The sequence below is a fragment of the Molothrus aeneus genome, chromosome 24 (assembly GCF_037042795.1).
Source record: "Molothrus aeneus isolate 106 chromosome 24, BPBGC_Maene_1.0, whole genome shotgun sequence".
Lineage (NCBI taxonomy): Eukaryota > Metazoa > Chordata > Aves > Passeriformes > Icteridae > Molothrus > Molothrus aeneus.
Window position 1 is genome coordinate 2,700,204 of NC_089669.1, and position 212,662 is coordinate 2,912,865.

The 212,662-nt window shown below is 56.3% G+C and overlaps 8 protein-coding genes across 14 annotated transcripts; 6 read left to right on the forward strand and 2 right to left on the reverse strand.

Annotated features, from left to right (window-relative positions):
- The first annotated feature begins 10,657 nt into the window (after positions 1-10,657).
- On the forward strand, positions 10,658-22,383 carry PRELP (proline and arginine rich end leucine rich repeat protein). The gene is made up of 3 exons (XM_066565249.1): positions 10,658-10,719; positions 17,403-18,348; positions 20,469-22,383. The coding sequence occupies exons 2-3, from the start codon at positions 17,418-17,420 to the stop codon at positions 20,645-20,647; spliced, it is 1,110 nt and encodes a 369-aa protein (XP_066421346.1). The 5' UTR covers positions 10,658-10,719; positions 17,403-17,417; the 3' UTR covers positions 20,648-22,383.
- Positions 22,384-27,066: 4,683 nt separating this feature from the next.
- OPTC (opticin) lies at positions 27,067-31,124 on the forward strand. Its single transcript, XM_066565382.1, has 6 exons — positions 27,067-27,288; positions 27,607-27,745; positions 28,953-29,111; positions 29,341-29,543; positions 30,336-30,431; positions 30,954-31,124. The coding sequence occupies exons 1-6, from the start codon at positions 27,067-27,069 to the stop codon at positions 31,122-31,124; spliced, it is 990 nt and encodes a 329-aa protein (XP_066421479.1).
- Positions 31,125-55,354: 24,230 nt separating this feature from the next.
- ATP2B4 (ATPase plasma membrane Ca2+ transporting 4) lies at positions 55,355-116,282 on the forward strand. Of its 3 annotated transcripts, none has more exons than XM_066565283.1 (23): positions 55,355-55,482; positions 77,694-78,183; positions 83,781-83,978; positions 85,079-85,336; positions 86,790-86,915; positions 87,145-87,273; positions 89,228-89,263; positions 91,112-91,273; positions 91,396-91,610; positions 93,695-93,937; positions 94,710-94,844; positions 95,600-95,706; positions 96,399-96,633; positions 97,864-98,043; positions 98,713-98,800; positions 98,901-99,007; positions 100,586-100,777; positions 101,277-101,490; positions 101,854-102,065; positions 103,080-103,187; positions 104,019-104,201; positions 106,039-106,128; positions 110,767-116,282. In XM_066565283.1, the coding sequence occupies exons 2-23, from the start codon at positions 77,988-77,990 to the stop codon at positions 111,061-111,063; spliced, it is 3,711 nt and encodes a 1,236-aa protein (XP_066421380.1). In that variant the 5' UTR covers positions 55,355-55,482; positions 77,694-77,987; the 3' UTR covers positions 111,064-116,282. The 3 variants fall into 3 exon arrangements, with proteins under 3 accessions (XP_066421380.1, XP_066421379.1, XP_066421377.1); XM_066565282.1 differs by having other exon boundaries at positions 106,039-106,231; positions 110,767-110,901; XM_066565280.1 differs by lacking the exon at positions 106,039-106,128.
- A 1,360-nt stretch (positions 116,283-117,642) lies between these two features.
- On the forward strand, positions 117,643-142,112 carry ZC3H11A (zinc finger CCCH-type containing 11A). Of its 2 annotated transcripts, XM_066565138.1 has the most exons (18): positions 117,643-117,713; positions 121,310-121,362; positions 124,101-124,284; positions 126,644-126,763; positions 128,172-128,295; positions 130,615-130,812; positions 131,012-131,128; positions 132,639-132,719; positions 132,964-133,074; positions 133,424-133,486; positions 133,635-133,736; positions 134,730-134,795; positions 135,943-136,437; positions 137,918-137,991; positions 138,118-138,436; positions 139,328-139,479; positions 139,950-140,014; positions 141,012-142,112. In XM_066565138.1, the coding sequence occupies exons 3-18, from the start codon at positions 124,231-124,233 to the stop codon at positions 141,307-141,309; spliced, it is 2,439 nt and encodes an 812-aa protein (XP_066421235.1). In that variant the 5' UTR covers positions 117,643-117,713; positions 121,310-121,362; positions 124,101-124,230; the 3' UTR covers positions 141,310-142,112. The 2 variants fall into 2 exon arrangements, with proteins under 2 accessions (XP_066421235.1, XP_066421236.1); XM_066565139.1 differs by lacking the exon at positions 117,643-117,713 and having other exon boundaries at positions 121,066-121,362; positions 132,639-132,716.
- Positions 142,113-143,566: 1,454 nt separating this feature from the next.
- SNRPE (small nuclear ribonucleoprotein polypeptide E) lies at positions 143,567-146,407 on the forward strand. Its single transcript, XM_066565234.1, has 5 exons — positions 143,567-143,797; positions 144,003-144,029; positions 144,817-144,879; positions 145,475-145,553; positions 146,208-146,407. Exons 1-5 carry the CDS (start codon positions 143,744-143,746, stop codon positions 146,261-146,263), a joined length of 279 nt encoding a protein of 92 aa, XP_066421331.1. The 5' UTR covers positions 143,567-143,743; the 3' UTR covers positions 146,264-146,407.
- Positions 146,408-158,596: 12,189 nt separating this feature from the next.
- On the forward strand, positions 158,597-186,035 carry SOX13 (SRY-box transcription factor 13). 4 transcript variants are annotated; one of them, XR_010784991.1, is made up of 15 exons: positions 158,597-158,734; positions 177,476-177,677; positions 178,344-178,449; positions 178,600-178,686; positions 179,071-179,243; positions 179,798-179,866; positions 179,976-180,090; positions 180,181-180,263; positions 180,828-180,987; positions 181,656-181,765; positions 181,870-181,966; positions 182,049-182,192; positions 182,738-182,954; positions 183,720-184,971; positions 185,106-186,035. XR_010784991.1 is itself a non-coding variant. In XM_066565149.1 (14 exons), exons 2-14 carry the CDS (start codon positions 177,477-177,479, stop codon positions 183,991-183,993), a joined length of 1,836 nt encoding a protein of 611 aa, XP_066421246.1. In that variant the 5' UTR covers positions 158,597-158,734; position 177,476; the 3' UTR covers positions 183,994-186,035. The 4 variants fall into 4 exon arrangements, 3 of the variants coding, with proteins under 3 accessions (XP_066421246.1, XP_066421248.1, XP_066421247.1); XM_066565149.1 differs by having other exon boundaries at positions 183,720-186,035; XM_066565151.1 differs by having other exon boundaries at positions 179,979-180,090; positions 183,720-186,035.
- On the reverse strand, positions 185,919-199,478 carry ETNK2 (ethanolamine kinase 2). Its single transcript, XM_066565152.1, is given in 10 exon segments — positions 185,919-187,428; positions 188,048-188,121; positions 188,699-188,868; positions 190,276-190,359; positions 191,438-191,580; positions 192,993-193,130; positions 193,843-194,102; positions 199,205-199,431; positions 199,434-199,460; positions 199,463-199,478. Coding segments are annotated over 10 exon segments (1,212 nt in total). The 3' UTR covers positions 185,919-187,355.
- Positions 199,479-202,888: 3,410 nt separating this feature from the next.
- REN (renin) lies at positions 202,889-208,669 on the reverse strand. The gene is made up of 10 exons (XM_066565052.1): positions 208,569-208,669; positions 207,731-207,887; positions 207,503-207,626; positions 207,142-207,260; positions 206,545-206,741; positions 205,849-205,857; positions 205,131-205,253; positions 204,090-204,234; positions 203,916-204,014; positions 202,889-203,050 (listed from the first exon to the last, which is right to left on the reverse strand). The coding sequence occupies exons 1-10, from the start codon at positions 208,667-208,669 to the stop codon at positions 202,889-202,891; spliced, it is 1,236 nt and encodes a 411-aa protein (XP_066421149.1).
- Between the last annotated feature and the right edge of the window lie 3,993 nt (positions 208,670-212,662).

Genomic DNA, 212,662 nt, shown 5'->3' on the forward strand with positions numbered 1-212,662 from the left:
CGGGACAACCCAAAAAACCCAAATCCCCGAGCTCCCAGCTCTTATCCAGCCTTTCCCCCCCATCCCCGGGCTCCATCCTTGCTCCTTCCCAGCCCTCCCAATTACACACTTCCGAGCGAGGCTGTTCAGGAGCTCCACAGCTCCAGAAATCCCAGCAGGTCGCCTCTGAGGAGAACTTTCAAAGGCTTTCTCCGCTCTCAGAGCTGCTGGAGCTCCCGGGTGGATGCAGGAATGCGGGGATGGGCGCAGGGATGACAAAGGCGCGGCACAGCCCAGGTTTTTAGGGAATTCCAGGCCGAGATTCCAGCTCCCAGCCCCTCCTGTGTGGCTGGAGCCCAGGTGCAGCTCCCAGGGACAGCCAGGACAGGGCTGGACAATGGAAACCTCCCCTGAGTGCATTTCTCACTCCGGCTTTGGGTTCCACAGCTCTGGGAGGAGTTTGATTCCTGCCCCAGCTTTCCCTGCTGGGCTGTGTCCATGCCCATTCCCAATCCCGCAGGAAACCATGGAATCCTGGAGGGGTTTCCAAGAGCTCCAGGCGGGTATGGAATTGCTCCTTCTTGGAAATGTCAGGGCAGCTGGGTGGGGAGCATCAGGGGTTTTCATTGGAGATGGATCTGCTGATGTGGCTCACCCATCTGTCCATCTGTCCGTCCATCCATCCATGGATTCCATCCATCCATCCATGGATCCATCCCTCCCTCCCTCTCCCCCAGCACTCCCTGCCACCCCACAGGAGTGAATCCCTGTGGAGATCTTTGGGATATTCCTGTGGGATCAGGGCATGGCTGATCGTCCCTATGGAATCCCATTGGGATCAGGGCATGGCCAGATCATTCCTATGGGATATTCCTGTGGGATCAGGCCATGGCTGATCGTCCCTATGGGATCCCATTGGGATCAGGGCATGGCCAGATCATCCTTATGGGATATTCCTGTGGGATCAGGGCATGGAGGATCATTCCTGTGGGATATTCCTGTGGGATCAGGGCATGGCTGATCATTCCTGTGGGATATTCCTGTGGGATCAGGGCATGGCTGAGGGCAGCGTGGCCCTGCAGCCCCTGGCAGTGTTGGGGCTGCTGGCGAGACAGCGCTGGACGGCTCCGCGTTTTTCCAGGCCCGTGTCCCGCTCTGTGTTCCTTCCATGTGTTTTGGTTTCCTATTAAAGCAGTGCTGCCTCGTTTCCTCCCAGAAAAACATGGATTCCTCCAGCCCCAGCAAAGCCCGGGGCTGGAACCCACCCAGGGGGCACCTGCTGCCTTCTGCCCCTGCCCTTCCCTCTCCCAGCCCCTCTGGGGGACTCTGGATCCAGAAGGAGAAGGATGATTTCCATCCACAATTCCATCCCCAGATTTCCATCCATCCGGGCTGCTGGTGCCTCCCCTTCCCTTCCAGAACTTTCCCTGTTCCGGGCAGGCTTGGATGGATTTTTAAGGAACAGGAACCAGCGGCGCTTTTCCAGCGGCTCCATCCCCTCCACCGCTCTGGGGGCTGCGGGAAAGGCTCGGGAGCATCCCCAGGCAGGAGGGATCGGTCCTGGGAGCGTCTGGAAGTGGAGCTGTGGATGCCTCGGGGATGAAAACACTTCCTGCGCCTCCACCTCCACCTGACATTTGGGAACAGCCGAGCCGCGCTCTGGGAGCTCTCCAGATTCCTTTCGCTGGAGCGTCACGGGGGCAGGGAGGGAGGAGGAGGAGGAGGAGGAGGAGGGAGGGAGGAGGAGGTGTCGGGGCAGCAGCGGCTCCAGGACAGCCTGGACAGGAGCCGGGCCCTTCTGTTCTCCTGGGAATCGGGTGTTCATCCCCACAACCGGGTGTGCATCCCTCCCCAAAACAGGGCGTTCATCCCCAAAACCAGGTGTTTATCCCCAAAACCGGGTATGCATCCCCAAAACCGGGTGTGCATCCCCAGAACAGGGTGTTCATCCCCAAAACAGGGCGTTCATCCCCAAAACCAGGTGTTTATCCCCAAAACCAGGTGTTCATCCCCAGAATTGGATGTTTATCCCCAGAACTGGGTGTTCACCCCCAGAACCGGGTGTTTATCCCCAAAACCAGGACTTCATCCCTAGAACTGGGTGTTTATCCCCGGGAACCAGGTGTTCCCCCCCAGAACAGGGTGTTCAATCCCAGAATTGGGTTTTTATCCTCAGAACCACTTGTTCATCCCCAGAACCAGAAGTTCATCCCTAGAACAGGGTGTTCACCCTGAGAATTGGGTGTTTATCCCCAGAACTGAGTGTTTATCCCCAGAACCAGGTGTTCACCCCCAGAGCTGGGTTTTTATCTTCAGAACCAGTTGTTCATCCCTAGAACAAGGTGTCCGCCCCCAGAACCGGGTGTTTCCCTTGGGAAGGGAAAAAGAAAGGGAAAATGAGGCAGGTGCAGGTGGCTTTGTCACCTTGCCGAGGTTTCCTTGGAGCCTGAGGGCCACCAGAGAGAATTCCCAAGGGATGGGGCTCAGGAATGCAGGGAGCTGGGAAGGGGACATGGCTGAGGCTGGGGACATCCAAGGAAAGGCGCCTCACGCCCCTGACCCCGAGATTCCCAAGGGTGGGATGAGCAGCACCTGAGGGAAATCCATGGGAGAGACCAAACACCCCGAGCTGCTCCAACTCAGCTCCTTTGGGATGGAAATTTCCACCTTCAGCTGAAATTCCTGCCAAATTCCAAGCCTGGGGGAAGTGGTGATGACCCAGGGCAGGTCTTCGCCCTGGGTTGGAGCATTTTTGGGATTTGGGGACACCTGGGACTTCAGGGAGTGGCTCCAGGTGAGATCTGAGTTTTGCCTGAAGGGCATCTTCAGTGTTGTGCTTTCTGTAAGCTACAAGAAGGTAAAATTTGGTGGGTGATTGGTGGATGATTTATCATCATGGTTTGTATTTTTGTTTGGTTTTTTTGGGGGGTTATTTCTGGGGTTAATTCTATGTTTGGGGGTGGTTGTGGAGTGATGATGATGGTTGATTGTTGGTTTTGATATTAGGAAATATAGAGGAAGGTTAATTGAAAGTGTACTGATGACAAGTGATTTGGATAAAGTAGAGATAAATGGTTTCATTATTTGACAAAAAAAAAAAAGTCAAGATAAAAACAATGGATGCATAAAATGGAATTTAAACACTGGTTCCTAGTAAATGATAAAATAATTAATATGTCCGGCAACCAATCATTTTAGCCAAGCTGGGGGTCCGTGGGGTGGGATTTGCTGTGGGAATCTCCATGTGAGGATTTTCAGGGCTCTGAAAGCCCAGGAAGATGGAAAGTGCAGGTCTGGGGGTGGCCTGCAGGACCAGCTGTTTACTGGGCTTGGGGAACAAGGGAGGAAATAACACAAAACCCTGGGAGGATCTGCAAATTCCAGAGAGGACAGCGGGGTGAGACAAATCCACAGGAAGCACAAAAGGTCCAGAAGTTGGGAAAATGAGAACCAAATCCATCTGGAAAGAACCCTGGAACAGCCACAGAGCCGACACAGGTGCCCTTTTTTGGGAAGGGGCTCCGTCAGCTCTAATCCCAGCTTCTCCAAGGATTTTGGCAGCTCCTGGGGCTGTTTTGGGACGGCCTCTGCCCAAACCCGGTGCTGGCAGGAGCCCCCTGAGCTGACCCTGGTTCCTGGCCACAGCCTGACTGTCCCGGGGGTGCCAGCTGGGATTGCAATTCCCGGGATAAAAACGTTCCCAGCCCAGCCCCGGGGCCAGGGAGGCACCTCGGGGGTGGAGGGTGGGTGACAGTCCCCTGTCCTCAATGGTTGTCACTGTCCTGGGGTGCAAAGGGGTGGGAAATAGGGGTAAAAACCATGGAATTCAACAGCTGGAATCTGGAGGCTGGAACCTGCTCCCTGCTGGGCAAACCCAAATTAATGTGGGTTTTTTTTGGGATGAGGAGCCTTTCCCCTTCTCCCCTGACCCTTTTCCTGTGCCCCACAAACCCCAGTGGGGTTCAGCACTTCCCTCCCCAGTCCCTGCAGGATCAGATGTGGGAATTCCCTGGGAAAAAAAAAAAAAACCCAAAAAAACCAAAAAAACCAACAACATTTCCTTGGCCATCCCAGCCCATCCCCGGGGCCAGGGAGGCACCTCAGGGGTGGAGGGTGGGTCACAGTCCCCTATCCTGGGTTGTTGTCTCTGGGGTGCAAAGGGGTGGGAAATAGGGGTAAAAACCATGGAATTCAACAGCTGCAGCTCTTGGTGGAATTTGGAGGCCGGAATCTTCTGCCTGCTGGGAAAACCTCAATTAATTTGGGGTTTTTTTTGGGATGAGAAACCTTTCCCCTCCTCCCCTGACCCTTTTCCTGCACCCCACAAATCCCAGTGGGGTTCACCACTTCCCTCTCCAGTCCCTGCAGGATCAGATGTGGGAATTCCCTGGAATTCCCTGAGGAGCTGGGGGTTCTGGGATGCTCCAAAGGGGTCCCTGGAGCACCCCAAACCCTCTGGGCACTTCCAGGGCAGTGTCCCCTGGCGTGGGGTGGCCGAGGGTCAGCAGGGAAGGTTTAAAGGTGGAAATGGGGAAGGTTTAAGTGAACTCCCGAAGATTAAATTTGGGTTAATTGGGCCTTAATGGCTCTGCCACAAATTCCTCCTGGGAACGCTCCCAGAGCTCCCTTGCTAATTAAACAACCTAATGAAGGGATTTGATTAAAGGCAGCGAAGTCCTCGTGGCTGCCCCGGTGCCTTGTAGGAACCTGGGAATAAAAACTGGGAATACAGCCCGGGAATGCTGATTCCTCAGGGGCCAAAGTGCTTTAAACGCTGATTTTGCCGTGATTAATTGCCCTGGTCGCTGTTTGTCACCTGTGGGGACAGCCTGGCCCCTGCCCTGCTCGCCAAGGGCTGGGAATCAGGGACAGGCACGGAGATCAGGGGTTCTGTGGTTTTGTGGGGAATAAATCCAGGTTCTTTTCCTCCAGGAATGCCGCAGTCCGGGGCTGGAGCAGGGAGCAGGGAGAGATGGATGTCCTGGGAAGGGCAGGAACCAGAACCGAGGGGGGGAGCTGGAGGAGCAGCGGCAATTAACGGCAGTAATTAAAATAATTAAAGCCATCGATACCGAGGGTGTTGAGAAGAAGGGGGAGAGGAGGGTCCGGGCTGAGCGGAAGGAGCCGCGTGGGCAGCGGGGGGAGCGGGAGGAGCGCGGTGACCTCGGCGGGGACAGCGAGCGGCGATTCCCGAGCTCCGCCCGGGCCGGCTCTGAGTCAGCCCCGGGGCCGGGATGGGTGGAGGGAGCCGGGAGGGCGGAGATGTGAGGATGGGGGGATGTGGGGATGCAGGAATCCTGCTCCAGGCTCAGGGATCCTGCTCCAGGCTCAGGGGTCCCATTCCAGGCTCAAAGATCCCATTCCAAGCTCAGGAATTGTGCTCCAGGTTTAGGAATCCTGCTCCAGGCTCAGAAATCCTTTTCCAGGCTCAGGAATCCCATCCCAGGCTCAGGGATCCCATCCCAGACTTGGGGATCCCATTCCAGGCTCAGGGATCCTGCTCCAGGTTTAGGAATCCTGCTCCATGCTCAGTGATCCTTTTCCAGGCTCATGGATCCCATTCCAGGCTCAGGGATCCCTCTCCATGCTCAGGGATCCCTTTCCATGCTCAGGGATCCTGCTCCAGACTCAGGGATGCTCAGGGATGTCGCTATAGGACACAAAGGAACACACGCTCACACCGTTCTCAAGGTGAACGAGAGAAAAGGGCCGTTTATTTTCTGACTCCAACATTTATAGCTTTCCAAAAGTGACAGTGGATTGGAGGGTGACAGTGGCACCTCTCCAATGCCACTGGTTAAACCAACAGTCCATCAACTCTCTCCTCCTCCATAGAGGAATGCAAAACAATAAGTTATTTACAGAAAGTGTGTGAGAAAATTCACTACAAGAATGTCAACATCAGAAGGCTTAGAGAATCTTAAAAACTCAGGGTGACACAGGGATGCATGGGGATGCCAGGGAAGAAGGGATGGATATTTGGGATGCCTGGAATCTGCACGAAATTCCTCCTCCTCCTCCTCTTCCTCCTCCCTGTGGATCCCTGCGCCGGGATAACCAAAGCACCACCGAGCCCGAGCTGAATTCCCAAATCCCAGCGCCTCTGGAGCGCTTCGTGGCCGGGCCAGCTTTGCCCCAGCCCCTTCCCCAGGCCATTCCCGGCTGCTTTAGGGCTGGGGAGGCGGTCAGGGATGGGTTCCCCCTCCCCATCTCAGCTCCCCGCGGCCCCAAAGCCGCCGCGTGAGGCGCGATCCGCTCGTTACATCCCGGAATTCTTTTCCCTTTCGCTCATTCCCAACTCCAGAGCTTTTTTCCCGGAGCCAAGCCCTTGTCCCGGGCTCCCGGTGACGCCGTCCCGGCCCTCGGGATGCGGTTCTGGCGTGCGGGGGCTGCCGGAGGGGCCGGGTGGAGCTCGGGGGAAGCTGAGCGCGATTTTCCAGCCTGGCACCGCCCGGAACGCCCGGCAGAGCCCCGGGAAGGGCGGCACGGCCTCTCCCCACCGCATCCTGTGGGAATGGCGCCGTCCCGAACTGCCAGACATCCTTCTGGGGGATCCCTTCCCTTCCCTTCCCTTCCCTTCCCTTCCCTTCCCTTCCCTTCCCTTCCCTTCCCTTCCCTTCCCTTCCCTTCCCTTCCCTTCCCTTCCCTTCCCTTCCCTTCCCTTCCCTTCCCTTCCCTTCCCTTCCCTTCCCTTCCCTTCCCTTCCCTTCCCTTCCCTTCCCTTCCCTTCCCTTCCCTTCCCTTCCCTTCCCTTCCCTTCCCTTCCCTTCCCTTCCCTTCCCTTCCCTTCCCTTCCCTTCCTCCTGCTCTTCCCCCCCCCCTTTCCCTTTCTGAAATTCTTTTTCTTTTTTTTAGCTCTCCAAAGGGAATTTTGAAGATCTGGCCCTCAGAAAGATCCAGAAATCCCCTGGGTTTGTGGCACCGAGTGGAAGTTCAGCTTGGGACAGGGATAACACCAGGAATCCTCTCCCTGGAGCCAAATCAACATTTTAAACCCAATATTCCTGAGAAACCCAGGTTGGGATGTGGGGAAGGTGAGCCTGGTTTGGGGACAGCCCTTTGCTCTGGAAAATTCCCTTTCCTGAATCTCCTGGGGCTGGGATTGAGAGCTCCTGACACTTCCAGGACTGGGATCGGCAACTCCTGGTGTCCTGTGGTGTCCCCAAGGCTGGGATTGGCAATTCCTGGTGCTCCCAGTAGTTTATCCATGCAGGAAATCAATGAAAATCAGTTCCTGGGGAAGGGACTGCCGCACCTGACAGGAGCCACTGGGACCATGGTCCATGAGGGGTTTGGGATGGATGGAGAGCATGGAGGGGATGGAGAGGATGAAGATGGAGAGGATGAAGGCTCTCCCTGTTTCCCAGCTGGAATAGTGGAGTCACAGGTTGTGATGGGAACTCCCTGCTCCCACCCTGCCCTTCAACTCTGAGCTTGGCATAGCCAGAGTGACCATGGAATGTCCAGAGGGACCAGGACATGGCCAGAGTGACCATGGAATGACCAGAGGGACCAGGCAATGGTCAGAGCAATCAGAACATGACCAGAGTGACCAAGGAATGGCTGAAATTACCAGGAAATGGCTGGAGTGACCAGGGAATGGTCACAGTGACCAGAACATGGCCAGAGTGACCAGGGAATGGTCACAGTGATCAGAACATGGCCAGAGTGACCAGAACATGGCCAGAGTGACCAGGGAATGGTCACAGTGACCAGGGAATGGCCAGAGTGACCAGAACATGGCCAGAGTGACCAGGGAATGGCTGGAGTGACCAGGGAATGGTCACAGTGACCAGGGAATGGCCAGAGTGACCAGAACATGGCCAGAGTGACCAGGGAATGGCTGGAGTGACCAGGGAATGGCCAGAGTGACCAGAACATGGCCAGAGTGACCAGGGAATGATCACAGTGACCAGGGAATGGCCAGAGTGACCAGAACATGACCAGAGTGACCAGGGAATGGCTGGAGTGACCAGAACATGGCCAGAGTGACCAGAACATGGCCAGAGTGACCAGGGAATGGTCACAGTGGCCAGAACATGGCCAGAGTGACCAGAACATGGCCAGAGTGACCAGTGCTCCAACCTCCCCATTCCTGGTGGGACACACTGGGATCCACCAGGACCCAAACTCCTCCGTGTCCCCCCATTCCCATCTCTGTCCCTTGTGATGTGCTTGGTCCCCTTGGCCGTTCCCGCTGTCCTGGCCCTGTCCCCTGGCATTCCCAAGCTCTGGACATTCCCTTTCCCACCTCTGCCGCACCCAAGATGGCTTTGGCCCCAAATCCCTGTGGTACAAACCAGGAAAAAGGGGATCAACCACCAGGATGGCCAAAAATCCACATCAGAACCACCAGAACCGTGATGTCCCCAAGGCTGGGGGACACACAGCCCCCCTTTCCCTGCAAGAGCAGGGCTGGATTTTACTCCAGACATGGAAAAAACGGTGCCCAGAGCCACGTCCGAGGGCTGAAAAATGTCAAAGGGCGCCTTTGAAGGTGGATCCGAAACTTGGCCGCGGCAGGGAGAGAATTCCTGCAGGGAGAAAATTCAACAAACAACGTCCCCTGGCCGAGAGCAGCGCTCGCCGTCGCCACCAGAGCGGCGGGGAGGGGTCGCTGCCCCCCGAATTTGGAGCTTTCCCGGGCTGGGAGCGGCTCCGGAGGTCGGGCAGGGCAGGGAGGAGCTCTGGGATGTGGCACCTTTGCACGGCTGGCATCGCTTTAGTGCCAGGAACTGCCCCTTTGGCGCCTCAATTTCTCCGTTTCCATGCCTGGCTGAGCAGCTGTGAATTAAAGGGAAAAAAAGAAAAAAAAAATTAAAAAAACCAAACCAAAACAACCAAAAAAACCCCCAAAAAAACCCCCCAAAAAACCAAACCAAACCAAACCAAACCAAACCGAAAAAACAACAACAAAAAAACCCCCAAAAAAATCCAACCCCCCCCCCCCAAAAAACCAAAAAAACCAAACCAAACCAAAGATAACCCCCCCCAATGGAACATGTCCCCGTGGATTTGGGGATTTTTGGATTTTTGGACCGGTTTTGAAAGGAATTAGCATCAAATTCCAGCAGCATCTCCTTTCAAACAGCATCTCCTTTCCTTATTGATCCTGGTCCTTTTCCAGCTGGCAAACTCGAGCCTCCATCCCGACTTTTTGTTTAAACGGGCTGGAATTCCTCTGTGGGTCCTCTCGATGCCTTTTCCTGGCTCCCTCTCCATCTACCTGCTGGATTTCAGGATTGGGATCGTCCTGCTCCGTCCCTCGGCAAGGAGCAATGCCCAGGTTTTGGGGCAAAAGGAAAAGCCCCGTGTTGGGGATAAATACATTTAAGGCAAAAGGGGCGGTGCAGAGAGGGGAAATTTGGGGAAAAGCTCCGGTTCCGGCTGCCAGCCCGGTGTGGAAGGGCAGGAGCAGCCCCTCCTGGGTGGCTGCCAGCCCCTGGCACGGTCGGGGCTGGGATTTCGAGGAGCCAGAGCAGCTCGGGTTTCACGGTCCTGCTGCGGATGGAGACGGGGGGGACGGTGGAGAGGGAGGGAGGAGACCCCAGACCCCAAATCCTGGGGATTTCGGATCGGGATGGCGGTGGGAGGGCGATTCCTGGGGCTGGGGGGTGCTCTGCCCCCTTGGATCCCACATTCCTGAGATTCCGGGGCAGGGATGGATCTGGGATGGCGATTCCTGGGGCTGGGGGGCTGCTCTGCCCCCTTGGATCCCACATCCCGGCGATTCCGGGATTGGGATGGATCTGGGATGGCGATTCCTGGGGCTGGGGCGGTGCTCTGCCCTCATGGATCCCAAATCCCGGCGATTCCGGGTCAGGGATGGATCTGGAATGGCGATTCCTGGGGCTGGGGTCTGCTGTGCCCACCCAGGACCCCTCGGAGCTCTGAACACGCAACAGGTCCCGAGTTCCTCCGAGCCCCTCGTGGACAAAAATGTCCCTTTTGGAGCAGAAACGTCCCCCCCGAGCCCTCCTGGCCGTGTCCCCTCGGTGCGTTTCTGTTTTCCAGCGGGCAGGGACACTCAGCTGGTGCCACCTCTGTGTCACCCCCACCCTGTCCTCACCAAGTGCCACCAGGATTTAAACCAAAGCTCCTCCTCGGCTGGCAGCAAAGCAACCCCTGCGCCCCATTTCCCAGGCTCCGTCTGCCCCGAGGGGCCGGGAATTCGGGGTGTGGGGACAGCCGGGTGTCCCTGCGGGTGGCGACAGGGGACAGCAGCCACCCCTCCGCAAACCTCCAGCCCGCTCCTGGGAAAGCGGAGCCGGCGGCGAGGGCAGGGCTTATTCCGTGATTAATTAGCTTTGTTTTGAAACAAGGAGCTGCCTCCGCAGCAGCAGCAGCAGCAGCAGGAGGAAGAGAAGGAGGAGGAGGAGGAGGAGGAATTGTTGCCGTGCGCCGAGCCCGCCGCTCTCGGCTGCCAGAGAAAGACGTGATTGTTGTCAGCGTGCCTCGCTGCAGCCCTCCCAGTGCTCCCAGCCCTCCCAGTGCTCCCAGCCCTCCCTCCCAGCCCTCCGCCCCCCGCTCTCCCTCCGCTCCCAGCCACAAAACCCCCGCGCCCGGCCGGGCTCGCCCGTGGCGGAGCCGAGAGGAGGAGGAGGAGGAGGAGGAGGAGGAGGAGGAGGAGGAGGTGGTGGTGGTGGAGGAGGAGGAGGAGGAGGAGGAGGGAGAGAGAAGCCAGAGAGAAACTTGTCTTGGGGATTAATAGGAGGCAGGAGGAGGGAGAGGTGCACACAGGTAAGCTCTGGGCAGGTGTTTCCCCCCCAGGCTCTTCTCACCTTGCCTGAGCCTCCCAGCCAGGACTCCACGATGCTCCTGCCCTCTCCGGCCTCCCTCCCATCCCCAAAAACATCTGCTCTCCCTCCTTTCCCCCCTCTCCTCTTGGTTCCTCTGTCCTGCAGCGCTCTGGAGTCTTTGTTCTCTCTCTGCTCTGCTTCCAGGAGTTTCTGGGGTGGACGAGGGGGGGATTTGGGGGCTCTGGGGTCACAGGGAAGCCCGGGGGCTGTGACAGCGCTGCGGCCACTGCCAGGGGCTTTTGGGGGGACACGAGGTGCCCTTTGTGTGTCCCCCACACCCCAAAGCCCAGCACGTTCGGCTCTGCAGCCAAACTGGGGGCGCTGGGGGCCGGAACTGGGGGAACTGGGAGGGCTGCACAGCCCAGGGCAATCCCTGCCCTGGAAGCAGGAGGGAAAACAAGCGAGGAAAGGGAGAGGCTGAGGGGAGGAGGGACCCCTCCGGAGCCAGGAACGCCACCAGGAGCCTCCGGGGACATCGGGGCACCTCGTCCTGGGTTTGGGGGGGCTCTGGGGGGCTGCTCCCATGGAGCAGGAGCAGGGAATTTCGGACTGAGCCAGAGCGGGGTGGGAGCGAGCAGCCCCACAGCTCCAACGGGTGTTTTCTGCCCAAAATGTAGGTGGTAAAGCCTTTCTTTCCCGCCTGGATCGCACCGAACATTCCCAGGGAATGTAATCCCGATTTTCCTGCCCGGAGCCAGCTCAGCTCCAGGTGGGAGGGGAGGCGCAGCCCCCTCCCCGCGGGGGTCGCGTTCGGAGCCGGCTCTTTGTCCCCGCTCCGCCAGCAGGAACAGGCGGGAAACGATGTTCGATGTTCGCCGAAATCCTGGGGGAAAAAAAACGGAGATTTGTTACTTGGAAGAGGCTGATCCCAATCCTGCCCTTGCCCGCCGGCTGGAGAGGTTTGGGGAAAAGCAGCTCCAAAGCAAAACATGGGAATTTATCCCCGCGGTGTGCAGCATGTGAGGGCTTAGAAACATCCTGGGGGTCCTGGGATCCTGCAATCCTGGGATCATGGGATCCTGGGATTTTGGGATTCTGGGATCCTGGGACTTTGGGATTCTGGGATTCTGCGATCCTGGGATCCTGGGATCTTGCAGTCCTGGGATCCTGTGATCATGGGATCCTGGGATAACGGGATTCTAGGATCCTGGAATTTTGGGATTTTGGGTTTCTGCAGTCCTGGGATCCTGCAGTCCTAGGATTCTGCAATCCTTGGGATTCTGGGATCCTGCGATCCTTGGGATACTTCGATCCTTGGGATCCTGGGATCATGGGATTCTGGGATCCTGCAATCCTTGGGATCCTGGGATTATGGGATCCTGCTATCCTGGCCGTACCTCATGTGGAGCCCAGGGCATCCCGGTGCCCTTTCCTGGCACAGCCAGAATGCGGGAATCGTGTCCCTGCTCCCCGGGGAATGAGGGATCAGCGCTTCCAGCCCGGGAAGAGATCAAAGCGCAGCCGTGGGAGGTTTCCCCTGCCCTTGGAAGAGGCTGGGGAGGAGGGAATGAGGCGTTGGAGCCGCTTCCCAGCCTGAGGGAGAAGCGGAACGAGGCAAGGCGGCTGCTTGGGGGGCGAGCGGGGCGTGCGTGGGGTCCGGGCCGGCGGCGCTTTGGCAGCCGGGATCCGCTTTTGTCCCTGTCCAGCCATTCCCACTGCGTGTGGCAGCGGGATCCGAGCTGGGAGTGACGCTGGGAAGGGTTGGGACACGCAGGGAGGGAGAAATTGCTGAGACCGAGAGAGCAGTGGGAAGGTGGGAGCGGAGGACAGGATGGGCCTTTGGGGAGGATCCTGGAGACACTGGGGACCTGGGAGCAAAGGATGGGATGAGCCTTTGGGAAGGATCCCAGGGTCTGTGGGGACCCGGGAGCAGGGGATGGGATGAATCTTTGGGAAGGATCCCGGGGTCTGTGGGGATCTGGGAGAAGAGGATGGGATGAGCTTTGGGAAGGATCCCAGGAACTCTGGGGACCCGGGAGCAAAGGACGGGATGATCCCAGGGTCTCTGGGGACCCTCCTGGCAGGAGCCCCGCGCTGTTGTCGCCGTGTCCTGGCTGAGCTGTGGCAAGTGTCACCCGCCCCAGCAAGGACACAGCGCCATCCCAGCGGGAACGGGGCAGGACCGAGTGTCCTGGCGGGTGTCACCCGCCCCAGCAAGGACACAGCGCCATCCCAGCGGGAACGGGGCAGGACCGAGTGTCCTGGCGGGTGTCACCCACCCCAGCAAGGACACAGCGCCATCCCAGCGGGAACGGGGCAGGACCGAGTGTCCTGGCGGGTGTCACCCGTCCCTGCATGGACACAGCGCTATCCCAGCAGGAATGGGGCAGGACCGAGTGTCCTGGCGGGTGTCACCCGTCCCTGCATGGACACAGCGGGAACGCGGCAGGACCCAGCCCCAGCTCCAGCCCGGCTCCGCTGCTCTCTGGGAAAGGGCTGGGAAAGGGCGAGAACCGCGGGGTTGTTGCATCAGGGCTGCGCTTCCCAAGGGACCCCGGTGATGCCCGGGTGACAGCCTGGCTGCCCTGGCCCTTTTTCCACAATTCCCGGCGCTCCAGAGGCGCTGGATGACGAGCTCCGTGCTGGGCCAGGCTCTCGCAGAGACACAAGCGGTGCTGGACGCGAGGGAAGCCAAGGAAGGAGCTTTGCCCGATCCTTGTGGTTATTTTTATCTCGTTCTGCTCCGACATTCCCGTTCCCAGGCTGGAAGGGGCTTTTCCCCCTCCAGGGCTGATGGGAATTGCGGGAATGTGCGAGAGGAGCTAACAACGAGCTGGAAAGGGGCCCTGCTCCAGTCATCCAGGCTTTTCCTGCCTCTCCCAGAGTTTAAATTCCCTTTATCCCTCTGCGGGAGCGGGATCTTGGGCAAATACCGGGATCCAGCTGCTCCCTCTCCCCTCACCGCTGCAGGAGGCACCCGAGGGACATGGCGGGGACTTGGCCCGTGACAAATCCCCCTCGGTGACCTTTGCACGGCTCCCTCTCGCCCCGGGGTGGCGGCTTCTCCCTGCCCTTGGCGCCCGTCCCGTCCCGGGGCTGGCAGCCAGCGCCGCTGGGAGCTGGGGGTTACTGGGATGCAGGGAAGAGAAACTATGTGCAGAGCAAACCCCAGTGGCATTCGGGGCTGGAATTTCCAGCTGTTGCACCGCTTTTTTTTTTAAATTTTTTTTTTTTGTCCATTGTAACCGGGATGGCTGAGGAAGCAGCTGCCTCCTTCTGGGAAAAACCCCGGGATCTGTTGGGTGCCTTGGCCTTGCAGAGCGAGGAGGTGTCAGCACTGGTTTTATCCATGAATTGAGCCTTTTTTCCACGCCAGGCCGTTGGTTTCCTGAATTCCTCCGTTGCTCCATGACTTAACTTTGTTCCAGTGGCGCGGATTCCTTGTGGGCAGCTGGAATGGAGCTGTCCCATAGGCTGGCAGGGCAGGGGCTGTGCTGGGGCTCGGGTTGGAGTAGGGGTGGGATTTGGGAATTCTGCTCCTGGAATTCATGCCAGTAAATCCAACTGGGTGGAGAACAGATTTCCAGCTTTTCCTGGGAGAGCTGGCTTGGAATCTTCCAGCAATTGTGACGTTGTGGTGGCCTCGGGCTCGTTGAATCCCTGGGGTTTTTTTGGGAATGTCGCTGCTTTCCTGCAGTTTGCTTGGAACAAAAAAAAAGTGGGTCCTGCTTTCCCCAGGCAGGCTGGGGCCCAGCACCCCAGGGGAAGGGTGGTGGCAGTGTCACAGGGCTGGGACAGTCCCCACAGGGTGGGTAAAAGGGGTGGTGTCACCCTCCCACCACTGCCCGTCCGTGCCTGCAGAATTCCACAGGATGTTGTCACTCTCCAGCCAGAATTCCTGGCCTGGCTGGCTGCTCCTGCTCTGTGCTGAGTCCCCAAACGTCTGGGATGTCAAATCACCAGCAGGGTGACAGCACTGCCCCGTCCCCCACCCTGCTGGGGCATTGCTGGGTGGCCTGAGCGGATCCAACACCTGGATCACAGTGTGGAATATTGTGTCCTGGATGGAAGAGCAGCTCCCAGCTGGAATGGTCACCTCCCAGCTGGAATGGTCACCTCCCAGCTGCTCCCTCCCCTCTGCGCCGGGCCAAGCTCTGACCTCAGCCCCCGCTGCTCCCTTGGGTGCTTGTGGGGGTTAAAATCCAGGTTCTGGAGCAGAGGAAAAACCCCATGGAAAGCTCTGAGACAAGACAGAGTGAGATCCGTGTGGTGTGGCCGGGGAAGGAGCGGGATGCTGCCAGAATGGGAAGGGCACTGCACAAACAGCCCATCCCTGCCATGGATTTTCCCATTTTCCTGTCACCAAACGCGGAATGCAGGGACAGGATCACATCCATCCCCGAGCAGGACCTGCTGCAGCTGTGCTGGGCTCAGGATCCGGCAGCTCTGGGCTCTGCTGGCTCCTTCCCTGCTCCTCCCTTCCCCCAGCGAGATGCCAGAGCCCTGATGGAAAGCAGCCGGCCCGGGAGGCGTGCGGGGTTAACCGGAGCCAGATGGGAGCCGGCAGGAACAGGCTGGGCCTGCAGGAGGGGCGAAAACAGGATCTTTTCCTGGAGAAAGTCAATTCCTTGGAGCCCCAGGAAAGCGTGGGATGGCTCCAAAGGGAGCTGGGGCTGGCAGAGGTGGCCCTGGAAGAGGATGGGCCAGAGGGTCCCTGCGGTTCCCGGGTTGGATGGGGGGTTTTGTCCCTTCAGGGATGATGGAAATTGGGGGTTCCGGGTGTGAGGAGAGCTGGCAATGGGCTGGAAAGGGAGGATGGGCAGCCCACCCCACTCTGCTGTGCTGGATGTGCTGGATTTCCCCCCAAAATTGGCACCAGCAGCTCCAGCACCTCCAAAGGCTTCTCCCATCTCAGCAGCACTTTCCCTTCCTCCTCCGGTTTCCCTCATTTTCCTCCCTCTCCTCTGTCTCCCTGCTCCTTCCTGCCCTCCCTCTGCCTTGCTCTGGCGATGAATCCCCCTGGGAAGAGCCTGGTGAGCCCCCAGGGTCCATTGCCAGGAATCCCACCCCGATCCCAGCCTGCTCCAGCTGTGGGAACACCCAAACCCCACCTGCACGGAGCCTCTCTGCTGGATCCCTCCCCCAGCAGCTGGAGAATTCCCAGGAAATGCGGCAAGGATGAGCAGGGGCTGCTGTTCCAGGCAGCAGCAGGGATGGTTCAGGGTGAGCAGGAGCCAGGGAGGAGGGAGAGGTGGCCAGGGATGATGTCCAGGAGAAACTTCCTGGCTTGGAGCACACAGACCTCACCTGATCCCTCCCAATCTCCCGCTGTGACTCGTCCCAAATCAGCAGCGGGGCTGGATGGGTTCTGTGGGCAGCACAGGGAGCTGTGGATCCAAACCCCTGTGCTGTTCCAGCCTTGGGAGTGCCCTTTGCATCCCAGGGCTGGCAGAGGGGCTGCTCCTCGCCCCGAGTCACCCATCTCTGCTCCCCCGTTCACCTCTGCCGGGTTCCCGGCGCTTTTCCAGAGCCAATTTCCTGTGGAATCATTGATTTGCTGCCCCAAGTGCCAAATGAAACCAAATCCATCCAGGAGTCTGAAGGGCTGATCCATCCTTTGGGAAGAGAGGATGGAAGTGGCCTCTGGGGAGGGCCCAGGTGCTGCGGGGTGGGAAAATGAAACAAAAACCCAAATTAAAAAAAAAAAAAGACAAACAACAACAACAACATTCCCCATGGACAAGAGGGATCCCATGGATAATGGTGAATGAGAGAAGGATCCCATGGATAATGGCGAGGCAGGGAGAGGAATTCCATGGACAGTGGTGAATGAGAGAGGGATCCCATGGATAATGAATGAGATAGGAATTAATGTAAAATAATGAGTGAGAGAGGAATTCCATGGATAATGGTCAATGAGAGGGATCCTATGGATAACGGTGAGCCAGAGGGATCCTATGGATAATGACGAATGAGAGAGGAATTCCATGGATAGTGGTGGGGAAGGGAGAAGAATTCCATGGATAATGGTGAATGAGAGAGGAATTCCATGGATAATGATGAGCCAGGGAGAGGAATTCCATGGACAGCAGTGAGCCAGGGACAGGGAGCTCAGCGACTCCTGCTCTGGGGAGGGGTTGGATTGGAAGACGACTCCCGATAGGAAGGGGAGAGGAACGCAGGCAGCAGAGACAAGGGATAAAGCCCTGAGGGATAAACCCCTGTGTGCCACCGCGGGGAGGTGACAACCCCTCAACCAACCCCTCCCCAGCCTGTGACCGTGCTCACAGGGGTCCCAGGTTGAGGGAAGAGACGAGGATCTGACTCCGTGTTTCAGGAGGCTTGATTTATTATCTTATGATATATATTATATTAAAACTATACTAAAAGAATAGAAGAAAGGATTTCATCACAAGGCTGGCTAAGAATAGAAGAGGAAAGAATGAATAACAAAGGTTTGTGGCTCAGACAGTCTGAGCCAGCTGGGCTGTGATTGGCCATGAATTAGAAACAACCACATGAGCCCAATCCCAGATGCACCTGTTGCATTCCACAGCAGCAGATAACCATTAGTTACATTTTGTTCCTGAGGCCTCTCAGCTTCTCGGGAGGAAAAATCCTAAGGAAAGGATTTTCCACAAAAGATGCCTGCGACACCCAACCCCTCTGCTCGTGTCCCTGCAGGAAAACACCCGGACCATGAGGGCGGCCCTGGCGTTCCTCCTCCCGCTGGCGCTGGCGCTGGTGGCGAGCGGGCAGCGCCGCAAACCCCCCCGCAGACCCACCCGGCCTCCCCTGCCCTTCGAGGAGCCCGTGGAGCCCACGGAGCTGCCCCCTCCCCTCCCTCCGGGCCCTCCGTCCGTGTTCCCCGACTGCCCTCGGGAGTGCTACTGCCCGCCCGACTTCCCCTCGGCGCTGTACTGCGACAGCCGCAACCTGCGCACGGTGCCGCTGATCCCGGCGCGCATCCACTACCTGTACCTGCAGAACAACTTCATCGCTGACCTGCCCGAGGAGTCCTTCCGCAACGCCACCGGCCTCAAGTGGGTCAACCTGGACAACAACCGCATCCGCAAGGTGGACAGGAAGGTGCTGGAGAAGCTGGAGAACCTCATCTTCCTCTACATGGAGAGGAACCAGCTGAAGGAGGTGCCCGCCTTCCTGCCGCCCAACCTGGAGCAGCTGAGGCTCAGCAGGAATCAGATCTCCAAGATCCCCGCTGGGGTCTTCAACAAGCTGGAGAACCTGGTGCTGCTGGACCTGCACCACAACAAGCTGAGCGACGGCGTCTTCAACAAGAACACCTTCAAGGGGCTCAAGAACCTCATGCAGCTCAACCTGGCGCACAACATCCTGAGGAAGATGCCCCCCGGCGTGCCCAGCGCCATCCACCAGCTCTTCCTGGACAGGAACAACATTGAGGACATCCCCAGCGATTATTTCAAGGAGTTTCCCAACCTGGCTTTCATCCGGCTCAACTACAACCAGATCTCGGATAAGGGGCTGCCCAAAAATTCCTTCAACCTCACCAACCTGCTGGTGCTGCACCTGGCCCACAACAAGCTCACCAACGTGCCCTTCATCAGCCCCAAGCTGGAGCACCTCTACCTGAACAACAACTCCATCGAGAGTGAGTGCCACGGGTTTTTTTTGGGGGGAAAAAAACCTTGGAAAAGTAATTTCTCACCTGGTGGGATGTGATCGCTTCAAAGGGGTGGGATGAGGTGGGAGCTGCAGGGATGGAGGGGGGATCTGGGTGGAAGGGGAGGAGCAGAGTGAATCCCCCCTGGTGCTGCAGGACTTTTCCCAGCTGTGCTCTGTGGAGCTGCCTGCCCTTGGAAAGACTCTTCCCCTGGCAGAATCGGGATATTTAACGAGGAGAGTCTGGGCACAGGTTTTAGGGACAGATGCCAAACACACAGCTCGGGATGGTGAGGGAACATCCCAGAGAGGGGAAGGAACAGGGAGAACAAGGCTGCCATGGAGGCAGAGCAGCCAGGGCTGTCCCACACCATCCCAAGGAAATCCAGCTGCAATTCCACGGCAGAGGAGCCTGGGAAGTGCAGAAACAGAGCGAGCACAGAGGAGGACACAGATTCCCACTGCATTCCCATTCAGCTTTCCAGTGCCTAAAGGGGCTCCAGGAGAGCTGGAGATGGATTTGGGATGAGGGATGGAGGAACAGGGCACAGGGGATTGCTTCCCAGAGGGCAGGGATGGATGGGATATTGGGAAGGAATTCTTCTCTGGGAGAGAGGTGAGGAGATGGGATGGAATTCCCAGAGAAGCTGTGGCTGCCACCATCCCTGGAAGAGTCCAAGGCCGGGCTGGATGGGGCTTGGAGCAGCCGGTGGTAGTGGAAGGTGCCCCTGGGTGATCTTTATGGTCCCTTCCAACCCAAACCATCCCAGCATTCCAGGATTCCTGGTCTCCCCAGATGTTTCTGCTGTTGGAGCGCCAGGACCCTGCTGCGATCTCATCTGGCTCCAGCGCTCCTTAATCTGAATTTTAATCAAACACCCCCAAATCTGAGCCAGGAGGGGACCTTGTGGTGCAGGTGGTGACCCCTGCTGCCCTCCCACACCCCCAGCATCCAAGTCCTGCTGGCGTTTTCCTTGGAGAGAAATCCAGTGCCCGCCCTGACCCAGCTTTTCCTCTTTTCCTGTTTTCCCTGGTTTTTCGAAGGTTCCCATCCCTGGAGCTGGGTGCTGACATCACAATCCCGGGGTTTATTTTCCATGAGGAACGCCCCTGGGCCGGGCAGGGACAGGTGGAATCCCATAGGGGGGCAGCGAGCCGGGTGCTGGCGTTATCTCCGGTGTGACAGGGCTGGAGCGGGACTCCTGGATGGTTTTTTTGGGAAGCTCGGGGCCGGCTCGGCAGGTTCCGGGGGCGGGGTGGTCCCTTCTGTCTCCGGAATGCCGCCACAATCCCGAGCTGTGCTCCCGAGGAACGTGACCTACTTCGCTCCTCATCAAAAGCCACATTTTCCATCTGGCTGGGGCTTTGAACAGCCTGGGATTGTCCCTTTTGGCGGCAAAACAACCCCAGTTTGGGGTTCAATAGCAAGGGGGGGTTCCAAAATCCCTGTCCTCATTCCCTTCTCCCAAACCTGCATCCCACTCTTCCTCTTTTCCATATTCCCTTCTCCGTAACCCTCATCCAACTGGTCCTCCTGCCCACATTCCCTTTTCCCTAACCCAAATCCCACTGCTCCTCTGCTCCACATTCCCCTATCCCTAACCTGTATCCCACTGCTCCTCATGTCCACGTTCCCTTTTCCCAAACCTGCATCCCACTCTTCCATTTCTCCACATTCCCTTTTCCCTAACCCCCATCCCGTTCTTCCTCCTGCCCACATTCCCCTTTCCCTGACCTGAATCCCACTGCTCCTCCTCTCCACATTCCCTTTTCCCTAACCCACTGCTCTTCCTGTCCTCATTCCCTTTTCCCAAACCTGTATCCCACTCTTCTACTTCTCCACATTCCCTCTTCCCTAACCCACATCCTGCTTGTCCTCATGTCCCTTCCCTTTTCCCTAACCCTCATCCCACTCTTCCAGTTCTCCACATTCCCCTTTCTCTAACCCTCATGCTGCTCTTCCCCATCTCCACATTCCCCTTTCCCTAACCCACATCCCTCTGTTCCTCCTCTCTACATTCCCTTTTCCCTAACCCACATCCCTCTGTTCCTCCTCTCCACATCCCCTTTTCCCTACCCCTCACCCCTGTGTGTCCCCTGTCCCCGCAGAAATCAACGGCACGCAGATCTGCCCCACCTCGCTGATGTCCATCCAGGATTTCTCTCCCTCGGACCTGGACAGCGTCCCCCGGCTGCGCTACCTGCGGCTGGACGGGAACCTGCTGAAGCCGCCCATCCCTCTGGACCTGATGCTGTGTTTCCGCCTGCTGCAGTCCGTGGTGTTTTAGCCCTGCCCCGCCTCTCCCAGGCCCGGCTTTGCTCGGACTTTTCAGACACGTGGGACCCTCTCTCCTCCCTCTCCCCCCGCTCACTGCCCGCCTCCATCCCTCTCCCCGTTCCCCCTTCTCCTGCCCTGCGGGGACGCCGGTGGCTCCTTGGGGACCGCTCTCCGCCGTGTCCCAGTGTCACCCCCGGTCACAGCTCGCTGTCCTTGTCCCCCGGTTCTGTCTCTCCCTTGGTGCCCCGCAGGGTTTGGGGTCGCTCCGGATGGAGCCGCTGGGCTCGGGGCGTGGCCAGCACCGGGAACCATTCCCGGTGGGTTTTGGAGCTGGGATGGGATGAACTGGAGCTGAGGGTGGTGGGATCCGTGGAATTGCAGGGAGGATGGACAACCAGGCCATGCCAGGGGATGGGGACACTCCTGTCACCCTTCTGGAGAGCTCTGGCTCCACATTTCTCCAGAGGAGGAGGATCTAAATCCCTCCTGGAGCTGTGGATGTGCGGGGATGGAGCAGGGAGGGGGTCCTGCCCCTGTGTGGGGGGGGACACCTTCCCACGCCCCCTGGGCAGGGGCAGACCCTGCCTGGCTTCAAATCCCCATCCCAGCACTGGCCCATGGGGCCACAGCCCCATCCCAACATCCCACATCCACACCCATGGGGCCACAGCCCCATCCCAACATCCCACATCCACACCCATGGGGCCACAGCCCCATCCCAAAATCCCACACCCATGGGGTCACAGCCCCATCCCAACATCCTGCATCCACATCCATGGGGCCACAGCCCCATCCCAACATCCTGCATCATTCCCTGTAAAATCTTCGGATGTAGAACCACGTCCATGAGGACACAGCCCCATCCCAACCTCCTGAATCCTTCCCTGTAAAATCTGGGATCAAGGGCCACATCCATGGGGTCACAACCCCGTCCCAAAACCCTACATCATTCCCTGTAAAATCAGATCTGTGGGGGTCACAGCCCCATCCCAAAACCCTGCACCCTTCCCTCTGAGATCTGAAGCTCCAGGGCCACATCCACGGCTCAGTTTCTCTCTGGAGCCAACCACACATGGCTGGGCTTTGCCTTTTTTTTTTTTTTTTTTTAATTAGAAATAAAAGGAAGGGAGAAGAAAAGGGAAGAATCATCCTTTGGAAGGGCTATTTTTATCCCTGCTCTTCCCCATCCCCACATGTATCGCTTTCCCCCCCCGATAGCTGTACCTGCATTTATTGGGTGTCCGGGTTTAGGGGGGATTATTCTCTTCTTTTCTTCCTGAGTCTCAGGATTTGGATTTAAAGGCCGAGCATTAGAGAGGAAAAAAAAAAAAATCAAAATCCAACTGCAATGAGCATTAAATAAACCAAAGAAAGCTCCTTTGTGCCCAGCCAGCAGAGCTGACCCTTCCCAGGACGGCCACGGACGGGCACCGTGTCCTCCTCCCTGCAGCTGGCACAGGGATGCTCCCCTTTTGCCATTAATTAAAACCTCCTGCTAATTAAGGAGGGTTTTCCCTGACGATAAAATCTCCTTTGCAGCTCTCCCTGCAGTTGGGTGGGGACAGGTTTCAGCCCTAAACCCGGACGGAGCCCCCCTGGATTTATATATATTTATATCTGATGTGTATATAGACTGGTAGAATGTACAGATATTCCCAAAGCCACCTGCACCTCCCAACCTGGCAGTTTTATGGGATTCTCACTCCCACTCCCTGCAGCAGTGGAAATAAAATCATTCACAAGGGATCCTGAGCCTCTCCCTGGTCCATGCTCGCCTTCCTCAGGTGCTGCTTCATCCAAAATTTCCTTGCATGGGGATCACTCTCCCAGTGGTTTTGGGGTTTTGGGGGGGTTTGGGGTTTTGGCTGGAGTGATGCTGAATTTGGGAAGGAATTCTTGGCTGGGATGGAATTCCCAGAGAATCCCTGGATTCCAAAGGGGGATCAGCCTGGGCTGTGGAAGGTGTCCCTGCCCATGGGATGGGATTTGATCCCAAACCTTGAACCCAAATCATGGGATGGGATTTGATCCCAAATCCTTGAACCCTGAATCCTTCCCTGTAAAATCTGGGATGCAGGGGCACATCTGTGGGATAACAGCGCCATCCCAAAATCCTGCACTTCTCCCTGTAAAATCTGAGGATTCAGGGATACATCCATGGGATTACAGCCCCAATCCCAAAATCCTGAATCCTTCCCTGTAAAATCTGAGGATTCAGGGATACATCCATGGGGTCACAGCCCTATCCCAAAATCCTGCTCCTTTCCCTCTAAAATCTGGGATTAAGAGCCACATCTATGGGGTCACATCCCATTCCAAGCATCCTGAATCCTTCCCTGTAAATAAAATCTGAGGATGCAGGGACACATCTGTGGAGCCACATCCCCATCCCAGCATCCTGAATCCTTCCCTGTAAAATCTGAGGATGCAGGGACACATCTGTGGAGCCACATCCCCATCCCAGCATCCTGAATCCTTCCCTGTAAAATCTGAGGATGCAGGGACACATCTGTGGAGCCACAGCTCCATTCCAGCATCCTGAATCCTTCCCTGTAAAACCTGAGGATTCAGGGCCCCTTCCATGGGGTCTCAGCCCCTCTCCCAGCCCGGCAGCAGCAGCGGGATCGGCTCGGGCTGTCCCCACACGAGCGGGGTGGGCAGTGGCAGCGGCTCCTCCTCCTCCTCTTCTTCCTCCTCCTCCTCCTCCTCCTCCTGCGCGGCCCCTGCGCCGCTGCCGCTGCCCCCCGCGAATGCCGAGCGGAGCGGGGGAAGGTGTGAGGGCCCGGGGGTGCCGAGCGGGTTTGTGCGCGTTCGTGGCGTGCAGAGCGCGCACGCACCCTCCTCCCCCTGCGATCCCCCTGTTTTATAACCCCGCTGCGAATCCCCCACTGCCAGGGCGGGTTCGGGGCCATCTCCCCACCGTACCCCAATGAGGGGAGCAGTGCTGAGCCCCCCCTGCACCCACAGCGTCTTCCCCTCCCCAAAAAACCCCAAATCCACCCCAGGGAGTGAAGGTTTGGGATGCTGAATTCCCCCTGCACCCACAGCGGCTTTCCCTCCCCAAAAAAACCCAAATCCACCCCAGGGAGTGAAGGTTTGGGATGCTGAATTCCCCCTGCACCCACAGCGGCTTTCCCTCCCCAAAAAACCCCAAAACCGCCACAGGGATTGAAGGTCTGGGGTGCTGAACTCCCCCCCGCTGCCCTTTGGGATCCTTTATCTATGGCGACCCCACTGCCCAGGGGGATCCCCCTGTCCCGGGGACCCCTTCACCCCCAGGGACCCCTTCACCTCTGGAGATCCCTTCATTGTTGGGGACTTCTTCACCCCTGGGGACCCCACTGCCCTTTGGGACCCTTCATCTTTTGGGACCCTTCATCTTTGGGACCCTTCATCTTCGGGGACCCCTTCATCCTTTGGGACCCTCTCGGACCCCACTTCCCAGTGTACCCTGAGCCAGCCCCCCCCTTTTCCCACCCCCCCCCCCAATCTGTCACATCTGCTCCGTCCCTTTGCCCACCGAGCCGCCTAATGAGCGGCTTAATGAAGATTAGCGGCCGCGTCGTGCTGAGAGGGGCCGGGGCCGTCCTGGCGGGGGCTGGGGGGCTGCGGGGGTGTCCCCGAGCAGATGGGTGCTCCGGAAGGGTGGGTGGGTGCGTGGGGGGCGATGCGCCGCTGGCGACGGGAACATTTTCGCGGCCGTGGGTGGGTGCGTGGGCACGAGGCTGCCCAGGAGGGGCTGCCGCGCTCGCCCTGCCCCTCCTGGGGTGTGCCAGCCCCGCGGTGACATCCCCCAGGGACACAGGGGGGCGTGGGGGGTTTCACACCCTGCCCCAATGAGGGGAGCAGTGCTGAGCCCCCTCCCTGCGCCCACAGCGGCTCCTCCTGCCCAAAAAACCAAAAATCCACCCCAAAGAGTGAAGGTTGGGGGTGCTGAGCCCCCTCCCTGCACCCACAGCAGCTCCTCCTGCCCAAAAAAACAAAAAACCAAAAATCCACCCCAAAGAGTGAAGACTGGGGGAGCTGAGCCCCCTCCCTGCACCCACAGCGGCTCCTCCTGCCCAAAAAACCAAAAATACACCCCAAAGAGTGAAGACTGGGGGAGCTGAGCCCCCTCCCTGCACCCACAGCGGCTCCTCCTGACCAAAAAACCAAAAAACCAAAAAACCACCCCAGAGAGTGAAGGTTTGGGGTGCTGATCCCCCTCCCTGCACCCACACTGGTTCCCCCTCCCCAAAAACCCCAAAACCACCCCAAAGAGCGAAGGTTTGGGGTGCTGAGCCCCCCCTGCACCCACACCAGCTTCCCTCCCCAAAAAACCCCAAAGAGTGAAGTTTTGGGGTGCTGCACCCCCGGGAGGGGCACAGGGCTGGGTGAGCTCAGTGTCCCCATCCATCGCTGCCAGGGGGGGTCTCTGCAGCCCCCCCAAACCCTGGGCCGGTCACTGGGGTCCCCCCGGTGCTTTGGGGCATCCCGGGGGTCCCTCTCTGGTGGCACCTCCTGGCTCTGTGCCCGACACCGCGCCGTGGTGCCCCGGGGACACCCGGGAGGTGTCACCGCTCCTGCCCTGGGCCGTGTCCCCACCGCCCCTGGGGACACCCGGGAGGTGTCACCGCTCGTTCCCCTCCAATCCCGCCCCTCTCAGCCCCTCTCAGCTCGGGCTGCTGGAGCGGAGCCACCTCCGGGCTGGTGGCCTTGGGGACAATGTAAGGACCCAGCAGGGGACAGCGGGTTTGATTGGCCACGTCCTGCCTGTCCCCTCGGCCAGACCCCCGAGCAGCCTCTTCCTCCTCCTCCTCCTCCTCCTCCTCCTCTCCGCGCCTCAAAAGCCCTTCCCCAGCCCCTGCAGCCCAGGGGGCTCCACGCCGAGGAGGAGGAGGAGGAGGAAGAGGAGGAGGAGGAGGAGGAGGAAGGACAGGGGGTACGTCCGTCCGAGCTGGGGCAGCTGGAGGATGGGAGGGTTTGGGGGGCGGGGGGGGGTTCAGGGGGCTCAGAGCATTGGGAAAGGGCAGATGTGGGGGAAAACAGCAGGAATTTGGGAGCAGCATCCTCAGGATGGAGTGAAAAAAACTCCGGGCTGGGTGGTGGATTTGGGATTTGGGATTTGGGATTTGGGATTTGGAGTTTGGAATTTCGAGTTTGGGATTTGGGATTTGGAACTTGGAACTTGGAATTTGGAATTGGAATTTGGGATTTGGGATTTGGAATTTGGAGTTTGGAATTTGGAGTATGAGTTTGGAATTTGGGATTTGGGATTTGGGAGAGGCTGGAGGGGGTCGGGACCCTCACCCTGCTCTGGATGTCCCACGGGAGGGAATTCTCTTTTGGGAATGGCGCCTGGAGGGTTTGGATGTGGGGCTGGGGGATGTCCCCGTGCTGTCACACGGATCCCGTGGCCTCCGGCCCTCCAGGATGTTGGAAAAGCAGATTTAGATCGGGATTGAGACCTGGATGTGGGAGCAGAAGTGGGGAGCAGCAGCTCCGGGGCTCCTGGGGCTGGTCCCCCTCCGCTGCTGGGCTTGTTGGGCCGGGGGCCGGTTCCACCCATCCCTACGAGCACCGCGACCCCCTCACCACCCCCGAGCCCCTCCGCACCCCCCGGCGCTGGGAAAGCCGGGCAGCCCCGGCAGCCCCGCGGGGCCTCTCCTGCACAGCCGAGCGTGAAATGCGCTGAAAAGGGTCAGGAATGTCCCCTCTGTCTGTCCCTCCCGCGGCTGTCTGTCCCCGCCACCCCGGGGCTGGGGCTGCCTGTCCCTGCCGGGGTTTGGGGGCTGTCTGTCCCCACCACGCTGAGGTTTGAGTCTGTCTGTCCCTCCTGGGGCTGCCTGTCCCTGCCGGGGTTTGGGGGCTGTCTGTCCCCACCACGCTGAGGTTTGAGTCTGTCTGTCCCTCCTGGGGCTGTCTGTCCCCTCTGGGTTTGGGTCTGTCCGTCCCCTCCCAGGGCTGTCTGTCCCCACAGGGTTTGGGGGCTGTCTGTCCCCTCTGGGTTTGAGTCTGTCTGTCCCTCCCGGGGCTGTCTGTCCCCTCCACCCCGAGGTTTGGTGCTGCCTGTCCCCCCAGGTTTTGGGGCCTGTCTGTCCCCTCTGGGTTTGCGGCTGTCTGTCCCCCCAGGGTTTGGGGCTGTCTGTCCCCTCTGGGTTTGGGTCTGTCTGTCCCCCCAGGGTTTGGGGCTGTCTGTCCCCCCAGGGTTTGGGGCTGTCTGTCCCCTCTGGGTTTGGGGCTGTCTGTCCCCTCTGGGTTTGGTGCTGCCTGTCCCCCCAGGTTTTGGGGCCTGTCTGTCCCCTCTGGGTTTGGGTCTGTCTGTCCCCCCAGGGTTTGGGGCTGTCTGTCCCCTCTGGGTTTGGGGCCGCCTGTCCCCCCACCCCGGGGCTGGCCCCACACCCAGCCCTTGGTGACACCCCAGGTGCTGTGACCCCGGCCAGGTGCAGGATGTGTCCCCTGGGCTGGCTGGGGGTGGCCACCCTGTGCCTGGGGACGCTTTGGGCTGTGCCAGCCAAGGACAGGAGGAAGGTGGAGAAGCCCAAGGCTGAGCTGAGCCTCTTTGAAAACCTGGATTTGGAAAACTACGACGTGACCTTGGAGAGCTACGGGGACATCCTGGACCTGAGCAACTACGAGGAGCTCTACGACTACGGGGACCTTGTCCCCAAGGTGAGGGGGACACAGGAGAGCCCCTGGCTGCATCCTGGGACGGGGATTTGGTGCCAGGGACGGATGTGGCACCGCAGGAGCAGCAGCCCTGGCAGCTCTCCCGGGGCTGGGGAAGGTTTTACCCGAGCCAAACCCCTGCCAGCTCTTGGATGTGAGGATTCCTTCATCCCTCTGGGCCAGGAGGGCTGTGGGGTTCCTTGGAGGGCTTGGAGAGGTTTCCAAGAAGGAATCAATGATCCCAACCCAGTGACCCTGACTGGTGCCACCCACCCCAGAGGGGACAAATCACCCACAGCTCACACCCAGCCGTGCTTGCAGATCGAGGTTGGCACTTTGGCTCCTCGCCCCAAGGACCCCAAAACCCTCCCAGAGCTGGCTGAAACCACGGCTGGAACCCCAAATCTGCAGCCCCCAAGCAGTGCAGGCCCCGTGCCCCCGGCGCCCATCCCCAGGCAGGGTGAGTTGTGCTCCCTTGGGATGCATCCCCACGTCACACAGGTGGAGTTTTGGGGGGAAAAAAATGGAATTCTGGTGCTGCCAGCAGCTCTTTGCAGGGTTCTGGGCTTGAGTCTGCTCACAGGAGGGCTGCAGAGAGAGAAATTGCAGGGAAAAAATGAACTCCAGCAAAGCAGTGACGCTTTAATGAGCAGAGGCTTTGTGACAGTGGCAATTAGATTAGTGACAATTAAAATCCTGCAGCGAGGATAAATATCTTTATCCCTTTTCTGTCACTCCAGGCTGGGAAAAATTAGGAGGGAGGAGAAAGGAAATTGGTGCTGAGCTGCTCTGAACCCCCCTGGAAGGGGTTTGGGAACCTCGGGGGAGAGGAGGGGGTTCAGGTGTGGGGGGTGGGCTCGGTTTTACCCCTCCTGCCCCCCGTGCTGGGGCCTTGGGGGCAGCTGGGACAGATTTTTTCTTGATTCAAAAGAATTTTCTTGAGTTTTGCCTCCTCCAGTGGGAAAATTAAAGGGGCCAGGAGAGCTTTGGGTATAAAAAGCTGAATCTGGGGGCTTTAATCTCCCTTCCTCCTGCAGGAGGGGTTTGATCCTGGGCACTTCATTTATTTATGGGTTTGGTTTTTTTTTTTATTGCTGGGAGTTTCTGGCCCTTCCCTGGATGATGCGGGGCTGTGACAGCTCTGGGTGTCACCAGCTCTGTGTCCCCATGGCAGGGTGGGCACATCCCACTGTTCTGGGGTCTTTTATGGGGTCAGGGAGCTGCGACATCTCTGGGTGTCACAGGCCTCATATCCCCACAGCTGGGTGGGCTCCTCCTGCTGTTCTGGGGTATTTTATGGGGTCGGGGGGCTGTGACAGCTCTGGGTGTCACAAACTTTGTGTCCCCACAGCCGAGTGGGCTCCTCCTTCTGTTCTGGGGTATTTTATGGGGTTGGGAAACTGTGATAGCTCCGTGTGCCACAGATCCATGTCCCCACAGTGGGGTGTGCTCCTTACGCTGTTCTGGGCTATTTTATGGGGGCAGGGGGCTCGGGGTGTCACAGATCCATGTCCCCAGGGCGGGGTGGGCTCCTCCCGCTGCTCTGGGGTATTTTATGGGGTCAGGGAGCTGTGACAGCTCCGTGTGTCACAGATCCATGTCCCCATGGCGGGACGAGCTCCTCCCGCTTCTCTGGGGTATTTTATGGGGTCAGTGCTTGTTTCCAGGGCTGCCCAGCTGCCTGCTGTGCCTGTGCCTGGGCAGCTCAGTGTACTGCGACGACGTGGGGCTGGAGCAGATCCCGGCGCTGCCCCCGGACACCGCGTACCTGTACGCCCGCTTCAACCGCATCGGGGCCGTGCGCGCCGCCGACTTCCGCGGCCTCGGTATGTCGGGGTCGCCAACAGGAAAATCCCACCTCTCCAACGACGCTGGGCAAACCAACAGTCCATCAAATTTCTTTTCCCCTGTAAAAGAATGCAAAACAATCAGTTATTTACAGAAAGCGCGTGAGGAAGTTTGTTACAAGAATGTAAGCATTAGAAAATCTTAAAAAGTCAGGGCGGCAGAGAATAAACCACGCTGGCTTTGTCCCTGTCCTCCTCCTGCCCTCAGAGAAGCTGAAGCGCATCGACCTGAGCAGCAATTCCATCTCGCGGGCGGACGCGGATGCGTTCCAGGGGCTGCCCAGCCTGCAGGAGCTGCTGCTGCCCGAGAACCTCCTGACGGCGCTGCCCGAGCTGCCCCGCAGCCTCGTGCGCCTGGACGCGCGCCTGAACCGCATCCCCAGCGCCGGGCTGCACCCCGAGGCCTTCCGGGTGCGCCCCGCGCCTGGGGGGCCCTGCCCGACACGGGGGGACAGGGGGGTGGAGGGAGGGGAGAAGGGGGTGAACTCCAGGGGGGTCAGATCCTGGGAGGTCAGCTCCAGGGGGTTCATCTTAAGGGGTTCATCTCTAGGGGGTTCATCTCTAGGGGTTCATCTCTAGGGGGTTCATGTTTAGGGGGTTCATCTTTAGGAGGTTCGTTGGTTCATCTCTATTGGGGTTCATCTCTTGGGGGTTTATCTTTAGGGGGTTCATCTCTTAGGGGTTCATCTCCAGGGGGTTCATTGGTTCATCTCCTGAGAGTTCATCTCTTGGAGGTTCATCTCTAGGTGGCTCATTGGTTTATCTATTGGTGGTTCATCTCTAGGGGGTTCATCTCTTGGGGGTTCATTGGTTTATCTCTTGGGGGTTCATCTTTATGGGGTTCATCTTTAGGAGGTTCATTGGTTCATCTCTTGGTGGGGTCATCTCTATTGGGGTTCATCTCTAGGAGTTCATCTCTTGGGGGTTCATTGGTTCATCTCTTGGGGGTTCATCCTTAGGGAGTTCATCTCTATGGGTGTTCATCTTTAGGAGGTTCATTGGTTCATCTCTTGGGGGTTCATCTCTAGGGGTTCATCTGAAGGGGTTCATCTCTAGGAGGTTCATTGGTTCATCTCTTGGGGGTTCATCTCTAGGGGTTCATCTGAAGGGGTTCATCTCTAGGAGGTTCATTGGTTCATCTCTTGGGGGTTCATCTCTAGGGGTTCATCCCTACCGGGGTTCACCTCTGCCCTCTCCCCGCAGGACCTGAAGCAGCTGCAGTTCCTCCATCTCTCCGATAACCAGCTGGATTTTATCCCCGTGCCCCTTCCCGAGAGCCTGCGCTCCCTGCACCTCCAGGTGGGATGGGGTTTGCCCGAGTTTAGCAGATCCCACCTCTTCCTCCCCCTTCTCCTCCTCCTTCTCCTCCTCTTCATTGTCTTGCTCCCAGTCCTTGTTCTTGTTCTGGTCCTGGTTCTGGTTCTGGTCTTCCTCCTTATCCTCATTATCCTGATCCTGGTCCTGGTCCTATTCCTAGTCCTTTTCCTAGTCCTGATCCTGGTCCTGGTCCTGGACTGGTTCCGGTCCTCCTCATCCTTACTGTCCTGGTCCTTTTCCTGGTTCTGGTCCTGGACTGGTTCCGGTCCTCCTCCTCATCCTTACTGTCCTGGTCCTTTTCCTGGTTCTGGTCCTGGACTGGTTCTGATCTGCCTCCTCCTCATCCTTGCTGTCCTTTTCCTGGCCCTGGTCCTGGTCCTTTCTCTGGTCCTGGTCCTGGTCCTTTTCCTGGCCCTGGCCCTGGTCCCGGTTCTGGTCCTGGTCCTCCTGCCCCTCCTCTCCTGCTCCCTATGACCCGGCTGTGCCCGTGTCCTGTCCCCGCAGAACAACAACATCCAGACGATGCACGAGGACACGTTCTGCGACAGCCAGGAGCAGGGCCAGATCCGCCGGGCGCTCGAGGACATCCGCCTGGACGGGAACCCCATCAACCTCAGCCTCTTCCCCAACGCCTTCTCCTGCCTGCCCCGCCTGCCCACCGGCCGCTTCTCCTGAGCCCCCACAGCTGCAAGTGCAGGAAAGGGTTCCCAGGTCCCGTCCCAGAGCGCTCAGACCCTGCTGCTCCATGGAAAATGTGATTAAAGTGGAGGTGTTCCACCCCAGGGGGAGCTCGGTGCTGGGGAAAACACATAAAATAAAAATGAAATGAAATAAAGATTTGAAAATGCATTCAAAGCATTTGACAGTGAGAGCAGCTGGGAGCCCTCACCCAGCCCCATCCCAGCAGTTTTTGCTTGGATTTGCAAAGATGGGGTTTCCCTGTGTCCCGTTTCTTCCTCCATTCCCTCCAGAGCCTCAGGGAGATCCTGAGATCCTGAGATCCTGAGATCCTGAGATCCTGGTCAGGATGTCCTGGCCAGGGACCAGGAGCTGCATTGCCCCCGGGAGGTGACACTTTGGCCACCTCAGGTGTGATCTGTCCCTGGTGCAGCTCCAGGGGAGTGTGGCACATCCAGGTGTGACCTGGGCACAGCTGGACTGTCCCCGTGAGCTCCCAAAGAGGGTAAAACCCAAAATCCCAGCACAGGGCAACTGGAATCTTCCACCCCCTCATCCCAGACCCGCTGCAGTCCTGGCAACAGGAACTGGGAGATGTCCTGGAACTGGATTTGGGAGAGCATCCCTGGATTTGGGATGGTGTCCATGGATTTGGGATGGTATCCATGGATTTGGGGTAATATAAACGGATTTGGGAAATTATCTATGGATTTGGGATGGCGTCCATGGATTTGGGACGGTATCCATGTATTTGGGAGGGGAATCCCTGGATTTGGGATGGTATAAATGGATTTGGGACGTTATCCATGGATTTAGGATGGCATCCATGGATTTAGGATGGCGTCCATGGATTTGGGAAGGTATCCATGGATTTGGGATAGTATAAATGTACTTGTAGTATAAATCCCTGTATTTGGGATGGCATCCGTGGATTTGGGACAGTATCATTGGGTTTGGGACAGTATCCATGAATTTGGAACTGCAGAGAGCCCAGGAGCTCCCCGAGCCCACCAGTCCCACCAGGATCTCCCTGGGCTGGAGCTGAAATCCCCGGGCCCATCCCGGTTTTCCGCAGCCAGTGGGGCCTGCCCAGCGCTGTGGGATATTTTCCACACCATGGATTCATCCCTTATATTTTTATCCACGTGTAAGGAGCACGGCAAGGGGGATGACACATCCCTGGAGAATCCAGAGCCCTGAACTGAAACCACGGAGCTCAGCCCACATCCTCAGAGCCCGGGGAGGCATCCGAAGGTGGCTGGAGAAAACCTGGGAAGTGGATCCGGCTCCTCATCCACGGGGACGCTGGCATGGTGTGGGCACCTCCTCTTGCCCCTTTTCCGTGCAAAACCCAGCCCAGGCGTGGATTGTTGACCCAAAATCCTTGGGAAACGGGAATTTGGAGTTGTTTTATGCAGAATCGCAGGATTTGTTGCCGCTGCTGTTGTGTCAACAGCCTACGGATCTGCTGCCTCCTCATCCTCCCCCATCCCACCCACCCTTCCAACACCTTCCCACCAGCCTCTATCCTGCTGATCCCATGGGATGGAGCTCCCAGCGCCCGCCTCCCCAAATCCAGCCCCACCTCTGCCCCTGCAGAGCTCTGGAAAAGGTGGAACCCCCCCTGTCCCATCCTGTCCCCCCTGTCCCATCCTGTCCCATCCTGTCCCCTCCTGTCCCCTCCTGTCCCTTCCTCCCCGGGGCTCAGGGGACCCTAAAGCCACCCAAGGCAAGACAACGCCGCTAAATCTCGACCCTCCTGTGGAAAATCCCGCTCAGAGCTGCTCATTTCTTTTGGAAAAGTTGGGATTTCTGCAGTTGGGGCTCCAGCAGGAGGGAATTGGCCGGATTTTCCCCACCGGTCCCTTCGCGTTGGTCCCGCTAGAGGGCAAAGGCAGCGCCGGGAATGTCGGACCTTCCCTTGGAACCGCGTTCTCTCCTGCCTGGAGCCTTCGGGGATCCCGGGAATGCCCGCCGGGATCGGGAGCAGCCCGGGAATGATCCGGGGAAGGGCTCGGAGGAGCTGCAGGGGCTGGGCTGCGCAGGAGGGTGAGGGCAGTGAGGGGATGGCGCCCGGATTTACAGAAATCCCAAATTTCCGAGAGCAATGAGGGGCTCTGGGGGGCTCTGCTGGGGACAGCTGAGGCTCAGCCTTGGGTGACTTTTGCGTCCCTGTCACCACCAGGGAAGAGGGGCCAGGATGGGGCAGGAGGGACCCTGGAGAGGCCGAGCTGGGGCTGTTTTGGAGCTCAATTATTGATTATTGGGGCAGTTATTGATCACGCCCCCGTGTCCTCGCTGGGAACCGCCACCCCCTCCTGCCACTCGGGACTGTCCCCAAGGCAGGGACTGTCCCCAGGCGCTGTTGGAGCTCCGGGATCCTGTCCTGGAGCAGCCAGGAGGGCAGAGAGCCCTTCCCGGGGCTGTCATCGGGGCTCGGCATCCCTGTCCTCCCCTCCATCGCTGCTGCCTCGCCCGGAGAGCATTTCCGTGCGGATTCCTGGCTCTGCCTCCCTCGTCCCTTGTCGCTGTGCCGCTCAAGGTCACCTTCCCTCGGCGGGGCTGGGCTGTCACACATTGATCGCTCGGCTCTGGCAGCGCCGGCTCGCAGAGCCCCCGCCAGCTCAGCATCCTGCGGCTGCTCCAGATGGCCCCCGCCCCCTCCTCCTCCTCCTCCTCCTCCTCCTCTCCTCCTCCTCCTCCTCCTCCTCCGTGCTGCCCTCCCCGCTCCGCTCCCAGCCCCGAAACAGCGACAGAATTTGGGGAGTTCTCCAAATGTCCCCGCAGAGCGGGAGCCGCTCCCTCGCTGCCCCTGCGGGAGGTGGCACCAGCGCAGGCCGTGCCTGGGGCTGTGGGGGGAGCTGGGACTGCGTGTGACATCCCTGAGGGACAGCGTGTGACACCCCTGAGGGCTGTGTGTGACATCCCTGAGGGACAGCGTGTGACACCCCTGAGGGCTGTGTGTGACAGCCCTGGGGGACTGAGTATGTGACACCCCTGGGGGACTGTGTGTGACACCCCTGGGGGACTGCATGTGACATCCCTGGGGGCACAGCCTGTGACATCCCTGAGGGACTGTGTGTGACACCCTTGGCGGACAGCGTGTGACACTCCTGGGGTCTGCGTGTGACACCCCTGGGGACACAGGGACAGCGTGTGACATCCCTGGGGTACTGCATGTGACACCCCCGGGGGACTCTGTGTGACACTCCTGAGGGACAGCGTGTGACATCACTGGGGACCCTGTGTGTGTCCAGGAGTTCCCTCCATCCCTTCAGCAGTTTCCATCTCCAGCTCCACATTCCCAACTCCCTCTCCCTTCTCCTCACCCAAATTTCCTCTCCTTTTCCCCACCAGGAGGGGCCCGGTGTCCTTTGGCCACCACGTGGGGACAGAGCTGTCCCCTGGTGTCCCCTTGCAGCTCAGGGATGTGGAACTGCAATCACGGAAGGACCATGGGCCTTTTCAGCCTCCTGGGCCCTGGAAAAGCTGGGAAGATCCCCCAGAATGACCAAAACCTCATTTTCCTGCCCCAATCCCAATGGGGTCATTGCTGGAGTCATTAATTCTGCCCCAGGATTAACAAATTATTCTGATTATTAGTGGTGCTGCTCCAATTCTGGGCTTTTCCCCCCTTTTTTTCCCCAGAAAATCCCAGAGCTGGGATTGATTAGGTTGGAGCAGGGGATGAAAGGGACACCCATGAATTATCCCTGAGGTGTGGACAGCTCTGGGGTCCCTCCAGGGAAATTCAACAATGGGAATGGGAACGTGATGGGGGGAACAGCCTGAGCTTTTCTTCTCCCCATTTTCCCCTCCACCACTGGAAAAACAACAACAAAAAAAAAACCCCAAAAAAACCAACAAAACAAAAAAAAAAAAAAAAAAAAAAAAAAAAAGAGGAGGAAAAAGCCCAGCAAAACGCAGCAACAAACACATCCCTTGTTTTTTTCCACATCCCCCTCCCCCTCGAATTGTATAAAAATAATCCGTAAAAATTCCGATTTCTCCGGCTCAGCTCCCTCCCTGCTGCATTCCCAAGGGACTGGGGGTTCCTGCAGCATCCCGGGGCTTTCCTGCCTTTCTCTGGGATCGGGATCCCGTGCCCCGAGCGGCTCGGGGTGGGAGATGTGATTGCCACACCGCTATTTTTAGCAGCCACGCGTTAGGTGCTGTCAACAGGAGCCCTGACAAAGCCTGGGAAAAGCTCCGGGATGGGAAGTGTGAATTGCCGGGAATGTGGGAACGGCTCCGAGGGGCCAAAGGGGGGTTTGGGGGCTGGGGTGGGATGGGGGTGCCCAGGATAGGGAGGTGGTGGCAGCCAGGAGTGGCAGCGTCACCTCCTTGGAGGGTGACAGCAGCGTGCCCCCCCAGAATGGGAATGGTCTCCCACCCAAGGGCTCCTGGAGAAGGGAAAATTCCCTCCAGGCCCAATCCCAGGGGATCATCTCCCCTCTGGGCATGGAAAAGCGACAGAATGGGGGAAAACTCCAGCGGGAGCGGCTCTTCCATGCCTCAATCCCAGATTTTCCAAGGATCTCATCCAGCATCCTGATGGGCACAAGGCTCTCCCCACTGGCAATTCAATGTTCCCCATTTTTGTTTGTGGGGTTTTTTTTTTAATTTTGACCTAAATCTGAGCTCTTCCAAGCGGGATTTGGGGTGGGTTTGGGGGGGGGGGGGATGCTGTGATCAGGAGGGTTTTGGGGAGGTGGGTTTGGGGAGGATGAGGATGAGGATGAGGATGAGGATGGGGATGAGGATGAGGATGAGGATGAGGATGAGGATGAGGATGAGGATGAGGATGGGGATGGGGATGAGGATGAGGATGAGGATGAGGGTGGGAGGAAGGGAGCTCTGATTGATCGAGGATGAGGAGGGAGGAGGGGAGCTCTGATTGATTTTAAAATAACCACGCCAAGCCTGGATCTTCCCCGGCTGTGGGATGTGGAAAACCTGGAGAGGGGGAAGAGAGAAACAGCTCTGAGTGCAAGCGTCGCTAATTTATGATCAGAGAAATGTTGGAGCTGCAGGATTGCAGGGAAAGGACCCGGCTGAGCTGAGGAGGAAGCCAGGGTGTTCTCCAGGGCTCGGGAAAAGCTTCCCCACAGGGAAAACTGGGAATGCAGAGCACGCTTAGCCCAAATTGCTGCTCAAGGAAACTGAAATTATTTCCCTGCCCTGGTGCTTCCGGCTGCTGTTTTCTGGTCCTGCTCGTTGGGATGAAATTCCCTGTGAGGATTTGGGGGAAATTCCCCTTTTTCTGGCTTTTTTTTTTTTAAGGGGGAGGTGTTCCTTTGTGCACACAGAGCAGGGTGGGGGAATTTGAATTCCCGCATCCAGAGGAATCCAGCGGCACCGCTGTGGCTCCGCTGTCGCTCCTCCCTCCCTGGGGACACGGAGATTGCCAGGAGGTGCCTTCGGTCCCTTCAGGAGAGAGGCACGTGGAGCAAAATTGTTTCTAAATTCTGGAGCTCCTGAAACTGAGCTGGGACTTTGCACAAACAGGGGGAAAATAAGGGGGAAAAAAAGAGGAATAAAATAGGAAAAAAGAGAGAGGAAAAAGGAATAAAATAAGGAGAAAAGGGGGGGAAAAGAAAGGAAAAAAGAGGACTAAATTAAGGAAAAAAGGGGGGGGGAAATAAGGAAGAGGGGGGGAATAAAATAAGGGGAAAAAAAGTAGAATAAAATAAGGGGGAAAAAAGAAGAATAAAATAAGGAAGAAAAATAAGAAGAAAGTAAGGAAAAGAGGGAGAAAATAAGGAAAAAAAAAGAAGAATAAAATAAGGAAAAAACGAAGAATAAAATAAGGACAAAGGGGAAATAAAATAAGGAAAAAAGGAAGAATAAAATAAGGAGAAAGAAAGAGATGTGGGCAAATGAATGCAGGCAAAAAGAAACACCCAGGCAGCCTGGATTGGCTGAGGGATGGGGATGCTGGGAAGGGTCTGGATCAGGAAATGTCTCCAAAGGGGCTTTTCCAAAGGTTCCCAGTGCCCCAGGGCTGTGGGATGGGGCTGGTGGCATCCCCAGACCCAAACCCCGCTGATTTTTAAGCCCCACATCCCCTCTGCCCATGCTGGGGACACCCAGGGCAGGGTGACACCCCTTGGATTTATGGCCTCAAACCCCTCTGATCGTTGAGGTCACTTTGTCACCGCGACCCCGAGCACCAGCAGGGCCAGGTGGCACTGCCAGCAGCAGGGGACAGTCCAGGTGCCACCAGCTGCTCCCACATCCCGTGATTTTCCCACTGCATGCAGCTCCAGGGTTGATTCCCTGCTGTGGGATGGCCAAATGTCCCTTTTCTGTCACCCCCCCGGGTTATTTTGAGCCTTTTCCCAGCTCGTGCTGCCACGGGACTCTGAGGGAGCCCACAGTGTCCCCGGGTGTCCCTGGCCACCCCCAGCCCATCCCTGAACTTTCAGCAGCTCCGGGAAGCGGCTCCATAAATCAGCGGAGAGCCGGGAAATGAAAATCGTTTGGGTGATAAATGGGGCTGATTTCGCTTTTAAGGAGCGGGATCGTGGAAAAGAGCAGGGCAGGAGCAGGGAAAGGAGGTGCTGCGTTTCCCATTTGGGAAAAATTGTGGGATAAAGGTGGTGGGAGGAGGAGAACTGAGGGAATGCTGAGGATTCCTTGCAGGGATGGAGGGGAAATGGGAAGGGTTTTCCAGGTGGCTCCGTGTTTTTGGGGTGCTGTGCTGCACTGCTTGGGGTGTGCTCACTCCACAGGGGTTTTTCTGGCTGTGGAATGGTCCAAATCCACAAGGATTAATTTTGCATCCAGGTGGGAGTGATTATCCACTGGACTTAACAGTGCCTGCAGCACCCGTGTCCTGTGGCGCCCAAATCCTGCAGGGTCCAAATCCTGCAGAACCCAAATCCTGCAGAACCCAAATCCTGCAGAGCCCAAATCCTGCAGGATCCAAATCCTGCAGAACCAAATCCTGAAGGACCCAAATCCTGCAGGATCCAAATCCTGCAGGGTCCAAATCCTGCAGAACCCAAATCCTGCAGGGTCCAAATCCTGAAGGACCCAAATCCTGCAGGATCCAAATCCTGCAGGGTCCAAATCCTGCAACGCCCAAATCCTGCAGCACCCAGATCCTGCAGGATCCAAATCTTGCAGAACCTAAATCCCACAGGATCCACATCCTGCAGAACCCAAATCCTGTAGCACCCACATCCTGCAGAACCCAAATCCCGCAGGATGCACATCCTCAGCACCCAAATCCCACAGGATCAACATTCTGCAGAACCCAAATCCTACAGAACCCAAATCCTGCAGCACCAAATCCCACAGGATCCAGGATCCACATCCTCAGCACCCAAATCCTACAGAACCCACATTGTGCAGAACCCAAATCCCGCAGAACCCAAATCCCACAGGGTCCACATCCTCAGCACCTAAATCCTGCAGAACCCAAATCCTGCAGCACCCAAATCCCACAGGATCCATGTCCTACAGCACCCAAATCCCACAGGATCCATGTCCTGCAGAACCCAAATCCCACACAATCCAAATCCTGCAGCACCCAAATCCTGCAGAACCCAAATCCTGCAGCACCCACATCCCCCAGCACCCACATCCCGCACCCCCCTGGCCCCTCAGCCCCAGCCTGGCCCCACAGCAGCTCCCTCAGCCAGGGGCTGCTGTGCACGGGATGATTTCAGGATTTGGCCCCAGGCTGGCAGGGATGGGAGCCTGCATTAATAAATCAGCACTGCCCCGAGTCACAGGGCATTTCCTGGGATTAATGATTTGGGATGAGGCCAAAAATCCCATTTACCCCACCCAGTGCCGAGTCCCTGCGCACTCTTTGTGCCAAGGTCAGCAACGCCTTTTCCAGCCAATTTTTAAAATTATTATTAACAAGAATAATCAAGTGTTGGAAATAGATTTTCATTCCCAGCACGGCAAAGCTTCCAGGTTCCTGCAGAGAGAGGGGGGATGGACACCCCTCAGATTAAAAATGGAAATGCAAACGGCATCCCTGTCCCCCAGGAGGCTTTTCCTGGCTCTCCGGGGGACAGGAGGGCGTTGGGGACATTCCTTGGCCTCTCCTGGAATTCCCACCGGGATTTGAGAGCCCGGGATGGCCGGGAAGGGATGGGGCAGGGAAAACGCGGCCCCAGCGAGCGGGATGAGGGCCCTGGGCGATTTCCCGATGGATGTTTGCGGGTTGCCGTGGCAACGGGAGAGCCGCGCTGGGCCCGGGCTTTCCTTTCCTCAAAGGGAAGAAAGTTTTGGGGTCCTGGCTGAGAGCGGGAGCGGGGCCGGGGGAATGGGGTGGGATCAGAGCTGTGGGGACGTGGTGGGAATAGGATGGGATCAGAGGTGTGGGATGCGGTGGGATCGGAGCCGTGGGATGCACTGGGAATGCGGGAACAGCCCCGGGATGCACTGGGAATGCAGTGGGATCAGAGCTGTGGGATGCACTGGGAATGGGATGGGATCAGAGCTGTGGGATACACTGGGATCAAAGCCGTGGGATCCAGCGGGATCAGGGCTGTGGGATGCACTGGGAATGCAGTGGGATCAGAGCTGTGGGATCCAGTGGGATCGGAGCCGTGGGATGCGCTGGGAATGCAGGAACAGCCCCGTGGGAAGCTCAGGCTCTGCTGCCGCCGCTCCCACGCGCGTTCAGGGACACAAAAACACCCAAACACATCGGGAAAATTCCAACCCAAACCCGAGGAGCGGGAGAGCCCCGTGCTCTGCTCCACGTTCCCATGCAGCAATCCAGTGTGGAATCCCAAGGCTGTGCTCCTGCTCAGGATCTCTGGTTGCACCCCAAAATCCATCCTGTCCCTGCTGTCACCCCAAAATCCAGCCTGTCCCCACGGCCACCCCAAAATCACGGCCCGGGGCTGGGCACCAGGGCAGCCCAGCCTCACCCTTGGCTGCCAGGCGGGCAGAGGGGACAGCGCGGTGACCCGGGGCCACCAGCAGCCAGCAGCGATGGCACCAGGGGACAGAAAAGGTCGCCCTACTTAGCAGGGTTTATATAAGGAGCCGTCTCCGATGGGAGGGGAAAACAGGATGGGAAAACAGACGGGAATGGGAAAAGCTGCCGGGAGCAGGGGGATCCCTGCTGGTGGGTGAGGTGGCACCCGCGACCCGCACCCCCTGCTTTGTCCCCGAGGGCACCGCCAGCTCCCACCCCCCCTTATCGCTAATTACACCCATTCATTAATTCACGGCCTCTCACATTCTGAACCCAGCACGTCCTTCCCGCGTTTGGGGTGGGGAGAGGAGGTGCTGCCGTGGGGTGGCTTTGGGGACATCCCCAAAATCCGGGATGTGCCAGAGCCTTTCCCTGCTGGCCCGCGGTGACCGCCGGGCTGGAAAGGAGCCGGGAGAGCGGCACCTCGGCCAGCAGGTTCGCTCCCCTTATGGAAAGGCATTTGGGATGTGTTTATTCCTGTCGGAGCCCTTGGCCCGTGGCGGGGAGCGGGATTAATCCGGGAGGAGCGGGCGCCTCCTGCCAAGTTCCCCCGAGAGGCACAAGAGGCTGATTTGGGGGGGTCCGGGCTCCGGGGGGAGAACTGGGGGGTCCCGTTGGAGCAGGAGGGTGATGGGTGGGTGTTCCCCCTTCTCTCAGGGTTTCCAGGAGGAGCAGCCACAGTGGGAAAGGGAAGAGAAATCCCCGGAATCACTTTGGGCTCCGGAGCGGAGTTTTTTGGGACGGATTCTGTCCCAGCCTGGCTGCTCCTCGCTCAGGGCTGGGCGAACTCCAGGGAGGCAGGGATTGGGAGAGGATGTCCTTAAAGCCGCATTGCCAGCGGGATCTCCCGCGGGGACACGCGGGTGGCACCCGAGCGGGGCACGGGGCGCCGCTGGAACCCTGCCCCGGGTGCCTCGGCCGGATCCAGGCGCTGCCACCCCCGGCCGGGCTGCGGGAGCTGCTCCGTGTCACTCCGAGCCGCTGGTGACAAAGCCGGTTAATGTCGCCGTGGCCCCCGGGCCAGCGGGAAGGGCTGCACCGACCTTGCTCGCTGAGCTTGTTAATTATCCCGATTCATGATTATCATCCATCACCAATACGATGACAATTATCCTAGTCACAATTACCATTGGGAATAGGTGACAATTATCATTACCATCGGCTCCTCGGGGATGTTGGCACCTTCTGCCCGTGCTGCTGCCCTGGCACCTCCACATCCATCGCTGCCCTCTCCAGTTGTGCCCGTTTCTCCGTGTATTCCCTCGCATTTATCCCTCTCGCTGCCCCCACCCCCCTGCCCAGGTGCTGCCTCAGGGCTCGAGGGGATCTTTAGGGGATTTCTCCCTCTCCAGGGTTATCCTCACCCTCCTCAGGGGCGGGCAAGGAGCCGCCAAAATCCCTCCTTGAGAGGATTCCGGGACGGCCTGCAGAGCCCGGAGGGTATTTTCTGATCCCTCAACCCGGCTGGAAAACCTGGCTATTACTGGGAAAACGCATTTTTGTGGGGATGGCGCTGCCTCACGCAGAAATCCGTCCCCTCGAGGAGCAGGGCGCTGTCACCGAGCCCTCGCTGGGCTCTGAACGCGCAGCCTGGAGCGGCACCAGCCCCCGGGAGAGCCGGGCCCGGTTGGCCGAGCCCAGCGTGAGTCACGGCGGCCTCGCCGCCATCCAGCCATAAACATCCCGGCTTAGGAGCCGCGTCCCAGTTTCTGGTGCTGTTTGCATTGATCTGCCTTCCAGCCTCTGCTTTGCTCCAGTTTTTAATGTAATTTTCACCAGCCATTAGCCCAGAACGCAGCTCTGCCCCCTCTCTCACTTCACAGCGGTGTTTTTGCCTAAGTTTTCCCTAATTTTTTCCTCTTTCCCCCCCCCCAAATATCTTGATTGGAGATTGCCTTGGTAGCAAAATCCTCGCTGGTTTTTGGGACCCTCGCCACGACCGGCAAAAGCGGGGAGAGCCCAGGGTTTGTGCCTCCCCAAACCAGCCCAATTATGGTCAAAATGCTGCAAAAACAGCCCCGAGAGCCTCCTTGACCTTCTGGAAGCTGCTCCAAACCCCCGGGAATGACCCTGAGCTTCACCCAGATGATTTCAGCCGTGATTTCCTGGGGGGTCTGGCTGTGTGTGGGGTGTTCTTTTTTTTTTTTTTTTTTTCCACGCTGAGGGAAAATGAAAATGCTGAGGCACAGAAAGACTCTCACTTCCCTAAATCCTAATTATAGCACCCAGAGCTTTCGGGCTCAGCGGGTGCCCCGAGCCTCGTGCAGCCTGCGGGGGTGGGAAACTGAGGCACGGGAGTGCTGAGATGGATTTAAGGAGGTTCGGCAAAAGGTTGAGCTCCTCCTGAGCTTGCTCCGAGGGTGGTCCCACAGGATGGGGAATATTCCCCATATTCCCAATATTCCCTGGTTTGCACAGGGGAAAATCACGGGGAAAATGGGGGGGAAAAAAAAAATTCCTGCTGCCTTCAAGGCTCGTGGTGCCTGCAGAGGAATCGGAGCCGCCGGTTCCAGCTCCAGCCGCGGCTCCCTCGGGGCTCGGTGACAAGGAGCGGGCAGGCGGGGACACGGGGCCGGGGCGAGCGGGGACACCGGAGCCGTGTCACGCCAAGCGACAGCCCCTGGGGCTGCCAGCGCCCACGAGCAGCGGCTCCGCAGCACCGCCAGAGCCGGGGGGGAAAAAAAAAAAGCCCAAATCCCGTTTGTCCCAAAGCCAACTTTCCGCTGGAAGCCACCAGCTGTCCCCCGGCCAGGTACAGCGACTTTGCCACGGGTTTGGACGCTGCCCTCATTAGTTACCACCTGATTAATTACCCTGCTGCCTCGTCTCCCAAACAGATCTGGGTATCCAGGCGCTAACGAACAACTCCAGCAATTAATTTGCAGGGGTGAGTCCAGTCCTAATTAGGAGCAGGTTTAGGGATGAGCGCTGGGAGAGCTCTGGTTGGCCGCCGGTGCCTCCGCTCCAGCGCGGGCTGCGGATTCCAACCTGGGGCTTTTAATGAGTAATTGAGGAGTTGATTAAGCCCGAGCTCGTGCCGGAGATGCCGACGGGCGTTCGTGGCAGTGAGGCCGGCTGGGAATTGGGCTGGATCCAGCCCTGATCCAGCCGGGATCCAGCCCTGCTGGGAGTGGTTTTGCTGCCAGGAAAGGAGATGTGAATGTGGCCAGGTGTCCAGCTCTGCTGGGGAGTTCCAGCGAGGCTCTCCATGGCTGGGAAGCTTTTTACAGGTGCTTCCAGATTCCCAAAATATGCTTAAATATCGGATTTTTCCACTGTGTTATCAGTGTCATCTGGAGGGAGGACAGGGCTGTTCCTTTTGGATGTTTGGGTGCCCCAGGCTGGGCTCTGCCTGTCCCCTTGGGCAGCAGCTTCACCTCTGCTGCTCCTGAGAAATCCCAAAGAAAGGGGATGCTGCTCCTGGCTGTCCTTGAGAAATCCCAAAGAAAAGGGGGATGCTGTTCCAGCTTTCCCTAAGCAATCCCAAAGAAAAGGGGGATGCTGTTCCAGCTTTCCCTAAGCAATCCCAAAGAAAAGGGGATGCTGCATCCATGTCCCCTCCCTGTCCCTGGCCAGGCTGGGCCCAGTCCCCAGTCACGGTGGGCTCTGCTTAGGGCTGCTCCTCCTTTGTGGGGATTCCCAATGGGGCTGGGAATGGGAATTTTCCCCTTTTCCCTGCAGATCTCCCCTGCCTGGAGCAGAACAGGGTGAGCCCTGCACTGTGCCAGTGCCAGAGGTGATGCTTTGTCCTCCAAGGGTCAGTCAGGGCTGGGGAGGGGCAGCTGGAAATTAAAAAAAAAAAAACAAAAAAAAACAAAAAAAACCACCCCCAACACTCTGGAGAAGAAAAGGCCAGAGAGCAGCTGAGTTTCCATCAGCGCTGGGTCACTGGAAAATCTGAGTGGGGAGCGAGAGGGAAGGAGCGAACTTCTGCTTCCTGAGGGAGGGAGGGAGGGGCCATCGTGGGCTGAGAGCTCTGCAGCGCCTCGGGCCCTTCCCCGGGCTCCCCTTCCCTGGAAAACGCCGCTGGAATGAGGAGCCCGGCCCGGCCCGGCCCGCGGGGCTGCTGCTGCGGCTGCTCCGCTGAGAACGGGGCACAAAAAGCAGCTGATGTGTCAGGATGGACAGGGGGGTGTCCGCAGGATGGACAGTGGGGTGTCCTCAGGATGGACAGTGGGGTGTCCTCAGGATGGACACTGGGGTGTCCTCGTCCTCAGGATGGACAGTGGTGTGTCCGCAGGATGGACAGTGGGGTGTCCTCAGGATGGACAGTGGGGTGTCTGCAGGATGGGCAGTGGGGTGTCCTCAGGATGGACACTGGGGTGTCCTCAGGATGGACAGTGGTGTGTCCGCAGGATGGACAGTGGGGTGTCCTCAGGATGGACAGTGGGGTGTCCTCAGGATGGACACTGGGGTGTCCTCGTCCTCAGGATGGACAGTGGTGTGTCCGCAGGATGGACAGTGGGGTGTCCTCAGGATGGACAGTGGGGTGTCCTCAGGATGGACAGTGGGGTGTCTGCAGGATGGGCAGTGGGGTGTCCTCAGGATGGACAGTGGGGTGTCCTCAAGATGGACACTGGGGTGTCCTGAGGATGGACACTGGGGTGTCCTCGTCCTCAGGATGGACACTGGTGTGTCCGCAGGATGGACACTGGGGTGTTCTCAGGATGGACACTGATCTGTCCATAAGATGGATAATGATGTGCCCACAAGCTGGAGAAGTGTCCACAGGCTGGACATTGACGTGCCCACAAACTGGACACTAATGACACTGATGTGCCCACAAACTGGACACTGCTCTGTCCACAGGATGGACATTGATGTGCCCATGGAATGGACACTAATGACACTGATGTGCCCACAAACTGGACACTGCTCTGTCCACAGGATGGACACTGATGTGCCCATGGAATGGACACTAATGACACTGATGTGCCCACAAACTGGACACTGCTCTGTCCCCAGGCTGGACACTGATGTGCCCACAAACTGGACACTGCTCTGTCCCCAGGCTGGACACTGATGTGCCCGCAGGCTGGACACTGCTCTGCCAGGCTGCAGCTGCTCAGTCTCCTCCAGGATCTGGGTTGGAAAGCCTCAACCCCAATCCCAGCTCAGCACAGGCTGGGATTTCAGGGAGAATGGGAGGAAAGATATTTGTCACAAGGGGAAGGGGACAAAGGGCGGCTGGAGGGGCTGTGTGGCAGGGCTGGAGGGTTCAATCCCCCCCAGTCCCTCCTGGATGGCACACAAGGAATCTCTGCGTCCTGTCCCTTCTGCCTGCCTGCATTCCTCCCTGCTGGGCTGTGCTGGGCAGAGCTGAGCACGCACCTGCAGCCCTGGTGCCCCGAGGGATCGCTCGAAGCCTTCTCCACCTCCTCCTCCTCCTCCTCCTCCTCCTCCTGCTGTTCCTCCTCCCCGTGTGCTCGCGGCGCTGCCCACAGCTCCTGCCTGAGAGGCGAGGCTGTTCCCGGCCGCGGTGCCCCGAGCTGGGATCCGCAGCCAGGACAGACAGAGCCGGGGCTCTGTGGATCCGCAGCCAGGACAGACAGAGCCGGGGCTCTGTGGGGCTCGGGGAGGAGCGCAGAGCCCGCGGCTCCCCGGGGGTGGTGCTCCCACCCAGCCTTTGTGGGTCTTTCCCTGCAAACCGAGGCTCGGTGGAGGCACAACCGGGGGGAAGGAGCTCCAGGGATCCCGGAGCTCACCTGGGGAATGTTGCACTGGCCGGGGAATCCCAGCACGGCTGGGGTGGGAAGACATCATCAAGATCACCCAGTGCCACCCCTGCCATGGCAGGGACAGGGACAGCTTCTCCTACCCCAGGGTGCTCCAAATCCCATAAATCTGGCCGTGGATGCTTCCAGGGATGGGGCAGCCACAGCTACTCTGGGAATTCCATCCCAGCTCCTCCTCACCCTCACAGGAAACAATTCCATCCCAATATCCCATCCATCCCTGTCCTCTGGCAGTGGGAGCCGTTCCCTGTGTCCTGTCACTCCACCCTTTGTCCCAAGTCCCTCTCCAGCTCTCCTGGAGCCCCTTTAGGCCCTGGAAGAGGCTCCAAGCTCTCCCATCCAGAAACCTCCCCCAGATGCCCAACCAGGCCAGGTACCCTGTGCCACCCCCCGAACCCCCCTGCACAGGGGGCTCTTCCCAGGAGCGTTTCCATCACCAGATTTTCTTCTGTGGGATCACCCAGCAGAGCACACCTGGACTCAGGTTTGGATGTGGAGCACACCTGGACTCGGGTTTGGCTCTGGAGCACACCTGGACTCAGGTTTGGGTCTGGAGCACACCTGGACTCGGGTTTGGCTCTGGAGCACACCTGGACTCGGGTTTGGATCTGGAAGCACGCCTGGACTCAGGTTTGGCTCTGGAGCACACCTGGACTCAGGTTTGGGTCTGGAGCACACCTGGACTCAGGTTTGGATCTGGAAGCACACCTGGACTCAGGTTTGGGTCTGGAGCACACCTGGACTCAGGTTTGGATGTGGAGCACACCTGGACTCAGGTTTGGGTCTGGAGCACACCTGGACTCAGGTTTGCATCCCTGCCTCCAACACCTACCCCAGATCTTTGCCCCATCCACCCCCAACCCTCAGCACCCCAATCCTGCAGAGATCCTCAATCCCTCATCCCCTGGGCTGCACCATCCCCTTCCCCAGCTTTGGGCATGGATTCTCCCTCCCCTCCTGCCCTTCCTTGGTTGTTTTATTTTTTCCCCCGGAGCTCAGCCTCATCCATCGCCATCCTTTATGGATGAGATGTGTCATTCCTGACCCGGGTTCACTGCGAGCTGCCAGGGACGCTGCCAGCCCAGCCCGTGGCCCTCATTAGCTTAATTACTCCTCGGGAGGCCGGGACGCGCCAAGGCCGGGGCCTCCCGGTGCTCCATCACCGCCTGTCACATCCCGTGCGGAGCGGAGTGGGGCTTGGAGGGGGAAAAAAAAGGAGAAAACAGCTCGGTGGCACTGGAAATGAAGGGCAGGTTCCCACGTCAGAGCCGGGAGCTGGCATCGGCTGTCGCGGCAGTCAGCGGGGACAGGAGCTGCTGGCGTCACCGCTGATGTGCGACACAGGCACAGCAGGGAGGGAGGCAGGGAGGGAGGGAGGGACATCTGTGCCAGAGCCGCAGCGCGGACCCTCCCGCCGGTGATTCCTGCAGCCCCCGACGTGTTCCCGGAATCCCAGCGAGGCTGGAGAGTCCCTCCAGGATGGTGAAGTCTGAGCTGTGTCCGGTGCCCGCGTTGTCACCTGGAGTGTCACATCCACGCCTTCCTTGGGCACCTCCAGGGGTGGGGACTCCAAAACTCCCCGGGCGCTTCCAGTCCTGCCTTTTCCAGGAAAAAAATTCCTCCTGGTGATCAATCTGAGCCTCCCCTGTGTGGGGGCAGTGCCTCACCCAGCAGGTGGCTGGGATGTCCCTGTCACCTTCCCAAGCAAGGCAGGGATCTGCTTTTCCAAGCTGGGCTTTCCTGGGTGCCAAAAGCTCGGTGTCCACGGGGAGAAATCGTGCAGGGAAAAATCGTGCAGGGAAAAATCGTGCAGGGAAAATCCTGCCGGGAAAATCCCACCCTCAGCTTCACAGTGGCTGTGTCCCAAATCTCCAGCTCTGCCGGGTGTCCCGGGCTATGGCTGTTCCCAGTGAATTCCCATCCCTTTTCCTGCCATGTCCGAGCCCTGCTGCTGCCTCTCCTTGCTCCTGCTGCCGTGAGCTCCCTCTCCTCTCCCTCTCTCCCTGCCGTGACTCATTTCTCTCTGGCCAAGAGAAATTCTTGGATTTTTAAAGAAGCCCTGGGAAGGTTTCGTACCTGCAGAGGCTTCCAGCAGGTGCCACGGAGCTTTTCCAGGTTGGATAAAGGGATGGATGGATGGATGGATGGATGGATGGATGGATGGATGGATGGATGGATGGATGGATGGATGGAAGGAGGCAAGGAGGGAAGGATAAATAGGGATCAAGGAGCTCTCAGCACCCAGGACCCGGCAGATGGAGCCAGGTTTGGAGCTGGGAATGGGATCCCACACCAGAAATGGGATCCTGGTGCAGGATTGTTCCTGTGCTCAGCCTGGATGGAGCAAGGATGGGATGTTCCAGCTGCTGCAAAGTCCCTGGGAAGCACAAGCCAAGCGCTGGGAGGGAAAAGGAAAATATTCCAGCCTCAGAAGGATCCCTGCAGGTTCTGAGGAGCCCCAGCCTCCCCCTGCTCCATCTTTGTGGAGGGGGGGAACAGCTCCAGCTCCACAAATCTGGAGCACTGCCCCATCCCTGGAAGCGTCCCAGGCCAGCTCGGAGCAACCTGGGACAGTGAAAGGTGTCCCTGTCCCCAGGGATGAGCTGTAAGGTCCCTTCCCACCCAAACCATTCCAGGATCCCGTGAAACGGCCTTGGCTTCCTCCTGCTCCTCTGCTGCTCTCCAGGGAGGCAGAGGACCCTCCCCTCCCTGCCAGGGACACGGGGCACTGCTGTCCCCATCCCAGGTGACATTTCCTGGAGCTCGGTCCCTGCTCCCTTCCCGGCAGGAGGTGAGGGGGAGCTGCCAGCCCAGTCCTGGGCCCCTCTGGACAGTGACAGGAGTTTGGGATCTGGGATCATCTCATTCCCCAGGATCCCACCACCCTGGGATGGGAATTCTGGGCTGTCTGAGCGGCCCCAAATCCCAGATCACCCCCTCCTGCCTCAGCGTGGCTTTCCCAGCCCTTATCCACCAGCTTTTCCTGGTCAATATTTACACTCCACCTTTCCCAAGGAATTCTTGGTGCCTCCTCCATGCCCGGCACGCTGCCAGGGGGAGGGAGGGCATCACCACCGGGTCACATCTGCACCTCCCAGAGCAAACTCCAAACTTTCCCTGGCAGCAGGGGCCCCTCGGGAGCCGTGGGTGTGGCCACGTGCTCCTGGAGGAAAGTTTCTCCTCCGTTTTTGTGATTAATTCCTTCCTCCCACCACAGCCACCCGCAATCCCATCTATATCCATGGCTCCCCACTCCTCCTCAGCTGTAAAATATTTATAAATCCCTACATTAGGGGCCTTTTTCTTTTTTTTTTTTTTCTTTTTTTCTTGCCTTTTTTTTTTCCCTTTCTCCCCTGCCGGGCTCCCCGGCTCTGCTGAGCTTCAGGAACTGCTTCATTTCCATAAATCTCGGGGAAGCTGTGAGGAATAATTTCGGTTTTTGCTCGGGGAATGCGCTGCTTTTTTTAATTGCACTCATCTGCAGCTCCTTAGCGATGCATTATTGATGGTTATTATTCCAATAAAGGAGCCGTTCCTGGTTTGTTGTACTTGGAAATGCGTCTGGTTTTCCCTATTCCCTCTTTATTCCTGTTTTGGCAAGAGGTCACCTTTGCATCCAATATTTTTCCAGTCATTTTCACCCCTTTTTTGGGTATTCCACACCTTTTTTGGGTATTTCATACCTTTTTTGGGTATTTCATCCCTTTTATGGATATTTTACCCCTCTTTTGGGTATTTCACTCCTTTCTTTTTGGTATTTCACCCATCTTTTGGGTATTTCCCTCATCTTTCGGGTGGCACCACAGCTTTGCCCTGTGGCATCAACACCGGTGATGTCCCCTTATTGTCACCCAGCCTCCCAAAGCACCTGAAGTGGGGTTAGAGGGGAAATCGACCTTTCTGAAAGCAGGAATCGGGAGGATCCTGGAGGATGGGAATGTCTGGAAGCTCCTGGTGGCTTTGCTGGAGCTCCACGTGTGGCACAGGTGCTTGGCCTCCAAATTTTGGATTTTGGGAGTTTTTCTCTTGGGCCTTTGGATTTTTTTCTCTTGGGCCTTTGGAAAAGCTGCTCCCTACCCCAAAACTTTGTGAAGATGACAAAATTGACCCTGCTGGGGTCATCCCTGCCTTTGCTACCGCATCCCAGGATTTCACCTCCATTCTCTGCGGGGTCACCAGGATCCAGGTGGGACCAAGAGCATCTCCAGCTCTTCCAGCACCTTCTCCTCTCATCCCCGGAGGGAAGAACGGTCCCAAAGTAGGGCTCGGGAGCTCCCCCGCCTCCCCGGCTCGGGGCTGACAGCTCGGGAGTGACGGGCAGAGCGTTTTTCTCCCTCTCCCTCGCTGTCACTTCGCTCCCCTCCCTTTCAGCACCGCCCACCGCGCTGTCACCGCCGGCAGCGGGGACTTTCCTCGGGCCCACGAAGGTCCCCGAGCTGTTACCGCGCTGCAAACACCGAGTACAAGGTTCCTCCTTGATGTGAGGAATGAAACGAGGTCGGAACTGGAGGGATAAAATGTTCATTTCGGGATCTCGGGGGTTTTCCCTGGAGTTGTTTCCCTGGGAGTTGCTGGGGAGGGGAATGGGGGGATCCATGGAGAAGCACGGATCCAGCATCCTGGGATTCCTCCTCATCCAGCCCAGAGGCTCCTCCTGAGCTGTCACAAATTTTGGGGGTTTAATAACGGGCCCTAAACAAATTTAAATCCTGCCATGCTTCCAACCGGGGATGTGCAGGGATGGGCAAGGGGAAGGCTCCGAGGCACTTTGGTGATGAATTCTGTAGGTGAGCAAACAATTTCATCTCCTAATTACAGCCATAAAGCAAAAATCCCTCCCAATCCCCAAATTCCTCCTCTGGCGTTTTCCCTTCTCCTGTCAAGGTCCTTTTCCCTGATGAAGGAGCTGCTTAATTAGGAATTAACGGGGCTGTTGGAGTAATTGGGAGCAGGAATGGGCTAGGAGAGGTTCATTAGTGTGGTGATGGGTAATTAGCAGTTCCGTGGCTGCAGTAATTTTTTTTTGGGGGGGTCTCCAAAGGCCTTGAAGTGAGGGGAAAGCCGGGAGCAGAGCAGGGAATTGGTGTGGATGCCATGGGACCGGGATGGGACCTTTTCCATTTTCATCCCAAACTCCAGTCAAGAATCCAAGCCTTGAACAGGCACCTCTGAGTGCTGCAGCTCAGGGATGAGCAGGGAGAGGGAAAAGAGGCAGAAAAAGCAGGAAAAGTCCCTTCAATCCCCTTTGCAGCAGCGTTGGGAGCATCTCCAGCTCCGTGGTCCCTGCAGTGCCCCCAGGACCCCACGGCATTCCCGGCAGAGCCTCTCCAGGGTTTATTTATCCCCGAGCAGTCACAGCGCTGCTGCTGCCGCTCCTCTCCCTATATTTAGCCCTTGAATGGAGAGAGATTTCACAGACGCCTGACTCTGCCTTGTGCTCCAAAGTCACTCAGTGTTTCCATGAGAAACCCGGGGGGTCCAATCCGGAGCTCGGTGACAAAATTCTTCCCCAAATCCTTCTCCAAAATCCTTCCCGAAATTCTTTCAAAATCCTTCCCCAAAATCTTTCCCCGCGTATTCCAGCGGCGCTGGATTTACCCCGTCCGCCCCCTCCGGGGATGAGATCAGGATCTGGCCCCGGGTTTTGATGGGTTTGTAACTTGGCTGATACAACTTGGCTGATTTAATTCATTTTTCGGGCTAAAAAACTCCACCTACAAGTTCCCAGCCTAGGAGGCATTAAAAGCAAATTAATCCAAATATTAGAGGCTGGGTTTAAAGGGAAATCATCAGGGAAGACAGATTTTTTTTTTTCTTTTTTCATTCTTTTATTTTTAGGGAAGAACTTAGGGGAGAAGTTTTCTGTTTTGGGGTTATTTATTTTACCTTGGTGATGCTGGGTCTTCTTGAGGCCTGTCACTGCCCACTGCTCTGCTTCACTTCCAGAGCAGCCAGAAAAGCATTGGGAGAAGGAAAGAGGTGGCAAAAATCAGGATAACAGGCGAGATTCCCATGGGGATTTAGGGCCTTGATGGAGAACTTGGGTGCTGCTGGTCACTGGGGGAGTTTGGCTGATTTTCCAGGGAATGGGAAGGGAGAGGCCTTTGGGATGTGGTGGGGATCCAGAGGAGTCTGCAACAGGTGCTGGGTGCAAGGAATGAGAGAAATCCATCCAGGAATCCACTCAGAAATCCACCTGGGAATCCACCCAGGAAATTACCCAGGAATCCACCCAGGAATTCACCCAGGAATCCACCCGGGGATCCACCCAGGAATCCATTCAGGAATCTACCCAGGAATCCATATGGGCACCCACCCAGGAATCCACCCTAGAATCCACCTGGGAATCCACCCATGAATCCACTCAGGAATTCACCCAGGAATCCATCTGGGAATCCCCCCAAGAATCCCTCCTGCGCCCAGGAGAGAGCTCCTGGCTGGATCCCAGCTGGGAAAGGGGATTTGGCCCCTGCATCCATGGCCAGACCATGGAAAAAAAGGGAATAAATCCCAATTCAGCCGTGACCCGAGGAGGATGAGGAGGACAAAGGCTCAGCACAGCCCTTGGCCCTGCAGGGATTCCCAGTGGGATCCAGAATCTCCCTCAGAGCTCTCCTGCGAGGTCCTGACAAGAGTCAAACCAGCCTGTCCCTGTTGTCACCCCAAACCAGCCTGTCCCTGTTGTCACCCCAAATCCAGCCTGTCCCCAGTGCTACCCCCCGTGCTCTGGGGTTGTGTCCTTCTCCTCCCTGCTCCGGGTGCAGTGTGGGGACACCTCTGTCACCACCTCGGGGGTGGCCAAGCCACCAGGAGGAGCAGGTGGCCTGTGGCTGAAGGGGGTGGAGCAGGAGGGAAGCAGAGACACACACAGAGGGTCCCAAAATATTCTGTGAAGGAATTTTTCCCATCTGCAGCTTGTGGGGACAGCTCGGTGCTGGCTTGGAGGTGACATTCCTGCTCCTGCCAGGATTTTCCTTTTTCCTCCATGTGCTTCTCTTTAAACGTGGCCTGGAAGAAGCTCTGGGGCTGTTCATGGTTCTGTTCAGGAATCACCACACAGGAATCACATTTCTCACACGAATTTTGGCTGCTCCCTCCCGCAGCCACTGCCCCGGGTGGAAAATCTGCTTTTCCCCCCATTTCAACCCAAACCCAGGAACATGAGGAGGCTGCAAATTCCCAGCATAGCCGAGCTGCCCTGCTCACACGGCTTCCCTGAGGCAGGAAGGCTGATTTCCTTCCAGGAGCCAGAATCCAGATGGTCAGAGATTCCTTCCAAGCTCCCAGAACCTGTTGGAAAAGGCCATTATGTCTCAATAGCAGTTTTGCATTGGAAGTGGTGCCTCCCAGCTGCTCCAACACCTCTTTTCCAAGCTGTTCCATGCTCACCGAGAACCAGTCTGGTCAGGGCTGGCAGATTTTGGTGGAGGAATAAAATCCCTGGATTTATTCCCATTTTTTTGTGTCAGGCAAACGTGGAGCGGTTCAGTGGAAGAGGCCTGAGTTTGGTTTTTGAGACTCGTTGTCCTTGTCATGAGAATCCCTAGCCCTGAAATATTTTATTTTCAGTAGGAATATTTCGTTTTATTTTATTTTCAGTAAGAATAACCCTGTGAACTCCCAAGTAGGAATTGAGGAGGAATTCCAAGCCCAGGGCATTTTCTTCTTCCCAAAGCTCGGAAGGATGCGGAGATGGAATTAAATCCAACATGGGCAGCTCTAATGTCATTTAGATGACTGCAAACAACATTCCCTGCTCCAAAACAACCCCTGGTTCAGCTCAGCTGAGCGGGAAGGTCCATCCCGGTCAAGTGAGGGAAGGATTTTGATGGAAAATGTTATGGAAATTAATTCCCAGGCTTGGGCTCCACATCCAGGCCCAGCTCCGGCCTGTGCAGCACCTCAGGGCCTGGGGGCCTCGGGATGTGGAATTATGAAGGTGCAGGCCCCCAAGGGGAAAAAAAAACTCTTGGGTGCGCTAATGAGGGGTTAATGAGGGGCTAATGAGGGGCTGTGGCCGTTCCACTGGTTTAACTGGAAGTGCTGGAGCCCAAACTGGGCCTCGGGAGGGGATTATTGAAGGCGCCCCCTCCCAGCCCTGCTGGGCCTGGGGCTGCCGCCTGTGGGCAGCAGGGCCAGAGCTTTTTCCTGCTTTGGGAAGGATTCCATGAGGGATTTTATCCGGGTTCCTTTAAAAAAAGGGGTGAGGGTGGGATCTGGGGTAGGGGGGGTTGGTCATGCTGGACCCTGCTGGCTCTCAGGGTGATGGTGGCCCATGAGGGGACAGGGTGGGTCAGACCAGGGGATCAACACCAAAACCGCTAAAACCCCACAAAGAACCCCAATTTTGCCACAGGTCACAAAGTTCCTTCTGCCTCCCGCACACCCATAGTGGGGAGGGAGTTGGACATGAGGGTGCCCTCACTTTATGGGGTGCCCACACTGCCCGTGGGGGTCCCCACATTACCCAAAAGTGATGGTGGCCCATGAGGGGACAGGGTGAGTCAGACCCGGGGACCAACACCAAAACCACTAAAATCCCACAAAGAACCCCAGTTTTGCCCCAGGTCACAGAGTTCCTTCTGCCTCCTCCACACCTGGAGTGGGGAGAGGGTTGGACATGAGGGTGCCCTTGCTTTTTGGGGTCCCCACACTGCCCGTGGGGTCCCCACATTATTTGGGGTCGCACCCCCTGCTCTGCCCGTGGGGTCCTCCCACTGTTTGGGGTGAAAATGTTCTCTTGTCCTGGGGGGTCCCTAAACTTTCTGGGGGTGCATCCCCCCCACTCTTCCCAGGGGGTCCCCAAATTGCCTGGGGGTGTCCTTATCCTTTCTGGGGGTGTACCCACTGGCTTGTCCAGTGTGTCCCCACCCTGTCTGGTTGTCCCCATATTGCCTGAGAGTGTCCCCACTATTCCCGGGGGTGTCCCCATCCTGCCTGGGAGTCCCCATCCTGCCTGAGGGTCCCTATATTGCCTGGGGGTGTCCCCATTCTTCCTGGAGGTGTCCCCATCTTGCCTGGGGATCCCCATTTTCCCAGGGGTGTCCCCATCCTGCCTGGGAGTCCCCATCCTGCCTGAGGGTCCCCATTCTTCCCGGGGGTCTCCCCATTCTTCCCGGGGGTGTCCCCATCCTGCCTGGGATCCCCATTTTCCCAGGGGTGTCCCCATTCTTCTCGGAGGTGTCCCCACCCTGCCTGGGGATCCCCATTTTCCCAGGGGTGTCCCCATTCTTCCCGGGGGTGTCCCCACCCTGCCTGGGGATCCCCATATTTTCTGGAGGTGTCCCCACATTGCCCAGGGCTGTCCCCACCCTTCTCAGGCGTGCACCCCCCACTCTGCCCATGGGCTCCTGCCCCAGTTTGGGGTCCCCCCACCCCGCTGTCCCCCCTGGCCGTGCCCTTCACCCCGTTCCTTTCCCCGTCCCCCTTAAGCAGCCGTCGGGGCGTGCAGCCACCTTAAGGGAGCCCCTCCCCCGGCGGGCTGGGACGAGCCCTCCCCCTCCCTGTCCGCCGTCCCCTCCCTCGCCGGCCCGGCCCCGCACGGCCCCGCACGGCACGGGGGTTGCCATGACAAGCATTTTCTCCCGTTAGCTCCGGGACCGCTCCCCCTCCATCCCATGGCCAGTCGCGGGGGCTCCGCCGCCAGCCGGGCGCCGTGGGACCGGAGCCGGTGAGTGCGCGAGGGGACCCCGCCAGCGAGCGGGGTACGGGGGTCCCCAGGGGGGTTGGAGGTGTTGGGGACACTGCGGGGACGCACGGGAGTGGCGTGGAGCGGACGCGGAGTGGGTTCTTTGTAGGAGCGGGGGGCGCGGGTGGGTGGGAGCATCGCTGTCCCCGCTGTGCCGGGCGGGTGGGGCGCGGGCAGCGGGGATTTCACCGCCCCGCTCCGTCCCAGTGCAGCAGGTGGGATGGGGGGGACTCGGCGTGGGCTCCTACATCACGGGGGGCTCGGTGTGGGACCCCCCCCCGACCCCAACCCCACGTGGGAGAGGTGGGGTGGTGGGGTGACCGCGGTCCGGCCGCTCTGGGGCGTGGGCGGCTGCGGGGCGTGCAGCCCCCAAACATCTTGTGGGGGGCAAGCCCGGCAGCCCCCCGGTATTTGGGGTGGGGGAGGACGCTCCGGTCGGATCCTACAACTTGTTGCCCGCCCTTGAGGCGGCTGGCGGGGGGCGCGGGGGTTCCCGGTCGCGCGTGTTGCTGGATTTTTTGGGAGGCAGCGAGTTGTGGCATTGCGGGGAGGAGGAGGATGAGGATGATGGAGGAAGGAAGAGGCGGGGGAAGGGGAGGGGGGCTTGCGGCAGCCCAAGGACAGAGCGGGGAAGGTGCTGCGTGGGTGGGTTTGGGGTGGTTTTTCCCCACCTGTGGGGCAGAAAAGGGGGCTGCTCCCTGCCTGGAGTGGGGTGACTCGGGTGGGGGGCGGTGGGAAGGGTGGGATGCGGTGGGGAGGTGCGTGGGGGTTGCCCACGCCACGGCTGGGCACGTCCCCCTCCTGCCTGCACCAATCCAGCTGGGCAGAGCCACGGCTCTCAGAGAAAACAGGAGTGGGGAGGCGGAAAATAAATTAAAAAATAAATCAGGAAATCTATTGGAAGCCCGGCCAGGCTCTGGCCTCGTCCGCCTCCTCCTGCCTCTGCCCTCAGCGCTCTCCCTGCATCCCAGCCCCGGCTCCGGAGCCTCCCAGCATCCCTGGCCTGGCTCGGTGGGTCCGTGCCCCCCGTGGGCTGCCCGGCGGCGGGGGCGGGGGGGCTGTGCGGAGCTGGGTGGTCCCTCCCTGCTTCGCCAGAGGCGAGTGGAGATGTTTGGGAGGGGAGGAGGGACAATAGGTTATTGTGCTCTTATCTCTGGAGACCTGAGCTTGGGTGGGGGTTTGCATTGCGAAGCTCAAACCAGTGCAGCCAGTTTCTGCCCGTGGCCGTGGACCGGCAGCCCTGGACGTGGGTGGACGGGCAGGAGCAGAGGGCAGCGACCTGGGGTGGAGGTGAGTGCTCGGAGCTCGCCATGGAGCACCCAGAGCCATCCTGGGCCCGGGGGGACCCCGAGCTGAGCCCCCCACCCCAAACCCCCCCGGGCTGCGTGGGCAAGGCAGGGGCTGCACCGCTGCCTGCGCCCTGCCTGGCTCCAGACACTGCCCTCAATCTTTCGCTTCTCTGAGCACTGAAACGCACCTAAATTATTAAATCATGAGCGAGAGAGGCTGACGCCCCCGCGCTCCGCCAGCCCCACCCCGCCGCGCCCCGGGGATCCCTCCCCAGCCCTGGGCTTCCCTCCCCGGCTGCCCGCTCAGGTGACCCCCCCGGAACCCTCCCCACGGGCTGCCTGGCGGCTCAGGGGGCCTGCAGGTGCCCCTCGGATCTGAGGGGTGCAGGACCCTTCCTCAGCGATGGGCGCTGGGTGGGCTTGGAGGCCAAATCGCTCCCTGTGACTCCCTGGGGCCGGGCTGGATCGCCTCGGGTGCGTGGATGGCCGTGGCACGGGGAAGGTGCCGGTGCCGGGATGGGGCAGGTGGAGCTGGGAAGCGCCCAGGGCAGGAGGCAGCGCTTCCCCATTCCTGCCCTGGCACCGCGCATTCCCCGCGGGCTCCGGCCCCGTCCCGCCCTGGCCGCCGGCGGGGCCGCGGCTGCCGCTCCCCGCCCGAGCCCCGGCTCCTTCCCCGCTTCCTTCCCGCCTGGAAAAGCGCTGGGAAGTGCTGCGAGCGCTGCAGGTAGAGAAGAGAGGTTTGAGAGGGCGCAGGCTGTTGTTGGGTGTTGGGTTTTTTCTTTTTTTTTTTCCTTTTTTTTTTTTTTTTTTTTTTTTTTTTTCCGCTGGCGATGATGACGGAGGGAATTCCCTGCGCTGCCGGCTCGCCGCTCGCGTGCCGTGGGTCCGCATCTCTTCCCGGGGGAATCTGTCGCTGTCACCCGAGCCTTGCGGGAGCCTCCGGAGCTGGGAGCCGCCGTGCCCGAGCCCCCGGGCAGAGGCCGGGCAGGGCGGGGGCAGCCGAAGGGTGGCACAGATCCTCGGGCAGGATGAGTAAGAGCGGGGAGGGACGGCTGCTCCTCTCCACTATTGTTTAGCAGTCGAAAGCGCCGGGGTGGAGCTGAGCCTGGAGTTTCCCCTTGTCCCCAAGCCCGGCGAGACGAGCCCGCTCCTTCCCCGCCCGCCCCTCGCCGGGGCCGCGCGTTCCCCGCTCCTCTCTTGGGTTATGTGTTGTTTTGGGGTTTTTTTTCCCCATTTTCCTGTTTCTCCTCCCTGCTAGGCCACGAGCGGAGTTTTCCGCAGTGGCCACACGCGCCCGTTCCAGCCTGCGGGGATTTGAGGACCTAAATCCCTGCGGTGGGGAGGACTCGCAGCCGCCGCCCGTTTGCTGCTGCTGCTGCTGCTGCTGCTCCCCGTGCAGGGCCCGGCGAAGAAGGGCTGGCAGCTCTGGCTTCCTCCTCGCCCACGGCTCCTCCCCGCCGGGCACGGCTGCGCCCTGCTGGGAAAGGAGCCGGCGGAAAACCTGCGGTGAGAGCCCGGGGATTCCGCTGGGCTCCGGGAGCGGCTGGGCAGGGACGGCGAGCCCCGCATGGGAGGCGCAGGGTGAGCGTGGAAATGGGTGCGGGTCCTTTGGGAGGTGACCGATGGTCAGTGTGAACATGGCAACGGGGTGCAGGTCCTTTGGGAGGTGACCAATGGTCAGTGTGAACATGGCAATGGGGTGCAGGTCTTGGATGGGAAGTGAGCAGTGCTCGGTGTGACCATGGCAGTGGAAGTGACCAGTGCTCAGTGTGACCATGGTGATGGATGCAGGCCCTTTGATGGGAAGTGGCCACAAGTGGTGCCACTTCCCTGGTGTCCCCCATGTCCTGTGGCCTGCTGGGAACTCCCAGATCCAGGGGTGCTGCAGCATTCCCGGTAAGGAATGGCTGTTCTCACACACCAGAGGGGATCTGGTGTGCAGGGCTGGGAATTTGAACCCATCCCTGTCCCCCTCGTGTTGTGCTGGGTGGGAATAGGGATCCGATGGGTGGTGATGGGGCTGGAGATGCTCCTGGGGGAAGCAGCTTTGATGGCAGAGGTGGCAGAGCTGTCCCCAACCTCCCTCCTCTCCACACTGGTGCAGGCAAAGGTGACCAGCTGGGGGACAGGCAGGTGGCAGGATCCTGCCCAGCCCAGTGATTTTCCAGTGGAAACCACTGGTTTTCCCAGTGACACTGGGACAGGGAATGTGTTTTGGGGTGCAGGGCCAGCCCTGGGGTCCCTGGGAGCAGTCGGGTGACAGCCACAATCCCTGTCACCTCCTACCAGCACCGAGGCCGAGCTAATGAACCCTGTGACTTTGATGTTTTAATTAGTTGCTTTTGGCTTTAATGCACGGGGATAATAGAGTTTCTATGGACCCTGCCCCTCTGCTGGATCATTAGGAAAAGGGAAAAAACACACGAGGTAAGCCTGGGTAGGGACAGGAGGGAAGCTGGAGCCCTGTGGAGTGCATGACACCCACTGGGGTGTCACCCACCCAGCTGGTGACTCTTTTAAACCGCTAATTAAGCACCTTAAATCCTGGGAGAGCTCTCTGTGAGTGAGTAAGAGCTGAGTTCAGAGTCCTCCTGCGTTTGTGAGCTTCTGGGAGGGGTCTCAGATTTGAACGTGGGAAGCTGATGCACAGTGAGGCCCCTGGAGTCAGGGATTGGGGTTGTGGGATTCCCTTTTGGGGCTGGGAGTGACCAGGCCGCTGTGGCCCAGGCTGGTGGTGAGGGACATGGGGACCCTGGTCGGGTGCTCCTGGGCTGAAAATCCTGGGATTTCTGGATTGTGGCATCAAGTCCTACATGGGGACCTAAATACGGACCAGGAGGGTGCAGGCTGGGGAGGGGACACACAGCTGTGACACCAGGAGCCCTCTGCCCAAATCCTGCAGCTTCAGAGCAAATGGGATCGATCGTCCATTGTGGGATTGATCATCATGGGATCGATCATCCATTGTGGGATCGATCATCATGGGATCAATCATCCATTGTGGGATCGATCATCATGGGATTGATCATCCATTGCCCAGTGCCAATGGGAGAGCTCCTGGCTTCAGGAATTCCTCCCTCCCCTGCAGCACAGGGGCTGTGGCAGCCCCTGGGGCCACACCAGTGCCACACCAATGCCATAGTGCGGGGACTGGGCCACACCAGTGCCACACCAGTGCCACACTGCAGGGACTGGGCCACACCAGTGCCACACCAGTGCCACAGTGCAGGGACTGGGCCACACCAGTGCCACACCAGTGCCACAGTGCGGGGACTGGGCCACACCAGTGCCACACTGCAAGGACCAGGCCTGTCCCCTGCCACCCCCGCCCACTGCGGCCACCCGGGGCCAGGCCCTGGCGTGTCCCCAGCGGGGGGAACTCCTGGCCAGGGCAGCAGCAGCCAAGGGGAAGCTTCGGCCAAGTGTCGGCGTTTTGTGCTGACGGGGAAACTTTTCCTTCGACGCTTCCACGGCAGGGATGAGTCGGCAGCTGGGCTGAGCCGAGCGGGGCGCCGGGGGCGAGGAGCAGCCCCGATTTTGCTATTCCGTGCCGTATCCCCGTGTTTTGGCGCCGCCGAGGCAGCCGTGGGCTGCGGGAAGGAGCAGCGAGCTGTGCCTGGGCAGAGCGCGGCGCGTAGGAGTCCCCACCCGGAAGAGTTTGTCCGGCGGGGCCGGGGAGGGAGGAATCCGATCCCTCCTTTTCCCAGGCTGGGATCCCAGCGCGCTTGGCTCTCCGTGGCCTTGGCCGACTCCCCGCTGCCGAACCCCCCTCAGCGTGGGTCTGGCCCCTCGCTCATCCCGCCGGGTCGGGAAGGGTCCCGCAGCAGCGATTCCCGACGTCTCCTCTTTGTCTGCGGCTCGGAAAGGTCAGCCCTGCCTCGCTCCGTTAAGGAGCTGTAAATAATCCCGCTCCTTGTGCCGCGGGGCCGGCTCCAGGGCTGAGCCCAGCATCCTCCTCCTCCTGCCCGGGCCCAGGAGCCGTGCCAGGGGAGGTGATGCCAGCCCGGGGGGGACGCAGCGCTGCAGAGCCGGGGGGCAGCGGGGTGCGGGCGGCCCGGGGGGGACAGCGGCGTGTCCCATGCCAAGGGCAAGAGTCGGGATGGCTGCTCCCGGCTCCTGCCTTCTCCAGGCTAAAAATAAGCCGCTGGCCCTCACCGTGCTGCCTCTGCTCGGTCTGGGGGGGCTGGCGGTGGGCAGGGGGTGAATCCGGGCTCCGGGGGGACTGAGGGGCAGCGCAGCCCTGCGGGGCGGTGGCGGGGCCTGCGTGGGGTTGGAAGTGACCTTTGCTCTTTGAGCATCGGGGTCGGTGATCGGATTTTCAGGTCTGGGCTCGGATTTCGGGCAGAAGGTGTCTGATTTTCGGCGCCGTTTCTCGAGATGCTAATTAAGGACCCTGCTGCAGCAGCTGGAGCTTTACTGTCCCTTCGCCACCCCTCGCTCGGCCGGGAGGTGCCCGTGGCCCCTGGAATGCCCCGTGGCCCCTGAAATGCCCTCGGCTTTTCACTTCTCGCCTTTTGTTCCTGCTTGGGAATGCCGATGCCTCGCCTCTCAGGGGCTCCAGCTTTTCCAGAGGCTTAGTGGCGTGGCCCTCGTGGCATTCCAGCTCCTCGCCTCCCTTCCCACCTTCTCACCAGCTTCTTAAAAATAACCCTGTGTTGCTGGAGCGCTGCTGGGGGCACAGCCCAGGATGCGGTGGCAAAGCTGCTTTCCCACTCCTGCCATTCCACAGGCAGCCCAGGGACACCGGGACGAGCCAGGAGATGGCTCAGTCCTCCAGCAGTCCCCTCTCATCCTTGCTCTGTCGAAGCCCCCTGATTTTGGGATGATCCCTGGGCAGATGGGACGGCTCCGAGCGGGATCTGCCGGCTGTGGGATTCTCATGGCACCTGCAGAGCTGAGCCCGGCTGCGTCCCAGCCCCGGCGTGACAGATCGCTGCAGCTGGCAGCCGAGAGCTTCCCGGAGATTCCCGCTCCAGAGGGGCTTCCTGACGGAGCCGGGCACGTGGCTGTGCCAGCAGCAGGGATCTGGCATGGCCTCGGTGATGGGGACACGCCTGGGGCTGACCCGGGCTGGGAGGGAGCTCGTGCTCCGGCGTGAACCTGAGTTAAACATTATTCCTGCCTCTGGAGCAGGGAGGGATTAGTGCAAGGAGGGAGAGCTCGGTGCAAGGAGGGGGAGTGTAGGGAAATGAGGGCAGCCTGGATTTGTGGCCCTGCTGGCAGCTGGGAATGCCAGGCTGGCGCTGGAGGAACCTCAGGATGGCCGGAGCAAGGCTGGAAGGGGTCACAGTGCGGGTGACAGCCTCTGGAACAGCGGGAATGACAACCAGGATTCAAGGCCTGGCTGCCTTCACCCAGGGCTGAATCAGCTGCAGGGAGCCAGGATCACAGACTTGGCTGGGCTGGGAGAAGCTGGGAAGCGTGGCTGGGATCTTTCCTGGGTGTCCCTCTCTGCAGACGTGGCTCTGAGTCACCACATCCTGCCTGGGAAAGTTTTGGGTCCCCACACTTTCATCGGAGCAGCCGGGCAGGGCTCTGGGATGGGCCTCAGAGGGTCCTGCTGGATTCCCTGTGGGAGCCAGGCCATCCCTAGGGACAAACCTGTGGGGCTGGGGGCCACAAACCCCCGTGTGCAGGCTGGAGCTGGGAGAGGGTGAAGCTCCACATCCTGCATTTTCCAGTGTGACTGGTGCTGGCTATTTTTAGTTGTCCAAATTAAGCTCGCCTTAAATGCTGTCTTTTGAGGTTTCTTTGAGGGAGGAGGCCTGGAGTGGTGTTATTTCCCAAGTGACTGATTGCTCTCCAATCTGACCCCAACTGGACTGGCCAAAAAAACGAAAGGAAGGAGCAAAGCTGTGGCTGGGAAGTGTCTCCTCTCCGCAGAGCTGTGCCTGAGGGTGTTTCCTGAGTCAGCAAGAGATTTCCCGGGGGAAGGAGAAAGTAAACAGCATCCCCATGGGGAAATCCAGCTGGAAAACCTCATCCTGCTACCTGCTCTGGCATCCCCCTGGTGCCCCTGGGAGCCGGCCTGGCTGTTCCACGGGGTGTTAAATCCACGGGTTTCTCACCTCAGGGACATTTTGGATTTATTGGAGAGTGCTGGGTGCTGGTTGGGGCTCCAGGAGGAGGTGGAAAAGGCTGGAACCACGGGCAGAGTGCTGAGATGCTGCTCCCTGTTTTGGGGGAAGCTCATTCAGAGGGGGCTGTCCTGCTATCCATGGATTCTCCAGAATGGCTGCAGCCCATCCCATGGGCTCAAAACCCATCCATGCCGTGCTCCAGCTCCGTATCCACCGCTGGATTCTGTTGTGCCAGCTCCTGACCTTTCATCCCTTGGACCTGGGGGGGTCTGGGACCTGGCTCGGATCTGTCCCCTCTGGGGGTGATCCTTTAGGAATAGGGTCGTTGGGAAGGGATCCAGGAAAAGCCAGCAGGGAGCAGAGGATCGCTTGTGCCTTTCATCCCTCCCCATTCCCCGCTTCCCTTCTCGGCACCGTTTTCCCACCTCTCCCCATCCCTGGATGCGCTCTGTGCCTGTCTCACCTCACTGGGCACCTGCTGGAGCATCCCCCACCCAGAGCTGGCTGCAGGAATGGCCTTTCCTTGCCCAGCTTCCCCTCCCTCCCTCCCTCCCTCAGCAGCAGCAGCAGCAGCAGCAGCAGCAGCCGGGCGTTTCCGTGCAGGTCAGCAGCCAGGGGATCCTCCGGCTCCTGCAGTCGGACGTGAAGTGCATGGAATCCCGGGAAGCTGCTGCAGATGGAGTTTCTGCAGCGCCGGGGGGACGGGGCCCTGCGGCCCCAGGGGCTGGAGTGAGGAGCTGGAAGTGTTTCCTGGCGTTCCCTGGTGCTTCCAGGCTCGGGACTGTCCCTTTTCCCTCTGGAGAGGACAATGAGGGAGCCTCCCTTCCTCCTCCCACTCCCCCGGACGCAGCTGCCTGCACGGCCCAGCCTTGTTGTGTCTCAGTCCCTGGGACCTGGCTGGGATCTGTCCTCTCTCGGGGTGATCCTTTGGGAACAGGGTCGCTGGGAAGGGATCCAGGAAACGCCAGCAGGGAGCAGAGGGATTTTCCCAAATCTCAGCCTCCTCACCCGGACCATCCTCCTCTTGAGTGTGGGAGCAGCCAAGGTGGTGCTGGGGGACCCCAAACAATTCTGAGGGATCCCAAACAGTGCTGGGGAATCCCAAACAGTTCTGGGGGACCCCAGACAGTTCTGAGGATCCGAAATAGTGCTGGACAACCCCAATCCGAGCTCCCATCCTTTATTCCCACTCTCCTCTTTATTCCAGGAGCAAACCCCCCTGCCCAGCCCCTTCCCTGGGCTCTGTGGGAGGTGATGGAGAGGATGAGGAAGGCCCCTGATACTGCAGAGAAAATGCTGGGAAAGGGAAGAGGAAACAAAGCCTTGGGAATGGAGGGGATGCCGGCAGGCAGAGCAATCCCGGGCGGGACAGCTGGGCTGGAGGGGAATCCTGCCCGTGGGTTTGGCATTTTTCCATTGGGATGGGGAGTGGAAATCACACCCTGAGCCACGGGTGTGTGTGTCTGTGCTGGGCACCCGTGTCTGGGGAGATCCCTCACTGTGTTCCCACAGATCCCTCGCTGCATTCCTGGGGTCCCTCACTGTATTTTGGATGGATCCCTTGCTGTACTCCCATGGATCCCTCACTGTGTTCCTGGGATCCCTTGCTGTATTCCTGTAGATCCCTTGCTGCATTCCCAGGATCCCTCACTGTACTCCCACGGATCCCTCTCTGTATCCCACAAATCGCTCACTGTATTCCTGCGGATCCCTCCTTGTATCCCCATAGATCCCTTGCTGTATTCCCATGGATCTCTTGCTGTATTTCTGGGATCCCTTGCTGTATCCCATGGGTCCCTCACTCTATTCCTGGGATCCCTCACTGTATCTCATGGATCCCTCACTCTATTCCCGGGATCCCTCACGGTATTCCACAGACCTTTCACTCTATTCCCGGGATCCCTCACTCCGTTCCTGGGATCCCTCATTATATTCCCACAGATCCCTCGCTCTATTCCCGGGATCCCTCGCTCTATTCCCGGGATCCCTCACTCCATTCCCACGGATCCCTCACTCTATTCCCAGGATCCATCTCTCCCTTGGCTCCGTGGCCGCTCGGTCCCAGCTCGGTCCCAGCTCGGTGCCCCTAACACCGGGATTTCCCCACTAATCTGGGCCCTATCGCTGCTAAAGCCGCAATTATCCCGGGATTAGCTCTGGTGCTTAGAGCCCCACCTGGGGCAGGGCCGGGCTGTGCCAGAGCCTCCCACAGCCCCAGCTCCAGCCAGGACACAGGAGCTGGTGGCCACTGTCACCTCGGGTGACCCCAGGGCTGCTTTGTTTGGAGGCTGGGCAGAGGCTGCGGGGTTTTGTGGGAGTTGTTTGGGGTGTGAGCCCCCCCAGCAGCACCGTCCCTGTTGTGTCTGAGGTTGAGCTCATCCTAGCAAGGCCAGGCTGGGCTTGGAGCGCCCTGGGATAGTGGGAGGTGTTCCTGCCCATGGAACGGGATGAGCTTTAAGGTCTCTTCCACCCCAAACCATCTGGGATTGCGTCCCAGCATCACTGCAGGTGGTTTTTTTTGGGGAGCTGGGATTTATGGCGAAGCCTGGCTTTAGGGCCGTGGAAGGCCCCAATCCCTCCTTGCAGGGACGTGATGCGTCTGTCTGAGGGAAGGGCTGTCCCAGTTTGCCGGGGTTACTGGTGCAGCTGGGAGGTGCTGGGAGGAGGGAACACGTGGGGTTGGATGTGGCATAAACAGGATGGCAGGTCAGGGCTGCAGGGCGGGGATAGGGCTGGGAATGACTGACAGGGCTGGGAATGACAGGGTTGGGAATGACTGACAGGGCTGGGAATGACGGGGTTGGGAATGATTGACAGGGCTGGGAATGACTGACAGGGCTGGGAATGTCAGGGCTGGGAATGACTGACAGGGCTGGGAATGTCAGGGTTGGGAATGACATGGTTGGGACTGTTGGGGTTGGGAATGTCAGGGTTGGGAATGTCAGGGTTGGGAATGACTGACAGGGCTGGGAATGACAGGGTTGGGAATTTCAGGGTTGGGAACAACTGACAGAGCTGGGAATGTCAAGGTTGGGAATGACTGGGAGGGCTGGGAATGTCAGGGTTGGGAATGCCAAAGTTGGGAATGTCAGGCTTGGGAATGACTGACAGGGCTGGGAATGTCAAGGTTGGGAATGTCAAAGTTGGGAATGTCAGGGTTAGGAATGACTGACAGGGATGGGAATGACTGACAGGGCTGAGAATGACCCCCCAAACTCCGCAGCTCCAGACTGGGGTGACTGCAGGGTGGCAGCAGGACAAAGTGCAATTTTAGGGAGCAAAGAGCCCCATCCAGTTGGAATCATCGCCCATGATGATGATGATGATGGTGTTGGTGGTGGTGCCTCTCCCCAGCTCGTATAATCAGCACTTAATTAAAGCCCGCTAACGGTTTTTAATTGCTCTGACTCCCCCCGAACCGGGAGTGTGCTGCCTGCTCTGGGTTAGGGCAGTGCCTGGCGCTGGTGGGAAGCACAGCTCGAACAAAGCTCCTCTCAAAAGCACATCCAGGCTTTTTCCAAGGTTTTTTCCATCCCTCGGAGACAGTTCCTCCAAAACACCGGTGGGGTTCGGCTGGGCTGGGGTGTTGGGGTGGGACCCCGTGGGTCACCCCCTGTGCCGGGGGGTGCTCAGGGTGGGTGCCCAGCGTGGTGCCCCCTCCCTCCCCGCCTCTCCCACCCACCCTGGATCCCTCACGGTGCCTCCCGGCATTTCCCACCCCCCAGCCCCTTCCCGCACGCTTAGATCCCCTTTCCTATTTATTTTCCAAGCTGATTCCTGCTGTTCGCTCAAATCCTCGCTTCTCCCACCTCGGGGGGCCGGGCAAGGAGGACCCTGGGAGGCTCCCGGGGGTGGCTGTGCCCCCTCCCAGCCCATCCCAGCTCAGAGGAGCTTTCCCTCCCCTTGCCCTGCCCCTCCCCATGCTCTCCTGGCCCATCTGGCTCTCCCCTCCTATTTCTCCATATTTTCCAAGCTCTGATTTGCCTCTCCCGCCTGTTTTTTTTTTTTTCTTTTTTCCTTTCCTTTCCTTTCCTTTCCTTTCCTTTCCTTTCCTTTCCTTTCCTTTCCTTTCCTTTCCTTTCCTTTCCTTTCCTTTCCTTTCCTTTCCTTTCCTTTCCTTTCCTTTCCTTTCCTTTCCTTTCCTTTCCTTTCCTTTCCTTTCCTTTCCTTTCCTTTTCTTTCTTTTTTTATATTGTTTCCCCGATCTCCACACCACCACCACCACGGAACTTTTCATTATTATTTTTTTTTTCCCCCCTTACTGGGCTCGGGGTCTGCATTTAGGATTTTGAGGATGGGGGTTCTTTTCTCCGGGATAAATATCGCCTTCCTCTGCTCGCCTGGCTCCCTTTAATTAGACTTCTTACTGCATGGAACAGTTCGCAGTTATATATGGAAAACAGCCCACACTTTCCCAGGAGCGGGGCATGTTGGGAAGGGAAACGGGAGCAGCCGGCGCGCTCTTCCCTGGGAGCTGGGAGCCGCGTGTGTTTTTCCTATCGCTTTTCCCGACTTTATTTTTTTTAACCCTTTGCAGCAGCAAAAAGCGTTCGCATCTTTTTTTTTTTTTTTTTCTTTTCTAAATTTAATTTTATTTTTTTTTTTGTACCTTTCTCCCGTCCCTTGTTGCTGGTTTTGTCCCTTAGAAAATCCCTGCTGGGCTCGGGGGATTTTTTTTTTTTTTTTTGATGGGAAAATATGGATTTAGGGCTGGATGCGAGTGTGGGGAGAGGGATCTGAGCTAGCCGGGCTGGCAGGAGTTACAGGGTGGCCGGCAGGGATGTGATCCAGAGCGGGAATTCTCGGCGCTGGGAGCAGGGACACCCATCCCGGCTCACGTGGTGGCGGTGGCAGGAGGGGCATTGCTGTCCCCAGCCCTTCCCCGTGTCCCTAGGGCTGCTGCCACCCTTGGGAGCTGAGTGCTGGAGCGCCCTTCCCGCTCTGGAATTGTTGGGGGCTCCCCTACAGCACATCTGGAATTGTTGGGGATCCCCTACTGGCACATCCCCAGCTTTAGGGGATCCCCCAATTTCCCTGTGCTGTCCCACCAGCTCTGCCTCTCCTGCCTCAGTTTCCCCAGAGGGGATTTTTGGGAGGGATTGCTGCCAGTTTGGGGTTTTTTTTTCCACGGGATTCTTCACGGAGCAGGGAAGAGGAAGCGGCTCCGGCGGTGACAAGGTGAGCCACCAGGTGCCCCTCGCTGTCCTGGGGTGTCCTGGGCACCCCAAAACCCACGGGCTGCCCCTCTCCTCCTGCTGCCTGCCCCGAGCAGCAGATGCTTCCCCCGGCTGCTGCTGCTGGAGGAAGTGACGGGCCCTATTTTCATCCCCCAGGGATCTTCGGGGTAGGAATCCCCTGTCCCTGTGTAATCCTGCTAAAAATACCGTGCCTGTGTCCTCCTGTCCTGCCCGGTGGCTCTCCTGTCCCCCGAGTGTTGTTTTGCTTCTCAGACTGCCCCGTGCTCTGGGTTTGATTTAATTTCAGCTGAGTTTAAAATTCGAACGAGATGTGGGAAGGTGGGAGTCGGGATTGGTGGGATCTCTGCTCTTTGGGGCTGTGCTCAGGTGTGTGGGGGGATGAGCTGGACACCAACTGCTCCCAGTGCTCCTGGGCTGCCCCATCCCATGGGAGAGCTGGGAATGGTGGGACCATCCCTGCCCTGGGCTGGGATAACCCAGGCTCTGCCCCAGCTCCTGCCTAAGGAACATCCTGGGATCCAAAAACCCAAAATCCTGGTTGGGGAGAGCTGGGAATGGTGAGACCATCCCTGCCCTGGGCTGGGATAACCCAGGCTCTGCCCCAGCTCCTGCCTAAGGAACATCCTGGGATCCAAAAACCCAAAATCCTGGTTGGGGAGAGCTGGGAATGGTGAGACCATCCCTGCCCTGGGCTGGGATAACCCAGGCTCTGCCCCAGCTCCTGCCTAAGGAGTGTCCTGGGATCCAAAAACCCAAAATCCTGGTTGGGGAGAGCTGGGAATGGTGAGAGCATCCCTGCCCTGGGCTGGGATAACCCAGGCTCTGCCCCAGCCTCTGCCTAAGGAGTGTCCTGGGATCCAAAAGCCCAAAATCCTGGTTGGGGCTGTGCCCAAGAATGGCTCTGGAGCAGAGGGCTCCGGGCTCCTCCCTCCTGCCCTCGGCACCATCCCAGCCCCGTGGCCTCTGCTCCAGCCTGGCCAGCTCAGACACTGCCCCCAGCCTTTCCCTGGCCTCTCCTGCTCCTCAGGGGCCTCCCAGGACAACATCCAAGTGCTGGGGCTGCAGCATCTCCCTGCGGTTGGGATCCCCATCCTGCCAGGATTCTCGGTGTCACCTCCCTGCTGCCCAGGTGTGACAGGGGCTCTGACAGGGCTGGGATGTGGCCGCTGCTCCGTGTCCATCCTGGAGTGCTGCCAGAGCAGCCCCAGGGCCTGCTTTGCTGCCTTGCTTTTATCCTCCTCCCTGTGCTCCACGATTCCAAGCTGCCCAAATCCCAAAGCTCGGCTTTGGACTCGCTCTGGGCTGTGAATCAGAGCTAAGCCAAGCCCAGGATGGGTCTGGAGGAGGGATGAGAGCTGGAGAGGGCAGTGGGGTGGGAGTTGCTGCCCTTGACACCTCCCTGCAGCAGATCCACCTGGAGGGAAGGGAGGAGAGGAGAGAAGGGTCACCCACTGTGTGCCAGCTGCTGCCGCATCACCCCGAGGTGGCTTCCCAGTGCTCCCAGGCTGGGCAGAGCCCATTTCCTGGTGCCAGGTGGGATGGAGGAGTGGACAAAACCTCGTGCTGGCATCCAGGACAATCCTCCCAAGGGCTGTGCTGCTGTCACCTCCAGGGACCTGCCAGGTGAATTTGGGGAGAGAGGGACAGATGCAGAGCAAAGAGCGAGACAGCCCAGCTCCTCCCTACCTGAGGGCTCCGGTGTAGAATCACGGAATTGTTGAGGCTGGAAAAGATCTTTAAGATTGTCAAGTCCAATCTTTAATCCAGCACTGCAGCACGACCCTAAGCACCACATCTACATGGCTTTTAATGTCCTCTGGATGTTACACTCAGGTGTGACATCCACATTCTCTGATTTTGAAAGCCACATTCTCTGATTTTGGTGATCAGACGATCGCAAACAAAACCATTTGGTGTTAAAAGCACCAGAGCTGCTAAGGAGGTGTCAGAGGGGCTGCACAGGGGATGTTGTGCCCCTGCAGAGGGTGAGGCCTGCAGGTGTTTGCTGCTGCAGGAGAGGGCTGGCTTTGCTCCCCATCCTCCTGCATTCCTGCACCGGCCGTGCTACCTTGTAAAGCACGAGAGAATAATGAGAGGAGCGGCGCTGATTTAGTGCAGGCGCCGCCAGAGAAATACCAAGGCCTTAGATGGAAACATTCCCCCTGACAGCTCGCCTGGAGGCTCCCTGCTTTTCCCTTGCTTCCACCCCCATGGAATTCCTGGGCTGCTGCACCCTGAGGCTCAGGGAAGCCCCGGCCGGCCGGGGGCGAGGGCAGATTCCTGAGCCCCGGCACCGCCAGCTGCGCCGGTGGCTTTGGCACGTGGATGTGACGATTTTGGAGGCCTGGACGGCACAAACCAGGGCTGTCACAGCCCCTGGTGGCAGCAGGCTCCGAGCTGTGGGGTTTGGGGTTCAGGGCTGTGGGTTTGGGGGCTCAGGGGGGTGAATTTTGGGGCTCAGGGCAGTGGGATATGGGGAGCCGCGTCGTGGATCGCCGCATCCATGCCAGGGCCGTGCCCAGCGTTCCGCCTCCAGCCTCTTCCCTGCCCTTTGCAGGAGTTAATTGCTGCCTTGGGCACGCCAAAACCCAGCAGTTTTCCAACGTCAATTAGCAGGAGGCAAAATAGGAGCAAAATGGGAGCCAGAGCAGCTGGAATGAGCGGGGTGGTGGCGGCCGCGTGAGTGCCTGCAGGGTGGCGGCAGGGACATTCATTTTGGGGAATGTCACCTCCTCCTGCCTTTTCCTTCTGCTTTCACTGTGACCTTGGCCCTGCTGCCATCCCTCCTCTTGGCCTGGCAGGAGGAAGGAGAGGAGGATGGTGTGACACAGCCAGGCACGGGACAATGCCTTGGTGTCACCTGCGTGGGGACAAAGGTCTGCGGCCAAGGGGGTGACAGCCGGTTAGGGGACAGGCCCCAGCCTTGTGCCCTGCACGTGGCAGCCCCATGGCTGTGCTGCTGGCACCGGGAATTGTGTGCCTGGCACAGCCGTGTGGGAGGAAATACTACAGGGCTGTCACCATGGGTGACGGTGACATCGCCAGTGACAGTGACACCGCGGGGCCAGCGGCTCTTGTGGCACCCTGAGCCTGCGGTAGCCGGTGGCTTGTGGCCGTGTCCCCTCTCTCGTCCCCAGCCCAATGTCGTGGACAGGGAGGTGTGGAGGAGCCGCTTGGGAATCGGGAATTGTCACTCGTGGAGACAGGAATTGTCATTTGTGAGAACTGGGAATTGTCACTCATGGGAGTCGGGAATTGTCACTCGCGGGGACCCGCGGGGATGCGGGACATGGGGACCCTGCCCTGCCCGCGGGGCTGGCAAGGAGCAGCCTCAGGGGCCGGATCCCAACAGCGAATTCCCGCAGGAATTCCCGGGCTGCAGCTCCAGCCCCGCGCCCTGGGCTCCGTCACTGCTCCGTGCCTGGTTTGTCACTCGCTTTGTCACTCGCTTTGTCACCGGGCTGGTGACTCAGTTTCCCTGGCACAGCGCTGCTGCTGCCGCGCTCCGTGAGGCCTCAGCGCTTCCTGGGCGTTTTCCTGCTCCTTTCCCAGGACATTCCCCCCACTTTTATTCCCGACGTTTTTTCCCCCCGCCTCGCCCGATGGAGCCTGCGGGCTCCTTCCCCCTCTGCCCCTCCAGGAGCGAGGGGGTCTGGCTGTCACCGGGGTGTCCCCCGTGCCAGGGTTCGGCTCTGGAGTGTCCCCAAGGTGTGGCGGGGGTGGCACTGCGGGGTGCGGGGGGGCCCCTCCGGGCAGGGCAGTGTCGCTGTCCCCACCCCTGGCGGAGGAAGCGGATGCTGCTGCGGGAGGAGGGGACATCCCGCGGGTGCCACAGGTGGCTGTCCCCGGGTGCCACCGCTTCTGCTTTCGGCACCTGCAGCCGCCCGGGGCAAGGAGGGGACCCCAGCGTGGCCGGGGGAAGGGGACGGGTCCTCCTGAGTGTCCGGGGGTCTGTCCTGGCTGTCGCAAGCCTGGCCTTGTCCCCTTCTCCTCTCCGTGGCACCAGGATGGAGGTTCCGCCACCGTGACCTTCTGCCACCCTGCCCCTCCTCGCCCAGGGTGACAATCCCGGCTGGGATGTCCCCTGCCCCTCCGAGCCAGCCCCGAGCATGAGGTTTGTCCCCGTGCGCCACCTCCTTGTCTCCTCCCCCGCCGCAGGAGGTGACAGCCCCGCGGTGTCCCCTGCGGGTGGCCTCGCCCGGCGCCGCAGGGGTTAAGGAGGGAAGGCTTCCCTTGCCAGGGGTGTTGCTGGGAACGAGCAGGAGCGGGAGCCGCTGCCATCTGCACATTGCGATTTGGTGAGTGTGCAGGGGAGGGGCCCCCAGCGCCGCCGGGGCCCCCCCCCCCCCCGCTGCCCGCGGTGGCTCCGGGGGGACACCGGGGACCCCACGAACCCCCCCGGAGCCGCTGTCACCGCGGGCTGCGCACCGCGTGCTCCACGTGGCCCTGTCCCACCAGCACAGCGACCCGGCTCAGCCCCGCTGTGGGGGTCCTGTGCCCTCCCTGTCCCCAAGGCTGTCACCTGTGCCCAGTGCAGAGCCTGGTCCTGCATTCCCACTGGGAAGGTGTCTCCCTGCTCTCCGAGGGGCTGCAGGGGGGTCTGGTCCCTTCCCCAGCCCCCCCCGGTGATGGCAGCACCCCAAGGGTCTCACCCCATGATTCCTGCCTGGATTCAGCCATTCCAGAGGATTTTCACCTCCCTCTGTGCCCCCAGCCCTCCCCCCGGTGATGGCAGCACCCCATGGGTGTCTCCCGGGGGTCTCTCCCTGGATTCAGCCATTCCAGAGGATTTTCAGCTCCCTCTGTGCCCCCAGCCCCCCGGTGATGGCAGCACCCCAAGGGTCTCACCCCATGACTCCTGCCTGGATTGAGCTATTCCAGAGGATTTTCAGCTCCCTCTGTGCCCCCAGCCCCGCTCCCAGAGGAGTGAGTGGGGTGTGAGGTGGGCAGGGAGGGCAGTGCGGCCCCTGCAGGGGCAGTTCCAGCCGGCAGGGCAGCAAAGGTGCTCCAAGGCCGTTCCTCTGCTCTCATTGGCTGCTTTGGCTCCGTTTGTCCATCTGTCCGTGCAGCCTCTCTCATCCCACTGCGGATGCAGCTTCGGATTCCCAACGAGAAAAAATCTCAAACCTGAGCCAAGGAAGGGTAATTTTAGGGGAGTTGATTTTTTTCTTTTTTTTTCTTTTTTTTTTTTCTTTTTTCTTTTTATTATTTTTTTTCCCTTCCTCCCCACTTGGCAACATAAACAGCATCCCTGACAGCTTTACATTGAGTTTGCCATGGCAACCTCCGGCAGCCAAGTGTTCCCAACACCCCATTCCCAAACTGGGAGAGGAGATGGACCCTGGTGGGTGTTGCTGAGGGGGGCGGAGTGTGGGGCTGGGATCCAGGTGCTTGGGGAAGGTGATGCCACCTTGATCCACCTGATCCCAGCTGGGATCTGTGGCTCTGGGCAGGGAATGTGGTGGCTGGTGATGCTTCTCCTTGGCCTGGTGGTGGGAGATGTCCCAGCTGGGGCACAGATTTCATCAATGGAAGAACCTCCTGAGCTTGGGCAGGGATTGCTCCATCTCAGATCATCTGTGGGAGGATGGAGCAGTGCTCCCATCCAGGATCTGATCTGATATCCTGGGGCAGGAGGATCCCTGTCCTTACCCAGGGACCCAACCACGGCTGCTCCTGGCACGTGCCAGGCTCTTGGTGCCATCAGCAGTGCCACAGGCTTGGCAGCAGGGCCACCCACGCCGTGGCTGAAGTTGTCACTTGTGGCATCTCCAGCTGATTAATTTTCCCTCATCACTTTTCTCCAAGGTTGAATCCAGCAGGTGCTGGGGCTGGGGTGGTGGCCCTGGCCCTGGGCACTGTCCCTGGCAGGACAGAGGTGCCCCTGGCAGGACAGAGGTGCCGTGCTGCCGTTTATTATTCCGGGCAGGTTCAGCTGCAGCACCAGCTCCGCCGCTCCTCACCAGCTCCTCCTGCCTGGAGCCCTCACGCTTCTTCCTCCCCTCACACCCCTCTTCTTCCTCCCTTCACACCCCTCTCCTGCTCCTTCCTCCCCTCACACTCCTCTCCTTCCTCCCCTCACACCCCACCAGGCTCCACGTGGGTCCCCAGCTCAGGGATGGCATTTGGGAGGTGACACACACACACAGCTGGTGTCACACACACAGGGAGCTCAGGTCCCTCTCCCACCTGGGCTGTTTTCTTCCCTCGGGGAGAGTTTGTTCCTCTCCAGGGCCTGGGGGCTCTGGGAATGGGTTCCCAGTGTGAAGGACAGAACGTGCTGGGGTCACTGGGAGCTCCTCAGAGCGATGGCTCTGATCCGGGTGGATCCCCTGGGAATGGGGCTGTGATCCCAAAAGGGCTGGGGGAGGATGCTCAGAGCAGACAGGAACCATCCCACACCTCAGTCCCAGGCTGGGACTGCAGGGTGGGACACAGGGATGGTGCTGGGTCGGTCCCTCCTTTCCCTGAGAGCAGAGTGGATTCCAAGCTGGAATCTCACAGTGGGACACAGGGATGGTGCTGGGTCGGTCCCTCCTTTCCCTGAGAGCAGAGTGGATTCCAAGCTGGAATCTCACAGTGGGACACAGGGATGGTGCTGGGTCCCTCCTTTCCCCCCAGGATACAGCAAATTCCAGGCTGAAATCTCACAGTGGGACACAGGGATGGTGCTGATCGCTGCTCCCTGAGCTCTGTCAGGGGTAATTAAGGGCTAGGCCGTTACAGTATTAATTAACTGTCTCCCTCTTAACCTCTGAGCGTTCCTCAGCTCCTCAGACAGCGCCGGTTGCTATGAAAGAGGAGGAAATGAGCGTGGTGGGGTGGGGGAATTAGCGTTTTTTCTCTTAATCAGCAGGAGCCTGCTTAATTGGGCCTGCCACCTCCCGCTTCCCGCTGCTGGGAGCTGCTGCCTTGCAGGGATGGATGAGCTCAGCTCCAGGAGCAGCCGTGGGATAACAGGGCTGGGGATGGGCAGGGATCCCTGCTGGATGGGGCAGCAGAAACGCTCTGGCCCGAGGAGTTTGGGTGTCCAGGAGCTGCAGTGTCCTCATCCCTGTGTCCTTCCATCCCTGTGTGTCCCATCTGTGTGTCCCCATCCCTGTATCCCATCCCTGTGTCCCATCCCTGTGTCCCATCCCTGTGTCCCATCCCTGTATCCCATCCCTGTGTCCCATCCCTGTGTCCCTATTCCTGTGTCCCATCCTTGTGTCCTTCCATCCCTGTGTCCCATCTCTGTGTTCTTTCATCCCTGTGTCCCTATCCCTGTGTCCCTATCCCTGTGTCCTTCCATCCCTGTGTCCCTATCCCTGTCCTCCCCTCCCCGTTTTCCCCATCTCCATCTCCACCATCCCCATGCTCCACCATCCCCATTTTCCCTATTCCTGTGTCCCCCCATCCCCATTCTCCCAATCCCTGTGTCCCATCCCCATTCTCCCAATCCCTCTGCTCCCATCCCTGTGTCCCCATCCCTGTCTCCCATCCCTGTTCCCCATCCTGCCCCGCTCCCCCCTCCCTGCAGCTGGGGCACAGGTCTCTCCCGAGGTGGGGACATTCTTGCGGTGTCACTGCTGTCCCCGAGGTGCAGTTGGTGCCTGTGGCGCCCTGATAGTGCCGGGAGCTGCCCTGGGGGTGCTGCTGGCGGGATAAGGAGGGCCAGGCAGGGGGGGTTTGGTTCTTTGGGGTTGTGCTGCCCCAGAGATTGAAAAGTCCCTGGGGCTGGGGCTGGAATTGGGGCAGTTTGGGCCAGGACAGTTTGGGACTGTCCTGGGGCTGGAACTGGGGCAGTTTGGGACAACTCTGGGGCTGAAATTTGGGCGGTTTGGGATGGGGCAGTTTGGGGCAGCTCTGGGGCTGGAATCGAGGCAGTTTGGCATGGGGCAGTTTGGGACTGCCCTGGGGCTGGAATTGGGGCAGTTTGGGACTGCCCTGAGGCTGAAATCGGGGCAGTTTGGGGCAGGGCTGTTTGGGATAGCTCTGGGGCTGGAGCTGTGGCAGTTTGGGGCAGCCCTGGGGCTGGAATTGGAGCAGTTTGGGATGGGGCTGTTTGGGACTGCCCTGGGCTGGAATTGGGGCACTTTGGGACTGCCCTGGGGCTGGAATCAGGGTTGTTTGGCATGGGGCAGTTTGGGGCAGCCCTGGGGCAGGAACTGGGGCTGTTCATGACAGCCCTGTGCTGATTTGGTGCCTTTCTGTGGGGTTTGGGAGGGCTGGTGCACCCCACGTGTTCTGGGATCAGCCGTGAACATTCTCCCTCCTCCCTCCTCCCTCCTGTCCCTCCCCAGCCTGCTCTGCCACCCCTGGGCCCCGTCTGGGGCGGATGCTGCTGGAGTGGCCGTTCCCCTGTTGTTCTTTATTTATTTTGCCCTCAGAAAATTTTTATTTTCTCTCCATGAGAGCCTCCCCTCGCAGCCTTTTTGCCTCTGGAGTGCCGGGAGCTTCCCTGGAGCTTGGGAACACAGCTAACCCTGGCTGACAAAAAGCCCTTTTTCCCTCTGGCCTGTGCTGTTCCCTTCATGTCCCTGTTTGTCCCTAGAACTCTGAGATGCCAGCAGGGAATCCCAGCCCCCAAATCCCTGAGGAATGGGGGAGCTGTGGGATGCTCGTGGTCCCTGCTTGGCTTGGTTGGAGTGTTTTTGGGGCTCCTCTCTCCTCGCTGGGGTGTTGTGACCTGGGTGGCAGCTCTTGGGGACACTGAGAGCCACTCGCTGCCCTCAGGGAGCCACCTCAGAACAAGTCATTAACGGAAAAACCTCAATTTCTGAGAAACTCTCAGGTTTTGGTGGTTTCTCTGCCACTTCCCTTTTCTATTTCGTGGTTCCTGTGGCATCTCCCAGCTGACGTAGAGCCCATGGGGTGCTGCAGCCCCTTTCTCTATTGGGGTATTGGGATATTGGGTCATTGGCATATCAGGATATTGGGGTATTGAGATATTGGGTCATTGGCATATTAGGATTTTGGGATATTTGGATATTGGGATATCAGGGTATTGAGATATTGGGATTTTGGGAATTTGGGATATTGGAACATTGGGATATTGTGAATTTGGGATATTAGGATATTAGAATTTTGGGATATTAGGATATTTGGATTTTGGTATGTCGGGATTTTGGGAATTTGGGATATTGGGATATTTGAGATATTGGGATTTTGGAATATTTGAATATTGGGATATTGGGACATTGGGACTTTGGGATATTGGGATATTTGGATATTGGGACATCAGGATATCAGGATATTGGGATATTGGGATTGTTCCCTACCTGCCAGCAGGGCGGGGAGCGATGCTCCGGCCCCCACGTCCTGCCCAGGGGAGGAAGCAGCTGTTTCCCACTGCTGAGGGGTATTTTTAACCCAGAATCAACGGGAGGATTTGTCTGGGCTGAAAGTGAAGAACCACCTGGGCTCCTTTCCTGCCCGGCCCTGCAGCTGCGGCTTTTCCCTGCTCCACACTCCGAGCTCAACTTCTCACCCAGGAATTTCTGCCCAAACCACGCTGACACTGAATTCTCCCTAAAAATCCCCTCCTTGGGGCAGCGCCGCTCTCCTCTCCCACCCCATGGGGCGCCTCGCTCCTTTCCAAGCCCTCCTGACGCCGATATTTTTGTTTCCCACGGTTGTTTTCACAGCTCCAGTTGCTGTGGTATCCAGGGAGCCCTCCTCCTCCTCCTCCTCCTCCTCCTCCCGCTGCAGGAGCTGCACGCCGGGCGTTGCTAAGGTCGCCTCCGCGGTAACATGCACATCCTGTTTACACCTTCATCCCGACAAGTTGGGCTCGGATAGAGCCGCCCGTTCCCCCCGGGAAGCCCCCAGGGAAGCCCCCAGGGAAGGGGCCACACGGAGCATCCCCCCCCGGAGCCGCCGGAGCCGCGAGCGAGGCCGCGCCGGGAGCGCCGCGCCGGTGGCACCAGCACCGTGACAAGATGACGAACAACGTGGCCGACCACCACCCCGGGAACTCGGTGGCTGAGGGCAACCATGAGGGGGACTTTGGGTGCTCCTTGGTGGAGCTCAGGAACCTCATGGAGCTGAGGAGCGCCGAGGCCGTGGCCCGGATCAACGACTCCTATGGCGGCGTCCAGAACGTCTGCAAGAGGTTGAAGACGTCGCCGGTCGAAGGTGAGTGGGCTGGGGTTGTCACCTCCGGGGTTGTCACCTCCAGGATGGAGCCATGTGAAGGTGACACCCAATGGTGATGGCTCCCGTGGTCTGGGGTTGTCACCTCCAGGATGGAGCCACATGGAGGTGATGTCCAAGGGTGGTGGCTCCCAAGGTTTGGGGTTGTCACCTCTGGAATGAAGCCAGGTGAAGGTGACGCCCAACTGTGGTGGCTCCCATGGTCTGTGGTTATCACCTCTGGGGTTATCACCTCCAGGATGGAGCCATGTGAAGGTGACATCCAAGGATGGTGGCTCCTAAGGTCTGGGGTTGTCACCTCTGGGGTTATCACCTCCAGGATGGAGCCATGTGAAGGTGACATCCAAGGATGGTGGCTCCTAAGGTCTGGGGTTGTCACCTCTTGGGTTGTCACCTCCGGGATGGAGTCATGTGAAGGTGACACCTGAGGGTGGTGTCTCCCGTGGTCTGGGGTTGTCACCTCTGGGGTTGTCACCTCCAGGCTGGAGCCATGTGAAGGTGACATCCAATGATGGTGGCTCCCAAGGTCTGGGGTTATCACCTCCAGGATGGAGCCATGGGAGGGTGACACCTGAGGGTGGTGGCTCCCGTGGTCTGGGGTTGTCACCTCTGGAATGGAGCCATGTGAAAGTGATGCTGGAGGGTGGTGGCTCCAGTGACTGTCACGTGGTCTGAGATTGTCACTTTTGGGATGGAACCACATGAAGGTGACACTTAAAGATGGTGTCTCCAGTGGCTGTCCCATGGTCTGCGGTTGTCACCTCTGGGGTTGTCACCTCTGGGGTGGAGCCATGTGAAGGTGACACCCGAGGGTGGTGGCTCCAGTGACTGTCCCGTGGTCTGGGATGGAGCCACACGAAGGTCACATCCAAGGGTGGTGGCTCCAGTGGCCATCCCATGGTCTGGGGTTGTCACCTCAGGGGCTGTCACCTCAGGGGCTGTCAGAGATGTGGGATGGGGTGAGGAGCTCCTCCCCACAGCCCAGGTGCTGCTCCAGCCCTTCCCTGTTTAATCATTTACGGAGTGGGAGGGGAGGTGTAAAGGTTGGAGGGCGTTGGTGAGGTGGCCAGGTGCCACCCGCAGCTGTTGGTGGCACTTTGGGCTAGGGACAGGAGCAGTGTGTCCCCAAAGTGGGTGGGGGATGCACCCAGGGATGGGGAGATGGGCCCAGGTCCCTCCTGCACTGAGGATGCTCCAAGGAAAACCTGGACACTGCAGCTGAGTGGTGGCAGTGACACCTGGGGTCACCTCTGGGAGGATCTCAGGGTGTCACCTCTGCCCTCACGGGCTGGGCTGGCTTTTGGGGTCCCCTCATCAGCCAGGCTGGTGGCACTGGTGGCACCTTGGCACAGCAGTGGAGCCTTCCCTGGCATTGGGGGGGTGCAGGGGGCAGAGAGCCCCTGATTCCAGCTCCAAGGGTTTTCCTGGAGCTGTGGGATGGGAACTCAGCCCTAAAACTGGGATGGGGACTCAGCCCTAAAACTGGGATGGGACTCAGCCCTAAAACTGTAGGATGGGACTCAGCTCTGGAGCTGTGGGATGGGGACTCGGCCCTAAAACTGTGAGATGGGGACTTGGCCCTAAAGCTGTGGAATGGGACTCAGCCCTGGAGCTGTGGGATGGTGGCAGCCCTAAAACTGTGGGATGGAGACTGAGCCCTAAAACTGTGGGATGGGGACTTGGCCCTAAAGCCGTGGGATGGGAACTCAGCCCTAAAGCCGTGGGATGGGAACTCAGCCCTGGGGCTGTGGGATGGGGGCTCAGCCCTGGGGCTGTGGGATGGGGGCTCAGCTGTGACAATCTGTGGGATATTTTTAGTGCTGCAAGGGGGGGATTTGCAGCTTTCCAGCTGCGAGCGGGACCGGGAAGGACAGACAATATCGGGATGTCGTTAGAGAAGGGGGGGAAATCCCGGTGGAAATACAAAGCCCAGGTCACAAAACAATGTGCTCAGCCCTGCCAAAGTGGGATCAGGCTGCTTTGGGGTGGGAGGAGAGGCAGGAGGAGAACCTAAAAGGTTCATTTAGGGAAGGTGAAGGGTTCAGCCCCACCCCGATGCCCCTGGGGTGTCCCTCCCATGGAGCTGAGCTGTCCCAAGTCCCAGAGAGCACAGAAAGTTTCTCTGCTCCAAATCCTCAGGGATTTTTGGGAAGAGCAAAATCCCAAGGGCACCTGTGGCACCTCTGTCTGACCCCACTGTTTGTCCCCATCCCCATTCTCATTGTCCCTCTGCTGATCACCCCTCTGGAGTGGCACAGGGCCTTGTCCTCCTGTCTGTCAGCCCGGGGTGTCCTGCCAGCACCCCTGTCCTGCTGTAGGATCCGTGCCCTGCAGTGCTCTGATCCCACCTGGATCCACGTGGCTCCTGGCCCTCGGTGCCACCCTGTGCTGCAGACCTGGCTGTCCCCTCTCCTCGTGGGCAAACGCTGTCCCCCAGAGCCCGCCTTGGGTGGCCCTTGGGGTCCCCACCCCCAGTGTCACTTTGGGGGCTGCTGGTTCTGGCAGCTCCAGCTCTGCCCCAGGAGGTGCCAGCAGACCCCAAACCCTCGGGGCTGCTCCCAAAGTGGCTTTGGGGTGGCGTGGGGTGTGACTCTGATGAGTCACCCGTGTCCCCTGGGTGCCAGCACAGCCACCCTGACTCACCCAGCCCCATTCCTGCAGGGAGGCTCCTTGTGCCACCCCACAGCCGCTGTCCCCAGGCAGATCAGGCACTGGTGACAGCTCCCTGCTGTCACATGTGACCTCCAGCGAAAGTTTCTGCCCCATTTCCCTGCTAAACCTGACCCCAGAGCCTGCAGTGGCCCCATGGGTGGCACCTGCCCAGGGCTGCTGCTCTTTGTCTCCTTCTAATCGGCCCCCCAGACTCTGTGGTGGCATTTGGGTGGCACGGGCTCCTTGTCACCCTCCCTGTGCCAGCACAGAGCCATCGAAACCCCTCCAGTTCCGGGGAGGGTGGGGCACAGCCCTGGGATCATTCCTGCTTTGGGATCCCTGGCTGCCCTGTGCTGTGGGACCATCCTGTGTCCCCGTGTGTCCCCACGTGTGTCCCCACATGTGTCCCTACGTGTGTCCCCGCGGCTCCGTGGCCATGAGCCACATTTTCCACCCTCTGCTGGGGAATGGAGGCCGGGACATCCCAGGATCCTGCTCAGCCCCCTCGTCATGGCTGGGTGGGGACAGCGAGGCTGCTGTGCCAGCTGCCAGCTGTCCCCTCCCTGCAGCTGGGCTGCAGCCACAGCTGCGGGGCGGGATCGATCCTGCAGCTCCCTCCTGCTGCAGGGACACACGTGGGGACACATGGGGACACGGGGGCTGGCACAGGGGTGTCACTAGAGTGACACAGGGTGGGCAGGGAGGTGTCCCACAGAGTGACATGGAGCTGGCACGGAGGTGTCCCCAAAGTGACAGGGGGCAGGCAGGGGGGTGTCTCCAGAGGGACACGGGGCTGGCAGGGAGATGTCCCCAGGGTGGCATGGGGCTGGCACAGAGGTGTCCCCTCAAAGTGACATGGGGCTGACATGGGGGTGTCCCCTCAGAGTGACACGGGGCTGGCATAGGGGTGTCCCCAAAGTGACATGGGGCTGGCACAGAGGTGTCCCCAAAGTGACATGGGGCTGACATGGGGGTGTCCCCTCAGAGTGACATGGGGCTGGCACTGGGGTGTCCCACAGAATGACAAAGGGCGGGCACGGAGGTGTCCCACAGAATGACATGGGGCTGGCACAGGAGTGTCCCCAGAGTGACATGGGGCTGGCAGGGAGGTGTCCCCCAGGGTGACACAGGTCTGTCAGGAAGGTGTCCCCTGGAATGACTCAGAGCTGTCCCCTGCATGCAGGACCTGGGTCCCCTGTCACTGCCAGGCTGCTCCAGGCACCACCAGGATGTGCCCAGGGCCATTCCTGGAGCATCCCGGGACCTGGCAGTGGCCCCGGGGACATCTTAAGGTGGAGAAGGATGGGATGGGGGGGTCCCTTAAGGTGGTGCTGGGAACACAGCTGTGTCACACTGCCACTGTCACCATCGCTGGCTCATGGCCTGGCACCCCACCAGCATTTATGGCATTATTAGGAGTGGCAGTGTCACTTTGCCACTGTCACCCACTGCTCCCTCCTGGTACCCCCCTCAACATTTATGGCTTTATTAGGGATGGCCGTGTCACCACTGTCACCCATTGCTGGCTCATGGGTTGGAACCCCCTCAACATTTATGGCTTTATTAGGGGTGGCCCTGTCACTTTGCTGCTGTCACCCATCACTCCATCCAACCCTGTCAGTATTTATGGCTTTATTAGAGGTGGCCACTTTGCCACTGTCACCCATGGCTGCTGGCAGGGCTCTGAAGGGGCTCAGGCTCCCTTTTATTCCCCATTTTCCCCCATTTCCCCCCGTCCTCGCTCCCAGCTCCGTGTCCTGCTCCCTCCCTGTGTCCCACCCTTTCCCAGCAGCACCAGCCCAGATCCCAGCTTGGACCCAGTGTCCCCAGGGCTGGGAGAGGCTCCCACAGCTCCAGGGGCTGGCACAGGACAGGGCTCAGGTGGCCACGGGCACTGCCAGTGCCAGAATTGCCCAGATTTGCCCAGGATTGCCCAGGATTGCCCAGATTTATGGCTCATTTGATGTAAACAAGGCCACCGGTGCCAGCTGGCAGCACCTGGGCACTCGCCAGGCTGCAGCCTGGTGTCCCCTGCCTGGGGGTGACAATGGCACAGCACTGCTGCAGCCTGGTGTCCCCTGCCTGGGGGTGACAGTGACGTTCTCCAGGCTGCAGCCTGATACATTATTTATTTGTTTGTTTATGTTTTTGGTTTGTTAATTATTTATATTTTATTTATTTATAATTTTGTTTTATTTGTTTATATTTTATATATTTCTATTTAATATTTTAATGTATTATTTATTTATTTAACTAATTCCTTTAATTTATATTTTGATTCATTTGTATTTTATATATTTATATATTATCTTTTAATGTATTATTCATTTAATTAATTTTCTTTGTTTATACTTTATTTATTTATATTTTATTTATCTATACTTTATTTATGTTTTATAATTTATATATTATTTATTTATATTGTAGTTGTTTATACTTTATGTAATTTTTGTTATTTATTTGTCTCTATTTATAGGTTTATTTTATTTATTTGGTTATACTTTATTTATAGTTTATTTTAATTTTATTTAATTTATTTTTTATACTTTATTTTATAGTTTATTTAAAATTTTATTTGTTAACTACTTTATTAATTTTTATTTTTATTAATTTTCTTAATACTTCATTAATTTTATTTTTAAATTTTTATTTTTATACTTTTATAGTTTATTTAAAATTTTATTTGTTTACTACTTTATAAATTTTTATTTTTTAAATCTTTATTTTCTTAATACTTTATTAATTTTTTTAAAATTTTTATTTTATTTATTTGTTTATACTTTATTTATTTATTTATTTATTTACACCTTGTCTCCCCTCTGCCAGCTCCTCACATTCTCCGGGACGGGCAGGGAGCTGCTCCTGGATGAATCCCACAGGGACAGCAGTGGGATTTACCCTCATCCCTGTTCTCCCCACCCCTCCAGGCCTGTCTGGGAACCCCACGGACCTGGAGAAGCGGCGTCAGGTCTTTGGCCAGAACTTCATCCCCCCCAAGAAGGCCAAGACGTTCCTGCAGCTGGTGTGGGAGGCGCTGCAGGATGTGACGCTGATCATCCTGGAGATCGCAGCCATCATCTCCCTGGGGCTGTCCTTCTACCACCCCCCGGGAGGGGACAACGAGCGTGAGTCCCTGGGCTGGGCACTTGGGTCTGCCCCCGTTCCTATGGGGATATCCTGGGATCTGCCCGTTCCTGCTGAGGGGACTCTGGGATTGACCCATTCCCTGTGGGGATATCCTGGGATGGACCCATTCCCTGTGGGGATATCCTGGGATCGACCCATTCCCTGTGGGGATATCCTGGGATCTGCCCCGTTCCTGCTGAGGGGACTCTGGGATCGACCCATTCCCTGTGGGGATATCCTGGGATCTGCCCCATTCCCTGTGAGGATATCCTGGGATCTGCCTCATTCCCTGTGGGGATATCCTGGGATCGACCCATTCCCTGTGGGGGGGACTCTGGGATCTGCCCCTGTTCCTGGTGGGAGCAGGGGTTTGGGATGGAGACTCGTGAGATCTGCCTGGTTCTCTGTGGGGATATCCTGGGATCTGCCCTGTTCCCTGTGGGAGCAGGGGTTTGGGATAGGGGAATTGGGTGGTGGCACCTCCCCATCTTTGGGGTCTTTGGGGGAGGACCAGTTATCCAGTGGGGAGTTCTCTCCAGGCAGTGTGTAGGATTATCCAGTGGGAATTCTCTTGTGTGGGGTTATCCCAATGGGGATTCCCTTGTGTGGGGTTATCCAAGCAGGAATTTCCTGCTCCAAGCAGTGTTTGGGGTTATCCAATGGGAGTTCTCTCATACGGGGTTATCCATGGGCTCTCTCCCGGGCAGTGTTTTTGGTTATCCCATGGGTTCTCTCCTGGGCAGTGTTTGGGGTTATCCCATGGGAACTCTCTCATATGGGGTTATCCCATGGGAATTGTCTCATTTGGGGTTATCCACGGGCTCTCTCCTGGGCAGTGTGTGGGGTTATCCCATGGGAACTCTCTCATTTGGGGTTATCCCATGGAACTCTCTCATTTGGGGTTATCCATGGGAACTCTCTCATTTGGGGTTATCCACGGGCTCTCTCCCGGGCAGTGTTTGGGGTTATCCCATGGGACTCTCTCATTTGGGGTTATCCCATGGGAACTCTCCCATTTGGGGTTACCCACGGGCTCTCTCCCGGGCAGTGTTTGGGGTTATCCCATGGGAACTCTCTCATTTGGGGTTATCCCGGGCAGTGTGCGGGCAGTCCACGGGCGGCGTGGAGGACGAGGGCGAGTCGCAGGCGGGCTGGATCGAGGGCGCTGCCATCCTGTTCTCCGTCATCATCGTGGTGCTGGTGACGGCCTTCAACGACTGGAGCAAGGAAAAGCAGTTCCGGGGCCTCCAGAGCCGCATCGAGCAGGAGCAGAAGTTCACGGTGATCCGCAAGGGCCAGGTGATCCAGATCCCCGTGGCCGAGATCGTGGTGGGGGACATCGCCCAGATCAAGTACGGTGAGTGGGGCTAGGGCTGAGCTCCCCCCTGGGAGCCTCTGAAGCAGGGTAGAGATTTTCCAGAGTAGAAATCCGTTTTGATTTAGGGGAAATGCACGTTTTTGAGTTGAGTCTGTAGTTAGAAAACGGCCTGGTTGCAAAAGCCTAGGCTCAGAGAAACTGCTTCAGTGAAAGACAGAGATGAAGGGGAGGAGACAGAAAGTGATAGAGAGAGGCAGAGAGACTGCTGTGAGAGCAGGTCAGCCCGACCTAAGAATTCTTTCTGACAAAGAAGAACTAGCAGCAAATGTCACGTGAAATTCATAAAAGTGAATATGTATGGACCTATTGTGAAGTTGTATGCGTGTGTGTATTTGAGAGGGGGATAAAAAGGGACCTGGAGTTCCCAGAGGTACCCACGTCATTTGAGGAGAACGATTCCCACATGTGTCCAGCGCTGTAATAAACACACCGGCTTTACAACTCTCACAAAAGTTGTGGAGTTTTGATTATCTCCACAAAACACCTCCTCCCTCCTTCTCCAGCCCTTCTTCCTTGAGGACAAGCAGCAGCTCCTCTGGTTGCTCCATGGAAATGGTGCCTTGGAGGTGATGGAGCTCCATGGCAGCATTTTCATGGAGTAACCAGCTCCAGTAACCAGTGGAGCTCCATGAGCTCACTCACCTTCTCTTTTTGGCCTGGAGCTTTAAGGAGCTCCTGGATCAGAATTAATTAATTTTATTAGTTTGTGTTAGTCTATTTTCCCAACCTTGTCCCTGTTAAGGATATTTCCTTATCCAGGAGATGTTGAGGAATATTTCCTTGCCCAGGAGATGCTGGGGAGTGTTTCCTTATGCAGGAGGTTTTGGGGAGTATTTCCTCATCCAGGAGATGCTGGGGAATATTCTGTTATCCAGGAGATGTTAGGGAATATTTCTTTATCCAGGAGATGTTGGGGAGCATTTCCTCATCCAGGAGATGCTGGGGAATATTTCCTTACCCAGGAGTTGTTGGGGATTATTTCCTTGGCCTGGAGGCACTGCTGGATGTTTCCTTATCCAGGAGCTGCAGCCCTTGGGATCAATCAGGCCCTGCTCCTCGTTTCCCAGGGGGAATATTCCTCCCATTCAGGAAGGAGATTGATCCAACACAGTGTGTGTTTTCCCAAGGGCCTGATTCCATTCTTGGCAGGTGGATATGGTGGATTTTGGATGCATCAGGAGCTCTGGGAAGGATTCATTAAAACCAGATGGGGAAGCACCGAGCAAAATCCTCCCCAGGAGTCTCCAGCGAGGATTTGGGAGCTCTTGGATTTCATTTGATTGCACCTGTCCCTCACAAACCCCACCTGCTGCTTCTCTTCCCTCTAGAGCTGCTCTGAGCCTGAGTTTTGGATCCTTTTGGAGCATTCCTGGGATGGGGCAGGCAGGGCTGAGCCCAGGCTGGGCTGATCCCTGGTTTTCCTCCTGTCCAGGTGATCTCCTGCCAGCGGATGGGATCCTGATCCAGGGCAATGACCTGAAGATAGATGAGAGCTCACTGACCGGCGAGTCAGACCAGGTGAAGAAATCCATGGATAAAGACCCCATGCTGCTGTCAGGTGAGGGTTCTGGGATGGGATCAGGGTGGGCCCTGCTCTCAGGGACGTGTCCAAGGCCAGGCTGGACGGGGTTTGGAGCAATCTGGGATAGGGGAAGTTGTCCCTGCCCGTGGCAGGGGGTGGAACAGGATGGGGTTGAAGGTCCCTTCCAAGCCAAACCAGTCTGGGACTCTGTGGGATGGGAGCTGGGAGTGTCACCTGTGTGCCCATGGCATTGCTGCCCTGCCAGGTACCCACGTGATGGAGGGCTCGGGCAGGATGGTGGTGACTGCCGTGGGCATCAACTCCCAGACTGGCATCATCTTCACCCTCTTGGGAGCAGGAGGAGAGGGTGACGAGGAGAAGAAAGTGAAGAAAGGTAAGAAAATGCCCTGAACCTGCCTTTTTTCCCTCCTTTCTCCCTTTCCTGGGAAGCATCCACAGGCTCCTCCCACATGGGGTCAGCTCCCCTGGCCCAGGCAGGATCAGGGAGAGGTTGGGGATCTATCCCTGTCCCCTCCACCTGGTCCCTCCATGCTCCCAGACCTCTTTGGGACCCTTCTCCAGCACCCTCCTCTCCATCCTGGAGCTGTGGGGTTTGGGGGATCAAGGATCCCCTGGGAAGAGGGGCTGGTGGCAACTCCCCTGCTGTGCTCCTTGCCCACCCCGTGGTGGTGGGAAGGTGAGTCCTGGGTGCCCACAGGGTCTTTTCAGCCCATCCAAACCCTGCAGGACTTGGCTGAGGATCTCCTGAGCATTCCCTGAGCTCCCTGGGGGAAAGGAGGGGACGGCAGGAGGCAGAGGAGGGCTGGGACAGCAGCCAGGCTGAGGTGTTCCCATCGTGCTGGGACTGGAGCACTCTCCTGTCTCAGCTTTCACATCCAGCTGCTTATTCCCAGCTGGGGAAGCTCCCTGTGTCCCTGATGCCCTGCTCAGCAGGTTTGGCCTCACTGGGATCAGGCGCTGGCAGCAGCATCAGGCTGGCACTGCCAGCTGCTCCGGCATCCCCGCGCCAGGGAGCCCTTCCCGGGAGGCGATGCCAGGCGGGAGAGGCTCCTGGGCTGTGCTGGCTGCAGCTCCCAGCTCTGAGCTGGATCCTGCCTTCCCCAGCTCTGAACTGGATCCTGCCTTCCCCAGCTCTGGGTGTGGATCCTGCCTTCCCCAGCTCTGAGCTGGATCCTGCCTTCCCCAGCTCTGAGCTGGATCCTGCCTTCCCCAGCTCTGAACTGGATCCTGCCTTCCCCAGCTCTGAGCTGGATCCTGCCTTCCCCAGCTCTGAGCTGGATCCTGCCTTCCCCAGCTCTGAACTGGATCCTGCCTTCCCCAGCTCTGAGCTGGATCCTGCCTTCCCCAGCTCTGAGCTGGATCCTGCCTTCCCCAGCTCTGAGCTGGATCCTGCCTTCCCCAGCTCTGAGCTGGATCCTGCCTTCCCCAGCTCTGGGTGTGGATCCTGCCTTCCCCAGCTCTGAGCTGGATCCTGCCTTCCCCAGCTCTGGGTGTGGATCCTGCCTTCCCCAGCTCTGAGCTGGATCCTGCCTTCCCCTGCTCTGGGTGTGGATCCTGCCTTCCCCAGCTTTGAACTGGATCCTGCCTTCCACAGCTCTGAACTGGATCCTGCCTTCCCCAGCTCCAGGATTTGGGAGCTATGGAGCTCCCACCATTCCCAGTGCCGCTATCAGGACAGGGTGCCCTGAGAGTGGCACTGGGAATGGCACTGGGAATGGCACTGGGAATGGCACTGGGAGCCACCCAGTGCTTGGAGCTTTCCCAGCCTTCAAGCTCAATGGGTCTGGGAGCAGAGCAGGTCCAGGGGGTGCCACCAGTTTGTCCCCACTGGAGCTGTGGGGTGACATAAAGCCCTTGTCACCTGAGGCTGGTTGAGGTGCAGCAGCCCTGGGCACCCCCGTGTGCCACCTGGACAGATTTTGGGGGGTCACACCTCCCTGCTCTGGGTCTGGTGCTGCCCATGGTGGGGGACAAGTCTGTGCTTCCCATCTGGATCTGGTGGCAGCAGGAGGGAGGGACCTGGAGCTGCCAGGAGGGTTTTTTCTCCTGAAAATCTGCTCTGGGGCTTCTCCTCCTGAAAATCTGAGGCACCTCCAGCACCCTCGAGGCACTGCTGGGGTTTGGGGGTGATTTACAGGTGGGGAGAAGCAGAATCCTTGGGACAGGGGTGCCCAGGGCAGCCTGGGAGCTGCGGAGCCTCGAGCTGTGTGTGGACCAAGGCGTGGTGTCCAGAGGGTGACCACTGGAGTGGCCCCTGGGAGCATCCCAGCTGGATGGGGAATGCGGCTCCTTGTGCTCAGCCCTCCCCCCTTTCTCTCTTTGAACAGGTAAAAAAAGCGGAGCCCCCGAAAACCGCAACAAAGGTAACGCCAGCCTCTCCATCCTTTGAACCAGCACCACACTAACTACCAGGCATTCCTCCTTCCTTCTTTCCTTCCTCCTTCTTCCTTCCTTCCTTCTCCTCATCAGTCTGTGCTCTTTGCTGCTCCGGCGGGACTCTCGCCTCGTTTCTCCAGGACAGGGTGCAACGGTCCCGTGGTGTCCCCAAAACCCCAACCCAAGGCAGGGGATGCCGTGCTGGGACTGCCCAAAACCAGAGGCCAGACCAAATTAAGGGAATCAAAAGCAGTTTTATTTATTGAAGGGCCTTCAGGTGCATTTAGGGCAGATGAAGCCCACCCAGAAATGGACCACGGGTCACGGGGTTTTCACACTTTTAAATCCATTTGCATATTGGGGGTTAATCTGCCAATTACAGCTGCAGGTAATGAAGCCATTGACACCAAATTTGCTCCCCCAACTCCCTTTTGCTCCCATCTCTCAGGGCCTGACCAGTGAGGTGGTGTTGATTCCCAGGCCTGGAGAGGAATTGTGTAAAAATGGGAAAGCAGCAGCTGACACTGTGTGTGGAGTTTAGAGTTATACACTAAAGAACTGCAGGATTATAAATACATGGAAAAGATAAAAGCTAAAATCCTAAGGCATCACTGGAATGAACCTTCCTGCTGTTCCTGCATGGGGAAGAGCCATTTTTCAGGGAGGACTCCTGGTGGAGCATCCCTTTCTTGGGATGCCTCCATGACTCCCAGCAGGGATTTGGTGGTTTAAAGCTGTCCCTGCACAGGGTTGGTGTTCAGGGCAGAGCTGGAGGTGCCCTCCTGGCATTCCTGGGATGAGATCTCCCCCAGGGCCTGGCCCATGGGACGCTTGCACCCTGTCCTGCCATGGCCTCGACTCCGTGAGCGTCTCCTCACCAGTGTTTCTCACCCTGTTCTTTGCAGGCTGTGGAGGAAGCCCCATTTCTGCACCTCTCTCTCCACCCCTCTCTCTCTCTCTCTGTTTCTCTCTCTGTTTCTCTCTCTCTCAGCAGTTTTGAGTTGCCCTCCTTGAGTCAGCTCTGTCCGGGTGCTTTGTTGTGTCCGTGTCGGGTCTCTTGTCACTGTGGAGCTGCTCCGGGGTGGCCTCCAGCCCAGGAGGGGACAGGACACCCCCAGGGGGTGGCCCTGGGGCCGCTGCTGCTCCTCCAGCTCCACCAGCTCAGGAGGAGCCTCTGCTGGGCTGCCCATCCCTCTCCAAAGCTGCCAGGCTTGGGTTTGCCCAGGGCAGCCTTCCAGCTGGGTTAGCCCAGTTTTAGGAATGGGAAGCTGGGCTGTCTCGGGTCCCAAAGGCGTGGTGGATGGCTCCAGGCTGGGATTGGAGGATTCCTGGCTCCCTGCTCTTCAGTCTCCATCCCAATTTCTAACCCTCCCCTCCATCTCACCCCCTCCGTCGCTTCCCTGGCGAGCGATTCCTGCTGGGCTGCCCACAGGGCACTGCAGGGGTGGCACTGGGGGAACTGGGGACACTGGGGCATCTCTGGGCTCATTCCAAAGCACTCCCAATCCTCTGCAGGCTTAGAGGCTGGAAGAGAACCCCAAAATCTGGCCTAGAGGGTCTCTTGCAGAGGTGTGATGAGTGCCAGAGTCACCTCTGAGGATCCCTGATCCGTGGGCAGAGGGTAGATGACAGAAAAGCACCCCGGAGAGAGGTGGCAGGGCCTGGACACGGAGCTTCCATGTGCTCGGACGCGTGTGTGGTCGGGAGTGGTTCTTGTCCTGGATTTCTCTCTCTCTCTCTCTCTGCCACCACCATCCTCCTCCGTGGTGTCCTCCAGCCTGGCCTGGGCCTCTCCTGTTCACACGTGGTGTTTTCTTTTGCCCCCCGGGCTGTAGCTAAAACTCAGGATGGTGTGGCCTTAGAGATCCAGCCCCTGAAGAGCCAGGAGGGGGTGGAAAATGAGGAGAAGGAGAAGAAGAAGGTGAAGGTGCCCAAGAAGGAGAAGTCGGTGCTGCAGGGGAAGCTCACGCGCCTGGCGGTGCAGATCGGGAAGGCAGGTGAGTGACAGTGACAGTGACCCCAGAGCTGGTGGGGAAGGGCTGACCCTGTCCCCTGTGTCCCCTGTGTCCCCTGTGTCCCCTGTGTCCCCTGTGTCCCCTGACCTCGTCCTCGTCCCCAGGGCTGATCATGTCGGCCATCACCGTCATCATCCTGGTGCTCTACTTCGTCATCGACACCTTTGGGGTGCAGAAGCGGCCCTGGCTGGCCGAGTGCACCCCCATCTACATCCAGTACTTCGTCAAGTTCTTCATCATCGGCGTCACCGTGCTGGTGGTGGCCGTGCCCGAGGGGCTCCCGCTGGCCGTCACCATCTCGCTGGCCTACTCTGTCAAGGTGAGACCTGGGCGTGAGGAGGGACTGTTGGAATATCACCAATGTTGTGGCCAGGACGTGCCTGAGCTTGTCTGGCCCTGCTGCTGAACCAAACAGTGGCCACTGTGGGATTTCACCCCACAGACACTTTGGGCTGGCTGGGTGTGTGGTGTTTCACCCCACAGACACTTTGGGCTGGCTGGGTGTGTGGTGTTTCACCCCACAGACACTTTTGCCTGGCTGGGTGTGTGGTGTTTCACCCCACAGACACTTTTGCCTGGCTGGGTGTGTGGTGTTTCACCCCACAGACACTTTTGGCTGCCTGGGTGTGTGGTGTTTCACCCCTGGGACACTTTTGGCTGCCTGGGTGTGTGGTGTTTCACCCCTGGGACACTTTTGGCTGCCTGGGTGTGTGGTGTTTCACCCCACAGACACTTTTGGCTGGCTGGGTGTGTGGTGTTTCACCCCACAGACACTTTTGGCTGCCTGGGTGTGTGGTGTTTCACCCCACAGACACTTTTGGCCGGCTGGGTGTTGGTGTTTCACCCCACAGACACTTTTGGCTGCCTGGGTGCTGCAGCTGGGCACTGGGGACAAGTCCAGGCCTGCAGGAGCTCTGGTGGTGCTGGGATGGAGCTTCCCCCCATAACAGGGGCTGCTCCTCAGGTTTCCCTCTGTGGAGAAGCTTTCAGACCATGGTGAAGGAAAGGAGTCGGTTCTGATGGAGGGTTTGGATCCAGAGCTTTATTCTGGCCCTCAGGCCTCTGAATGCAGCACCAGCTCCAACAGAACTCCCTGAGCCCGTGGCTGCTGCTCCTTTAACCCCGGGGAGAGGGGCAGGGAAGGGGCAGGGAGGCACCAAGCAGGGACAGGAGGGGAGGGACAAAGGGACAAAGGACACCTGGATGGCCCAGTGCCCCCCAGGGGTAGAGGGCATCCTTTGGATCTGCCAATCACTCAATGCCCTTCTGGAATTCCAGGATTTCAGTGCTGGGAGGGGAAAGGAGAGGTGACTGACACACCTGGGAGGGAATTATCAGGGGAGGGACCTGAGGTTCTGAGGTCCCCCTGAAAGTAGTTCATGCTTTCATGTACAGAATTGTTTTGTATATAATTATAACTTGAGTCTTAGAATTAGAAAGTACTTCTATTCAAAGCGATGCTGAATGGCCTTGGTCCCAGGCTTTTAATCAGTATTTTTCCAGCTGAAATTCAGTAATTTCCAGTAATTTTCCAGCTGAAATTCAGAAAGTTGTCTTTATCAGTATATATGAGCACAGTTTTCTGATCAGTGACTGGATGAATTTCGAAGTGGCAAATACTCTGTTCAGTGTCTAGACACACATCCTGGGCACTAATAGTATTGCTTTCACAAATGAATCCCAGCTGTTCTCTAGTAATGCAGGATTCTAAGTTTGCTGTTTGCTACTTTTCATTCACTTTTCGTGCCCACACCCTATGTTCTGAAGGGTAGAGTGTGACAGTGTTCACAAGAGTTTTTAAATTAGAACAGAGACAAAGATCTGACTCCATGTTTCAGGAGGCTTAGTTTATTGTTTTATGATATATATTACATAAAAACTATATTAATAGAAAAAAAAGTTCTCATCAGAAAGCTAACTAAGCTAAGAATAGAAAAGAATTATAACAAAAGTTTGTGGCTCAGACAGAAAGCTTGAGCCAACTGAGCTGTGATTGGCCATTAATTACAAACAACTCCATGAAACCAATCACAGATCTACCTGTTGCATTCTACAGCAGCAGATAATCATTGTTTAATCATTTTGTTCTTGAGGCCTCTCAGCTTCTCAAGAGGAGAAATCCTAAAAGGATTTTTCATGAAAAGATGTCTGTGACTGTAGAGCACTGTTTTTGATGATTTAATCTTAGTGCAGTGATGGGATGGATAATGTAAACAGTGGAATTATGGATGGTAAGCACAAAGGCAGTGGTTACATTAGAAGCAGGATCATAGGTGAAATTTACTACAGCCTACCAGGATTGAAACTTCTTTTCAAAATCAATTGCATTGTCACAGACAACTTCCTGAAAGGGACGGGGGTGGCAGGGGTGAGGCCAGCCCTGACCCTTCTCGCTGCTTGCAGAAAATGATGAAGGACAACAACCTGGTGAGGCACCTGGACGCCTGCGAGACCATGGGCAACGCCACGGCCATCTGCTCGGACAAGACGGGCACGCTGACCATGAACCGCATGACCGTGGTGCAGGCCTACGTGGGGGACACCCACTACCGCCAGATCCCCGACCCCGAGGCCATCCTGCCCAAAACCCTGGACCTCATCGTCCACGGCGTGGCCATCAACTCTGCCTACACCTCCAAGATCCTGGTGAGCTGCGGCACCACAGCTTGGGGGCGTCCTGATGACTTGGGAGGGTGCCTGGGAACTCAGGCTGGACAGAATTAAAGGAATAAAGTAGGGTTGATTAAAATATAGTGAGAGTGACCCCAGAGCTGCTGGGGAAGGGCTGTTCCTGTTCTCTGTGTTCCACTCACCTTGTGCCCTGTCCTACCTGCCCAAGGTGAATCTTCAAGAATCTTGGGCAGTACAAGAGCCCGGCCGTGGCTCCACCCAAAGATGGACACCTGGTCATGAGTTTTCACACTTTTATAAGTTTTGGTCCATGTCCATATTGGGGTTAATTGTCCAATCACAGCTCCAGGTTGTGCAGTCCCATCCTCCCAGTTTGCTCTTCTCAATTCGCTGTTGTTTGCACTTTTTGGGGCTGAAGCTGCAGCAGTGTCCTTGGTTCTGGGGCTGGAAAAGGATTGTTTGGTGTGGCTGAGCTGTGAGGAGAACATGTGAAGTTCAGAGTCATATCCTAGTGCAGTACAGAGTCTGGAAAATACGAAAGCTTAAACTTAAGGCATTGTTCCATCCATCCATCCATCCATCCATCCATCCATCCATCCATCCATCCATCCATCCATCCATCCATCCATCCATCCATCCATCCATTGTTCCATCCACCATTCCATCCATCCTTCCATCCATCCTTCAATCCATTGTTCCATCCATCCTCCCATCTATCATTTCATCATTCCACCCTGTTCCACACCCAGGTTTGGCATCCTTCATCATTTCTCCCTCCTTTTTGCAGCCACCAGAGAAGGAAGGGGGGCTGCCCCGCCAGGTGGGCAACAAGACCGAGTGTGCCCTGCTGGGCTTCGTGCTGGACCTGAAGCAGGACTACCAGGCCGTGCGCAACGAGGTGCCCGAGGAGAAGCTCTACAAGGTCTGGAACAGAATAGGAATTTACCAGGGTAGAAATCCATTTTGGATTTAGGCGAAATCCATTTTGGAATTAAGTGAAATGTGCTGCTTTGCATTATTGAGTCTGGAGCTTGCTAACAGAGATGAAATGTGCTGTTTTAACTTGTTTGGTCTGTTAACTCTGCTGTGCTCGCAAACTGCCTCAGTTAAGGAAAAAGAATGGGAACTCCCAAACTAAAAAGGGAGATAAGAGGGGCCCCTTGAACTTTGAAACAAAGGCGAGAGCCAAAGCTGAAGCTGCAAGAGTCTGACAGAGTGACCAGAGAGTTCTCTGTACAAGGAATAATTGCAAATTGTAACTCAAAAAAAGTAAAATGAATATACATAAACCTATAATGAATAGGACCTATAGAACCTATATGAACCTATAATGAATATACATAAAACTATAGTGAATAGAACCTATATGAACCTATAATGAATATACATAAAACTATAATGAATAGAACCTATATGAACCTATATGAACCTATAATGAATATACATAAACCTATAATGAATAGGACCTATAGAACCTATATGAACCTATAATGAATATACCTAAACCTATTGTGAAACTCTGTGCAAGTAAAGGGGATAAAAAAGGATTGGGAATTCTCAGGGGTGTCCTTTAGAAGGAACAACCCCACATATATCCAGGGCTGTAATAAATACCAGCTTTACATCTTTTACAAGTTGTGGAGTTAAGTTTTGGGGTTTTTTTTCCCCACAAATCAGGTCTACACCTTCAACTCCGTGCGCAAGTCCATGAGCACCGTGCTGAGGAACAGCGGCGGCGGCTTCCGCATGTACAGCAAGGGCGCCTCCGAGATCATCCTGCGCAAGTAAATCCTGCTCCTGCCCCATCCCCTGGGCATCCTGGGCATCCCACGGGGCAAGGGGGCATGGGCGTGGGTGCTGGGAGGTGCCCAGTGGGGTTTGGGAAAGCTGGAGGGAAAGGGGGTGTCCATACAGGGTGCCAGGAATGGGTTTGGGAAAGTTGGAGGGGGCTGTGAAAAAGGGATAGCCCCTGTTTGTAGATGGGGTGCTGGGAATATGGCAAGGAGTTTTCGGGTGGATTTGGGAAAGCTGGAAGGAGCTGTGGGAGGGGAATGCCCCCTTTTCCGTGGATGAGGTGCCAGGAATGTGCCAAGTGTTTTTTGGGTGGATTTGTGAAAGTTGGAGGGACTTGTGGAAGGGGAACGTGCCCCTTTTTGTGGATGTGGTGACAGGAATGTGCTGAGTGTTTTTTGGGTGGTTTGGGGAAATTGGAGGGGGCTGTGAAAAAGGGACAGCCCCTTTGTGTAGATGGGGTCCCAGGAATGTGCTGAGCGGTTTTTGGATGGATTTAGGAAATCCGGAGGGAGCTGTGGAAGAGGTTGTGTCCCTTCTATAGGTGGGGTGACAGGAATGTGCTGAGAGTGTTTTGGGTAGGTTTAGGAAATCTGGAGGGGGCTGTGAAAAAGGAACAGCCCCGTTTTTGTGGATGGAGTGCCAGGAATGTGCCAGTGCCTCACTCAGCTCCCGGTCCCCTCAGGTGCACCAAGATCCTGGACAAGAACGGCGAGCCGCGGGTGTTCAAGGTGAAGGACAGGGACGAGATGGTGAAGAAGGTGATCGAGCCCATGGCCTGCCACGGGCTCAGGACCATCTGCCTGGCATTCCGGGACTTCCCTGCGGACGCAGAGCCCGACTGGGACAGCGAGAACGAGATCCTGTCTGACCTGACCTGCATTGCTGTGGTGGGGATCGAGGATCCCGTACGGCCCGAGGTACCAAACCCCCCCTGGCCTGTGCTGTTCCTGGCCCTTTTCCTGCTGCTCAGGGCTGGGATCCCCTCAGGAACTCCAGCAGTTCCTCTGTGCCCATCCCTGCTGTGCCCCCAAGGAATTCCAGCAGCTCTTCTGTGTCCCCAGTGTGTTTAAATAAAGACTGGAGATGGCACTTGGTGCTATGGTCTGGTTGAGGAGTTAGGGCATAGGTTGGACTCGATGATCTTAGAGGTCTCTTCCAACCTCATTCTGTGATTCTGTGAACTCCAGCAGCTCCTCTGTGCCCACCCCTGGTGTTCACCCAAGGAATTCCAGCAGCTCCTCTGTGTCCATCCCTGATACTCCCCCAAGGAATTCCAGCAGCTCTCCCTGCTTTGCCCCCAAGGAATTCCAGCAGTTCTTCTGTGCCCATCCCTGATATTCCCCCAAAGAATTCCAGCAGCTCCTCTGTGCCCATCCCTGCTGCAGGCATTTCTCTCCCATTTTTGGACAAAACAATGGCAGCATGTTCCTACCCAAAATTCCCAATCCTTGTGTTCTGTGCTGCTCCAGGTGAATGGAAGCAGCTAGCAAGAATCCTTGGGCTCCTGGAGCTGGTTTTCCCTCTGAGCTGTGTGCTGGGCTAATGCAATAATGCCCCATCCCTGCCTCTGGATGCAGTCTGGAGCTCTCCCCCTGCTCTCCTGGTCCCTGATGAGATGTTCAGGGATCTGGCAATCTGGGAATTGCATTACAGATCCCCTGGCTGCAGCAGCTCTGGAGGCTCCTGATTCGATTTGCTCATTGCTCACTCCAATTTCCTCTCTTCCCTGATGGATAAACCCATTAGTGGGGTGGGAGGGGATGAAATTCCTGCTTTTATGGACGGTCTGGCCGTGCCTTGGCACCCAGGGAGGTGACAGCAAGGTGGCAGCAAGGTCCCTTCCCTTTGGAAGGGAGGAAAGGCTGTGTGGGACTGTGAGCAAAGGGTTGGGAATTCTTTGGAGCAGGGACCTGCCCTGTCCTGGTGTCTCTGCTGGACCCAGGAGAGCCATGGGAGCCCCAGGGAGGTGACAGTGAGGTGGCAGCGAGGTGGCAGCGAGGTGACAGTGAGGTGGCAGCGAGGTCCCTTCCCTCCGAGGTGGCAGATGCAGCTCCCCCATCCCTCCAGAGCCCTCTCCAGATCCTTTTAGGGACAAGGAGCTGCCTCACTCCCGGCGTTCCCAGTGCCAACCCTGTCCCTGTCCCCAGGTGCCCGATGCCATCCTGAAGTGCCAGCGCGCGGGCATCACCGTCCGCATGGTGACAGGGGACAACATCAACACTGCCCGTGCCATCGCCACCAAGTGTGGCATCCTGCTGCCCGGGGAGGACTTCCTGTGCCTGGAGGGGAAGGAGTTCAACCGCCTGATCCGCAACGAGAAGGGAGAGGTGGGAGAGCTCGGCCCTGCGCGGGCAGGGAGGCTTCTGCAGCTGCAAAAACCCCAAATCCTGAGGGGTTCCCCAAATCCTGAGGGGTTCCCCAAATCCTGAGGGGTTTCCTAAATCCTGAGGGGTTCCCCAAATCCTGAGGGGTTTCCTAAATCCTGAGGGGTTTCCTAAATCCTGAGGGGTTTCCCAGATCCTGAGGGTTTTTTCCAATCCTGCGGGGTTTCTGAATCCTGAGGGGTTTCCCAGATCCTGAGGGTTTTTTCCAATCCTGCGGGGTTTCTGAATCCTGAGGGGTTTCCTAAATCCTGATAGATTTCCCAAATCCTGCTGGGTTTTCCAAATCTTGCTGGGTTTTCCAGATCCTGCTGGTTTTTCAGAATCCTGATGGGTTTTATGAATCTTGAGGGGTTTCCCAGATCCTGCTGGGTTTCTCAGATACTGATAGATTTCCCAAATCCTGCTGGGTTTTCCGAATCTTGCTGGGTTTCCCAATCCCTGCTGAATTTCCCAAATCCCGCTGGGTTTTCCTTGTTTCCTTGCATAAGGAAGCTGCTGGGGTGCTCAGCAGTGTTTGGGGTGAAGCCACTGTCCCGTCCCACTTGGGATTTGCTCTCTGGTGGGACAGAAGATTCCAGGGGAGGATTCACTTCCCTCTTCCTGGTCCTGCAGGTGGAGCAGGAGCAGCTGGACAAGATCTGGCCCAAGCTGCGGGTGCTGGCACGCTCCTCGCCCACGGACAAGCACACCCTGGTGAAAGGTGGGCACTGCCCCTCTCCAAGGCTCCTCCCTGGAGTTTTTCCAGCCTGGTCCAGGCTGGGATCCTTCCCTTGGGGTTTAATTTCTTGTTTCCGTGGCAGGAATCATCGACAGCACCGTGGGTGACCAGAGGCAGGTGGTGGCTGTGACAGGGGATGGCACCAACGATGGCCCAGCCCTGAAGAAAGCAGATGTTGGGTTTGCCATGGTATGGCCAGCCTGGGGGTTTTCCTTTGTTCCATGGGATTGCTTCCAGAACCCATGGGAACTCTTTTCCAAATCTATGGGATGGACTGAAAACCCAAAAAAGGATTTTCTTAGGGTGTTGGGTTGGAGTCTGAGCTGCGTAGGGCTGTGAGAAAGGGGTTGGGAATTCCTTGGAGGTCCCAGAGCAGGGACCTGCCCTGTCCTGGTGTCTCTGCTGGATCCAGGACAGCCATGGGAACCCCAGGATTTGGTTTTTCCTGCAGCTTTTCACCCCAATTCCAGGCATGGTGCTGGATCAGGCTTTGGGAATTGATTTATGGGGGAAAACTCTGGTTTGATGCCTTTTTATCCTGTCCGAAAGGAGCAGGGAAATAAACCTGTTGTTTTTAACAGGTTCCCTGGGGATTAATTTAGGGACATGAGCAGGAGCTGGGTGGGGAGCAAATGAGAGATTTTTAGGGAAGTGTTTTTAGAAATGTGCTGAACAGCCAAACTCAATTCCAGAAGCAGGGAAAGCTGTTCCCCTAAACCCCATTCGCTGCAGCAGGCAGGGATTTCCCCTTTGAGGAGGGATTGGGATCTGAGGAATCCGGGAAGACGCCAGGAATGGGCTCGTTTTGGGCAGGGCTTGGAATTCCTGCGTGGAATTCCTGCGGGGCGAGCGCCTCGCTGTGCCGGCTCCGGGAAGCGCAGCCCGGCCCGCTGCCCTGGAGATCCTGGCAGGGATTTTTGGGGATTTTTTGGGAGTTTTGGGGATTTTTGGGAAGCTGCAGGGCCGTTCTCAGCCCAGGCTGGGGCAGAACCCTCCGGGCTGAGCTCTGCCTCCCTTGGGCTCCCAGCAGAGGTGCCCAGTCCGGGATGGAGCCAATCCCTGATGTGAGGAGGGAGGTGGTTTCCAGCTGTTTTCCAGCTGTTTCCTGTTTGTTTTCCAGCTGTTTCCTGTTTGTTTTCCAGCTGTTTTCCAGTCTGTTTTCCAGACTGTTTTCCCACAGTTTTCCAGCTGTTTCCTGTTCGTTTTCCAGCTGTTTTCCAGTCTGTTTTCCAGACTGTTTTCCCACTGTTTTCCAGCTGTTTGCTGGCATTTTCCCAGCTGTTTTCCAGCAGATTTCCAGCTTTTTTCCCATCTATTTCCTGTCTGTTTTCCTGTCTGTTTCTAGCTGTTTCCTGGCATTTTCCCAGCAGATTTCCAGCTTTTTCCCAGCTGTTTCCTGTCTGTTTTCCAGCTGTTTCCCAGCTGTTTTCCGGCTGTTTCCTGTCTGTTTTCATGTCAGTTTTCCATCTCTTACCTGGCTGTTTCCTGGCATTTTCCTGGCTGTTTCCCAGCTGTTTGCTGGCTGTTTTCTGTCCGTTTCCTAGTGTTTTCCCAGCTGTTTCCCAGCTGTTTCCCAGCTTTTCTGCACCATGGCTCTGTCTGGGGAAGCTGGGCCGCCTCAGAGCCTGTCCCTGAAGCCCCTGGAGCTCTGCTGGCCCTGCTGAGCAGGGATTGGCACCAGCTCCAGGGGCTTTTCCTGCTGGGCACGTCCCTGGCACACAGCAGAGCCAGGCAGGGCCGTGACTCACCCCTGGCTTTGTTCCCAAGGGCATCGCGGGCACGGACGTGGCCAAGGAGGCCTCGGACATCATCCTGACCGACGACAACTTCACCAGCATCGTCAAGGCCGTCATGTGGGGCCGCAACGTCTACGACAGCATCTCCAAGTTCCTGCAGTTCCAGCTCACCGTCAACGTGGTGGCCGTCATCGTGGCCTTCACTGGCGCCTGCATCACACAGGTGAGCTCACCTGGACAGGTGGGACATGGGAGGTCTCACGTGGATGGGTGGGACATGGGAGATCTCATCTGGGTAGGTGGGACATGGTGGCATCATCGTGGCCTTCACTGGTGCCTGCATCACACAGGTGAGCTCACCTGGGTGGGTGGGACATGAGGGGGTTCTCACCTGGGCAGGTGGGACACAGGAGGTCCCAGAGAAAAGGAGAAATATCTTGGGGGGTGTTTTAGGAAGGTGTTAAGTACCCCAGAGCAATTCTGGAGTTCTCTTCAGGAGGAGAGAGAAACAAAGAGGGAACAAAGGTTTATTTTGGTGGTGTGACATGTTCTCTCCCCTGAAGGCTCTGCAGGGAGCTTGGAGAAAAGGAGAAATGTTTGGGAATGTTTTAGGAAGCTGTTAAATACCCAAGAGTGATTTTGGAATTCTCTTCAGGAGGAGAGTGAAACAAAGAAGGGAACAAAGGTTTATTTTGGTGGCATGACACGTTCTCCCCCCTCAGGACTCGCCCCTGAAGGCCGTGCAGATGCTGTGGGTGAACCTGATCATGGACACGTTCGCCTCGCTGGCGCTGGCCACGGAGCCGCCGTCGGAGTCGCTGCTGCTGCGCAAACCCTACGGGCGCAACAAGCCGCTCATCTCCCGCACCATGATGAAAAACATCCTGGGCCACGCCGTCTACCAGCTCACCATCATCTTCACCCTGCTCTTCGCAGGTCAGCCGCAGGGCCAGAGTGTTCTGGGAGAGAGGGGAGAGGGGAAGGGGGAAAGGAAAGGGAAAAAAGGAAAGGGAAAAAGGAAAGGAAAAAGGAGGAAAGGGAAAGGGGGAAAGGAAAGGTTTTTTCTTTCTTTCTTGATTTCTATTGTTTTTTCTTTCTTTCTTGGTTTCTGTTGTTTTTTCTTTCTTTCTCAGTTTCTCTTTTGGGACATTTTGGTCACTCTAGGTCAACGACCTTGGTAGAAAATTCATTCAGTGTAAACACAGATCCTCTTCTCAAACTTCCCTGTGGCTCTCAGAAATGCTGTAAAACCTCTTTCACATCTTCCCTTCCCCAAATCCCCTTTTTTCTCCTGCTCAGGGGAGAAGTTTTTCGACATCGACAGCGGCCGGAACGCGCCCCTGCACTCGCCCCCCACCGAGCACTACACCATCGTCTTCAACACCTTCGTGATGATGCAGCTCTTCAACGAGATCAACGCGCGCAAGATCCACGGCGAGAGGAACGTCTTCGAGGGCATCTACCGCAACCCCATCTTCTGCTCCGTGGTGCTGGGCACCTTCTTCGCCCAGGTGACCCCAGCACGGGCGTTTTGCTTTGCTCCATGGGTTATTCCACTGGGATTCCGTGGCTTCTGCTTTGCTCCATGGGTTATTCCACGTGGGTTATTCCATGGGTTATTCCACTTTGTTGCGTGGGTTATTCCACATGGGTTATTCCATGGGTTATTCCACTTTGCTCCATGGGTTATTCCACTTGAGTTCCAATTTGCTCCATGGTTTATTCCACATGGGTTATTCCATGGCTTCCACTTTGCTCCATGGGTTATTCCATGTGGGTTATTCCATAGGTTATTCCACTTTGCTCCATGGGTTATTCCACATGGGTTATTCCATAGGTTATTCCACTTTGTTCCGTGGGTTATTCCACATGGGTTATTCCATGGCTTCTGCTTTGCTCCATGGGTTATTCCATGTGGGCTATTCCATGGTTTATTCCACTTTGCTCTATGGGTTATTCCACATGGGTTATTCCATGGTTTATTCCACTTTGTTCCATGGGTTATTCCACTTTGCTCCATGGGTTATTCCATGGCTTCCACTTTGCTCCATGGGTTATTCCACATGAGTTATTCCATGGCTTCCACTTTGCTCCATGGGTTATTCCACGTGGGTTATTCCATGGTTTATTCCACTTTGCTCCATGGGTTATTCCACATGGGTTATTCCATGGCTTCTGCTTTGCTCCATGGATTATTCCACTGGGATTGCTTCCAGACCATGGAAACTCTGATTTAGTCCAAATCTATGGGATGGACTAAAAACCCAAAATCCCAGCCTGGGTGTGAAGTCCCTGCTCTTTTCTGATGTCCCATAAGTTTTCCAGTCTGGATGAGATGTCTTTGGACCTCTCTGGTGTTCCACAAAATTCCCAGCCTGGAAGTGAGTGAGGTCCTCGCTCCTCAAATTCCCAGCCTGGATGTGAGGTCCTTGCTCCTCCTCTTGTAATCCCAGGAGAGAGGGGAAGGTGTGGCCCAAGGCAACCTTTCCATGCCCAAGGTGTGACTCTTTTCTCCTGTGCTGCAGATCATCATTGTGGAGTTTGGTGGGAAGCCCTTCAGCTGCTCTGGGCTCACCTTAAGCCAGTGGTTCTGGTGCATTTTCATCGGAGTGGGAGAGCTCCTGTGGGGCCAGGTAAGGGCCAGCCCCAAAATCCTGCCCCATCCTTCCCTCCCTGGCCGTGTTCTCCCTGGTTTTTCTCCAGGGTAGCTCCTTATGAAGGTGTTTAGGATGGGGCTGATGCCCCACCCCAGCAGCAGGAGAGGAGGTCGCTCATCCCCTCCTCAGTCCCACCCTGCTGCAGAGGGACACACCCAGAAGTGACAGGGACATTCCTGGTGTCCCCACTGGGTCCTGGCAGCTCCCCTGGGCTGGTGGCACTGCAGCTGATGCCTTGAGAAGGCTGAGCTGGAAGAGAGACTGGACAGAGCCAAAGAATAAAGCAGGGATTTATTAAAAGGATCTCCTCAATGGATCCACCTTGGGCAGCACAAGAGCCCAGGCAGGGCTGCACCCAAGGTGAACCAAAATGGTCACAAAATGAACCCAAGATGGACCCAAAATGGTCACAAAATGGACATCTGGTCACAGGGTCTCTCACTCTTATAAGTTCTGCTCCATTTGCATATTGGAGTTAATTGTCCAATTACAGCTTCAGGTTATGAAGTCCCATCCTTCTTGTTTCTCTCTCTTCAGTCCATGTTGTTAATGCTTTTGGGCCTGAGATTTTGGTAATTTGAAATTTGGATCATAGAGAGGGCCTCAGATTTGGATCATTTGAAATGTGGATCATAGAGAAGGGATTGTTTTCTCTCCCTACTCTGAGATCAGAGCTCACCAACCCTTAGTACAGAGCTCAGACCCACGCACGAAAGCAGCACAGAATCTAAAAACCCCAAAAGCAAAACCCTGAGGCATCCCCAGGACCTCAGGCTAAGTCCCCGCTGTGTCCCTGCCTGTCCCCAGCTGATCTGCACCGTGCCAACGAGCCACCTGAAGTTCCTGAAGGAGGCTGGGCACGGCATCACCAAGGAGGAGATCCCCGAGGAGGAGCTGCCCGAGGACGTGGACGAGATCGACCACGCGGAGATGGAGCTGCGGCGGGGGCAGATCCTGTGGTTCCGGGGGCTCAACAGGATCCAGACCCAGGTACTGGGGGGCAGCAGGGCCTGGGGGGGCTCTGCCTGCTGTGTCCCCTCCTCTCTCTCTCCCCCTGCAGGGGCTGTGTCTGCAGAGAGGTGACAGCGGCTGCTCGCAGGATGCCATCGCCTCCCGGGCCAGGCTTCTGTCTGTGCCTTTGCAGGGAGCCAGGATAACCTGGACTTGGGGACAGCTGGGGGTGGAGGGAGGCTGTTCTGCTGCAGGCACTGTGCAGGAGGCTGGATGTGCCACTGATGGTCACCTCAGCAGCACAGGAGGCTGTGAGAGGTGCACAGAGCGCCCCAGGCTCTGCTCTGCTCTTGCTGGGATGCTGTTCCCAGTGGGAATGTGCCCAGCAGGGATCTGCCAGCACCAGAGCCTCAAGGTGTGGCTCCTTGTGCCACCCCTCTGTGCCACCTCCCTGTGCTGCACACCCAGAGCTCAGCCCCACAGCACACGACAGGAGAAAATCTCTCAGTCTTCTTTTTACATCACTTGGTTCTCCCTGACTTTTTTTCCCTGATTTTTTTCCTTTTTCCCCACCCCAAAAGGGTGGATTTTTGCTCCCACCAAGCCCCTCACTTTCCTTGGAGGCCAGGGCAGAGCTGTCCCATGGAGGGAAAAATCCTGGTGTCCCCAGGCAGGCAGAGCTGCTGGGTCACCTTTGTTCCTTCTCTGTCCCTCCTCTGTGACAAACAAACGGGGACAGGGGCTGGGGCAGATTTAACTTCCCTTCTCTGAGCTGTCACCTCCACAGTGTCACCTCAATGGCCTCAAGGTGAAGCTCAGCCTCGGTTCCTGGCTGGCTGTGAGCCCTGAGGGGCAGCTGGGTTCTGTGTGGGGGTAACCAGTGCTTCACTGACATGAGGAACGTGCTGGGAGCATCCAGGCCCTCCTGGAAGTGGTGCAGATGTGCTGGAAATCCGGGAGCTCTGCAGGGCTGCAGTGCCAGAGGTGCCCCTGGGGCTGAGCCTGGATCTTCCCAGGTGTTTCCCTGTGCTGGAGCTGAGATGAGCTCCTGCCACGTGAGAAATGGGTGCTGGCATGTCCTGGAGCTTCTTTGGGGTCCAACCTGAGCATTGGGGGGGGGGGGCTCCTGTCCGCATTTGGGGTGTGTGAAAAGGGCTCAGGGGAGAAGAGGGATATCAGAATGGGGCAGGAGCCTAGCCATGTGTGAAACACCTGCCCAGCCAGAGCTGGGGCTGGAGGAGGTGCCCAAAAGGTGCCACGGGGCTGGCATCACCCAGCCACAAAGTGCCCAGGAAGCCACGGTGGCCCCTGAATGCTGCTCAGTTCCTCGAGCCTTGGGACACATCCACAGGGCAGCCATGGCCCCACCACCAGGGTGCTGCATCCCCAGCAGCCCTGAGGCCTGGGAGAGGGGCTGGGACATCTCCTGCTGCCACAGGAGCCCTGGGGAGCCCGTGGAGTGTCCCCAAAGTGCCCCACAGGGCTGAGGCACCAGGAGCCCTTCCCCAGCAGCTGCCCACTCGCACTCTGCCCACCCTCTCTGTCTGTCTCTGCTCCTCCTGCAGATTTTTGGATAACCCCAGGTGTTTCCTCTGCCACTGCCTCCCACCACAGCCCTTCTGGTGGGGGGATCGACCCTGCTGCTCTGGGAAGGGCAGAGCTGGACACTCTCTCTGCTCCAACAGCAAAACCCCACGTGGGTTTCAGGGAGTGTGGGGTGGGCTCTTTCCTCCTTCCTCCTCCTCTTCCTCGCCTCTCCATCCTCCTCCTTCCTTGCTGTCTGTCTGCCCGCCCTCCCCTGTCCCCTGTCCCCTGTCCCTGTCCCTGTCCCTGTCCCTGGCCGGGTGTCGCTATCTCACTCTCTGGTTCTTTGCAGATGGACGTAGTTTACACATTCCAGACCGGCGCCTCCTCTTTGCAGGGAGCCCTCAGGAGACAGCCTTCCATCGTGAGCCAGCACCACGATGTAAAAAATGTTTCTAGCCCAACCCATGTAGCTCTTTCCTCCGTCAATTCCACTCCCACCACTTCTGCTGTTGCTGCTGCTGCTGCATCTCCTCCTGCGGGCAGTGAGTGATGGTCTATTACAATGCATGACTTTAATGAGCACAGAGAGCACCTGCACCCCCCTAACCCCGCCTGCTCTCTCTCCCTCTCAGCCTTGACTCACACACTCAGTCCCAAACCTGAAGGATGGGGCGGGAAACCCTTCAAAACCCCAGGGTTTTTTTATGCTGTTAACAAAGTTATGAACCTTTCTGGTCCTTTTTTCCCCCCCCAGTTCCTTGTTGCTTCCTCTAGTTTTACCTCTTCTCCTCCTTTGCAGGGCTGGTGTTTGTGTCCACCCTCCTGAGGGTGAGCAAAAATTGGCAGTTCTTGCTCAAAAACCCCCCGAGTTCACGAGCATTGCTGGGAGGAGGGCAAGGCTGAGCCCAAATCCTGCTGGTTCTTCCCACTGGCCAGCCCTGGGCCACCCCAGGGATGGGCAGAGGAGTTGCTTGAAATCTCTTCTGGAGGCAGAGTGGCCGCTGGGACTGTCCCCAAGGCTGGCTGAGCCACGGCAAGGAGGGACAAACAGGATCTGCTCCTGCCCTGGGTGCTGCCTGTGGCTCAGCTGGTGACACCTCGGGGCTGCTGTCCCCCTCTCTGTCCCCACCTGGGGACTTGCATGGCCTGGGGACATCCCTGTGCTGCCCTGGGGAGCCAGAGGATCCTCGGTGCCCACCTTGCTCTGCACACTCTGGATCCCAGGGTATGCAGACACTGCTCTGCATGGAAATGGGCATGAAAAACAATTCCTGCTGGACCCCAGTGGGAATTCTGGGTCCTGGTTCTGGCACTGGGTCTCCAGACCCTAAAAAAAGCATGGAACACAATTCCTGCTGGACCCCAGTGGGAATTCTGGGTCCTGGATCTGGCACTGGGTTTCCAGACCCTAAAAAAAGCGTGGAACACAATTCCTGCTGCATCCTAGTGGGAATTCTGGGTCCTGGTTCTGGCACTGGGTCTCCAGACCCTAAAAAAAGCGTGGAACACAATTCCTGCTGCATCCCAGTGGGAATTCTGGGTCCTGGTTCTGGCACTGGGTTTCCAGACCCTAAAAAAAGGCCCTGTCTGTGTTCATCACAGCTTGCTCTGCACATGCTGGATCCCAGGGTGTGCAGACACACAACTCTACATGGAAATGGGCATGGAGGCCACATTCCTGCTGGATCCCAGTGGGAATTCTGGGTCCTGGATCTGGCACTGGGTTTTCAGACCCTAAAAAAGGCCCTGTCTGGTGCAGGGCTCTCTCTCTGTTCATTGTGGGCTGCTCTGCACACGCTGGATCCCAGGGTGTGCAGACACACAACTGTGCATGGAAAACAATTCCTGCTGCATCCCAGTGGGAATTCTGGATCATGGATCTGGCACTGGGTTTCCAGACCCTAAAAAAGGCCCTGTCTGTGTTCATCACAGCTTGCTCCGCACATGCTGGATCCCAGGGTGTGCAGACACACAACTGTGCATGGAAGTGGGCATGGAAGCCACGTATCAATGGGAATTCTGGATCCTGGCTTTCCAGGCCCCCCCAAAAAGGCCCTGTCTGATGTAGAACCCTCTGTGTGTTCGGTGTTGGGGCTGGTGAGCACGTGGCCGTGGGTTCTGTCTGCAGGCTGGGAGCAGGGAATGTGGCTCTGCTGGATAATTGGCTTTTTTATTGCACAGTCACTTATCTCTGTTCTCCTCTGATTAGAGAAATACCCTCGGTGACTTTCTGGAGAGCTTTCAGGCTCTGCTGTTTATGCACTGTGGGGGAGGAGAGAGAATTTGGGATAATTTTGTTTTCTCTCTGTTTAGCTGACTCTGAGGCTGGCAGCTGATTGGGTTTAACCCCAGCGATTCTGGAGCAGCACAGCTGCCTCCTGCTCCTGCCTGCATCTGGGAAAACCTCCAGGATTTTCTGGTGGAATAAAATCTGCTTAGAGGGGCTCAGAGCAGAGGGTTTGCAGGGGTGGGGATGAGACCATAATCCAGCTTTTTTGCAGTCTGTGGATCCATGTTTTCCCCCATTTTGCAGTGAGGGAATAGAAAACTTGGATAGCTCATGCAAACTTCACCAGGAGCTAACCCAGGTCTCCAAATTTCCTGCTGTTTTCTTGCCTGGATTTCTCTTGTTTCCCTCTGCTGCTTCCCTCTCTCCCAAAGCTCCTCTTCCCTCCACGCAGATCTGTGGTGTCCCTCTCCCATGGATGAGTTTTTCCAGGGCTGGATTTGCTGTGTCCCTTCCTGGAGCTGCTGGAGAGCTCTCAGGAATCCATGCTCAGGTTTTGGCAGAGCCCAGCTGCTCCTGCTGGGAATTCTGCCCTGGATTGAGGGGCTGGGCAGAGCCAGGGGCACGGGATGAGATCCCCAGGGGCTCTCCCCCAGCACGTGGAGGTTTCACGTTCCACAGGAATCGATCCCAAGCCTGGAGGTTGCATTTGAAGCTTCCAGGTGGAGAGGAGGCTGGAGGAGCCGGGCGTGGGAGGGAGGGAGGGGCAGCTCCAGGCTGGAATTCAGCTCTGCTGGCGCTGCCTGCCTCATTCAGAACACATTTCCTCTCTGTTCCCTTCCTTTGAGAGGGAACAGCTGAATTCATCTCGCAGCAGGTGATGGAGAAGGGAGGAAAATCTGAGGGAAGCTGCAGCAGGAGCTCCTTGAGGGGGCTGAGCAAGAGACTGAGCACAGATTCCCTGGAATTGCTCCAGGAGCCTTCCCTGCTGCTCCTGGCAGTGCTGGACAAATCTCCAGGGCTCTGGAGGTGATTCCTTGGGAGAGGAGATCTCCTGCTCCCACATGAGAGGGGGAGGCTTCTGTGGAGCTGCTCCTAAATCTGAATGGTAGATGCCACCTCCTTGTGGCTGTGACAGTCCCTGGGCTGTCCCTGGCCACCTGCTTGTGGCTGTGACAGTCCCTGGGCTGTCCCTGGCCTCCTCCTTGTGGCTCTGGCAGTCCCTGGGCTGTCCCTGGCCACCTCCTTGTGGCTCTGACAGTCCCTGGGTCTCCTTCACCACCTCCATGTGGCTGTGACAGTCCCTGGGTTGTCCCTGGCCACCACCTCGTGGCTGTGACAGTCCCTGGGCTGTCCCTGGCCACCTCCTTGTGGCTCTGACAGTCCCTGGGCTGTCCCTGGCCACCTCCTTGTGGCTCTGACAGTCCCTGGGCTGTCCCTGATCACCTCCTCGTGGCTCTGGCAGTCCCTGGGTCTCCTTGGCTTGGTGGGATTGTTCTCCTTGGTTCAGTTGCTGTTTTAGGGCTCAGGACTTGCTGTTCTCAAGTTGTTGCTGATGTGACAGATGATCAGTCTGAGGTGGCCCCGGTGGTGTCCCTTGTCCTGTGCATTCACCTGAATTGATCCAAGGTCATCAGTGCACAAATCCAGCTCTGAATTGGTTCGCAGCTCACTCAAATTCCCATTTTTCCAGGCCAGTGGTGCTCTAGGCTCATGCAAAGCTCCTTCTGTGGGGCTGGAGACCGAGCACAGACTGAAACTGCTCCAGGGAGCCTTCCCTGCTGCTCCCAGGGGTCTGGGATAGGAGATCTGGTCCCACGTGAGCTCTGCTCCACAGAGCTGAGGCTTCTGCTGCTTCCCTGGAGCCCCAGCAGGGCTGGGATGTGACACTTGTCACCCACCTGAGGCCAAACCTGTGAGCTGGAAGGGTTTGAGGCTGGAATTCAGAGGATGTGAAGGGAATCCACTGTGCAGGTGTGTTCCCAGAGCTCTCCCTCCCAGTGCAGGGGAGGTGGCAGAGCCATGTCCTGGTGCTCTGGATCTCCTGCTCGAGCCTGGATTTCAGTGGAGCTGCCCCAGGGCTTTCCCAGGATTGTGAAGGAATTCCTTCAGAATATCCAACAGAATCTGAATTGGTCTCCAGCTCCATCCAATTCCCATTTTTAACTGCCTTTGGAAACCACTGGGTTTCCTGCAGGTGCAGGGAAGGCTCCAGAGCTCCAGCAACGTGGGGAACCCCACAGAGACCTGGCCCTTCACCTGGATCCTCACAGCACCCACCTGGATCTCTGCTCCCAGGGGCTCCAAAAGAGCTGGAGACTCCTTTGGCAAGCCCCAGTCCTTTGCAGAGCTGTAGGAAGGACCCTCCCAACCCCAGCCACGGCTCCCACAGTAGAGTTTGCCCCCGCTGTTTGCCTAACCCACCTCTTTTTGGAGCCGTAGTTCCCCCACCTCGTCCGTCCCTTGTCCTCGTGTCCGTCCGTCCACGCCGGGGCGCGCACACCCCCACACCAATTTAACGACTAATTAACGCCTTCTGGCTCCCATCCATCCAGACTGGTGATCTTGGGGTGGAGGTTTGGAGTCGTCCTTTGTCTTTTCTTGCAGCTTCTGAGGCTGGTGGGTCCCCAGCACCCCCGTAGTGCCTGACTGCCCCCAGTTCACCGTAGATGTCTCATTTTTGACCGAGCTGTCTGTTCAGTGGTGATTTTGTCGCTGTGGTTGTTCCGTTGTTTTTTTTTTGTTGTTGTTTGATGGTTGTCTCTCATCATTTATTTCACTTTCTCCCTCGAGCCCTGCCCTCTGGCAGCACCACTGACCCTTTGTTTTTTTCCTCCCCGCGCCGCCCAGATCAAAGTGGTGAATGCGTTCCGTAGCTCCCTGTACGAAGGCCTCGAGAAACCCGAATCCAGAAGCTCCATCCATAACTTCATGACTCACCCAGAGTTCATCCTGGAGGAAGACGAGCCTCGGACACCATTCCTTGACGGCACCGAAGACGAGCCCGAGCCTGACGGACTCCAAAAGCGAGGTGGGGGCAGCCTGGGGGGCTCCACGGCCCTCAACAGGAACAACAACGCCGTGGACAGCGAGTTCAGCTTCCCCGAGCCCGGGAGCCCCTTCCACAGCCTGGAGACCTCTGTTTGACCTTAGAACTTGGAATTCCCCCTCCTCCTCCTCTTCCTCGTCCTCATCCACCTGGGCCCTGTGTGATCCCAGCACCAGTAACTGATCACACTGCTGCGGTCAAACTGCTCATGCCTGTATCATCATTGGGGGTTTTTTTTGGGGTGGGGTGGGGGTTTAATGTGTTTTTTCTTTTTTTTTTTTGTTTCATTTTGTTCTTTTTTTTTACCGTTATTTAGCAGTGGGAACCAGAGTACCACCACGCTGGGTGTTGGGAGAGAGGCTAAGCCAAAAAAAAAAAAAAAACCAAAAAAAACCAATTGTGCATCTCCATCCCTGATTTTCTGTGGTACTCACCCAGGGGAAGCTGCCAGGTTCTTTCCTCTCCAAGAGTTGGGCTTTTCACTTGGGCTTTTCACTTTGGAAAAATGCATGTTCCAAGGAAATTCAAATTGTTGTAGTCTTACACTCCCTCAGCTCGAAGGCTGGGGGTGCACTTGTGACTTGATTTTATTTCTTTTGTGTTATTTTTTTTTCACATGTGGTTTTTAGGGGTTTTTTTCTTCTAATGTTGGGGTTTGCTCTTTGCTTGTGGGATTTGCCCCCCTACCCAGTGGGAAGTGGGGAGGGGAAGTCACTGCTCCAGTGCAAAAATTAAGGAATAAACTAAAAAATCCCAGCCAGGGGAAGGTGTTTACTCCAAGGTTCAGAGATCCAGGGATGCCCACCAGTCTTCCACCTTTGAAAAATGGTACCTGGGCTTCTTCCAACTCCCCCTCTGTGTGTGCCCACACGTTTTTCTCTCTCTGTTTCCAAACTGGGAGATGAGAAATGATAAATTCTGATTTTCCTGCAAAAGTGGAGGTGAAACTGCCAGGGAAAAGGTGGGGAGAGCCCCCCGGTTGTGAGGGATGCAGCTTCTTCCTGAGGAATTCTCTAGGAATTCTCTTCTCCTCCTCTAGGAGAGGCCTCTCTGCTGCTCTTGGTCAGAAACTCCTGGGGAGAGGATTTTTGCAGCTCCTGCCCTCCAGAACAGAGGGGGTTTTGCCCTTTTTTCTGTGCTCTTGGGGTCCCCTCAGCCTCACAGTGATCTGGGAGGAGGCTCCAGCCATGCCCAAAAGCCGTGGGAGGATGAGTGGGGATCACCCCAGCTGTTCTTACGGTCCAGTGGAAGGCAGGGATGCCCCTGGATGATCCCAGATTTTCCTGGAGGTTTGGTTTGCCTTGGTTTGGTTTGGTTTGGTTTGGTTTAGTTTGGTTTGGGTGGCTGCAGGTCTCCCTGAGGAGGAGCTGCTGGAGGCTTGGCCTCACTTGGCTGCTTTTTTTGGAGCTCTTGGGCCCTTCCTCACCTCCAGCCCTGGGAACAACCCAGTGAGAGTTCATTGCCTTGGAATTTGCTCTGGATTGTCCCTCTGGCCATCCCTGGAGCTGGAGGCAGGAGCTTGGGGGAAGCTCTGCTGCCTCCCTGCTCTCCTCCATCCCCTCTCCTTGAGCCCTTCCTCACCTCCAGGCCTGAGAACTGAGATTCCAGTGAGAGTCCCCTTCCTTGGAATTTGCTGTGGATTGTCCCTCTGGCCACCCCTGGAGGTGGAAGCAGGGCTTGGGCTTCTCCTGGGAGCCACCTCCCTCCATCTCCTTCCCTTGAGCCCTTCCTCACCTCCAGCCCTGGGAACAACCCAGTGAGGGTCCCCTTTCCTTGGAGGTGGCTCTGATTGTCCCTGTGGCCATCCTAGAGCTGGAGGCAGGGCTTGGGCTTCTCCTCCACTTGGGGAAGCTCTGCCACCTCCCTGCTCTCCTCCATCTCCTCCCTTTGAGCCCTTCCTCACCTCCAGCCCTGGAAACAACCCAGTGAGAGTTCATTTCCTTGGAGTTGGCTCTGGATTGTCCCTCTGGCCACCCCTGGAGGTGGAAGCAGGGCTTGGGCTTCTCCTCCTCCTGGGAGCCTCCCTGCTCTCCTCCATCCCCTCTGGCTGAGAGGAGCAGAGCAAAGGAGCTGGAAACGAGGCCATTCCCACCCCTGGATGGGCAAACCCTGGGATTCCAAACCCTGAGGGTTTTTTTTTCTTTTTTTTTTTTTTGGGAAAGGCTGGCTCTGGCTGGGTTCTCCTCCCCTGCCCCACCAGGAACGCACAGTAGAATCTCCCGTGCCTTGTCCGAGCACTGCCTGCAGCACCTCCTGCCACGCCAGGCCCAGATCTTTGCCAAGATTTAAGTGTTCCTTAAACCACAAACACAAACCAAGTGTCTCTGTGTCCTTCCCTGGGCTGGGAGGAGGAGAAAGAGGAGGAGGAGGAGGAGGAGGAGGAGGGAAGGATCAGCTCCTTTTTCCTGCTGAGGAAAGGTCTTTATCCCAAAAAATCCCAAATATCCTGAATATCCCGAGTGTCCCACCCTGGTGCTGGCGAGCTGGGCTTTGTTCACTGCCAACAGCAAGAAGAAATTGCCACCACTGCCCGTCCCCAGTGCAAATTCAGTGTCCACCCCATGCCTGGCTCCTCCTTGCCTCCCTCCCCCAAAAATATTTAGATAAATATTATTTTTATTATTTAAAAAAAATAACCCAGGGGAGTGAGGGGATCTTGGGTTAAACACCAGGAAAAACAACACAAAAAAAAAAAATCCCCAAACGAGGGGTGGTTGTGGGGTTTTGGTTCTGTGCTAAAGGTGACGTTGCTTAAAGAAAAAAAACCAAAAAAAATCACTTTTTCTATTTTAAATACTTGCAAAAAAAACAAAAAAAAAAAGAGAAGATATGGTGTTCTTACAAGCTTACATAAATATTTATTAAATACTTTTTGGGGGAATGCACCAATTATTTTTTTTCCTTTTGATATTTTTTTTAATACCTCAGACCTGTTGAAAAAAAGAAATAAAATAAAAAAAAAAAAAAGAAAGACTCAAACCAACAACAACTTCAAGCCAACTTTGGAGGCTCTCAAAGTCACTCCCAGAAATCTGTGACTGGCAGGGTTTGCCACAAGGGTCTGGTCGTTCCTTTAGTTTGCTCTATTTTTGTCGTTCTAGTTTCCATTTTAGGAGTGGGGGGGAGGGAGAAATAATGCTATATAAATATTATGCAAAAAAGTAAAAAAAGAAAAAAAAAAGAAAAAGAAAAAAAATCTAGTTTTCTTTAGCTCAGAAACTGATATTTTTACGTCAGCCATATGTATTTTGTTTAAAGAAAAAAAAGAAAATAAAGAGATCTCGAGTCCTGCCGCTGCTTGAGGGCAGTTGCAAGGGACACTTTAATTAATTCCGTGGATTAATTAATTCAGCCATCGGATGCCAGTCAGCTTCCTTTTCTCTGAGCAGCCATCTTTCTACTAGCCGTGAGTTGGATGACACAAATGGGGTTTTTTTATATAAATATCTATAAATTATGTTGGTGTATGGCTGGTTGCTTCAAGTATAAATGTTTCTTGTGCAGATTTCCTGTAAAGTTTTGTTTTTTTGGGTTAAGTTTCAGTGATGTCCTGGCAGCAGCTGACTCTTGGCTTAAGTTATTGAGGACATTACACAAAAAAAAAAGAAAAAAGAGATTTGGGGGAGATTGGTGCTCCAAAAAAAAAAAAAGGCATGGTCGGCGGCACGGACTTTTGGGGACTTTCTGCAACATGCCTTGACTAGGGGGAGATATAAATATCCATATAAATATATATTATTATGAATAATTTCTGGTTTTTTTGCTTTGTTTGAACTGCCACGAGTGCGCGCGGAGCAGGGGAGGGCCGGCGCCGTGCCCACCAGGAAGCAAAGCCACCCCCTCCCTCCTCCTTGTGATCAACTTGCCTTGGAATGCTTTGTTATTAAAACACTCTGAACATCCTTCTGCATCCAGTTCTTGATCCCAGCAGGGCGGATTTGCAGATTTTCCGTGGATTTTCCGTGGATTTTCCGTGGATTTTCTGTGGAATTGGCGGATTGGTACCAAAGACACCGCGGCCTGTGCGTGGCTCGCTGGCCAGGCAGCTCTTGAGGTTTTCTCCTGCTGAGGTTTTTATGATTTGCACAAGGAGATGGGTGTGGGGAGGGGGTTTAATTTCTTTTTTTTTTTTTTCCCAAAGGTTTTCCGTGCAATAAAGTGAAATTTTCCAAGCGATCTCAAGAAGGAAATAAACTAAACCGCATTTGAGCATGGGCGGCCTTTTCCCCCTCACGCCCAGGCCTGGAGGCCTCAGCCCCTCTCTGAGGGGAAAAAAACCTGAGTTGGACAAAAATCCCATCCCAAATGCCCAAAAGGCATCTCCAGGTGCCACTGCCAGCTCCTGGCACCTCTGGCACCACCTGAGAAGGTTTTTGTCCCTCTGTGGGGGACACCTGGGCCTGCATGGCTTCTTCTCCATCCCCAACCCTCTGAGCCCAAAACGCCTCCTGCACCCCCAAATCTCCCCTAGGGCCACAGGGATATGGGGGAATCCTTTTCCTGCTCTTTTTCCATCCAAAAAGGATTTTTTTTCCCCAAATGGGGATTTTGGCATTTCTTCCTCTCCAGTATACCCCCTCACCCCAACTCTGCTCTCCCCAAACTCCCCATTTTTCATCCAGCAAAACCCATGGTTAAAAATGCCTCTAGTTTATTTCCTCCCCTTCAATAAATATATATATATATACAGTCTGAACTCAACATTTATGTGTGTGTATATATATTTATCCAACGCTCTCACAAAACAAAACTTTCTTTTGAAGAGGGCACGTGGAGCCGAGTTTTTCTTTTTTTTTTCCAGTAACTCAGTATAATAAGCACTGGTATTTTTGTAAAAAAAAATGGGAGACAGAAAAAAAGAAAAAAAAAAACCAAAATACAAAACAAAAGACTGAATATTATGTGGTATGCATGACATTAAAAAACAAAACAATGGTGGTTTCAAAGCAATATGTACCCTGGTGTGTTTGCCATATCCTAGAGTCCAGCTTAAAGTGCACCTGATCTGTATTGCATTTTGATATTAATCTCTATGTACAATGTTTTGCATGTAATTTATATGGATCTTGGGAGAAAAAAAAAAAAAACAAAGATTCTGAATGAATTGTCCGTTGGCTTCTTCTGAGAAAACAAACTCCAAGCAGAGCTAAAACTCCAAAATGGAAGCAGCAGAGTGCTTGAGGGGTGGGAAAAGGGGGTGCAGTAAGAAAAAAAGAAATGAAGAGGGAGAAGGGGAACGGTTTGGAATCAATAAAGCTTTTGGCTGTTGAGCAGAAATGATTGCATCCAGAGAATAAAATGTGTAACTGTGCCGTGCTCCGTGTGTCCGGCAGCTCGGGGGGTCTGTCCCAAATCCTCCCCAGGAATGGCTCCAGTGGGGTGGAAATGGTTGGGGATCCAACCCAAGCCCTCCTCAGTGTGGGGTTTCTGTCATTTCATTGATTCTTCTTCCATAATCTGCAAGCAAAGTGCCCAAATTGGTGCCAAATGCTACCAAAAAGGTCCTGCTGGGCCGTGAGGGGCTGCCCTGGCTTAATAATTGGTATAAACCCCATGTGTGGTATTCAGAGACACATAATTCTCTCTCCCAGGATTTTTCCTGGGGAAAAGGCAGTGAGAAGCTTTTGGCTGTTGAGTAGAAATTCTTACATCCAGAGAATAAAATGTGTAACTGTGCCGTGCTCCGTGTGTCCGGCAGCTCGGAGGTCTGTCTGTCCCAAACCCTGCCCAGGAGTTCACATCCCTGAGGGGGCGTGAGGGAGGAGGGGATGGCACCTGGGAGTGGGGACCATTCTGGGGACATCGGGGGGAATTTCCTCACGGAAAGGGCGGCCAGGATTTGGAAGTGGCTGCCCAGGGAGGTTTGGAGTCCCCCTTAGCCCTGGAGGTGACAAGGAAGGACTGGACGTGGCACTGAGGGTTCTGGAACAGGTGGATGATCCGGGAGGGATTCTCAACCTAAATTCTGTGAGAAGAGGGTAGGATGGAGAAACACGGCCATGTTCGCTTCACAGGGAAAAGATGTGTCACCTTTTGGAGGATTTTTAAAACGCGGGGAAGCCAAAAAGCCCAACAAAATCCACCCCCGCTCCGCCTCAGGCGCCCGCCCACCGTCTCCCTTCCCGTCGAGCGGGTGAAGGCACTTCCGGCCGCCATCTTGGCAGCGGGCGCCATCCTTGAGCCAGGCACCGGGACACGGCGGTGGCCCCGGTGGATCTTGGCATGATGGAGAAACACGACCCTGTTCGCTTCATTAAGAAAAAAATTTTCCTCTTTTTGAGGCTTTTTGAAGCGCGGGGAAGCCAACAAACGGCAAAATCCACCCCTGTTCCCCCTCAGACCCCCCCTCTTCCTGTCGCGCGGGTGAAGCCACTTCCGGCCGCCATCTTTGCAGAAGGCGCCATCTTTGAGCCGGGCACCGGGACACGGCGGCGGTGACGACGGATCGCGGCAGGATGGAGAAACACGGCCCTGTTTTCTTAATAAAAAAAAAATCTTTATCCTCTTTTTGAAGGAGTTTTGAAGTGCGGGGAAGCCTAAAAACAGCAAAATCCACTCCCATTCCCCCTCAGACCCCCTCTCTTCCTGTCGGGCGGGTGAAGCCTCTTCCTGCCGCCATCTTGGCCGCGGGCGCGCTGAGGCTGCGCGCGCGCCGGGCGCCATCTTTGAGCCGGGCACCGGGGACACGGCAGCGGCGGCGGCCCCGGCGGAGCGCGGCGACAGCGACACGGCGGCCCCCGGGGGCTCGGTAAAACTCCCTGAGCGACCGTAAATAGAGCGCTTCGGAGCCTCCGCGGCGGCTGGTGGGAGATGGGGAGGAACAGGCGAAGGGTGGTGCTGGCTCAACCCCGGCTCCTCCGCAAGGCCGCGCGGCCCCAGCGGGAGGGGAACGCTGAAGGGCGAGGTGGAATTAGGGGGGAATAAAGCTGGGATTAGGTGGGGATAAAACCGGGATTATGTGGGAATAAAGGGAAGGTGAGGTGGGTTTGCTCCCCCGGGGTTTTGGGGGAGGGGGAGCTGCGTGCCCGGGGTAGGCCCGAGGCCTTTCCTTGGCGCTCGTCCCCTCTCCAAACTGGCGATCCCAGCCCAGGTATTTTCGGAATCTCCTCATTTTCACTTCAAAACTCCTTTTTTCCTGTTGTAGCAACGCGTCTGAGGGGCATTTCTAACGTAGTCACCTCATTCCCTAAAGGAACTTCAGGAGCTGAGTAACTCTGGATGCAGCCGGGCTGAATTCCTCCCGGAGGTTGTTAAAAACAACGCGAATCCGTGAATTTTTGGTGTTTTTTCCTTGTTTTTTTGAGCTATTCCTCCCGGAGGTTGTTAAAACAACGCGGTTCTGTGAATTTTTGGGGTGTTTTTCTTGTTTTTTTAAAGGTTCGGCTTTCTGACGTCGATTTTTGTTATGGAAACGCCAAAAAGCACATTTGTTGTTGTTGTTGTTGAAGGGATCAAAGCCTCCAGGTTATTCCCAGAATTGCACTCAGGGTGGCATTTCCTAAATAAAACCCGGCTTTATTTGGCTGTAAAAAATAGAAATAAAGAAAAGGGAATTTCCTGGGGAATAAAGGATTTTGGGGTTGAATTTGGGCACAGCTGAAGCAGAGCAGGAGGAGTTTTCCAGGTAAAACTTCCTGGTGGTGTCGTTTCCCAGCTCTAATGACATTTTTCCAAGGTGAAAAATCAAATCTTTTTGGGAAAATCGACTTTTTTTTTGAATTTAAGAAAAGATTCCCGTGAGGGGGAGGAATTGTCATAGGGAATTGCTGCCAGGCCTTGAGGTTGAGCTCAGAAGTACAAAAAATTAAAATAAATTTGCTTTAATTATTGCTGTTTTATTCAAGAGTGAATAGAGCAGCTTCCCTTGGTTTGGGGTTGATTCCTGAGGAGGAAAAGCTGGAGGAGAGCAAAAAAATTGCTAAAAAAAGGCCAAAAAAGGGGTTAAAATGTGGAATTCTTGGTGCTTTTCCTTCTTTGTCACCTGATAAACAGGAAGTGAATCATCAAAGGAATTCAAGGGACAAATGAAGCAGCAGGAGAAATTTTTCCAGAGGAATTTGAGGGTTTGAAATCCAAGAATTCCTCACAGGGAGGTGCAGGAAAACTTCTTTATTTTCCCTTTACAAATAGAAAAGTTGTGTTGGTTTTTTAGCCTGGTTTTTGCTGACCCTCAGCTGCTGCATTTTTGATTTGGTTTTTTATATATAATTGGTTAAAAAAAAAAAATTACTGCAAAAAAATGTCATGGATTTCATGAACATTTTCATGAATTCTGGACAAAAATTCAAATTCTCATTAACTTGAATTCATTCAAGACCTGCTGAGTGCACCAGAGTTACTCATTTTTATTCTGATTTTTTTTAAATTTGACACCAGTTTAAAATTCGACAAAAAATGGATTTTAATGCACCTTTTTCATAATTAAATCACCTTAATGAAGTTTTTAGACCTTGGAGGGGTTTTTGGGGGGAGGTTTGGTTGATTCTTTTCCTGTTGTTTTGTTTATTTTTTCAAGGTTTTATTCCAATTCTTTAAACAAGATTCAGACTGTGAACTGAAATATGGAAAAACGTGGAAGGCCAAAAAAAAAAGATTTATTTTCTAAAACAATTCAATCTGAAGGGATTTTCTCTCCCCCCCAGGGTGGTGGATGTAGAAATGTTGCATTTTTAGGTGTGGAAAATACCCGAGGAAAGGAAATTCCACCTTCCAGCCTGGGAATTCCTCCAGCTTTGGGCTGGAATTCTGCTTTTCTCACCCCTCACTCCCAGGATTTCAGCAAACAGAAGAATTCAGGCTTGAAATAATTTGATTTTTAACTCCCCAGAGCATTGGGGAAAACACCTTGGGAAAACTTGAACTTCCACCAGGAGGAGCTCCAGGAGTTTTTAGGAGTAAATTCCCTGGAAAATCCATCAGATTTTGAAGCTCCAAAAGTGAATTTAACCCTGTGGAGATGGAAGAACAGGAGGGAACCCTGCACTGTTTTATTTTTATTCCCTTTGTCAAGCAGACAAAAAAACAAAAAAGAAAAAAAACCCACAATACTTAATATGAGAACCCAACTTTTCCTCTCTTTATTTTAATTTTAGATTTGAGAAAATTCCCTGGCAAAAAAAAAAAAAATCCTGGAAAATTCACAAAATTTCCTTTGTGTGAGTAAAAGGTTCCAAGTGTTTCTTCTTAAGCTGTACAGAACAATTTCATTGAATTTTGTCCTCCCCAAAGAGTCAGAAATCCTTTGCACAGAAATGTCAGGGGGGTAAAATTGATTTTTATTTGGTTTTGAGCCGGTTTGGTTGCGAGGTTGTGCGGAAAAGAACCCTAAAAATCAGAATTTTTAGAAGAATATCCAAAAGAAAAGTGGGATTCACCTGCAACAAAGGCTGAATAAAACCTCAATTTTGGGTGGCTCCCAAACCCCAATCAGCTGCTGAATTGGAGCTAATGATGCATGAATGATTAGGGAACAGCACAAATGGGAAAACTGGGAAATTTGATGGGAAACCCCAAATTCCCGACCAATTCCTTGGCTGCGGGATGGGGATGGATGAGTTTGTCCCTGTGCTGTCCCCATGTCCCCAAACCCCCTCTCAGCACCCTCCCCTCATCCAAACCCCCCCCAAAAAATCGCATTTTTCCCCCAGTGAGACTTTGATGGGCCAGAATTCCTGATTTTTTTGCTGCTTTTCTCCTTGTCCTGCTGTCCCTGCCTGCTTTGGGGTGTGTATAAACACATTTCTGGGTTTATACACACAAATTTGGGGGTTTTTTTGTTGTTCTTATTGTTGTACAGGTCATAAATACGGGGGAAGGTTTTTGTGTTTTCTTAATAGGTGAAGAAATCTCAGAAGACCCGAAATTGCAACTTACTGAATTAAATAATTAAAAAAAAAATTAAAAAAAAAATTAGAAATTTCCCCAGCTATGGAAGATGGAGCCTCATTTTTTTTGCAGCCACTTTGAATCCTGAGTTCATCTTTCAAAAACACAAAAATACCAAAAAGGCGCTGGGTTTTTTTTTTTTTTTAAATAAATTTTTTTGTTGGTTTTTTTTTATGATTTTTCTTTTTTTTTATTGGAAGAGCTAAAATATCCCTGGCTGTCTCCAGTGTGCCAGATTTGCAATGGACTCAATTCCTCCATTAGTTGTCAGATTGTTCTGAGAGCACCTCAGAGTTTGGAATTGTTGGCTGAGAGGTTCCCTTGGAATTGTCAGGAGGAAAAAACCCAAAAAAAAAAAACCAAAAAAAAAAAAAAAAAAAAACCAAAACAAAAAAAGGCAAAATTCAAAAATTCTTTCTGCCCCTTTGTTATTCATTCACGGACTCCTTCGGCCTACAGGAGAGGGGAACTGCATGGCTGGGAAGATCAAAGCCTGTGCTCAACGTGGCCAGGTGGGTGAGCTCCAGAATGCCCTGAGGCTGAGGGGAAATCAGGGGAAAAATGCCCTGGGATTGGGGGAAAAATCGGGGAAAAAATACCCTGGGATTGGGGGAAAAATCGGGGAAAAAATGCCCTGGGATTGGGGGAAAAATCGGGGAAAAAATGCCCTGGGATTGGGGGAAAAATACCCTGGGATTGGGGGAATATGCCCTGAGACTGAGGGGAAAATCAGGGGAAAAATGCCCTGAGATTGGGGGAAAAATCAGGGAAAAAATGCCCTGGGATTGGGGGAAAAATCGGGGAAAAAATGCCCTGGGATTGGGGGAAAAATGCCCTGAGTTTGAGGGAAAATTGGGGGAAAATGCCCTGAGATTGGGGGAAATATCAGGGGAAAAATGCCCTGAGATTGAGGGGAAATCAGGGGGAAAATGCCCTAAGATTGGGGAAAATATCGGGGGAAAAATGCCCTGGGATTTAGGGAAAATCGGGGAAAAAATGCACTGGGATTGGGGGAAAAATCAGGGGAAAAATGCACTGAGACTGGGGGGGAAATTGGGGAGAAAATGCCCTGGGACTGGGGGAAAAATCAGGGAAAAATGCCCTGGGATTGGGGGAAAATCGGGGAGAAAATACCCTGAGATTGAGGGGAAAATCAGGGGAAAAATGCACTGAGACTGGGGGAAAATCAGGGGAAAAATGCACTGGGATTGAGGGAAAAATGCCCTAAGATTGAGGGGGAAATTGGGGAAAAAATGCCCTGGGATTGGGGGAAAAATCAGGGGGGAAATGCCCTGGGATTGGGGGAAAAATCGGGGAAAAAATGCCCTGGGATTGGGGGAAAAATTGGGGAAAAAATGCCCTGGGATTGGGGAAAAATCGGGGGAAAAATGCACTGGGATTGGGGGAAAATCAGGGGGGAAATGCACTGGGATTGGGGGAAAATCGGGGAAAAAATGCACTGGGATTGGGGGAAAAATGCCCTAAGATTGAGGGGGAAATTAGGGAAAAAATCCCCTGGGATTGGGGGAAAAATCGGGGAAAAAATGCCCTGGGATTGGGGGAAAAATGCCCTGAGTTTGAGGGAAAATTGGGGGAAAATGCCCTGAGATTGGGGGAAATATCGGGGGGGAAATGCCCTGGGATTGAGGGGAAAATCAGGGGGAAAATGCCCTAAGATTGGGGAAAATATCGGGGGAAAAATGCCCTGGGATTTAGGGAAAATCGGGGAAAAAATGCACTGGGATTGGGGGAAAAATCAGGGGAAAAATGCACTGAGACTGGGGGGGAAATTGGGGAGAAAATGCCCTGGGACTGGGGGAAAAATCAGGGAAAAATGCCCTGGGATTGGGGGAAAATCGGGGAGAAAATACCCTGAGATTGAGGGGAAAATCAGGGGAAAAATGCACTGAGACTGGGGGAAAATCAGGGGAAAAATGCACTGGGATTGAGGGAAAAATGCCCTAAGATTGAGGGGGAAATTGGGGAAAAAATGCCCTGGGATTGGGGGAAAAATCAGGGGGGAAATGCCCTGGGATTGGGGGAAAAATCGGGGAAAAAATGCCCTGGGATTGGGGGAAAAATCGGGGGGAAAATGCACTGGGATTGGGGGAAAATCAGGGGGGAAATGCACTGGGATTGGGGGAAAATCGGGGAAAAAATGCACTGGGATTGGGGGAAAAATGCCCTAAGATTGAGGGGGAAATTAGGGAAAAAATCCCCTGGGATTGGGGGAAAAATCGGGGAAAAAATGCCCTGGGATTGGGGGAAAAATGCCCTGAGTTTGAGGGAAAACTGGGGGAAAATGCCCTGAGATTGGGGGAAATATCGGGGGGAAAATGCCCTGAGATTGAGGGGAAATCAGGGGGAAAATGCCCTAAGATTGGGGAAAATATCGGGGGAAAAATGCCCTGGGATTGGGGGAAAAATCAGGGGAAAAAATCTCCTGGGATTGGGGGAAAAGTGCCTGGGGATGGGGGAAAAAAATCCTCCTGGGATCAGGGAAAAATCCCCCAGGATTGGGAAATGGGATTGGGGGGAAAATGCCCCTGGTTTAAGGGAAAAAATGCTCTGGAATCAGGGAGAAAATCAGGGAAAAATCCTCTGGAATTGCAGGGAAAATGCCATGGGATCAAGGGGAAAAATCAGGGAAAAAATCCCCTGGAATTGGGGGAAAATCCTCTGGGATTTGGGGAGAAAAATCCTCCTGGGATTTGGGGGAAAATCCTCTGGGATCAGGGGGAAAAAAATCCCCGTGGGGTTGGGGAATGGGATTTGGGGAAATTCCCCCTGGGATTGGGATTAATAGTGTAATATTGAAATAATAATAATAATAATAATAATAATAATAATAATAATAATAATAATAATAATAATAATAATAATAATAATAATAATAATAATAATAATAATAATTTATTAGCTTTATTATTAAACCATTCCTGTATCATTGCCAACTCCAAATTACACCCAGGTTTTGAAGAAGTGCCTCTCTTTTGGGTCACCCCCTAATTTTTTGGGTCACACACAATTTTTCTCTACCTCAAGGCCCAGAACTCTTATTAAGGTCACAAATTACAATTTATGCTGCAGTTTTGGCCAAATCTGCCTAAAAATCTGTTTAAAAAAACCCCAGAATTTCAACAAATTCCGCTTCATTTTTCTGCCTAGCTGATTTCAACTCACTCCCTCCTTCCAAAACCAAATCAATCCACAGGAACCAACTCTAAAAAGCCCAATTTTTATTCTCCAGGGTTACTTTTAAAAAGCAGCTGTCAGAGCTAAGGCAGGAGAAGCCTTTGGGAAGCCAATTGTGCCCAGGCCGGAGGAGGGAGAGCCCTGGGAGGAGCAAAGGCCGAGCAGCGCGTGAGGATCCCCGCGGCATGGCCAGCCAGGGCCAGGACTGCTACTTCTACTTCTACTCCACCTGCACCAAGGTGAGTGCAGGGTCCCCTTGCAGGGCCTGCGACGGGGGGGATTCCTCTTCATTAATTAATTCATTCATTCATTCATTAATGCTGATTATTGAGTCCTTGTGCAGCTCCCACTGCTGAAATCTGGATTTTTGTTTCCCTTTCCAACCCATTTATTTTTTAACCCGTGTCCTTTTCCCATCCCATTTTTAACCCTGTCCTTTTCCCATCCCATTATTTTAATCTTTATGCTCTTCCCATCCCATTTTTAACCCTGTCCTTTTCCAACCCATTGCTTTTACTCGGTGTGCTTTTCCTTTCCATCCCATTTTTTAACCCCTGTCCTTTTCCCATCCCATTTTTTAATCTTTGTCCTTTTCCCATCCCATTTTTTAATCTTTGTGCTTTTCCCATCCCATTTTTTAATATTTGTGCTTTTCCCATCCCATTTTTAACCCTGTCCTTTTCCCATCCCATTTTTAACCCTGTCCTTTTCCAACCCATTGTTTTTAACCTGTGTGCTTTTCCTTTCCATCCCATTTTTAACCCTGTCCTTTTCCCATCCCATTTTTAACCCTGTCCTTTTCCCATCCCATTTTAACCCTGTCCTTTTCCCATCCCATTGTTTTAATCTTTATGCTCTTCCCATCCCATTTTAACCCTGTCCTTTTCCAACCCATGGTTTTTAACCTTTGTGCTTTTCCTTTCCATCCCATTTTTTAATCTTTATGCTCTTCCCATGCCATTTTTAACCCTGTCCTTTTCCAACCCATTATTTTAATCTTTGTCCTTTTCCCATCCCATTTTAACCCTGTCCTTTTCCAACCCATTTTTTTAACCTTTCTGCTTTTCCCATCCCATTTTTTAACCCATGTTCTTTTCCCATCCCATTTTTAACCCATGTTCTTTTCCCATCCCATTTTTTTAACCTGTGAGTTTTTCTTTCCCATCCCATTTTTAACTGTGTGATTTTCATTCAGATCCAATTCCCTCTAAAATTCGTCATTCCCTGCCTGGGCTCTGAGCAGGGACTGGGAGAGGGAGGAAATCGATTCCTCTTCATTAATTCACTCATTAATTAATTCATTATTGATTATTGATTCATTATTACACTCCCAGTTATAAAATCTGGGGTTTTTAACCTGGGTAATTTCCCTTTCCAACCCTTTTGTTTTTAACCTTTCTGCTTTTCCCATCCCATTGTTTTAAGCTCTGTCCTTCTCCCATCCCAGGTCCTTTTCCCATCTCCTTCTCGAACTCATTTCTCCTTTAAAACTGAGTGGTTTCCCCCCATTTTTTGCTGATTTCTGGGGATTTCAGGGAGATTCCTGTTCCTTAATCCCATTTTTTTGCTGATTTCTGGGATTCCCGGGAGATTCCTGTTTTTAACCCCATTTTTTGCTGATTTCTGGGATTTCAGGGAGATTCCCATTTTTAACCCCATTTTTTTTGCTGATTTCTGGGATTTCAGGGACATCGCTATTCTTTAATCCCATTTTTTGCTGATTTCTGGGATTTCAGGGACATCGCTATTCTTTAATCCCATTTTTTGCTGATTTCTGGGGATTTAATCCCATTTTTTGCTGATTTCTGGCATTTCAGGGAGATTCCTGTTTATTTCTGGTGATTTCAGGAAGATTCCTGTTCCTTAACCCCATTTTTTGCTGCTTTCTGGGATTTCAGGGAGATTCCTGTTTTTAATCCCATTTTTTTTTTTCTGATTTCTGGGCATTCCAGGGCGATTCCTGTTCCTTAATCCCATTTTTTTGCTGATTTCTGGGGATTTCAGGGAGATTCCTGTTTATTTCTGGGGATTTCAGGAAGATTCCTGTTCCTTAACCCCATTTTTTTTGCTGATTTCTGGGGTTCCAGGGACATTGCTATTCTTTAATCCCATTTTTTGCTGATTTCTGGGGATTTAATCCCTTTTTTTTTGCTGATTTTTGGGGATTTCAGGGAGATTCCCGTTTTTAACCCCATTTTTTGCTGATTTCTGGAGATTTCAGGGAGATTCCTCTTCCTTAACCCCATTTTTTGCTGATTTCTGGCATTCCAGGGAGATTTCTGTACCTTAATCCCATTTTTTTGCTGATTTCTGGTGATTCCAGGGAGATTCCCGTTTTTAATCCCATTTTTTGCTGATTTCTGGGGATTTAATCCCATTTTTTGCTGATTTCTGGCATTTCAGGAAGATTCCTGTTTATTTCTGGTGATTTCAGGGCGATTCCCGTTTTTAACCCCATTTTTTGCTGATTTTTGGGATTTCAGGGAGATTCCTGTTTATTTCTGGTGATTCCAGGAAGATTCCTGTACCTTAATCCCATTTTTTTTGCTGATTTCTGGGGATTTAATCCCATTTTTTTGCTGATTTCTGGCGTTCCAGGGCGATTCCTGCTCCTTCCGGCACTGTGAGGCCGCCCTGGGCAGTGAGACCGTCTGCACCCTGTGGCAGGAGGGCCGGTGCTTCAGGAATGTCTGCAGGTTCAGGCACATGGAAATCGATGTGAGTACCCCCAAAAACCCCCCAAACACCCCAAAATCATCCCAAACATTTAGGGGATAAATGGACTTTCCCAGCAAAAAATTTCCAGGGATTTTGTTACCAGGAAGGAAGAAAAAAAAATCGGTTTTTAAGGTGTTTCTCAGCAGGAAATGTTTGTGTTCAATGATGTTATTCCCTACATTTTTCCCAGATTCCACTCTTTTAATGTGGTGGGAAACAAATTCCTGGGAGCTGAAATCCTTCCCAAATTTTTTATCCTGAGCTCTTGGAATTCCTGGAAACTGGAATTTCTCCTCCAATTTTTTATCCTGAGCTCTTGGAATCCTTGAGAGTTGGAATTTTCCCCTGAGCTCTTGGAATTCTTGAGAGCTGGAATTTCTCCTCAATTTTTTTTATCCTGAGCTCTTTGGAATTCCTGGAAACTGGAATTTCTCCTCAAATTTTTTATCCTGAGCTCTTGGAATTCTTCCCAAATCTTTTATCCTGAGCTCTCCCCAAATTTTTATTCTGAGCTCTTGGAATTCCTGGGAGCTGGAATTTTCCCCAGATTTTTATCCTGAGCTCTTGGAATTCTTGAGAGTTGGAATTTTCCACTGAGCTCTTGGAATTCTTCCTGATTTTTTTTATCCTGAGCTCTTGGAATTGCTGAGAGCTGGAATTTCTCCCTAAATGTTTTATCCTGAGCTCTTGGAATTGCTGGGAGCTGGAATTTCTCCCCAATTTTTTTATCCTGAGCTCTCACCAAGTCAGGGTTTTTATCCTGAGCTCTTGGAATTGCTGAGAGCTGAAATTCTTCCCAAATTTTTTATCCTGAGCTCTTGGAATTGCTGAGAGCTGAAATTCTTCCCATTTTTTTTTATCCTGAGCTCTTGGAATTCTTTCTAAATTTTTTATCCTGAGCTCTTTGGAATTCTCCCAAAATTTTTTATCCTGAGCTCTTGGAGTTCCTGAGAGCTGGAATTTTCCTTAGATTTTTGCCCTGAGCTCTTGGAATTCCTGAGAGCTGAAATTCTTCCCAAATTTTTTATCCTGAGCTCTTGGAATTGTCCAGGGTAGGGAGAAAAAAAAAGAAAAAAGATAGGAAGGAGCTAAAGCTGTGAAAGATAAATTCAGGTGGATTTCACCAGCAATTGAAATGTGAAAATGGCAATTCTTCCCTGTGAATAATCCCATTCTTTTGGATTGTGTATTGTGAATAATCCCATTCTTTTGGATTGTGTATTGTGAATAATCCCATTCTTTTGGATTGTGTATTGATTTAAAACTCTGTGACCGTGTCCTGCCTTTCCCAGCTGAATGCTAGGAAGAAAATCCAGCTAAATTCCATTTTTCCAGTCTCTCATTTTTGGCTGGGATTTGTGGTTTCCCCAGCCATATTTTGAGCTGGGATTTGTGGTTTTTTGCCCAGAAAAAGCGCAGTGAGATCGCCTGTTACTGGGAGAACCAGCCTGGGGGCTGCCAGAAGCACAACTGTGCCTTCCACCACACCAAGGGCAGATACGTGGATGGGCTCTTCCTTCCCCCCAGCAAAAGTGAGTTTGCAACTTCCTTTTCCCCCAAAATATCCAAAAATTCATTTACATGGATGGGCTCTTCCTTCCCCCAAGCAAAAGTGAGTTTTCCATCTCCTTTTCCCTCAAAATATCCAAGAATTAATGCTTAATGATCCTTAAAATTACCTGGATGTGATCTTCCTTCCCTTGAGCAAAAGTGAATTTTCAACTTCCTTTTCCCTCTAAATATCCCAGAATTAATGCTGAATAATCCATTTAATTATGTGGATGGGCTCTTCCTACCCCCCAGGCAAAAGTGAGTTTGCAACTTCCTTTTCCCCCAAAATATCCAAAAATTCATTTACATGGATGGGCTCTTCCTTCCCCCCAGCAAAAGTGAGTTTTCCATCTCTTTTTCCCCTCAAAATATCCAAAAATTCATGGTGAATATTCCATAAAATTACCTGGATAGGCTCTTCCTTCCCCCCAGCAAAAGTGAGTTTGCAACTTCCTTTTCCCCCAAAATATTCAAAAATTCATGCTCAATGTTCCTTAAAATTACATGGACAGACTTCTCCTTCCCCTGAGCAAAAGTGAGTTTTCCACCTCCTTTTTTCAACAAAATATCCCAGAATTAATGCTGAATAATCCATTTAATTATGTGGATGGGCTCTTCCTACCCCCCAGGCAAAAGTGAGTTTTCCACCTCTTTTTCCCTCAAAATATCCAAAAATTCATGGTGAATATTCCATAAAATTACCTGGATGTGATCTTCCTTCCCTCGAGCAAAAGTGAATTTTCAACTTCCTTTTCTCTCAAAATATCCAAGAATCAATGCTCAATGTTCCTTAAAATTACGTGGACAGACTCTTCCTTCCCCTGAGCAAAAGTGAGTTTTCCACCTCCTTTTTTCAACAAAATATCCCAGAATTAATGCTGAATAATCCATTTAATTATGTGGATGGGCTCTTCCTTCCCCCCAGCAAAAGTGAGTTTTCCACCTCTTTTTCCCCTCAAAATATCCAAAAATTCATGGGGAATATTCCTTAAAATTACCTGGAGGTGATCTTCCTTCCCCACAGCAAAAGTGAGTTTGCAACTTCCTTTTCCCTTCTCCTTTAATCCCTTTATAGGTGTGAAATACAGAACTGAATCCAGCAGTGTTCTGTTATCAAATTCACAACTTTTGGGGTAAAAATTTGGGATATTTTTCCTTTTCCCTTCTCCTTTAATCCCTTTATATGTGGGGAATACAGAACTGAATCCAGGAGTGTTCTGTTATTAAATTTACACCATTTGTGGTAAAAATTTGGGATATTTTTCCTTTTCCCTTCTCCTTTAATCTCTTTATGTGTGTGAAGTACAGAACTGAATCCAGGAGTGTTCTTTTCTCAAATTTACAGCATTTGGGGTAAAAATTTAGGATATTTTTCCCTTTCCCTTCCTTTTCCCTTTTCCTCTAATCCCCTTATAGGTGTGAAATACAGAACTGAATCCAGCAATGTTCTGTTACTAAATTTACAATTTTGGGGTAAAAATTCAGGATATTTTTCCTTTTCCCTTCTCCTTTGATCCCTTTATGTGTGTGAAGTACAGAACTGAATCCAGGAGTGTTCTTTTCTCAAATTCACACCATTTGGGGTAAAAATGTGGGATATTTTTCCTTTTCCCTTCTCCTTTAATCCCTTTATAGGTGTGAAGTACAGAACTGAATCCAGCAGTGTTCTGTTATCAAATTTACAACATTTGGGGTAAAAATTTGGGATATTTTTTCCCTTCCAGCCACTTTTCCTGAAAGGGAGATTTGCAGTCAGGGGAAAGGAGCAAAATTCTAATTTTAAAGTTTTTTCCTTGCTCTGTGCTTGGTGATTTTTGCCTTTCAAGGTTCCTTTCCCCTTCTCCTTTATTCCCTTTATATGTGGGGAATACCGAACTGAATCCAGCAATGTTCTGTTATTAAATTTACACCATTTGTGGTAAAAATTTAGGATATTTTTCCCTTTTCCTTCCTTTTCCCTTTTCCTTTAATCCCCTTATAGGTGTGAAGTACAGAACTGAATCCAGGAGTGTTCTGTTATTAAATTTACAGCATTTGGGGTAAAAATTTAGGATATTTTTCCCTTTTCCTTCCTTTTCCCTTCTCCTTTAATCCCTTTATAGGTGTGAAGTACAGAACTGAATCCAGCAATGTTCTGTTATTAAATTTACACCATTTGGGGTAAAAATGTGGGATATTTTTCCTTTTCCCTTCTCCTTTAATCCCTTTATAGGTGTGTAGTACAGAACTGAATCCAGGAGTGTTCTGTTATTAAATTTACACCATTTGGGGTAAAAATTTAGGATATTTTTCCCTTGCAGCCACTCTCCCCAGCCCCCCCGAGGCTGCAGAGGATGAGGGGAAGTTGGTGCAGCTGCAGCAGAACAAGCTCTCGGTTCAGTCCAACCCCTGCCCTCAGCTCAGGGGGGTGATGAAAGTGGAGAATTCTGAGAATGTCCCCAGTCCCACCCACCCCCCAGTGGTCATCAACGCTGCAGATGATGATGAAGATGATGATGGTGAGAAATCTTGAGTTTATTTCAATCATTTCTGCTTTAAATCGAGATGAAAATCACCAAATTTGGCGTTTAAGCTGCAGAAAAGAATCATAATTTGTTGTTGTTGTTGTTGAAATATCAAACTATATAAAAATGAACCGTTTTTGCTAAATCCCTCCTCCATAAATCATTTCATTTTGGGGTTGATTTTCCTTTCCAGACCAGCTTTCTGAAGAAGGAGAAGAAACCAAAACCCCAGTGCAGCCTCCACCCCCAGAGAGCCACAATGGGCTGAGGGTGATTTCCACCAGGAAATCCAACCCCAGTGCAAAGCCAGGTAATGCAAGGGCTGCAGTTTGGGAGTTAAAAACCAAATATTCCTAAAATAAACCTGAGCCCAGGGATGCTGAATGGAATCCTGGAGCTCATTCCCACCTAAGCAGGGAAAAACCTCCTGGTTTGGTTTTGTGGGGCAAAATGGAGTTTAAAGTGGAGTTGGGAGGGGTTTAAAGTGGAGTTTAGGGAGTTTTAAGTGGAGTTTTAAGGTGGGAGTTTTAAGGTGGGAGTTTGAGGGGTTTAAAGTGGAGTTTGAGGGGGTTTAAGTGGAGTTTGAGGGGTTTAAAGTGGGGTTTGAGGGGTTTAAAGTGGGGTTTGAGGGGGTTTAAAGTGGGGTTTGAGGGGTTTAAAGTGGGGTTTGAGGGGTTTAAGGTGGAGTTTGAGGGGGTTTAAGGTGGAGTTTGAGGGGGTTTAAAGTGGGGTTTGAGGGGCTTTAAGGTGGGGTTTGAGGGGTTTAAGGTGGGGTTTGAGGGGTTTAAAGTGGGGTTTGAGGGGGTTTAAAGTGGGGTTTGAGGGGGTTTAAAGTGGAGTTTAGGGTGGGAGTTTTAAGGTGGGAGTTTGAGGGGTTTAAAGTGGAGTTTGAGGAGTTTAAATGGAGTTTGAGGGGTTTAAAGTGGGGTTTGAGGGGGTTTAAAGTGGAGTTTGAGGTGTTTAAATGGAGTTTGAGGGGTTTAAAGTGGGGTTTGAGGGGTTTAAAGTGGAGTTTGGGGAGTTTTAAGTGGAGCTTAGGGTGGGAGTTTGAGGGGTTTAAGGTGGGAGTTTGAGGGGGTTTAAGGTGGGGTTTGAAGGGTTTAAAGTGGAGTTTGAGGGGGTTTAAATGGAGTTGAGGGGGGTTTAAAGTGGAGTTGAGGGGGGGTTAAGTGGAGTTTGAGGGGTTCTAAATGGGGTTAAAGGAGTTTTAAATGGGGTTGAAAGGGTTTAAAATGGAATTGGGAGGGGTTTAAGTGGAGTTTAGGGAGTTTTAAGTGGAGTTTAGGGTGGGAGTTTTAAGGTGGGAGTTTGAGGGGTTTAAGGTGGGGTTTGAGGAGTTTTAAATGGACTTGAAGGAGTTTTAAATGGAGTTTGAGGGGTTTAAAGTGGAGTTGGGAGGGGTTTAAGTGGAGTTTGAGGGGTTTAAAATGGGGGTTAAGGAGTTTTAAATGGGGTTGAGAGGGTTTAAAATGGAGTTGGGAGGGATTTAAGTGGAGTTGAAAGAGTTTTAAGTGGAGTTGAAGGAGTTCAAAGAGTAAAAATGGAATTTAAAGAGTTAAAGTGGAGTTTAGAAATGTCTGAACGAGTCCCTTCAGGCATTGTGGAAATCCAGATCCAAGGAATTCAGGAATCTTTAATCCCTCTCCATGACTTTGTGCTCTAAAATGTGGATTTTCCCTTGGAGGGTGGAAGAAGCTGCCACTTTTCCAAAACCCCACCTGTTCTGGGGCTTCTTAACCCCTGGGGAGTGGTGAGAGGGTTTATTCCCAATACTCTGAGAAGGATTTACCTCCATTTCCTGAACTATTCTGTGCTTCCAGATGACAACTTAAATTTTGGGATCAAAACCTTGGAAGAGATCAAACTGAAGAAACTCAAGGAAAAAGCCAAAAAACAAGGTGGTGAGTTAATACCCCTAAAACCCCTCCTCATCCTTCTGTTCATCCTTGGCTTTAATCCTGATTTTCCTTGGATAATTTGCAATGAATTAATTAATCATTTTGCAAATTAGGAGATCCTACAGGAACAAAATTCCATTTTTTTTTTTAGAGGTGCTACACTGGCATGTGGCAGCTGGTTTTTTCCTGCTTAGAATTCTGAGGAAAATTCCTAAATATTCTGATTTTTCCCTGTTTTTCCATGCAGAAGGTCCTTCAGGAGTGGCTGTGGAGCCTCTCCAAGCCCGGAACATTCCTGTGCCAGAGAAGGAAAATGTCAGGACTGTGCTGAGAACTGTGACCCTCTCCTCCAAGGAAGGTAAAAAAATCCCAAAATTCCCCTTTCACACCCCCTAAATCCAATCAATGATCATTAAGAGAATTATCTTAATAATCCTAAGATGTTAATTAGGAGAATTATCCTCATAATCCTGAGATTCACTGCTGCCTTTCCTGATTTGAATTTTAGAGCTCGTGGTTGTGTTGGAAAAGTTGGGAATTTTTTGCAGGTGTTGGGTTTGGTTGGAATTAATTCAGGAAGTTTTATCATTAAAACCAATTTCCCTCCCAGTCCTTCTTTAATTCCTGTGCTTTGACAGCCAGAAAATGGCTTTTTTGGGGGATAAGGGGATTTTTTGGTGCAAAAAATGATTTTTTTTTTGTTTCAGGGGAGGACCCTGTGATCCAGCTGAACCTTCCTGACAGACTGGGGAAAAGGAAAACCCTCATGGGTGAGAGCTTTTTGTGAAATATTTACATCAAAACCAGCAAATTCTGTTAGCACCTAAACCCCAAAACCATTCCAAATTCACCTGGCAGGAGTCAGGTTCCTGCAGAGGAATATCCTGAAAGAATTTCTCATTTTGTGTCTTTGGAAAGGTGGCAAAACTTTCCTTCCCCTGAGGAGGAGCGTGGCTGACAGGCTGGGGAGGAAGGCAGAGCTGCAGGAAAACTCCGAGAAGGCCCCAAAAAGAGGCACAGGTACCAAACCCCCCTGGAATTCCCTCCTGGAATTCGTGTCCAGCTGTCCCAAATCTTTTGGGATTTGCTGCTTGAGGATTCTGTCCAGCTTTTCCCTTTGGGATTTTCTGTCCAGCTTTTCCCTTTGGGATTTTCTGTCCAGCTTTTCCCTTTGGGGTTTTCTGCTTAGGATTTTCTGTCCAGCTTTTCCCTTTGGGGTTTTCTGTCCAGCTTTTCCCTTTGGGGTTTTCTGTCCAGCCTTTCCCTTTGGGGTTTTCTGTCCAGCCTTTCCCTTTGGGGTTTTCTGTCCAGCTTTTCCCTTTGGGATTTTCTGCTTAGGATTTTCTGTCCAGCTTTTCCCTTTGGGGTTTTCTGTCCAGCTTCTCTCTCTTGGATTTTATGTCCAGTTTTTCTGCTTGGGATTTTCCCTTTGGGGTTTTCTGTCCAGCTTTTCCCTTTCTGTCCAGCTTTCCCTTTGGGATTTTCTGTCCAGCTTTTCTGCTTGGGATTTTCTGGTTGGGGTTTTCTGTCCAGCTTTTCCCTTTGGGATTTTTTGTCCAGTTTTTCTGCTTAGGATTTTCTGGTTGAGATTTTCTGTCCAGCTTTTCTGCTTGGAATTTTCTGCTTAGGATTTTCTGTCCAGCTTCTCTCTTTTGGATTTTCTGTTCAGTTTTTCTGCTTGGCATTTTCTGCTTGGGATTTTCTGGTTGGGATTTTTCTGTCCAGTTTTTCCCTTTGGGATTTTTCTGTCCAGCTTTTCCCTTTGGGATTTTCTGTCCAGCTTTTCTGCTTGGGATTTTCTGTCCAGCTTTTCCCTTTGGGATTTTCCCTTTGGGATTTTCTGTCCAGCTTTTCCCTTTGGGATTTTCTGTTCCTCCTCTCTTCTCCTGCTTCTTCCTGCACGTTGGTTGTGGTTTCAAGGTCACTCTGAGTCCCACTGAGGTGCTCTCCTGTCTCATTTCCCACCCAAAATTGGGATTTTTGCCACTTTTTTTTTACTGTTTTGTTTTTTAGTTCAAGTCCTGAAGTCCCTGAAGGAGAGGCTGGGGCTGCCCTCTGAACAGAGCAGCACTGAGACAGGTAAAAATTAGATTTAAAATATTCTTGTTGTTCTTGTTGTTGTTTTCTTCCCAAGAACTTTCTTGCAGCCTTGAATTGCTGATTTTAAAGGATAACTGGCTCTGATTTTCCAAATCCAAGTGGTTCAAAGGAGGGGGAGAAGTTTTGTTCAGGGAATTGGGATTGTCCAGCCTGAAGAGGAGGAATTTTGGGGTGATCTCATTGTGGCCTGAAGGGAACCTGCAGGAAAGGTGGAGAGGGAATATTCCCAAGGAATGGAGGGACAGGATGAGGGGAATGGTCAGACCAATGGGGTTTAAATGGGGTTTTGGGAAGGAATTGTTCTCTGAGAGGGGCTGGGATGGAATTCCCAGGGGAGCTGTGGCTGCTCCATCCCTGGGAGTGTCCCAGGCTGGGCTGGACAGTGAATAAAAATGATAAAATGGGTAAAATTCATCAAATGACACCCTGGGATGGTGGGAGGTGTCCCTGCCCATGGCATTGCATGATCCCTTCCAACCCAACCCATTCCAGCCTTCCCTGGGCTGCTTTGGCTGGGATATTGGGAAGAAATCCTTGCCTGGATTCCCATGGCTGCCCCTGCATCCCTGGGAGCCCCCACGGCTGGGTGGGGTTTGGGGCACCCTGGGACCATGGGAAGGGGCATGGGGTGGGAATGGGATGATCTTTAGGATCTTCCAACCCAAACCATTCCAGGATTCCATTAAAAAATCCCAGTTTAGGACCCCAGACTCATTCCCAGCCTGCAAATTCCCAGAGAATCCGTGGCTGCCCCATCCCTGGAGTCCCCAAGGCTGGATGGGGTTTGGGGCACCATGGGAAGGGGCATGGGGTGGGAGTGGGATGATCCTTAGGATCTTCCAACCCAAACCATTCCAGAATTCCATTAAAAAAATCCCAGTTTCAGGACTCCTGATGCATTCCCAGAGAATCCTTGGCTGCCCCATCCCTGGTGTGTGCCAGTCCTGTTTGGAGCAACCTGGGACAGGGCAAAGTGTCCCTGGATGATCCTCAGAGTCCTTCCAAGCCAAGGAGCACTGAGAGCCCTCAATCCCAAATTCCCTCAGTGCTGGGAGGAATTCTGGAGGCTTTTCCCCCCTCTCCTTGATCTCTCTTTGATTCCTGGCTTGGATTTTTCTGCCCTCAGACAAAGCTGCCAAGCCCATCGAGGAGATCAGAGTGAAAACCCTGGAGGAAATCCGCTTGGAAAGAGCCAACCAGAGGAGAGGGGAACCCCCAGCCAAAATCCCAGGAGAAGGAAGGAAAACTGAAGATCCAAATTTAGGAGCAAAACCCTCCCCTGCTGCCCGCAGCAAATCCCTGATGGGAGCTCTGGTGGAAAAAAACCACAAAAGGTTGGGAGAGGAGAAGGAAAAACCCGAGGAATTCAGCAGCAGGGCCAAAAGTGAGGCAGATGCCAGGAAACAGAACATTCCTGCTCCAGCTGGGGCAGGCAGGGTGCAGCTGGCAGAGCCTGGCAGAGCCAAAGGAGCCGGAGAAGTTCGGATCAAAACCCTGGAGGAGATCAAGAGGGAGAAGGCGCTGAGGCTGCAGCAGAGCGGGGAGAACGTCCCTGGCAGCCCTGGCCAGGCCGAGGCCGCCATGAGGGGCAGGAAACTGCTGAGGGTCACCAAGCTCCTGGGTGAGCAGGGATCCAGCCCCTGGGAGTTGGGATTGTCCCCTGGGAGCTGGGATTGTCCCCTGGGAGTTGGGATTGTCCCCTGGGAATTCTCATTGTCCCCTGGGAATTCTCATTGTCCCCTGGCAGCTGGGGTTGTCCTTGGGAATTGTGCTTCTCCCCCCTGGGAGTTCCAGTTCTGCTTCTCCTTGGGAGCTGGGGTTGTCCCTTGGGAGTTGGGGTTGTCCCTTGGGAGTTGGGATTGTCCTTTGGGAGCTGGGATTGTCCCTTGGGAGCTGGGATTGTCCTTGGGAATTGTGCTTCTCCCCCCTGGGAGTTCCAGTTCTGCTTCTCCTTGGGAGCTGGGGTTGTGCCCTGGGAGCTGGGATTGTCCCTTGGGAGCTGGGATTGTCCCTTGGGAGCTGGGATTGTCCCTTGGGAGTTGGGGTTGTCCCTTGGGAGTTGTGGTTGTCCTTTGGGAGTTGTGGTTGTCCTTTGGGAGTTGGGGTTGTCCCTTGGGAGTTGTGGTTGTCCCCTGGGAGTTCTTCTCCTCCTTGGGAATTGTGGTTTCCCCCTGGGAATTCTGCTCCTCCTTGGGAATTCTGCTTCCCCTGGGAATTGTGGTTTCCACCTGGGAATTCTGATTGTCCTTGGGAATTCTGCTTCTCCTTGGGAACTCTGATTCCCTTTGGGAATTTTGCTTCTCCTTGGGAACTGATTCCCTTTGGGAATTCTCCTTCCCCCCCAGGAGTTCTGATTGTCCTCGGGAATTCTGATTGTCCTTGGGAACTGATTCCCTTTGGGAGTTCTGCTTCCCCCCCTGGGAATTCTGCTCCCTCTTAGGAATTCTGCTCCCACTGGGAATTGTGCTCCTCCCTGGGAGTTCTGCGTTTCCTTAGGAATTCTGAATGTTCTTGGGAATTGTCATTCCCCTGGGAATTCTGATTCTTTTTGGGAATTCTGCTCCCCTTTGGGAGTTGTGCTTTTCCTTGGGAATTGTGATTTCCTTTGAGAACTCTGATTCTCCTGGGAATTCTGCTCCTCCTTTGGAATTGTGCTTCTCCCTGGGGAGTTCTGCTTCCCTCTGGGGGTTCTGCTTCTCCTTGGGAACTGATTCCCTTTGGGAATTGTGCTTTCCACCTGGGAATTCTGCTTCCCTTTGGGAATTCTGCTTCCCTGTGCAAGTTCTGCTCCTCCTTGGGAATTGTGCTTTCATTTGGAAGTTCTGCTTCTCCTTGGGAATTTCCCTCTTTTTATTCTGCCCTGGATTTTGTATGGTGGAATCCATCCCATTCCCCTTTGGAATATTGTTTGGGAAGGATTTATCCATTTCTGAGCAATAATTATAGTAATAATAACAGTAATGATGATGGTGCTCAATGGTGGGACTGAAGGAGAGAGAAAATCCCACAGGAATTGCTTCCTGTCAATAAAAATAGGGAAACAGCCCCCCCAAGAAAACAAAAAAAAACCCAATTTTTGGATGTTTTTTCTTGGTTTAAAGCACCTGGAAGAGAAGAAAAAATGATTGTGGAGCTGAACAAACCTTCCCCCAAAAATGGCTCTGCCCCTGCTGAGGTGAGTCTGAACAAATTTATAACAAAAATTTCTCATTTCTGATCAGCTCCTCCCATTTCCATAGGTTTTTATCACTAGATTTTTTTCCCCTAAGAAGCCTCTTGGTGTTTTTTTTTCCCCTGTCAGAATTCAGGGAATTCTGGAATTCAGGTGAAGAGCCTGGAGGAAATCATGTGGGAGAAACGGCAGCAGAAACAACGGCAGGAGGAGAAACTGCAGCAGGGAGCTGGGGCAGTTCCAGCTGAAAAGCAGGAAAAAAACCAGGAGAAAAACCAGGAAAAAAACCAGGAAAAAACCCCAGGATCAGGGAGCCCTGAGGCTGCTGTGGGGTCAGCCCAGCTGGGCAGGAGGAGAGGAGGAGGAAAAGCCCCCGAGGATGGAGGGGGAACCCCAGAGAAGGAGCCGGGGAAAAAGGGAGCTCAGCTGCCCGAGAGGAGAGGCAGAGGTGGGGCTGTGGGGGGTTTGTGGGGTTTGGGGTTTGTGGGATGGGATTTGTGGGGTTGGGAGTGGTCTTTGTGGGGTTGGGGTTTAGGGGAATGATCTGTGTGGGGTTGGGGTTTAGGGGATTGTCTGTGTGGGGTTGGGAATGTTCAGTGTGGCTTTGGGGTTTGTGGGAATGGTCTGGGGTTGGTGTTTAGGGGAGTGGTCTGGGGTTGGGGTTTGTGGGATGGGCTGTGTGGGGTTTGTGGGATGGGCTGTGTGGGGTTTGTGGGATGAGCTGTGTGGGGTTGGGATTTAGGGGAATGATTTGTGTGGGGTTGGGAATGCTCTGTGTGGGGTTGGGGTTTATGGGATGGTCTGTGTGGGGTTGGGGTTGGTGGGAATGATCTGGAGTTGGGATTTATGGGAGTGTTCTGGGGTTGGGGTTTATGGTAAAGCTCAGTGTGGGGTTGGGATTAGTGGGAATAGTCTGGGGTTGGGGTTTGTGGGGCAACTCAGTTTGGGGTTTATAGGAATGCTCAGTTTGGGGTTGGGGTTTGTGGGAATGCTCAGTTTGGGGTTGGGGTTTGTGGGAATGCTCAGTTTGGGGTTGGGGTTTGTGGGAATGCTCAGTTTGGGGTTGGGGTTCATAGGAATGCTCAGTTTGGGGTTGGGGTTTGTGGGAATGCTCAGTTTGGGGTCAGGGTTTGTGGGAATGCTCAGTTTGGGGTTGGGTTGGGGTTTAGGGAGGCAGAGCTGGGGGCTTGATAAGGAGGTTTGATAGATAAAGGGATTTAATGAGTAAAGGGATTTGATAAAGGGATTTGATTGATAAAGGGGTTGATAAAGGAAGGGGTTTCATAGATGAATTTTCCCCCTCCTTTCCCTGTTTTCCCTCCTTTTCTCTCCATCCCAGCCAAATCCAAGGTGTGCCTGAAGCCCCTGGATGCCAAAGCTCCTCCCAAGCAGCCCCTGAAGAGGAAGGGCCCCGAGGGCCACCCCCCTGCTGTGGTGGCAGTGAAGCCACTCAGTGCCACCAGCGGGGACACCCAGGAGTCCCCAGCCAAGGTAAGGCCCCAAATCTCCCCAAATTCCCCAAAAAAAAACCCCTGGAAAACTGAAATTTTCTCCTGCTCTCCCAGCACTTTTCACCCCAGGAATCCCAGGGGCAGCACATTCCTGCTTTGGAGGCATCTCCAGAATTCCCTGCTGGGATTTGGGAAGGATTTTTCTCCTTTTCAAGGCAAAAATTCCTTTAAAAAACCCAAATTCCTCATTTCAGGAATGCCCTGCTTCAGATGAAGCACAAAAGGAAGAATTTTCCTAAAATTTGTGATTTTTTTAGATCCTAAAAATTCTCAGGTTCTCCAGAGTTCCCTGCTGGGATTTGGGAAGGATTTTTATCCTTTCCAAGGCAAAAATTCCTTTTCAAAAACCCCAGATTCCTTATTTCAGGAGTGTCCTGCTTCAGGTGAAGCAGAAAAGGAAAAATTTGGGATTTTTTAGATCCTAAAACTTGTTCTGCTCCTCATTGTCAGGTTGTTCCCCCTTCTCTGGACAGCAGCCTGGACTCCAACCCTCGGAGGGAGAATTCCCAGAGCAGGTAACCCCAAATCCCAACCCCAAATTCCCTTTTCCCTCCTGACCCCAGGGATGGGATGTGGGGTGGGCACCAGGGGAAATCCCAGCTTTGAGGGAAATCAGGCCCAAAATCCTACAGAGGAACATTTAATTGCAATTAATGTCTGTGCAGCAGAGCTGCTTTGGGGTTTTACAAATGCTGCACGTGGACACTCCCCAGAATTGATCCTGGGCTCCCAGAATTGATCCTGGGCTCCCAAAATTGATCCTGGACTGCCAAAATTAATCCTGGACTTCCCAAAACTGGTCCTGGAGTCCCAAAATTGATCCAGGTCTTCCGAAAACTGATGCAGGACCCCAAAACCAATCCTGAACTGCCAGAATTGATCCAGGACTTTCCAAAACTGATCTGGGGCTCCCCAAACCCAGTCCCAGCCTCCCAAACCAAATCCAGGACTCCAAAACTGATCCTGAACTGCCAAAATTGATCCAGGACTTCCCAAACCAATCAAGGACTCTCCAAACACAGTCCCAGCCTCCCAAAACTCAATCCAGGATTCCCCAAAACCAGTCCAAGACTCCAAAATTATCCTGAGCTGCCAGAATTGATCCAGGACTCCCCAAGCCCAATCCAGCCCCCCCCAAACCCAATCCAGCCCCCACCAAACCCAGCCCAGGACTCCCCAAACCCAGCCCAGAACTCCCCAAACCCAGCCCAGGACTCCCCAAACCCAGCCCAGGACTCCCCAAACCCAATCCAGGACTCCCCAAACCCAGCCCAGGACTCCCCAAACCCAATCCAGGACTCCCCAAACCCAGCCCAGGACTCCCCAAACCCAGCCCAGGACTCCCCAAACCCAGCCCAGGACTCCCCAAACCCAGCCCAGGACTCCCCAAACCCAGTCCAGGACTCCCCAAACCCATCCCCACCCTCCCCAATCCCCTCCCCCTGCAAACCCAAACCCTCAGTCTCCCCCTCAGGTCCCCCCTCGCTGACTCCTCCCTTCTGCTCTCCCCAGCCCTGAGCTGCAGCCTGGCACCCAGGGGGATTCCCTGGCACAGTCAGAGGTGTCTGGCTCTTCCTCCTCATCCTCCTCATCCACATCCTCCTCCTCCTCCTCCTCCCTGGAGGCTCCCCTGAAGCTGCGGCGCCTGAGCTCGGCCGGTGGCGCCAAGGCCGCGCTCTCGGTGGAGGACGACTTTGAGAAACTCATCTGGGAGATCTCTGGGGGAAAACTGGAGGCAGAAATCGACCTGGATCCAGGCAAGGATGAGGATGATCTCCTGCTGGAACTGTCTGAGATGATTGACAGCTGAGAGGGGAGGTTTTTTTGAAAAAAAAAACAAAAATGGGGAAAGAAGACGCGACACCAAAAAAAAAAAAAAAACACCCTGAAAAAACAAAATTTTCTCCTCACCTCCCACAAAAATCCTGTAAATGTTGTTGGATCTGTGGAGGAGACCCTGCCCCAGCTGGAAGCACAGTTGGATTGTTAGGATTAGGCAGAGTCTGCTCTCAGTTATCCCAAAATTCCGGGCTGAGTTTGTCCCCCCACGGGACAGGACAGAGCACTTGGAACGCCCTGAGGGGCCACAGATCCCATCTCCAGAGCTCCCTCCTGGACAGAAAATCCCAAAAAATCCCTGGAGTTACTGTGTCAACTCTGGGAGCCACGGATGGACTCGCATTTGGGGGGAATTCAGGGAAAAGAGGCAAAATCTGAGGCAGGATTTTGGACCAAAGCCTGCCAGGGTGAGCCTGGCTCGGGATGATCTGGGGGATTTTTTCCATGGGGGAAAGCAAAATTTCTCCTGGGATTCTGGAAAAGGAACATTGCTTCAAGTGCCTCTGGGTTCTGAGGATTTCTCCCTGCAATGAACCTCCCACATCCAGCTGGGATCATTTTGGGAGGGGGAAAAACCACAAACACCTGGAATGTTCCCCCTTGGCTGCTCCCTCTTTTCCAGCCCTTTGGAGATGGGATTGAGTGAAATCCCCGTGGGGTTTTTTTTCATTTTGTTTTGGGATTTGTTTTTTTTTGTTTTTCTGTAAATATTTTATTCTTCCATTTTATATTTGTATGATTCTATTTAAGGGATTAAAGGTAGGCTGCTCACTGTGTGGCGTCCGTGGGGTTTTTTAAGGAATGGCATCAATGAGATGGGGAATGCTGAGTGTTAATTAGGAATTAATGAGGGGCTGGAAAATCCTGAGGGAGTTGGGAAGGGTTTGGAGAGAATCTTGAGGGAGCTGGGGAAAGTTTGGAGGAGTTGAGGGAGCCAGGGGAAGCTTTGGAGAGTCCTGAGGGAACAGGGAAGGGTTTGGAAAAAGCCTGAGGGAGATGGGAAGGGTTTTGAGGAGCTGAGGGAACCAAGGAAGGGTTTGGAGAGATCTGGAAAGGGTTTGGGGAGTCCTGAGGGAACCAGGGAAGGGTTTGGAGAGAAGCTTGACAGAGATGGGAGAGGTTTGAGGGAACCAGGGAAAGCTTTGGAGAGTCCTGAGGGAGCTGGGGAAGGTTTGGAGGAGCTGAGGGGCACCAGGGAAGAGTTTGGAGAATCCCAAGGGGGCTGGGAAGGGTTTGGAGAAATCTTGAGGGAGAGGTTTGGAAGAGCTGAGGGAACTGGGCAAGGGTTTGGAGAGTCCTGAAGGAGCTGGGAAAGGTTTGGAGAAATCCTGAGGGAGAGGGGGAAAGGTTTGGAGGAGCCTGGAGAGAATCTTGAGGGAGCTGGGAAAGGGTTTGGAAAAATTCTGAGGGAGCTGGGAAGGGAATGGAGAAACCTGAGGAAACCAGGGAAGGGTTTGGAGAGAATCTTGAGGGAGATGGGAAAGGTTTGGAGGAGCTGAGGGAGCTGGGAAGGGTTTGGAGAGTCCTGAGGGAGCTGGGCAGGGGCTCAGCCTGGAGCAAAGGAGGCTCAGGGGGAATTTCTGGCTCTGCACAACTCCCTGCCAGGAGGGGACAGCCGGGGGGATTTGGGATCTTATCCCAGGGAACAGGGACAGGAGGAGAGGGAACGGGGCCATGGGAGATGTTTCAGGGATTTTTTTGCTTTCTTCTTGAGGGACAAATGAACAGGAAAACTCTGGTGCTGTAAGAGCACAAAAATCACTTTGTTTTAAAGTTGAGTGTTTTAGGACATAGCTCTGAGCTAGGGGAATTAGGGATTTTTTTTTTTTACTGAATTATGGTTATTACACCCAAATAAAAGAATGGCATAAAACCCCATAATACTAGCAAGAAAAAACCCTACTAAGAGAAAAAAAAAACTAAAAATAATGATAAAAAAGTAAGAAAAAAAGGCCGCCCTCACACCGCCACTATCCCACAGTGCCCCGTGGTGCCATCCCCTCACACCGCCACTATCCCACAGTGCCCCGCGCTCCTCCATCCCCTCACACCGCCACTATCCCACAGTGCCCCGCGCTCCTCCATCCCCTCACACCGCCGCTATCCCACAGTGCCCCGCGGTGCCATTCCCCTCCCACCGCCACTATCCCACAGTGCCCCGTGTCCCCATCCTGTTCCGCCGCTATCCCACGGTGCCCCGCGCTCCTCCATCCCCTCACACCGCCGCTATCCCCTCACACCGCCACCGTCCCACAGCGCCCCGCACGGTGCCGCTCCCGTTCCTCCACTATCCCACAGTGCTCCGTGTTTCCCCATCCTGTTCCGCCGCCATCCCACAGTGCCCCGCGCTCCTCCATCCCCTCACACCGCCGCTCTCCCACAGTGCCCCTCGGCCCCGCGCAGCCATGGCGTACCGCGGGCAGGGCCAGAAGGTGCAGAAGGTGATGGTGCAGCCCATCGTATCCTGCCGCCAGCGCTGAGGGCACCGGGGGAGCGCGGGGAGGCTGCGGGGAGCGCGGGGCTGGCGGGCGGGAAGGGAGCGGGGCGGGCGGGTTCCATGGCGGGGTCAAGGCCCCACCCGCGGGGTCCCCTCAGGGGTTCGGGTCCCGTCCCGGCCGTGCGTGGAGCTCCCGGCTGTGCTGTGCCCTTAACGCTCGGCTCCAGAACCTGATCTTCCGCTACCTGCAGAACGTGAGTGAATCACCGCGGAGAGGGACCCCAAATGCCACCCGATGTCAGCCCTGCCATGGCAGCGACACCGTCCCCTGGGCCAGGCTGCTCCTGCCCGGCCTGGGACATGCCAGGGATGGGGATTCTGTGGGAATTTGCAGGCTGGGAATGAGTCTGGAGTCCTGAAATTGGGATTTTTTTATGGAATTCTGGAATGGTTTGGGTTGGAAGATCCTAAGGATCATCCCATTGCCAGTCCTGCCATGGGCAGCACCTTCCCTTGGGCCAGGCTGCTCCAGGCCGGCCTGGGACACCCAGGGATGGGGCAGCCTCAGATTCTGTGAAAACTGGCAGGCTGGGAATGAGTCAGGAGTCCTAAACTGGGATTTTTTATGGAATTCTGGAATGGTTTGGGTTGGAAGATCCTAAGGATCATCCCATTCCCAGCCCTGCCATGGCAGGGACACCTTCCACCATCCAAGGGTGCTGTTTTATCTTTTTTATCCATTTTGTAAATTTTATCCATTTTATCCACTGTTAAACCTGGCCTGGGACACTCCCAGAGCTGGAGCAGCCACAGCTCCTCAGGGAATTCCATCCCAGCCCCTCTCAGAGAGCAATTCCTTCCCAAAACCCCATTTAAACCCCATTTCTCTCCATTTAATCCATCCAAACACCAGAGCAGTCCCTGCTGCTCCTCCCACTGCCATCCCACAGGACATTCCCAGGGAACCCCCCCTGATTCGGGGGTGAGGATGGGCCCTGAACCCCCCAGGGCCCCCCCAGAGGTGTTTTTGGTGCCTTGCAGAGATCCAGGATCCAGGTGTGGCTCTACGAGCAGGTGAACATGAGGATCGAGGGCTGCATCATCGTGAGTGCCACTGTCCCCTTGTCACCCCCCCTGCTCTGGGGTCACCCCTCTGCCTTCTCCCCTCCCCTAAACCCATTTCTGCCTTGTGCTTCTCCTGGCAATTGCAGGGTTCGGGGCTTTTGGGGTTTCTTTTTGGGGGGGGAGGGTTGGGGTTTTTTGTATTTTTTTAGGACCTTTTTTGGGGAGGGGTTTGGAGTTTTTTGGAGTTTTTTGAGGCTTTTTTGGTTTGTTTTGTATTTGGTTTTTTGGGGGGGTGGAGGGGTTTTTTGAGTATTTTGTTTTGTTTTGTTTTTTGGGTTTTTTTTTTGTTTTGGGTTTTTTGTTCTTTGGGGTTTTTTGGAGTGTTTTGGGGTTTTTTTTGGGTTTTGGGCTTTTTAAATTTTTTTTGGGTTTGGGGCTTTTTAAATTTTTTGGGGTTTTGGTGGTTTTTTTTTGGTTTGGTTTTTTTAAAATTTTTGGGGGTTTGGGTGGGTTTTTTGGGGTTTTTTTTTGGGGGGTTTTGGGTTTTTTGGAGGGGGTGGAGTTTTTTGGGGGGGATTTGGGGTTTTTAGGGTTTTTTTTTGGATTTTCACTGAGGTTGGTGCTGCTCCTGCAGGGCTTTGATGAGTACATGAACCTGGTGCTGGACGATGCTGAGGAAATTCACTCCAAAACCAAATCCAGGAAGCAGCTGGGTAGGGCAGGGGGGTGGGGAAGCCTGGAATTGGGGGGTGGGACCTGAAATCCGGGGCTGGGTTCCTAAGTATCAGGTGTGGGATCCTGGAATTCAGGTGTTGGACCCTAAAATCCCAATGTGGGAGCCTGGAACCTGGATGTGGGGCCTTAAATCCTGCTGGAATCCAGGCTTTGGGATTGGGATCCAGGTTTTGGGGTTGGGTTCCAGCTGTGGGATTGGGATCCAGGTTTTGGGGCCAGGATCCAGGCTTTGGGATTGGGCTCTGGCTGTGGGTTTGGAATTCAGGTTTTGGGATTGAGATCCAGGTTTTGGGGCTGGGCTCCAGCTGTGGAATTGGGATCCAGGTTTGAGGCCAGCATCCAGGTTTTGGGGGCAGGATCCAGGTTTTGGGATTAGAATCCAGCTATGGGGCTGGGATCCAGGTTTTGGGATTGGGATCCAGGTTTTGGGGTTGGAATCCAGCTGTGGGGTTGGAATCCAGCTGCAGGATTGGGCTTCAGGTTTTGGGGCTGAAATCCAGGTTTTGGGGCCGAGCTCCAGCTGTGGGATTGGGCTCCAGGTTTTGGGGCCGAGCTCCAGCTGTGGGATTGGGTGGTTTTGGGGCGCTCCCATCCCAAAACTCGCCCCCATTCCCGCTCCCGTTGGGTTCCAGGTCGGATCATGCTGAAGGGGGACAACATCACCCTCCTGCAGAGCGTCTCCAGTTAGGGGCAAGCTGCTCCAGCTGGGAATGGGATTGGGAACGCTGCAAAAATGGGATGAGCCATGGGGGAAACCCCTCAGCTCCTCTGGGAATCGTGTTTTGTAGTTTGGGCTTTTCTTTGGGCAATAAAATGGGGTTTTTGTAACAAAGTCTGGGAATGGGGTTTCAGTCTCGGGGTGGGGGAAATGGTTTCCAAGGGTTTTTCCCTGTGGGGTTGGATCTGGGGATTCAGGTTTTCCCAGACCAAGCCCTTTATCCCAAAAACAATCCCTTCTTCCCCAAATCAATCCCATCTTCCTGAAAATCATCCCTTCTTCCCCAAATCAATCCCATCTTCCTGAAAATCATCCCTTCTTCCCCAAATCAATCCCATCTTCCCCAAACCCATCACTTCTTCCCAAAAATAATTCTTAATTTCCCAGAACAAATCCATTTCCCCTAAAAATCCCTTTATCCCAAAACCGATCTCTTCTTCCCAAACCAAATCCCTTTTTCCTAAAGGGAAAAACCAGTCCCTTCTTCCCCACAAAAAAATCCCTTAATCCTAAAAATAATCCTCTTTTTTTCCCCCAAACCAATCTCTTTATCCCAAAAAAATCCTTTTCCCAAACCAATTCCTTTTCCCCAATAAGTAACTTGTTTATCCCAAAAAGAATCCTTTCCCTCCCCCCCCAAAAAACTGATCTCTTTTTCCCAAAATCAAATCCCTTTTTGCCAAGAAATCCCTTCCCATTCCTCCCTCAAACCTCGGCTTTGCCTCACCTGGGGGATTCTTCATTCCCAGCTGGAATTCCTTTTCCCGAGCCTCGGGAATTCTGTGGGGATTCTGCCTGGAGCGTCCCAAATTCCTGTCAGAACGGGGAAAAACTTTCAGAAGGCTCTGGACAGAAGGGGGAGCTGCGGGCTCGGCTCTGCCCGACCCCAATCCCAGCCGGAATTCCCCGATCCCAATCCCGGCCGAAATTCCTCGATCCCAATCCCGGCTCTGCCCGACCCCAATCCCGGCCGGAGTTCCCGGGATCAGGAGGAGGAGGAACAGGGCCAGGATTCCTGGGGGGTTCCTCTTTTCCCGACCCTTTTTTGTCACCCCCCCAGAGCCCGGAGCCGCTCGGGGCCCTGCAGATGTTGGGGGGCCCTGCAGGAGGGAGGGGAGCCCCGATTTGGGGGCAGTGACGGCAGCAGGGCCCCACAGAGGGGTTTGGGGACAGCTGGCCCCAAAATTCCGTTTGGGGGCCCCATCAGCCACGAGCCCTTATCAGCAGGGCTGATGAGATAAGGGGGGTGAGATAAGGGCAGAGCAGAGGTGGGAGAGGAAATTGGGGGGCACTGAGGGTGGGTGTGTCACCCCACAGGTGTGCAAATCACTTGTGGGGACTGGTAAAGGACCTGGCACCGGTTTGTGTCACCTCTCTGTGTCCCCAGCCACTGCCACCTCCCTGGGTTTGTGTCACCTCTGCCTGTCCCCAGCCACTGCCACTTTCCCCTGTGCCCAGCCATTGCCACCTCCCGGTGTCCCCAGCCACTGCCACCTCCCCATTTGTGTCACCTCCTCGTGTCCCCAGCCACTGCCACCTCTCCGGGTTTGTGCCCACCTCTGCCTGTGCCCAGCCATTGTCACCTCCCCGTGTCCCCAGCCACTGCCACCTCCTGGGCTGGCGGCTGGAGGGGACGGAGACCCAGGAACCCCCAGAGGGGCCGGGTGACCCCCAGGGACAGGCGGGCAATGGGGACAAAGCTCTGGAGGGGCTGAGCCCGAGCTTGGGGCGCTCCTCAGCCCCGGGGCTGCGCTCGGGGGGCTCGGGGGGGCTCGGGGGCTCTTCCGGCCGGGCTGGGATCGCTCCAAGGCTTCATCCCCAGGGTGGTCGCAGCCCTGGGGAGGGGAGGAACCGCGGCCAGGCCGATTCCTGCAGGGGCAGTGCCCCCTTCTCCCCCAGTGCCAGCCCTGAGCGCTCCTGGGGCTCTCCCGGGGCTGTCCCGGAGCTCTCCCGGGGTTCATCCTGGAGCTCTCCCGGGGTTCATCCCAGAGCTCATCCCGGAGCTCATCCCGGGGTTCATCCCGGAGTCCTCTCGGGGTTCATTCCGGGGTTCATCCCGGAGCTCATCCCGGGGCTCATCCCGGAGTCCTCTCGGGGTTCATCCCGGGGTTCATCCCGGAGCTCTCCCGGGGTTCATCCCGGAGCTCTCTCGGGGTTCATTCCGGGGTTCATCCCAGAGCTCTTCCCGGAGCTCTCTCGGGGTTCATCCCGGGGTTCATCCCGGGCTCCCGGAGTTCCTCCCGCCTTTCCCGGCTGTTGGCAGCAGCGAGGGTGTCCCTGAGCACAGCGAGTCCCTTTCCTGCTCCATCCATCCCCCGGCCCGCCTCGGGCTGCGGAGGGGCTGGAATTCTGCTCCTGGAATTCTGCTCCTTCCCCTCTCCTTTCCTATTCCTGGAATTCTGCTCGCTCCCCTGCTCCTTCCCTGCTCCTAGAATTCTGCTCTTTCCCCTGCGCGTTTCCCTGCTCCTGGAATTCTGCACCTTTCTCTGCTCCTGGAATTCTGCTCCTTCCCCCCTCTTTCCCTGCTCCTTCCCCCTCCCCGAGCTTTTCCTCGGCCCCTCCGTTGAATTTCCCCGAGGGATCAGCCCCGGGAATCCGCTCCAGGAGCGCTCCGGGCCGGGCCGTCCCTTCCCGAGCGCTTTTCCTGGGCGCTGCAGGAGCCAAACGCCGCCGTGCCGGGGCAGATCTGGGGGATCCGCGGGATGGAAAATCGGGATATTGCCGGGTGGATGCTCCTGGAGTCAGAAGCGGCTTCACCCCGGCTGGATTTTGTGCCCTCTCCCTTGGAATGTGCAGGGATGGAGCGATGGAGGATGAACCCCCCGCTCTCAGCCCATCCCTGCGGGGTCCAGGGGGGTCTCTGGGTGGTCCCATCCCCTCTGGCCGTGCCTTTTTTCAGGATGGCACAACCGTGCAAAAAAAAAAAAACAAACCAACAAAACCAGGGCGTGGGGAAGGAAAGAAACATTCCTGCCTCGTTGTTCTGGAGCGTCCCACACACGGAGCCGGCCCTCGGGAAAGCTCCGTGCGCGGCCGGGATCTGCAGGGGAAGCAAACAATGGCATCCCCGGGGACAACAATGGCCCATTGTCCTTTGAAGCCCGAACAATGAGACAATGGCCCTCAGTCCGCTCCCTCCATTCCCAGGCACGCCCCCCCCGCGGCCCCGGGACCGCCCGGGCCCGGGGGCTCCCGCTGGCCCCGCGGAGCCACCGCGCTCGCCGCTCGCTGTCCCCTCGTCCCGCTCCGTCCCTCGTTCCCGGGGTGAGTCTGGGGGGGTCCCCGCGGGGCCTCTCCCGCTTCGCGTGGGGTGTGTAAAGGAGGAGGAGGAGGAGGAGGAGGAGGAGGAGGAGGAAGAAGGTTTCTCTTGGATCCTCCGGGGTTTCGGTGGCGGGGAGGGGATGGAAAAGTCCCGTCGGGTCACGCGGGCCGTGCCCGGAGAACAGCGGGGCTTTGTTGTCTCCGGGGGTGGCCACTTGTCAGCTCGCCCTGAAGGATTCCTGGGGAATCCGAACCCTCCTCCTCCTCCTCCTCCTCCTCGTAGCTCTGGGAACGAGCCCTCCCTGCAGCGGGCAGGTCCGGGCAGGAGGCGGCAGGGCCTGGGGGGCAGGGGGTGCCCCCCATCCTGCGGGGTCTGGGGCACCCCGGGAGCCTCTGAGCCGCTCCCCAGATGTCCCCAGGCCACCTCCAGGGGATCCAGCCGCTGTCCCTGTGGTCCCGAGGGTGAATCCCAGCTGGGGACACCGGGGAGTGGCAGCGGGGGTGGGTGGTGCCACCCCGAGGGTCGCTCCGGGAGGGCACAGCCGCGGTGCAGAGGAGGGGAGAGGCCGCGGAATGTTCTCCTTGTGCCTCCAGGGGCTCCTAAAATCCGGGCGTGCTGCAGATGCGGGGCTGGGGGGAGCCGGGACCGCCAGTTCCAGGGTCGGGACTGCTCGGCTGGGCTCGGATCCGCTCTGGGATCGGCCCAGCTGGCACCGGGCCCGGTCACCTCTCCGGTGCCACCCCCGTGTCCCTGCCAGCATCCTCGGCCGCTCCACCTGGGGGCTCATTTGTCCTTTTCCCGGTGCTTTTTTTGGGGCGGGGATGGTGCACACGGGGACCTGACTGTCCCCAAAGGCCACCAGCAGCCTCCAGCTCCCTTTGCCCGCTTCCAGGACCCCCTAAAACCCCAAATCCCCCCCCAAATCCGCTCCTGCCGGTACCTACGGGCAAACAAACGCACCTGAATAGGGAATGAATGGAGTGAGAAAAGAGCCCGGAGCACTTTGTGCTCGCAGCGAGCCGGGAACAATCGCTAAATACAAATCAGCGAGAGAAAAGGCAGAGAGAGAGAGAGGGAGACAAAAGCAAGAACGGCGGCACAAAGGAGAGGAATGAAATGGTAAAGTAAAGTCAAACAAAAAGGAGCCGGGCTGAGACAAAAGGAGGGAACAATATCCCCGAGGCAATAGGCTCCTGAACAATGGGGACAGTGACAGCGGCACAAAGACACACTGTTTGCAAGTAGACGTTATCTCACACAGCCACTGGCAGGCCTGGCCCTGGCGCTTCTATTTTCAGGGATGCTTTTGTGCTGCGCTGAACAATATTCCTTGCATGGCTGCAGATACAGAGATCAGGGGAGGCTTTTTTGGGGTTTTTTTTTTGTTTTTTTTTTTAGCCTTCCCGGTGCCAGCTCTGCCATAAAAACAGGTTCAGCCCTTTGGAAGACGTGGCAGAGCGAGCTCAGGGTGATCCGGTGGCAATGCCAGGGGAGGGGGTGGCAGCAGGAGGTGACACCAGGCCGGGCCACGGCACAGCGGGAGCCGCGGGGGTTTTGGGATGGACAGTCCGGGGTTTTGGGATGGACAATCTGGAATTTTAGGATGCACAATTCGGGGGTTTAGGAGGGACAATCTGGAGTTTTGGGACGGACAACCTGGAGTTTTAGGATGCACAATTCGGAGTTTTAGGATGGGCAGTCTGGAGTTTTAGGATGGACAGTCAGAGTTTTGGGATGGACAGCCCAGGGTTTGAGGATGGACAATCTGGAGTTTCAGGATGGACAATCCTGGGGTTTGGGATGGACAATCTGGAGTTTCAGGATGGACAATCTGGGGTTTGAGGATGGACAATCCTGGGTTTTAGGATGGACAATCCGGGGTTTTGGGATGGAGTTTTAGGATAAACAATCTGGGGTTTTTGAGATGGACAGTCTGGGGTTTTAGGATGGACAGTTCGGGGTTTTGGGATGGACAGTCTGGAGTTTATGATGGACAATCGGGTTTTATGGGCTCGGAGTTTGCATTTGAAGAGCCGCGGGACCGGGCAGACCTGCAGGATGGGTTTTGCGGCTCCTTTTGTTGGTTTTTAACCTCTGAAGGTGCTGGTGGGGCCGGGAGCGGCTGGCACGGCTGGCACGGCTGGCACGGCTGGCACGGCTCCCTGGCACCCCTTGTCCATGGAGGAGTCACCCGGGCCCGGTGACACGGGGCGGTGGCGCAGTTTGGAGGGGACAATGTGCAGGGCAGGGCTGAGGAGGGTGAGGATGCCCCTGGAGATGTCCCCGGGGATGTCCCTGGGGATGTCCTGCTCAGGTTTTGGCACTCCTGGAGCCACAGTTCCCAGTTTTCCATGTGGGATTGGGGTCGGCAGGGGCTGTTTGGGGCTGCTCTGTGCCCATTCCCTGGGACTCCTCCCCCATGGAGAGCTCCGGCTGTGCCTGTGCTCATTTGTGGGATCATGGAGGTGGCATCCCAAAAAATCTTCTGGAACCTTCCCAGCTGTCCCCCAGTGCCCGGCTCACCCCAGGAATCACGGTTACACCCTCAGCACTTTTTGGGGTGTGTTGGCAGCAGCCAGATCCACCCCAATCTCACCTTTAGGACATCCCACAAATCAGCCAGCTCTCCCTGCAGCTCCCGGGATCCTCCCGCCCTTCTCCCCATCCGAATTCCGCCCCCTCCTCCCACACCAACCCCTCCAAAACCCCGCGGACGTCACCGCGTTACCGAAAACCAGCGGGGGCAGGAGAAATTGGGGTGTCGAGAAGCCGGAGCCGCCCCTATCGGGGGCCGATCTCCTGTTCGAGCAGCTGGGCTCGGCTCTGCCTTGAAAAAGCGGCGCTTTCTGATATCGATCACCTTATCTGGGGGCACATCCTGTTGCTATTTTGGCTGTTTCCTCCCCTCGGCAGCTGGGGAGCAGCGCCAGCCGCTCGAAACCTGCGGCACGGGGGGGATTTGGGGCACTGAAAAAGGACCCCGAGCTCGCTTTGGGGGTGATGCGACACCTCAGCGGTGCCACCGTGCCCGAGCTTGGTTTGGGGCGCTCAAATCAAAGCGGAGCCGCTCGTGGGGTGAAAACGGCTCCCGAATCCCGGTATCTGATCTTGCGGCGGGGCTCCGCACGTGCCCCGAGCCGCTCGTGTCACGGCTGTGACATTAAAGTCCTTGTCCCCTCCGTGGCAGCAGCGGCCCCGTGTGCCGCCCGGGCTCGTCCATCCGAATTCCGGCCGAATTCCCGTTTCCAAAGGGTTCCCTGGGTGATGGGAACGGGGAAAAATCGCCACCCGCAGGGCATTTAACCCTCTCCATTCTGCCCTGGCATCCTGGGCTGGCTCTGCCGTGCCAAGGAGTGCCCGAAGTGACACTGAACACCCCTCAAGTGACGATTTTTCACCCTTTTACCCCCTCCTGTTTCTCATCCTCCCTGCCGGGAATTTCTCCCAATTCTCCCCAAAACCCAAGGCCGGCTCTTCCCCGCTGGAATTTTTTTTTTTTTTGGCGGAGTCGGGAGCTCTTGGCTGCAATTAGCTGGTATTTAAATCCTCGCTAACCCCTAACACCCTAATGACAGCCCTAATGACGCTCCGCACATCCCGCAGCTCAAGATTACACTCGCTAATTAATTAAGCCCCGACCCCCCCCCCTCCCTCCGATCTCCCCGCGGCCGAGAGAAGAAATCGCTGAGAGTCTCTTAAGAAAAAGGACATAAAGGCAGGGAAATGCAGGCACCAAAACAAGACAAATGGGGATTTGGAGACAATCCGGGCCGCGTCCATGTGACCCGAGAGTGGACGAGGCAGCAGAAAAGAGAAAAATGCCAAGAGCGGAGCGGCCAGGAGAGAAAAAACAACAACAACAACAACAACAAAAAAACCAATAAAATCCCCCCAAAACCAAAGAGCCAGCTTAAAAAAAAAAAAAAAAAAAAAAAGAAAAGAAAAAAATGGACCAACAACAAAAAAAGCACAAACCAAAAAACCTTAAAAAAAACCGGGGAAAGAAAAGCACCAAGATGAAGGGAGTGACAAAGCATCAAAGGGAAGAGAAACCAAAGGCGTCGGAACAAAGGACGAGCTGGAACAAAGCCCCAAAGAGGGGGGAACAAAAGCACTAAATAGAAAACAAAGGCGGGGGGACAAGAAAAGCCCCTCTGTGGGGCTGGGTGGCACCGGGTCCCCGCCGGAGCCGGGCTGGCGGAGGGTGACAGCCCTGGGACAGCCTCGGTGTCGCCTTTGAAGCGGCAGCGCCGGGCTCGGGCCCCGGGGGAGGTCGGGGCTCAGCTCGGCCCCGCTGCCCCCCGGGCCCGCTGTGTGGTCCGGCCGTCCCCTCTGTCCCTCCCGCTGTCCCTCTGTCCCTCCCCGCTCAGCGTCACCCCCTCCGGTCTGGGCACGGCTGGGACGCGGTGGGGACAGTGCCAGGCTGGCTGTGTCACCCCCCCCCCCCGTGGTGGCACTGCCGCCGTGTGTGGCTGGGCTGGCCCCTTGTGCCGGGGACAGGGACAGGGACAATCCGAACAGCCCGGGTGAAAAGCAGGTCGGGAATTGAGTCCCCCTCAATCAGGGGATCCCTGATTGCAGCTGGGTGTCCCCAGGAGGGTTGGCACAAGCGGTGTCACACGGGGGGGACACACGGTGGGGACCTCCAGGGTGGGCACTGGGGGGGTGAGCCTGGAGTCCGGCTGGATTTGGGGTGCTGGAAAGAGGAAATGGGGCACTGGAAGATGGATTTGGAGTGCTGGAGGGTGGATTTGGGCTGCTGGAAAGTGGGATTGGGGTGATCAGAGGTGGATTTGGGCTGCTGGAAGGTGGGATTGGGGTGCTGGAAGGTGGATTTGGGCTGCTGAAGGATGGATTTGGGGCGCTGGAAGGTGGATTTGGGATGCTGAAGGATGGATTTGGGGTGCTGGAAGGTGGATTTGGGATGCTGAAGGATGGGTTTGGGGTGCTGTAAGGTGGATTTGGGATGCTGAAGGATGGGTTTGGGGTGCTGTAAGGTGGATTTGGGATGCTGAAGGATGGATTTGGGGTGCTGGAAGGTGGCCAGTGCCACCAGGCCAGCTGCTGGCACTGAGGGGTGGGTGGCAGTGAGCTCATGGGCAGTGGCAGCGCCTTCACTGCATCAACCCGGGATTTCCACAGGCCGGGTTTGCTGTCCCAGGTTTATGTCCCGGCTTTGTTGTCCTGTCCCGGCTTTGCCCCGGGCCGGTTGCGAGTCCGGAGCCCTTCCCTGACCCAGCCGCGCTGGCCCCGGGGGCTCGGGCAGGGCTCGGGGCTGGGAAAAGGAAGGCGATCCCCGGCCGAGCCTTTGCCCTGCGTGCCCCCTGCTCCGGCAGCGCTGCCCTGCGGCTCTCCGGCCCCCCCAGCCATTGTCCCGGCTTCCTCTGCCGGGACAGGCTCCGGGAACGCTGCGGCAGCCATGGGAGCCAGTCCCGGGTGGGACCAGGGCAGGGACAGGGACAGTGGCTGTGCCCTTGTCCCCCACCTGGCACCTCATGCCTTGGGGATGGCCAGCAAGTTCTGGGGTGTCCAGCAAGTCCTGAGGATGGCCAGGAGGTCCTGGGGATGCCCAGGAAGTCCTGAGAGTGTCCAGAAAGTCCTGGAGATGCCCAGCAGGTTCTGGTGATGCCCAGTGGATGTTGAGGATGCCCAGCTGGTCCTGAGGATGCCCAGTAGGTCCCAGGAGTGCCCAACATGTTCTGGGGTGTCCAGCTGATCCTGGCAATGCCCAGTGGGTGTTGAGGATGCCCAGCTGGTCCTGGCAGTACCCAGCAGGTCCTGAGGGTGCCCAGCAGGTCCCGGGGGTGCCCAGCAGATCCTGAGGGTGCCCAGCAGGTTCTGGGGTGTCCAGCAGGTCCTGGCAATGCCCAGTTGGTCCTGGGGATGCCCAGCAGGTCCTGAGGGTGCCCAGCAGGTCCCGGGAGTGCCCAGCAGATCCACGAGGGGTGCCAGGGGCAGGGCCAGCAGTGCTGGTGGCATTGAGGGGACGGCCACCAACCCCACCGGGGCAGGCGAGGAAGGAACAGAAAGTGAAAATCCGAGTGGGCCGGGCCGGCTGCTGCCATGGCCACCCCAACAAAGCTCCGGCTCCGGCTCCGCGCGTGTCCCCGGCCCCGCAGGGAATTGTGTCCCTGTCCAGTCTGGGGACAGCTCCTGTGTCCCCTGGAGTGGCTTTGGGGACCTCGGGGGTCGCGGGGTCCCCCATAACCCCCCCCCCCTCCCGGGGCCTCTTGGGGTCCTGTCAGGGTTGGGGGGTGACACTGAGGGGGTGGTGGCTTTGGGGACACTCGGGACTGCCCGTGCCAGGGGTGGCACTGGGACCAGCTGTGTCCCCAGCGGGGGAGGGGGCTCGGAGGGGCTGGGGGAGACCTGTCCCATCCTCTCCAGGTGGGATTGGGAATATGGGAATGTCCCATGGGGTTTAATGGGAATATGGGAATGTCCCATGGGGTTTAATGGGAATGTCCCACAGGGTTTAATGGGAATATGGGAATGTCCCACAGGGTTTAATGGGAATATGGGAATGTCCCATGGGGTTTAATGGGAATATGGGAATGTCCCATGGGGTTTAATGGGAATGTCCCACAGGGTTTAATGGGAATATGGGAATGTCCCACTGGGTTTTAATGGGAATGTCCCACAGGGTTTAATGGGAATGTCCCATGGAGTTTAATGGGAATGTCCCACAGGGTTTAATAGGAATGTCCTACGGTGTTTAATGGGAATGTCCCATGGGGTATAATGGGAATGTCTCACGGGGTTTAATGGGAATATGGGAATGTCCCACTGGGTTTTAACAGGAATGTCCTATAGGATTTAATGGGAATGTCCCATGGGGTTTAATAGGAATGTTCCACCGAGCCCCTTTAGGGTTTGGGGGCTGTGGGTGCAGCCCATTTCCCCTGTTTCCTGTGAAGTCCTCAGGGTGAGGATGGGAAATGATCCCAGGTCACTGCTCTGCTCTTTGGGATGGGGACAGGGAGAGGGCTGGGAATGGGGTGTGGGTTCCCAAACCCCTCCAGAACCTCCAGCTCAGCTCAGCAAACCCCAAATCCCAGCAGCAGCTCCATCTCTTCCTCTTCTCTCCTGCCCTTGTGTAAAAAAAAAAAAAAAAAAAGAAATTCCCAGGGAAGAAAATAACAGAAAATAACGGTGTGGGGGAGGAAAGAGCCGGGAGTCAATGGGAACTTTCCCGGCTGGTGAAACATAAACAGCCCTTCCGTGTTGACACAACATTTTAAAGGTTTCACGGCAGGAAAAAAAAAAAAAGGCTCCTTGTCAACAGTGGCCCGAGGCAGCCCCTGTCCCTCTCCAGCTGCTCCCTGGAAGGGATTTGATTCCCGGGGGAAGGTGGGTGATGGAATTCCCGGAGCTGCTGGAGGCGTGAGGTGTGTGGGGCGCTGGGTTTGGGGTCTGGGGAGATCCTGAGGGTTCCCCAAGTAGGAAAAACCTCGTGGGTCCAGCTGAGCTCCTGGTTTTCCATCCCCAAACGTGTGGGAATGGTGTCTGTCTGTCCATCTGTCCAGCTGGGGGGCTGCCAGTTGTTCCCCTTGCTCCGTGCCAGCCTCGCTGTGGCACACAAAAGGGCTGGGTGCAAAAAAAAAACAGAAAAAAGGGTTTAGCAGCACTTAATCCTTTTAAAAGAATGATTCCATGGGGTTCCCTGAAATTATGATTTAATTATGAAATAAATCAAATCCCCTTTTGGGATTGGAGAAGGGGAAATTCTTTTGGGATTGGAAAAGGGGAAACCCTTTGGGATTGGAAGAGGGGAAACCCTTTTGGGATTGGAAAAGGGGAAATCCTTTATGGATTGGAAAAGGTGGAATCCTTTAGGGATTGGAAGAGGGGAAACCCTTTTGGGATTGGAAAAGGGAAAATCTTGTAGGGATTGGAAAAGGGGAAAACCTTGGGATTGGAAAAGGGGAAACCCTTTGGGGATTGGAACAGGGAAAACCCGTTAGGGATTGGAAAAGGGGAAACCCTCTTGGGATTGAAAAAGGAGAAATCCTTTGGGGACTGGAAAAGGGGAAACCCTTTTGGGATCTGGAGGAGCCTGGAGATGTTTTAGGGGGTTGTAATCAGCAAAACCCTTTGAAAATCCCAAACCTGGGAGTTTGGGAGCTCCAAGAGGCCCCGAGGGAGGTGAGCTCAGAGGGCCTCACCTCTGAGGTGTTTGTAGGGCCGGGGGATGATTGATTTGGGGCATCAGGAAGTTTCCACGCTGGCCAGCAGCCAAGCTGGCAAGCAGGGGAGTGGGAAGAATTCCCAAAGTGCTCCCACAATGGGACCGTTCCACTCGGGCAGAGCCTCACAATGGGGCCGGGCTGGCATCCAGGGAAAAGCGGTGCCAGGGCTGCCAGGAGCGCGGGTGCCCCCTCCGTGCCCCACCTGGCCTGCCCAGGTGAGGTTTCCGGTTCTGTTCCCGCCTTTGCCCTCCCCGGTACGCTCAGGGAGCGTCTCTGGAATTCTCCTCGGGAATTTCTGGGATGCTGGAATGGAATCGGATGGTCAGGAATTTCCAGGGGAAAAAAAGGGGAGGTGGGGGATGAAAGGAAAAAAACTCGGGGTGATCCCCAAATCGGAAGGCGGATTTTGGGGTGTGCCACTGGCGCGTTGTGATTTTGGGGACCCTCACCCCCGGGAATGCGGGCTGGGCTCTCCAAAGTCCAGGCACGGCTCGGAGCGAGCGAGGGGGCTCCGCTGGGTCCCTGCCCACCCCGCGGTGCGGGAGGGTCCCCCCAGACCCCTCCGAGTGCCGCCCCAGCCCTTGGGAGGGGGTCAGGGCTCTGCGCGGAGCTCCGGGCACAGCGTGGGAGCCCCGGCGCTGTCACACGTGGGCAGGGGGGTCTCGAGGGGAGGGGACGGGCACGGGGCCGCCCCGGAGGCGGCTGCTGGCTGGCTGGAGCGGGGTCCCTCCTCCTCCTCCTCCTCCTCCTCCTCCTCCTCCTCCTCCTCCTCCTCGCTCCCTCTCTCCGCCCGGCGCCGGGGCAGCTCCCAGCGGAGGCGCTGGGGACATGGAGCGGACCTGAGGCGGTGGCGGAGCCCGCGGCGGCAGAACCGGGACCGGCACCGGGGCGGGACCGGCACCGGGGCGGGACCGGCACCGACACCGGGGCAAGACCGGCACCGGCAGCACCGGCGGAGGCGGCGGCACCGGGGCTCAGCGCAGCGGAGCTGTGAGTGCGGCCGAGGGGCACCGGCAGAGCCCGAGAGGCACCGATAGAGCTGGGGGGGAACCGGCACAATCCAGGAGGAACCGGCACAGCCCCAGGAGGCACCGAGGCAGCCCCGGGGGCACCGATAGAGCCTCGGGGGGCACCGGCACAGGCCGGGGTACAGCCCCAGGGTGCCGAGCACCCTGAGGGCTCAGGGGACACTCTCGGGGCTTGGGGAGCACCCTCGGGGATGGCGGCTGAGGGAACCGAGCGGGAGAACCTCCCCAGAGCCCCTGGGCTTGAGGAGGAGAAGGGGAAAGGGGGAAAGGGGCGCAGGGTCCGGCCCCGCTCAGCCCCGCAAAGTTCGGGGCTGCGAACTCCGCTGCGAGCCCCCCCCCCCCCCCCCCCCCCGCAGCCCCGGGGAGCCCGGCAGGAGAGGGGTTAAAGCCGACAGGAGAGGAGTTAAAGCCGGCAGGAGTGGGGTTAAACCCGGCAGGACGGCAGGGGAGGGGTTAAAGCCGGCAGGAGAGGGGTTAAAGCCGGCAGGAGAGGGGTGAAAGCCGGCAGGAGAGGGGTTAAACCCGACAGGAGAGGGGTTAAAGCCGGCAGGAGAGGGGTTAAACCCGGCAGGAGTGGGGTTAATCCCGGGGTCTGCGGGCACAGAGCGCGGTCCCCGCTGGGTGATTCGGGGACAGGGGGCACCGAGCCGGTGTCCCCGCGGTGCGCAGGGACAGACGGACGGACGGACAGGGCCGCGCGTGTCCTGGGGCCGGGGGGGACGCGGCTGTGCCCGCTCGGAGCGGGTTGGGGTCCCCGTTGTCGCCACCTCTTGTCCCGCCCTTCATCGCTGTCCCACGGGACAAGCGACACTTTGGGCGCATCCCAGGCGACACCTGGCCTGGGGACACAGGAAAACCCGGCCGGTGTCACCCGCGGGTGGCGAGAGGCACCGACACCGCGACACTGTCGCGACAGAGGCTTTGGCAGCGATCTCTGTCGCTTAGAGGGGACACAAACCTCGCCACCGTCACTGCGACATCCCCGGGCTGGGTGGGGGTCTCGGGGGTGACCCCAGAGCGGGGATGGTCCTGCAGGAGCTGCGGCTGCAGAATTGGGGGAAATTTGGGGTTTTTTTCACCCCTCGAGAGCGGAAAAATCTCAGCGCGTCCAACCCGGCGAAGTTGAGCGGGGAAGGGAAAGGCGGGAGCTGCGTGGTCCTGAAGGGGAGGTTTTGAGGCCAAAAAGGCCAATAAAGAGAAATTTTCGGCCGTTTCCACCTCTGATGAGCGATTTCCAGGGGGTCGCTGCCAGGGAGGAAGGAATGATGCTGCCCAGGGAAAATGTGCTGGAGGCTCGTGGAGCACCTCGGGCTCGGAAAACTCCCCAAGAAACGCGGGAGTGATGGATTTGGGGAGTGAAAAAAGGAAAATTAGCTCGGTTCATGGGATTTTTTTCCCGATAAGGTCCCTCCCTCCCCTATGGAGCCGATAACTCCTGTTTGTAATTCCTGCAATTTCCTCTCTCGGTTCAATTTCATTTGGAGAATCCATTCCGGTGACACTGATACAGTACTTTTTTCTCTCTCTCTTTTTTTTTCTCTCTCTTTCTTTTTTTTTTTTTTTCCTCTTTTCTTTTCGAAACCAGGCGATTTTCGGATGCTTTTGTGCTGTTAAAAATAGCAGCCGGCCTTTGACAAGCACGGCCAGGCTCAGGACAGTTTTCCCTGACACATTTTCACCCTCATCATCCTCTCCCTCCACACTGATTTGTGGCCCTCCTATTCCACCAAGAACCATCAGCAAAAATCCCAATTTTTTCTTTTTTTAAATCCCTTTTTTTTTTTTTTTAAATCCAATATTTTTTAAATCCTTTTTTTTTTTTTTTTTTTTTAAATCCCTTTTTCCTCCCTTGGAAAATCTCAGCTCCCCCGTTGCTTTTTTTACCTCCACCCAAACCCTCCCCTCTCCCTAAATCTGTCTCGCAGCAGCAGCGAAGTTTATCCCAGGCTGGGAGATGTCCTGAGGGGAGAATTTCTGGACTTTTTGTCTCCCTGCCGAAATGTCCATTATTATTCCTCCAGAGGGGGGGGATCTGTGCCCTGCCAGGCTGGGGTGGGGGACGTGGAGCAGCTCGTAAAGTTGTTATGTGCTCGAGGGGTTTAAATTTCATTTATGGGCTGCAGGGGAAGGGTTTGTGTCCCTGGGAAGGGAGCACGGGAAAGCTGCTCTGGCGCTGGGGTTATTTTGAATTTTGGGGTTTGCTGGCACTTTTTGGAAGGGGAGCATTTTAAAAACTGGTTTTTTTGTTTTTTTTTTTAGTGGGATTGTTTTTAAATTTCAGGGTTTTCTGGGGTTTCGGGGCAGGGGAGCATGTGAAAACTGCTTTTTGAGGTATTTTTGATTTTGGGGTTTTCTGGGGTCCCTGAAAAAGGGGAGCATGTTAAAGTTGCTCTGGCACTGGGGTTATTTTGAATTTTGGGGTTTGCTGGCACTCCTGGGAAGGGGAGCACGTTGAAACCAAATTTTCAGCAGGATTATTTTTAATTTTCTGGGGTTTCTGGTGTCTCTGGGCAGGGAGGCATTTTAAGACCAATTTTTCAGTGGGGTTATTTTTAATTTTGGGGGTTTCTGGGGTCCCCAAAAAGGGGAGCACGTTAAAAGCAATGTTTCAGCAGGATTATTTTTAATTTTGGAGTTTTCTAGGGTCCCTGGGAAGGGGAGCATGTTAAAACTGCTTTTTCAATGGGATTATTTTTAATTTTGGGAATTTCCCCAAAAAGGGGAACGCGGTAAATCTGCTCTGGCACTGAGATTATTTTTAATTTTGGTGTTTGCTGGCACTCCTGGGAAGGGGAGGCAGTTAAAAGCAATTTTTCAGTGGGGTTATTTTTAATTTTGGGATTTTTCTGGGGTCCCTTGTGCTCAGCTGGGACTGGGGCTCTCCGGGGCAGAGCAGCTGTGGGGTGAAGGTGGCTCTGGGCTGGTTTGAACCCCCCAGGTGAGGTTTGGGAGGGTCTAAACCCCCCAAAAAAGGGTGGGGAGTCCATCCCTGCTGAGCATTCCCGAGATTGGGGACACAGGGACTGGGATTTTCCTGGTGGGGATGTGGGGTGGGAGAGAGAATCCCTGTGGGATGGAGGTGGAGGGAATCTTTGGGATGAAAGTGAAGGGAATCTCTGGGATCTGGATGAAAGGAATCTTTGGGATACAGGTGGAGGAAATCTCTGGGATGCAGGTGGGATGTGTAGAGGGAATCTCTGGGATGTGCAGAGGGGATCTATGGGATGTGTGGAGGGGATCTCTGGGATGTGTGGAGGGAATCTCTGGGATGTGCAGAGGGGATCTCTGGGATGTGTGGAGGGAATCTCTGGGATGCACTGATCTCTCGATCTCTCGAAGCTGCTGCTGTCCCAGCCCTCCCTGTGCTCAGCTCTGGGATCCCAACCCACAAATAACAAACCCCAAACAAACTTCCAGGGACATTGGGGTGGCCACAGCTCCTGGCATCACTTCTGGGGGTCCCTCAGAGCCGATCCCGTGGGTTTGGGCGCTCAGGGACGCCGTCACCTCCAGAGCCCCATTCCTGCTCACTCCAGCTTTGTCCCCCTGCAAACATCCCCGGCTGGCACCAGGGCTCTGTCCCTGCACGTGGGATGGCAGCAATCCCAAAAAAGCTTCCAAAAAAAGCTCTGACCACCCAGGGGCCACCTTTGACACCCTCCGCGGTCACTGCCAGGGACCACCTTTAACACCCTCGGGCAGCGCCGCTCCTGCTGTCCCGCCCCGCCAGCTCCCGGCCGTGCTGGGGAAACTCCCGCCGCTCATTTTCCTTCAAAATTCCATTTTTTTTGGAGCAAAACAATCCCCTCATGGCAGGGCAGGGCCTGCCCCGAGCCCGCGGAGCCCCGGAGGAGCCGCTGCCCTCTTTTGTTCTGTGCTCCGGGGGAGCAGCGCTGCGGGCCGGGCTGAGGAATTCCCGCTGCTCCCAATGCCGGGGTTCCCAGGGCTGGAAAAGAGACTTGGGATCGTGGAGCCCCTAAATCCGGCCTGAACCCCTGGCAAAAGAGGCGGGGGGGTCCGAGGTGCTGCTTTTGGGGGGGCTGAGAGGAGTGGGGGGAGCTGGGGGGGCTCAGAGCTGAGGATGGAGGAGTTTGGGGGGCTCAGGGCTGAGTATGGAGGAGTTTTGGGGGGCTCAGGAGGAGCTGGGGGGCTCAGGACTGATGGAGGAGTTGGGGGAGTTTGGGGTGAATGTCAAGGATCTGGGGGGCTCAGGAGGAGCTGGGGGGCTCAGGGATGGTTATGAAGGATCTGGGGGGCTCAGGAGGAGCTGGGGGAGCTCAGGAAGAACTGGGGTGCTCAGAAGGATCTGGGGGGGGGCTCAGGAGCCTCTGGGTGCTCAGGGATGGTAATGAAGGAGCTGTGGGACTCCGGAGGAGCTGAGGGGGTGCGGAGGAGGATCTGGGGGTTCTCAGGAGGATCTGGGGGTTCAGGAGGATCTGGAGAGGCTCAGGAGGAGCTGAGCAGACCTGGCCGGGGCTGGACGAGCTGCGGGGCTCAGGAGGATCTGGGGGTTCTCAGGAGGATCTGTGGGCTCAGGAGGATCTGGGGGTTCTCAGGAGGATCTGGGGTTCTCAGGAGGATCTGGGGGTCCTCAGAAGGATCTGGGGGTTCTCAGGAGGATCTGGGGGTTCTCAGGAGGATCTGCGGGCTCAGGAGGGTCTGGGGGTCCTCAGGAGGATCTGGTGGTTCTCAGGAGGATCTGGGGGTTCTCAGGAGGATCTGGGGGTTCAGGAGGATCTGGGGGTTCTCAGGAGGATCTGGGGGTTCAGGAGGATCTGGGGGTTCTCAGGAGGATCTGGGGGTTCTCAGGAGGATCTGTGGGCTCAGGAGGATCTGGGGGTTCTCAGGAGGATCTGGGGTTCTTCAGGAGGATCTGGGGGTCCTCAGAAGGATCTGGGGGTTCTCAGGAGGATCTGGGGGTTCTCAGGAGGATCTGCGGGCTCAGGAGGGTCTGGGGGTCCTCAGGAGGATCTGGGGGTTCTCAGGAGGATCTGGGGGTTCTCAGGAGGATCTGCGGGCTCAGGAGGGTCTGGGGGTCCTCAGGAGGATCTGGGGGTTCTCAGGAGGATCTGCGGGCTCGGGAGGAGCTGAGCAGACCCGGACGAGCCGCGGGGCTCCGCGCTGCTGGAGCTGCTGGAGCTGCTGGAGCTGCTGGAGCGGCCGCGCCCGGCGGGAGGCAGAGCCTGGAGAGCCGCGCAGCCCCGGGCCGGGCTGAGCTGAGCCGGGCCGGGCTGAGCTGAGCTGAGCTGGGCTGGGCTGAGCCGGGCTGGGCTGAGCCCGGCTGGGCCGAGCTGAGCCGGGCTGGGCTGAGCTGAGCCGGGCTGGGCTGAGCCGGGCTGGGCTGAGCTGAGCCGGGCTGGGCTGAGCTGAGCCGGGCTGGGCCGAGCTGAGCCAGGCTGGGCTGGGCGCTCCCAGGCCGGGGCTCCCGGCAGCTCTGAGGCCACACCGAGAACCAGGGCCGGGCTCTCCGGGCTCTTCATGCTCCTCCCTGCAGCATTTTAGGGTCTGGGTTCTGGTTCAGGTTTGGGTTCAGGTTCAGGTTTGAGTTTGGGTTTGGGTTCAGGCTTGGATTTGGGTAGAGGTTTGAGTTCAGGTTCTGGTTTGGGTTCTGGTTCAGGTTTAGGTTTGGGTTCGGGATTGGGTTTGAGTTCAGGTTCAGGTTCAAGTTTGAGTTGGGTTTGGGTTTGAGTTTGTGTTTGGGTTCGGGTTCAGGTTTGAGTTTGGGTTTGGGTTTGGGTTTGGGTTCAGGCTTGGATTTGGGTAGAGGTTAGAGTTCGGGTTTGGGTTTGAATTCAGGTTTCGGTTCAAGCTTGGGTTCAGGTTTGAGTTCGGGTTCAGGTTTGAGTTCGGGTTCAGGTTCTGGTTCTGGTTTGGTTTATCTGCACTGCAGGGGGGAGCTCCAGGCCGGAGTTTTGTGCGATGCATCAGCGATCCCCACCCGCTTTAACCCAGCGGGGAACACGCAGAAGGGAAATAAATTAGTGCAGTTTCTGACAGTTCTGCTGGAAAACATCTCCGTGTTTTCAGCCCATCCTGCGCCTTCCAGGGAGCCCCTGTGGGGCTGGGGTCTGCCCCGGCCCCCACAGAGCTGCCGGGTGCTGGGCACTGCCCGGGCTCCTGCAGCTCAGGGAGCTACAGAAAAGCAAAATTTCAGATATTTCAGACCTGGGAACGGAGCTTTAAATTGCAGAGAGACAAAATTTCAGATATTTCAGACTGTTCCCTCCAGCAGCCCCAAGGGGTCACCTGCTGTGGGGATGGCTTAGAAAATTCACTGCCCTGACCCTGGGGATGGCAGAGCCGGGAATGGCAAAGCTGGGAATGGCAGAAATTGGGAATGGCAGAGCCTGGGAATGGCAGAAATGAGAATGGCAAAGCTGGGAATGGCAAAATTAAGAATGACAGAATTAGGAATGACAGAGATGGGGAATGGCAGAGCCAGGAATGACAGAGCTGGGAATGGCAGAAAACTGGGAATTGCAGAGCCTGAGAATGGCAGAAATGGGGAATGGCAGAACCAGGAATGGCAGAGCCTGGGAATGGCAGAATTAGGAATGACAGAAATGGAGAATGGCAGGGCCGGGAATGGCAGAGCCTGGGAATGGCAAAGCTGGGAATGGCAAAGGCTGGGAATGGCAGAATTAGGAATGGCAGAGCCAGGAATGGCAAAGCCTGGGAATGGCAGGGCCGGGAATGGCAGAGCCGGGAATGGCAGAGCCTGGGAATGGCAGAGCCTGGGAATGGCAGAACCGGGAATGGCAGGGCCGGGAATGGCAAAGCCTGGGAATGGCAGAACCGGGAATGGCAGGGCCGGGAATGGCAGAGCCTGGGAATGGCAGAACCGGGAATGGCAAAGCCTGGGAATGGCAGAGCCGGGAATGGCAGGGCCGGGAATGGCAAAGCCTGGGAATGGCAAAGCCTGGGAATGGCAGGGCCAGGAATGGCAGGGCCGGGAATGGCAGAACCTGGGAATGGCAAAGCCTGGGAATGGCAGGGCCAGGAATGGCAGGGCTGGGAATGGCAGGGCCGGGAATGGCAGGGCCGGGAACAGCAGCTCCCGAGCAGGGCGGGCGCTGGGGAATGCCAGAGCCCGGCCTTATCTTTTGTCTGGAACAATGGAGGGCTCGGCCCCATTGTTCTCCTCTCACGCCCAGCGGGAAGCGGGGTCCCCCGGGGCAGGGCTGGCTCGGGAGCGTGCCCGGATCCGCGGCAGGGACGGGCGGGGGTGGCACGGGTGGCACGGACCCCTCGTGGCTGCTCCAGCGAGTTCCCGCAGGGAGCCCTTTCCCGCTGGTTTTCCATGTGGATTTTGGAGCAGGGAGGTCTCCTGGAGAGCCCAGCTGCAGGCTGGGCAGGGCAGAGCAGAATTTGCTGCTTTTAGGGGCTCTTTTAGGGATTTGGGTTCTCTGGGATCCCATTCTGGCTCCTTCCTGTTGTGTTTCCTCTGGTTTGTGGGTCCGTGCTGGGAATCTGGCTGGGGAAAACACATTTTTGGATGTGGGATTTGTGTGTTTTCCCCCCCCCAAAAAAAGCTCATCCTGGGGGCTGGGCAGAGCTGGCACAGCCCAGGGAACAGGCACAGGAGCCCAGGACTCCTCAGGCTGCAAACACAGCCCCAAAATTCCCCCCCAGATCCATTTGTTTTTCTGGGATGGGCACCTGGAGGCCAGAGCTGCCAATTCCCACTGCTCAGGGAGCCCAGGGAACATCAGGACAGGACGGGGGGTGACACAGGTGCCTCCAGTACCGTGAGCCCCTTGCATGCTGCAGGACATGGGGAGCTCAGTTTGAAATCCCATCCCGAATGGGGAGGGCTGGCGGCTCCTGGTCTGTGCTGGGATTTTGTTGTGCAGTGAAAACAACCCCAAAAACCTCGTTCCCAAACCCCCCGTTCCCAAAACCCTCATTCCCAAACCCCTCATTCCCAAAAATTCCTGTCTGTGCTGGATTTTTGTTGTGCGTTGAAAACCACCCCAAACCCCTTGTTCCCAAAACCCTTGTTCCCAAATCCCTCGTTCCCAAGTCCCTCTGCTCCCCCCGAGGTGAGGAGCCCATCCCAGAGCTGAATTTGCTGTTTTTTAATTCCCCCAAACCCAGCAGGGAGAGGAGGCCTGAGGCCCAAGCCCCAAACCCATCCCTTTGGGGATCTGGAGGTCGCTGCTCCCAAATCCCTTTGGATCCCGCAGCGGGATGCGAAGTGGGGTGTCCCAAACCCCAAATGCCAAACCCCAGAACCAGGGGGTGTCTCTGTGAGCTGAAATAATGCCCGAAAAATGACAAAACAGTGACAGCAATGGCTACCAGGCCCTCCTGCAGCTCCTGGTACACGCGAGGCCGCGGAAGCGGCGCCGCCGGATGCTCGGCGTCACCCAAGGTGGGGGATGAGCTCAGGAACCCAAACCCGCACCCCAAACCAGGCAAACAGCACTCAAACAGCCCTGGCTGGGTGAGGAAATGGGGCTAAAAATGTTCTGTTCAGGGGGTTTCATGCAAGCCCATCCATCCCTGATCCCCGTGAGCCTGGTGGGAATGGAGTCAGGGCTGACTTTGGGGAGGGATTTGGGACAGGGGGTGATTTTGGGGGCAGGGGATGATTTTGGGGCAGGGGATGATTTTGGGGCAGGAGATGATTTGGGGCAGATGATTTGGGGACAGGAGATGATTTTGGGGACAGGAGATGATTTTGGGGACAGGAGATGATTTTGGGGCAGGTGAGGAGCAGCCAGTGGCACCTTTTCCCTCAGACTGAGGTTCATGAAGGCCCTGATGGCTCCTGGAGCAGCTCCCAAATCACCATAAAAAAAATCCCATTGCTGGAACATGAAGCAACCCCAACATCTCGGGCTCCTCGCGCCCCAAATTTGGGAAGTGTTTTTGTGTCCCTCCATGTCCCCTTTTGTCCCTCCATGGGGGGACAGTCTGGAGGTGAGGACGTGTTTGCTGCAGCTCAGGATGTCGAGCACAGGGACCCCAAAGGTTTCCGGGGCGCCGCTGGCTGCGGCTGTAGGGCGGAAACGCGGCCCCATAAGATTTTGGGGTGCGATTGGGGGCTTGGGTGCTGCTGGTGACAGACCCCAGAGCTGGCTCTGAGCACCCTTGGGTGCTCCTGGGTGTGCCCAGCGACCCTGGGAAACTCCAGGTGGGATTGGTGCCCACGTATGGGAAAACCTGGAAGAAGAATGGGTTGGTGGAAGGTGGAAAATGCCATAAAAGCTCAAGAGTGGGGGGTTATGGATATGGGGTTTGACATGGGATGGACACCCCAAAACCTGGAAAAATAAGGAATTATTGGGAGGTTTAAAATCTCATAAAAGCTCAAGGATGGGAGGTTGTTGACATGGGATGGACACCCAAAAAACCTGGGAAAATATAAAATATTGGAAGGTTTAAAATTCCATAAAAGCTCAAGAGTTGGGGGTTACTGATATGGATTATGACATGGAATGGGCACCCCAAAAACCTGGAAAAAGAAGGAATTATTGGAAGGTTTAAAATCCCATAAAAGCTCGAGGGGCTGGGATGGACCCAGCACCAAGTTCTGCACATCCCCAACTCCACCCATGGGTTTCCCATGGAAAAAGAGTTTGGGAAGAGCTTCCCTCCCACTGGGAGCTGCAGGGCAGGAGGGTGAGCCCTGCTTTGGGATTTTTTTTTTTTCCCAATAGGGCCGCAAAAAGGATTGGAAATCTTGGCCCTCCCTCCCTCAGGCGATAGGAAAATCTGCTTTAAATTCTGCTTTAAATCCTGGTTTAAAATCTGCTTGAGATTCGCGTTTAAAATCTTCTTGAAATTCTGCTTTAAAAAGTCAGGTTTCGAGTCAAGTCTGGTTTAAATCCCTGATTAAAATCTTGTTTGCGCTCAGCGTCTCAGCCGAGCCCCCCACCCCCCGGCCGTGCCTGGAAACGCTGAGTGACAGAAGTGACACAAAAACGCCACCGAGATCGGCCACCCTGATAAACCCCGCTCTGGGGCCAGGGCAGGGCAAGGAGGGAGCCGTGCCAGGCTCACCGTGCCAGGCTCGCCGTGCCAGGCTCGCCGTGCCAGCCTCTGGGTGAGTTGTCCCCATCCTCGGTCCTGGATTTTTCTTTATTTCTCTGGGTTTTGTCGCTTTTTGAATTTCGTTCCCGTCACCTTGGGGAGCGAGGGGATGGCCTGGAGGGGGTTTGGGAGCTGCTCCAGGGGTTTCTGCTGGATCCCAAAGACCTGGAGCTGCCCCCAGAACCCTGCTGTGGGTCATGGGGATGATCCAGCCCCGCTGGGTTTGGGATAAAGGCTCAGCAACCGCAGTCCAGGGGGTTTGGATCCAAAACATCTTTTAAAGTTTATTTCTGATGCAGAAAAGAAAAATGGAAAAAGGGTAAATCCCCATTTCTCAGAGCGCCAGGATTGCCTCTATTTTGGATCCAAAATATCTTTTAAAGTTTATTTCTGATGCAGGAAAATAAAAGGGAAAAAAAGGTAAATCCCCACTTTTCAGAGTACCAGGATTGCCTCTATTAAAATGGGAACGTTTTGGGTTTTTTAGGGTTTTAATGCAGGGAGAGGTGGGAAGGGCAGAGGAAAAGGGGGATAAAAAAAAAGGGTTTTGCTTTTTCCTAGAGGTTTAAACCTGTGGTTTTCTGGGAAGGAAACTTTGTGCTTTTCTGCCCTAATTTCCCTCTCCTGATCATCCCCTTCCCCTAAAGCCCCACAAAATTCCCTGCACATGGACCCTGCAGAGCCGGAGGTGCTGCAAGGAGCCTTTTCCTTAGGGATTTATCTCCTGGAGTGGCAGAACCAACCCAAAACTCCCAAAGTCTGCTCTGGAGGGCCAGGAAACGGGAATGACCAGCACTGGTCCCGGGGCCATCACGTGGCTCGTCCTGGGATTGTTCCTGGGATTTGGGGGGGGGGGGGGGGATTTAGAGGGGTTGGAAATAATTCCAGCGGAGTTTCCTCCACTTCCCTGATGAGATCATTCCCGCCTCATAAATCCCGCGGCCAGGAAGTTCCACCTGAGGTTCAGGCGGGTTTTGTTTTTTTCCCCTCCCCTCCTATTTCAAACCCTCCCTACAGCAAAAGGAAAAATGTGTTTGGGTCGTGGCTGTGAAAAGAGGTGGCCCTGGGCCAGGGAAGGATCCGGCTGCTTCCAGGGATTGGGATTTATTTGGGTAATTATGTTCCAGGGATTGGGTTTTATTTGGACAATTATGTTCCAGGGATTGGGTTTTGTTTGGGTAATTATGTTCCAGGGATGGGGTTTAATTTGGATAATTATGGACCTCCTGGCTGGGTTTTGTCACACGGGCTCGTGGGAGGCAGAATCCCTGGGTTTGGGGTTGGGAAGGAAGGTCCCAGCTGGTTTTGGGATCCTAAAGGACAAACCCCCTTGGAACAGTGGGAAAGCAGAGGGAGATGGAAATTCTCCATCCAAAGGGGCACTGGGATGGGCCCCAGAGGCTGGGATGGATCCAACGGATCCTGGTGCCCACAGGGGATGTGTGGGGCATGGATCCAATGGATCCCAGTGATGTGTGGGGCATGGATCCAATGGATCCCAGTGATGTGTGGGGCACAGATCCTGATCCCAGTGATGTGTGGGGCATGGATCCTGATCCCAATAATGTGTGGGGCACGGATCCAATGGATCCCAGTGATGTGTGGGGCACAGATCCTGATCCCAGTGATGTGTGGGGCATGGATCCTGATCCCAATAATGTGTGGGGCACGGATCCAATCGATCCCAGTGATGTGTGGGGCACAGATCCTGATCCCAGTGATGTGTGGGGCATGGATCCTGATCCCAATAATGTGTGGGGCACGGATCCAATGGATCCCAGTGATGTGTGGGGCATGGATCCTGATCCCAGTGATGTGTGGGGCACGGATCCAATGGATCGCAGTGATGTGTGGGGCATGGATCCAACCAATCCAAATGCCCACAGGGAATGTGTGGGGCACAGATCCTGATCCCAGTGATGTGTGGGGGCACGGATCCTGATCCAAGTGCCCGCAGGGAATGTGTGGGGTTTGACTCATCCTTCTCAGGCTTTCTTGGGGGCTTTGTTTCCCCATTCCTCTCCCCCTCAGATCCTGCAGGACACAGGGAGGACAAGCCCCAAGGGATGGGTTGGATTTGGCCAAGAGGGACAATCCCATGGGAAAAGCAGGAGTGGGGCCACTGGGGGCAGAGGCTGAGCTGCAGTTTAGTCCTCATCCCATTTCCTGGGACACCAGGATCCTGGGATTTATAGGGGATGGGAAACGTCCTTGATTGAGGACATGGAGCATCCCATGGAGCCTCCCAGATCCTCCTCTTCCCCTTGGCCCAGCCTGGGAATTCCCCTTTTCCTCCCTGCCTTGTATTTGAGAGAATTTAGGGGTGAATCCCTCTTAATTTCCCTCTTTCCTCAAGTTTAAGAGAGGATTGAGTGGATTTGTCCCCAGAACTCTGCAGGGCAATGTGCACCTCATTAATAACCCTGGGTATGGCCTGGAGGCCTTTGGAAGGGGCAGGCTGGATTTTTTTGGGATAAAATTGGTAAAAACGGTTGTAATTTCTTTAGGATTCAACCTGGAGACCTGGATTGCTCCTTTCCATCTTAAAAGATGGAAAATTGATGCTCTGCTCCCCCCAAAAAAACCCCATAACGTGGCTGTGCTGAGAATTCCAGGGCATGAGGAGGGGACATCCCTCCACGGGGACACCAGGATGGGGTCCCACAGCCCTGGAGAGGGAACCTGGTGGAAGGGGGGTGGCACAAGCAGAGGCGTGACCCCGACCCCTTCCTGTGCCGGGAGTTTCCGTGATGTTGGCGCTGTCACCGTGCCCTGACCCTGTGGGGACATTTCCAGATGTTTCCAGAGGCCGTTTGTCCTTTGGGGAAGGAGAAATCTCCTTCAGGGGGCTGAGGGTGGGTGAAGGACGGACAAACACCCGCCTGGTTTGGGGGGACAGCGGGAAATCCCAGTTCCTGCTCATCCCAAAGGCAATGCCACGATGGAAAGGGGCATTTGGGGTCTGGGGGTCTCTTTGGGATGGGGATTTTCCATTGGGAAAGGACAAACCGGACAATTCCCATCCTTCTCCTGCTGCCCCTCGGAGTATCCCCCTCCCCAAATCCCCTGTGGCCACCAAAGATTTTCCATCTCAGGGTGGGTTTTGCAGCTTTTCCGGTGCCCTGAGCTCTCTTTGGGTTTTTCTGCTGCCGAGGTGTTGAGAACGTGGAGGCGGCCGAGGATGGGGCTGAGCCCAAATTAGGAGCGTTTCCACTGCTGCTTTGTGAGACAGCGGGGTGGGGACACAGCCCGGGCAGGGCACACGGGCTCTGAGCAGTGACACGACAAGCTGTGGCTCTCACGTGCTGCTGGTGCCATTTCTGGGGGCTGAAAAAGCTCATCCTGTTGCCTTTTGGGGCTAAAAAAATGATTTTTCAGAACCAGAAAATCCAGTGGCTCTAACGTGGTGGTGGTGGTGGTGGCATTTCTGGGGCTGAAAACGCTCATCCTGTTGCCTTTTGGGGTTAAAAAATGATTTTTCAGAACCAGAACCTTGGGGACACAGCCCTGGCAGGGGACACAGGCTCTGAGCAGTGACATGTTGTTCTGTGGCCTTCACGTGGTGGTGGTGGCATTTCTGAGTCTAAAAACCCTCATCCAGTGGCATTTTGGGGTTAAAAACCAATTTTTCAGAACGAAAATACCCTGTGGCTCTGCCATGATGGTGGTGCCATTTCTGGGGCTGAAAACACTCATCCCACTGCCTTTTGAGGCTAAAAAATGATATTTCAGAACCAAAAACCTTGTGGCTCTGACATGATGGTGATGACATTTCGGGGGCTGAAAACGCTTATTCTGTTAAAAAGCAAATTTTCAGAACCAACAAAACCTGTGGCTCTGATGTGGTGGTGGTGGTGGCAGCATTTTTGGGGCTGAAAATTCTCATCCCATTGCCCTTTTGGGGTTTAAACCCAAATTTTTCCAAACCATCAAACCCTGGGGTCTTGCATTTCCTCACCCGCCTTTCTCCCACCGCCACGCACGGACGTCACATCCCACCTCCCCCACGGCCACCTGCCATTCCCAGGGAATGACCTCAAATCCCAGGATGCTCTGGATCCCCAGGGAAGGGCCAGCAGCCCCATGAACTTCCCCCAGCCAGGGCCATGGGCCACCCCTGGCCATCCCTGCCCGGGCACGGTGGAGCAAACATCCATTCTTTTCTCTTGGAAGACACGCGGGGCGGAAACGCTTGGAAGCGGCCCCGAAAGGACATTCCAAGTCTGGCAGGAAAGCGGCCCCGCTTGTCTGGCAGGAGATGGGCTATTGTCTGTCCCGGTGGCCGGCCGGGATTCCTCAGGTCCTGCCTGGAAGAGGAAAATCTCCGTGTGTGTCTTTATTTTTTCCTCTGCCCTCTCCCAGGGGTGTCGCGGCTGCTGCTCGTGCCGGCGTTGCTCCTCTGGTGTTTCCTCCTCGGGTTTTTCCCTGTTTTGCCCGCTTTCCTGGGCTCTGGTGGCAGGATGAGGTTTTTATGGGATGTTTGGGCACCATGTTGGGGTCCTGAAGGGAAGAGGTGTGGATGGAGAGCTTTGGGAGGGAGGAGAGCAAGAACTCCAGGAGCTGGGGGAACCTGGTGGGCAGGGGAGGGCAGGGTGATCCCGAAAATCTGGGCATGCAGCTCCCCCAGCCAACTCACCGAGGGTCTCCTTGCGGTCCTTGGGGTGGGATTGTCCCCAGATTGAGGAGCAGGATGAGCCCTGAGGCAGCAGTGATGTGACGCGGGGTCAGGGATCTTGGTGGCTCTTGGATCCCCTAGATCCTGCAGTGCCAGGATCTCGGCATCTCTTGCTTGTTGGGAGATCTCTTAGATCCCCAAACTCCTGCAGCTCTGGGATCTCGCTGCTCTTCGAATTCCCAAACTCCTGCAGTGCTGGGATCTCAACATCTGGATCCCAAACTGCTGCAGTGCCAGGATCTCAACATCTGGATCCCAAACTCCTTCAGTGCCAGGTTCTTGGTGTCTCTTGCATCCCAAATCCCTGCTGTGCTGGGATCTCAGCATCTCTTGGATCCCCAAATTCCATTTGTGCTGGAATCCCATTGACTCTTGGATCTCCAAACTCCTGCAGTGCCAGGATCTCAACATCTGGATCCCAAACTCCTGCAGTGCCAGGATCTCAGCATCTGGATCCCAAACTCCTGCAGTGCCGGGATCTCAGCATCTCCTGGATTCTCCTGGATCCCAGGCTGTGGGATTTGGGCATCTCTTGGATCTCCGAGCTCCTGCAGCACCGGGATTTTGGCATCTCCTGGATCCCAAACTCCTGCAGCACTGCGATTTTGGCATCTCCTGGATCCCAAAATCCTGCAGCGCCGGGATTTTGGCATCTCCTGGATCCCAAACTCCCGCAGTGCTGCGATTTTGGCATCTCCTGGATCCCAAACTCCTGCAGCGCTGGGATTTTGGCATCTTTCGGATCCCCAAACCGGTGCTGGGCAGGGTGGGGGTTTTCTGGCACCTCATCCCCTTTTCCCAGCCCCTGGAGCTGTTCTGCTCCACAGAGCCGGGGCCGATAGGATCAGGCCTGGCTGGCGGGCAGGAAGGGTGGCACGGCCACCGGGAGAATTGCAGGACGTGCCGTTCACCGCCACAAACCGGGAAACACAAGCTGTCACCATCCCCAAAATCTTGGAGCTGCCAGGCTGGGATCAGGAGGAAAGGTGAAATATGGGAATTTCTGGGCTTGTGGGATGAGCCCCCAAAAAGCTGTGAGGGAAGGAAGCATCCCATGAGGATTTGGGATCTGTTTCCGTCCTCTGGGCTGGTGCTTTCCATCCCAACCCCATTCCCTCCCTTCCTCCCCACCCTGGATTTAATGGGGAACATTAAAAACCAAGAAGATCCTTTCAGTGCCGTGCCAGGGCGATTGTTCCGTGCCCATTGTGTGCCCCAGGCAGCCCCGGAGCCCACACCTGAGACCCGCCCCGAATGAGATAACAGCGCCTTTTCCCCTTTCCCCCTATTTTTTTGTTTGCTCGGCGGGGTGGATAACAAACCCTCGAGGAGGCCTCTTTCAAACACGGCCCTATTAAAGCCTGGCCCCATTTTAAGAGTGAACTTCCAGTGGCACCGGGAGGTGAAGGACAATGGGAACGGGACCTGTGGGAGGGCTGGGATGGGATTTTGTGCCTGCCTTAAACCAAAGCCATCGCTCCATGCCGCGGTGCTGCTGTTGCAGTATCCTAAACCTACAAAATTTGGATTTTTGCACAGAAAAAAAACACAAAAAAAGCTGGAAAAAATGGAGTGTCACACACACCTGAGGTGCTGTGCTGTGCATTCCTGCCTCAGTTTCCCCACTTATAACATCCCCGCAAGGCCAATCCTTGCTGGAGCGGGCACAGCTTCCCACCGGGGCCGGTCCTTGCCGGTGATGGATTTTGGGGGCCGGGTGGCCCCGGCCAAGGTGAGCCGGGGCAGGAAGGGGCGCCGCAGGATGCGGCAGCCCCCGGGCAATGCGGGGCCGGGAGGAAACCCGGCGGGTTTGTTCGGCGGAGGGCGAGGGAACCGAGATTAAAAAAAGGCCCGCTAAGATCAGAAAGGCTGGCGAGCACAGTGCCCTATTGTGGAGCTGTCACACTTCCCTTTACTTTATTGCTTTTGTCCAACACCCCATTGTTCCACTTCCTTTTGTCCCCTATTCACAGCCCTGGCTTTTCATTACCCAGCCGGCCTTGTTGTTTTCATTTCTTTTGTTTGAAGTTCCTGAGAGGAAGGTTTTATTTTCAGCCGTTTGATTAATTCGCAGCTTGAGCCGGGCTTTGTTTGTTATGTAATTGCTGCCCCCAAGCCGGGCGGCCCAGCTCAGCCCTCCCCACTCCGCTTTGCACCCCCAAACTGGCTTTAGGGGCTCCTGAGGGGGGTCTGGGAGGTGAGAGCGTGCTGGGTTTGGGGTGGTAGCCCCCAGACAGGTGCTGTCCCCATTGCAGGGCAGTTCCACAACCCAGCTCCCGATTCTGGGATAAATCCCTTCCTTAGCTGCCTCCTTTTCTCATTATTCCCTCTGAAAGGCGAGGACAATGCTTGTCCCCGTTCTTGCTGTGTGTGGTGTGAGGCTTGGTGGCCACAGAAGCCAAGTCCTCGTGGGCACCACTGATCCTGGCACTCGCTCCTGGCAGCCCTGGCACTCGGAGTGAGGGGTGGGACACATTTTTTTGGGGGACAAACCCCATGGAACTCCAGTGCTTGGGGTCCTCTACGTTCCCTATAAAACTCATTGTCATTCCTGCAGTGCCCATCCGGCAGCACTGGGGTGGGGATTGGCACCCAAAGGGGTTTGTGGGATCAGGGAGAGCCATTCCTGGGGCCAGACCCTCGTCCTGGCAGGGCCTTGGTGGTGCTGTGCCAGGGACTACTGGAGGAACCGTTCTGGTGGCCAGTCCTGGTCCTAGATCCATTCCATGCTGGGGACTCCTGGAGGAACCATTCTGGTGGCCAGTCCCAGTTCCATTGCATTCCAGGGATTCCTGGACGAACCATTCTGGTGGCCAGTCCTAGGTCTATCCCATGGCAGGGACTTCCACAGGAGCTGTTCTGGTGGCCAGTCCCAGGTCCTTCCCATGCCAGGGATTCCTGGAGGAACCATTCTGGTGGCCACTCCCAATCTCAGCTCCCTCCTGTGCCAGGGATTCCTGGAGGAACCATTCTGGTGGCCGGTCCCAGGTCCTTCCCATGCCAGGGATTCCTGGAGGAACCATTCTGGTGGCCAGTCCTAGGTCCATCCCATGGCAGGGACTACCAGAGGAGCCATTCTGGTGGCCAGTCCCAGTCCCATCGCATTCCAGGGATTCCTAGAGGAACTGTTCTGGTGGCCAGTTCCAGGTCCATCCCATGGCAGGGACTCCTGGAGGAGCCATTCTGGTGGCCAGTCCCATCCCATGGCAGGAAGTACCAGAGGACCCGTTCTGGTGGCCAGTCCCAGTCCCATCCCATGCCAGGGATTCCTGGAGGAGCCGTTCTGGTGGCCAGTCCTGGTCCCAGCTCCCTCCCGTGCCGGGGGTTCCTGGAGGAGCCGTTCCATTGCCGTCCCAGCCATTGTTGGGCAGAGCCAGGATTTCCCCTTCCCGCTGGATCGGGAAACCCGCGGCTGCTCCTGCGGCTTTCTAGGCACGGCTCCTGGAGCTGTGAGGGGACCTGGGGTGCTGGTCCCTGTCACCCTCAGCCTGGGCTTGCTGGATGTGGCATGAAGGTCCCTTAAACTGTCCCTCACTCCCAATCTCTGGGATCTCCAGGTTGCCTTTAGGAATTTATTCCTCCATCCCAAGGTGTGAAGGGTTGGTTTCCCCAAGGATTGAGCCCCAAAAACCTGGAGAACTGGGAACAGGAGCTCCCAGGGTGTGAAGAGTTGGTTTCCCTGAGGATTGAGCCCCAAAAACCTGGAAAACAAGGAAAAAGAGCTCTCAGGGTGTAAAGGGCTGGTTTCCCTGAGGATTGAGCACCAAAAACCCGGAGAACTAGGAACAAGAGCTCCCAGGGTGTGAAGGTTTGGTTCCCTGAGGACTGAGCCCCAAAAACCCGCAGAACTGGGAACAAGAGCTCAGCTTTGCCCACAGCAAACCCCAGGGACGCTGTCCTTGCACTGCGGGGCACCCCAGTGTGGCACCAGGCTGGGACAGGTGTGCCCACACCCAGGGGTGGCCGTGGTGACGTCCCCGCTGTCCCCAGGATGTCCATGAGGAGCCCCACCTCGCCACCCCCGGAGCTGGATGGAGCGGGCACCATGGTGAACTGCGCCGTCAAGACCGAGGAGAAGAAGGAGGGCGGCCCTGAGACCCCCCCGGGGGCCGCCCCCAGCACCGAGCCCCGGCCCCACGACCCCCCAGGGCCACCTCCCAGGGATGGCACCGACCCCCAGGCCCTGCCACAGGTGGGTGTGACAAAGGTGGCGCTGCCCCCAGCCCTGCTCCGGACCCTCCATCCCATGGAGGAGGCAGTGGCTGCTCCCCTGCGTGGTTTTTCTTCATCCCGAGGAATTAACACGGAAATTTGAGGCTTTCCCAAGGCTTTTTTGGCTGCTCTTTTGAGCCCCAAAAACCTGGGGAACAGGGAACAAGAGCTCCCAGGGTGTGAGGGGTTGGTTTCTCTGAGGATTGAGCCCCAAAAACCTGGAAAATGAGGAACAAGAGCTCCCAGAGTGTGAGGGGTTGGTTTCCCTGAGGATTGAGCCCCAAAAACCTGGAAAATCGGGAACGAGAGCTCAGCTTTGCCCATGGCAAACCTGGGGCTGTTCTGGGGTCATCCCTGGGCTTTGAGGGCTTCACCTTCGGCATGGAACCCCCAACGACCCCCTCCAGGTGTTCCCCATCCCTTCAGCCTCCCTTTCCCATTGTCCTGGGGTTTTCCCTCTCCCTGCTCTGCCCTCAGAGGGGAGAGGAGCTCAGGGGGAAATTCCAGCATTTCCATGCTGCTCTCTAGACGGGATTCAGGGAATGTGCCCGGCAGAGCGTGCTCCAGCTCCCAGCATCCCACCAGACGGGGATGTCCCCTGCCGGGGGTGTCCCTGGGGGTGGCAGTGACGTTCTGTGCCCCTCAGGAATCCCGCTCTCCCACCGGGGATGTCCCCGAGCCCCGGCGCTCCGCCTTCGAGCCGGCCGGGAGCGGCCAGGAGAAGCTGGACTTCAACAGGAACCTGAAGGAAGGTGGGAAATGTTCCCAAGGGACCTCTTGGGATCCCTTCCCCGCCCCTTGGGATTTCCCCAGAGCTGTGGGATGGACCGAGCCGTGCTGCAGAGCCTTGGGATGTGCTCATGTGGCTGTCCTCTCCTCCCTGTCCCTGTCCCTGTCCCCAGTGATGCCAACTATCGAGAAGCTGCTGGCCAGTGACTGGAAGGAGCGGCTGCTGGGTCGGAACACGGCTGAATCCAAGGAAGTGAAAGGTGGGATCCACCTCCACCAAGCTCCCTCCTGCATCCCAGCTGGGAGCGCCAAAGCAGGAGGGGAAATGTCCACTTTTCATATTTTTAAATTGGTTTTTTTTTGGAGGTGAGCATCTCTGCTGCCTCTGCTTGGTGGGTGGGGTTCAGCATGTGTGGATCTTTCCATTCCTCCCCAGTCTGACATTTCCTGCTCACTCAGTGGTGGCTCTGGTGGCTTTAGGTCTTCTCTGCCTCGCATTTCCCACCCCAAACTCTTCAATCTCCCCAGTGAACGGAAATGGGAATTACACTCCTTAAACAAAAGCACCTCCATCCCACCTCGTGCCTGACCCTCTCCCCCTCCCCACCCCCTGACCTTCATCCAGCCGGGTTTTTTCCCCCCAGGAACACAGGAGAGCCTGGCAGAGAAGGAGCTGCAGCTGCTGGTGATGATCAACCAGCTGTCCACGCTGCGGGACCAGCTGCTGACGGCGCACTCGGAGCAGAAGAACATGGCCACCATGCTCTTCGAGAAGCAGCAGCAGCAGATGGAGCTGGCACGGCAGCAGCAGGAGCAGGTGGGCGCTGTCACCCCTCCGGGGTCCCTTTGGGATCAGCGTGTGGGGATCTTTCCGTTCCTCCCCAGTCTGACATTTCCTGCTCACCCAGTGGTGGCTCTGGTGGCTTTAGGACTTTTCTGCCTCGCATTTCACACCCCAAAGTCTTCAATCTGCCTGGTTAGAGGAGTAGGTCCCTTTGGGATCGCGGGACAAGTGGCCTTTGGGGTCCCCGTTTTGTGTTCCCGTCCCAAAGCCCTCGGAGCTGGGAGGACCAAGGGTGGATGGAGATGGGGGTTGAGCTCCTCGAGATGAACAAACCACCCCAGGTGCCTCCTGCCTGTGCTCACCTGCTCCTTGAAGACCAGGTTTTCCTCTCCCAAGGGCAGGGGTGACACCGCTGTCACACCTGGGGTGTCACACACAGCCCTTGTGTCCCTCAAGGTGGCTCAGCCCCTCCTCCTCCTGCCCTTCCCACAGCCCTGGGGACCCCTTGCCACCCTTTTTCTGTGGAGCTGGCTGGGTTCTGCCAGGTTCTGTCCTTGATGTCACCAACGCCACTGTCCCCTCCCCAGATCGCCAAGCAGCAGCAGCAGCTCATCCAGCAGCAGCACAAGATCAACCTCCTCCAGCAGCAGATCCAGGTAAAGGCAGGGGACACCTCTGTCCCTGTGACTGCAGCCGTGTCCTGCTGTGCCCAGCCGGGGGTGGCACTGCCCCGCAGCGTTGATCTGGTGTCCCTGTCCCCTCCAGCAGGTCAACATGCCCTACGTGATGATCCCCGCCTTCACCCCCGGCCACCAGCCCCTCCCGGTCAGCCCCGAGTCCCAGCTGGCACTGCCCATCCAGCCCATCCCCTGCAAACCGGGTGAGTCGGGGCTGTCCCAGCCCTGCGGGGTGGCCTTGTCCCCCAGCCGTGTCCCCGTTGTCCCCAAGCGCTGTCCCTCTGCTCCCGCAGTGGATTACCCGGTGCAGCTCCTGCACAGCCCCCCTCCTGCCACGCTGAAGAGACCCGCGGGCCCAGGACACCTCCAGATGCAGGTACGGCCCCAAAAAACCCAAAACCCCAAAGAAAACCAGGTACCGTTCCCCAGAAATCCTGGTACAGCCCCCAAAAACCTGGGTAGAGCTCCCAAAAACCCTGGTACAGCCCCAAAAACTCCAAAAACTCTGGTATAGCTCCCAAAATCCTGGTACACCCCAAAAAACCCTGGTACAGCCCCAAAACCCCCTCCAAACCCTGGTACAGCCCCAAAACCCCCTTCAATCCCTGGTATAGCCCCAAAACTCTGATACATCCCCAAAAATGCCCTTCAACCCCTGGTACAGCTCCCCAAACCCTGGTACAGCCCCAAAACCCCCTTCAACCCCTGGTATAGCCCTCAAAACGCCTCCAAACCTTGGTACAGCCCCCAAACCCTAATACAGCCCCAAAACCCCTGGTACAACCTCAAAAACCCTGGTAGAGCCCCAAAGGCCCCAAAACCCCTGGTACACCTCCAAAAACCCTGGTACAGCCCCCAAACCCTCCCCAAACCCTGGGCTGGGGCTCTGGGGGCAGCAGCTCCTCAGCCCCCATCCCTCCCTCCTCCTCCTCCTCCTCAGGAGACCTCGCAGCCGCTGAACCTGACGGCCAAACCCAAAGGCTCCGAGCTGCCCAGCGCCTCCAGTTCTCCCAGTTTGAAGATGAGCGGCTGCCAGACCCTGGCGCCGAGCCACGGGGCCAGCAGGGAGCTGCAGAGCAGCCCCTCCAACCTCCCGCTGGGTGGGGACACAAGGGACAGCTCTGTCACCCTGGGCTGTGCCACCACCCGGGGTGTGGCTGGGATGGGCAGGGTGGGGTCAGTGGTGTGGGGTGGCCACTGGCATTGATGGGTGCCCGTAGGGGTGTGTGCTGTGAGTGGTCAGTGGGGTGACCGATGGCAGTGATGGGTGCCCGTAGGGGTGGGTTGAGTGGTCAGCAGAGTGACCACTGACAGGTGCCCATAGAGGTGGGTTGAGTGGTCAGTGGGGTGACCACTGGCACTGACAGGTGGCCTTAGGGGTGGGTGCTGTGAGTGGTCAGCGGGGTGACCACTGGCACTGATGGGTGCTTGCAAGGGTGGGTGTGTGAGTGGCCAGCAGAGTGACCACTGGCACTGACGGGTGCCCGTGGGGTGGGTTGAGTGGTCAGCAGAGTGACCACTGGCACTGATGAGTGGTGGGTGTGTGAGTGGTCAGCAGAGTGACCACTGGCACTGATGGGTGCCCATGGGGTGGGTTGAGTGGTCAGTGGAGTGACCATGGGCACTGATGGGTGCCCTTAGGGGTCAGCAGACCTGCTGTGAGTGGTCAGCAGAGTGACCACTGGCACTGATGGGTGCCTGCAAGGGTGGGTGTGTGAGTGGTCAGCAGAGTGGCCACTGGCACTGACGGGTGCCCGTGTCCTGCCAGGTTTCCTGGGAGAGGGCGATGCCATCACCAAAGCCATCCACGACGCGCGGCAGCTGCTGCACGGCCACGGCGCCGCCATGGAGGGGTCACTGAGCAGCCCCTACCGCAAGGTGAGGGTCACTCTGTGTGGTCACCGTCCCCTCTGCCACCCCAGCATCACCAGCCACAGCTGTCCCCAGGCTGGGGGCTGGCTCCTGACCCCTCTGTCCTGCAGGAGCCCGTCGGAATTGACTCCTCCCCGGTGAAGGAGAGGATGGAGGAGACCCCCGGCCACCGGCTGGACGAGGCTCTGCTGAGCTGCGAGATGGACGGTGAGGGTGGCCAGGAGCACGGTGGTGACCCCAGGGTGGCTCTGTCCTCCGGCTCCTGCCCTCATCCCGCGTCTCCCCACAGGCTCCCGGCACTTCCCGGAGTCCAGGAACAACAACCACATCAAGCGGCCCATGAACGCCTTCATGGTGTGGGCCAAGGACGAGCGCAGGAAGATCCTGCAGGCGTTCCCAGACATGCACAACTCCAGCATCAGCAAGATCCTGGGTGAGATCCCGGGGCAGGAGCTCCTCTGCAGCCACTGGAGGGATGGAAACGAGATCTGGGGATGGGGATCCACTCTGCATCTCCATGGAGGGATGGGAATGAGATCCTGGGGCAGGGGATCCCCTCTGCAGCCCCCCACAAGATCCTGGGGCAGGACCCACTCTGCATCCCATGGAGGGATGGGAACAAGGTCTGGGGATGGGGGATCCCCTCTGAATCTCAATGGAGGGACCTCCCTGACCTGGGGAAGGTCAGGGAATGAGGGGATGAATGCACTAGGGAAGGTCAGGGAATGAGGAGATGAATCCCTGGAAATGCCCAGGGAAATTCCGGGAAGCTGTTCCTGATATTCCAGCAGAACCAGCTGAGGTACGTGGCTCCCACCAGCACCGCTGTAAATCCAGGCACCATTCCCACAAGCAATGCCATTAATTAACATCATTAATTAACCAACCAACAGCACCAATCAACCCTTGGGATGGGTTCACCCCCGATCTCCTCGCTCAGGCAGGCTGTGAGGACGCTCTCCTCCTTTCCCCACGCAGGATCCCGCTGGAAATCCATGTCCAACCAGGAGAAGCAGCCCTACTACGAGGAGCAGGCGCGGCTGAGCCGGCAGCACCTGGAGAAGTACCCGGACTACAAATACAAACCACGGCCCAAGCGCACCTGCATTGTGGAGGGCAAGCGGCTGCGCGTGGGAGAGTACAAGGCACTGATGAGGAACCGGCGCCAGGACGCCAGGCAGGGCTACTTGATAGGGTAATTGATAAGGGGATTGATAAGGAGAGTGGTAACAGGGGGTGGTAACAGGGGATTGGTAAGGGGGTATTGGTAAGGGGGGATTGGTAAAGGGGATTAGTAAGGGGGGATTGGTTAGGGGGGATTAGTAAGAGGGGATTGATAAGGGGCATTGATTAGGGGGATTGATAAGGGGGAATTGATGAGGAACTGGTGCCAGGACACCAGGCAGGACTACTTGATAGGGTAATTGATAAGGAGGATTGATAAGGGGGATTGGTAATGGGGATTGGTAAGGGAGATTGATAAGGGGGGGATTGATGAGGACCTGGTGCCAGGACACCAAACAGGGCCACTTGATAGGGTAATTGGTAAAGGGATTGATTAGGGGGATTGGTAGGGGGGATTGATAAGGAGGATTGATAAGGAGGATTGAAAAGGAGGGATTGGTAAGGGACACCCTGTGTGCCCCGCCCCCTGTGGGCTTGGAGGGGTGGTGCTGGGGTGGGGCTCACCTGGTGAACTGGGTGTGTGCCCAGCTGTTGACATGGGTGGGGCCTCACCTGGTCACCATGCGTGGGGGCTCACCTGGTGCCCATGGGGTTTGTGCCCACCTGGTGCCCATGGGGTGGGGCCTCACCTGGTCACCATGGGTGCATGCCCACCTTGTGCCCATGGCGTTTGTGCCCACCTGCCCCGCACAGATTCCCCCCTTGGGGCAGCCAAGGGAAGAAGCCCCCTGAGCCCTGTCTGCCCCTCTGAGCGCCCGCCCCCCGTGTCCCCCAGGCCGCAGGGCAGCCAGGTGCCCCCCAGCTCTTCGGACGTGCTGTACCCACGGTCGGTGGGTGTGCAGCTGCCCCCGCCCCTCCTGGAGCATTACCTGCCCCGCGGCGTGGACCCCACCATGCCCGTCATCGTCAACACCCGCAGCCTCAAGGACGGCGACGCCGGGGACGACGGGCACTCGGTGCCCGAGGGGGACATGTACCGCTACAGCGAGGACGAGGACTCGGAGGGCGAGGACAAGAGTGACGGCGAGCTGGTGGTGCTGACGGACTGAGGGGCACAGGGGGACAGCGGAGGGGGTGGCAGGGCTGGCTGCCACCTCTGGGCGTGTCCTGGTGCGGTGGCACTCGGCCACAGGGGAGCTGCCCACCTGTAGAAGGGTCCCACGAGGGTGGGCACCTGGGATTTTGGGTGGCAAGGACTGGCTTGGCCTTGCTTTGGTGGCACGTGGAACTGAGGCCAGCGAGCCTGGAGATTTGGTGATGCTGTGGCTGCTGCGCTGTCACCCCTGTGGGGACCTGAGGCTCTTGGGCTGGAGGGAACGTCCAGAGCATCTCCAGCCCTGCAGCACCTGCAGCGGGTCCTGGAGAACCTCACCTGCTGCACTGCTGGGCACGGGGTGGGAACATGAGGTGGGGACACAGAACAGGGACATGGGATGGGGACACAGGACAGGGACACACTGGTCCCTCCTCTAACCTGGTGTGACCTCCCTGCCGCGCTTCCCGCTCGCTCTTTGGCGCCTGCCAGCCAATTCCCACCGAGCCAATTTTAGCTCCAGCCTGGCCCTGGCTCCAGCCAAGGGCTCCTCAGGGCCCTTTGTGCTGCCGGCAGCTCTGGCCCAGTTTGGGAATAAAGCAGGGGCTGTTCCTGCCCTGCCAGCCTCCCCTCGGGGGGGACGTGCCCGCCTGTCCCCGGGCACCTGGCCCTGCAGGCCGGGCTGCACCTGAGCCCCGTGGGGTGAGAGGGAGGGAGAAGGAACGGCCGTGAGGGAAAGGAATGATGAGAAAAAATGAGCTTGGTATGGTCAGAGCCTGTTCAGGGGCTGGGGTGTGGCTGGGCATGGCGGTGTCCAGGTGAGAGTTAGGGGTGTCCAGGAGTGTGCCGTGCCCAGGTGTGTGGCAGTGCCCAGGTGAGAGTTAGGGGTGTCCAGGTGAGAGTTCAAGGTGTCCAGGTGAGAGTTAGGGGTGTTCAGGTGAGTGGCAGTGTCCAGGTGTGTGTGCCATGTCCAGGTGTGTGGCAGTGCCCAGGTGTGTGTGTGTGACATGTCCCTCTGTGTGGCAGTGTCCAGGTGTGTGTGTGCTGTGCTCAGGTGTGTGTGCCCAGGTGAGTTTGTGCAGTGCCCATGTGTGTGTGGTAGTGCCCAGGTGTGTGTGCCATGCCCAGGTGTGTGCCATGCCCAGGTGTGTGGCAGTGCCCAGCTGTGTGCCGTGTCCAGGTGTGTGTGCCAAGCCCAGGTGTGTGTGCTGTGTCCCCCCCGTGTTCAGCCGCTCTCTCCCCGGCCGTGTCCCCACTGTCCCTCTGTGCGCGGGGCTCCGGCACCTCCGTGTGGCAGAGCCGGGAACAGCCCCGAGCCTGGGACAGCGCGGGGACAGCGACAGCGCTGGGGACACCGCCGGGACTGTCACTGTGCTGGGGACACCGCGGGAACAGGGACACTGTGGGGACACCGCGGGGAGAGTGACAGTGCTGGGGACACCGTGGCCACCCGGGCTTGAGGCTGCACAAAGTGGGCACCGGCCTCTGTCCCCTTGTCCCTCTGTCCCTTTGTCCCCAAGCCGGGTGGGGGATCCGAATCTCAGCAGCACCAGCATTCCAGTGCTGGGGACACTGCCCTGGGGACACTGTCATGGGGACACTGCCGTGGGGACATCCCTTATCCCAGGGGACATCCCGCCAGCCCCTGCCCTGCCCAGCCAGCCGCTCCCTGCTCCCCTGCCCTTTGTCAGTGCTTTATTTATTCCCAACTCCCTGGGGAGGGACAGGGGTCCCTGAGGTGGGACAGGGGTCCCTGGGGATGGAAAGGGGTCCCTGGGGAGGGGTCCCAGCTCCAGGGCTGGACCAGGCTGTGCTGCAGAGGGACTGGAAGCAGATGTGTCCCCTCCCCACAGCTGCAGCTCTTCCTGTGTCTCTCTTCCATTTCTTTTTCTTTTTATTTTGTTGTTGTTATTTTGTTTTGTTTTTTAAAGATTGTAAATATAGATAGAGCTTTATTTTGTTAATAAGACAACGAGTAACTTAACCTGTATATTTCACATCCCTGTTTACAATCGTTCCTCCCCCTGGCCCTTGGCACAATAAAAGTGACTTTTTGGAGCAGAGAGTGGGGCCTGGGTTGGATGGGGACATCTCAGGGTACAGAAGGGACAGGAGCACCCCAAGAGCCCGGGGGGGGCTGCCCCTGCTCCAGCCCCAGATCCACCAGCCCCAAATTCCAGCTACCAGCAGCTTTTATTTCCCACGGAAACAAACACGGATGTGCCGGCAGCCCTGGGGCCACCTGGGGGAGGTCCCTGTGCCCAGAGAAGGGACAGTCACCTTGTCCCCACAGGGCACCTTGTCCCCACAGCCAGAGGAGCACAGGGCTCTGGGGGACATCCCTGTGGCTGGAGAAGGGACAATCACCTTGTCCCCACAGCCAGGGGAGGGGCACAGGAGGTCCCTGTGCCTAGAGAAGGGACAATCACCTTGTCCCCACAGCCAGGGGAGGGGCACAGGAGGTCCCTGTGCCTAGAGAAGGGACAGTCACCTTGTCCCCACAGCCGAGGGGGGGCACAGGGCCCTGATTGCTGCAAGGAGCTGGACGGGGCTCAGCGGGGCAGGGGTGAAGCTGTGCCCGGTCCTGGAGCGAGGCAGCTCCGTGCCACCTCCTGCCAGGGGTGGGGACACAGCCAAGGGAGGAGGACAGGGATAGGGACAGGCAGGACAGACCCCCCTGCATGTCCCCAGACCCCCCTGACCCTGGGGGCAGAGCTGAGGGCAGGAGGGAAGCCACCAAGCCAAGGAGACAGTGGGGACAGGCAGGGGCAGCTGTGGGGACACCCTGCAGAGGGGACGGGCACCCAGTGCCCCCCAGCAGCACCCCACTGGTGCCAGGGGCTCACGGCTGGCTCTGCCCCTCTGCCCACAGCTGCCACCGCAAAGGGATAAGAGCCCCATGCCTGGGGTCAGCAGGGACCTGGGACAGCGCTGCTCTGGGGGTGGCACCCAGCAGGGCAGGAGGGGACAGTGGGGCAGTCAAAGTGACCAAAGCGGGGCAGCTCTGAGGGCCCTGAGCAGCCGGGGTGACCCCGTGTGCCCCTCGGGGCAGTGCAGGGGAGGGGGCAGTGCCAGGCAGCAGCAGCAGCAGCAGCAGCAGCGGCAGTGCCAGCGGGGCACGGACCTGCCGGGCACCGGGGCCGCGCGGGGCTTGGCATTAAGGCGGTGGTGAGGCTTCCTGGCATGGGCTGGGGCCTCGCCGGGGCCCTGGTCCTCTCCAGCATCTCATGGTCCAGTCTTGGGGGTGGCCAGGCTCTCCTGGGAGCGGTGGTGGCCGGGGCAGGGCTCCTCTTGTCCCCCTTGGCACCGCGGCCGGGCTGGGCGAGGGGTGAGGGGGGCGCGAGGGCACGGCCAGGACAGGAGAGCTCGGGGTGGCCCCTACTTGGGGACCTGCAGGGCTGTGACCACCGGCTTCATCTTGAAGTACTGTTTAAACCTTAACTTTGCATATCTGTAAAGAGAGGGAGAGAGGAGGGATGGCTCTGAGACACTCGTGTCCCCTGGCACTGCCAACATCCTCCCCAGGGACAGCCGAGATCTTCCCCGGGATCCTACCCAAGGACCATTGGGATCCTCCCCAGGGACTGCTGTGATCCTCCCCAGGGACCACAGGTTCTTCCCTGGGATCATCCCCAGGTACTACTGGGATCTTCCCCGGGATCCTCCTTAGGGACCACCAGAATCCTCCCCAGGATCCTTGGAATCTTCCCTGGGATCCTCCCTGGCATATTCCCCAGGGACCACCGGAATTCTCCCTGGGAACTGCCAGGATCCTCCCTGGGATCCTCCCCAAGATCCTCCCCAGGGATTACCAGGATCTTCCCCAGGATCCTCTCCAGGGACTGCTGGGATCCTCCCCAAGCACCATTGGGAGCTTCTCCAGGATCCTCCTCAGGATCCTCCCCAGGGATTGCCAGGATCCTCCCCAGGACTGCCCCCAGGATTGTCCGCAGGGATTTCCATGATTCTCCCCAGGAATTGCCAAGATCCTCCCCGGGACCCTCCCCATGACCCTCTCCGGGCTCCTCTCTCTCCACCCATTTCCCTGGGAGCAGCCCGTGTGCACTCACCGTAAGAAATTAAAGTCTATGGTGGAATATTTATCCTGGATCAGGCCCCAGCAGGCCCAGAGGAAATGGGACGCCTGCAAGGGGCAGAGCAAGGATCAGGGAACGGCCACGGAGACAGAAACCCCCGTGCCCCAATCCCCAGGGCTGTGACAAGGACAGGACATGGACCCACGGTGGGGTTTTTGTGCCCTCCAGAGGCTGCTCCTGGCTGGAGCTGGAGCGAGGGATGGCAGCAGCAGGGAGGGTGCTGAACATGGGGTTCCACCTCTGTGCTGCCCTCCTGGCAGCTGCAGCCGGGAAAACAGAGAATGTTTCACCCGAAATTTCCGGAAAATCGGCTGGGGCCGCCTGCTGGCAGTCAGCACAGAGGATTTCCTCACTCCAGCCGTGCCTGACCCCTCTGAAGGGCTGCCCAAGGCCACCCTGTCGGGCACAGCTGTCCCCAACACACCCCTGTGACCTTGCCCAGGAGCTCGGTGTCCCTGAGACACTGCCAGGCCCTGTGGCACAGCCTGTCCCTGATGTCCCCAAGCCCTCAAGCTGGCACCAGCTGGAAGGCCAAGAGCAGAGGAGAAATCCCTCACTCCCTCGTCCCCTGGGTTGTGTTTTCAGCCCTGGAGTGAGGCCGGCTCCTTCCTCCTCCTCACTCACCAAGGAGAACTTGTTCACTTGCACGTAGAGGGTCTCCAGCTCCTCCTGGGACACCTGGCTGTCACCTGGGTGGCCCTGGGTGAGCTCCTTGTAGGCCTGCAGGTAGGAGTGCAGCCAGTGCAGCTGCGTCTCCTTGCTGGGGTAGAGGCCGTAATCCACCTCCTTCACACCTGGGGGGACAGGGGGACACGGGGGGATATGAGGGGGACACAGGGGGGACACAGGGGGGACAGGGAGGGATTGGGCTCTCCATGGTAACACGAGGAGAGCACAACCCCAGCCAGGCACAAACCCAGGACCAGCTGCTGGGCGTCGGGGTGAAGAGCCAGGATTGGCACCCCAGGGGCATCCAGGTGCCCAAGGGCAGCAGAGACCCCGCCGTGACCATGGGCAGCCCCATTTCCTGCTGTAGGATTTGGGGTGCAGCTCCCTCCTCCATCCCCAGGGATGGGGAGACGCCATTTCCCATCGTGGGATTGGGGATTCCGGTCTCCCCTCCATCCCCACGGATCAGGAGAGCCCAGGACAGCCCCATTTTCCACCCTGGGACTGGGAATGCAACTCCCTCCTCCATGCCAGGGATAGGAAGATCCCATTTCCCACACTGGAAGTGGGGACACAACTCCCTTCTGCACCCCAAGGGATGGAGACACCCCATTTCCAACATGGGACTGGGAATAACACTCCCTCCTCGATCCCAGGGATGGAGATACCCCATTTCCCACCCCAAGACTGGGATAAAACTCTTTCCTCCATCCCAATAACAGAAATACCCCATTTCCCAGTATGGGACTGGGCATACAACTCCCTCCTCCATCCCAGGGATGGGGAGACCCCAAGCCAGGCTCATTTTGCACCCCAGGACTGGGGATACATTTCCATCTTCCATCCCTGGGGTCAGCCCCATTTCCCAGTAGGGGACTGGGAATAAAACTCCCTCCTTCACCCCCAATAACAGGAAGAACCTCCCTCCTCCATCCCAGGGATGAAGAGACCCCATTTCCCACCCCAAGACTGGGGTTTCAACTCCCTCCTCCATCCCAGTAATTGGAACACCCCATTTCCCAGTATGGGACATGGAATTCCCAGAAATAGGAACACCCCATTTCCCAGTATGAAACGGGATGACTCCCTCCTCCATCCCAGTAATAGGAACACCCCATTTCCCACTATGGGACATGGAATTCCCAGAAATAGGAACACCCAATTTCCCAGTATGGGACTGGGGATGACTCCCTCCTCCATCCCAGTAACAGGAACACCCCATTTCCCACTATGGGACTGGGGATGACTCCCTCTTCCATCCCAGTAATAGGAACACCCCATTTCCCAGTATGGGACATGGAATTCCCAGTAACAGGAACACCCAATTTCCCAGTATGGGACTGGGGATGACTCCCTCTTCCATCCCAGTAACAGGAACACCCCATTTCCCAGTATGGGACATGGAATTCCCAGTAATAGGAACACCCAATTTCCCAGTATGGGACTGGGGATGACTCCCTCCTCCATCCCAGTAATGGGGACACCCCAGGCCGGGGATGGGGGGACTCTGGGGGCCCCCGGGTGCTCCCCACCTGCGAACTCGTTGAAGTGGTTGCCGATGTCGAAGGCCTGGTAGTTGTAGCCCGTGTACTCGTAGTCGATGAAGCGCACGCGCTCTGCGGGGACAAAAACTGTCAGCGGTGGGGACAGGGGTGGTGGCAGCACCTCAGGGATAAAATGGTTCCAAAATCGTGGGATATTCAGGGCAGTTGGAAAGAAAGGTTGGGCCTGGTAGGCCCTGGGAAAATGTTAGGTTTTACTGGATCACGTGAAACTGCAGCTGTATAATAGTTTAATGGATATGATAAATGAAATTACTATATGACATGATAAATTATATATGATAAATATGATAACATCTATATTATAATATTTACAAATATTGTATTAGAAATATAGAAATAGGTCCATTATATTTCCATTATATTATAATATTTATAAATTTATTATATTTATATTCATTTTAATATTTAGAAATATTATAACATAAGTTTAAATCAATATAAATATATTATATTTTCATTATATTATATTTACAAATTTATTATATTTATACTCATTATAATATTTATAAATATTATAAAATAAGTTTTAAATAAATATAAACATAAATATATTATATTTTCATTGTACTATCATATTTATAAATTTATTATATTTATATTTATTATAAAATTTAGAAATATAACATAATGTTTAAATAAATATAAATATAAATATATTATATTTTAATTATATTATAATATTTAGAAATTTATTATATTTATATTCATTATAATATTTATAAATATGATAATGTTTATCACAGTTATCATATAAATATGATAAGTTATATGACTGTTAAATGCAATGATTGATTGGTAATTGGATATAATTATTGCTAAATGCAATGATTGGTAATTAGATATAATTATTGCTTAACTGCAACAAAAAATATGAGAAACGATGTTTGGGGGGTTTGATGGAAATTACAAGAACCCAGGCTTGGATGAGATCAATGTATCCAACAGAACAATATAAGTTTAATAATAAATATGTATTTATATAAGGATAAAAGTACAAAAATGCTTTCATCCCGAGCCCATGTCGGAGCCAATTTGGGTCCGTACCCCTGACACCCAGAGCTCCTCAATAACAGCACCTGGACAGAATCGTTCTGTGACTGCTGCCAGTGCCACCCCCCGAGGGACAGACCTCGTATCCTGTCGTAGATGATGTTCTTGCACAGGAGGTCGTTGTGGCACAGCACCACGGGGGAGCCCAGCTGCGACAGCGTCTCCTGCATCCAGGCCAGCTCCTGCTCCAGCGCCTCGGGGCTGGGCACGTCCCGCGGGAGGCTGCCCGAGGGGACAAAAGGGACAGGGTGGCATCGCTGCTGCTCTCAGAGGGGACAAAAGGGACAGGGTGGCATCGCTGCTGCTCTCGGAGGGGACAAAAGGGACAGGGTGGCATCGCTGCTGCTCTCAGAGGGGACAAAAGGGACAGGGTGGCATCGCTGCTGCTGTTGGAAGGGACAAAAGGGATAGGGTGGCATCGCTGCTGCTCTCGGAGGGGACAAAAGGAACAGGGTGGCATCGCTGCTGCTCTCAGAGGGGACAAAAGGAACAGGGTGGCATCTCTGCTGCTCTCGGAGGGGACAAAAGGGACGGGGTGGCATCGCTGCTGCTCTCGGAGGGGACAAAAGGGACGGGGTGGCATCGCTGCTGCTCTCAGAGGGGACAAAAGGAACAGGGTGGCATCGCTGCTGCTCTCGGAGGGGACAAAAGGGACGGGGTGGCATCGCTGCTGCTCTTGGGGGGGACAAAAGGGACGAGGTGGCATCGCTGCTGTTCTAGGGGCAGAATTGCGCTTCCCTGGCTTTCAGCACTTCCCTGGGGACTCAGAGGCAGAATTTCCCTGACTTTCCCTCTCTTGCCTTACAAACGACCCCACTAATGACACAAAGAGGGGCTAACCAGGCTGTTTTTTGGGGAGGGGACCAGGTTTGGTACCCAGGCACCCACCCCACCTCAGCCTCAGCGCATCCCTTGTCCCCAAAAACCCCCACGCCCGCCCCCAGATCCACCCAGCGCTCGCTCCCCGAGCATCCGGCAAAGCCCCCGGGGATGTTTTGGACTCTGGCAGCCCGGCGGTAACCTCAGGAGAGCTTCCAAGAAGAGAGCTCGTTAATGATTGCCTAATTGGCCGCGAGGAAGGCGCAGGGTGGGTAAAGTCTGGCCCTGGCCCGGCGGGTGCTGAGAAGAGCCCGGCTGGCTCCTGCCGCGGGTTAATGATTGCCCTGCCCGGGGTTCGTTCACCTCCTGCGCCCCTTGGGGCTGCCCCAGCCCTTCCCAGACACCCCAGCTCCCGCCTGCCGGGCCGAACCAGCCGCCCCAAAAAAGCGGGATGGGCTGGCTGGGAGAGAGAATTGAGTGGTTTGATTTCTAGGGTTAATTGTCAGCTCAGCAGGGCTTGAGCTCGGGGCTTATTCTAGGCTTAAATTCCCAGGAGGAGGATTGTTCCAGCAGTGGGAGGCTGTGGCTGCAGCTGGATCCTGCACAGACACATCCCAGAGCTCCAAAAAAGCTGAAATCCCCCCCAAACTGGCAGCAGGAAAGGGTTGGAGCTGCTCCAGGCGCTCTGAGAGGGATCCAGCCCCAAATCCAGCCCCGAATCCCTGCAGAGGCTTTACCTGGGAACCTGGGCCCCAGAGGGTGGGCAGGGGGTGCCCGAGGCAGAGCCTGGCTCTGTGGGATCCCTCTGCCTTTACCTGGCGTTGGATACCTTTGGGCTGAGCTCTGTCTTCACCAGGCTGAGGTATTTGTGCAGCTTCTGCCACAGGATGGGCCTGGGGAGGCTCCCGTTGGCGTGGATGGCGTGGACTCGGGCCATCTCCCGGGCCACCAGCCTGGCATGGAGCACAGCAGAGGGGTCAGGGGTGGTCCCAAATCCTCAAAATCCCCCCTGCAAAATCCCCCGATAAGCTCTGGGGGTGTCTTCGGGGGGGATTCCCTGAAAATCCTGCCTAAAACACGGGGTTAGCACAGCTGAGCCCTCATTCCGTGCCAGGGATCGGCCTCTGAAGCGTTTCAGAATTGCCATTTTCAGGGTGTATTCAGCCCTAAACTCTGCTTCCTGAGGTATTCCAGCTTCCCAGGAAACTTTAATTCCAGCTTCCTAGGAAACGTTAATTCCAGCCCAGGAAACCTTAATTACGGCTTCCCAGGAAACCTTAATTCCAGCTTCACAGTAAAATTTAATTCCAGCTTCCCAGAGAACCTTAATTCCAGCTTCCCAGGAAACCTTAATTCCAACTTCCCAGAGAACCTTAATTCCAGCTTCCTGGGAAACCTTGATCCCAGCTTCCCAGGAAACCTTAATTCCAGCTTCCCAGGAAACCTCTCTTCACCAAAACCTGATAAAAACCAGAAATTTGGTAATTTTGACAACTCTGGCTGCAGTTTGACCCATTCACCCCTCAACCCCCATTTACCCCAGGACTGGGCACCACCAGTGACCCCCACCCATGACAGTCAGGGAAGAGCTGAAAACACAGAACAAACCCCCAGAAAACTGGGGGAGAAAAACTGGGGGGGATCCCCTCAGGACATCCCACGCACCTGAAAATGTGGGGATCCCTCACGTGGTCGGGTCCCAGCGCGATTCCTGGCAGGAATTGGTAGCAGAGCCCGTTCTGGAAGGCGCAGTAGAGGTCGGGGGCGCATCCATGGGCTCGGAGCACCTGGAAATTCCTCAGCTCCGTCTCCCTGTCCACCAGCAGCTCGGTTTTCCTGCCGTACACCCGCACCAGCAGCGCGTCCGCCATGCCCTCGTCCGTGTAGCAGGCCACCAGCTTGTTGGTGATGCCATCAGTGAAGAGCTGGGAGGGGACAGACACCGCGGGGGTGACACCTGGGTGGGGCTGGGAATAAGGGAACCCCCATGTCTGCTTCCCAGCCCGGTGGGAAAACCTCGTGGAAATGGCAAAAAATGAGGAAAAGGAGCGAGGAAACACAGCCAGGAAAGCTCCTGGGGGGAGTGAGATGAGTTTGGGAGGACCGAGGTTCAGGGGTCTGCTGGCAGAAGGGGTGGTTTGGGTGAAAATCCTCTTATTTTTCACCTGGAACAGCTCAGAGACACCTCTGCACGCAGAAGGGGTGGTTTGGGTGGAAATCTGGCTAATTTCACCTGGAACAGCTCAGGAATATCTCAGAGACACCTCTGCAGGCAGAAGGGGTGGTTTGGGTGGAAATCCAGCTAATTTCACCTGGAACAGCTCAGGAACAGCTCTGCAGGCAGAGGTGGTGGTTTGGGTGAAAATCCGGCTAATTTCACCTGGAACAGCTCAGGGATATCTCAGGAACAGGCAGAAGGGGTGGTTTAGGTAAAAATCCTGCTAATTTCACCAGGAACAGCTCAGGAACAGCTCGGGAACACTTCTACAGGCAGAGGTAGTGGTTTGGGTGAAAATCCTGCTGATTTCACCTAGAACAGCTCAGGAACAGCTCAGGAACAGGTCAGGAACAGCTCTGCGGGCAGAGGTGGTGGTTTGGGTGGAAATCCTGCTGATTTCACCTAGAACAGCTCAGGAACAGCTCAGGAACAGCTCTGCGGGCAGAGGTGGTGGTTTGGGTGGAAATCCTGCTGATTTCACCAGGAACAGCTCAGGCATATCTCAGGAACAGCTCAGGCCAGATGTGCCACCAGCACACTTGGCACGGGAGCAGCCCCGGGAATGTCTCCCCGGGGGGGGGGGAGGGCGTGGGGGGCAAATCAGCGTCAATTGGCACGAAATTCAAAAAACTAATAAATAAATAAACCACGCAACGAGGCTGAAAACAAGGCCGGAGCACACACCACCCCCCATGCCCTCCTCCGACCCTCCCCGCGGGCCGGGGCGCTGATAGGCGGGGATGTCGCTGCTGGGGACAATCTCGTGTCACCGCTCTGATGGCTCCCCGCAGATGGAAAGGGAGTTTTGTTCTCCCCGAGCTCCGCCTTGGCCGCCTGCCCGCGCACATGCCGGGGCTGCTGCCGCCCGCGCCGGGGTCCGCGCCCCATCCCGCCGGGATTTGGGCACCTCCGGGGCACCCGAGGGGGTTTGGGGACCTGTCACCGCACAGGAAACCCCTGTCCCATTGTCCCCGTGCCAGTTTTGGGGTGCTGTGGCTCCCCCTGGGCAGGATTCCTTCATCCCGCCGGGATTTTGGGCATCTCTGCGGCACCCGAGGGGATTTAGGGATGTGTCACCCCACAGGAAATTGTCCCTGTGCCAGCTCCAAGCTGGGCACACCGGGGTGCTGCAGGTCCCCATGGGAATGATTCCCTCATCCCGCTGGGATTTTGGGCACTTCCAGGGCACTGAGGGGGTTTGGGGCTCTGTCACCCCACAGGAATTCCCTGTCCCATTGTCCTTGTGCCAGCTCCAGAGTGCTGCAGGTCCCCATGGGAATGACTCCCTCATCCCGCTGGGATTTTGGGCTCTTCCAGGGCACTGAGGGGGTTTGGGGCTCTGTCACCCCACAGGAATTCCCTGCCCCATTGCCCCCCACACCATGGGGTGTTCATCTCCAAGCTGGGCACTCTGTGCCTCCCCTGGGAATGATTCCCTCATCCCACCAGGATTTGGCCACTCCCAGGGTACTGAGGGGGTTTGGGGCTCTGTCACCCCACAAGAAACCCCTGTCCCACTGTCCGCCATAGTGCCAGCTCCAAACTGGGCACTCTGGGGTGCCGTGGCTCCCCACGGGAATGATTCCCTCACTCCTGTGGGATCGAGGAGCTGGAGCAGGAGGGGGGAGAGGGCTCCTGCTCCGGCAGCCGTGCAGCTCAGGGATGGGACGGATAATTTTAGACATCCCACTCAGCAACCCACGCTCCCCTATAGGGTTCCTATATATAGGGCTCCCCAAGCAGCCTCCCAGGGGAGACTCCAGGCACTGGAATGAGACCCTCCAAGCCAGACAGGGCTGACTCCCCCATTCCACAGCTGGATTTGGGGGGAGCAGGGCGAGGCTGCTGCCCCATCCTCGGGGGTGCTGCCCCCTCAGCTGCAGCAGAGCCTTCTCAAGCTGCTTTTCCCCGAGCTGATAATCTGGGTTCACCCTGGTGCTCAGCTCTTTCCTCCTCTTGTCCTGCCAGGCCCCAGAGGTTGGAAATTCAGGCAGCAGAGGTGTCACATCCTGTCCGTGCAGGTGTCACCATGGGCCGCACATGGGTCAGCTGCAGGTGAGCAGCTCCACATGGAGTGAAATCCTTGGTGCTGCTTTGTTTTGCTGCCCCACAGCCCAGGCAGCCCTTTCCAGCAGGTTTAATGGGATTATTGAGCCTTATCCCCCCCTGAATTCCAGGCCACCGACTCCGGAGACGCACACGTGGCTCCTGGGTGACCTGCAGGGACTCGCTGCCTTTGGGGGTGGCTCCCAAGGCTGGCAGTGGCTGCCCCGGGGATGCCCAGTGCTGTTCCCTGTGGGTCCAGGCTGCAGCCACCCCAAATCCTTCCCTCCTGCAGCCGGGTGGCAGCAGGGACAGAGGGGAGGAGTGACACTCGGTGAACTTTGCAGGGATTAAATGCAAAGCGAGTCCTGTGCCAAAGCGCTGGGGTGAGGCGGCAAAATCCAACTGCTGGTGCTTCACTGCCAGGAGAACCCCACAGCATTCCCAAAACAGCACCGAGCTGCTGCCTCAGCACCCCCAGCCTGGGCTGGCCACCAGCAGGGCAACTTGTCACCAAATCCGGGCTAAAAACATCCAAACCTGCACGGCTGTGGCTCCATGGCGCTGCCACTGTTATCTGTGGTTGAGAGATGGATGGATGGATGGATGGATGGATGGATGGATGGATGGATGGATGGATGGATGGATGGATGAAATCCATGGATGGAGGGATGGATGGATGGATGGATGGATGGATGGATGGATGGATGGATGGATGGATGGATGGATGGATGGATGGATGGAATCGATGGGTGGATGGATGGATGGATGGATGGATGGATGGATGGATGGATGGATGGATGGATGGATGGATGGAGGGAGGGACGGATGGATGAAATCCATGGATGGAATCTATGGATGGATGGAGGGAGGGATGGAATCCATGGATGGAGGGATGGAGGGATGGATGGAATCCATAGATGGAGGGATGGAATCTATGGATGGATGGATGGAATACCTGGATGCATGGTTGGATGGATGGATGAGGGATGGATAGGTAGAGGGATGGGTGGATGGATGGATGGATGGATGGATGGATGGATGGATGGATGGATGGATGGATGGATGGATGGATGATGGATGGATGGATGGATGGATGGAGGAGTTTGTCCTTCCCTGGGAGTGTGGGGGGCTGTCTCAGCTGCATGGACATTCCTCGGGGATGAGGAGCAGGACCTCTGGGAAGTGGGCACAACCGGGAGCGCAGGGCAGGGCAGCCCGAGCTCCCAGATCCTTCTTGCCACGTTCCTGAGCTCCGGGAGATTTTCCCAAGCCACTGGCACAGCCTGGTACAGCCCCCGCGAGGTGCTGGGAACGGGGCAGAGCTCCAGGGCACCGGGCAAGGAATGGGATCACTAATGGGAACCAGCTGAGGCCCCTGGCCCGCTCCATCCCATCCCGAGCGGCTCCTGCGAGGGGAAACGCGGGAGGAGGGAAAGCAACCGAGGGAAACGCAACGGGAGGGTTTTCCCTCAAGTCCTGAGTGTTTTTCTTTCTTTTTCTTTCTTTTTTTTTTTTTTTTAAATTAAAAACACACGCCCGCACACCCGAGCTGCTGTGGAACACTGACCCCTGCGGATCCTGGATACCGCAGCGCCGGGGTCCCTCCACAACCACCGAGCTCTGCGAGCAGAGCGAGACATTTCCTGCCCCGGCAAACTCCAACTCCCAGCTTCCTGCCCGCTGCCATCTGCCCTTTCAGATGGCTTTTCCTGCAGCTTCTTGTATTTAATTACACTTGGCTATTAATACATTTTTAATGACGGGAAGCGTGTGCCTTCGGAGGGGACACTCGCTCACGTGCAGACGTTTAAGGGCACGCAGTCCCAGCCCCTCCACGCTCCGGTGCCCAGCGCCAGGGCACAGCCGAGGGCACCGGCGCCACCCGCCTGTGTCAGCCCAGCCCCGGCCGCAGCGATTCCCACGCCAGCCCAGCTCTCCCAGCAAAGCCCTGGCAGCCCCGCACAGCGGAGCCCTGTCCCGTGCCAGGAGCCCGGGACTGGTGTCCAGCTCCCACCTGAACCGGGGCTCAGCCCACGCAGTCAGGGAAATGTGGGAGCCAACAAATATCCCAAACAGGAGCGGCTCCCGGCAGCGGCTGCTCCTGCGGGCACTCCTCGGCAGCCGGCCTGGGGACCCTTTTGTACCCACAGCCACCGCTCGGTGACCACTCCAGGGGTCCCTAAACCTCGTGGGGGGGGTGCCATGGGGGTGTCATGCCTTTGCACTGCTGATGAAGCCCCGGTCATGCTCTGGGCACAAAGGGGAGACCCAGGGGTGGGGGTACGGGGTGTCACATCCTGTGGGGCAAGTCCTACAGCCCCCCATGGTGAACCCTACAGCCCCCACGGAGTGAGCCCCACGGCACCCCTTGGGTGAGCCCGACATTCCCCCTCGAGCAGACATGGGAGCCCCCCGGGTTAAACCCCACAGCCCCCCTATAGCGCCCAGGCTGAGCCCCACAACGCCCCTAGGACAGACCCCATAGCGCCCAGGCTGAGCCCCACAACGCCCCTAGGACAGACCCCATAGCGCCCAGGCTGAGCCCCACAACGCCCCCAGGACAGACCCCATAGCGCCCAGGCTGAGCCCCTCAGCCCCCCTTGAGCTGCCCCCACACCCCGCCGGGGCGAGCACCGCAGCCGCCTCAGACAGACCCTATAACCCCATACCCGCCCCCCGGCCGGGCTCCGCAGCCCCAGCGGGCGATCCCCGGGGCGAGCGGCCGCCGGTTCGCGGGGTGCCGGCTCAGGCTCTCCCCCGTACCTTGGTCTTCACCGTGGCCGGGTCCCAGGCGGGTCTCAGCCGCCGCACGATCCGCAGCGCCCCGGGCAGCACGTCCCCCTCGTTCACCGCAATGCCGAGGTGTGGCACGGCGGAGGTCGCGCCGCCGCCCCCCCGCTCCGGCCCCGGGCAGTCGGGGCAGCGGGCGGGCGGTGCGGCCATGGCCAGCTCCGCGCTGCCGGAGCCGCGGCCCATGTGCCGGGGGCTGCGCGGGGCCGGCGGCCGCGGGGAGGAGCCGCCGCCGTTGGGAAGCCATGAGTCACCGGCCCGCCTCCCGCCCGCCTCCCCGGCAGCGGCGGCAGCGCCCGCACCGGCACCGGCACCGGCACCGGGGGGCAGGGACCCGCATCCTACCGGGACCGGCATCCCGGACAGGGGATCCGCATCCTACCGGCACCGGGGGGAGGGATCTGCATCCTACCGGGACCGGCACTGCGAGCAGCCGCTCCGCATCCTACCGGCACCAGTACCGCGGGCGGGGACTCGCATCCTATCGGCACCGCCATCCCGGACCGGGCACCCGCATCCTACCGGCACCGGCATCCCGGGCCGGGCACCCGCATCCTACCGGCACCGGCATCCCGGGCCGGGCGGGACCCGCACCCCCCGCACGCCGAGGCCCGGGCGCCGCACCCGCTCCCGATCCGCACCGGCATCCGCGGACCGGCATCCCACCCGCACCGGGACCCCAGCGCCCCACTGGGACCGCATCCCGGGCAGGGGATCCGCACCGGGATGGGGCATCCCGTCCACGGCGTGCTGGGCAGCGGAGCCCGGCCGGTACCGGAGCCAGGACCAGGACCCCGCTCTGCCGCAGCTGCTGCCGGTGCCTCCCCCACCCATTCCCGGAGCCTCTCAGCCGCCCCGCACCGAGATCCCCCCTCCGCACCTGCTGCCGGTGCCTTCCCCATCCATTCCCGGAACCCCAAAGCCGCCCCAGAGGATCCGAGAGCGGGACCGGGACCGCCCCCGCCACACCCCGCACCCCAATGCCCACCCATCCATCAGCTGAACCCCTCCGCCATCCCGGGGGGCTCCGCGCTGCCCCCACTCCCTCCCTTGGGGTGACAAAGGCTGAGGAGCCACGCACGGGATGCGCTCCAGCCCCCAGGGCTCCGCTCGGGATCACCTCTCCCACTGCACCCTCCGCGCACTGACTTCCGTAGGGATTCACAGCTGGAATGGGAAGAGGTTTTAGGGGTGAGGACAGAGCGGGATTTTCCCGCTGGCAGAGCCCCTGCAGCTGCCGGACGCGGCTTCATTATCAGAGGAAATAACAGCGTCGCATGGGCGGCACCGCGGAGTGCCCCCCTCCAAAACCCCCAGCTGGCCGCGCCTAAAACCAGCCCAACGGACCGTGGAGACCTGGGGAAAAATCATTTAAAGAGAGGGAACTGGGGGACAAAAACCCCGCCGGGCAGTTTCCCGTGTCGCTATAAATAGCGCCAGCCCTGTCCGTGTTAATAGGATGCGCATAATTGCTGCCGCGCTTTGCTGGGCTGAGCGCGGCCTAATTGCTCGGCCGGAACGATCTAATCCGGGCTAGCGGAGCCCCGCAGGCAGGGCCGCCGCATCCAGCGGGAAATTGCCCCCGGAGCAGCGATTAGAGGTGTTAATAACCCGGCTTAAGGGGCCCGGCAGCGGCTCGGGCGGATTTTAACTCTCGCTGCTTGAAACGAGTGCACGGAGTTGGAACAGAACCGGCTCCGCCAAAACCATCCCGGTTTAGGCCGGGCTGGGCCTTTTCCAGCTGGGGGATGTGGCAGAAGGCGCGGTGGGGGCTGAAGGCGCCTTTTGCACCCACTCGAGTCTTCTCCAGACTTGGCCTCGGCTGTGGAGAGCAGGGCAGAGGAGGCTGGGACATTTCCAGGTGGGATTTCCCTCCTGTAGGAAGGGGAAACTCTCGCCAAGCATCTCTGCGCATCCAGAAGGCTGTGAGTGCCCTGACCTCAGCAGGTTCCCTCTTTTCTGATGGTTCCCTCCCTCCCTTGCCGCTGCTTCCCGGCTCCTGGGCAGCTCAGGAAACGCTGGGTGAGAGCAGAAATTCATCCCTTCCCTCCACACCCCGGCCCCAAAGAGTCACTGCCACCACCCCGGCGTTGGAGGTGACAGAAAAAAAACCACATCCCACCCACAGGAGCCGGAATTTTCCCATCCCCAGAGCCCCGGAGCCGGAATTTTCCCATCCCCGGAGCCCCCGTGTTGTGCATCCCAGCACGGAGAAGCTGCAGAGAAGCTCCCAGGAGGGACAAACATCCGCCCCAGGCACATCCTCTCCACTCTGCGGCTGCCCTGGGGATGAGGATCCGGGCAGGGAGGGGTGGATAAAGGGCTGGGAGCTTAGGGGGAGGTGCTGGAAGGGTCACACAGCAGCCGCTGGCTCCCCTTCCTAAATATCCCTGCAGCTGAGAGGGAATTTGGCAACTCGGGGAATTTGGCAGCGCTGGAATTGTCAGCCCTGGTGCTCCTCGGGGCTGGAATTGTCAGCTCTGGAAATTCCTCAGTTCTAGAATTGTCAGCTCTGGAAATTCCTCAGTTCTAGAATTGTCAGCTCTGGGGTTCCTGAGAACTGAAATTGTCACCTCTGGAGTTCACCAGCGCTGGGAATTGTCACCTCTGGGGTTCCTCAGTGCTGGCAATTCCTCAGCTCTGCAGCTCTGAGGGTGAGGAGCTCCTGCCACCTCCATGGTGAGCTCCTGATTCGCTCCAGGCCCTGCCCCAGGAGCAGCTTTCCCACTCCCAGCCACCTGAACTGGTCAAACTGGAGGCCAGCCCGTGTTCCCCTGGCACGGGGATCCATGGCTGGAACTGGGAACATGGCCCTGTCCCTCCCTCCAGGCCAGCTGGCACAGGGGGCACCTCCAGGGGCATCTCCACACCCAGGGCAGAGAAAAACCTCTGCTTTTTTAATGAAACCAGACCCTGGGGCAGGAGCCACCGTCCTGTGTGACACAGACCCGCAGGCGCTGTCCCCTCCCTGAAGTGCCACGGCAGAGCTGAGGCACAGCCCTGTCCCTGTCCCCAAGGGGACACCAGGGGCTCCTGGCACCACCCCAGCTGCAGGAGGAGCTTTGCAGAGCCCTTGGTTTGCCCGCAGGAGCTGGGGAGGGCATTGCACCCTTATGGGCTGGAAGGGGCACAAATGAAGAGGTGGCTCCTGGCACAGGGACATTTGTGGCCCAGTTCCCTAAATAAAGGGATATTTAGGGAATAGAATCTCCCCCCTCTGCATGACCAGCCCTCCTCTCATCCTCCCGGTGCTTTAAATCGTTTAATATCAAACTCACAAAGAGGGGCAGGGCTGACCCCGGCTAGAGCTCTCTTTAAACACCGATTATTGCCCCCAGGTTAGGAACAGCACGAACAGTCCCAGAGGTCCCTCAGCCGCACCAGCACCAAGTCCCCGTGCTGTGCGCTGCTCCTGCCATCGCACATGGCCCTAAAAGCGCCCGGAGGGGCCGCTCCGGCCGCAGGATCCCGCTGGGATTCGCAGCCCCGCTCCAGGCTCGGCTCCCGGGAACAGCGCGGGGGTTTTGGGAGCGGGAACAGCGAGATTTGGAGAGGAGGTGGCAGAGCTGGAAGGGAGCTGCTGTTCCCTCGCTGCTTCCCGCAGCCTCCGGGCTGGTTCTGCACACCCAGCCCGGCCCCCGCGGCCCCCCCCGGCCCTCAGCGGGCGGTGGCGAAGCCGATGCGGTTGTGGCGCCGGTCGAATTTGGTGTAGTAGTGACCGATGAAGGTGGCGCCCAGGATCCAGAGGGGACCGGCCGGAGGGGGGATGTCCAGCCCGGAGAAAGCCACCACGCACACGTCCTCGCCGTACTGGGATTGCTGCGGGAAGGAGACCCGCGGGGTGATGGAGGGGACAAGGGGAGGGTCCCGGTGTCACCCCCTGCTCGCCCATGGTGTTCCTTGCTCGGGGATCATGGAATATCCTGAATGAGGATCATCGGGACCGGCTCCTTCCCCTGCACAGCCAGCCCCAAAAATCACCAAAAATCCCTCCCTGTGCCTGGGGGTGACCTCCCTGCGCTGCTTTGGGTTTGGCAAAGGCCCCCAGAGGTGCTGAGCGCTGTGGAGAGGATCCCACCGGGGCAGCAGTGGCAGGAGCAGCCACAGGAGCCCCTGCGGGACTGGTTTGGTCAGGGTGGGATGGTGCCCATGCCAAGGGCTGGGCAGCAGCTCTGGGGCAGGACCGAGCCACGGCAGGGCTCCCACGGCACGGGGGTGGCCCTTGGCACAGGGGTGGCACCACCTCCCCACGGGAGCTCCAGGTGAGCTGGAGCTGGGGAGCAGCAGCAGCCTCAGCCTCCTGCTGGTGGGTCCCTGCTGCCCAAATTGCCCAGATTTAGGTTTGGTTTAGGCTGGGCTCTGTCCTGGATCAGCTCCTCAGAGTGTGGACAGACACAGGCAATGGCGATCTGCAGCTCCACTCGTGCTGACCGCAGGGAAAATGTGGATTTGCCCACTGTGAACTCTTGGTGGCCACTTCCCGCTGTTCTGGGGTGAAAAACCTTTCCCGACATCCAAATCCCAGCAAAACCCATCCCTGCTGACCCCAAATCCCCCCCAGGCCACCCAAGGACGCAGGGACAGCTCACCCTGGCTCAGGTGGGCACCTCCACCCAACAGGAGGGTCTAGGACAAACAAGGAGCATCATTTTGGGGCTGATTGTGGCTGATTTTGGACACTCACCCGCAGCACGTAGGCCGGGCCGCTGAGGCCATAGACCTTCCCTCCCAGGTGGAAGGAGATGTTGGGCAGCTGAGGCACCTGCTCGCAGTCCACCACGTACTGCAGGGGAGGGGACAGCGCTGGGACAGGGCCAGGCAGCCAGGGGGACACGGGGAGGGGCTGGCTGTCACTCACCTCTCCTTCGGCCACCTCGGTGGCCCCGATGGCTTTCATGAGCACGGACACGGGGCCGGCGGGGCCGGTGATGTAGGAGGCCCCAGTGTCCACAGCCACCGAGCAGCCTTCCCTGCAGAACAGGATCTCAGCACCTACAGACACCCTGGAGAGGGAGAGGTGGCCCTGAGTGTCCCCTGGTGACACCCAGCGTGCTCCTGGGAATGTCACATCCATCCCAAATGTCCCCTGGTGACACCAAGGGTGCTCCCAGGTGTGACATGTCCATCCTGAGTATTCCCTGGTGACACCAGGAGTGTCACTTCCATCCCAAATCGCCCCTGGTGACACTAAGGGTGCTCCTGGAAGTGTCACTTCCATCCCAAATCTCCCATGGTGACACCCTGGGAGTGACACATCCAACCCAAACATCCCTGGTGACACCCTTGATGCTCCTGGGAGTGTCACACCCATCCTGAGTGTCCCCTGGTGACACCAGGAGTGTCACACCCATCCTGAGTGTCCCCTGGTGACACCAGGAATGTCACACCCATCCTGAGTGTCCCCTGGTGACACCAGGAATGTCACATCCCACCCCAGCCAGGCATGTGCCACTCCCGGCTTTTCCAACGTGGGATCTGAGCTCCATCATTTGCAGGGCTGATTTTTTTGGGTTTTTTTTTTTGGTTAAACAGAGCGGGATTGTTTCAGCTCCTCCCGCAGGACTGACGGGGGTTAAACTCTTCCAACTGCAGCTCCCGGGTGGAATCTCAGCCCACGGTGCCACCCCCTCTGCATTCCCAGCTGCTCCTGGCTCCTCGCTGAGCCTGGAGGAGCTGGAGGGGCCCACCCCTCTCCTCCCCAGATTGGGAAAAACACTGAGGGAAAACATCCCTGAAATCCCCGAAATCCCCAAAATCCCACCCTCACAGAGCTGCGGGATGCAGCCCTGGACCTGCCAGTGCTGGGCTAATATTGGGTTTGATGATCCCAAAGGCCTTTCCCACCTCAAATCCCGGGATTTGGGATTCCCGGGCCATACAGGGCTGTCCCTGCCCTCACCCCTTCATGCGGATCTGCCAGAAGCCGCTCCTGCTGACATTCAGGTAGTGGAAGTCGCCGGTGTAATGGGCTGGGTCGCTGCCTCCCAGGATGATTTCCCCACCGGGCTTCAGGGGAGCATTCCTGTGCCAAACACAGCGGCAGGGATTCCCCTTTCCCCAAAAATCCCAGCCTGGAGAGAGCAATTCCCCTTCCCCCAAAAATCCCACCCAGGCAGGGATCGATTCCCCTTCCCCCAAAAATCCCACCCAAGCAGGGAGTGATTCCCCTTTCCCCCAAAATCCCAGCCCTACAGGAGCAATTCCCCATTCCCCAAAAGTCCTAGCCAGGAAGGGAGTGATTCCCCTTTCCCCAAAAATCCCATCCCAGAGAGAATGATTGCTCTTTTCCCAAAAATCCCAGCTCTGTCATAGAGCAATTCCCCTTTTCCCAAAAATCCCACCCAGGCACGGATCGATTCCCCTTTCCCCAAAAATCCCACCCAGGCAGGGACTGATTCCCCTTTTCCCAAAAATCCCACAGCCATGAGGCTCTGCTGGCCCTGTCAGCAGCAGGGACAGCGAGGTGACACATGCTCCAGGTGGGTGTGGTGGCCCCTGAGTGGGGGCAGAACCCGGGCAGGACATCCTGGGGCTGGCAGAGGGACCAGGGGACACTGGGGGACACAGGGGCTGGCAGTGGGTGGCCTCGAGGGCACTCGTGCTTTGGGTCTTCTTACTTGGAGGCGCTGCAAAGAGGGGGATGCTCCATGGAGCGCCAGGGCCAGCAGCGTCCCCAGGGAGCCCAGGGGACACAGGTGACACCCAGAGGCCCGGGGGATCCTCCATTCCATCCCTCCCCATCTCCTCCAGAATTCTCTCATCTCCCTCCATCCCTATTGCTTCCAGAATCCTCCATTCCTTCCCTCCCATCTCCTCCAGGAGCCTCCACCTCCTTCCAACCCTCCCATTCCATCTCTCCCAGGGATCCTCCATTCCATCCCACCCCATTTTTCTTCTCCAGGATCCTCCATTCTATCCCTCCCCATCTTCTCCAGGATCCTCCATTCCATCCCTCCCCATCTCCTTCAGGATCCTCCATTCCTTCCCTCCCATCTCCTCCAGGAGCCTCCATCTCCTTCCCAGTCTCCCAGTCCATCTTCTCCAGGATCCCCATCTCCCTCCATCCCCATTTCTTCCAGGGTCATCCATTCCATCCCCTCCTATCATGACCAGGATCCTCCATCTCCTTCCATCCCATCTCCTCCAGGATCCTCCACCCCTTCCCTTCCTTCCACCCCATCCCCATCCCCATCCCCATCCCCATCCCCATCCCCATCCCCATCTCTCCAACCCACAAACCCCTCCCCGCCGCGCCCGTGACCGCCCCAACCCCGACCCCGTTTTGGGGGTGTCCCCGTGCCCCTCAGCCCCACCGGCTGTAGTAGACGGAGAACACGTCCTCCTGGAGGATCTGCTGTGCCAGGATGCGGTCGAAGACGGGCGTGATGCCATCGATGGCCTGGCTGGGGTAGCCCATGCCCAGCACGCCGTCGAACCTGGCGAAGATGAAGGGGAAGGCGGGCAGCGCCGTGGCCTCGGCGAACACCTGGATGATCGGGATGTCCGACACCTGTGGGAGGGCATGGGGGGGATTTGTGGGGCGCTGGGAGGGCTGGAACCCTAAAAAACCCCACACGCGTCCTGGCTGAGCCGGCGGCTCTGGGTGTGTTCTGTGGGTTCTGTGGGTTCCAGGTGTGTGGATTTTGGGGATTCTGTAGGTGCAAGGTGTGTGGAATTTGGGGGTTCTGTGGGTTCCAGTGTGTGAATTTTGGGGATTTTAGGTATGTGGAATTCAGGGATTCTGTGGGTTCTAGGTGTGTGGATTTTAGGGGTTCTGTGGGTTTGGGATTCTGTGGGTTCCAGGTGTGTGGATTTTGGGGGCTCTGTGGGTTCCAGGTGTGTGGATTTTGGGGGCTCTGTGGGTTCCAGGTGTGTGGATTTTGGGGGCTCTGTGGGTTCCCAGGGCTCACCATGACAATGTCCTGGCTGAGGACGCCTTTGACGCTGCCGGTGCCGTAGCGGATGGCGAAGCCGGTGCCATTGGCGATGTAGGTGCGTGACTTGGAGGAGTCATAGCGGCTGTGGGACACTGGGGACAGGGAGCAGGGACATCCCAGAGGGGCACAGAGCACCTCTGTCCCCCCAAAACCCCCTGGGGGGGGGTGAGTAATGGGCCCATCCCACCTCAATGCCAGGACACCAACAGAAAGACCCCCCCCATGTTAAAATCCATCAGAAACGAGACACCCCAACCCGGTCTGAGCAGCTCTGGGGGTCGCTGAGGTTTTGGGGGGGTCACCCCCAGCCCCGTCCGTGCCCCCCCCTACTCACCACAGGCGCTGTAGAGTGGGGAGCACTTGTAGGATGGCACCCACAGGTTGGCCGAGCCCGTGTCAAAGACCACCTTGAAGGTCTGCGCGGGGGTCCCGATGCTGATCTCGCCAAAATATTGGGTCTGGGGGGGGGACGGGGAGCACCCCATGGCTCACACCGAGCCCAGCTGGGGCTGCAGGGGGACACCGCGGTGACAAACCCGCCCCTGGGCAGGGCCACACTCACGTCCAGGTAGTTGGTGAGCAGGGTGGCGGCTGTCCCGTTGCGGGGACCGTCCCCTCCTCCGCGCGTGGCCCGGCGCAGCTCCGGGAACACCTCCCGCACCTTCACCCCCATCTCCTGCAGCGTCTGGCGGATGGAGGGCATCCTCCGCAGGGCGATCCTGGGGGGCGGCACAGAGCTGGGGGGCACCGGGGGATCCCCCCCGGCCCCTCCGGCAGCTTCCAGCTCCAGCCCGGCGGCTCTAGATGGCAGCAGCTCCCCGCCGCTCCCGCCGCAAGGCGGGGACCCCCAGCTGGATTGGGGACACCCCCAGACCCCGAGCCCGGCCCCAAACTCGGTTATTTGGGATTCGGGGTGCTCCTAAAGTGTTTAAGTTAGGAAAGACCTTCACCCCCATCTCCTGCGGCGTCAGGGCGATCCTGGGGGGCAGCGCAGAGCTGGGGGGCACCGGGGGATCCCCCCCAGCCCCTCCGGCAGCTTCCAGCGACATTCCCGGCCTCGGGAGCTCCAGCCCGGCGGCTCTAGATGGCAGCAGCTCCCCGCCGCTCCCGCCGCAAGGTGGGGACCCCCGGGTGGGTTGGGGACACCCCCAGACCCCGAGCCCGGCCTCAGACTCGGCTATTTGGGATTCGGGGTGCTCCTAAATTAAGTTAGGAAAGACCCCCGCGCTCGTGGAGTCCCACGGTGAGCATGCGGTGCTCGAGGAGGAGGAGTGAGGAGGAAGAGAAGAGGAAGAGGATGAGGAGGAAGGGCGTGAAGCAGCAAAGCCCCTCACCGTCCTCAGCAGACCCCGGGAATAAAAGAGGGGACAGCCCCGTGAGGGTCACAGGAGCTCGGCTACCTCTGCAAAGCCTGGGCTGGCGAGGGGACAAAAGTGGCGCCCCAGGTGACGGCCAGGAGCAGCAGGCAGCGCCGCAGGCTCCTGCTGGGTGCCACGGCCATCGTGTCCCCCGCTGTCCCCTCCCTGCCGGCGGCGCCGTCCCGTCCCTTCCCGCAGGGCTGGAAGCTTTTATAGCCCGGGATCCTCCATCCCTGCGGGATTCTCCTCCCCTGGCAGGGGCAGGGCTGGGAATGGCATGGAGAGCACCGGGAATGGCATGGATAGAACTGGGCAAACTGGGAATGGCATGGATAGAACTGGGCAGACTGGGAATGGCATGGATGGCACTGGGCAAACTGGGAATGGCATGGATAGAACTGGGCAGACTGGGAATGGCATGGATGGCACTGGGCAGGCTGGGAATGGCATGGAGAGCACTGGGCAAACTGGGAATGGCATGGATAGAACTGGGCAAACTGGGAATGGCATGGATGGACCTGGGCAGGGTGGGAATGACATGGATAGAACTGGGCAAACTGGGAATGGCATGGATGGCACTGGGCAGACTGGGAATGGCATGGATGGAACTGGGCAGGCTGGGAATGGCATGGATAGAACTGGGCAGACTGGGAATGGCATGGATGGCACTGGGCAGACTGGGAATGCCATGGATAGAACTGGGCAGGTTGGGAATGGCATGGATAATTCCCATCAGGGTGGGAATGGCATGGAGAGCACTGAGCAGGGTGGGAATGCCATGGAGAGCACCGGGCAAACTGGGAATGGCATGGATGGAACTGGGCAGACTGGGAATGGCATGGATGGAACTGGGCAGACTGGGAATAGCATGGATAATTCCCATCAGGCTGGGAATGGCATGGAGAGCACTGAGCAGGGTGGGAATGCCATGGAGAGCACCGGGCAGGTGGTTGGGACAGTCCCCATGGAGGGTGGCAGGGCCAGGATGCCCCCTGTGCCCGGTGGGAACGCGCCAAGGGGAGCTGTGGATATTTGAGAGATGGGTCCCACATCCCATGGGGCTGGTTGCTCCCGAATTACTCCACTCTCCAGCACAGCATGTGAAGGGCACAAATCCCTGCTGGTGCCACCTGGGAGAGCTGATGGGGGGGTGCTGGGTGGTGGCACAGATCTGGGTGACATCCTGGCCAAGGAGATGTCCCCAGACTCCAGCTGCAGGTGGGATTTCCCCCCAGGGGAATGGGAATGGCAAAGGACACTCAGCCCTGCTGGCCATGGAGACACCGAGTGAGGACCCCCCCAGCCCCCTCTGCCCTTTGGGGGTGCTCTGGGGAACCCCCCCAGCCCCAGCTCTGGAGCTCCGAGCAGGGAACAGCCAAACCCATCCCAGCTCCTCCTTATGGGGTCAGATCCTGGTGTTTGGGATGGGAGACGCTGCTCAAAACCCTCAGGAGCTTCCGGCTGCACCCCTGGCCCCCCTCCAGGCTGCTGTGCCTCCCTGGCAGTGCCCAGCCCGGGGTGGGGGATGCTGCATCAGCGCCGCCGCTCCCAGGGTCTCCTGACCTCGGGAATCTCAGTGGGAAATTACCCCAAAGGCAATAAAAATGTTCTTGGAAGAACCCTGAGGACACATTCCCCCCCACCCCCAGCCCAGCCCCACAGTCACCCTCCTGTTTATGGGATTTGCTCAGGGCCCTGCTGTCACCCCAGTCCAAGGCACACCCCACAAACTCCAAACAACTTTCCCCCCAAAGCTGGACATTTACCGCCTCATTCCCTGTGGGATTTTGGCTGCCAGGGCACTGCTGACCCCGGCAGGCCCCAGGGCTCAGCCCCACGGGGCTCTGCCCCCATCCCTGACGTCTTTTCCCACGCAGGACCCGTGTCCCTGCGTCACTCCGGGGAGCCTCGTGGCCGGCACAGGTTGCGGGGAGGGAGCGGGGTCAGGAGCTGAGAGGCTCTGGCCGGGAGCCCACGGCTGTAAATCCCTGCCCGGGCATCCCACGGGCTCTGCCAAGCTCCGTTCCCCACAGGAAAAGCCACGGGTGCAGCAGGACTTCAAAGATAAAGGGGTCCCCGTTGGTGGGGATTTGAATTTCCAGCCCCTTCTGGTCCAGGGCAGACACATCTGTAGGATTCCTTGAGGATTTGGGGCTTCAAAAGGAAAAAGGGGTCCCCATTCATGGGGATCTGAATTTCCAGCCCCTTCTGGTCCAGAGCAGCCACATCTGTGGGATCCATGGGGATTTGGGGTATTCTGGGCATGGCCACATCTGTGGGATCCCTGAGGATTTGGGGCTTCAAAAGGAAAAGGGGTCCCAATTCATGAGGATCTGAATTTCCAGCCCCTTCTGGTCCAGGGCAGCAACATCTGTGGGATCCCTGAGGATTTGGGGTATTCTGGGCATGGCTTTGTCCCAGCAGGCACAGCTGGACCCCTCTCCTGTGGGGCATCCAGGGTGGGATGAGCTGGGAAGGGCTGTGGGATGGGGGAACCAGAGGGGCACAACCCTTCCCTGCCACTGGGGTGGCCCCAAAACCCCCTTGGATGGGAAATGGAGGGAAAATGGGGAAAGTGACTTCCCCAAATCCATCAGAGAGCCAAGGGCTGCTGCTCTGGGGCGGCCACCGGGGTGGCTGTCCCAGCTCCAGGGCTCTGGGATGTCCCCAGCACGGGACACTTTCCCAGTGCCGGGAAAACCCCCTCAAGGAATTTCCCAGCCCCTTGTGCTGTGATGGAAAAGGCTTAAAAAACCTGGAAAAGTGTTTTTGGGGGTGTCAGAGGGACAGGGACATGGGAGGGAAGGGGACAGGGATATCAGACAGGTCTGGGACAGTGCTGGGTTCACTCGCAGCCCTTCAGATCCACAGGGAAGATCCTGAACTCTTCCCATGCAGCCCCAAAACGTCTCCCTTAAGTGGAATTTTCAAGCAGAGGAGGTTCCAGGGCTTCAGGGAAAGGCAGGAATCCCTCACTGGATCCATGTGGGGAACCTTGCTCCAAAATCCCGGGGTTTTATCCAATTATGGATCCCATCAGGAGCAGCTCCTCTGGAAATAGCAGGGAATTTTCCAGTTGTTTTCCTGTCTGTTTTTCAGGGAGAATGGAAGGAAAACATTTCCCAGAGAGGAACAATCGCCTTCCCCATGGATAAATTCCTTCTTCTCTCCTGCTAGGCTGTGTGGGTGCTCTCCTTAAAATAAAATCCAAATTCTTCAGCTCTTTCCACTCCAAACAAAATCATTGGGAAGTTTGGCCAAACAGCTTTGATTTCCTGAGGGATTTTTTTTTGCAGCAGCAGCAGCAGCACAGAAAAATGGAGGTGAATTTCTACTCTTCCCTCACATTTTCCACACTTTTCTAATCCAGTATTTTGCTGCCGGTGAAAGCACACGAGGCTCATGAGGATCCTCATTCTGGGTGACCAAAAAGCTCCAGGGTAAAAGCAACTTTTGGGAAGGGCTTAGGGGAGTCTCTGGATGGCACTGGCACCGGGGGAATTCGGGGACTGACGTCAGGGCAAACCCGGAGCTGGTTCTTGAAACCAAAACCCTGCCAGAGAGAAGATTTACAGAGCTGGAGGGGGAAACATTCCTGGGAAAATCCTTCGGGAGAGGAGCTCTGGGGAGGGAGCTCCCAGCCCTGGAAAAGCTGTGGGGAACGGGGACAACCCCAAAATGGGGTCAGGTTTTGGGGGTCACAGGCACGGAGGGGATGCGTTTGTGGGTTGGAGAGATGGGGATGGGGTGGGAGGAAGGGAAGGGGTGAAGGATCCTGGAGGAGATGGGGAGGGGTGGAAGGAAGGGAAGATCCTGGAGAACCTGGACCGGAAGGGTGGGAAGGAGATGGAGGATCCTGGACTGGCTGGGATGGGAAGGAATGGAGGATCCTGCAGAAGATGGGGAGGGATGGAATGGAGGATCCTGGAGGAGATGGGGAGGGATGGAATGGAGGATCCTGGAGGAGATGGGGAGGGATGGAATGGAGAAAGTGTCTGGGTGGGGTTTGGAGCAACCTGGGGTAAGGGAAGGTGTCCCATGGCAGGGAGTGGGATGGGATGGGATGGGATGGGATGGGATGGGATGGGATGGGATGGGATGGGATGGGATGGGATGGGATGGGATGGGTGTGAAGA

Bases quoted from the DNA above. Each gene is read 5' to 3' on its own strand.
- SOX13 (XM_066565149.1), top strand. From the start codon at position 177,477: ATGTCCATGAGGAGCCCCACCTCGCCACCCCCGGAGCTGGATGGAGCG. The intron at 177,678-178,343 runs GTGGGTGTGACA...TGTGCCCCTCAG, and splicing joins ACCCCCAGGCCCTGCCACAG to GAATCCCGCTCTCCCACCGG. The intron at 182,193-182,737 runs GTGAGATCCCGG...TTCCCCACGCAG, and splicing joins CAGCATCAGCAAGATCCTGG to GATCCCGCTGGAAATCCATG.
- PRELP (XM_066565249.1), top strand. From the start codon at position 17,418: ATGAGGGCGGCCCTGGCGTTCCTCCTCCCGCTGGCGCTGGCGCTGGTG. The intron at 18,349-20,468 runs GTGAGTGCCACG...CTGTCCCCGCAG, and splicing joins GAACAACAACTCCATCGAGA to AAATCAACGGCACGCAGATC.
- SNRPE (XM_066565234.1), top strand. From the start codon at position 143,744: ATGGCGTACCGCGGGCAGGGCCAGAAGGTGCAGAAGGTGATGGTGCAG. The intron at 143,798-144,002 runs GTATCCTGCCGC...GCTCGGCTCCAG, and splicing joins AGGTGATGGTGCAGCCCATC to AACCTGATCTTCCGCTACCT. The intron at 144,030-144,816 runs GTGAGTGAATCA...GGTGCCTTGCAG, and splicing joins TCTTCCGCTACCTGCAGAAC to AGATCCAGGATCCAGGTGTG.
- ZC3H11A (XM_066565138.1), top strand. From the start codon at position 124,231: ATGGCCAGCCAGGGCCAGGACTGCTACTTCTACTTCTACTCCACCTGC. The intron at 126,764-128,171 runs GTGAGTACCCCC...TTTTTTGCCCAG, and splicing joins TCAGGCACATGGAAATCGAT to AAAAAGCGCAGTGAGATCGC. The intron at 139,480-139,949 runs GTAAGGCCCCAA...CCTCATTGTCAG, and splicing joins CCCAGGAGTCCCCAGCCAAG to GTTGTTCCCCCTTCTCTGGA.
- ATP2B4 (XM_066565283.1), top strand. From the start codon at position 77,988: ATGACGAACAACGTGGCCGACCACCACCCCGGGAACTCGGTGGCTGAG. The intron at 95,707-96,398 runs GTAAATCCTGCT...CGGTCCCCTCAG, and splicing joins TCCGAGATCATCCTGCGCAA to GTGCACCAAGATCCTGGACA. The intron at 98,044-98,712 runs GTGGGAGAGCTC...CTGGTCCTGCAG, and splicing joins TCCGCAACGAGAAGGGAGAG to GTGGAGCAGGAGCAGCTGGA.
- OPTC (XM_066565382.1), top strand. From the start codon at position 27,067: ATGTGTCCCCTGGGCTGGCTGGGGGTGGCCACCCTGTGCCTGGGGACG. The intron at 29,112-29,340 runs GTATGTCGGGGT...TCCTGCCCTCAG, and splicing joins CGCCGACTTCCGCGGCCTCG to AGAAGCTGAAGCGCATCGAC. The intron at 29,544-30,335 runs GTGCGCCCCGCG...CTCTCCCCGCAG, and splicing joins TGCACCCCGAGGCCTTCCGG to GACCTGAAGCAGCTGCAGTT.
- REN (XM_066565052.1), bottom strand. From the start codon at position 208,669: ATGGCCGTGGCACCCAGCAGGAGCCTGCGGCGCTGCCTGCTGCTCCTG. The intron at 204,235-205,130 runs GTGAGGGCAGGG...CTCCCTCTCCAG, and splicing joins TGGCAGATCCGCATGAAGGG to GGTGTCTGTAGGTGCTGAGA. The intron at 204,015-204,089 runs GTGAGTGACAGC...CCTCCCCTGCAG, and splicing joins CCGAGGTGGCCGAAGGAGAG to TACGTGGTGGACTGCGAGCA.